Below are 288,358 nucleotides of genomic sequence, written 5' to 3'. Positions count from 1 at the left end.
TGTACCACATTTTCTTTATCCAGTCTACTGTTGATGGGCACTTAGGTTGATTCCATGTCTTTTGCTATTATAGTGCTGAAATGAACATATGCATGCATGCATCTTTATGATAGAACAATTTCTTTTCTTTTCTTTTTGAGACAGAGTTTTGCTCTTGTTGCCCAGGCTGGAATGCAATGGTGTGATCTCAGCTCACTGCAACTTCCACCTCCTGGGTTCCTGCCTCAGCCTCCTGAGAAGCTGGGATTACAGGCATGCACTCTGGCAACTAGGTTCATTGTCACTGAGCAGTAATATTTTGAAAGGAATCTTTCTCTGAGCAACAGTTCTCAACAATGGGCTTAATATATTTAGTAAACCATGCTGTAAACCAGTGTCATCCTGGCTTTCTTGCTTCATTTGTAGAGCACAGAGTATATTTAGCAAAATTCTTAAAGGCCCTAGGATTTTTAGAATGCTAAATGAGCATCGGCTTCAACTTAGAGTTACCAGCTACATTAACCTGTAACAAGAGAGTAAGCCTGTCCTTTGTAGCTTTAAAACCAGGTATTGACTTCTCTCTAGCTAAGAAAGTCCTAGATGGCATCTTCTTCCAGTATAAGGTTATTTCATCCACACTGAAAATCTATAGTTCGGTGTAGCGACCTCCTTCAATCATTTTAGCTAGATCTCCTGGATAACTTTCTGTAGCTTCTAAATCAGCATTTGCTGCTTCATCTTGCACATTTATGTTATAGAGAACACTGCTTTCTTTAAACCTCATGAACTAATCTCCACTAGCTTCCAAATTTTCTTCTGCAGCTTCCTCACCTCTCTCAGGCTTCATAGACTTGAAGAGAGATAGAGCCTAGCTCTGGATTAGACTTTAGCATAAGGGGATGTTGTGAATGGTTTAATCTTCTATGCAGACCACTAAAACTTCCTCTATATCAGCAATAAGGCTTTTTTGTTTTTTTGTCATTTGTGTGTTCACTGGAGGAGCGCCTTTAATTTCCTTCAAGAGCTTTTCCTTGGCATTCACAGCTTGACTAATGGCTTGGCACAAGAGGCCTAGCTTTTGGCTGATCTTGGCTTTTTATATACCTTCCTCACCAAGCTTAATCATTTCTAGCTTTTAAAAAAATTGTTGGCCAGGCGCGGTGGCTTATGCCTGTAATCCCAGCACTTTGAGAGGCCGAGGTGGGTGCATCATGAGGTCAGGAGACTGAGACCATCCTGGCTAACATGGTGAAACCCCGTCTCTACTAAAAATACAAAAAAAAAATTAGCCGGGCATGGTGGCGGTCACCTGTAGTCCCAGCTACTTGGGAGGCTGAGGCAGGAGAATGATGTGAACCTGGGAGGCGGAGCTTGCAGTGAGTCTAGATCGTGCCACTGCACTCCAGCCTGGGCGACAGAGTGAGACTCCGTCTCAAAAAAAAAAAAAATTGTTAACAATTTTTGTAGACAGGATATTACTATGTTGCTCAGGCTGGTCTCAAACTCCTGGACTCAAGTGACCTTCCTGCCTCTGACTCCCAAAGTGCTGGGATTATAGGCATGAGCTACCACACCTGGCTTAGCTTTTGATTTAAAGTGAGAGATGTGTGACTTTTCCTTTCACTTGAACACTTACAGGCCTTTATAGAGTTATTAATTGGCTTAATTAATCAATATTGTTTTATCTCAGGGAATAGAAAGGCCCAAGGAGACAGAAAGAGATGGCAGAATGGCCAGTAGGTGAAGCAGTCAGAACACACACAACATTGATTAGGTTGGCTGTCTTATATGTGCATGGTCTGTGGCACTCCAAAACAATCACAATAATAACATCCATAATTGCTGACCAGAGATCACCATAACAGATATAATAATAATGAAGAACTTTGAAATATTGTGAGAATTACCCAAATGCGACACAGAGACATCAAGCAAGCACATGCTCTTGGAATAATGGTACCGATAGCCTTGCTCAGTGCAGGTTGCCACAAACCTTCAATTTGTAAAAATGCATTACCTGCTAAGTGTAATAAAGTAAAGCACAATAAATAAGGCATGCCCACATATAGAAAACTCTAAGGAGTCTACAAAAAATTCTTAGAATTAACAAGCAAATTCTTTACTGAATTTGCAGAATACAAAAAAACTTGCAGGATACAAAATCAACATATAAAAATCAGTTGCATTTCTTTACACTAACAATAATCTATTCAAAAAGGAAATTAAGAAAACAATTCAATTTACAGTAACATCAAAAAGAATAAAATACTTATGAATAAACTTAACCAAGGAAATAAAAGACGTAGACATGGACAACTACAAAACATTGGTGAAAGAAACTTTGAAAGACACATAAATGGAAAGACATCCTGTATTTGTGGATTGGAAGAATTACTATTGTTAAAACATCTGTCTTAGTCTATTTTGTGCTACTATAACAGAATACCATAGACTTGGTCATTTATAATGAACAGGTATTTGTTGTCTCGCAGTTCTGGAAAATGGAAAGTCCAATATCCAAGTTTCAGCATCTGGATAGGCCCTTTTTGCTACATCATTATATGATGGAAGGCATCACATGATAGAAGGGCAAAGAGAGAGAGAGAAGAACAAAAGGGAGGCAACCGCATTTTCTTGATAGATAAAGGCATTAGTCCATTCATGAGGGCACAGCTCTCATGACCTAACCAGCTCTTTAAAGTCCCACCTCTCAATACTGTCACAATGGCAATTAAATTTCAATATGAGTTTTGAAGAGGACAAAGATTCAAAGCATAGTAATGTCCATACTTCCAGTAGTGCCCTATAGATATAGTGCAATCACTATCAAAATCCCAATGGCATTCTTTTTTACAGAAAAAATCCTGAGATTCATTTGGAACCACAAAAGACTCAAATAACCAAGGAAAATTTGAGCCAGACTAACAAAGCTGGAAGTATCACACTCCCTAATTTCAAAATATATTATAAAACGACATTAATCAAAACAGTATATGACTAGCATAAAAACAGACATCTAGATTAATGGAACGGAATAGAGAGCTCAGAAATAAACCCACAATGATGAAAAGATAGTCTCTTCAATAAATAATGTTGGAAAAATTGGATAGCCACATGAATGAAACTGTACCCTTATGTTACACTACATGCAAACATTAACTCAAAATGGATTAAAGACTTAAACATAAAACCTGAAGCAATAAAACGTTTAGAAGAAAACATAGGGGAAAATATTCTAGACATTGTACTGGCCAATGATTTATTGGATATGACACCAAAGCGGGATTACATCAAACTAAAAATCTCCTGCACTGGCCGGGTGCAGTGGTTCACGCCTGTAATCCCAGCACTTTGGAAGGCTGAGGCGGGTGGATCATGAGGTCAGGAGTTTCAGACCAGCTTGACCAACATGGTGAAACACCATCTCTACTAAAAATACAAAAATTAGCCGGGTGTGGTGGTATGCACCTGTAATGCCAGCTACTCAGGTGGCTGAGGCAGGAGAATCGCTTCAAAACGGGAGGCAGATGTTGCAGTGAGCCAAGATCATCACACCACTGTACTCCAGCCTGGGTGACAGAGCAAGACTCTGTAAAAAAAACAAAACAAAACAAAAAAAACCTTCCTGAGCCCCAAGAAACAACAAAATAAAAAGATAAAAAAGCAACCAACAGAATTGGAGAAAATATTTTCAGACCATATATCTGATAAGAGGTTAATATCCAGAGGATTAATATCCACCTGATAAAGGCATTCCTACACATCAATGGCAAAAAACAAATAACCCAATTAAAATTGGGTGAAGCATCTACATAGTCATTTTTCCAAAGAAGACATACAAATGGCCAACAGGTATATGAACAAGTGCTCACTATCACTAGTAATCAGGGAAATGCAAATCAAAACCATAATGAGATATCACCATACTTCTGTTAAAATAGCTATTATAAAAATAAATACATAACAGATGATGTAGAGAAAACAAATCCTGTACTATTAGTAGGAATGTAAATTGGTCCAGCTACTATGGAAATCAATATAAATGTACCTCTAAATATAGAATTACCCTTTGATCCAGCAATTTCACTTTTGGGTATATATCCGGAGGAATGGAAATTTGGATCTCAAAGAGATGTCTGCACTTCCATGTTTATTGCAGCAGTATTCACAATAGCCAAGATATGAAAACAACCTAAATATCTACTGGTGGACAAGTAAAGAAAATGTGGTATATACATATAATGGAATATTATTCAGCCTTATTAATAATGAAATCCTGTCATTTATGACACCATGGATGAAACTGGAGGATATTATGCTAAGTGAAATAAGTTAGGTGCAGAAAGACAAATATTGCATAATCTCACTTATACGTGGAATCAAAAATAGGGAAATACATAGAAACAGAAAGTAAAATGGTGGAGGGGCTGGGTGAGGGAGAAATGGATAGGTTTTGGTCAAAGAGTACAAAGTTTCAGTATTTATTTATACAAAATAAATAAGATCCGGATGTCTTCTGTACCATAAAGAGCCTACAATTCACAACAGTGTATTACATACTTAAACATAATTAAAGAGGGTAGATCTTACATTAAATGTTCTTACCACAAAAGGTGGGGGAAGACCAAAGGGGTGGAAACTTTTGGAAGTGATAGATGAATTTATGGGATTGATGGCATGATGGCTTGATGGTTTCACAGGTATATACTTATCTCCAAACACATCAAGTTGTGTATAACTGTGCACAGTTATATCAATCATAGCTCAATAAAGCAATTTTTTAAAGTATGTATAGTTTTATACTTGAGAATATGTAATTATACAGAATTTGTATATATATGCATAGAAATTACATATTTAAATATATAATAGGGAGTATCTTGGAGTGAACTTTTATCTGACTTTAATTTTGTTCTTTTTCCTTATCTCTATTCTCTGTTATCTATAATCTATCTATATTCGTTTGTTTAGGAAAAAAGTTAGATATGCACATTCCCTCTTCATTATATTCGTTTCTTGGACGTTTTTGTCAAGAATAGATGTGCAGGAGGGAACAGATTACTCTACAAGGATGTTCATCAGTATACTATTTTTGGTAGCACCGAAGTGATCATAACCTAAGTTCCTAATAGAAAGAAAAAAAGCTAGAAAAAAATTTACCCCAAAAGTATGACCTCATTCTTGGATGGAATGTCTCTGGGGCTTGCTTGCTCTCTCTCTCTCTGCCCTCTGTCTCTGCCCCCACCCCCCACTCCACCCCCCGGCCCCTCAACACACACTCATAACAAAGACGCTAGCTATAAATCAGAGATTTACTTTTAGAATGCTAAAAAATATTAATCACTGCTTTAATAAATATTTCCGCAATGAATCCATCTGGGTAGTTTGGTTTATCTGTTGAATAAAGGGTTATTTATAAATCATCTATTAATATAGTGAATAGGTATTACTTTTGTTTCAGGGGTGTTAACGCAACCTTTGCATCTCTTTGGATTTACAGTTGTTTATAGCAAAAGAAAAAATCTTGTTTTTTTGTTCTTTTCATTTAAACAACGAAGGAAAAGACGCACGTTCGCAGCCCGCCAAGCATTAGAAAGACACTGGTGGAAGACGTAGCTCGCGGGCGCCCTTTGCAGAAGATGCTGGGAAATGTAGTTCCTGTCGGCCGCGTGCGCAGGCGTACTTCCTCGCTTGGGAACCACATCGCCCGACCGTGCTCTTTATTTTTCCGTGGAGCAGATGAGCTTTTTCTTTCCCGACACTTGCATTCGTGTGGGAGGTGAGGAGCGAGGTCCGCTTCAAACACAACCATTCGGGCGGGTCGGGAGAGGCCTGAGAATGCATTGGCCGGGCCCGGGGGCGGAGGAAAGGCGATTAGGTCGGGCTGGGTATTTGGTTCGCATTGCAGTGGAGGGGTGGTGGTGACCTGGGCCAGCATCCCGCTTCGGAGTGAGGAGGAGGCAAAGCCCTGTCTGCTCATCCCAGCCTTAACAGTCAGGGGCTTGGGTTCTCTTCTGGGTTGGAGGGTCATGAGAACAGAGCTCAGAGCTTTTGGGCCTTGCTTTGACTGTGATGGGGGGCAGTTTATCTGGGGAGGGGCAACCACCCCAGACCTTGGTGGTAGACCTGGGAATTGAAAGAAAACCGTGATATGGGTATTTAGTGCCAAATAGAATTTAGATTTCCCGACATCCAGTTCTTGCTCTTTCCTCAGAAACTCACCTTCTCTCTAGAGATAGTTTGTTTCGTTTTACTGGTAAATTTCTGAAGTCTCTTCTATAAAGAACTGTGGAATTGATTCCCTACACTCTGCGGGCGATGAAGAGCAATTGTTTGTTCTTTGAGATGGCATTTGTGAATGCACTTCGAAAAATTGTATATGCTTTACAAGTATTATTAACAAACAAAGAGGGGGCTGGTGTACTTGGTGCCACCCATCATGGGAGGATAAAGTTAGCCCTGTTTCTGGTTTGTCAGATTGGACCAGTGACCAGAGATAGGAAGGTAAGTGGCCTTTCACTTTGTACTCTGCAGGGAAAGAATCTGTTCCTAGACTCATTCTGACATTTTTACAGAGGGTGTGGGTTATATCCAGGCAGTCAGACAGGCTTCCCATAAAGACAATCCTGATTCCTCAGGGCCCCTTTCCTTTTTCAGCTCTGCTTTCTCAGGTCTCTACTTACTTACATAAGATGGCATCAAGAAGAAGGACCTGACCACTGGCCACTGACTACATGGTTTTTGGTGAGCAAAACTTTTCAAAGCATTTGTACCTTAAGCTGGGTTTAATTTCTAAAGTTCCATCTTGCAGTGTGGAAAAATCGTATGCAATTAAATGTATCTTGATAATCTCTTTTATTGCTCATTATTTGCTTTCAATTTTTTTTTTTTTTTTTTGAGACGGGGTCTCGCCCAGTTGCCCAGGCTGGAGTGCAGTGCACGATCTTGGCTCACTGCAACCTCTGCCTCCTGGGTTCAAGCGATTCTCCTGCTTCAGCCTCCTGAGTAGCTGGGATTTCAGGCGTGCACCACCACGCCTGGCTAATTTTTGTATTTTTAGTTGAGACGGGGTTTCACCATGTTGGGCAACCTGGTCTCAAACTCCCGACCTCGTGATCTGCCTGCCTCAGCCCCACAAAATGCTGGGATTACAGGTGTGAGCCACCGTGCCCGGCCTAATTTTTCTTTATAACTGACAAATAAAAATTGTATATATTTATCATGTGTAACATGTTGTTTTGAAATATGTATACATAGCAGAATAGCTAAATCAAGCTAATGAACGTGCATCACCTCATGTACTTTTCATTTTTTTTGTGGTGAGAGCACTTAAACTGCTCTCATAACAATTTTCAAGAATACAATACATTGTTATGAACGATAGTTCATAATGTGTATGTACATGTAATGTGTATAGAACCATGCAATAATATACATGTATAAATGTACCCCAACTATGTTCTTTAAACATTAAAATAACTCAGCATAGCAAGATGCTCACTTACAAGAGGGCTGTGAGAAGTGAGACAGGAAACAGGAGATTCTCCCATCTCGCTCTTACCTTTAGATAACATACTTTCTTGAGCCTGTTGGGCAGATTTGTACAAATAAAATATACATATGTGTCTGTAATGCAGCTCTGCTGAATTTTTTATTTCCTGAAATATCACCTCTGTCCAGAGGGAGGGAAAATTTTCTTTCTTTCACTCACTGAATAAATACTCATTGAGCGCCTACTTTTTGCCAGCTAATGTTCTAAGCATTGGGATATAACAGTAAATAACACAAAGTCCCTGCCTATGTGGAGCTGACAGTCTTGGATGGGCACACAGACAATAATGTAAACACAGATGTTCCTCAACTGAGCATGAGATTACATTCCAGTAAATGTGTAAGTTGAAAATATTAATTCAAAAATGTACTAATTCACCTAACCTACTGAACATCATTCATAGTGATGAATAGAGGAAACTATACCAGAGTAATGGGGCTAGGGAAGGCATAGGACAGCTGTTATTTAATGTAGGGGAGTGAAAGAAGGCTTCACTGGTAGATGACATTATAGAAAATGAGAATATGGGCCGGGCGCGATGGCTCACGCCTGTAATCCCAGCACTTTGGGAGGCTGAGGCAGGCGGATCACGACGTCAAGAGATTGAGACCATCCTGGCCAACATGATGAAACCCTGTCTCTACTAAAAATACAAAAATTAGCTGGGTGTGGCAGCACATGCCTGTAGTCCCAGCTACTCGGGAGGCTGAGGCAGGAGAATTGCTTGAACCTGGGAGGCGGAGATTGCATTGGGCCGAGATCACGCCACTGCATTCTAGCCTGGGCTACAGAGCAAGACTCCATCTCCAAAAAAAAAGGAATATGAGCCTTGTAGATACTTGGGGAGGGGAGGGGGATTAGGGGGATTAAGTTCCTCAGCAGAAGCAACAGCAAATGCAAAGCCTCAGGGCGTAGATGTGCTTAACCTTTGTGGGAGCATCAGGAAGGCCACGTGGCCAGAGAGGGGTGAGTGATAGCAGCACAGTAGGAGTTGAGATGAGAGAGGTAAGGCGTGCAGACCACACAGCACACAGGCTAGTATGGCCACAGCCAATTTGGCTTTTATGCTGAATGAGAAGAGAAAACGTAGGAGGCGATGGTGTTCAGTGTTACTGTTTATTCAGCTCTATTGAGAGTTACATATAATTTACCAATTTTCATAGGACGATTTTGAATAGAGAAGTGACATAACTTGACTTAGTTTAAAGGAACCATTTTGGATGCTCTGTTGAGAATAGAGTATAGGGTACCAAGGTCAGACATGGATACTGGCTAGGAAGCTAAAGCAATCATCCAGGTGAAAGATGGATTTTTCTGTTTCCTTCATTGTCTGACTTTTTAAGCCAACCAACACTTCAGCCACCCCAAACTTCCAATTCCTCTCCCCATCTCCCCTCTCATGCTTCCTGTTTCACTAAGAGAACTAGAAAAGAACTTCCAAATGCTCTCACCACCACATCCCCTAACCTTCCAGGAAGTATTCCCATTATACTCCATAGTAACAGGAGGGAACCTGTCTTCCCTCCTGTTACTATGGAGAAATGGCCTGGACTCTAATTTATGGCCAACTCCTCTACCAGTGCACTAGATCCCACTTTCTCTCACTTACCCAGGACAGTGCCTGGGACAATCATTGGGCAAAATTCCTGATAGTTTTGTCATTTATATATATTTTGCTTATTTAGCTGTATAGACATAATTTTTCAGAAAAATAGAAAAATCCAAATAAAATGCTGGATTTTTAAATCATAAATGATCTAATATCCATCAACACTTAATTTGCTGTGAGAGAAATCCACAAATACATAATGTTTCTATCATTCTTGAGTTGAAAGGAACTTCTGTTAAGAGTTCAACTGTAATTCCATTGGATCAAAACTATTCATAAATCCATAGAATTTCCTTCTTTTTCATAAATATTTCTTCCTGTTACTCTATGCACCATTCCCTCCTAAACCCTTGTCTCATTTTCAGTTTCATTACTTAGAATGTTAAGAAAGGACATCTTAGCCAATTCTCAAAGCCCTGGTATCTGTATTTTCTATTTGAGTTTAGGCCATTCACATGTGTCTTGATTTCACTTCAGTTTCTTACATTTTCTTGTGTCATTAGTAAATTAAAGAGAATATGCTTTATAGGCAGTAATTTGCATGTGTAACCATGAGGCTTTCCACTTAAAATGTTTACACTTAACTACCTGATTAAAAACTAATACGTTCTTATGATATCATTAAAATTTTAATTTATGAAGAATTTATGTCTTTAGAAGGACTCAGGGTGATTTGAATGGCTCATTGCCATTTCAAGAAAATCTTTGTACAAAATTCTGACCCAGTGATGCAGAAAAATTTTTCCCTCTATGAATTTGACTAATAATTTGAAATTTTTCTCCTTTTCATTCTTTTTCTTTTCAGAAATAGTGTTTGGACCATTTTTAAATGGAGAGAAATAATGCTGAACTCAAGAATAGGGGAGAGGCTATAGTCCTAGCTCTGCCAGTGGCTAATTGGGTGACCTTAGGCAAGTCAGTTCATTACTGTTGGCTTGAGATGTGTCCTGGGCAAACTAAAGAAATTTGCCTTAATGTTTCCTGAACCTCTTTCTAACCCAAATGCACTGACATTATGACATCATTTGTGAGGTTTAGAGAGCAAGAAGCTCTAGCATCTGGCACTCGTTTTTATTTTCTGTCTTTACTGTTCTAACAACATCAGAGTCCGCCTTGAAAGAGCAAGGAACTCACAGTTGGATGGCCTGAGGGATGTGGCAAAGATTAGGATATTCACAGCTAATTTTGCCTGGCTGATTACAGGGATCATTATGAGTTGAGAACGTAGTAACCACAGGGTTTTTTAATAACAACTGTCAGGTCACCAGTATACTAAGAAGTAGGTAAGACAGGGTCTACAGTCATATTTTGGGGAGTGAGTCATGAGCTCTATCTGGCTACTGTGACCCAGAAACCTCACAGATTCAGCAATGCTAGCAGAAGTGTAGTTTAGAATTCTGACAGGCAGGCTGCTGAAACTAAACTGATGAAAGAATAAATAGCCTGAAGAACATTAATCGTCAAGTGTTCATTAAAACATCTACCCTGTCAGGGGTACCCTACTAAGTACATGGAGATTTTTTTCTTTTGAGACGGAGTCTTGCTCTGTCGCCCAGGCTGGAGTGCAGTGGCATGATCTCAGCTCACTGCAACCTCCGCCTCCCAGTTTCAAGCGATTCTCCTGCCTCAGCCTCCTGAGTAGCTAGGACTACAGACACGCACCACCACGCCCGGCTAATTTTTGTATTTTTAGTAGAGACAGGGTTTCACCATATTGCACAGGCTGGTCTTGAACTCCAGACCTCGTGATCTGCCTGCCTCAGCCTCCCAAAATGCTGGGATTACAGGCGTGAGCCACCATGCCCAGCCAAGATTTTTTTTTTTAAAAAAGACCATAGTCTTTGCTCAGAAAGATAAAATCTAGCCACAAGAAGCATTAACCTTACTTTGCAGTTAGAAGGTATTCAATAAATTTTGATTTGAAAAATATAGTTAATAATGGCTTAGCTGTAGGTAGGTCTGTGTAGAAGAAGAGAGACAGATTAGATGGTATTTTGGGATCCCAAATCCTATCAAATTCTGAAGTTTATATGGCAATAAGGTAATTTGGACAGATTCATGGACTGTTGAGACAGGAAAAACACTAATGACTTGAATCCTACTTCAAGATAGCAGGTTTAACTGAAAGCATGTTACAGCTATATCACAAGGTGAACTCCAAAACTGAGGCTTAGCCCGGGAGGCCAAGTGGGGTCTTGGCTTTGTGCAGGAAAGAATTCCAGAGCAAGCCGACAGAGTAAAGTGTAAGCAAGTTTATTAAAAAGTAAAATAAAAGGGTGGCTACTCCATAGGCAGAGCAGGGCCACCCCATATGTATAGTAGCATGGGGAGCAGGGGTTGTTAGCTGGCTATTTTATGACTATTTCATGATTATATGCTAAACAAGGGGTTGATTACTCATGAGTTTTCTGGGAAGAGGGGGTGCTCCCGGAACTGTGGGTTTCCTTGTCCAAACCATACAGGGTAACTTTGGGCATTGCCATGACAATTGTAAACTGTCATGGCTCTGGTGGGCATGTTTTTTAGCATGCTAATATATTATAATTAGTGTATAATGAGCAGGGAAGGTCGCTTTTGTTGCCATGTTGATTCTAGCTCGTTTAGGCTGGTTTCTTTTTTTTTTTTTTAATTTTTCATGCTTGAACTTTTAGAGAAATAGGCTGGTTTCTTTACTGTATGCCTCTTATTGGCAGGATCTTGTTACCTGTTGTTTACTTTCTCCTGTCTTATCAGTGGTGTCATATGACTCATTGTCTTGTAAACTAGTCCTGCTGAATTCCTATCTCAGATACAAAGACTACAGAATTGGGAATCAAGAGAAGTCTATTCATGCACTCATTCAAGTAATATTTACTGGATGCATAGTGAATACCAGGTTCTGTGGGTGGCACTGAGGACAGAAGAGTAACTGTCAGGACAGAAGAGGACTGTTCTGTTCTCAAGAAGCTAATAGTCTAGGAAGGCAGACAGACATTGGAAGTAGAACATTGACGTACAATGAATGTAATGATGTAATGAGAGGAAAAGTACAAGGTTCTGTGAGTTCATTTTTGCAGGTAATATAACTATTATTAACAATGTTTATGACTCAAAGGTAATTTGTCATGAACCTGGTCTGATTGTAATGTGACTTTACAATAAATACAAATAAATAAACCTTTTCCACTAAGAGTATATGAGAGCAGCCATTTTCCCAATACTTAAAACAGTACTGAATACTGCCTGTTTTTAACATTTTTGCCAATCTGATGAATGAAAATTGATATCTTAATTTGTATTTCTGGGATTAGAAGTGAGCTTGAAAATCTTTTTGTATATTGATCGTTTGTATTTCTTTTGTGAATTTCCTGTTCATATCTTTTGCCCAGATTTGTATTGCATTATACATTTTTCCTATTTGATTTGTAGAAACTCTATATAATACAGAAAATGGTCCTTTTTGCTTTATTAGTTGCAAATATTTACTCCCAATATGTCTTTTGTCTTTTAATTTAGTTGATTGCCTTCTATGTTTGTATAGTCAAATCTGTGAATCTTTTTCTATATAGCCTCTAGATTTTATATTTTATTAAGGATTTCCCCATTGCAAGATTATAAAAAATATTCTTGCAATAGTTTTCCTAGCTCTTTTATAGTTCTAGTTTTAAGTTTTTAATTCACCTATAATTATTTTTCATAAGGCAGCAGCTTTGAATTTATTTTTTCCCTAAGTGGATAAACCAGTTGTCCTAAGATTATTTATTAAATTTTTATCCTTCCTCAAATAATTTGAAATTCTACCTTTATTATATATTAAATCCCCACAAAATAAAGGGCCTATTTCTAGACTCAGTTTTATTATTCTTTCAGTCTATCCCTGTGCCACTACCACCCTGTTTTAAAATTAATGTAGCTGTAGAATATGTTTGGATATCTAGTATGGGCAAGTCCCCACCCTCAATCCTCATCTTTTTTCTATGTATTATATAGGTGTTTTAGACAGTTTGGGCTACTGTAACAGAATACTGTAGACTGGGTGGCTTAAACAACAAACATTTCTTTCTCATAGTTCTGGAGTCTGGAAATCCAAAATCAGAGTGCCATCATTGTCAGGTTCTTGTTGAAAGCCCTCTTCCCGGTTTACAGATGGCCATCTTATTGTTTCCTCACATGGCAAAGAGAAAGATCATTTCTCTCATGTTTCCTCTTATAAGGGCACTAATCCCATTGGTGAGGCCTCCATCCTCGTGACCTAATTACCTCCCAAAGGCCTCACCTAATACTATCACCTGAGGGGTTAAAATTTCAACATATGAATTTTGAGAGGACACAAACATTTAGTTCTTAGCTAAAGTTTAGTCAGTTAAGTTGGGGTATGCATTTGTCTCCTAGCACTGCACTAGCAATGTACCACAAATTGAGTAACTTAAAACAATATAAATTTATTATCTCACAGTTCTGAGGCTAGAATTCCAAAATCAATCTGTCAGCAAGGTCATCCTCCCTCTGAAACCTGTAGGGAAATCATTCTTTGCCTCTTCCTAGCTTCAGGTGGTTTGCTGGAAATCTTTGGTATTCCTCAGCTTGCAGCTGCATAACTCTGTTCTCTGCTCTTTCATCACATGACTTTCTCTCTGTGTGTCTGTGGGTCTTCCCATGACCGTCTTCTTAAAAGGGCACCAGCCATACTGGATTAGGAGCCCACCCCATTCCAGTGTGAACTCACCTTAACTAATTACATCTGCAGTGATCTTGTTTCTAAATAAGGTCACATTCTGAGGTACTGAGGTTAGGATTACAACATACCTTTTTTGGAGGGACACAATTCAACCCACAACAGGGGAGAATTGACATCTTTACAATATTAAGTCTTCTCATCCAGAAGCATGGCTTTTCAGTTGATTCTCTTGAACTGCTGAGGAGTCAGCAGTCTTATTGTTTCTGCTTTGAAGTTACTCTGCCCTTTGTTAAATTACTTTTAAGATTGTTCTCCTTTTCTCTGATTTTCAGGAGTTTGACTATTCTATTCCTGGGTGTAGCTTTCTTTGTATTTAGCTTGCTTATGGTTTGAGGGCAGTGGAATCTGTGAGTCATTGGTTGGGAAAAATCTATGCTTATTCCCTTAAATATAGCATCATTTCCATTTTTTTTAAGATTCCACTTATATGTTAGACTCTTAAGTCACATAAACCCCTATACTCATTTTTAAGAGATAAGCTTTTATTGAATATCTGATACATGAAAAGGACTACATAAACTGCACCATCAGGAAGTAAAACATAAAACAAGTTGTATTAGTCCATTCTCATGCTGCTAATAAAAACATAGCCAAGACTGGGTAATTTATAAATGAAAGAGGTTTAATGGACTCACAGTTCAGCAAGCTGGGAAGGCCTCATAATCATGGCAGAAGACGAAGGAAGAGCAAAGAGACTTCTTAGGTGGTGGTGGGCAAGAGAGAGCTTATGCAGGCAGAGGAACTCCCATTTATAAAACCATCAGATCTCATAAGAGTTATTCACTACCATGAGAAGAGTATGGGGGAAACTGCCCCCCAGGAAACTGCACCCATGATTCAGTTATCTCCACCTGGCCCAATCCTTGACGTGTGGGGACAGTTCCAGGTGAGATTTGGGTGGGGACACAGCCAAATCATATCACAAGGTGTCTTAGTTTGTGCTGCTATAGCAAAATACCTGAGACAGGGCAATTTTTAAAGAAGAGAAATTTATTTATCACAGTTCTGGAGGCTTGAAGTTCAGGATCATGGTCCCAACAGGTTTGCTATCTAGTGAAGGCTCAGTCTATGCTTCAGGATGGTGCCTTGTTGCAGTGAACACTGTATCCTTACATGGCAGAAAACATGGAAGGGAACAAACCCACTCCCTCAAGCCTTTTTATAAGATCCTTAATCCCTTCCATGAAGGCTCTACACTCATGACTTAATCGCCTCCCAAAGGCCTCCACCTCTTAATATTATCGCATTGGCAATTAAGTTTCAACATGTGGCTTTTGGGAGATTCATTTAGAATATAGCACATGGCTAAATGATGACTAAAAGAAAAACAAGCTGTAAGAAAATAGTTGAAATAGGAGATTAACTTAAAAATAAGGTATCTTTTGCTTTTATTAATAAACTTATTTTAGAATAGTTTTAGATTTGCATAAAATTTACAAATATATTACAGAGAGTTCCCACATCCCCATAGCCAGTTTTCCCTACTGTCAACATCTTATGTTAGTTTGGTACATTTGTCACAGTTAGCCAAGGTTGGTACATTATTATTAACTGTAGTATTTCATTAAAATTTTTTTAGTATTTATGTAGTATCATTTTTCTACTCTCTGATCTCATTCAAGATACCATGTTATATTTAGTTATATTTTCTCCTTAGGCTTCTATTGGCTGCAATATTTTCTTAGCTTTTTAAATTACCATTATTCTTTTAGCTCTCTATACTTCATTTTGTGTATTTTTATTGATCTGTGTTTCCTTTAGGCTGAATCTGTTATTAAACCCATCCTTTGAGTTCCTAATTTCAAGCATTCTGTTCTAGAATACTAATCTGGTTCCTTTTGGTTGATTCCAAATTGGTATTGAAATCTTCCAGTCTTTTCTCTATTTTGTCTATCCTTCTATTTTGTTTTCTCTTATCTGTCCCGTAGTATTGACTCTGTATGTCTAGTAAGTTTTGATTGAAGACACATTATATATGGAAATACAGCACCACATATTTATCTTTTGTGAATATCATGTTTGAACACACATGATACATGTATAACATATATAATGTATTGTCATCATGTGTGAATGCATCATAGAGGTTCAACTTGATGGCATCTTTCACCAGGAAAGGTTCTCTTTTTTCTAAGAAGATATACTCCCTTAGCCCAGCTGAGTTGGGGCTGGGCTGCAGTTTTGATAAGACTTATTCTGCCTCTCCACTGCTTCTTTTCCTATGGGTGGCTCTCCTGGGCATTCAGTTGAGAATGTGGCAAGTCTTTGTCTCCTTAACCTTGAAAAACTGTGGAAGATTTGCTTCTGCCATTCACAGGTTTTCAGCTTAGCTTTTCAGACTCCCAACCGAGCTTCAAAATTCAGCCAATTCCTTGGGAAGAGTCTGGTCATGTGTTTGGAACCCCTTCAGTTCCCAGTTTTGTTACTCTAGTCACTTACAAATGCCAAAATCTATGTTAATTTCTCTGCTCTTGAGTGACCTTCTGCAAGAGGTCAAGCTTGGATTCTCAGCCTCTAGCTTAAGCCAGAATGGTAAGAATGTAGTCCCCCAAGGTGAGGTGAAAAGAGGCTGTACTTCCCCAGTGTCATTTCACCATTTAACACTTTCTTTTGCTTGTTTTTATGCTCCCTCATCTTCCTGCTAAGTTTCTATAAGACTTTTCTTTCCAAATAGAGTACATATCTTTTAGTCGCAAGTTCTGTTTCTGTTATTCGTTTTCTATCAACCATAGAGTGTAACACAAGGAAGGTTCTATTGTGATTATTTAAAAAATGGCAGACAGTGATAACAAAGTTTTCTGGGGAAGTCGGTTGCCTGGTTGACATCCAAGGAATCTCATATTATGGCATTTATCTTGGTGAATTCCTCGTCATCTGGGATCTTATCCTTTTTATATTTGCAGTCCCAGAAACTTGAAATCAGTATATACATGGATTCACACCACACAAGCTTGCAGAGGATGGACGAGTTAAACAGAAAGTGGATTTATTATTTTATATTGATGTGTTAGTTGGTGTTCTCCAGAAAAACAGAACCAATAGTATATCTACATCTCTGTTTCTCTCTCTTTAGCTCCTTATTTTTCTATGCCCTATTATAATTGCTTTACTTGAATAATCAATTTTTCCTTTATGTGTATTGTTGCCATTAATAGGGTTATAACCAAGTACCTTCTTGCACTACCCACTTACAATATCTCCATATTTTCTGTTATCTCTTGAGATCATAGTTTACCTATATTTTGTATATATATACATACATATACACATATATATTTTTTAATTTTAGGTGTCTTTATAGGGAAACTTCAGTATTGCTTGTGTATATCCTAAACAGGTAAGTAGTAGACATCAAATAATAAACTTTTGGCCACTCTTGAACCTAGAACTCTGAACCCTTTTTGAACAACTTAATAGTCCTCCACTTTGTCATTTTTAATTGCTAGCTTTACTCTTTCTTTCGTATATGTCTGCAGGACTGATCCCTTAATGAGCAGGTACTTGTTTGGTGTTTTAGGAACCAGTGTCAGAGACATGGCACATGGATGTGATCTTCAAAAACTGTTACAGCCTCATCTCATTGGGTGAGTACAGTGTCTCCAATGCCAAAATATGTAGGATCATGAGATTTACAGGCGTTCATCTGAGACTGAGCTTTGAGTTTAGGGACCAGAGACAAGATATTTTTGTACTAAACAGATGATAGTCCTTTTCTTTAAAACTTTGTAAATAGATAGTCTTACTTTGTTACCTTAGAAGTATCAACATTTCTCTATCGCAGAATTCCTGAATACTACTTAGGACATAATTCTAGGATCCATTTATATTATCTTCCAACTAAGAAGAACCATATAGATAACAAAGGAAAAATGGAGAAATGTCACAAAATATCAGCCAGGAAAGAATCAGTTAACTAAAACAACCAAGACAGGAATCCTTGTAAATAAGAGTCCATTTATCCATTATGGTGGTGCTAGTAACAATAGTGATACTAGGAGATAGCTTTTGAAATGTTGGTTAGGGTCCTCTATGCAGAGCCTCTCATCTGTATTTTAAAAACCTGCATTCATCTAGTAGAAGCAACAACAACTTCATTTCTATATACCTTTATCTATCTTCTCATGTATCTGTTGATCTCAGAGGAAGATTGGCCCCTTCCATTGTTAATCTTTCCATTCCGTACTTCAGATTCCATTATTTTATACTTGTTTTAGGGCCTGATTTAATGACTGTTTTATGATTCATTCTCTCCCGTTCACCAGGCTCCTTTCCTTCTACTTTCAGACATTAAAAAGGTTTTCTTGCTTTTAAAATAACATGTTGCCTAAAAATTTTTTATCTGCCTTTCAAAATTATTCTGTCATTACCAAATGTTTCAGACTTGTAGCGAATATCCTAAGTTCCTATTCTCTTTTAATCTTTGGAGTTAGATTCTTGTCTTCTGCTAAAATTATTTTGAAGAGATTCTTGAATTCTTTCTTGATAGCAACCTGTTCTTAGTCCTTTCTGTGTTCAGACTTTCTGCTGTGTTTGGTATTTTGTCTTACCTTGTGTGACATCACCAGATTCTTTTCCATTCTAATCTCTTTCCAAATGCTTTTTTGTTAACTTCACTTGCTCCCTAACATAAATGCATGTGCCTTTATGGTTTATTTTCTACTTGTTTATTTTTATCTCAAAAAATTAGTGCATTCTGATATCCTCAAATAGTCCTTCCATATTAACTTTCTTATATATTTTTTTTCAACTTAAGTGTTTCACTTACATTCTATCCCCATATATTCCCCTGCTTAGAGTTTATCTCCATTAGAATGTCCTACTTCACTTTAAATCACTTTAACCTCAATATGGTGAAAGCAAAATCACCAACTTCCCCTGGGTAGCCTCTCTTTCTTTCTTTTTCTATCATTAATACCACTATTCTTCCAGCCTCCTTGGCTAGAAAACATTGTATCTTTATGAATCTTGTTTTGTAAAAATTCCCTATAATCTATTTCAGCATTTTTTGTTTCTTCTTTTTTATGTCTTATCTACACTTACACCAAGTTCTTACTAGTATTCTCCCAATCCAGGCTCATATCTTTCATATTATGCTTTCTTGCTAAGTTTGACCATTGTTCTTTTATTCATTTTAGACAGAATTAACAAGCTTTTAATCTAAAACATCACATCTAAGATATATTTATCCTGTTAATGTTCTGACAGAAAACTTCAGTTTTCTTGTCTCCTGCTAGATGACATTGAATCTCTCTGTTTAAAGTGTGAGAGTTTTTTATTATCTGATCCCATTTCACTTTTCTGGTTTTTGGCCTCTGGTTTCCAAAAACATACATACATTTGAATTAGTTTCATTGTCTTTTATTTTACTGAATCTTTACCTTTGATTTTATTATGCACTTTGTCTCAAAGTTACCATTTCTTTTATCACACCTATTGTGATATCATACAAAACATATCAGGTCTTTGTTTCTAATTCTTGTCACAGAGCTTTGAAAGCCCTCCAAATTTCATGAGTGATAGGAATATCTTTTGTTGTTCATAATACACCTTTTTAAAAAATCATACTTGAGTTTATGTTGATGAGGTGAAATAGGGTAGGGCCCCTAGATAGCCTCAATAGTGGATCTGATCACTAAAAAGACCAAGCAACTAGAGGGTTAGAACTTTCAACTCCACCCACTAACCTCTGGGAAGGAAGGTATGGGGATGGAGATTAAGCTCTATACAAACTCTTAAACAGTGATATTTGATGAGCTTCTAGATTGGCCTACACATCAAGGTGCTAGAAGTGTAGCATGCCCAGAGATGATGTGGAAGCTCTACACCCGTTTCCCTTCTGCCCACCTTGCCCTGTGCATCTCCCCTTGAATGGCTTTTCCTGAATTGTATCCTTTATAATAAACTGGTAAATGTAAGTAAAGTGTTTTCCTGAGTTCTGTGAGCCATTCTAGCAAATTATTGAACCAGAGGAGGAGGGGTTATAGGAACCCTCAACTTGTAGCCAGTTGGTCAGAAGTATGGGAGGACCAGCTTGTGATCATCATCTGAAGTGGAGGCAGTCTTGTGGGACTGAGCCCTTTAACTTGAGGGATATGATGCTTACTCCAGGTAGGTAGTGTTGGAATTAGAGTAAATTGTAGGATATCTAGTTGGTGTCCAGAGAGTTGGAGAATTGGTCAGAATGGAAAAAACCCCACACATTTGCACACAGAAGTGTGTTAAGTATGAGTTATAGAGAAGAATAGGCTGTGGCTATACAATTTGTCAGAAATATTGTGAGTAGAGAAACAGTGTTTTCCAGACATATATATATTGATCCATTTCACCTTTAAACTTCCCTATTAATCAGCACTTATATTGAAAGATTTTACATTTTATCATAGCACTATTTTATTTTCTGTAACTGATGACTGAGCCTTGTTTTCTGCCTTTGTATTTCAGAAGAAAAAGATAATATCTTCTACTTAATCCTGGATACTATATCCAAAGTCAGAGCATCCACTCGAAAGCAGAGAATTTCTGAAAAACAAAATAATGTCATCATATGATGTTAGAATTTTTTTTCAAATGATGGTTCCTAATACTTCACATTAGAAGAACTCGAATTTGATGACCAGTTTGAGAAACACCAGTATAACCAGATTACAAGAAAGAGCAAGTCAAAAGGATGATCATGAATATAACAACTTCGAGGAAACATTTAATCAAAAACCAAAGCTTTTTAAACAACTGAGAGTTTTTATAAGAAAAAGACCTCATACAGTAGTCCCCACTTATTCATGGGGGATACATTTCAAGATCCCCAGAGAATGCCTGAAATCACTGATGTACCAAACCCTAACCAGGTTCTTAGTATGAGCTACTAAATGACAAATGGGTAGGTAGTACATACAGTATAGATATACTGGACAAAGAAATGATTCACAGCCCAGGCAGGACAGAGCAGATCACACAAGATTTCATCACAGTACTCAGAAAACCACACCATTTAAAAGTTATGAATTGTTTATTTCTGGAATTTTCCATATAATATTTTTGACCACAATTGCCCATGGATAACTGAAACCATGGAAAGTGGAACTGTGGATAAGGCAGGACTACTGTAACTATGACATCAATGGTAGGAACCTGAAGCATAATTCTGCTGTAGTGGATTTTTTCAAAAGAAACTCATGAATGAAAAATAATTTATTAGATATAAGAAAGGATGCATTTGTATCTCAAACTTTACTTATTCTGGAAATGAATGAAAAGCCAACACCTATTACATACCCACAAAAATGAAAAAATAAATAAATGTAAAGCCATAGTTCAGTACTGATGGAATCTGAGAAAATTTATATGACAGTGAACCCACACGTCTGTATTGAATGTGGGAAAGGCTACACTTGTATTGCATCCCTGACCCAGCATCAGAAAACACATATCAGAGAGAAACCTTATGAATGTAAAATATGTGGTAAGTCCTTTACCCGGAACACTAATCTTATTCAACATCAAGGAATACACACTGGAGAGAAACCTTATGAATGTAATGAATGTGGGAAAGCTTTTAGTCAGAGCACTAATCTTATTCAGCATCAAAGAGTCCATACTGGGGAGAAACCTTATGAGTGTAATGAATGTGAAAAAACCTTTAGTCATAGGTCATCCCTTAGAAATCATGAGAGAATCCATACTGGAGAAAAACCCTATCCTTGTAATGAATGTGGGAAAGCTTTCAGCCATATCTCTGCCCTTACTCAACATCATAGAATTCATACTGGAAAGAAACCATATGAATGTACTGAATGTGGAAAAACCTTCAGCCGCAGCACACACCTAATTGAACATCAGGGAATTCATTCTGAGGAAAAATCCTACCAGTGTAAGGAATGTCGGAAAGTTTTTTGCCACAGTACATCACTAATCCGACATCAGAGAACCCACACAGGAGAGAAACCATATGAATGTAATGAATGTGGGAAAGCTTTCAGCCATACCCCAGCCTTCATTCAACATCAAAGAATTCATACTGGAGAAAAACCCTATGAGTGTAATGCATGTGGAAAGGCCTTCAATCGGAGTGCACATCTTACTGAACACCAGAGAACTCATACTGGAGAGAAGCCCTATGTTTGTAAAGAATGTGGAAAAACCTTCAGTCGAAGTACACACCTTACTGAACATCTAAAAATTCACTCTGGTGTGAAACCCTATCGATGTAATGAATGTCAGAAACTGTTTTGCTATAGAACCTCACTAATTCGACATCAGAGGACGCATACAGGAGAGAAACCCTACCAGTGTAATGAATGTGGGAAATCCTTCAGCTTAAGCTCAGCTCTGACTAAACATAAGCGAATACATACAAGGTAGAGACTCTATCAATGTAGTAAGTGTGGTAATGTCTTTTGTCATAGTACATCCTTAATTCGACATCGGAAAACTCATTTCAGAAAGGAAACCTTAGCAGAGTAATGAGTGTGGGAAAGCCTGCAGTCAGTCGTAGGTTATTGTTTACACCTGAGCACTCAGTACAAGCAACCCTAGGATTGTTATGTGAGGAAAATCTTCAGGCAAAACACTCATTTACTTAATATGCTATTTGTACTGGGAAGAAAGACTATGCTTATAATCTAAAAAAGGTGTTATTGAAAGAGAAAGTTATAATGGAAGTGTTCATCCAAAACTGAGGGTTTTTTTTAGACATATTTAGAAAGTTATTTTCAGAGATAATTTATTAAAATGTATATATTTGCTTATAAAGAAGCCTTTGGAATTACACAGAAATCTTAGTAAGATAATGAAAATTGTTCACTCTATATATAATCCCTTTTTTGGTTATTAAGTCCTATGTTATATTTCAGCATTCAAGAAACACTTTTATGGAGGGTTTGAAAATAAAATTGACAGATTTCATTAATAGCCATAGACAAATAATGTTTTCTCCCACAAAGATACTATGCATTATTTTCTAAGATTTATGTAATATTTTTTAATGGACTATATATATGGTTACAAAGAAAATTGCAATAAATTCCCAGAGGGAAATATTCAGGCCCTCCCTAATTGTTTTCAGTGCAATGCAGTAAAAATAGAAATGAAAACAACTAAAAGTAGCACTCCAACATGATTTAGAAATTTAAAATAAGTTTCTAAGTAATTTTGGAGTTAAAGAATAAATCTGTACAGAAAAAGTGATTCTTAGAAGACAATAAAACTAGAACAAAAATTATACATTGAATTCAGACAGGAAAAATAATAATATAAACCCAAAGAAAAGAAAATAAATGCTTTAATAAAGATAAAACCACACCTCAATGAAATAGTTAAAAAAGGTAGATTTCGTAAGGCAATAGACAAACTTCTAGCAAGTAGGAACGATGGGAAAAGGACAAAAAATCCAAGAGTAAGAAAATGATTAGAAATATATATGGAAGGAAACTTAAATACTCGAAGTCAATCATTAAGAAATCTAGCAGTTTAGTAAAGTCAGTACTAAGGTTTATTTTAGAACTTATAGACTATTTCAAAAATAGAAATCTACATTAATAAAGCCCTATCTTAATAGATGCTGTAAAAATCATTTAATAAAATTCTATATACATTGGTGACTTTTAAGTTAGAAAGAAAATTCCTTATATTGTATATTGATGATGAACATGTATTAGTGTGTGTTCTCCAGAGAGAGAAGAAAGAAGGAAGAGAATGGAGAGAGAGAGGAAGGAAAGGAGAGAGAGAGAAAGGAAGGAAAGGAGAGAGAGGGAAAGAAGGGAGAGAGAGAGAGGGAAAGAAGGAAGGGAGAGAGAGGGAAAGAAGGAAGGGAGAGAGGGAAAGAAGGAAGGGAGAGAGAGGGAAAGAAGGAAGGGAGAGAGGGAAAGAAGGAAGGGAGAGAGAGGGAAAGAAGGAAGGGAGAGAGAGGGAAAGAAGGAAGGGAGAGAGAGGGAAGGAAGGGAGAGAGAGGGAAGGAAGGGAGAGGGGGAAAGAAGGAAGGGAGAGAGGGAAAGAAGGAAGGGAGAGAGAGGGAAAGGAGGAAGGGAGAGAGAGGGAAAGAAGGAAGGGAGAGAGAGGGAAAGAAGGAAGGGAGAGAGAGGGAAAGAAGGAAGGGAGAGAGAGGGAAAGAAGGAAGGGAGAGAGGGAAAGAAGGAAGAGAGAGAAAGGAAGGAAGGAGATGTGCATGGACATTAATGGATGATAAGAAGCCCAAGATCTGCAGTCAGCAAGCTGGAGACTCAGGAGAGCTGATGGTAAGTTCTAGTCTTGAGTTTGAAGGCCTGAGTCTTCTGAAGGGCAGGAAAACTGAAGGTGTATGTTCCAGTCTGACTTGGCAGGCAGGCAGAAGACTAGTGTCCCAGCTTGAAGACAGGCAGGGAGAGAAGTCTTTTACTCAGCCTTTTATTCTATTTGGGCCTACAATGGATTGGATGAGGTCTACAGCCACATTGAATAGGGAAATCTGCTTTACTTAGTCTACTGGTTCAAATGTTAACCTCTTCTTTGAAACACATTCAAAGACACCTAGAAAAAATGTTTATTCAGATATCTGAGCACCACATATTTGGACTGTCAAGTTGACACATAAAATTAACCATCATGGGCTGTTTACTATAAACCTACAAAAAAACCCATGAATAACCCAAAGCATTCTTACCAGAGATAGGAATGAGATAAATGATGTTTGATGCCACCATTATTAGTCAATATTATGCTAAAGATCCCAGGTAATCCAATTAGAGAAAAAAATAAGATAGCAGTAATTTAAAGGAAGAGAAAAACTGTGATAATTTGAAATACATTCAGTATTAGAAAATCCAATTAGTAGAACTACTAAAATGATATATGTGTAAAACAATATACTAATTTAAAAAGTAGAAATAGAAAAGGTAGTAGAAAGAAGTGACATTTACAATTTTGACAAGCTAAAAATACCAGGAATTTAGAAAATCCAAGATGTGATTATAGGATAAACCTTTTCTAAAAAATATAGATTATAATAAATGAAAATAACTGATTGGGAAAATTGGAAAAATAAGGTAAAGATTCCAGTTTGTATTTATCTTTGATTTGTAAATTTAATTGAATCACGATATAAATGGAATTTTTAAAATAACATCTATATTAAGATATAATTCACAAGAAACAGCTGCAGACAGAGGCTCACACTGAGAAGAATGAAAACAGCAAGTAAATCCTGCACTGGTGACTGAGGTATCCAGGTTCTCCTATTGGGACTGACTAGGCAATTGGCATGACCCACAGAGAGTGAGGAAAAGCAGGGTGGTGCGATGGCCCACCTGGAAGCCACACAAGGCAAAGGGAGCTCCCACCTGCAGCCAAGGGAGGCAATGAGTGATTGTGCTACCCTGCCCAGGAAACCAGTTTTCTCATGGATCTGTACAAACCACAGATCAGGAGATCCCCTTCGTGAGCCCACACCAGCAGGGCCTTGGTGTGTATCCACGAGGCTGGAGAGAGCCTACCACAGAGCTGTGCAGATTCTCAGCAGCCACTAGGCTGGAGACTGCCTAAGGCTGCTGAGTTCCCGGAGGAAGGAGTGGCCACCATCACTGTGGCTTACTGCTGCCTAAGCTGACTTGAGTTCCTGGTGAGAGGAGTGGCAGCCATCACTGCAACTCCAATCTGCCATTTTTACCCTGCCAGTGCTGGGGAGACTGAGTGGTTTGGACCCAGGAGGAATTGCCCACAGCACAGCACAGCAGCTATAAAAGGTTATGACCAGGCTGTCTCTTTAGGCCAGATCCTGATCAGTCCTCACTGGGTGGGGTCTCCCTGCAGGAACTTCAGCAATTCCTGCCAGGGGTTTAGAAACAGAACGCTGATCTCTCTGAGACTGAGCTCTTGTGGGGAGGTGTGGCTGTGGTCTCCATGGATCAACAGACTTAGTCTTTTCCCCCTGGTGGCTCTGAGGAATCCGGGCAGTCTGGATGAGTGGGATTCCACCCAGCATAGCACACCCCCTCTGCCAAGGGGCAGCTACAGTGATTTGCTAGGTGGGTCCTGGATCCCATGCCTCCTGACTGGGGAGATCTCCCCAACAGAGGTCACCAGACACCGTATACAGGAGCATTCCTGCTGGCCTTAGGTTGGTGCCCCTCTGAGACAGAAATCCCAGAGGAAGGAGCAGGCAGCCATCTTTGCTGTTTTCCAGCCTCCACTGGTGACACCTCCAAGCATGGGAGGGACCCCTAGCAAACTGCAGCAGCCCTATGGAAGAGGAGCCTGACTGTTAAAAGAAAAACAAACAGCAACAGCAACAACAGCATCAACAAAAGAGTCCCACAAAAAACGTATCCAAAGGTCAGCAGCCTCAAAGATCAAAGCTAGATAAACTCATGAAATGAGAAAGAATCAACAAAAAAATAACCCCACTGAAAACTCAAAAAGCCAGAGTGCCTCTTCTCCTCCAATTGATTGCAACACCTCTCCAGCAAGGACACAGAACTGGGCAGAGGCTGAGATGGATGAATTGACAGAAGTAGGCTTCAGAAGGTGGGTAATAACGAACATTGCTGAGCTAAAGGAGCATGTTCTAATCCAATGGAAAGAAGCTAAGACTCATGATAAAACATTACAGAAGCTATTAACCAGAAAAACCAGTTTAGAGAGGAACATAAATGACCTGATGGAGCAGAAAAATACAATACAAGAACCTCACAATGAAGCCACAAATATCAATAACCAAATAGACTGGAGAAAAGAATTTCAGAGCTTGAAGACTATCTTGCTGAAATAAGACGGGCAGACAAGATTAGGGAAAAAAAGAATGAAAAGGAATTAACAAAACCTCTGAGAACTATGGGATTATGTATAAAAGACCAAACCTATGACTGATTGGGGTACCTGAGAGAGAATGGAACCAAGTTGGAAACCATACTTCAGGATGTCATCCAGGAGAACTTCCCCAACCTAACAAGACAAGCCAACATTCGTATTCAGGAAATCTAGAGAACCCCAGTAAGACACTCCATGAGAAGATCAACCCGAAAACATAATCATCAGATTCTCCAAGGTCTAAATGAAGCAAAAAATGTTAAGGTCAGCCAGAAAGAAAGGCCAGGTGACCTACAAAGGGAAGCCCATGAGAATAACAATGGACCTCTCAGCAGAAACCCTATAAGCTAGAAGAGGGGGCCAATATTCAACATTCTTAAAGGAAAGAACTTCCAACCCAGAATTTTACATACAACCAAACTAAGCTTCATAAGCAAAGAAGTAAAATCCTCTTCAGACAAGCAAATGCTGAGGGAATTCATTGCTACCAGGCCTCCCTTGCAAGAGCTCCTGAAGGAAGCACTAAATGTAGAAAGGAAAATTTATTTCCAGCCACTCCTAAAACACACTGAAACATAAAGACCAGTGACACTATGAAACAACTACATCAACAAGTCTGCAAAATAACCAGCTAGCATGATGATGACAGGATCAAATTCACACATAACAATATTAACTTTAAATGTAAATGGGCTAAATGCCCCAATTAAAAGACACAGAATGGCAAGCTGGATAAAGAGTCAAGACCTGTCAGTGTGTTGTATTCAAGAGACTCATCTCGTGTGCAAAGAAACATATAGGCTGAAAATAAAGGGATGGCAGAAAATTTACCAAACAAATGGAAAGCAGAAAAAAGCAGAGGTTGCAATACTAGTTTCTGACAAAACAGACTTTAAACCAACAAAGAGCAAAAAACACAAAGAAGGGCATTACATAATGGTAAAGGATTCAATTCAAGAAGAAGAGCTAACTATTCTAAGTATATATGCGCCCTATACCAGAGCACCCAGACTCATAAAACAAGTTCTTAGAGACCTACAAAGAGACTTAGATTCCCACCCAATAACAGTGGGAGACTTTAACATGCCACTGTCAATATTAGATCATCAAGACAGAAAATTAACAAGAATATTCAGGACTTGAACTCACTTCTGGATCAAGCAGACCTGATAATTATCTACAGAACTCTCCACCAAAACACAACAGAATGTACATTCTTCTCGGTGCCACAATGCACTTACTCTAAAATTGATCACATAATTGGAAGTAAAACACTCTTCAGTAAATGCAGAAGAACTGAAATCATAAATCACAGTCTCTCAGACCACAGCACAATCAAATTAGAACTCAAGATTAAGAAATTCACTCAAAATCACACAACTACATGGAAATTGAACAGCCTTCTCCTGAATGACTCCTGGGTAAATAATGAAATTAAGACAGAAATCAAGTTGTTTTTTGAAACAAAGGAGAACAAAGAGTCAACATGCCAGAATCTCTGGGATGCAGCTAAAGCAATGTTAAAAGGGAAATTTATAGCACTAAATGCCCACGTCAGAAAGCTAGAAAGATCTCAAATAGACACCCAGCATCACAACTGAAAAAACGAGAACCAAGAGCAAACAAACCCAAAGCTAGCAGAAGACAAGAAATAACCAAGATCAGAGTGGATAGACACACAAATAACCCTTCAAAAAAATCAATGAATCCAGGAGCTGGTTTTGGTAAAAACTAATAAAATAGATTGCTAACTGGACTAATGAAGAAAAGAGGGAAGAATCAAATAGACACAATAAAAAATGATAAAGGGGATATCACCCCTGACCCCACAGAAATACAAACAACCATCAAAGACTACTATAAACACTTGTATGCAAATAAACTAGAAAATATAGAAGAAATGGATACATTCCTGGACACATACACCCTCCCAAGACCGAACCAGGAAGTTGAACCCTGAATAGACCAATAACAAGTTCTGAAATTGAGGCCGTAATAAATAAACTACCAACCAAAAAAAAAAAAAAAAAAAAAAGCCCAGGACCAGATGGATTTACAGCTGAATTCTACCTGAGGTACAAAGAGAAGCTAGTACCATTTCTTCTGAATCTATTCCAAACAACTGAAAAGGAGGGACTCCTCCCTAACTCATTTTATGAGGCCAGCATCATCCTGATATGAAACCTGGCAGAGATAAAACAAAAGGAAACTTCAGGGCAATATCTGTGATGAACATCGATGCAAAAATTTTTGATAAAAGACTGGCAAACTGAATCCAGGAACACATCAAAATGCTTATCCAGTAATATCAAATCAGCTTCCTCCCTGGGATGCAAGGTTGGTTCAACATATACAAGTCAATAAATGTAATTCATCACATAAACAGAACTAAAGACAAAAACCACATGATTATCTCAATAGATGCAGAAAAGATCTTAGATAAAATTCAACATTGCTTCATGTTAAAAACTCTCAATAAACTAGGTTTTGATGGAACATACCTCAAAATAATAAGAGCCACATGACAAACCCACAGCCAATATCAGACTGAATGGGCAAAACCTGGAATCTTTCCCCTTGAAAACCAGCACAAGACAAGGATGTCCTCTATCACGACTTCTATTCAACGTGGTATTGGAAGTTCCAGCCAGGGCAATCAGTCAAGAGAAAGAAATAAAGCGTATTCAAATAGGAAGAGAGGAAGTCAAACTGTCTCTTTTTGCAGATGACATGACCCTATATCTAGAAAACTCCATTGTCTCAGCCCAAAAGCTTCTTAAGCTGATAAGCAACTTCAGCAAAGTCTCAGCATACAAAAATGACAAGAGTTCCTATACACCAACAATAGGCAAGCAGAAAGCCAAATCATGAACTCCCATTCACAAATGCTACAAAAAGAATAAAATACCTAGGAATACAGATAACAAGGGAAGTGAAGGACCTCTTCAAGGAGAATACAAACCACTGCTCAAGTAAATAAGAGAGGACACAAACAAATGGAAAAACATTCCATGATCATGGATAGGAAGAATCAATATCATGAAAATGGCCATGCTGCTCAAAGTAATTTCTAGATTCAGTGCTATTCCCATTAAACTACCATTGACATTCTTCACAGAATTAGAAAAAAATACTTTAATGTTCATATGGAACCAAAAAAAGCCCAAATAGCCAAGACAATCCTATGCAAAAAGAACAAAGCTGGAGGCATCACACTACCCAACTCCAAACTATACTACGAGGCAACAGTAACTAAAAGAGCATGGTACTGGTCCAAAAATGACACACAGACCAATGGAACAGAATAGAAATCTCAGAAATAAGACCACACAGCTGGAACCATCTGACCTTCAACAAACCTGAAAAAACAAGCAATGGGGAAAGGATTTCCTATTTAATAAGTGGTGCTGGGAGAACTGGCTAGCAATATGCAGAAAATTGAAACTGGACCCCTTCCCTACACCTTATAGAAAAATGAACTCAAAATGGATTAAAGACTTAAATCTAAAACCCAAAACTATAAATATCCTAGAAGAAAAGATAGGCAATACCATTCAGGACATAGGCACAGGCAAAGATTTCATGATGAAAATGCCAAAAGCTATTGCAACAGAAGCAAAAATTGACAAACAGGATCTAATTAAACTAAAGAGCTTCTGTACAGCAAAAGAAACTATCATCAGAGTGAACAGAAAATCTACAAAATGAGGGAAAATTTTGTAACCTATCCATCTGACAAAGGTCTAATATCCAGAGTCTGCAAGGAACCCAAACAAATTTACAAGAACAAACAAATAACCACATTAAAAAGTAGGCAAAGGACATGAACGGACACTTCTCAAAAGAAGACATTTATGTGGTGAACAAACATGAAAAAAAACATCAGTGATCATTAGAGAAATGCAAATCAAAACCACAATGAGATGCCATCTCATGCCAGTCAGAATAGTGATTATTAAAAAGGCAAGAAACAACAGATGCTGTGGAGAAATAGGAACAGTTTCACACTGTTGGTAGGAATATAAATTAGTTCAATCATTGTGTAAGACAGTGTGGCGATTCCTCAAAGACCTCAGACCAGAAATATCATTTGACTCAGCAATCCCATTACTGAGTATATACCCAAAGGAATATGAATCATTCTACTATGAAGATACATGCACACATATGTTTATTGCAGCACTATTCACAATAGCAAAGACAAGGAATCAACCCAAATGCTCATCAATGATAGAATGGATAAAGAAAATGTGGTACATATACACCATGGAATATTATGCAGCCATAAAAAGGAAAGAGATCGTGTCCTTTGCAGGGCCATGGATGGAGCTGGAAGCCATTATCCTCAGCAAACTAACACAGGAACAGAAAACTAAACACTATGTGTTCTCACTTATAAGTGGGAGATGAACAATGAGAACACATGGACACAGGGAGAGGAAAAACACACACTGCTGGGGGTGTGGCAGGAGGAGAGGATCAGGATCAATAGCTAATACATGTGGGACTTAATACCTAGGTGAGGGGTTGATAGATGCAGCAAACCACCATGGCACATGTTTACTTATGTAACAAACCTGCATGTCCTGCACATGTATCCTGGAACTTAAATTTTTTTAAAGATATAATTCACATACCCTTTAAAAGTATACAATTCATTGGATTTTAGTATATTCACAGCCGTGCAACCATCACCACCATGTGATTTCAGAACATTTTTATCATCCAAAAATAAATAAATAAAAAATAAACCCAGCTGGGTGTAGTGGCTTATTCCTGTAATCCCAGCACTTTGGGAAGCCAAGGTGGGTGGATCATTTGAGGTCAGGAGTTTGAGACCAGTCTGGCCAACATGGTGAAACTCTGTCTCTACTAAAAATACAAAAATTTTCCGGGCCTGTTGGTGGGCACCTGTAATCCCAGCTACTGAGGAGGCTGAGGTGGGAGAATTGCTTGAACCTGGGAGGCAGAGGTTGCAGTGAGCTGAGATCGTGCCACTGAACTCCAGCCTGGGTGACAGACCAAGACTCTGTCTGAAAAAAAAAAAATTATCCCCATTGCCCCTCTCTCTTAGCCCCTGGCAACCACTAATCTACTTTCTCTGTCTATGAATGTGTCTATTCTGACCATTTCATTTAAATGGAATCAGAATATGTGGCTATTTGTGGCTGGCTTCTTTTACTTCACATAATGTTTTCAAGGTTTGTCTGTGTTATAGCATGTTTCAGTACTTCACTTTTAACAGGCAAATAATATTCTACAATATGGACATATCACATTTTGTTTATTCATCCATCAACTGATAAACGTTTGGGCTGTTTCCTCTTTTTGGTTGTGAATAATGATGCTCTGAATATTCATGCACAAATTTTGTGTGGACATGTTTTCAGTTCTCTTGGGTACAGCTAGGAATGAAATTGCTGGGGTCATATGTTATCTCTATTTTTCCTTCTTTTGAGAAACTTTCAACAGTTTTCGAAAGCATGTGCACCATTTTACAATGTAAGAGTACTTACAATGTAAGAGTATAATGTACTTACAATGTACTTACAATGTACAGAGTACTTACAATGTAAGAGTACAATGTAAGAGTGATGTGCAAGTACTCTAATTTCTCCACATCCTCAACAGCACTTGCAGTTTTTTTCCATTTAAAAATAATTATAGCCATCCTAGTGGATGTGAAGTGGTATCGTAATGTGGTTTTGATTTACATTTCCCTGATGACTGAGGTCGAACATCTTTTCATGTGCTTATTATTAATGTATATATTTTCTTTGAGAAATGTCTATTTAGATTCTTTGATTATTTTAAATTTGTTAATTTTTTATCGTTGAATGCTAAGATTTCTTTGTATATTCTGGATTTGGGGCCCTTATTTATATGATTTGCAAATGTTTTTTTCTATTCTGTGGGTTGGTTGTCTTTTCACTTCTTGATGGTTGTTCTTTGATGTAGTCCAGTTTATTTTTTTCTTTTGTTAGTTTTTCCTTTTGCTATAACACCAGGTCATAAAGATTTACTCCTATATTTTTTCTTAGAGTTTTTATAGTTTTAGCTTTTACTTTTAGGTCTGTGATCCATTTTAAGTTAATTATTTTGTGTATGGTGTGAAGTAGGGATTAATTTCATTCTTTTGCATGTGGAGATACAGTTGGTCCCAGCACCGTTTGTTGAAAAGACTATTCTTTCCCACATTTGTCTTGATACCCTTGTCCTCAATGAGATTTTAAAATGTAATTTAGCACACTAAAATTTAATATGTAAGAATAACCAAAAGAATCTTAAAAGTTAGAAACAACAAGGGGAATTGTCCTCTAAGTAATTCAAATGTCAATCTTTAGGAAATAGTTTGTATACCATAGATGAAATAAATGGATCAATAAAGTAGAAAACAAAGAGAAATGTGTATGTATATGAGAACTTAATATATGATAACAATAACATCTCAAAACAGTAGAGAAGGAATAAACTAGTCAGTAAGTGATACTGGGAAAATTAGCTATTTATTTGGAAAAAAATTACCTCATAACATATAAATTCCAGAGGGAAATAAGTGACTACCATTTTTTTGAGACAAGATCTCACTCTGTTGCCCAGGCTGGAGTGCAGTGGTACAATCAGGGCTCACTGTACCTTTGATCTCCCAGGGTCAAGCATCCTCCCACCTCAGCCTCAAAAGTAGCTGGGACCACAGTTGCATACTACCATGCCTAGCGAATTTTTTTATTTTTTATTTTGCGGAGATGGGGGGCTCACTATGTTGCCCAGGCTGGTCTTGAACTCCTGAGCTCAAGCTATCCTCCCCACCATGGCTTCCCAAAGTGCTGGGATTACAGGCATGAATCAATGAGCCCAGCCATGACTACCATTCTGTGGTAGTTTACCAAGAGGCAAGAGCTAGGCACACAAATCTGAGGTTTTCTTCAGATCCTTCCATAAGTACTATTTAATAAACACAAGTTTAAAAAGAGTTTTGAAAAAGTTATATTATTACAATTGACAGAATTGTAATAGCATAGCTCTCTTCAAATCATTACCGAAAAAAGAAAACTACATGGCTTTGGGTGAAAAACATAAAAAAGAAATAAACCTAAAACAAAGTAACAAGTAAGAGTAAGTATAACTATTATAAAGATGAAATCCTCTTTAAAAAGTTATAACTTTTAGATTAGATTCACAAGGAGGAGAACATTTATTGGTTGCTAAATTAAATAATATAAGAACTTAAGATTCTAAGATTATCTAACTCATCCATGGCCACCTAGCTTCTAAATGGCAGAACTGGGATTAAAAAACAAAATATATCTAAAATAAAATTGTGCAAAAAGTTTCATAACAAAGGTAAATATGTAGCACTGTAATTACAAAGCTTGTATAAAATGTTGCAGTGATACTGTACACAAGGGCTTATGCCATCGAGTAGAGCCCAAGACTGGGCAGAACACGGACAGAGGAACCTAAACGAATATATATTTCCTAGGACTGCTGTAACCGGTTACCATGAACCTGGTAGCTTAAACAGAAATTTATTCTCTCGCAGTTTTGGAGGGCTGAAGTCTGAAGTCAGGGTGTCAGCCAAGCCACACTCCCTTTGGAGGCTGTAGGGGAGAATGCTTTCTTGCCTCTTCCAGATTCTTGTGGCTCTCAGCCTTCCTTTTGGCTGCATCACTCCAATCTCCACTTCCATTTCTACATGGCCTCCAGTGTCTGTCTTCTCTTCTTTCTCTTAAAGTGTCTCTTAAAGACACTTGTGATTGAATTTAGGGCACACAGGGGGTAATCCAGGATGATCTCATCTCTAGACCCTTAATTATATTTACAAAGACCCTTTTTCCAAGTAAGAACCTGACATTCGCAGATTCAAGGGATTTAGACCAATATTTGGAGCGGGGAGGGCATGTTTCAACTCACTATAGTATTTAAAACTAGAGGGAAATATTAATCACAATTGAGGCAGAATGCAAACAGGTGAAGCCATTCTGAATGTTAGGTATAAAAGGTGAGGCAAATCTTGAGGTCAAAAATCCTGGATGATTGTTCACAGGTTAGAACATGGAATGTAAAGTTAGGCTAGGCCAGTGGTCTGCAAACAGGAATCTCTGGGGGTACATGGAAACACAAGTAGATATGGTTTGAAGATAGTCAATTTCTAGACCCTCTTTCCTAAAATGTATTTGTCTTAAAATGGACCTGTATTCACAATAACTCTTTTCCAGTATCCCATAAGAAAATTCCTCACCTGTCCCAAGCTTTACTTCTGGATTGCCAAACAAAAGGAAAGAGTTTAGTGATTGATGAAGACACCATAAGTCCCTATGGCTTCCTTCTATCAAGGATGAAGTATGGGATTCAAAATAGGGTATTTTGGCCAGTGTTAGGATATTCTACAATGAGATTATGATAGAAGGCATAGTGGAAGCAATGAAAAATTTTAAAAACTTCTTTTATCTCCACAACTGTTGCTAAAAAATGTCTTGCTCTTAAGGGAGGGTCCCTTGAGAATACAAAAAAGAACATTAGAAATATTAAAAGATAAACATGGTGTTTATGTAGTTAAACATAAGCAATTATGTCATCTATATGAATCTCCCATCCCTAGGTGCATGCTTAGCTTAAAAGAAAAGCATCTTTAACAGGAGCACTCGAGGTCTATAGCACTATACTTGATCTTCCACTTCACATGCAGGAAGAGGTGGTCTGATATGAGGCTTTACAAGGATTCCTAAGCAGGGCTGCTATGGTTTGAATGTTTGAATGGGCCGGGCATGGTGGCTCATGCCTGTAATCCCAGCACTTTGGGAGGCCAAGACAGGTGGATCACTTGAGGTCAGGAGTTCGAGACCAGCCTGGGCAACATGGTGAAACCCCATGTCTACTAAAAATACAAAAATCAGCCAGACATGGTGGCACACACCTGTGATTCCAGCTACTTGGGAGGCTGAGGCACAAGAATTGCATGAATCCAAGAGGAGGAGGTTGCAGTGAGCCGAGATTGCACACTGCACTCCAGCCTGAGTGACAGAGAAAGACTGTCTCAAAAAAAAAAAAAAAAGAATGTTTCAACTCGTGTTGAAACTTAATCCCCAATGCAAAAGTGTTGGGAGGTGAGGCCTAATAGGATGTGTTTTGGTCATGAGGACTGAGGACTTCCCCCTTCATGAATGGAATGCCACTATTAAATGGAATGGATTTGCTTTTTTCTGCCTTTCTGCCATGTAAGGAACAGTGTTCCTCCCACTCCTGAAGAGGATGCAGTGTTCAAGATGCCATCTTAGAAGCAGAGACTGGGCCCTTTCCAGACACCAAAACCTGCCATCACCTTGGACTTCTCAGCCTCTAGAACTGTGTAAAATAAATTTCTGTTCCTTATAAATTACCCAGTCTCAGGTATTCTGTTATAGCAGCACAAAATGGACTAAGACCATGGCAAATGGCTTGGCTGGTTGGGCAGAGACATGAAAGGATTAATAATTGGGATACTGTAGATAAGGAAGTCTAGGCAAGAGGCATATAAATGGATCTATGGGATTGTGCACAGACTGAAAAATTTTGTGTTGTAGAAAGAATCTCCTGAAAAATAGGCATTAAACAAGTATACAAGGAGCCAGTCTCTGTCTTTTGCTACCATGGTTCTGTGCAATGGGCTCATGAATTAAGAAACCATGATTGCAGGGATGTAGGTTTTACATGGGCCCAACAACAAGGTCTCTTCATCACCAAGGCTGATTCAGCTATTGTTATTGTTGAATGACTAAAGCTTCAGCTGCAGAAACTCACTGCAAGCCTCTGTGTGGTAACATCCTTTAGGAGATCAGCCAGCCATATGGTGGCAAGTTGATTAAAATGGACACTTTTTATTTTGGAAGAAGCACTAATTTGTTCTTACTGGAACTGGCAACTACCTTGGAGGTGGGTTTACCTTCACCTTCTTCAGTGACTGACTGTATCACTATTTGAGGAGCTTACTGAGTGGCTAATTTATGAATGTGGGAACCTGCAAAACATTGCTTCAGACCAACGTACACATTTTACAGTGAAGGATGTGTGACAGTGTATGTATGATCATGAGATCATACACATGAGCGGATCATGAGATCTACAGGTCTTACCATATGCCGTATCACCTAGAAGTTGACATACTAATTTTGAAATGGCTTCTTTAAGACTAAGCTAAAGGCCAGTGCCTCATACCTGTAATTCCTGCACTTTGGGAGGCTGAGGTAGGAGGATCGCTTGAGCTCAGGAATTCAAGACCAGCCTGAGAACACAATGAAACCCCATCTCCACAAAAGATACCCAAATTAGCTGGCTTGCTAGCATGTGCCTGTAGTACCAGTTACTTGGGAGGCTGACGTGAGAGGATCACATTAGCCCAGAAGGTCGAGGCTGCAGTGAGCTGTGATTGCACCACTGCCCTCCAGCCTGGGCAACACAATGAGACCCTGTCTCAAAAAAACGAAGACTCACCTAAGGCACCAGTTTAGGAATGACACCATTCAGGGTTAGGGTGCTCTCGTCCAAGTTGTGGTACATATACTGAAGCTATTGCCTAACAAATTGTTCTCTATCCCCAGTAGTTATTATATGCAGGTCCAGTAACCAAGGGTGAAAGTAGAATTGGCTCTTCTCACCATTATTCCCAGAGTCCCACTAATCTTTCTTTTCCCATAAACTTAGGCTGTGCTAGTTTAAAAGTTCTGTTTCTTAGGGCAGGAGTTCCACTGACCATGAAGCTATGACTACTGCCTGGTCTTTGGGTCCCTCATTTTAATAGATCGACAGGTTAAACATACATACGTATATATGTGGGTAGATGCCATTTATGAGATTGAGGAAGTTTTTCTATTTCTACTTTGCTGAGAATTTCATGTTAAATTTCCTCAAGTGCTTTGTCTATATCTATTGAAATAATCATATGGATTTTCACCTTTATTTTTAACTTTTTAAAATTATACTTTAAGTTCTGGCATACATGTGCAGAACATGCAGGTTACATAGGTATACATGTGCCATGGTGGTTTGCTGCACCCGTCAACCTGTCATCTACATTAGGTATTTCTCCTAATGCTATCCCTCCCCCTGTCCCCCCACCCCCCGACAGGCCCTGTTGTGTGATGTTCCCCTCCCTGTGCCCATATGTTCTCATTGTTCAACTCCCACTTATGAGTGAGAACATATGGTGTTTGGTCTTCTGCTCCTGTGTTAGTTTGCTGAGAGTGATGGTTTCCAGCTCTATCCATGTCCCTGCAAAGGAAATGAACTTTCTTTTTTATGGCTGCATAGTGTTCCGTGGTGTATATGTGCCACATTTTCTTTATCCAGTCTGTCATTGATGGGCATTTGGGTTGGTTCCAAGTCTTTGCTATTGTAAATACTACTGCAATAAATGTATGTGTGAATGTGTCTTTATAGTAGAATGATTTATAATCCTTTGGGTGTATATCCAGTAATGGGATTGCTGGGTCAAATGGTATTTCTAGTTCTAGATGCTTGAGGAATCGCCACACTGTCTTCCACAATGGTTGAACTGATTTACACTCCCACCAACAGTGTAAAAGCGATCCTATTTCTCCACATCCTCTCCAGCATCTGTTGTTTTCTGACTTTTTAATGATTGCCATTCTAACTGGCATGAGATGGTATCTCGTGGTTTTGATTTGCATTTCTCTAATGACCAGTGATGACGAGCTTTTTTTCATATGTTTGTTAGCCACATAAATATCTTCTTTTGAAAAGTGTCTGTTCAGAACCTTTGCCCACTTTTTGATGGGGTTGCTTTTTTTTCTTATAAATTTGTTTAAATTCCTTGTAGATTCTGGACATTAGCCCTTTGTCAGATGGATAGATTGCAAAAATTTTCTCCCACTCTGTAGATTGCCTGTTCACTCTGATGATAGTTTCTTTTGCTGTGCAGAAGCTCTTTAATTGGATCCTATTTGTCAATTTTGGCTTTCGTTGCAATTGCTTCTTGTGTTTTAGTCATGAAGTTTTTGCCCATACCTATGTCCTGAATGGTATTGCCTAGGTTTTCTTCTAGGGTTTTTATGGTTTTAGGTCTTGTGTTTAAATCTTTAATCTATGTTGAGTTAATTTTTGTATAAGGTGTAAGGAAGGGGTCCAGTTTCAGTTTTCTGCATATGGCTAGCCAGTTTTCCCAACACCATTTATTAAATAGGGAATTCTTTCCCCATAGCTTGTTTTTGTAAGGTTTGTTGAAGATCAGATGGTTGTAGATGTGTGGTGTTATTTCTGATGCCTCTGTTCTGTTCCATTGGTCTATATATCTGTTTTGGTACCAGTACCATGCTGTTTTGGTCACTGTAGCCTTGTAATATAGTTTGAAGTCAGGTAGTGTGATGCCTCCAGCTTTGTTGTTTTTGCTTAGGATTGTCTTGGCTATATGGGCTCTTTTTTGGTTCCATATGAAATTTAAAGTAGTTTTTCCTAGTTCTGTGAAGAAAGTCAGTGGTAGCTTGATGGGAATAGCATTGAATCTATAAATTACTTTGGGCGGTATGGCCATTATCACAATATTGATTCTTCCTATCCATTAGCATGGAATGTTTTTCCATTTGTTTGTATTCTCTCTTATTTCCTTGAGCAGTGGTTTGAAGTTCTCCTTGAAGTGGTCCTTCACATCCCTTGTAAGTTGTATTTCTAGGTATTTTATTCTCTTTGTAGCACTTGTGAATGGGAGTTTACTCATGATTTGGCTATTATTGGTGTATAAGAATGGTTGTGATTTTTGCACATTGATTTTGTATCCTGAGATTTTGCTTATCAGCTTTAGGAGTTTTTGGGCTGAGACTATGGGGTTTTCTAAATATACAATTATGCCATCTGCAAACAGAGATAATTTGACTTCCTCTCTTCCTATTTGAATATCCTTTATTTCTTTCTCTTGCCTGATTGCCCTGGCCAGGACTCCCAATACTATGTTGAATAGGAGTGGTAAGAGAGGGCATCCTTGTGCCAGTTTTCAAAGGGAATGCTTCCAGCTTTTGCCCATTCAGTATGATATTGGCTGTGGGTTTGTCATAAATAGCTCTTATTATTTTGAGATACGTTCCATCAATACCTACTTCATTGTTTTTAGGATGAAGGGGTGTTGAATTTTATCGAAGGCCTTTTCTGCATCTATTGAGATAATCATGTGGTTTTTGTCATTGGTTCTGTTTATGTGATGGATTACATTTATTGATCTGCATATGTTGAAACAGCCTTGCATCCCAGGGATGAAGCCGACTTGATCATGGTGGATCAGCTTTTTAATCTGCTGTTATATTTGGCTTGCCAGTATTTCATTGAGGATTTTTGCGTTGATGTTCATTGGGGATATTGGCCTGAAATTTTCTTTTTTTGTTGTGTCTCTGCCAGGTTTTGGTATCAGGATGATGCTGGTCTTATAAAATGGGTTATGGAGGAGTCCCTCTTTTTCTATTGTTTGGAATAGTTTTAGAAGGAATGGTACCAGCTCATCTTTGTACCTCTGGTAGAATTTGGCTGTGAATCCATCTGGTCCTGGGCTTTTTTTTAGTTGGTAGGCCATTAGTTACTGCCTCAATTTCAGAACTTGTTATTGGTCTATTCAGGGATTTGATTTCTTCCTGGTTTAGCCTTGGGAGGGTGCATGTGTCCAGGAATTTATCCATTTCTTCTAGATTTTCTAGTTTATTTGTGTAGAGGTGTTTGTAGTATTCTCTGATGTTAGTTTGTATTTCTGTGGGATCAGTGGTGATATCCTTCTTATCATTTTTTATTGTGTCTATTTGATTCTTCTCTCCTTATTAGTCTAGCTAGCGGTCTATTTTGTTAATGTTTTCAAAAAACCAGCTCCTGGATTCATTGATTTTTTGAAGGGTTTTTCATGTCTCTATCTCCTTCAGTTCTGCTCTGATCTTAGTTATTTCTTGTCTTCTGCTAGAAGTGGGGTGCAGAGAGAGGGACAGAAAAGAGTGAGTGGGATGCTGACCTCACTATCTTAGTTTGGTGAAATAATTAGACCAGGCTTCAAGTCACACCAGAAGCCAACTATGGCCCCACTTACAAGTGTTCTGGCTCCACCTAACAGCCACCAACCTTCAACTCCAGCTTCCCAGAGCCCTGCCTTTTACTGCAACTGCTGATTTGCCTGGCAGTTTTTTGCCTCTCATTTTTGCATGCATAGAACCTGGGGCCATCGAGAGCTCTGCTAGTCTGACAGGGGGCTGAAGGGAGTCAGCATTCAGACGCCAGGGAATTTCCATTAAAATGGAAGAAAATTAAGAAATGAATTAAATTCTCAACTCCAAAAACTAGTAAAAACATTAATATAAAACAAAAGAAACAAAATAATAAAGACAAAAGCAGATATTGGTGATATATATTAGTTCTACTGCCTTTTGGTTTTATATAAGTAAAAATCCTCATTTATTTATTTACTTGTAATTTCTTTCCCTCCTCTTTATTCCTCCATCTCCTTCTTTTCAACAGGATGACACAATCAACTGGAGAGGGAGCGCTTCACCTTCTTCAGTCAGCTATTTGTGCTTGTGCTCACTTTCATGTTGGGACTTTCCTTTTCTTTGTTTTTTGTTTGTTTTTTTTTTTTGAGATGGAGTCTCCCTCTGTCACTCAGACTGGAGTGCAATGGCACGACCTCAGCTCACTGCAACATCCGCCTCCCAAGTTCAAGCGATTCTCATGCCTCAGCCTCCTTGCTGGGACTACAGGCGTGCACCCACCACACCCAGCTAATTTTTTTTGTATTTTTAGTAGAGATGGGGTTTCACCATGTTGGTCAGGCTGGTCTTGAACTCCTGACCTCAAATAATGCACCCACCTTGGCCTCCCAAAGTGCTGGGATTACAGACATAAGCCACCTCACCCGGCCCCAGGACTTTCCTTTCATGTTATCCTAGGAGTTCCCTTTACTTCTCTCTTGTGTATAATCTCCTATTTCCTGGATCCCAGATCTTTCTTAGTTTCTTCCCTCATTTCATGAATTTCTTCCTCCAGCAACTTCCCAAGAAAGAATACATGGAGGTAAAATTTTCAGCTTCTCATATGTAAAACCATTACACTCTTACACGTGATTGATAGTTTGACTGGATATAGAACTGTAAGTTAAATACAGATATTGGCAGGGTATAAAAAAAAGAAAAACAAAATAAAAAAAGAACTCTAGGTTAAAAATCATTTTTCCTCAGAAATTTGAAGGCATTTCTCTATAATTTTCTAGCTTCCAGTGTTCCTGTTAAAAATGTCATTCTGATTTAGCACGTGACCTGTTTTTCTTTCCTTTTTTGTTTGTTTCAGAGGGAATTTTGCTCTGTTGCCCAGGCTGGAATGCAGTGGTGCAATCTCAGCTCACTGCAACCTCCCTTCTCCTGGGTTCAGACAATTCTCCTGTATCAGCCTCCTGAGTAGCTGGGATTACAGGCGCACACCATTACGCCCATGTAATTTTTATATTTTCAGTAGAGATGAAGTTCTCCATGTTGGCCAGGCTGGTCTCGAACTCCTGACCTCAGGTGATCCTCTGCCTCAGCCTCCCACAGAGCTGAGATTACAGGCATGAGCCACCAGCCCAGCTGGTTCTTTTTCTTGAATGTTCTAAATTTAAGTGTGCTATGCCTTGCTTTTTGGCTTTTTCATTCAACTAGTATAGAAATCAGTGGTTGTATCATTTTACATTCCATCAACAATGTATGACAATTCTGGTTGCTCCACATTCTTCTTATATATCATGTTTTGAGGTTTTTGTGTGTTTTTGTCATTCTGGTTAGTGTGCAGAGATATATAATAGTTTTAATTTAAAAGTATAAATAATAAAATATCATTTAAACTTTCCCCCCTCCTAAAAGACAGTAATATTCTTTTTGGTTTAGGAATTTGCAAACCAGACTTTTATATGCTATTGCTGAAGGTGTAAGTTTGTGCAGACTTTTTAGTGGGGAAATTGTATTAGACCATTCTTGCATTGCTATGACGAAATACCTGAGACTGGGTAATTTATAAAGAAAGAGGTTTAATTGGCTTGTGATTCTACAGGCTGTATAGGAAAACAGTGCTGGCATCAGCTTCTGGGGAAGCCTCAGGGAGCTTTTATGCATGGCAGAAGGAGAAGCAAGAGCAGGCACATCATATGGCAAAAACAGGAGCAAGAAAGAGAGAGAGAGAGAGAGTGAGGGGGAGGTGCCACACACTTTAAATCACCAGATCTGGTGTGAACTGAGTGAGAGCTCACTTCTCACCAAGGGGATGGCCCAAGTCATTCATGAGGGATCTGTCCTCATGATCCAATCACCTCCCACCAAACCTCACCTCCAACACTGAGGATTACAATTGAACATGAGATTTTGGTGGGGACAAATACACAAACTATACCAGGAATTATTTCTTCAACATCTCTTTTTTTTGAGACAGGGTCTCACTCTGTTGCCCAGGCTTGAGTGCAGTGGTGCCATCATGGAGTGGAAAGAGCTCACTGAATCTTCTGGGCTCAAGTGGTCCTCCCACTTCAGCCTCCTGAGTAGCTAAGACTACAGGTGCCCATCACAACACAGGGCTAATTTTTAAGTTTTTCATAGAGGTAGGGTCTCACTATGTTGCCCAGGCTGGTCTCCAACTCCTAGCCTCAAGCAATCTTCCCTACCCAACCTTCCAAAGTGCTGAGATTACAGATGTGAGCCACCACACCTGGCCCAGATCTTCATTTAGTGCCTACTATGTCATGAGTATAATGGGAAATAAGACAAGGTCATGCCTCCACCAAAAAGACAGACAATATAAAAATAAGTAAACACAAAATCTTACACATTATTATCAGTTCTAGGAAGAAAATAAAGAGTGCCACAAAGTAAAGAACAGATATGCAAACCTGGATGGCAGGGTCATGGAAGGCTCTTCAAGGAGGTAATACTTAAGCAGTTCGGATATATATTTAAAGGTAAAATGTGCTTACCTTTTGACAAGAAAATTCACCTTCTAGGAATCTGGATTACAGAAATACACACACATACAAAAATTTATATCAAAGATGTTTGCTAGTTCTTCCTCCCTTGCCCCATCACAATCCATTCTTGCTTGTAGCATACACTGTGATCTAAAAACTCAAATCTGATCGTTACTTCTTTGCTTAAAACCCTTCAGTTACTTGCACTTTAAATACAATTCAAACTCCTTACTTTATTTTTTTTTTTTTGAGATGGAGTCTTGCTCTGTCGCCCAGGCTGGAGTGCAGTGGCGCAATCTCGGCTCACTGCAAGCTCCGCCTCCTGGGTTCACGCCATTCTCCTGTCTCAGTCTCCCTAGTACCTGGGGCTACAGGCGCCCGCCACCACACGTGGCTACTGTTTTGTATTTTTTTTAGTAGAGATGGGGTTTCACCATGTTAGCCAGGGTAGTCTCGATCTCCTGACCTCGTGATCCACCAGCCTCGGCCTCCCAGAGTGCTGGGATTACAGGTGTGAGCCTGCGCGCCCGGCCACAAACTCCTTACTTTATAAGGCTCCACACAATCTAGCCACTCTCCCTATATAGCTTATTTCATACCATTTTCCCTTTCTCCTGATGACCCAGCCACCCTGGTCTGTTTTCTGTCACATAAGCCAAGCCTTTGCACTCATTGTTCCCTGTCTGAAAGCCCTTCCCACATGCTTTACATGGTTAAAAAATTGTCATACTTTGGGTCTCAGCTTAAGTCTGCCAAGAGTGATCCTCTTGACCACATAGGTGGTTAATGTTCTGCTAACTTGGTTAAGCTGGGAACTATACTTCTCAGAATTACTTTCTGTATGGTTCCAGGTTTGAGTTATTTAAAAAAGGGACTTGCATGAAAAATAGAAAATATAAGTAAAGCTATGACCATTACTCTGATAGTCATCAGAAAGAATGTGATGTTTGGTTTTCTGTTCCTGTATTAGTTTGCTGAGGATAATGGCTTCCAGCTCCATCTATGTCCCTGCAAAGGACATGATCTCATTCCTTTTTATGGCTGCATAGTATTCCATAGTGTATATGTACCACAGTTTCTTTATCCAGTCTATCATTGATGGACATTTAGGTTGATTCTATGTCTTTGCTATTGTGAATAGCTGCAATGAACATACGTGTACATGTATCTTTATAAGAGAATGATTTATATTCCTTTGGGTATATACCCAGTAATAGGATTATTTGGTCAAATAGTATTTCTGGTTCTAGGTCTTTGAGAAATCACCACACCATCTTTCACAATAGTTGAACTAATTTACACTCCCACCAACAATGTAAAGGCATTCCTTTTTCTCAACAACCTCACCAGCATCTGTTGTTTCTTGACTTTTTAATAATTGCCATTCTGGCTGGCGTGAGATGGTATCTCATTGTAGTTTTGATTTGCATTTCTCTAATGATCAGTGATGTTGAGCTTTTTTTCATATGTTTGTTGGCCATATAAATGTCTTCTTCTGAGAAGTGTCTGTTCATGTCCTTTGTCCACTTTTTAATGGGGTTGTTTGCTTTTTCTTGTAAATTTAAGTTCCTTGTAGACTCTGGATATTAGACCTTTGTCAGACAGATAGATTGAAAAAATTTTCTTCCATTCTGTAGGTTGATAGTTTCTTTTGCTGTGCAGAAGCTCTTTAGTTTAATTAGATCCCATTTGTCGATTTTTGCTTTTGTTGCTATTGCTTTTGGCATTTTCATCATGAAATCTTTGCCCATGCCTATGTCCTGAATGGTATTGCCTAGATTTCCTTCTAGGTTTTTTATGGTTTGGGATTTTACATTTAAGTCTTATTTAATCCATGTTGAGTTAATTTTTGTAGAGGGTGAGTCTACTTCCATCAATTCATTCCTCTCAGCCTCAGCCCAGTTCTATACCCTTGCTGGAGAGGTGTTGTGGCCATTGGAGGAGAAGAGACACTCTGTCTTTTTGAGTTTTCAGTGTTTTTATGTTGATTCTTTTTCATCTTTGTGGGCCTATCTACCTTTGATCTTTGAGGTTGCTGATATTTAAATAGGGCTTTTGTGGGGTCTTTTTTGTTGATGTGGTTGTTGTTTTCTGTTTTTCTTTAAACAGTCAGGCCACTCTCCCATAGGGCTGCTGCAGTTTGCTGGGAGTCCACTCCAGACTCTAATCACCTAAATCCCTTCTGCACACGGAGGTATCACCAGTGAAGCTTGAGAAACACCTAAGATGGCAGTCTGCTCCTTCCTCAGACTGTATATCTACCCAATAGAATACTATAAAATCACTGCATGTCCACACAAGGAATGCTGCACCATCAAATACTACACAATGAAACAAGTCTATACATTCTGATATAGAAATTTCTCTTAAGACATACTGATATATAAAAAACAAATTGTACATCAATACATACAATACAGTCCAATTCACATAAAACAAACTATGTGTATATACATATATGTGAACTAAAAAAAATTGAGGCATATAGACCAAATTGTTAATGATAGTTATATTTGTGGAGGTGAATAAAATTGGGGTTTAAGAAAGGAGTTAGGATTGCTCCACATACATCTGTTTGCTTGCATTTTTAAGTAAAATATATGTATGTATACCTTGTGTAATTAACAAACCAACATAAAAAGAAAAATTATCATGACCAGTAGAGGTTGTCTTTACAGTACAATAAATTCCTCTTTACAAAAAATATTACACAAGAAACTTGTAATAATTATGCTTAAAAAGCATATTCACCCAAAACAAACATTACCCATGATCTCAATGTTCAGAGAGAACAACTGCAGAGATACTGAATTCTTTTCCAAATAGCATGACACAGTACAAAACATTTGAAACTGTTTCCCCCCCCCAACCCCACACTCAACAATATATAATTTATCTTTAAAGGTCAGTAAACATACAACCTCCAAATACCGCCCTTCACAGATCCCCCACCACTGAGCCATGCTGGCTCCCATTCATTGATGCTTGAAAAACTCTCAAATCACATACTTCCAGTTAACACTCCCCCATATGAAATCATTGAAACCATAGATCCCTGATTCAACAGAAATACCCTGATTGCAGGCTTTCCTACACCCCTAAATCACAGCATCAACAGAAGCCTCTCAGCTGAATCCTAAACTCCCCTTCACCACTGATTTCCAGTGATCACCAAATTGATCCTGACAGGCTAACAAAACTAATATCCAGCAATTCTCCAATTATTGACTTCTACAGCCATCAGTCAAGAGCAAATCACAGTGGACCCTCAACTCACATCACTAACTTCACGGTACCTCTTGTAAATTCCTGATTGTCATAGCTTCCACCATAAAAGAAATATCCCAAGCATAGACCCCACAAATCCTAATCACCATTACCCACAGGCAACCCCAATCACTAATTCCCAGAAGTATCTATTCACTGACCACCACTGGCCCCTCCAAACACTGAATCCCACAACTTCCTTCAATCCCTGAATTCTGTATATCCCAACCAATCCACAAACAGCAAATCACTGACCTCTATAGACTATCAACACTGACTCCCTAAAAATATCCCCCAAACCTGAGGCTCTGGCTCCCACAATCACTAAAACGTATGGTTCTCTAATTTACTAATGTCTCATAAGTCTTCCCATTCATTTACTCCTAACAACACCCTCCCCTATAGGCCTCAGATTTTTCAGCTCCAGAGACGCTGTCAATCATTGATCTTCACCAAACTTCAGTAGATTCCTCATCCAACCTTTTCACAGACCTTCCTCCGAAAGGTACCACCTGAAATCTCAGCATCCCCAAATTTAAGACACCCATTTTCAGATCTCCCTCCTTCTCAGAATCCCCAGGAAAGCCCATCAACCCCAAATCTCCAGAGTGATGGGAAGATGCTGGAGATTTTGAGCAGTGGAGTGAAGTGATCTCACTCATTTCCACTCATAAGTTTGCTCTGGAAGCTGTGTAGAAGACAGTTTTCCCTTGTGAATGGAAATCAATGAAATGAAGATTAGAGCCAATAGCCATTGCTACGTTTCTCAAAGTTGTCAAAATAACAGACTTTTCCATTTTTAAAAGGGACCATAATGTGTACCAGTCCTGTAATTTGTACTGCAAATTCTATTTATATATAAATAACAAAAATAAACCAACATCTAATACCCCTGATCACGGAAACCTTTTCACAATACACAGAAGAAGAAAGGAAGTACCACCCGCATTAGGTGGCTGTGGGATGCAGCTCAGATTCTGGCTGACCTGTTGGGGGCGATCCTGCGCCTTGCTCCACTTGCAGCCTCTGGTCCCATCAGCCAAGCATCAAATCAGTCTGTCTTCCTCTTTGCTACCCTCAACCAGCTTCAACTGCATCCCAAGCTGCTGACAGAAAATGGAGTTATGAATTCTTCCCCTCTCATCTGTAGATGAGCAGGAACAGATAAAAGCACAGACAATTGCAGAGATCTTGGCGAGCCTGCACCCCATAGGTACAGGTCTTTCTAAGGCCACCTGTTATCTCCAGGATATGAAATCAGATGGACATATTTTCGGTCCTTATTTTACTTGACTTTTCAGCAGCATTTGACCTGCCTCCCTCTTTCCTTCAATTTTTTATATACTAAGTTTCAATACATCACAACAGGCGACTTCCTAAGACAATACCATTCCACACATTTCCTCATCAATGATCCTGCAGGAAAATAAAATCTCTCCTATTCTGCCACCTTGTGGCTACTTCGTTTTCCTGCTTTGCTAGTTTTTAATATAAAGAATCTGTGGTTTTATGAAGACTGCTTTCCCAGAAGAAAAATGGTTTGGTGTCTTAGCTTAAAGGACTTGCTTCTTTTTATGGTAAAGGACTTGCTTTCTTTTCACTTTTCAAGGCAAAAGAGGGAGCTGATAGGGAAACTAGATTTGGTTTAAAAATGTGTAAGTACCCAGGAGGAAGCCAGAACCAGAGAATGTGAACCAGCTGTTTGAAGGGACAGTGTCCAGTGGAGAGGGATATGGATGCAAGGCCATGAGCAAAAGAATGGAGAAAAGAGGAGCTGTTTGAAAGGAACTCAGAATGCAACTAGCTGACCAATATGGTTTGGCTCTGTGTCCCCACCCAAATCACATGTTGAACTGTGATCCCAAGTGTTGGAGGTGGGGCCTGGTGGGAGGTCATTTGATCATGGGGGTTGTCTTGCCCCTTGCTGTTCTCACGATAGTGAGTTCTCACAAGATCTAGATGTTTAAAAGTGTATAGCTCTTTGTTTCTTTCTTTTCTTCTCTCTCTGTCTCTCTCTCTCTCTCTCTTTTCTCCATTCTTTTGCTCATGGCCTTGCATCCATATCCCCCCTCCACTGGACACTGTCCCTTCAAACAGCTGGTTCACATTCTCTGGTTCTGGCTTCCTCCTGGGTACTTACACATTTTTAAACCAAATCTAGTTTCCCTATCAGCTCCCCCTTTTGTCTTGAAAATGGAAAAGAAAGCAAGTCCTTTACCCTAAAAAGAAGCAAGTCCTTTAAGCCAAGGCACCAAATCATTTTTCTTCTGGGAAAGCAGTCTTCATAAAACCACAAGATTCTTTTTATTAAAAACTCTCTCTCTCTCCTGCTGTCATGTGAAGATATATTTGCTTCCCCTTCATCCTTCCTCCATAATTGTTAGTTTCCTGGGGCTTTCCAAGCCATGGTTTCTGTCAAGCCTGTGGAACTGTGAGTCAATTAAACCTATTTTATTTATACATTACCCAGTCTCAGGTAGTTGTTTATAGCAATGTGAGAACAGACTAATACACTGACCTCAGCTTTCTCCTGGAATGCGGGGTTACCCACGTTGGTGCTCTAGGCAGAAGAATGCTTGTGTTTTTCCTTCCTGATGGCAGATACTTTGTCTTCTACTTCCTACTATTTTCTGCACTAGGCCTGTCACTCAGCAAAGACTAGCTGGTTCCTGATAAGGGGTCCCCAATCTTCTTCTGCAATTCACTGTGGCTGGCAGCAGCCGAAAGCAAGAGCTATTCTTCAGACAAGAATGAGTCAACAAAATGAGGCTGCACTTGAGGAATAGAATAATCTGAGGAATTGCTAAAATGTTTGAAGGCAAAATATACTTTTCTTTAACCAAAGTAGGCCATTGTAGTGCAGATGGCAGTGTGTATCTGCCATCCTTTAAAGAAAACACCAGAGAAGCATCAATTTGTTGTCAGAAGGTGAAATTTGCAAAGGCCTGTAGAGAAGCACTCAATGTTTCTCAGTGGGGATGTTATGGATGTGTTGGATGAAACAGTTCCACCTTGGAGGGGACTGGCCTGCGTAATTTCAGGGGGGTTTATCACCTCTGGATCCAGGATACCAAATGTCATTCATTCTCTCCAGTTACTGTAAACACCAAAAATGCTCCCCCTACCCCATTTCCAAAACCTCTTCTAGAACTAGTGCTGTCCTCAGTTAAGAAACTCTGAATCTTTTCATTTTTATCAATAGGTAAATTGAAGGCCAGAGACAGGAATTTGCCTAAATCACAGGTAAGACATAATATATATAAAACAGTAAAAGATGATTTGATTTATTGAAAACCCACTACACAGAGCTCCGGGACACAAGGAGTACAATATCTAGTCTCTATGTTCAAAAGAAGAGAGGAAAACTGTGAAGGAACCAATATTTATTGGGAATCGATTGCTTTTTAGCCCTTTCCAAACCTTTTCACATGTTAGCTTTGCAAGAACTCTGAGGAAACTGAAGCTCACAGAGGTCGAATTGTGAGGTGAGAATTTGAACCCAGGTTTTAATGATCTTTTCACTGTTACCTTTCCAATGTATGCGCGACCATAGAAACTAGTGTTTTGAAGAATTATACAAAAATTGAAAAAATGTAAAAAGATAATTGTGTGTCCTTTTAAAGACTTACTAGAGCACTATTTTTTTTTTTATATAGAGTCTCACATTGTCATCCAGTCTGGAGTGCAATGGCATGACCTCAGCTCACTGCAGCCTCCGTCTCCTGGGTTCAAGCAATTCTCCTGCCTCACCCTCTCTAGTAGCTGGGATTACAGAGGTGAGCCACCGCGCCTAGCCTAGAGCACTACCTAATAAGCCTTCATAGGCTCATCTGGATCTCCTGGCAAATGTGACTATGTTTAACTTATTATTTGCTATTTTTTAAGAGCCAGACTCTGAAATTAGAAATTAACTTTAAAAACTGAGAAAGTGCAAATCATTTGGTTTGGTAGATATGTAAATAATTTCTGTGCAATCAAGAAGATAACCACAAAGTTGTACATGTATTGTCTTTACGACATTAACCTCTCTGTATTTAACTTAGCAATTTTATTCCAGAATTTTTTTCTTTTACTGATTTACATCAGCTTCTCATCCACTTCTCATAGCCTCCTTTGAACAAGCTGTCATTCTTCTGGTTCCTCAAATAATGAGTTAAATAATTAAATCTCTGACACATGCTCCTATAGAGCATGGTTGTATGAGTTCTGTTTCTTAACTCTTTGTGAATTGTATTTTGATACTAACATGAGCCAGTAAGTCATTGGCTGCTGTTGTGTGAGAATAAACCTCTACATGCTATGGAGACTATTAAAAGAAAAACTTCAGACAAATTAAATTTAACAGAGTTTAACTGAGCAAATATGTATTTATAAGTTGGGCAGTTCTCAGAACCAGAAGTTCAGAGGGCTCCACTCCTCAAGATCCACAGGCAACATTTATGGACAGAAAATGGAAGTGAGGTACAGAAATAGCTTGATTGGTTACAGCTCTGCCTTTCCCTGATTTCAACATGGTCTGATCAGTTGCTGCCTGTGATTGACAAGCTTGGCTGCTGTGATTGGCTGAGATTAAGCTATTTGTTACAAAATATCCTCCTACTTAGGTTTTCAGTTAGTTGCATACTAAGTTAGGTTCCAGTTTATGATGTAGGAACTCTTTAAGTGTGGAGGCAGCCTCAGGCCAAATTTAACTTAACAGGTCATACAAAGGATGAAAAAGGTGAGTGCTGAGAGAAGCAAAGAAGAGGAATTCTTGGCCAGTTTTAGTGGCTAACATCTGTAATCCCAGCACTCTGGGAGGACAAGGTGTGTGGATCTCTTCAGCCCAGGGGTTCAAGACCAGCCTGGGCAACATGGTGAAATTTCATCTCCACAAAAAAATACAAAAATTAGACAGGCAGAGTGGCGTGTGCCTACTTGGGAGTCTGAGGTGCGAGGATCGCTTGAGCCCAGGAGGTTGAGGCTGCAGTGAGCTGTGACTGTGCCACTGCACTGTAGCCTGGGCAGCAGAGTAAACCCCATCTCAGAAAAAAAAAAAAAAAGGGAGTCTTGAGCTGGGCTTTGGAGAAAGGGTAATATATGAACAGGCAGAGAAGGAAAGCCTTTCCAGGAGGAATTACAGTATAAGCAAAAGAAGAAAGAAATTAGGGGCTTTTGTAAAGACTGTAATTAGAAGAGAGATACTTAGCTTAGTCTTTTTCCTCAGATCATGCTTTTGACCTTATAGGGTACAGAATATGCAGATTTAAAAAAACACTATAGAAGCTCAGTGAAGGCAAGGATTGTAGCTATTTTGATCAACAGTGTATTCTCAGTGCTTGGATATATAGGCCTGCAATAGCTGTTGAATGAATAAGTTGGTCACAATGATATAATATGATTAGCCTCCATTAATTGAACACTTACTATGTGCTAAGCAGTGTCCCAAGCTCTTAACATAGATAATTGCATCAAATCCTCACAATGACAGTATGAAGCAAAATTTTCTTGTTTTTAAAATTAAGTCCAACCTGTGGCAAAACTCTAACGTGAATAATGTTCATCTTTGGTGCTCCTTGACCCTTTCCCTCAAGAATCCAAGATCCAAGACTTAGGATTGTTCTTCACACTGCCAAACTCTCTCCCCATCCCCAAAACTGGGATGTCAGGGTCATTGGACTAACATCCCGGCTAAACGATATACTATTGAGAAAGACCAAGATGGTGCCCTGGGTAACCTGGGGCCACATGTAAGTAAGTACTTGCTGAATGTTATTGAGTGGATCTGGGGGTAGGCATCACTGGGGTTCTTGATTTTACCTGCCAGTAACCCTCATATTGTGATGGAAATATCGAACTACAAAAGAGGGAAAAGAATTCTGCTTTCACCCCTGCTCCTACCCCATGTGGGAAGAGAACGCTGAACCTCTTACAAGATTACCACCTATTCCAGATACTAGGATGGTGTGTTAGACATAGAGACATGTTGCTTAGATTCCTCCTTCAAGAAAGGACTCATTGCCCAGCTGTGAGGAGTGTGGTTTGCTGACAGCCTTCAACCCTTAACTCATTCAGATTTGCCTCAACTCTTGAGCTGAGGTACTGGTTTTCTCCGGTGGCCCCAGCCAATGACTGGGCAAAACTGTGGTACAAAGGCCTATCCATTTCTACCTAACACGGGACTCCTCTCACATACTCCAGAGATGCCCATTGGGCTGACAGAGGCTTTATCAGACTTACATAATTGTCTGGCAATTCCCCTTCCCTAATTCTGCTTTCTTTTTTCCTTTCACAAGTGTTATTCCCCAATAAACTCTTTGCATTCCTAAGTCTGTCCCAGCTTCTGTTATGTGGGGCTGGCATCCAGCTGATGCAGATGGAGTGTTGGTGGCTCCAAGCAATCTTCTATTGGTAAAGGGAGTAGATATTTTAAAGCAGGTTTTGAGCCAATACCAGCAGAATGGGTAATCATCCTGGATGCTAGGAGACCAAGGAATACTTCCACTCTGGCACATGAATCAAATAAGCTTGTGCTTCTTGCTATTCTTCTTGGAACTGAATATGCCTTGGTATTATATAACAGGACTTGAATATTCCCATTGACTTTCTCAATGAATGAATTGTTCAATTAATCAAAAGTGTGACTGAGGACAAGGTCATTATGTCCATTTCCAGTCAGCTAGTTAGTTTCAGTCCAGTTACTTGGTTATAAATGGACTGTCATTTGGTCATATACGGACCCCATAAACTCCTTACCCACACACTGAGTCATTACTTGGGCCTGTCATTTTTCAGCTGCCTGGCTGTCACCTTTCCCTTAGGTCACATATAAAATGCCCTATATTGGGCAGAAGCATAGTCAGAAGTCACTGTGCTCCATGACTCTATTTGACAGATCAAAGTTGGGTAGGGGAGTCATAATGTGGCTGATGACCAGATACTTAACTTGACACCATAAATGGAAGGGAATAGTTCTTATTTTTTGCTATGAAGACATCTTCTAATTCCTTATTAGGAGAGCAATACTCCCTCTTCATCCATCAAATATTTGTTGACCAGGAGAGAGTTATTACTCTGCCTTCACTTGATCAAACTCTTGCAGCTACCCTCATAGTACCACATTTTTTGTTTGTTTTTGAGATGGAGTCTTGCTCTTGTCACTCAGGCTTGAGTCCAATGGCATGACCTCGGTTCACTGCAACCTCCACCTCCCGGGTTCAAGCGATTCTTCTGCCTCAGCCTCCTGAGTACCTGGGATTACAGGTGCCCACCACCATGCCTAATTTTTGTATTTTTAGTAGAGATGGGGTTTTGCCATGTTGTCCAGGCTGGTCTCGAACTCCTGACCTCGTGATCCGCCAGCCTCTGCCTCCCAAAGTGCTGGGATTACAGGCATGAGCCACAGTATCATGTTTTTAAGAAATCTGCATGCAGTTTTTTTGGTACCAGGCAGATTCCTCTTAGGGTCTACAGGGTTATTTATTCCTGTTCCTTATATTCAACCATCTGCCCTTCATGTTAGCAACATTAAGCCCTGACCTGTGTAGTGGAATCAGTAAGAGTAGGGGCTTTGAAATCAGTCTTGGGTTCACACATGGGCTCTCTCATTTATTAGCTATGTGACTTTGGTAAGATTACTTCCCCTCTTTCTGATTCTTAGTTCATACCACTGTAAAACAGGATATTGATACCTACCATGTCAAGCTATTATGAGGATTAAAGAAGATAATGTTTGTAGAACACTCATCAATACTAAGTTCTTTTATTTCCAACATCAAAATATTATTTTTGTTTATGTGGCCCCAGGACAGATAAAACTTGTACTGGTGCAAAAATACATCCCAGTCATAACCATTAGTCATGGTAAGTAGACTCTGGCACAATTCTGGGCTTGGAGCTCCTTGAGCAAATATGACTTTGAACAAGACCTTCTTTCTTTTATTACCAGATTATTTCTAAGTCTGTTGAAGTCTAAAGGCCACAAATATAAAACTAGCTGATGCAACTTGACTGTTAATACAGCAGTTTGGATTCAGCTGTCAATGCCATGTTCTTAAAAGATTGATGGGTTTTAGGGGCCTGGGCAGCTCAACCTTGGAATGACCTTTTTTTGTAATCTTTTTGAAAAATTCTTAATTGACAAGTAAAAATTTGTATATATTTGTGGTATACAACATGATGTTGTGACATATGTATACATTGTAGAATTCAGCCCTGGAATTAATCTTGACAAGAGTTAGGACCCTACTCAGTTGGTCTCATAAAAGAGAAGATCCAAAGGCCACCTCTCTAGGATGGTGACAGATAAGCAATGTACACTTGGTCCATCTGGTACTGTTGTACAGACCGAGACTCATTCATCAGAAGCATCGTTCCTCACCTGGCAGAAAGGAAGGAGTCGCTTCCTTGGGGCCCCCAGGCTTGTAGGACAACTCAACTCACTCCTTTCTCCCTGCTGGAAAGCACAGAACCTTTACTCCCCAGAGAACCTCCACTGTTTCCCTCTCCACTGTATCAGGAGAGGTCCATTAAAGCTTGCTGGCTAGGCGCGGTGGCTCATGCCTGTAATCTCAGCACTTTGGGAGGCCGAGGCGGGCAGATCACTTGAGCTCAGGAGTTCAAGACCAACCTGGCAACATGGTGAAACCCCACCTCTCCTAAAAATACGAAAAAAAATAGCCGGGTATGGTGGTGCATGCCTGTGGTCCCAGCTACTTTCAGGGCTGAGGTGGGAAGATCACTTGAACCCAGGAGGCGAAGGTTGCAGTGAGCTGAGATGGCACCAATACACTCCAGCCTGGGTGACAGAGTGACAGAGTGAGACACCTCTCAAAAAAAAAAAAAAAAAAAAAAAAGCTTGCTATGTTCCACTCTTACCTTGTAAATTTGTGTGTCTTAGATAAAGTCCTGCTTATCTGTAGGAAAAAAATTTTCTGGCTTCATACCTAGAATTAGATGGTCAGTCTTTCTCCTGTTACTCCTCTTGTTGATTACTATTGGCACCTCTGTTTTCCTAATTTTTTTCACTTTAGACCTTGTAGTTTATTTGTTTTTAAATCATCCCCACACTGGCCAGGAGTTTGAGGGCACAGCCGCCATCTGGTTTATCTCTTTAGCCCTCAAAGTGCCTGGTATAGGCCTAGCATAGAAGAGGCACTTGATAATGTTAGTTGAATTCAGTCAAATCTTTTTTTTAAAAAAATTATTTAATAGCATCATTTCCTAAAGCAAATTGCTGCACTACAGACAAATTACTCTAAATCCTATACCCTGTGTATCTTGCATTATACAATAGATGTATTCCCTATAGATGGGTGGTCAAGTGAACTTTTATAAATTAAATCTTTGTTTCATGTATTTATACTTTCTGTGCTGTCTGGGAGATGCTAACATCAGTGGTTATTCTTTTTTTTTTTTTTTTTGGTCATCCTTCTCTATCTTTCTACTTCTTGCAATCCTCCCCACTAAAGAAGTCTACAGTTCATTTGATGCAATACTTATTGATCATCTATAATTTGTGAAAGTGTTGTCAGGTTATTAATCTATAGTTCTACCACAAATATTTAAATGCAGTACTAGAGTATTATTTAATGGAATTCTGTCATAAACCAATGCATCCCTCCTGATTGATTTCACATTTTAATATTATTTCAGCTTTGGTTTGTCTGGGTTTTCTTTCACCAATTCCCTAGCTAGATTGCATCACACGTCTTGGATATTTTTGCAGCCTTGACCTTGCTATCTCAGTGATCACACGCTGTCCTGGCAATGCTTAAACCAACCATCAAAAATGTGGTACGTTTGAAATGGAAGCAAGCAGCCAGAGAGTGAAATATTCAACTCAGGTTTTAGTAAGTAAGATCATCCAAACATAGGCTCTGATCACAGACTTTAGTCCTAGGCTCTCCCTCTATTCCTGTGGCCCAATAATATAAATTAGGATGTCATCACCCAAACATAATATTCCTATTTACAAAAGGATTTTCTAGAAGGTTGCCTCTAATATCAAGAATCCTTAGTGCTTTTATGATAGAATTTAGTATATAAACATTCCAAAGGTGATACTATATATTCAGTACTATGGTAGGTACAACAAGATGTCTCAACTTTCAGAAGGGAGTTTACCTTCTCAGAGGGAATAAAAACAGAAGCAGAGTTACAATACGGTGCTGTAAGAGTGCAGAGTTAGGAGCGGCAGTGGGAGGGGTTGGAATGGTGGATGCTGTGGTGGTAGCTGACTCTCCCCTCAGCGTGACCCAGGAAGAGTGGGGCTCGTTTTGCAAATCTGATGGCTCACAGGCTGCCATCAGTTCTTGGAGAGAGTCAAATGGAGGAAATCGAGTACACAGCCTTTGTCACCACTTGTCAAGCTCAGTTCTTCCATCTCAGGGCCAGAAGAACCCACAGCCACCTATGGTGGTGAAGTTCCATAGGCCTCAAAACACCAGTGACTGAACATCGATTGAGCAAGAACCAGGAAAGCTCACATGAGGGTCTGGGATGAATTTTTAAGCAGGCTACAGAGTGTCACCATTCCCAGGTTCATTGCCCTGTGCTCAGCTCCTCCCATGATGCCAAACTCTTTCTGGTTTTGGGGGTGCAGAAGACGACCATTAGCACAAGGCAGAAATGAGCTATATAACAACCCTGGCTGGTGGCATAAGATCTCACGATATTCCTCCCTCCCTGAATGCTATTCCCACATGCACTCCGTATCTCCATACCCTCCCTGACTTTCAACACCTACTACAAGTCCTACCTTATCCAGAAAGCATTCTCTGACCCACCAGCTCAATGTGTGCTAGACATGATGCTGGGGGTTTTATGCACATCACCCCATTGAATCCCTAGCAATGTATTAAACAGGTGTCATTAGCCCTCTTAAGAGGAACTAATAGGCTGGGCGCGGTGGCTCATGCCTGTAATCCCAGCACTTTGGGAGGCCAAGGCAGGTGGATCACGAGGTCAAGAGATGGAGACCATCCTGGCCAACATGGTGAAACCCCATCTCTCCTAAAAATACAAAATTAGCCACGAGTGGTGGCATGTGCCTACAGTCCCAGCTACTCAGGAGGCTGAGGAGGAGAATCACTTGAACCCAGGAGGCAGAGGCTGCAGTGAGCTGAGATCACACCATTGCACGCCAGCCTGGCGACAGAGTGAGATTCCATCTCAAAAAAAAAAAAAAAAAAAAAGAGGAAACTAACAGAGAGAAGGCTCAGAGAGAAATCACACTCTCTTTTCATGGCTTCAAAACAGCAGAGAGGAATGAAGCCCAGGTCTTCATGACTCCAAAACCTGTGTTCTTAGGCTTTTTTGACATGATGCCCCCACTCTAGCCCCTTTTCAATTGTACCATGTGAAAAGATGACAGTGCTTGGATACCTCCATTATTATTATAAACTTTTATTATAGTTTATAATAGTAACTTTATTAGTTACTCAATTGGGTCATTTCATGTGCTTGTAGGTTTAAATTTTTAGTAAGTATGTGAAACATTTTTCCAACTTCACTGAAGGTTCTTTGAAGGAAGGAATGATATCTTGTACTTCTTTTCTCTTATGGGCCCATGCGTATGTCTCTTATGGTAAAGACATACACATAGTGACTAAATATTGTTCACTTATTGTGGGGAGAGGGAAGGCTGCAGGGGTTGGGTTCAGAGAATAAGGAAAAGGAATTTGAATGTACTGAAAACCAGGCACCATACTTTAAAGACTTTCTGTTCAACCCTATTTAATGCTTTGTGATAGGTGCTTTCATCTTTGGTAGAACAGTTTGTTTCTGGGGCTTCTAAAAATTGAGTAACTCACCTAATTTCACACATTGTATGAGAAGTAGAACAGATTCTGGCACATCCTGTTTCTCAGTTATGCCCATTTCTGCCACATATAATCGACTTTCTGATTTTAGGCCAGATCCACAGTTAAATCTAGTTCCAAATGACAGCCCCTTAGAGCATCTGCTATTTTTCTTGATAATGTGTTCTGGGAAATTTGAGGTCACTAACTAGATCTAAACGAGACGGAATTGCCAAGTTTCAAAAGGGCAGGAACAATCCTTGGCTGCACACCAGTGAAGGAAAGACCATTTCATGGAGGGGGAAGGGAAAGGTAGTATCCCATGGGCAAAAAACTGGACAAAGACTGGATATAAAGACAGATGAGCTGGGGAGTGGAGCCACTGCTAGAGAAAGACCCATCCCCAGCAACTGTGGAGGAGGCAGTGCTGTCCCCTACCAAGATGATGCTGCTGTTACTGTGTCTGGGGCTGACCCTCGTCTGTGCCCAGGAGGAAGAAAACAATAATGCTGTGACAAGCAACTTTGATCTGTCAAAGGTAGAGTTATGGAACGCAGTGACTTCTGGCTCTGGGGAGTGGTTTCAGGGATTCTGAAGCCATGTGGATCCTATTGTAGGGCAGAAGTTCCTTAACATACCAGACAAAAGCGTTGGTTTCTGACCTTGGGTTAAGAGCAATTGTACCATATGAAAAGATGACAATGCTTGGGGATCTCCATCCTCCCTAAAGGGGCAGTGGAAAGAGCCCTAGGTGTGGTGCCAACTGATCTGAGTTCTATCTTCACTTCACCATTATGAGCCCTGGCCCACAGGCCGGAGTTCAAGGAAAGAAGTGTCCATGTGGCATCCCCACTCCTCTTTTCTTACCCAATGGTCTTATTTATTGCAGATTTCAGGAGAGTGGTATTCAGTTCTCTTGGCCTCTGACCGCAGGGAAAAGATAGAAGATGGAAGCATGAGGGTTTTTGTCAAACACATTGATTACCTGAGGAACTCTTCTCTGACTTTTAAATTGCATGAAATGTAAGTATGGCCTTTTTTAGTTGGGGAAGGAAAAACAGAAGCCTGGGTATGGTCTTGAACACACACACATTCACTGATCCAGGACTTGATGGATCTGGGGCTTTAAGATTCAGAGACAAGAGTCAGTAACAAGAATTTTAAATTTAATTGGAGTGGGAGAAGCAGGAGGTAGAGGGATATCAGAATCATAAGTAGTATGACAATATAGCATAGGTTAAGCAAACTGAATTTGGAACTAACAGCCTGAATTTGAATCTTTCAGTTACCAGTTGTGTTACCAAGAAAACTAATGTCTTTCCACCTCCCTTTTCCCATGGGTAAAAGGGGATGACAATAATTCTTCCTCACGTTGTTTTGTTTTGAGGTGTGTGTGTGTGTGTGTGTTTGTGTGTGGACCAAGGCAGGTCACATTTGTAAAGCACTTACTTGAGAGGCTGGCATGTGGTGAACACTCAGCTAATGATCTAGACAAGTAGTTGTAGTAATAGCAACAGTGAGAAATAGCAATAGTGATAGAAGTTGTCATTTAAGTCACTTACCAAATCATGTGAAATAATACACATAAAAGGTCTTTGATAATTGTACCAAAAAATGTTCAAAAGTTGAACCAGAAACTCAAGTTACTGGTAGAGTAGAAGGTGAGCAAGCCAGCCTCATCAGCAGCCCTTGGACATCAATTTATTGTTTTACAGTGAAAATGGAAACTGTACTGAAATTAATTTGGCTTGTAAACCAACAGAAAAGAATGCCATATGTAGTGCTGACTGTATTTTTTTTAAGTCTTTCTAAATTATACTTCCAACTGCAAGGAATTTACTAAACCCCAGTATCTTCATGATCTTGATCAATTTCTGATCAATGACTATTTTGGTAATAGAATGGGGGTCGTATAATAGCCAATAACCTGAAGTTGGGAGAACCTTACATGTAAAAGCCAGTGCCTGCCACATAATACAATCAGCTTCAGGAAAGTGACTTGGTCATATGCACCTCCTGCAACAAAAGTTAACTGGCAGGGAAAAGATATAAATTGGGGCTGGGCATGGTAGCTCACACCTGTAATCCCAGCACTTTGGGAGGCCAAAGCAGGGGCATCACCTGAGGTCAGGAGTTCGAGACCAGCCTGACCAACATGGCGAAACCCCGTCTCTACTAAAAATACAAAAATTAGCTGGGCATCATGATGCACACCTGTGATCTCAGCTACTCGGGAGGCTGAGGCAGGAGAATCGCTTGAACCCTGAAGGAGGAGGTTGCACTGAGCCAAGATTGCGCCACTGTACTCCAGCCTGGGCAACAAAGCGAGACCTTGTCTTTAAAAAAAAAAAAAAAAAAAAAAAAGTAAATTGTCAGGACAGCTTCTTATTCCCTGCCTGGCTTTCTGATGCCTGATGGTCATCACCACAGCACATTGCTCAGGATGTAGCGTCAAGTAAGTAATGCCAGTGGGGGCTTATAGAGAGGACAGAGACACATCACTGACAGAGATGCTGCTGGAGGTGGGTGGGTCTCAGAGGGGATGTTAAAGGCTGAGTTGCTGCTGGGGCTAAATTTTTTGACTGCTAGCGGTCAACCTACCCTTTTCTCAGAATTTGCCTCATGAAGCCCAGAGCGATGCAAATGGAAGACATTCAACATCCTCACTATCTCTAACGGGATATGCACTTGAACTTGTGTTGTGGGAGAGAACAGGTAAAGGGTTTCAACCGCTTTCTATGGACCAAAGGAGTTCTGAGCTGTGTTGTTTCCTCCACAGATAATGGACGCAATGTCGTTGACATACTTGAAACGGACTATGATAATTATATATTTTTTTATAACAAGAATATCAAGAATGGGGAAACATTCCTAATGTTGGAACTCTATGGTAGAGTATTTTCATGCTGACATTCATCTTGGGGTGGGGAAAGGAGGGAAGGCAAGAAACTTAGACACAAAGTGATCTTTCCCACCTTATCCTGGGCCATCTCTCCTTCTCTGAAAACAGAGGTTTACCCTTTGGTAATCCCTCAAGCTCAGTGATAAGAAATTATCATCTTTCATTGTGCTACTAATGTCAAATTTAGGACACATTATATCCCACCCCCAAGACTTCTGCCTGGGCATCCAATGGCTGCCATTCATTTTCCCATCCGTCTTGAGCCCTGTCCCCTCATTTTCCTCTATGACAAATACCCAAGACATGGCAGTTACTGTCACTCTTCCCACAGCTCGAACACCGGATGTGAGCTCACAACTCAAGGAAAGGTTTGTGAAATATTGTGAAGAACATGGGATTGATAAGGAAAACATATTTGACTTGAACAAAGTTGGTAAGTTGGGGTTTCTGGTGTTCTCTTCCTAAATTCCCATGTTACAGAAGGGAGCAATCCAGGGGAAGTAATACCCTCCAAATCAGTCCCCTTTGTGCTAACTTGGAGAATCATCTGGTTTCTCTCTGAAAAATAAATGGGGGTTGGTGTCTGAATTTGTTCTGTTCTCCCTCGACAGATCGCTGTCTCCAGGCCTGAGATGGGGGAGCAGACTAGGACTCCAGGTTGGTGATCTCTGACTCCAGTGGAGAGAGGGTGACCCAGGGACCAGTGCCTTCCAAAAGCATTAGGGATTTGCACCCAAAGACACCATAAAAATAATTTGGTAGGGATGCTTGTGGGAAAAGCTTGAAATCTGGAGTTGGAAGACCTGGATAGAGGACCCAATTCTCCCATGAGTTTTGAGCAAATAACCTAAGACTTAAAAAGGAGACAATGGGCCAGGTACAGTGGCTCACACCTGTAACCCCAGCACTTAGGGAGGCAGCGGCAGGAGGATCGCTTGAGCCCAAGACCAGCCTGGGCAACATAACGAGACACCATTCTCCATGAAAGGGAGAATTAAAAAAAGACAGAAAAAAAAAGAAGAGGAAACAATGATGCCTAGTTTACAGAGTTGCTGTGTAGATATAATGCTTGCGAAAAGGGCCCAGTAATTGATGATGTGCTAAAAATCACTAAGACTTCACGTTCGAAATGGAAAAAGAGTAGTAGGTTGTATGAAACTCAAGTGTTTCTGTGTTTGTGGACCAACTCCCAGGAGCCCATCTAACCCTCCAACTTATAATCCACATTTCTTCTTCTGTACTCTGTACGTCCTTGACATCTAACCTGGGAATGGAACTGTCTTCCCATTTTCCGCAAACCTGGAAAATAGATCCTGAGTTTTCTCAACTACCTTAGATTTATCATGGGGCTTTATTCAGATGATGTATGTGAAAGTCTTAGCAGCTTGCATAAAGCAAATATTTTATAAGAGATATCTACAGATTTTGCCATTATTCCTCAATTTATCAAAAATTCTTCAAAACTTCTGATGTTGAAGATGGCAGAAACAAACCTTGGACCCTTTATTACTTCCTTTCTCTTTTTCATATATTCAGCTGAGGGAAGGTTAAGATGGCATTAGCAATAGCAAAAAAAGGAAAGGTCATTTACTCAACATCCTCCCTCCCCCTATTCTGGTGTATAACATAAGTTAGAATACAGGGTCAGATCTATTTCTTCATTTTTCTCTGTAATAGAATTTCTCTTCATCATTCATGCAATGCAAGGAATGTTTAATAAGTTCCTGTGTTCTCTCTCTTCTCTGCTTAATTAGTGCTGAGTGAAAGCTTCCTCACCTGGACTCCAGTATCTTCCCTTCCTGGTCCCCATGTCCTCTTATAACAAGTTCTGTGACTTGATTTCCATCATATCACACATGAAGACATCATCCCTGCATCTTTAGGATCTTCCCTAACTGCCTAAGAAGACTCAGAAATTCACCAAGAATCAAAGATTTTCTTTGAATTTCTGACTGTCTTTGTCACAGCCAGGGAAACTCTACATGAATAACACCTGACTCTACGTGATCAATAAATCATTAACCTTGCAGTCATGTAATTTGTCTTTGTATCTGTAAGGATGTGAGGCTGACAGCAAGTGAATGAAGGGGCTTCCTTGCTCCTGAACCCATAATCCTCCTCTAATGTCTCAGAATCTTCTCTGAGCTTCAGGATTCTCCTTCCTCTGCAGTAATTCCCTGTTGGTTATCCCAAGTCCCCATGAGTGCTGCTTGCCCTTTGATTTGCCAATTTCTTAGTGATCTGAGAAGAACGTTATAAATAATATAAGAATATAAGACTTGCCCCATGATTTCTGCATCCTAGAATTCTCTTTTCAATTGGGGACACTGACAGATAGATGTTGCTGGGGCTGATACCAGCTTGACAGAGATGCCTCTAGATCCCAGCTTCTCTATACCATCCATCCTATAAGATGGGTTCAGTGTCCTTTCACACTCTTGAAAAACCCCCTTCAATCACCACAGTTATCTACTGTGAACACAGTAAGTGAGATTTCATTAAATGTAAACAATACCTGTCTTTAGCAACCTGTACTTGGTTTTGTCAGGAGGCATCGATGGGGAATGTTATTAACTTCTTCTTTTGAAAGCTAACAGGCTTGGGCAAAGGGATGTGAAAGATCCTTCGCCACTAATAACCCTTTCCCACGAACAGCAGATTTTTAAAAATGTAAAAGTTACCCATGGGTGTTAGGGCAGAGCAAGATGGGTCCTGCAAGAAGAATGGCTTAGTCCTTATGGGCATGAAGGTTGATGAGAGAAGGTTTTCTAGGCAGCTGAAGATCCCCATATCTTGCTTTTCTCCCAGATCAGAAGATTAAATTAGGTTCAGATTATGACTCCTGGATCAAATGCTTGGTCTGGTTTGCTGAAATATGGCAAAAGGTTACGTAGAAAGACAACCAGTTATGCTGAAATCTCTCATTTTTTACTGTTGGCATGTAAGGGAGAGAACAGCTGATGCCCAGAAGTGCATGACCTGGCAAAGCCTTGAGAACACTTAGAAAATTAATAACAATAACAATTGAGGACCACTTTGATGATGAGAGATGGCTGGGTAGTGCCACGTGTTAGGAAACTACAGCCCAGAGGGAGGCACAAAAAGGCCTTTTGCTATTTCCAAGTCAAGACAGCAGCTTGAGCTCACACTGAAACCTACCCCTTCAACTCCAAACATTTTGTGCAAGTGAGGCATGAAATATTAATACCCAGTGGAAAATAGGAAATGTTCATAGATCAGAAACAGAAAAATCCAGAAGAATTCCCCCTCCGCCTTTTTTTTTCTTGTTGTTGAGACAGTCTTGCTCTGTCACCCAGGCTGGAGTGCAGTGGCGTGATCTTGGCTCACTGCAACCTCCGCCTCCCAGGTTCAAGCAATTCTTATGCCTCAGTCTCCCAAGTAGCTGGGATTACAGGCATGCACCACCATGCCTGGCTAATTTTTGTATTTTTAGTAGAGACAGGGTTTAGCCATGTTGGCCAGGCTGAACTAATGGCCTCAAGCAATCCACCCGCTGTGTTTCTTTACAGACATGAAACACCGTGCCCAGCCAAGAAGCAGAACAATCCCTTCCCAAAGAAAGAAAAAAGAAAAAACAGATGGGAATGATGAGGGTAAATGGACCAGAGCAGCATCATTTTCTGGGTTCTTAGAACAGCTCAGAAGCACCTTGAGTCAATGTAGTGCCAGGAACAAGTGTCACAATGGCCAGACAGGGGTGCAGGCTGAAGATGCACACCTCTGAGGAGCAGAATTAATTTGAGACAGCTCCTCTCCCTCACCTGGAATCTCAGAGAGAGGCTGGCTGCCTGTGATAAGGCACCACCACTCATTTGAGAAAGAAAAAAGCAATCATGGACTCTCACAGTTGGGCTTCAGTGCTATCACAAGCTCACAAGCTGGGCTGCTGCTCACAGCTAAGCCAGATTGTTCTGTTAGACACACACAATCTCATAAAACATCAACATTAAACAAAGTCACTCTGCAATCAATCATAAAAACAAGATCATTGTGCAATCCACAAATATGCCTCTCTTAGCTAAAATGAGTGGCAGCTATTTCTTTACCAATTACAGCTTTATCCTCATGCTTGTCTCTCCTCCCTATTGATAATATTTTTTGAGATATCCAATCATTAAATTTTCCCTTTTTCTGACAGCACCAAATCTGGAGCTTTCTTAGTAGGCTTTTCCAAATCCTATAGCTTTTTTTCTACCACTCTCTTACGGAGACACACATGGGTTCCCAATGTTGCGTGTTCTTCCTAGCTGCAACAGTCAACCCAATTTGTTCAACTACATGTACGTTCCTGGGGATCTTTGGTTGAAGGATATTAACACTTTTAGGACAAGAGCCCACGCCCATTCCATGCATCTGCAGCCTAGAATTCTGGGAAGCACCAAGCTAAATCACAAATGCAAGGCCTGGTTTGATACTGTGCACCTGGTAGGGACTAGAACAGGGTGCCTCCAAGGACTTTGGACTAAGAAATTAGGAGGATGGAATTGCCATTTACTGCAATCTGCTGGAGGAGTAGGTTTAGTGGGAAAGGATAAATATATCGGTTTTAAACATTTCATTAGTTTATCTAACCTGCTAAACTAGGCTGCTATAAAAGAGACTCAATCATAATCCATATAATTTAATGAAGATAGAATTAATTTCTGTCTTCTATGAACAATCTAACATAAATGACCCAAGTTGGCTGGCAACTCTGTTCCTTGTAGTCATTCAGGAACCCAGTTCTTTGTTTGTACTATCCCCTAGGACATTGTCCTTATTTGCATGGTTAAAGCTGAGTTGCATGTGGTAAAGGAAAAGAGACTGGTAGAAGCATGGTCTTATGTCCACAGGATTCTGTGTCCCCTGACTCTGGAAGTTTCTTTCTTGTCCCTTATCCTTCATGATTGCTACCTATTTCCTGCTTGTGCAGGTTTGGATAGATTATTTTGAGGAGTATGGAATTACATGCAGCTAGGCACGGTGGCTCACACCTGTAATCCCAGTGCTTTGGAAGGCTGAGGCAGGAGGATTGCTTGAGGCTGCAGTGAGCGGTGATTGTGCCACTGCCCTCCAGCCTGGGCAACATAGAAAGACCCTGTCTCAAAAAAAGAAAAGATTAACTGGGTATGGTGGCAGTTCCATGCCTGTAGTCCCAGCTACCTGAGAGGCTGAGGCGAAAGGATCCCTTGAGCCTAGGAGTTTGAGGCTGCAGTGAACTGCAATCACGCCACTGCCTTCCAGCCCAGGTAACAGGGTGAGACTCCACCATGCTTTTGCTATAGGCCAAGGCTAAATTTCTTTTGGCAATACAAATTTCTCAAAAATTTAGTAGACTTCTGCTATATTTGCCTCTCAACTTTTCCATGTGCAGGTAACTACAACCCCTAAATCTTATCTAGACATAGGTTTAAGCCTGGAAACTCTGGTATTTCCTAGATTGACTTCTATGTTCTGCCTATCCCATCCCCTTCTCTTAATTTAATGGGGACTACTTTGAGACCACTTAAAACAATGGATCTGGGTGAGGTGGATCCTTAAGCCCTTTTTTTTTTTTTTTTTTGCCAGCAGGCTCACAAGCTTTCTTGGTTAAGCCTAGATTTTTACTTCAGTCATTAAACTGCTTTGCTGTGGGGTATAGAAGAAGCAACCCTCAATCAACTTAGAGGGAGGCTGCAGGCAGAGAAGGCCTCCTTTAGTAATGCCCTCCCTACTTGAAGCTGGGCTAACTCCAAGTCTCTCTCACTTATAAGTTTTGTCGAAAGCAGCAAGCAGTTGCCAACACAATACCAATATGCCAATACCCTGAATCATTCCTGTCTATTCCCCTAGCTCTGCAGCCTTCGTCAGCACAAGGTCTGTCTTCCAAGGTACAACAAGCAACCATTTGACCAAATGTTTTGCTAACATATAATTAGAGGCACCAGCTTTCCAGGCTGTGATATCTGAATTCTTGATACCTGGACACCTCTGCCTACTATAGGTCTCCTTAGGAGTCCTTCAGCCCCTGCCCCATGCTAGGCATCCTCCACCCTCCAACCCAACCTCTGTGTACTTATGCATTGGGTATTTTTGTCTCCCTTTTGATTCCGGTATCTCCCCACTATTTTCTAGAAAGTAACATTCCTCTTTATCTTCTAAAAAAAGGAAAAAGACAACTACGTTACAGATCTATTCAAGTCTAGATAATAGGGTTTAGTTTTTATATACATTTGGGGAAAAATATGGAAAACCTCATAATTCACAGGGCATTGGGTAGAGTACTCAAATTTCTTGCTTCAGGGTAAAGAATAATTAGCCCTCAATTCAGTGCTCTTCTTATCCCAACTAACAAACATTAAAAAGCAATATCAAAAAAGATAAACTGTTTTCAAGCAATTCAGCTGTGCTCCAGAACAAGGCTCAAAAATAATTATAGCAATAGATGATCCAATCACACTATCAGGCATTCAACTTAAAAAACTACCTAGTACATAAAGCAGCAGAAAAATATGATTCACAATGAGGAGAAAAATATAAATCCATTGAAACTGACCCAGAACTTACATGGATGTTAGGCTCAACAAAGACATTAAAATAGTCATTTTAACTGAACTTCTATAGATGAAAACTACAATGCATGAGATGAAACATACACTACTACAAGAAATATTAAAGGAAGCCCTTCAGGAACAAGAAAAATGTCACCGGATGAAAGTAGGACATAAAGCAATGAAGAACATCAGAAATGGTTAACGACATGAATGTGTTTATATTTTTCTTATTTAAATTTTTTGAAAAAGATAACTATTTAAATAACATAATAATAATGTAATATGCAGTTTTTTCTTTTTTTGAGGCAGAGTCTTACTCTCATTGCCCAGGCTGGAGTGCAGTGGCGCACAATCAAGGCTCACTACAGTCTCGATTCCAGGGCTCAGATGATCCTCCCACCTCGGCCTCTTGAGTAGCTGGGACTACAGGCATGAGCCACCATGCTCGTCGAAATTTTTTTTTAATTTTTTTAGTAGAGATGGGGTCTCACCATATTTCCCTGGCTGATCTCAAACTCCTGGGCTCAAGCAATCCACCTGCTTCAGCCTCCCAAAGTGCCAGGATTATAGGCATGAGCCACCACACTCAGCAGTAATATGCAGTTTTAACATATATAGTTGTAAAATGCATGACAAAAATAGCAAAAAGGCTGAGAGAGAAAGGAAAGTACACTGCTGTAAGATTCTTGTATTATACAGGAAGTGGCATCATAATATCATTTGTGGAAGGTAGACTGCCATAAGGTATAGATGTTTACTATAAACCCTAAAGCGATCATTAAAATGGCAAAACGGTTATAACTAATAAACCAACAAAGGAAATAAAATGGAACTATAACATATTCAGTCCAAAAGAGGGCAGAAAAAGAGAAAAAAGGAAGGAACTGATGGGACAAAGGGAAAATAAATAACAAGATCATAGACTTAAAGCTTTTTTTTTTTAAACGTTTTTAAACTTTTAAGTTCAGGGGTACATGCGCAGATTTGTTACATAGGTAAACTTGTGTCGTGGGGGTTTGTTGTACAGATTTTATCACCCAGGTATTAAGCCTAGTACCCCTTAGTTATTTTTCCTAATCCTCTCCCTCCTCCCACCCTCCACCCTCTGATAGGCTCTAGTGTGTGTTGCTCCCCTGTGTGTGTCAATGTGTTCTCATCATTCAGCTCCCACTTACGGTGATTCCTCAAAGACCTAAAGAGAAATACCGTTCGACCCAGCAATCCCATTACTAGGTATATACCCAAAGGAATATAAATGGTTCTATTACAAAGATATGCACATTTATGTTCATTGCAGCACTTTTCACAGTAGCAAAGACATGGAATCAACATAAATGCCCATCAATGATAGACTGGATTAAAAAAATGTGGTACATATACACCAAGGAATACTATGCAGCCATAAAAACGAATTAAATCATGTTCTTTGCAGGGACATGGATGGAGCTGGAGGCCATCATCCTTAGCAGACTGAAAGCTTCTATTTGCTGCTCAGGGCTCCTACAAATGCATCCACATGTTACCTCCAGTAATGGAAACTCACATTGCCTCTAACTCCCTGCCAACCCAATGATGCTGCAGTGAATATAATTATACATTTCCTCTTCTGGATCTTCGTGAGATTTCTTTGGGTATATGCCCCAGAGTGGATTTCTGCACCAGAAAGTATGTATATACGTGATTTGACTAAGTCCTGAGACTTTCTCCAGAAAGGCTGCACTCATCTGCACTTCCACCATCAGTGCACAAGGGTTCCTGCATTTCCATCTCTCTTCCAACCTGGCCCTATCCAGCTTTCCCATGTTTGCTAGTGTAATAGGTGTAAATTGGCATCTCAATGTTATATAATTAACATTTCTCTGGATACTAATAAGTTGGAAAATCTCTTCCTTTACTTGTTAGCTTTTGGGGTTTCCTATTCTGTACATTGCTTATTCATGCTATTCAAATTTCTATCTTTTTCTTGTGCATATATGCAGGAGTTCCTGGAACACCATTGCTTGTTAATTTCAGATATTGCAAATATCTTCTCCCACAGTCACTGTTGATTAACTTTGTCCATGATGTCTTTCAACTTTGATGCAATCAGATTCATCTTTTTTTGGGCAGTAGGAGGCTTATGTTTTATGCTTTTAAAGGTTTCTTTTGGAAATTATTTACTGCTTCTAGTACACAAAAATATTCTATGTTTTCTCCTATTAAGTTTATAGCCTTGTCATTCACATTTCAGTCTCTATCTGGAGTCTACCTTTATATGTGGTATGAAGTACAAATCTAGTTTTCCTGACTCAATTTACTAAACAATCTGTGTTTCCCCACTGGTCCTTAGTGCCACATTTGTCATATATTAAATTCACAAGGTATTTACCAGGAGAGAACAGAAATATCTTAACTCATTTCATCAAGAGCATGAAATGTCTGTCAATTTATTCAGGTCATCTTCTATGTCCTTTCTTAACATTTTAAAGCTTTCTCCTTGATAATTTTCCTGTGGATTCTTTGTTATTAACTCTATACTTTCACAGTTTTTTGGTGTTTGTTGTTTTCTTTTACCGTCAGTTAATGCCATTAGTTTTTGCTGGTATAGAAAAGTGCTATTGATTTTTTTTTTTTTTTTTTTTTTTTTTTTTTGAGACAGAGTCTTGCTCTGTCGCCCAGGCTGGAGTGCAGTGGTGCGATCTCAGCTCACTGCAAGCTCCACCTCCCGGGTTCTTGCCATTCTCCTGCCTCAGCCTCCTGAGTAGCTGGGATTACAGGTGTGTGCCACCATGCCTGGCTAATTTTTGTATTTTTAGTAGAGACAGATTTTCACCATGTTGGCCAGGCTGGTCTTGAATGCCTGACCTCAGGTGATCCGCCTGTCTTGGCCTCCCAAAGTGCTGGGATTACAGGCATGGGCCACTGCACTTGGCCTGCTATTGATTTTTATAGGATGATCTCTCTAGCAACTTTGATGAGATTTTTTATTAGTTCTCATAAAATTAGTTCTAATACTTTGTGGATTCTGTTGGTTTTACAGGTATACAGTCATATTATCTGCAAATGATATCACTGTATCTCTTCCAATCTTTATGCTTCATGCTCCCTTTTTTCTCTCTTTTCCTTATAACTTTGGCCAGAACCTCCAGGACTAAACACTGAAACCATATTTTCTATCCCAGGGGTTAGAAAATTATGGTCCATAGGCCAAATCCAGCCCACTGCCTGTTTTCAAATAGCCCATGAGCCAAGAACATTTGCAATTGATGTGATACTAGAAACACTAACTTTCAGCTTCAATTAAGCAAACTGTTATGCCAAAAAAGAATTCCCTTCTTCTCATTAAAAGACCTGTATTTCAAAATCATTGTATGCAATATTATGAGTTTCACCAAAAAAAAGTAGAAATGTGTTTTGCTGTTGTTATATAAATACCTACATAATACTCTTGATTGCCTCTTGGCCTTCAAAGCCTAAAATATTTTCTATCTAGCCCTTTGGAGAAAATTTTTGCTGATCCCCCTTTCTATCAGCCTTTACTCCAACAGTTATTTTTTATTTTTTTTTCGAGATAGGGTCTCACTCTGTCACCCAAGCTGGAGTGCAGTGGTGCTATCATGGCTTCCTGCAGCCTCAACCTCCCAGGCTCAGGTGATCCCCCCACCTCAGCCTCCCTAGTAGCTGGGACTACAGGCATGCACCACCACACCCAGCTAATTTTTATATTTTAGTAGAGATGGGTTTCACCATATTGCCCAAGCTGGTCTCAAACTCCTGGGCTCAAGTGATTCACCCACCTCGGCCTCACAAAGTACTGTGATTACAGGCATGAGCCACCGCACCTGGCCATTCCAACCATTATTTACTGTAGTTGTTTTGTGCTGCATTTCCCCCCAAATAAACATATTTGTCAAAATGAACCACTTAGAATGCCTTTAATAAAATGGGCATGAAATTATACAACTGTGTGGTTAAGGAGCTATTTTGAAGTAGTCCTGTTACTGCTCCTCTTTAAACATTATGAATAATTTAAGCCCGAATGGAAGAAAGTTAGATAAATGTCAAATACACTTCCAGAGTAAATATCAAATCAGGACATTCTGAGGTTATTTCAGGAATTCAAGGACAACAATGAAGACTCTAAATTTCTATTCTTGGCATAGAGGACTTTGTCATTCAGTGCTCTTATCCCAAGACAGAACTTTCATTGAAACTGTCTGTTCCTGGAAACAGGCCCATCATAATACTAGCTGCTGTTCTTGAAAATCAGTATTTCAGGAATATTTTTCCACTGGTTTCAAAATGTTTATGATGGCTCTGTTTTTGGTTATTAGAACAAGAGACAATTACTGGCTAACCACTTGGTGAAGAGAGAAGTGGAGTGTCGGGTTGATTGGAAAGCCTGGCACTGCACGTCTGACCTGGTCAGCAGTACCAAGAGCCATTACCCAGCTGCCTGGATTCCCACAGCCTAACACAACTGCCTTCATTTTCCCATGTTCCTGTTAAACCTGCATTAGCACTGCACACAGCTTTCCTCAAAAACCCAAGAACAATTCCACCTCTACACTCTTCTCCTTGCAGTTCCCTTTGTCTGAAATACTCATCCCCCAGATGTCTGCATGATGCACCCCCTTACAACCTTCTGGCCCCTGAGGGTCACCTCACAGAGGGTAGCCCCCAAAACCCCAATAAAGAAGTACTCTTTCCCCAACCTCCTTGCCTGGCCCCTCATACTTGTTTGTTGCCTGTACCCACTCCCTCTAAGTGCAACAAAGTCAAGAGTTTTATTTGTTCACTGTGGTATCAGCACTGGAAACAATACCAAGCATGACACAGGCACTCAGTGTTTGTTGCTTTAATAAGTAGGCTTCTGGCTGGGTTTGGTGGCTCATGTCTGTAATCCCAGCACTTTGGGAGGCCAAGGTTGGCAGATCACTCGGGGTCAGGAGTTCAAGACCAACCTGGCCAACGTGGTAAAACCCCGTCTCTACTACAAATACAAAAATTAGCTGAGCGTGGTGTGTGCCTGTAGTCCAAGCTACTCGGGAGGCTGAGTCAGGAGAATCACTTGAACCCAGAGGCGGAGGTTGCAGTGAGCTATGGTCGTGCCATTGCACTCCAGCCTGGGCAACAGAGACAGACTCTGTCTCAAAAAAAAAAAAAAAAAAAAAAAAGAAGTGGGCTTCTATGACCTGCATAGGCAGGAGTAGAAAATCCATTCTCTTTCTCCTTTTCTTGTCCTAATATCTTCAGGAGGGTGTCTCAGTTCACACTGAAGAATGTGGGCCCTTTCAGATTTTGCCCGCTGGTGGGATGGAGAGAACTCTAAGATGGCTTCATAAAACCCTGGGCTCTTGGGACAGGGGCCCAGTTATCCCTTACACATACAAGAGCAGGCCTAGCAATCGGCCTTGAAGAGAAGAACTGGGGGCCATGACCCTCCTTCCCCACCTTCTACAACCCTGGCCACAATGCTACATACCTCATTCTCCATTCTGTCCCGCCTCCCAGGGGGTCTTGATAAAACTTGAGATTCAAGATCCTAATGAAATGGTAGACACATAACTGGCCAGAAAAAGGGAAATGGGTGTTTCTGGAATATGACTCAGTCTTCTGAGTTCAGTCAGGGTGGGGTAGCAGGGGTGAAGGGAACCAGAGATTTCTATGCAGATAGAAATGAAAGAGTAGATTTGCAAGGTTCAGAAGAAAAGGACTGAGCATGTGAGGAGTCTTTACCTACATGTTACTGGTTTCCATTCCCTCAAATCAGTTTCCCAATCAACTCACAGGCTCTTGCAGCAGATAAAGATATGAGGCTTTGCTCAACAAAAACAAGGGGATAACCACGTTAGTGGTCATCTTGTATGAAACACATATTGCTATACCTTTTCCCCAAACTGAGAGCTATGCCTGCACTTCACATTCTTTAAAGCCAGGAAAAGATATCTCCCCACCATTGAGTTGCTGCTCTCCATGCATCTTCACTGTACTTTTTCATCTCAACTCTAAAGCAAGGAGTATAATAAAGATCCGTAAATTTCTTTCACATCTGTACAATGGGAATAAAAATACCTAATGGATTGTGCAGAGATTAAATATTGCAAAGCACTTGGAATAGTGCCTGATACATAGTAAGCACTATTTAATGAGTTTGCTATTATTCCATTAATACATTTTTTCAGTTTGCTCATCATTTAATTGTAATTTTTATATCTAGTTCCATAATTGTGAGACTCACCATGGTATATTTCTATATAATTCATACACATTTTTATGTTAAAGTAATGCTAAATTCATAAAATATATGAGAGCATTCCATCTGAAAATAATTCAAATGGTTTTGGGATGAGCTATTTTATAGATTATGATTCAAATTACAGAGAATGTGTCTGTAAAACTGCCAGGCCATTATCTTTGGTAACTATTTTTTCCCGTGTCCTATTTCTCCTGGACTGTGGTTATTGTGCTGTCCACCTGTGGTGTGAGGGTTCCCCCATCAGGTTACTTAAGATTGTATGTCCAATGCCTGAACCCTGAAGGCTGGTCGGTGAGCTGAGGCCATGGTGCCCAGCGGAGGAACAGGTGGCCCTGAGAACCCAAACATCCTGGAGAGTGAGAACCTACCAAGAAAAACAACCTCATCAAACACAGTAAGCAAAGAGCCAGAAAATTAGCTTAAAAGCAGTTTAGACACTGGAAGCTGCACAGATCTCTAGAGCTGTCCTGCCGTGGTCCAGGAGTGTCCTATATGTAAGTCCTAATAAACTCATCTACTCCTCTAGGTGGACTTGGCACAGTCATTCTCTGGTCTCTCAGCTCCTTCTCAGTTTGGGGGGTAGGGCGGACGTTACAGTCCCAAGTATTTCTTGTAATACCACCAAAGACTCATGGTCCTCCTAGGCACACTGAAAGCTCACATGGCTGTGACTTGCTTTGACCAGTGAAAAATGAGGATAAATTCCCAATGTTCTGGGCATGAGAACTTTTCAAAGCAGTGATTTAAAACTGCAGCCAAAGATGAAAAACAGTTCAAGATGGAACTAGTTGGTAACTAGCATCTCTAGGACTGGAGTCCAGATACAGTGCCCTGTAGAGGGGGTACCCGGGGCAGCCCAACAAAGGTTTGGACACCTTGGAAGGGGTCTCCCAAAGTCTTACGACTCAGCTTCTCACCCTCCTTCCCTCCCTTCCCCTCCCTTTCCTTTCCCCCTCAGAGCTTAGAGATGAGGGAGGTGGCCGCTGGGTACGGGGATCACGGATTGGTCCCTTCAGTTCCGCCCCGGTGTCCAGAGGAGCCCTAGAGAATACCTTGGCCGATTCTCAGGGCCTTTCCAACACCCTGCTCTGGTTCGCCTCACCTGCAGGAGAGAGGTACCCCGCGAGTGGGCAGATGCCTGGCGCCCCCAGTGGCCGTCTGCGCGCATTGCAGGCTCTGCCCGCCGCTGCCGCCCGGACGCAGTTCAGAGAAGAGCCAGGTGTCCCGGAGCCCAGCCTGAGGCCTCTTCCAGAAGGCCTGGGGCTCACGCTGGCTTCTTCCCATTCTCTGCAGATCTGAGAAGCCAGGTCGCCGAGGAGCATGGAGGGAAAGGCAGCTCAAAAGAGCTGTAGAGAGATTGGGGAAGGGTGAGGCTACAGCCGCCTCACTAAGGTAGGGGCTGGTACAGATGCTTTTTAGAATCTTGGGGTTGGTTGGGGAGCCCCCCAGACGTCTCTGGTCTCATCCAGGTGCTCATAGGGATTGCAGACCTTGGAATTAGGGGCTTCTAGCGGCCCTTTGTTGGCAGAACCTGCAGCCAGTGGGTGGTTTATTGCTCCCTGCTGCCCGCAGGTTAAGGGCAATCCCCCAAAGTGTTTGGAAACTAAGGATTTCTTAGTTCCTTTTCCTGCCAGAGCCCAGGGCCCACCTAGGTATCTCCAGAATCTGGACCTCGGAATTATTTTGGAGCCGTCACTTACACTCAGCTTCAGTAGAGGCCGACCTCAATGCCTTTAGGAACTAAGGGAGCATGCGCCATAACAGCCTAGGGCCTCATCCCAGCATCTCCAAGGCCTGTGAGTCAATGCAGTGTGGGGTGTCATTAGCTCCACCTTCCAAACATAGCCATTTCCCGCTTCACATCAGAACAGTTTTGATATGGATAGACCCCTGAAATCATCACCACGGTCAGCAGTGAGAATATCTGTTTCCCTCAAGTTTTCCCATGTTCCTTTGTGATCTTGCCCTCCCACAGTGCCACCCAAACCCCTTTCTGTCACTATGGTTTGTATTTTCTAGAGATTTCTATAAACACAATCATCAATGTGTACTCCTTTCCTTTGGGCAGGGGGAGTCTGACTACTTTCACTCAGCATAATTATCCTGAGATTCACCGAAGTCATGTGTGTCAATAGTCCATTCTTCCTTTTCATTGCTGAGTAATGTTCCATTGTGTGCATATCTCACAAATTGTTTATCCATTCACCCACAGATGGACATTTGGATTACTTCCCATTCTTGGCTATTACAAATAAAGGTACTATGAACAGTCTTGTACATTTCTCTTGTTTTTCTCTGGGAATGGAACGGCTGGGTCATATAGTAGGTATTTAACATTTTAAGAACCTGACAAACTTTTCTAGAGTTGTACCATTTTACATCTCCATCAGCAGTGTAGGAGAGTTCCAGTTCCTTCAACATTTGGTATTTTTATTTTTAGCCCGGGCTAGCCTTGAATTCCTGGGCTCAAATGATCCTCCTGCCTCAGCCTCCTAAGTGGCTGGGACTAGAGACTTGAGCCACCATGCCTGGCTTGCACTTGGTATTTTAAAAGGGAAAAATTGTAATGCGTTACAGAGAACCCAAAACTTCCCAACAATTTCCTAAAATCTAAGTAAAACACATTAAGTGCCTGTATGAAAATAGCAAACTGTAATGTTGGGACAGAAAAAGCTTAAAACATTTCTTGATCACCAAAAATTAATACAGTTGCTTTGCATTCAGTAAGCCTGTGGTGCTTTTCTTGGCACATCAGAGACACATATCACTTTTGTTGAGGATTCTGAGGTTCTACCTTTACGTGGAACGTAACATGAACTTTTCCCACAGATTGTTTAAAATGTTGCACTAAGTTTTCAAATGTTAGCAAGTTTTTCCCAAACTGCCCAAAAAATATTGAGATACAAATATTCTATGATAATATGGGTATTAAAAATTAGGCCAGGCGCAGTGGCTCACGCCTGTAATCCTAGCACTTTGGGAGGCCGAGGCAGGTGGATCACCTGAGTTCAGCAGTTCAAGACCAGCCTGGCCAAAACGGTGAAACCCATCTCTACTAAAAATACAAAAAATTAGCCAGGTATGGTGACAGGTACCTGTAGCCCCAGCTACTTGGGAGGCTGAGGCAGGAAAATGGCATGAACCCTGGAGGCGGAGCTTGCAGTGAGCCAAGATCGCGCCACTGCACTCCAGCCTGGGTGACAGAGTGGGACTCTGTCTCAAAAAAAAAAAATACAAAATTAGCCGGGCGTGGTGGCAGGTGCCTGTAATCCCAGCTACTCGGAGGGTGAGGCAGGAGAATCCCTTGAACCCAGGAGGCGGAGGTTGCAGTGAGCCAACATCACACTATTGCACTCCAGCCTGGGCAGCAAGAGCAAAACTCCATCTTAAATAACTAAAATAAGAACTAGAAGACGTTCTACTGGGACAACATTCTGTGGCATATGCTTTAATTTCTGGTTGCCCCCTGGGGCACAGAGAATTGCTCTCCCTATGCCATCCCCTTGAAGTTGTGTGACACCGAGTGACTTGTCTGGCTGGTAGCAGAAGTGATAGATGTCACTCCTTGGCAGTAGTTTTGAAAGCCAGTATGCAATTTATCCATTTTACCCTCTGCCACATCACCAGCTCACAATGGCCACTCCGCCTGCCTGGTCCTAGAGGACAATGACCCAAGGCCCAGAGTCCTCAGCTAGCCTGTGATGAACGTACAGGACAAATGCATTCCTATTTGTGCAGTTTAATCTGTGAAAGAAATCTTCGTGGCATTAAGCCACTGAAATTTCAAGGTTGTTACAGTATAACACAGCCTGTCCTGCCAAGTACATGAAGTCAATCTCGGACACTCATGTTTTGCTAGGGAAGCGAAATTCTTTAGGTTTTCACATGGCCAATGAGTTACACCCAATGTTCTCATGTATTTTGTAATCTCTTCTAATTATGTTATTGGTTTACCTTTCTTGTTCTCAATCATATTTTTACTCTCCTGCTATCTGAATCAACTTTACCAGGGATTTATATATTTCAGTTTCCAAAGAGCCAGGTCCTTTTAAACTTCGCTGTTTCTAGTTCATTCATCTTCAACGTGAAGGAAAAAGTCTAGCGTGGTGGTCAAGGTCATGGGCTTGGAGCCAAATTCCCTACATTGGAATCCCAGCCTTGTCAGTGTCAGGCTGTGTGATCTAGAACAATGACCGATCCTCTTCTGCTTCTGTTTTCTCTGTAAAATGGGATGAGAGCACCTAATTCATTGGAAGGACTACTGCATGTAAAACCGTGCCTGGCATTTGCATATGTTCAACAAATATTACTTATAAGTGTCTCTTCCTCTTTCTTACCAAACTACTGAAATTAGCATCCAGCTCATTTTTCAGTCTTAAAAATATGCAAGCACATGCCCTCAGATTTCAGCGTAAATTGTGTCCCATTATTTTTGGTATAAAATGTTCCTTTTTCATTGTTATGGTTTATCTTGATTTCTTATTGAATCTAGGTATCTAATCTCATAATTTCTCAATTCAAACTAAGAATTCATCTTTACTTCATTCCTAGTTTTATTGATCAGAAAAGACCCTTGAAAATTTTAAGTGGACAAATATATATCCTATATATTCCACAGAAAGTATGTTCTTGGCATAGTTTTATTCACATACTTTGTTTCGCCTACTAGATAGTCTGGTCATTGTTAAGAGGTATTTAACAGCCCCACTAAGATTGTTCTTATCAAGTTTCATTTGTTTTTTGGGAGGTTTTTTTGCTTTTACAGTTGGCTAGAGGTAGATCAAGTTTGACTACCATATTTCCAATTTAAGTCACGATTACAGTATATAAAATCCCAGTTTGTCCTGTTCCTGCTTTAATAGTCTCAACCTTTCTTAAATTCCCATTTGTCCAATAACATCACCCCACCTGTTTTTTCATCTCTGCCTTCCATTAATCTAAAAACACAGTTGTGCTCTTTAATCCATGCTGACAGTCCACTTGGCAATAGGCAAAATTCATCTAGCTTCCATTAACTACCTGTATGTCCTATTTATTTTTGCTGAATTTACTTTGTTCCTTAGAGCAGCTGATCTTTTTTTGCTTGTTAATTTGGAAGTGCTACAATTTTTAGATCTAGGAGCTACTGTTCCACTCTTAAACATCGACATTTCTGTTTAATATACTAGCTATAAGTTATAAAGTGACCTAAGATGAGGTACAAGGAGCTGTTTTGGAAAGGTATTAGCTATTTCATGTTCGTACACATTGAACTGGATTAAAGTAGACTTCTGGGGGTTGGGGTAGGGACTTTTTGGGGGTACAGGAGGGATGGGGTCTCACTCTGTCGCCCAGGCTGGAGTACAGCTGTATGATAATAGCTCACCACAGCCTTGAGTCCCTGGACTCAAGCTACCTTCCCACCTCAGTCTCCAGAGTAGAACTACAAGCATGCTCCACCATGGCAAGCTAATTTTTGTATACTTTTTTTTTTTTTTTTTTTTTTAAAAAAACAGGGTTTTGCCATGTTGTCCAGGCTGGTCTTGAACTCCTAGACTCAAGCGATCTGCCTGCCTCAACCTTCCAAAGGGCTGGGATTACAGGTGTGTGCCACCATGCCAGCTTTTTTTTTTTTTTTTTAAAGACTGGGTCTTGCCATGTTGCCCAAGCTGGTCTCAAACTCCTGCCCTCAAGCAATCTGCCAACCTCAGCCTCCCAAATAGCTAGGATTATAGGCATGAACCATCGTGCCTAGCATAGAGACCTTTTTGTAATATGCAACTTCAACACACTACATGTAGTAGGAAATCATACTGTTGGTGTTCAATAACACATTAAAACTTACAGAAAACATTATCAGGGTGTGCAAATAGGGCAAAGCGTAAGTTTGCCAATAAATTGAGTTCTTATATCCAAACAATTCTTAGATATTCCCTGCACTAGTAACATTACCTCCATCTTCCAGGCAATGTTCCAACTTTTCTCAGGCTACCTGCTGAATGTATTTAACGATTTTAAAACTTAACATTCTAGCAATGCTAGCAATATCCCTAATACTTTCAAGGCACAGCTTATGAAGAAATACCCTTAATACATAAGATGTTGTTTGGAGCTAATGTTAAGGGACCCACCAATCAGATTCCTACGGCTTGAGGGATATGTGGTAGCTATATGGTCTGTAAGGCTGGTTATATTTAAGAAATTACCTCTTGTGCTCAGTTAAACATGGAACATTGAGCATATGGTTATCTGTGCTCCCTCCTGAAACCCCACTAAAACCCCATGAACTGAAAGGTTGGGAGGGGGCAGAAGTAGCATTCAAAGACAAAAAGTGTAAAAAGGGGAAACAACAGAGGAGGAGGAATGCCATTTTGACTGGTGGCAAGCAGGTGTGCTAGGGCTGAGTTAGCAAAGCAGAGAAAGCTGGAAGTGCAGCAGCCAAGGGGAAGGGAAAGCCAAGAAGTGCAGAGAATTCTAGCACAGCGCTCTGCAGAGGCTCCAGCCCAGGAGAGAAGCAGGATGGGCCAGAAATGCACTTAAGCCCCGCCTCTGCTGCAAGCCTAGACCAGAGATGGCCCAGACTGACACCAGCGTGGGAATAGAGATGGTGAGAAGTGACAAGTTTCTGGATATACTGAGATATAGCCAACAGGATTTCAAAATGAAAGAATGACATGTTAGATTTCTGGCCCAAGCAACAGAAAAAAGTTAACATTAATTGAAAACTAAGTTACAGTTTTTTGGAAAGATCAAGAGTTCAGATTTAGACATTAAGTTTGAAGTGACTATTAGACAGCCAGGTGACAGTGGTAAGCCATTATCTTTTTTTTTTTTTTTTTCTATTATTATTATTATTATTATTATACTTTAGGTTTTATGGTACATGTGCGCAATGTGCAGGTAAGTTACATATGTATACATGTGCCATGCTGGTGCGCTGCACCCACCAACCCGTCATCTAGCATTAGGTATATCTCCCAATGCTATCCCTCCCCCCTCCCCCCACCCCACAACAGTCCCCAGAGTGTGATGTTCCCCTTCCTGTGTCCATGTGTTCTCATTGTTCAATTCCCACCTATGAGTGAGAATATGCGGTGTTTGGTTTTTTGTTCTTGTGATAGTTTACTGAGAATGATGATTTCCAATTTCATCCATGTCCCTACAAAGGACGTGAACTCATCATTTTTTATGGCTGCATAGTATTCCGTGGTGTATATGTGCCACATTTTCTTAATCCAGTCTATCATTGTTGGACATTTGGGTTGGTTCCAAGTCTTTGCTATTGTGAATAATGCAGCAATAAACATACGTGTGCATGTGTCTTTATAGCAGCATGATTTATAGTCCTTTGGGTATATACCCAGTAATGGAATGGCTGGGTCGAATGGAATTTCTACTTCTAGATCCCTGAGGAATCGCCACACTGACTTCCACAAGGGTCTGGTCAGGAAGCTAGTCTGTCCTCTGCCCCAGAGAGACAGCATCTCTACCCTCCCTGCTGGTTTGCCATATAAGAGTCCTTAATAAGCTGGTCCAGGACATAAGTCATCACAAGATATGTAGAAACGCCTTTGAGGATTGCCCTGCAATAGCATCATTCTCTTGTTTCTATAGGGTCCTGGCTTCTGGCAGATTTTTTTCCATGAGCATGCCATTCAACCAATATGATTAATATGGCCAACATGAGCCAAGACAAAAATTCTAGTTTGTACTCTAAGCATCAGAATTAGACCAACCTGTAATATTGAGCTTAGCTATAACCCCCAGGGTTCCAGCTGAACATATTTCAAACCATCAACATCTACCTTAGAAAGCCAAGTAGCTTGCTCCTTAAGTTTCTGTATTAACCCAAAGCATTAACCCAGGTGGAACAAGATGTATTAGCAATTGCACAGACTGCACCTTGGCTCACAAGGAAGAGGTCTAGGGTGAATCACAACCATAACAATCCTGGCCAGTGAGTTAGGCTGGCCTGGTCTGCCAGGACCCAGGTAGTGTTTCCCTAAACACTTCCAGGTCTCCTGTGACCACCACTAGGGTCTAAGTCAATTATTTTAGGAAAGAGGCAAACTGATGTACAGCTTAAGTAGAAGCTACAGTGATATGGAACACAGCATCCCTGGACACAGCGTTTACAATTTTACCTCACCCAAAGTGAGATCTATACCACTTAGCACAGGTTGACAGTGGCTCCAGCATAGCCTCCCAGCCAGCTGGTAAGCCTGAAAATTCCCCATTCCATCTACTCAGGGGGTCTGCCTGAGGAGAGTCAGGCTAGATTGTTGATAATGCCAGCTGGGTTGCATTTATCCACTTCACAAAATAGGTCAGCTGTCTGGCTGAGAATGGCAGCCCCAGCAGTCAGATTGCTGTGGTTTGAGGGACATGTCATGGAGTTTCCTTCTGTACCAAAACTTCAGGGCAGTTCGAGAGGGGGGTCATTGTTCAGTGACCCAACGTTCATTGTTCAACATGAACTTCAATTTTCCCAGTGTTTATCAAAGGTAAGTGCCACTTTGTGGATGAAGCCATCATGACCAACAAATGCATCATCTAGGGGATGGGGCAAGACAGACGTTTAAACAGTCAGCTGTCTGGCTGAGGATGGCAGACCCAGCTGTCTGGCTGAGGATGGCAGACCTAGCAGTCAGATTGCCATAGTTTGAGGGACATGCCATGGATTTTCCTTTCTGTACCAAGACTCTAGCACAGTTCTGAGAGGGGTGTCACTAATGCCCCTCTTTCTTTCTCACCTCCTAGGGTGTAAGACAGGTCACCTCAGCAGATGCTGGCTTGTTTGTTGCTCTCCCATCATCTCCACAAAATTGATGTCCCATTCCAGGAGCTACAACTCCAGCTATTATCCAACCATTCCCTGCTCACACCCAGACCTTCTATAGATCAGGTGAAAGGGATAGGACACTAAGATTTAACAGGTTTGAGTCCCCAAGGCCTCCTTTTTGGCTTAGGGAAAATAAGCTCATAAATAACCTGAGGAAGAATCTATGGAGAAACAGTCTTAGACGGGGGTCAGAGCTGATAAAGTCAATCTTCCAGGCAGGGAAAAGGGAACTACCTTTTGTGATATGGCATGAGCTTGTGGCAGGAGTCAGAAGTTTGGTGTGCAACAGTAGCCTCTGCATCAAAACACAGTTCAGTTCAATCAGCAGCTTGATTCTAGTTAGTATCAGAACCAGCCTTTGCCATGGGTATCTGAGGGAGTGACCCAGATAGTTTCCAGTTTGAGAGGACTCTTTGATCTGTTCTTCCACTTAGAACACGAACTGGCAAACAGGCTATTAAGAGCCCAGGAGTTTGAATTCTGCTCTGAGTGGGGAAACCACATTCACTCTTAGCTCTGCAGGGCTGGCTCTGAGCCTGAGGACTTGCATCCAGCCCAGTGGACACTGAGGTTTCAACTCAGCCAGACCCTCATTGAGGCAGGCTTAGGCAAATACAAAGGAGGGCATCTTGGGCCAGTGGCTTTTCCTCCCCAGTAGCAGAGTAGGTAGGATGCAGTTTCTCCATAGGAACTACAGCTACTTTTCCACATAAAGTCAAGATACCACTGGGTAAAGACTGTTTCATTCTTGGCTATGTCGTGGCTATTTCTAAGCAAGGCTTTTGGGGTGCTTTCTACCTTGTTAGTCTTTGAGTGCAAGCTGACCCATCCCAAAATGATAATTTCAGGACTAAGTCACAAAGCCTCTAGAGATGAGGTGTTTCACTTCAATGGGAACTCAAGAAGAAAGCCAAGAGCCACTTTCCAAAAGAGGTCTACCTGGGTAGCCCTGTCAGAGGGGCAACAACTCCAAGACGCCAATGGCACCTCCAGGTGGGAGGCTGACTCCCTTTGCCAGAGGCCCCAGTTGACAAAAGTCAGACCTGTTCCATTTCCAATGCCCAAGGAGTCCAACAAGGCATTGTAGCTTACACCAGTAAGCCAGGCCCATTACTGTCAATCTCTAAACAGCTGCTCATGGCTCAACCAGTTTCGTTCACCCAACATCCTGTGTCAGATTTAGTGACTCCTTGACCTTCCTTCTCCCCACTAGGAAGAAAGCAAATGACTAAAAGCACTATTGGGGCTGCTTGTTTCAATCCTACCTCCCACCCCTTAGTCTCAATTAACAGGACAGTGAAGACTTACCCTCACACTTGGGCAGCAGCGTTCACTACCAGACATAGGGTCTCAAGGGACTTGCTTCTCATCTCCCCTGACCCAGCCTGCAAAGGATCTTTGTCCTTTCTTTTGCAGAAATCCAGGTTTGTGTCCCGTTCTCATCACCAAAACTCAAGAACCATCAAGAGTTAAGATTTTATCCTATTTTCAAGCTAACAAGTTAGCCTGCCAGTTTTATAGATGCCAAGACAGGAAACCCCTGGTCAGAGAAAAAACAACTGACTTACTGCCTGGTAGGTGGCACAAGCTTTGTGTTTGAATCCATTTCCCCCACCCCCAGCCTCCCTTGTGCAAGTCTCATGGCACTGAGGAGCAGCCTTGAGTAGGGTAGCTCTGGCACAGCTGAGGGATTTGAAGCTTAGAGAAGCCCAATCCCCGATCATTCAAAGGAGCTGCTAGTATGTCTGATTTGACACCTATCAAGATAGGCTTCCAAGAATATTCAGGAAGACAACCTAGTTTTCAATGACTTAATCTAATTCTGGTAAGATGATTTGTCCCTGCAATTAAGGGACACTGCCCTCCTATTCCTTGTGCTCCACCTCCCAAATCTTGCTGTGTTCTCGGACACAGACCCTCAAGGCTGGGTGGCTAAAATCCAGAACTCAATTTGACCACCAGCAGCTGTCATGTGGTTCTGACAGGACTGCCTTCCTGCATAGGTAATTATTTTCTGATGGCTTAACTCTGCCTTGCTCAATGCTGGGAGTGGGATCAAGTTTATACAACAAATGGAAAAAAGAATTATCTGTTCTACTCTCCTAGATTTTCCCCTTCCCCAGCCTCCAATGGCAAGAACCTGGGAACCTACCTTGTTCTGACAGGACTGTTCTTTTCCCATCCCTTCAACATGAAGATTTTGCCTCAGTCTTCAGAATCCTAGTCCTCACAGCTATTAATTTCCTCAAAAACAGATTTGAGGCCTTTAAAGTCTGGGGTATGTCAGGAAAATCTGGTTTGATGAGAGAAGAAACCAGAGCACCACAGGCCTAGGATATGGGCTGGCAAAAGTGGATTTGGTGGTTTGGTTAAGTAAGAAAAATAACAACAACCTGACATTTTAATTGGGGTCTAGGCTCAAGCCCGTGTTTCATCCATTTTTCTTGAAAAGCTCTCAAAAGATCAAAGTTGTGGTAGAGTTTGAAGACAATTAGGATTCGGAAGAAACATAGGCTTTTGTCACCATTATAAATTCTACCATAACAGTTTAAGTTCCAGGTACAGTTGTCACTCCAAGACGGTTTTTCCTGAAAATGAAAACCTATACATGTTGAGTGACTGTAAGGTTCAATCACATTCATAACAGACCCACCCACTATGAAGTATCTTTAAGTCTCCTACCAAAGACTAACCTCATTCTCAAGGCATGTAAACCCCATATCCCAAGATAGTGAAGCTTATCAAGTGCCTGTTTAACGGTACGCAGTCATACTTCATCTTATTGTACTAACTCTTTGGAGATGTCCTTAGTCCTTTTGTCTTTTAGAGCTGCTGGTCATCTGAACTTGCTGGTTCCCTCCAGCCATTCTCCTCTGCATTTGGTGGGCAAATCTGGGTTCTGCCCAGCCAAAGCTCCTGCTTCCCTGGAATCCTCCGGAAAGGAAGGGAATGGGAAACAGCTGGAGTTGCTAGCTATGCCTAGGAGGTTACCTCCACGTGTTTTAATTTATGCTCCAGGATCCTACACACAGGAGAGGAGATAGCCTTAGCACAAAGACTCTCAGCTGAGGTGGGGAGGTAGGTCTTGTACAGCAAGGGGACATTTGGCAATGTGTGAAGACATTTTTGGTTGTCCTAACTAGGAGGTAGGTGCTACTAGTATCTGGCAGGCGAAAGCAAGGGAAGCTGCTGAACACCCTACATTGCACAGGACAGCCCTGCCCCAAACAGAATCATCCAGCTCATAAGGTCAAGAAACCTTGCAAGGAGGTAGTATAAGTCCACCCTCATATGAGCTTGATGGGCGTTGTAAGATATAGCATTGCTGTGAAACAAGTTCATGAGATCTCAATACAGGTGCACTGAGTTTAAGTGATATCACATTAGATTTGAAAGAGTATTACTGGCCGGGCGCAGTGGCTCACACCTGTAATCCCAGCACTTTGGGAAGCCGAGGCAGGCAGATCATGAGGTCAGGAGATCGAGACGATCCCTGGCTAACATGGTGAAACCGTCTCTACTAAAATTACACAAAAAAAAAAAAAAAAAAAAAAATCAGCCAAGTGTGGTGGCACTCACCTGTAGTCCCAGCTACTCGGGAGGCTGAAGCAGGAGAATCACTTGAAACCAGAAGGCAGAGGTTGCAGTGAGCCAAGATCGCACCACTGCACTCCAGACTGGGCGACAGAGCGAGGCTCCGTCTCAAACAAAATAAGAAAGAAAGAGTATTACTACCTTTCTGCTCTTTTCTCTAAAACTCCAGTTTTTGCCTTCAGCAGAAAATCTGATTCAAGTCAAGTCCTGTCACTTCCTTCCTGGGACTGTTTCTCTTTGTCTCTAAGTAGCTTCAGGATTTTTTACTTCTTCCCTTTTCCCTGCTCTTCTTTACTCCCTGAGAATAATTTAAGCTCCTAGGGTGGCTTAGGCATTCTGGTTTTGGAGAAGCAGCACCTGGGCCACTATCATCACCCACTCAGGCTGACTTTGGAGGAGTGCAGCCCTGCTGGCGTTTGTTAGTCTACACCTACTCCCATCATTGCTGAAGCATTCACAGCCTATCTCCTGCTCCTGTCTTCAAAAGTCTCTCTTTATCTTCCAACAGTGGGCCATTCCCATCTGCCAATTCTCTTTATGGGAAGAGTTGCCATTCCAAAGCAATGAAGAGTTTTCTCATGTTCTCCTGGGGCACTCTGGGGCCCTGGGATATAGCAGGGGATGGGGAGCCGACTATGTCAGGGCTTCTCTTGGCCTTCACGAGCCCTGCTAGCATTTCTACTCTGCCACCATTGCCCTAAGTGCGTGAGGCTCTTTCCTAGCCTAGCATCATAGCTATATGCAAGTTACCTTTGTTCTCTGGTCCCTCTGAATATGAACCTGGGGTTGCTAATATAACCCTACGCCTCAGGGAGGGGGTGTAGGGTTATGTACAGGGAGGAAGTAGCTCAGGGTCCCCCAGGAACACGCACCAGCACATAAATCTTACAATCCCTTCAACCCATTGCCAACTCAGGTCTTTCTTTTGTGATCAGAGACATCCCTCTTCCACATCCTTTGTTAGTAAAGCAATGCATTCCAGACAGAGGCATTTGTGAACACAGAGTCCAAAACAAGTGGGCACGCTCTGGCCTCAACTTAGGACAGCTGTAACTGGAAACCTTAAGAAGAAAAGAAGAGTCTTCAGTTAGAAGCGTGTTTAGTTGTGTTTTTTATGTTGAGAAGTAGATAGAGGAAAAAAAAGATAAAACACAGGAAGAAAGCCACCTTCCTTACTAGAGTTCGATCAGGGGAAACCAGCTACTGCCACATCCTGTCGCCGACGACTGGAACGTGTTGGGGATGGATACTGCCAGCTTCACACTTTCTCCAAAAGCAGCCAGGAACCTACAGAAGTACATAGACTGTCTTGATTTTACGTGATGCTGAAATAATGGGAACTAAACAAGACTGGTTTCTGGGCCTCATTTGTCCTGGGTGCCGTAGGTTGGTCTCAACATGCCCCTCAGTTCAGCACCATGACTGACAGTTAGTAGATAAAGACAGAGAGTAGGGCTGTTCCTCCAGCCTGAGGACAGAGGCTACCTACCTGGAAGTCTCTTTTGAAGCCAGAAATCCCACTACCAGCAGCCCGAAGTCCACTCTCTCAGTTCCTTAAAGTGCTAAGGCCAAGCATTTTGAAGTCCCTGGAGGGTAGGGCTCACGTACTTAAATACTTTTCTCTTTCAGCCAGCTCTCAGCTGGAGCCAAGGCTGTTTCATCCTAAAGCTGGGTCCAGTGACTTCAGCTGTGTGGAAGGGGAAGCAGCAGCCTCTGATCTGTGGGTTTAGAGGGATGATTGGTTTCAGGAGCCTTTTAGGAGCCAATGTACAATGGAAAATGGTTCTGTTTCTCTGTGTAAAATGCTGATGTACCTAAGGTTAAATTGTAATCACCTTAAGCTTGAAAATCAGTTTTCTATTTCCCTTTTCCTTGTCTAATGAATATGTTAAGACTTTTGCTACATATATATGACCCCTTGAAAAACACGTAGCGTGTTTTGCTTGAATTAATACTTTATGTCAATGGTGTCATTCTACTTTTCCTTCTGCGACAGCTTTTCCTCTTTCAAATCATTTGAATCATTCATCTTTGTCGATACATGAAATCTAGTTTTTTCTTTTTTACCAATCTGGAACATGGGTCGGCAAATCCGAGCAGCACCAAATCCCACTCACGGCTTGTTTTTGTAAAGAGTTTTATGGGGATACAGCCAAATCCATGTGTTTACACACTATCTTCGGCCGCTTTGGGGCTACAGTGGCAGTGTTGATTTGCTGTGACAAAGTCTAAAATATTTACTATCGAGCCCTTACAGAAAAACTCTATCAGTCTCTGCCCTGTGATATTCCATTGAATTAATTCTCCACTTCTTAACTTAGCAGTACTCTGGGATTGATTGACATATATGTTCTTTTCAGTCATTTAATATTAAATAATGCTAAATAAACAATCCTATACACATATATGGCATGTGGACATGCTGACAAGTGATACTCTAGGAGTTCATACAAATCTTGAACATCTTTCATTAGATTTATTATAATTTATCTTTTTCTTCCATTTTGATTATACATGGTATCTTTTTAAAAAAACTAATACACTTTACAGCCAGTGAATAAGGACAGAAATAATTGTTCACATTGATTTTGTATTCATTAACCTTATTGAATTAGTAAGAATTAGGCTTGACCGTGTGTAACCAAAACCCGATGAAAAAAACTTGTCCAACTATAACTTTGTCTTTTCCATACCAAGGGCCCTCACAGATGGTACAACTGTTCAGTTTTTTGTTGTTGGTGTTGTTGGTGGACAATTAAAAAAATTATGTGCAACATAATCACGATTTTCAGTTAAGAAAATGACTGCAAAGTTCACACAATTTTGGAGGTGGAAAAGTATGGTTTAAATGGTGACTGAAACACAGGTAATATGTAAAATCATATTAGTACTAAATTGACAACATCAATATAAAACCATTTTAAAAACTAGGTTTCTGGGTTTTATTGGGATGCCTTAGCATAAGTGCTCCTGTAGAACAATCTGGAGTCAGGAGGTACATCCCCATGACCCTGATGTTGGTTTCTAACACAGCCTGCACCAGAAGGAAGCACGGATCCTTGAAAAGTAGCTGTGTCTTTGACTTGGAACAGGTGAAATTTGTGAGCCTGGAACATCTAATTATCAGAAAGTGAAGATACTTTCTTAGGTTCTAAAGTGTAGCCTAAAAGAACACAGAGGCCAGCCGGGCGCGGTGGCTCACGCCTGTAATCCCAGCACTTTGGGAGGCTGAGGCAGGTGGATCACCTGAGTCAGGAGTGAAACTCTGTCTCTCCTAAAAATGCAAAAAATTAGCCTGGCATGGTGGCAGGCACCTGTAATCCCAGCTACTCGGGAGGCTGAGGCAGGAGAATCACTTGAACCTGGGAGATGGAGGTTGCAGTGAGCCAAGGTCACACCACTGCACTCCAGCCTGGGCAATAAGAGCAAAACTCCGTCTCAAAAAAAAAAAAAAAAAAAAGAGAGAGAGAGGCCAGGTAGAGGCAGCTCGCATTGACCAAGATGGGACAATTCGGATGTCAAAAGAAATTTTAAAACGTAATTAATTAAAATAGTCTTCAAAAAATGAGTCCATAATGATACTCAGAAGAAGAAAACTTTAAATAACTAGCAGTATATTCTGGGAAATGTATTCAGAAACATTTATATAAACATGTTTGATTGTACATATATTTTCAAATATGAGCCTATCATTTGCAAAGACTAACAGATTCAATGTCATTTTAAAAATAATTTTAAAACTTAAATCCCATGCTTGGAATACCCTTATCCATCACTAGGGATCAAGATACTCACTTAGGGGCCAAATTTAAAAGGGTCCAATTGAGGCTCTTTGTCTCAGAGAAGTATCCATGATTGTGAATACTGGTTTTCACCAACATCCAAATATTAACATTGAAAATCATAAACATCTAGTTTTTTCTTAATAATTTAACTCCAACTATGACTCTTATTATTTTCCTCGCAAATCCAGTGATTTTTGTAGAATAAGAACCCTCTCTCTAGTTCTTCATTTAACAGATTAAATCCCTCAAATAATTAGCTCCATTTATGAACTTAATTAACTAATTTCCATTACAAATTTAAACCACATAAAAAATTTAACTTTTCTAATGCCACACACGGTCAACTTACAGACTGAACCTGTCTTTGACTTCTTGGGGAAACTGACATAAGAGAGAAATGATGCAACTTGAATTGAAGTGATCATATACTCCCTGATCAGAATCTCTCTCTGCCTGATCAGTTTAACTTTATCTATCTTACAGACCACCATTCCAGAGTCATTTATTGAAGGGATTGCCTTTTTAAAAATATGATAGCCACACCTGTGTGGTGGCCCCCTCTAACCCTCACCTACCCTGTGTATTCCCCTCTCTTGAACAACTTGCTCTGGGGAAGCCACCTAACAATGTCAGCACACTCAAAGCAGCTCTATGAGAGGTCCACATGGCAAGGAACTGACATTTCCTGCCCACAGCTAGCACCAACTTGCTGGTCATATGAGTGAGCCACCTCCGAAAGAAGACCGTCCAGCCCCCGTTAAGACCCTCAATGACTGCAGCAGCCTTGAATGCTAACTCATGAAAGATCTCAAACCAGAACTGCCAGCTAAGCTGCTCCCAAATTTCTGACCCACAGAAGCTGCGATAATGAATGTTTATTGTTTTGAGCCACTAGTTCTTAAGGTAATTTGTCTAAGCCAATAGATAACAAATCAAGAAATAACATGGGTTGGAGTTTTTCAAATTAGAAAAGGAATGTATGTTCATTATAGAGAACAAAGGAAAAAACTAAATCACCCAAAATCTCTCACTCCTGCCCTGAATATATCTTGTATCCACTGGGCAGCCATCCTGCCAGTCTTTGTTCCAAGCATGTGTTTCACAGGCATATATTTAAAAGTTGGGGGCCAGGTACAGGGGCTCATGCGTGTAATCCTACCATTTTGGGAGGCCGAGGCAGGCAGATCACTTGAGGTCAGGAGTTCGAGACCAGCCTGGCCAACATGGCAAAATGCTGTCTTTACTAAAAGTAAAAATAAAAAATTAGCCCGGTGTAGTGGTGCATGCCTGTAATCCCAGCTACCTGGGAGGCTGAGGCATGATAATTGCTTGAACCCAGGAGGCGGAGGTTGCAGTAACCTGAGATTGCACCACTGCACTCCAGCTTGGGCAATGGAGTGAGACTCCATCTCAAAAAATAAACAAATAAATAAAGTTGGGACCATTCTATACTATCTGTGCATGTAAATGTAAAATACAAAATAATTATTTTTAATTTGGATATGGAAATTTCTTTGGTGAATTGTGAGTTTATATCTTTTTCATTTACATTGGGAACCTGGTCTTGTTAAACAGGAACACTTTTCTCATCAATCACATACTGTTAATTTTTTCCCAGTGTTTTTCATCTAAGTGTCACTTTTACTGTGGTGACGAGTGTCTTCATGGTCCATGACAGGAAAGTCCGGCTTTGACTTGGCCCTACTAAAGTAAGGCATCCCTGGAGTCTGCTGTTTGTAAGTGCATCTGGAAATACTCAGAAAGATGTCAACAGGAATAGCGGCCAACCCTGGGGGCCGGAGGTCTGGGAAGCTGGTGGCAGGAATGTCTCAATCTTCCAAAGCAAGCAGAGTATCTACTATGTGGGCAGCCCATTGCAGTCCCGTGCTGGGTGGGGAGCAGCTGAGCCAGGTACACTGCTGAGCCAGGGGCTATAGTTCAGGAGCAGACACATGTAGGAAAGAGCCTTCTGGAGACTGCAGCTCTTCCAAGGCCTCCAACACTGCCCCCATCTGATGAGAAGCAAGGATACCAGGCTAACGCTGGCACCAGAGAGGAATTCTCCAGTTGGGGGTGGATGTCCAGGCTACTCAACCCTTTGGATGCTCCTACTAATTACTGCCACCACCACCATGCTGGTCTCAAGGTTGCTCCTCCCTATCCCAGCCCAAGACTCTTATGGTCAAATATATTCATCCACGTCTAGAACACCCACCCAGAGAGCTCATATGAAATCAGAGCCCACAGGCATATGAGCCCCATCTGGACTTCCCCACTCTCCCACCCTTGCCAGATAGGAAGCCTCTTGGATCTTGTGGGCCTCCTGGACCTCCCCAGCCCTAAAAAATCCATCAGCATCCACCTGGAACACTGGAAATCTGCCCCATTCTCACAGGACTGCTCTTCTTTATCCTGCTCTATAGCTGGTTTGTTGTCTACTTCTTTCTTCTGAGTCCCAGACTGCATCTAAATTATAGTTTCAGATTCTAAATGGAGTGGGCCAATGGCAACAGGGGAGTCAGATAAAGGGATGCTGGTTTTTGTTACCTCTTTTCCACTCATATCTCCAAACTTGGATGTTTGTCCAGGTCTCTGCAGGCGTAAGTATGTTTACCCAGTGTTGGCAGAGAAAGGCTTTATATAAATCTCAGAAGCTGGCACTCTTTGATGCCTAGGGCGAGATCCCGCTGGGATTTGGGTGTAATCAAATAGAATTTCCTCTGGGGATTCAAGATCCTGAAAGAGGTTATTTGTGTAGCAGTTGGGGCATTGGAAGAGAGTTGCACAGAACCTATGTAAAAGATTGAAAGTGGCTAGTAGGAAAACACCTCACTAATTCTTTGACCTAGTGCAACCCCTCAAGCGAGTCTCACTACCTGGTTTCATTCACCTCTCAAAATACATTTCCTCAACAGTATTCAATGGAAAATCCTGTTTACAATTTTTCAGTGATTTCAAATTTTAATCGAATTCTTGCAAGATGAATGGTCCCCACAATCAAGCATCACCATCCTCAAGTCTTCTACTCACCCGCATCCTCTCAAAAAAACAGCTTTTCCCTGAAAAATCAACCATTTAACCCATATTTTCCTGAACATTTCTTGCATGTGCTCTTTTCACTTCCAAAATTATTTTCATCTTAGTAAAATCTCTTAGAATAAATGAAAATGGATAAGATCATAAGCATAATGGAATTTTTAACCCAGAAAAGGACATATCGGACAAACAAATAATGAGAATATAGAAAATTTAAATAGCCATTTTTAATAATCCAAATATAATAGAAAAGGGGGGACTGTAAAAACAACATAAATTCACTATAAGAAACTGGGGATCTTTGATGAAATGGCTGATCTCTGGGGCAGGACATATCCAAGGTAATCCTGGGACACCTTGTTGTGCTAAAAAGCAAAAGACAAACCATAAAGACCACTAAGGCCTTGTCAATAACCACTCAGAAACCAACTTGAGGAGGTTCCCTCTGGCTTAAAAAGGGACAATTCAAGCACCAGTGTCATGGACTACGATGGATTGAAGCACAAAACATGAGCTTATAATGATAGTTAAAAGAAATTTTTAAACCCCATTGATCATCCCGGGAGGGTGCTAGGACAACTCGATACTATGAAAAACAACAAAGAAAGGGGAAAAATCAAATATGTGTCTGCCTTTCCATACAATCTGTATTTCAGAGCTGATGAGGTTAATTTCTATTTACAGAAACATTCCAGCAAATAAATAAGGAAGAAATAATATGATTTAAAAATTGACATTTGCAACTCCTGTATCTAGGCAACAACCGTCAAGGGATGCTAGACCATTAGGAGAAAAGTTGATTGCAACTTTATAGTGGGTGGAATAGATGGTCAACTGTAAACCTCCTAATTAGTCTTGACATCACTCAAAGTGGAACCAACAGATGCTAGCTTCCTAATGTGAGGCAGCCGAAACCACTCAGCACCAGCTGTGAGGGCTTCACACCTAAACAAGAATTGAGCCTGAATCTCATCAAACCTCTTGATCTAACTAACCATTTCAGGAAATGTGGGAGCCAGAGGAAGCACCCAGCAAATTTGGAATGTCATGTTGAACAGTCTACAGTGCAAATACCCCAGTTCTCCATGAAAGAAATGGGATAGAAGGGTGGGAACTTTTTTAAGAACCAAGAGACTTAAGAAACAATGAAATGCCATGAATGAACTTTGGATTCAGATAATTCAACTAACATGCTTCTTTTGAAACAACAGATAAATTTGAATATTACCTAATAAAGGGAATTATGTTGACTTTTGTCAGGTGTACTAATGATGACATGTTTTTATATACTGAAGTATTTCTGAATAAAACGACACGATGTCTGGTTCTTGCTTCATACTACTCTGTTCAATATTTTTAAACATGGGGCAAGAATAGATATATTGAGATTGTCTTGGTTGGGCGCAGTGACTCACACCTGTAATCCCAGCACTTTGGGAGGCTGAGGTGGGCGGATCTCTTGAGGTCAGGAGTTTGAGACCACTTTGGCCAACATGGTGAAACCCCATCTCTACTAAAAATACAAAAAATTAACCAGGCATGGTGGAATGTGCCTGTAATCCCCACTACTCAGGAGGCTGAGGCAGGAGAATCACTTGAACTGGAAGGCAGAGGTTGCATTGAGCTGAGATCAGGCCACTGCACTGCAGCCTGGGCCACAGAGCGAGACTCCATCTCAAAAAAAAAAAAAAAAAAGATTGTCAAATGTTAATTACTGAAGCTGGATGGTGTGTCCAGAGAGGGTTGGTGAATTATTCTTTATGCTTTTATTTGCAACTGGGCCGGAGGGTAGTGGGGTGGGGGACAAATCCATCTTCAAATGTTGGCTAGCCATTTGCAGCTGAAATCCTTTTAGTGTTGCCTGGGCAACTCCAGACGATTCTTCCAACCATGTGTGGATGATCTGCTAATAAGAACTTCATTATTGCTTTGAAATGCTGAATATAAAAAAGTTCCATTGGATTTGAAATGAATTTACCATAAAATTTCAACTTTACATTTGTCAATGAAAGAAAATAAGTGATGTTAATGGTAATTTTAACTTTTAGAAAATCTCAAATGGTTGTAAAGAAAAATGGTTAAACACTTTGTCACCTACTGATGCAGAGTTTCACTGATGAGAGCTATCAAGAATTTGAAGAGGTTTTTACTTAAAACTCTTAATCATAAATTTCACGGCAGTATTTCCAGCATAAAAACTGATAGTAGAAAGCTGAAGTTTCTTCATTTGAAAAAAAAAAAAAAAAACTTAGATTGACTTTGGAAATTTTCTGTAAATCGAATCTTTAATATATTTTCTAATATGTGCATTTTATATTTATTATAATTATATAAAGAAAAATAAGTCCCATATGATGCCCCTAAATCTCCTCTAGCACACCACAGTGCATCATGTCAATAGAATCACTTTCTATGAATGCTAATAATCCGAAAAATACTGGGAAGCTGGGAAGCATTGCTATAGATTCATTAAACAGATAATACAAAGCTTTGCATTCTTTAAAATTGAAGGTTATGTTCCAGGAAGATTAAACAGCAACTTTATAGTGAACAGTCCAAGGAGAAATTTAGAAAGTGATTTACCTCCAAGAAGTAAAACCCGCTGACATGTAAATATCTTTAAAAAGAAGAGGAAAACACCGTTCCGCCTCAAAACTGGTCTATTTCTATGCTCCTCAGTTTACAATGGCAGCCATTTTCCTTCCCTTCCTGGGGAAAATAACAACCAGCCCATTATGGTGAATTCTCACAGTAACTAACGTGATCCTTCCCTGTGGTGTGAGCACTGTGAAGTTAGGTGTCTAGCATAATCCTGTGAGTTTTTATTTTGACATGTTTGAGCCACTTAAAGATAAATTACAGAGCACTGTGTATCAAGATGACAAAGACAGTCTCAAATTCATTAAAGTATTGCGGAGGGCAGTGGGTACTTTAAAATTCTAAACAAGATTTGTCAACACGAATATTTTTCTTTTTATGTATATATATATTTTATTATACTTTAAGTTCTAGGGTACATGTGCACAATGTGCAGGTTTGTTACATATGTATACATGTACTGTGTTGGTGTGCTGCACCCATTAACTCGTCATTTACATTAGGTATATCTCCTAATGCTATCCCTCCCCCCTCCCCGGTGTGTGATGTTCCCCTTCCTGTGTCCAAGTATTCTCATTGGTCAATTCCCACCTATGAGTGAGAACATGCGGTGTTTGGTTTTTTGTCCTTGCAATAGTTTGCTGAGAATGATGGTTTCCAGCTTCATCCATGTCCCTACAAAGGACATGAACTCATCATTTTTTGTGGCTGCATAGTATTCCATGGTGTATATGTGCCACATTTTCTTAATCCAGTCTATCATTGTTGGACATTTGGGTTGGTTCCAAGTCTTTGCTATTGTGAGTAGTGCTGCAATAAACATACGTGTGCATGCAACACGAATATTTTTCAAGAGATTACACAGGTCACTCGAGATGGCAGAAGGGAAAACATGCTTTACAATGGTGACATCTGACAGTCACTACCTAAATCAAATGATTAAGCATCATCAATAGTGGGGCAATCTGACATTGTGTCTCCTTATGTGATACAAAATGATGCCCACCGCATCACCTATGACACACTCTTGCTAAAAATGTTAAAGTTGAACTTAAGCCTTTAGCCCTAGTCTCCAGTTTACAGGAAATTCAAGGGATACAGAAACAGGTTAAAAAGCACTATGAGAAAATTATCAAACAAATCCAGAAGGTGGGGTGCTTAAAAAGATAATTGTCTCTTTAAAAAGTCAGTATCATAGAAGCAAAAGTCAGGGGTGTAGAAAAACGTGGGAGCACTGTTCCCAGGGCACTGTGATCACTGACCTATTGCCTGAAGTTTCTATAAACGCCAATAGAACTGCATATTTTGGTAGATGAAGAACTGTAAGGTGTCTCTTCTTTCATTGCTTCTCCCAGTAACTTCAGCCAGAAGCAGACTCTCCAAGGTTTAAAAATAGTCAACTTCTCTTTGATTTAATGTCTTCATCTATAAGATTACTACAATCGTCCCACAATTTGGAAAAGATTGAGAAGAGCTGATTGCAACAGTAACACAGTGCTCCTAAGGGTATAGTTCCAAATTGTCACCCTCCCTTCCTTCCCCTGATCCCAGGCAACCTCCAGGTTTCCATGGGCTCAAGAAGAGCAGGGAATCAGATCTGGTTCCAGTGGCCATCACCTCACAAACAAAACAATTGTCTCCATTCCTCCCCTGAAACCCACTCCACTTTTTCCTTTAAGCCCTCAAAACAGAGCTAGACTGTTTTCCCTTTCCCCAGACAATGGGGCTACTCACCTGTCCCCCTCCCCAAAAGGAGGCTACACTCTGGAACTCCAGGGGAACTCATCTCTTACCTTCTAAGGAAGGATATCCTAAGTAATTCTTCTAAGAGACCTACTCTTTCTTAGGGAGCTTCTTCAGAAGCTGCCTCTAATAAATACAAGGAGTGGAATTATTGATTCGTTGTAACAGAAGATTGGTGGGGGAAGAGGACCTACAAATTTAATCTCTAGTAACACATCATCTCTGGTAGGATACAGCACTATATCTTATTCTGAAACATTCTTATTTAACCTAAAAAATAATATGACTTCACACCTTCTAAGTTAGCAATCCTCAGAAGGGAAAAAATAGAAAATAACAAGTGTTGGTGAGGATGTAGAGAAAGTGAAACTCTTGCACATTGCTGCTGTGAATGTAAAATGGTGAAGTCAAGGCAAAAAACAATTTGGCAGTTCCCCAAGAGGCTCAACATAGAATTTCAATATGACCCTGCTATTCTACTCCAGGGTATATACCCCAAAGAGTTAAAACAGGAAATCATACAAATATTGGTCCACTCATGTTCATTACAGCATTGTTCACAGCAGCCAAAATGTGGAAACAGCCCAAGTGTCCATGAACAGATGAATGGATAAACAAAATGAGGTACAAGCACACAATGAAATGGATTCAGCCCTAAAAAGGAGTAAAGTTCTGACACATACTCAACATGGACAAATGTTGAAAACATTATGTTAAATGAAATAAGCTAAATACAATAAGACAACTTAGTTTTTTTGAACCCATACATATTTATTGATAATCTATCTTAAAAATGACCCAAGTTAATGGACAATACAAGAGGTTTGCATGTAACCCAGTTTGCAAGTTACAAACTATAGAGCAATCATTTGACATAAGACTCAAAGTCTGTCCTTCAGGTCCAGACCCCCAAACCTCATCCCAGCCCTTCCTTCCAAGACAGGGTGGTCAACCACTTGCTAGGCCTCTAGTGATTATTTGCTTCCTTTGTATGTGTTTTCTCCTGATTAAAACAGAAATATTAAATCATAATTCTTGTCGTGATTTGTGTCCACATTTCCAGAGCAGCTGATGCTGGTGCGCTAACAGCTCAACCTTCACCCAGACCTCAACTCAACTCGGCCAGATTCCGACTAGGAGCTTGACTCACTTCATTTTTTGGTGACAAAAAATGTGAAATAGTCTACAGTTTTTCAGTCTCTTTCCTGTTTTTTCTAAAGGGGATCTTACTTACCAAAATTCATTTTCCTAGTTTTTAAGCTTATTTTCTTCTGTAACTAAGCTTTCTTCTTTCAAAACATTTGATCAAAACTGGCAATAGGACAGCTTACGTAAAATATCTAGAATAGGCAAATTCAGAGAGATGGAAAGTAGATTAAAGCTTACCAGAGACTGGGGATACAGTGAGGAAATGGGAAGTTATTGCTTCGTGGTCACAGAGTTTCTATTTGAGGTGATGAAGAAGAGTTTTGGGAACAGAGGTAATGGTTGCACAATATTGTAAATGTAATTAATGCCAATGAATTGTACACTTAAAATGGTGAAAATGGCAAATTTTATGTTAAATACGCTTTTACCACAATAAAAATTTTCAGAAAAAAAGTGAAAAGATAGCCAGCATATATTGTTAACAGTTTTCTAGTGTTCCATTGTAGAGCAGTACTATTATCAGTCAGCTGTTAGAAGTTTGCAATATTTGCTCTTTTATAAAAAATGAACACCCTTGTACATATACCATATATACAGCTTTATGTACTTGAATGAAAGGTTCTGTAGAATTTATTCCTAGAAGTAGAAGTAGGTGTTAAAGAGTATGGACTTCACAAAAACTTAGGTGTGTGTACACGCACACACACAAATGCAAAATTTCGGCCTCCAAAGGGGCCATCAGTTTAAACTCCTGCGGCTGCTGTATGAGTGATCATGCCTTCATTGTAGACAGTGGGTTATTGGCCACCTTTTTATTCTTTGCCATTCTGATCTTCTCCCATCTTATGATAATTGTAACTTTTATGTCTTTAATTATTAGGGAAATTTAACATTAACATTGGCCTAGGCCAATTGGTCTTGAATGGATGTTGAGTAATAAGTACAAAATTCCTGAAGAGTCAAATTCCTGTCAAAGGAAATAGACATGGAAAGTGGCCACAAGCTCTATGGACATCAGCAGAGGAGACTCCGGATCCAGGGTTAGGAGTGGTCAACAGAGAAACTTCTGTGAAGGCCTCCATCTCACCACATCCAAGGTCGACACTGGTGTGAGGGAGGTGGAGATGGTATAGAAGTTTCCTGTCTCAGAGATCCCATCCTGGAAACGCAAAGATCACTGGTGGCAGGACCCTTGGAAGTCTCTGGGGTAAAATTTTGGACAAAGCAAGCTTAGGGGAGAATGAGATCATGATTGCCTCTTACGTGGACAGTCAATAAAGGAAGGCACATTCTCCATTGGTTGTTGGCATTCAAAACATGAAGAAACCTATTCTTAATGCTTTCCCAGCCTACACTAAGTGAAGCCATGGGACAATATTTTCTGTATAAGACTCCCGTAATGACCACACTATCTGGCCAAACTGTTGTCATTTCCCTTTGAGCTCTAGCACCTTCAGATAACATGCTGTAGCTTTAGATATCAAGGGCTGAGTGATCTAAACCCTCAGGCTGACCTGTAGGACAAGAGAAACCTAGCATTCCGAAAACATATGCTGGTGACTCTGAGGCTCTTACTGACATCTGCTGTCTGGATAGCAGATCTGCAGGCTGTGACTCCCTGGAAAGTCCTTCCTCTGTGTAGTGAAAGAGGACCTCCTTTCAATCCGTGAGCCAGTTATGAATCTCATCATGATACAGGATGAAATAAATTTGGATCATCTTGGAGATGAGTCTTAGCCTCCTGTAAATGAGAACCTCCCTAGGCTTCCACAAGTGTTAGATCTAACACAAGTGTTAGATTTATGCTTTGAACCTAAAGCAGAGTATGCAATCCATCTGATGGCATCTGAGGCTTTGGTGTGTGTTTGGGGGAGGGGAAGAGAGATAAGGATAGATGGCTATGGTTGCAGGATGCTTTCTGTTTTGATCAGTCTTCTACCATCATTACCAACATTTTCTGGGAAAGAAGAAAGGACTGGTCATTGAGTCTAGACATTTAGATGGTCCGGGTTGATCCAGGGCCATTGAAGTTTAATAAAGGCCCTCCTTTGCTATAGTAGGAGGTTTTTAATCTAGGTGGTTAAGGTGGAAGTCTTGGCATAACAGCAGGCAAAAGAACAGACTCTTTTCTGAACTTTGTGAAAGTTATGGTCTTCTCTTCCAGAACACATACAATTCCAATTGTTGTTTGCTACATCATCCTAAGGCTCAATAATGCTCCTGAGCTACAGTCTCTAACTTTACAATCTCATTAGACATCCTTCCTGAATTATGCATGTATAGTTAAGGGACAAGTCAGCAACAAGCAAAAATTCCTTGAATGAAATCTTGCAAGGCCGACTCTTGGGGCTAGAAGCCAAGTATTTCAACTTAAGTGAGTGTGGCTCTTCCTCAATGGACTAACTCCTCATTTTATTATTGGGAAAATGGCACAGTCTCTCAGGTCTCATAGCTCAGATATTCCAAACATTCAATTGTCCTAAATCCAACGTAATTGGTTTTCAGCTTATATGTCTAGTTGTGTTCCAATAGCTCCTTTGAGTTTTCGGAGGTTAGATTCCAGTTCCTCTTTATATCCTAAACAGTAAGTCAACAATTAAGGGGGTAGATACTTCCAATTGTATCTGAGTTACTGGAAGAAGGAAGAAGGATCCAGGCCTTTGTCTCTGGAAATTTCTGAACCCATGCCAGACCTCTACAATCCAGAAAGAAGTACACACACACACACACACACACACACACACACACACACACACACACACATCCCAAGATAACAATAAACCCTTAGTTCAACGCAATCTTCCTTTGAAAAGGACACCATAGATATATGTGAAAAGTCCCTTTATTCCAGGTTGGGGTATAAGGAACGACTTCCCACAGAAGTGACCCAGAGCCCAACATTCAAATATTCCATCTGCAGATTATCAAGGATTATGGTCTTTCCTCCCCTTGGTCCCTCTTCTATGCAATGTTTAAGAACCCTAGGGTAGCTACTTAGTCATAGAGTCAGTCCAAATTAATTTTGCCTTTCAATAAAAGCTAGAATACCTGCTTTTTGAGAAGGATTGAATCATTCTCAAGGCCCTGCTTTTCTCAATTTCTTGCTGTTGTCAGTAAAACATGCAGTGGTCAAGGCACAATGAAGCTATCTGAATAGGGCTTCCAGGCCTCTTCTGCCCAAGCAATTGCTGTGGAAGCAGGGGTTGAGGGAGATTTAGATTTCAGAAACAAGACATACATAGAGACCATCACTACCTTAGGTGAGGTTTCCAAATTGAACAAAGCATAAGAAGGATCCCAGGGGAAGATGAGCTCAGAGCTAAATGAGCTCACAGCATGTTCAGGTTGGTCACATTCATCTGGGGCCCATATTCTACCTCCTACTACTTTGATCAACCCTGTTTCTTTCCCTGAGTTTCCCCAGCAGAAAAACAAGAAGTCCTTTGACTTACTGAGAAAAGCTCTGTAAGTATGATAGATATTTCTTAGATGAAAGGCCAGATAAAGGCATAATTAAGGAAACTAAGAATATGAAAAGCAGGAGGAAGAGAGAGATTGTAAATGGAACAGGTTATAGAAAATAGACATTTTCCCTAAAACAAGCACAAGACGTTAAAGAACAAGCACCAAAGAGAGAATATTTCAATTTGTCAACATGCCACACATGAGCCCAAAGATGATGTTTTAGCAACACTACAGAGTAAAAATGAATGAAAACATGTTGATAACCTGTGGCTGGTCCCAGTAAGTATTAATGTTGGCACAGGAGACTCTTTAAACCTAGGATTCTCAGATCTGCCAATATGTTCATGAAAATGATGACCCTGAAGTTGTCAGTTTCCGTAAGTGGAGCTGGTGAGGCTGTAAAATGTTTCCCCAGCCCAGAAGTTTCCATGGCCCCACTGGGAGAATCACAGTGGTGGTTCCAAGGATTTAGGAGAAAAGCCATGATCCCTTTGGGAAGAAATTGTTCTTTTTTTGTGAAACTCTTCCTGACTTGCTCCTGGGCTCTAACAGAGACTCTCTAATCAGATAACCCCATGATCCAAACTCTCCATCACAAGCTGGCTGCCACCCTATCCGCCCAGGATAGACAAGTGTGCCCAAAAATACATCCTCAAGTGGGACAGGGCCTGAAGAGTCCCTAAAGGCATAAGATGCATGAGCAGATAGTTTATACTCCCTACCTCAACCCATACCTGCAGCCTCACAAGGAGCTTCCTGTGATTAGTAACTACAGATCAGCAACTATAAAATTCTTAAATATGGCTTATTAGTGGATTTGAATGAAGTGCTGGTAACACTCATAATCTGCAGTGGTATCATAACTCACTCAGTAGTGTCCATGAAAGACAGTAGAGGAAGACAATCCACTTGAGGCAGGCCTATTTTTTGTTTGTTCATTTGTTTGTTTTTAGTTAAATTTTTTTATTCAAAACCAATTGTGGATTCATATGCAGTTATAAGAAATAGTGCAGAGAGATCATGTGTACCCTTTACCCAGTTTCCCCTATGGTAATATCTTGCCAAACTATAGGACAATATTACAGCCAGGTATTGGACATAGGGTAGAAAATTGGATATAGGACAATATCACAACCAAGTATTGACACTGATGCTGTCAAAATACAGAACAGTTCTATCACCTCGGCAGCCCCACTTCACTCTTTTATAGAAGCAGCGCTTCCCTCCCTCTGCCTCATCCCTGGGGCAGAATTTTTAACACAACTTATTGTCTTATCTTGCCTTCAGAAAGAGGGAAACTAAGGTCAAGATCTAACCCATCCGTGATTAGTGTCTAATCAGATCCAATGATCAGGAATTTAAAAGGCATTACACAGGATGATGGATAAAAAAGGAAGACTGAGGAAGAGCTATGCAGAAGGATCTGTCCAATGGTCCTAGACTATGAGAATCTAGGTGTGCCCTCTGAGTGTTCTGCAGAAGGCTCCTAGTGCTGAAGGAGCTCAGTTGGGCAGATAGAATAATCTAGTTTGTAGATGTTAGTTGACCTCTATTCCAGTGAGCATAGTGCTTGCTCCAAATATCCATGATGACAGTGAGGAAGGTTATGCCTGGGTTAAACATCACATATATCACTTGCCAAGGCTGGCATGGCTGCCACCTCCATCATATCTGAAAAGGGCTAGTCATTTGTCCCTGGGGAATTAAACATTTATTTGCCTCCTTTCCTGTCATACCTCTGCCACATCAACATCCACAGCTTAACTAATGTCTTCTGTGCTCTCATGATATATTTTATATCACCATTATGTTGCTTTTAACCAAGAAATATGTGTCAAAGTAAAAGTAGTGAAGAAATGAGCTGACATGCAATAAATCAACTGGTTTTACAAGCCTCCTTATTCAGAATCAGCTGGCCTTATCTAAAGGCAGAATGACTCATTGCGGACTCACCTATGACTCCTCCTTGGACATAAAACCCTGCAAGAATAAGGTTTTCCAAGATACAGTATATGTAGTTTCTCCTGTATGCAGGATTTATAAGTCTAGAAATCAAGGGGTAGAGGTAGGAGTAACATCTCTTGTGATCATATCTAAATAACTCACTCATAAATTGCTTACCTCTTATATCTGGATTTGGGGATCTGGTTGCTTAATGGTGTTAGTATTCAAGGTTAGAATGCTTCTATCAATTCTACTGAAGTGGAGATTGTCATCTGGCCACTTGAGAAATCTCATACCATTAGGTGGACAGGCAACTTAAGGGGGTCATACTGTTAGTTGGGTGAATTATCCTTATTATCATGCATAGAAAGAGTTTCTGCCACATGATAGGGGCCAGAAGGCCTATGTGTAGGGTTCAGAAGACTCCCAGTGGTAAAGTTAATGGCAGAGCATGCAATCTTCTACAAACAAGACCAGCAAGGGGTCAAAGTCCTCAGAAATAAGTATTCAATCACTCCTATGATAAACTAAATTATTGGTCTCAATTCTTCACTCTCCTGAAGTAGAATTTTCTGTATCTACTCATGATGCGTGAAAGATACTTTTCAGTCTCTTGACTTTGGACTTGACCACGTGACTTCCTAACGGATGTTATCAAACATGATGTGAGCAAAGGTTTGAAACACACTTGTGTAGTTGAATTTGTCCTCTTATATCCCTGCATTTTGAATTAATAAGAATATGCCTTGAGTAGTCACTTGTTGAAAGAGGATGAGATATATGGGGAGTGGATTTTGATCTAACTCACAGTTTAAGGCCAAGCCCAGCTAAGCCCAGGGTAGATCGGTTGACCGACAGCTAACCCACAGACCTGTGAGTGAGAAAAAATACTTGTTACTGTGAGTCACCTAAATCCTGAAATTGTTTTATGTACAGTATTGCTCTGGCAACAGCTGACTGATACAACATCTAGCAAAGAATCCTGACTAGCTGAAATGTTAGCCAAAGGAAAGAGGAATATAAAATTCATAGCAAAGAAACCCCTCAAATATCAGTAGTACCTAAGGATCTAATACTTAAGTGAGGATTACAGCTGCTACCTTTCTTATTATGTATCGTATACTTAATTTCTCTTCTTTTTTCTTCCTTTCTTGACCATTGAACACAGGGTATTATTGACCAGGCTTATCAATCAGCCATGGATTTTTTTAAGTAATAGAGGATCATCTCTAGAATTAGAAAGAAACAGATATTAGACAGAGAGCCTAAACAAGAATCTCAATACAATGAATTAATATAGTTTCATGTTTTCCCTCTCTTGGAAGGAGAATGAGTATATTTTCACTTTTATACTGGTTATATTATCAGGCAGGGATATTTTTAAAATTATATGGAAAGAAGTGAATGTGGATATAGTAGACAGCCAAGAGGTAGAATGTAGCAAGTGTAGACATCACTGTCCTCTACATCTGCCCACTAATCCCCAAAACAACACTAGAAGGTCATTGGGTTTTGTTTTAGAAAGTTTAAGGTAGTGAATACCCCAGCCAGGAACCAGACCTATGTGTACATGACTGATTCCAAGAAGCTGTTAAAGTCATAGAGTTAGAACTTATATAATGCTAAGGATTTTAAGGCAAGGCTAGAAGGGTTTTTTGCCATCTGGCTTGGGGGAAACTAGCTAGATGCATTACATTTGGGTTTAGTGGGAAATTTTAATGTGGGGGACCTATTGCAACCTGATGCAAGGGTCCAGAGAGAATGGATGAGGGCAGATCTCTATAGCTTATCGGTCCTCTGCCATATCTACAGTCATTGCAGCTTTAGTCAATAATAAGGTATTATACATTTAAAATTTTAAGAGGGTAGATCTCCTACCAAGTCTTCTTACCACAATGAAATGAAATTCAAGAAAGAAAAAAGAAAGGATGAGGACAGACTTTCTATGGCTGAAGACCCAGCCATGAATTTACCCAAACTTCAGGAAAGATTGTGGGCAGAAGGGTTGCTGAAAACTCAGTAATCAGAATATTCCCCTTTAACATTTCTGTTTAGGCATATATTTTGCTTTTCTGTCCACTTTAAGTATGTCTGTAGAAACCATTTATTAGATGCATCCTACAATGTAATCGGATTGTAGGTGTTTCTACATTGGAGTATACTTCATTTCACTTATAAGCAACATCATAAGGTACCATAACTCAAGCATTATACCACCAATTGGCATAAATTATCATAAAACTCACAGGATAGCTTGCAAGTCAAGTTAGATCAACAAACATTGTGTGATGTTTTATGCAATGAACCAGTGTTGCTCTTCCCACAGTCAACCTGGGACAACTTCCTATTTATAAAGCAAAACGTTATCTAGCATTGTTGATTTGGAAGGCCTGCCTGTTCTGAGATTTCCCCAAAGTGTCACTATTTGTGAGAAAAAGATCAATCATTTAGTGGTTATATCAAAGGGGAAAGGATAACTTCAATAGCCATCTTTTCCCACTGGGTATCAAATGGACTTGAACTGGCAGAAAGAGTTCAGGGTAGTGCCAGGTATATAATAGTTGCTCTAAGAAGATGCTTTATTGTATCATAGTGTTATGCATTAATTTGCTTCAACAGCTGGCCTTTACTTAACAAATGCCAGAGATCCTTAAAGGTTTGGATTAGGCATGAGCAAATGAGAAAGATAAGGAACTCTTGCATAGAAATGCTGAACTTGAGCAATGATTCTGTTGATTCTCAGATCATTCGTTTTTAATCTAAAAGACTTTTATACTAATTAGTCTGTTTAAGTGTGAATGGAGAAATTATTATTTCCAAATATTTCACTGGGAAATGAGGCCTTATATTTAACAGAATTCATGATGTATAATAATAGATTGTGAAAAGCTAAATTATATACCATTTTAACTGTGTAGACAACATCTAGACCAGTCAAAACACTGAGAGATTTTGATATGGCCTTGCATGAGGAGAGCGCAAATGATAATAAACACGTACTTTCCACTTTAAGTACATACTCTCCCAAAATAAAGTGGATTCTTATGGGACATTATCCAAGCTGGAAATAGACAATGCTTGTGGGTTGCTCCTGGCTGGTCATGCTGAGCCTGCTGGTCCAAGTGACAGAGCTGGCTTCAGGCCAAGGAAGATAAGATCAAAACATTATTCAAGGAGGAAGAGAAGGAAAAATGAGTCTCTCCCCCTCTTTTTTGTCTGTACATAGAGTCCACATCAATAGTGGATTATTTAATAAAGCACACATTTATATGCCAGAGGTTACTTTAAGTTACAAGCATAGTCTTGATTCTGATATGATGCTGTCCACTATGATATATTTAATCAACATTTGGATGTTCATTGTAAAGATAAATTTTCTCCTTTCTTCTTCTTCTTCTTTTTTGTTTTGTTTTGTTTTGTTTGTTTGACAGTCTTACTCTGTCACCCAGGCTGGAGTGCAGTGCCACAGTCTCGGCTCACTGCTGCAACCTCTGCCTCCTGGGTTCAAGCAATTCTCTTGCTTCAGCCTCCTGAGTAGCTGGGACTACCGGCGCAGGCCACCACGCCTGGCTAATTTTTATATTTTTAGTAGAGACCAGGTTTCACTATGTTGGCCAGGCTGGTCTCAAACTCCTGACCTCATGATCTGCCCGCCTCAGCCTCCCAAGGTGCTGGGATTATAGGCCTGAGCCACCGCGTCCGGCCCTTTCTTCTCAGGTAAAGTCACTGCAGGGAAACTGCAGGCTTCTGGGAAGTGTCTTTTTCTCTTTTTCCCATTGCTCCTCTCTCAGATGCCTAACAGCTGCTTGTGGCCTCCCTGGGATTGGAGTCCAAGGAGGGAGAAGGAAAAGGGAGGAGGAAAAAAGTTCACTCTTGCCTGATGCTATCATAAAATCACTTTGTGCTCTCTGGACTTGGCAGGTATCTAAAGCTGACCCTTTCTCAAGTAGGTTCCCCTGAAAAGTTCCTCTGACGACCACTCCCATGCTGTAGGCAGAGCTCCTCGACTGCCTTCTTTCTACCCATACCATTCACCCCACCCAGCATCTTCCTATAGGACATCCCAGAATCTCCCCTGGCGGGCCATCTTCCTAGGCAGAATTCTTGTTAATCCAGACCAACATTCCTGCTATCATTTCTGAGAATTCATGGGCCTTGCTCTGCCTTTGTGGGAGAGTGCACTTATTTTCCAATTGCAGACTCTCCTGTGTTTCGTGGCCACTTTGGCTTTCTCAGCTACAAATCAGATGCCAGTTCCCTGGGTCTCCAATAGCCAAGAACATATATTCAGATCTGCCAGGTTGACTGGATCCCTGAGGAATGTGGAATGATAGATTCTAAACTGGAATGATAGAGCAACCACAGATAAAGAAGACTGCCAGTCCAGGCCAGGTGGAAGCACACAGCCTAGAGTGTGCAATGAGCAGCCATCCCAAGCACAGGGTATGATGGCCAGGGCTTGACCGCTATGAAAAGAAGAGAACTAAAGTACAAAAGAAGGAATTCCGTTTCTAGGGGCCCAACAGCTCAGCTGCAGGAACCCAATCTGAAGGATCCATTTAAAAGCAAAATATCTCTCTTCTATTGTTTTATCCCAGGATCCAAGAGAATAAGTGATCCCAATAGGAGTAACATTTGGGTTATATTTGCAAGGTCCCTGGAAATGTCTAGGTCTACTTAAGGAGCTGTTCCTGGGAAAATAATACACTTCAGGCTAGTAAGCCATTGGGGCTTGGAATGGGAAGCTTAAGGGTACTTTCTGAATATGATAGTGGACTCCAAGAGAGCAGGAATTTGTATCTATTTTGCTTGCTGCTATATCCCCAGAGCCTGGAATCTTTCTGTGTAATAAAGAATTAGCCTTACCCAAAGGGAAGTCTGGTCTTTGCCTCAGTTACTAGGAGGTGATCTCTAGGACCAAAGAATGTCCTGCCAGATAAGAGTGTCTTTGTTTACCTAGGCTCCTTGAGAAACACTAGACTGTCTAACCATGTGATTTATAACAAGCATTTTGGGCCACACAGTATCAGCTTAACATCCATAGGGGCTGGAAACTAAAGGTCAGCCATACAGGCTATCCACAGCATGTCCACAGGATGAAGCCCCAATAAAAACTCTGGACACCGGCTGGGCATGGTGGCTCATGCCTGTAATCCCAGCACTTCCGGAAGCCAAGGCAAGTGGATTGCTTAAGCCCAGGAGTTAGAGACCAGCCTGGGCAACATGGCAAAACCCTGTCTCTACAAAAAATACAAAAATTAGCCACGCATAATGTCGCACGCCTGTAGTCCCAGCTACTTGGTAGGCTGAAGTAGGAGGATCACCTGAGCCCAGAAAGGTCAAGGCTATAGTAAGCCACGATAGTGTCACTGCACTCCAGCCTGGGCAACAGAATGAGACCCTGTCTCAAAAGAAAAAACAAAAAACTCTGGACACCAAGGCTCACTTGAGCATACCTGGTTGACAATGCTCTGTGCATGTTGTCACACATTGTTGCCAGGAAAGTGTTATCCACAAGTCTACTGAGAGAGGACACTACAGCTTCCGCTCTAGGAAACTTCCTGACTGTGCCCTATGCATCTCTTCCCTTGGCTGATTTTAATCTGTATCCTTGTGCTGTAATAAACCATAACTGTGAGTATAACAGCTTTCAGTGCATTCTGTGAGTCCTCCAACTGAATTATCAAACCTGAGGGTGGTCTTGGGAATCCTCCCAAATTGGAGGTGTCAGAAGTAAGGGTGGTCTTGAGGACTGTCTCCCTGACATTACAGGTGTCTTTCACAAGCAAGTGTCCAACAAGTCCCATTAAATGAGGGAATGAACGAAGGAATTCATACATACCAGCGGATGAAGTCATGCCAGTTACCTAAGGGTAGTGTTTTCTCAAATATTGCATTAAAAAGTTTTGTGTGCACATGATTTGCGTGACAAATTAGACTTAGCAATTCTGTGGCCTCTTTCCTAAATACATTTAGACTTTTCTGGTCACATTTAGGTCACATCTCAAACATATTTCAAACACCTGACTGGTTCAAACATCAAGCATATTTCCGTGTGAAGAATGGGAATAAGAGCAATGTCATAAAGTTCTTTACAGAGCATAAGCTGGGTTCAAAACTGGCCTGGAAGGAAGATGTCATTGCCCAGGCTTTCTTCTGGAAATACTCCAATGTGGACATCAAGAGGGCGGCTGGTCACAAGAGAGATACACCCTCCATCCATAGTTGTCGAAAGCATCACACAGTCAGAAATGACCACTCCAAGAAACCTCAAGGACACAGCATTCCAAATGAGTTCTCTCCTGAGTATGATATCCTGTTATTTTGATGCAAGAGAAGGATAAAGCCTATAAGATATGACTTTGAGGACTCCCTCTCACCCCGGGAGATGCAAAGAAAGGTCTTTTCTGTCTCTTTTGCACCTTTGAGCTCAGGGACAGATAATATCCCCATTAACAGGCTACTTTCCATAGATGCTTCAGGCATGCCATTTACTCCCACAGTGTTTTTGAAGAGGAATAGCTAGGAAGCAGGTGCCATAAAATCATTAGCAGAGAACAGAGCATTAGTATGAACATGAGGCCCAGCAGCACTTGAAAGGAACTTCATATTCCTGATTTGTATCAGCTTCTTGATGGTCTGTATCTCATTTTTCTCCCAGGAGACAATTCTGACCTCAGAAATCACCAAAGAAATATTGGCTACATTATCCAGACCTGGGATCACTGCTCTTTCAACATTGCAGCCCTCACCAGGACAATATAGTTTTCATCAGATATGCTCAAGTGTTACAAAGTTTTGCTTTGAATACCCATATTCTCTTTTCAAGCCCAGAAATTTGAAGTCAATCTCCATTTTCAAACTTCCCAGGCAGATCAATTCTGCACTGGTATAATCCAGTCACCAGGTGGGGTCTCTCCCAAGTTCTAGAGAACGCTGTCTTAAACTCCTATCCTACAGTTTATGGAAATTCAAAGTTTTCTCAATATTTCCTACAGGTTTCCAGTCCAGGGAGATTCTCATATTCTCAGCTGTGGGCTGGCAGTATGATATTACCAGAAGTTGAAGATTAGGTACATTGGCCCCGAAGGGGGCAAGTGAGTGAACACCACAATATCCACTGCAGCTCTCCTCTCATATTTCTCTGATATCCCTTTGGGAATGACTTTCCCATAATTCTGGTTGGCTTGGTTTGCTGGGAAACTTATAAGAGAAAGATTAGTAGGATGAACTATAGCCTCTACTGCCGCAGCTATCCTAACACCATAAATGATATTCATCATTCCCTCCACCATTTACAATCCTGTCTTCCCCTCATTTTTGGCTAGACCTCTGCTGGTCTAGGCGGCTTACCTGGTGAGGTGACCCAAACCATTCATCCCTAAGTGTCTGAGCCTTGATTTACTATGCCTTTCTCAGACTGTGGCTGCTCCAATTCTCCATCTACCATTACCACTGGGTGTGGGAACATCAAGATGTGCTTCATGGGTCTCCCAGGCACCAAACATATTCTTCCTGTCCCCCTTGAGTAGCAGCGGTCTTAATTGCCCCTACATTCCCTTTCTTACTGCTGTTCTTTTGACACATGGAACTGGAAGTGCCCCAGCGACAGTCATAGCTTAAATTGCAGTGGGATTCTTACTGTCTCCCCTGGTGGAGGCAGCCCGTTTTAGTGCTAAAGCTGCAGGAATGGAAAGCACAAATTTCCCAAGATCACTGAGAGAGATGAGAAGTGGGGCCAGGCCTACTTCCATCCCCGAGTTTCCAAGCTCATGTAGTCTACCTTTTGGAGACAGAAAACAGCACCATGCAATGGTTATTGATTTAGGGTCTCCTGGGGGATTGTACCCCATCCTTATAGGGTGTTAATTCTAAATTGAGATCCTGACTGGTCTCATAAAGGCCATTCTGCCACTCTAATAGGGTGGCTTCTGGGTGACAAAGTTTGTGATAGAAGAAGTGGGTCCCATGGCCAGGTGTCCACTATATACCTTTTTTGCTGTGAAGTAGAACGCTTAGCTCTGATATTTTGCTGTTATCAAACACTCCATTTGGTCTCAGATCATGGTACTGGCTGAGGCCCCACAACAGGAAAGACAACCCGATACACAGAATATGAGTTGAGCCTGGTCAGGATGGTATTTACTCCTTCTATTGTGCAAGGGATCCAATTCAGTCAAATAGCCACCAAATGGCAGCTTAGTTTCCTAGGGGATGAGGCTATATCAGGGTTTCAGTACTGGTCTCTGGGGCTGATAGGCTGGACTTTGAGCAGAAGCAACAGCCAGATCAGCTGTCGGGTCCATGCAGAGTCTCCATCCCTACCACAACGGCTACTCTATAAATGCACTCATTATTCCAACACCCAGGTGTCTAATGACAGAAGCCAAATGATGTCAACTGGCTGAGTCACTTGGTCTGTATTGGTTGGATAGTGCCTCTTCTATAACAGATACTCCAGTGGGCTAACGCACATGTGAAACGAGGATCTTCACATCTCCCATAAGTTTGCCCACATGCCTCCTCCTCAGAGCTACTTAACTCTGATCTTTTAATCTATCTCCTTCCAAACCCACCAGCAGACTATTTGCTACTACTCATGAAACCATGTATATTCATACCTTGGGGAACTTATATGACCAGACATACCTGTTAGAGATTTCCCCATTGGTAGGATTTCTCACTGCTAGCTTTCAGTACCACACCTATGCCCATCTGTTTTTGTGTTGATATAAAGAAATATCTAAGACTGGGTAATTTATAAAGAAAAAGAGGTTTAATTGGCTCACAGTACAGAAAGCGTGGTGCTGGCATCTGCTTCTGGTGAGGCCTCAGGAAGCTTACAATTATGGTGGAAGGTCAAGGGGGAGCCAGCATATCACATGGCAAGAAGGAGTAAGAAAGAAAGATGGCAGAGGTCCCAAACTCTTTCAAACAACCAGACATCATGTGGATTAACTGGGCAAAATCTCACTTATCACCAAGGGGATAGTGCCAAACCTTATTCATGAGGGATCCTCTCCCATAATCCAATCAGCTCCCACCAGGCCCGACCTCCAACATTGCGAATCACATTTCAACATGAGATTTGCAAGAGACAAACATCCAAATCATATCAATACCTAAGTAAGGGTTGTGATGCAGCTACTGTCCTCTGGTTTGTACTGAGATATCGAGTTGACCCCTTTGTGAACCAAGCTTCAACCTTTTTTCCCCCTCCATCAGCTGTCATAAGAGGTCCCCCATGTGGCTGGTGCTGAAGGAGAAGCACTGGACAACATGGGATCTGGACCACCTGCTCTTGTGGCTTGCTTGTTCCCTCTGACCCTACTTGTGCCCTATCCCGCTGGTGTACCACTTCCATCTTATAGAGTGCTGCTAGGCCCACCCAGCCTTATGATGTGGTAGTCTAAAAGAAAACTTCTCATAATGGATAGTTCTGGTTGCATGATCATCTGATGTCTCTTGCTCACTTGCTTCATATTCACCAGGACCCAACAAGGATGGTGGAGAGACTGCTTTCTGAATAGTGTACAGTCATCCCTCCATATAGGTGCGGGATTAGTTCCCAGAATCCCACAGATATCAGAATCTGTGAATGCTCAAATACCTGACATAAAATGTTGTAGTATTTGTGTATAATCCTCCAGTATGCTTTAAATCATCTCCAGATTACTTAATACCTAATACAACGTAAATGCTATGTGAATAGTTGTTGCGCTGCATTGTTTTTTATTTGTATTATTTTTGTTGTTATATGGTTATTTTTCCTGGATATTTTTATTCAATGGGTGGTTGATTGAATCCATGGATGTGGCACCCATGGATACAGAGGCCCAACTATGTAGTTCTCTGCTACAGATAGAATAGCCTTTCTCCAATAAGCACAATATCCTTTACTGTTCTCCTTCATGGGATTTGGGAATTGGGTAGTTTAATATTAGTTCTCTCTCTGGCATAAGTTATAGTTTAACCCCAAAAGTCAGAGATATTCTCCAGCTTTTGTAATTGATGGATATCAAAGATAATTGGTCACCGCATATCTTACCTCACAATTAAATACATCACTACTATTATGCCTTCCAAGCATCTCCCTAGTAGTCTAAACAGCCAATTTCCTTACTCTGTATTTAGGAATTTTCACCCAAATGTCCTTGCCCAAACTGTGGACTCTAGAGCCAGGCTGTAAAGTAAATTCTGCCAATTCCCATGGGGAAAAGCTTTCGGGAACAATGGTATTGAGCTTTCTACAAATACCCTTGTACTATGTATCTCATAGTAATTTTCCTCTTAGCTGATGATATTGTTTAGTTCTTTACCTACACTCTTTCTGAGTGATGACATTTATTCTCATGGCATTGACTACTAGTATTTTAAACCTTAAATTAATCACCCTTTACCACCCCAGGATCTAAAAGCATACAGGTTATCATTTTCTCTATCCATGGCCAATCTCTTTTAAAAAATCATGAGTCTGATAGGCTGAGAGCGATCTATTCTTTAATTTTTCACATAATACTAACAATGTTGAATATCTGTTTCACATTCTCGCTGTTAAAATGATTTTTTCCTATTTGATTTATCTCTTCTTGTCATTTGGCCTTTGTACTGGATGCTGTGAGGCACTATCCGGACTCCCCTTTCAAAGCTGATGCGTTCATTTTCTCACTGTCAGTGGCTGAAAGATCTCAGCCGAGTCACTCTCTGGGAACTGGATTCAGCAGAAGAGAGCTGCCTAGCCCAAAATCATGCCCCCCTCTCTCCAGGGCAGCCTGAACCTAATGGCTGATCAATGTTGTATGGTGGGGAGTATAAAGGCTTGGCCCCCTGGCCTCAAGGTGGGGCAACATTGAAGGATCCTGTCAGCTCCCGAATTCGCTGAGGCCTTTGTTGCAACTACGTCGCAAGTCAACACCTCCCTCTGACAGATCCCACTTCCCTCATCCTCCTGGGTGTTGATCCCCAGAGCATGTTATAGCCCAGTGAGTTCACCTTGCCCGCTGCCTAGACAGAGTTGATTTATCAAGACAGGGGAATTGCAATGGATAGAGAGTAGGTCACGCAGAGTCAGCTGTGCAGGAGACTGGTGTTTTATTATTACTCAAATCAGTCTCCCCAAGCACTCACATTTGGGGATCGGGGTTTTTAAAGATAATTTGCTGGGTAGGGGCTCAGGAAGTAAGGAGCTGTGATTGGTCAGGTTGGAGATGGACTCCTGGGGGTCGAAATGAGGTTTTCTTGCTGTGTCTTCTCCTCCTGCGTGGGATCGCAGAACTAGCTGAGCCAGATTACCAGTCTGGGTGGTGTCAGTTGATCATTGAGTGCAGGGTCCGCAAAATATCTCAAGCCCTGATCTTAGGTTTTACAATAATGATGTTATCCCCAGGAACAACTGGGAGAGGTTCAGACTCTTGCAGGCAGAGGCCGCATGACCTCTAAACCTTAATTTTGAATCTTGTAGCTAATTTGTTAGTCCTACAAAGGCAGTCTGGTCCCCAGGCAAGACAGGGGTCTTTTTCAGGAAAGGGCTATTATCAATTTTGTTTCAGAGTCAAACCATAAACTGAATTCCTTCCCAAGGTTAGTTTGACCTACACACAGGAATGAACAAGGACAGCTTAAAGGTTAGAAGCAGGATGGAGTCGGTTAGATCTGATCTCTCTCACTGTCACAATTTCCTCAGTTATAATTCTTGCAAAGGTGGTTTCAAGCACTACACAATAAACCTTCTGCACGAATCTTTCTCTTAAGTCTGCTTTTCGGGGAGCCCAACCTAGGCATCCATTTCTTAAAGCTGGGAATATTTGTCTTATTCTTGATGATTTTTTAAATTTTTATTTATTTCTTTGACACAAAGTCTTGTTTTGTCGCCCAGGCTGGAGTGCAGTGGTATGATCTTGGCTCACTACAACCTCTGCCTTTCAAGTTCAAGCAATTCTCCTGCCTCAGCCTCCCAAGTAGCTGGAATTACAGGTGCCCACCACCATGCCCGGCTAATTTTTGTATTTTTAGTAGAGACGAGGTTTCACCATGTTGGTGAGGCTGGTCTTGAACTCCTGACCTCAAGTGATCCACTCGCCTCGGCCTCCCAAAGTGCTGGAATTACAGACGTGAGCCACCGTGCCCAGCCAATTGTTTTAAACTTTAAAATTGTATTAGCCCTTAATGTTGTATGGGTTGATTGTCACTCAATTTATTTTTATTTTTGCAGAACAAGTTAAGTAGGTGAGGTAGCAGAACAAAGAACATACTATTGTTGTAGGGCAGGAAGGGGTGGGAGCACCTATGTGCACATAGGGTGACTTATGGGGCAAAAGGGGTGAATAACCAGCTTCCCGCTTCCTAATCTCAGCCTTGCTATCAGCTTTGCTCCCATGAGCTGAAACATGCATATAAAAGTCTTTAATAGACATAGTCAACTCTAATCACATGATTTTAAGACTATGAAACGCTGGGCGAGTGGCCTGTGGAGAAAGTACCCGTTAGCCCCACAGTACACTTGCAACAAACTCTCTGCAGGATAGGAATGCAAAGGTTGTTCGCAGTTCACATAGCCTGTGCTTTCCCTGAGCCTTAGATGTGTTTCATCCTGGGCAGCTCCTCAGGAGGCAGTGGAACAAATGACCTCCTCACAATGTGACCATACAGATTCTAGTCTGTGCACCTACAACCTGGGCCTACTTTTAGCACCAATTGCCTCCCAGTCCCCAATCTACAGGGCTCTGGAGTCCTGCTCCTTAACGTGCAGGATTCCTAAGGCCCTGAGAACCACCTGTACTCTCTTTTTCAACCCTAGATTCAACATTTTTGTCACTCCTACACACACACACACAGAGAAAGAGAGAGAGACACCACTATTCTTTTCCTGGCAGCCACAGTGGCATGCAGTTGCCCTATCTGACCAGCAGTCCCTACCCATCACAGAAATAGTAGCTCTTCCTTTACTGTGACAAGACATCATGCTTTGGGTTTTGTTTTTTTTTTTTTAGTTTTTTGTTCTTGTAGAGACAGGGTCTCACTGTATTGCCCAGGCTAATCTCAAACCCCTGGGCTCAAGCGATCCTCCCACCGTGGCCTCCCAAAGTACTGGGATTACAGGTGTGAGCCCCCGCGCCTGGCCAAGAGTTCATGTTGGATATGGAAGAGATTGTTGGCTCCAGTTGGGGTCAGTGACAGACTCCTGAACTGAGGGGCTCCAGTGTCTGATCCCTTTTCTCAGCATAGAATACGTGTTCCAGTATCTCAGTACTCAGAGGCAGTGAGAGAGTGAGAGATTGAGCCTTATCCTCTACCTCTACAGCAAAACTGAGGCCACAGCTAGAAAGGGTTGAGGACTGAATTTACCAAAACAGAGTGCTAGGAGGTTGGGGTTTTGGAAAAGGAGGAATTGTGGACAAGTTGAGGATTGAACTATCTCCATTGGAAGAGAATGAGTAGTTATTTGTCATCTGGACCCAAATCCCCAAAAAAGTCTAGGCCTGGGCTTGGCTGATCTTCTACATGACAGAGGGACAGAGTCAAGAATCTCTGCTTTCAGATGTCAATTACAGCAGGTCTCATTTTCATAGTAAAAATTGGTAAGTTTGAGAAAATTCACCCCACATAATATTTTCCCAAGACGTGTTCAGTGGAAAAGTATGTATCTTTAAGTAGTTTAAAAGCTCAAAACTGTCCAGAAAACAAGACAATGCTCTCTCTTAGGGTGTCCTCTTCCCATATAACATCTCATCTACATCTGGCCCATCTCACCTTCTTCCCAGCAGCCTTCTCCAGCTCAAAGAGAGGCCAGCCCTCCATCTCTTCCTCTTTACTGTACGATGTTCCATTACTTGCTCACCGTCTCTCTCTCTCTCTCTCTGTGTCCTAATTTGGTTTTTTTTGTGTGTGTGTTTTTGTTTTTTGTTTTGAGACAGGGTCTCACTCTGTCACTGAGGCTGGAGTGCAGTGGCATAATCTCAGCTCACTGCAACAACTTCCACCTTCCAGGTTCAAGCAATTCTCCTACCTCAGCCTCCTGAGTAGCTGAGATTACAGGCACATGCCTATAATTTTTGTATTTTTAGTAGAGATGGGGTTTCACCATGTTGGCTAGGCAGGTCTCAAACTCATGACCTGAAGTGATCTGCCCGCCTCCGCCTCCCAAAATGCTGGGATTACAGGTGTGAGCCACAGCCCCTGGCCTCTCTGTCCTAATTATTTAATCAGTTCCTTGCTACTCGCTCTTCTCTCAGACTAAAATCCTTCCCAATAACCACATTAAACAGTGTTCCTCCTGAAAACACACCTCCAGTGTACTTTGTCACCTGTACCTGTAAGCTTTTGTTCATGTATCTGTGTTCACCAAAAACTTGTGACCTCCTTGAGGGACAGAGACACCATGTTGCCCAAGGACATCATAGTCTATGTGAGTAGTGTTGGGTGGCGCACGTGATGGAATCAATGAACAATGATGAATGGCCAAGAGGAACATTTCCTCAGCTCGCTAGGTGGCGCTCAGGCATTTTTCAACTACACGATGTGGCAATGGTTCAGAGGTTGACCACAGCAATCCGGTGAGCTCACTACCATTTTCTTAACTAAGCAAACCTTTATTGCAAGGACCCTGGAATTATAGACTCAGATTCTAAAAGAAGCTTTGAGTTTTCATAGCCTCGGGATAAAACATCTCTGGTGGAAGGAGTACAGTTCTCACTTAAACAGCTCTATCTGCTCATTTGTTCATGTATCCACTCAAGAGGCACTCATTGAGCTCTTATGTTCCAGGCACGATGCTCCCTACTGAGGATGCAGGTGGGGAAAAAAAGGAAAAGACGTGATCTCTGTACCCAGGGAACTTTCAGGCATTAATCAAAAATTCATACAAATATCATTACATTATAACAATGGTAAGAGCTACACATGAGAGGTACATGCTGCTATGAGAACATCTAATAGACCAAGACAGGAAGTTCAAGGAAGGTTTCTTTGAGAATGGGATGGTTGAGCTAACATCTAAAGGGAGAGTGGGCGCTCATTAGAGAAAATGGAAATGGGATGTCATAAACAGAGATAAAAGCATGTTCTAAGGCCCCAAGGGGAGTTAGAGGAAGTGAATGATGGAGACCTGGTGGGTGGACCATTGTGAGCAAGGGGCCATGTCATGTGAGATGAGGCTGAAGAGTTAGGGAGGGTCAGACCCAGTAAGCCCATCATAATTCGGATTTTGGTCTTTATTCCAAGAGTAGCTGGAAGTCATTGAAAGGTTATAAGCAGAGAAATGACAGAATCATATCTGTGCTTTGAAAAGATCATATGGCTAATGTATTGGGGAGGGCCTTAGGGATGTGACAAACAAGTTAGGAGATGATAGTAGTGAAGCAGGAGAGAGAAGCTGGTGGCTTGTACTAAGGTAGGTTTGGAAAGCTCTGACTATTAAAAATTCCTTCCTTATACCAAACCAAAACTTACATGCAGTGGTCCCAGCTCTTTGCTCTGGGACCACAAAGAACCAGTCAATTCCACATCAATGTGGCAGTATTTAAGTAGCTTAAGGAATGTATTGTGCTTCCACCTCTTCCACTCTACCCCACCTTGCCCCCATTACTTAATCCTCCTTTCTTGGGTTTAAAAAGCACAAGTCTTTAAACAGGATCTCAGATAACCTGTATAAGAATTCCCTTCACTGCCCCTTCTCAAGACAATCTCAGTTGGCCAATAAAGACTAAATCCTTCCACAAACCAAAGCTCCTGGAGATTAAAATGAACACAGAAAATAGGACTGATATTTTAAAGCCATAATTACAGCATGAAAACAAACTAAAAATAGTTAAACCTACAACCTGACAATTAGAAAATTATAATTTTACATTTGACATCTTCATCAGGCTAATAATAACAGAAACTAAAATTCATTGAGACTATTTTAAACATATTACATGCATTAACTCTTGCATGCATTAACTCATTTAGTTTTCGCAATTCTCAAGGTAAGTCCTAATATGATTCCCGTTTTAGAGATGAGAAAATATGATACGAGAGACCTTAAGGTCACACAGCTAGTAAGCATCAGGATAGGACTCAAGTTCTAGTCTGATTTCAGAGCCTGCACTCTTAGCCACCACACTACACTGTGTTCGAGGGAAAAGGGAATTATCTTTAAACTTAGAAAGAAAAAATAAACATGATGAAAAGGAATAAAAGCCCCAAATAGAGAAGATAACCAGAGAACTGCTAATTGCTTGATTTAATTCTAGTCTAAAGCCCAGATGAACAATATGGGTCTCTGAATGATCACAATAAGCAGACTCCAGCCCCCACTCCCCAATCTATAATAGACATGTAGCCTGAGAGAGAACTAATTCTTGGTTGTTTTAAGCCACGGAAATTTGGGTGGTTGTTGTTGTTGTTACCGCAGCACAACCAAGTCTGTCATGACTGATAAGCACATCTTTTATAACTTCATTTGTTGTCAGAATATTATCAAATAAAAACTAAAACACTTTGAAAAGTAAACCAGTTTAGAGTTTAAAATTTCAGTTCCATGTACTATGGAGAACTTTATACCTTTTCCATATTCAGTCAAGAATTTCAAAGAGTCATTTCATGATAAGGGAAAATGCCCATGTTATATTAAGGGCTGGGGGTTAAATTTGAAGACAAAGTGCTAAATGTTTACAGTGGTTATGCCTCCTTGTTGCAGAGCTTGTCACTGTCTTTACATTTATTTTGTAAAACAATAGTCGCTTATTTAAAAATGTATTTCCACTTCAGAAAGGGCATTTATAAGCCAGGCAAGGTGGGTCAATGTCAGTAGTCCCAGCTACTGGCAGAGGCTGAGGCGGGAAGATCGCTTGAGCCCAGGAGTTTGAGGCTGAGTGAGCTATGATTGTGCTCACTCCAGACTGGGTGACAGAGCGAGATCCTGTCTCTGAAATAAATAAATAAATAAAAATAAAGACAGAAAAAAGAATGACATTTATATGTGTTTAGTATTAGAAAAATTCCAGCATGAACAATGTCTTTCATTTTATATACTTTTATCTTCCATTCTAACAATGTCTGTAAATAATCATGAAAAGAATTCATAATCAACAGACTATATTTCATACCATAATTTTCTAAGTGGCTAGCCAAACAGACACAATTTTACATGCATTAAATATGAGCACAATAGACTACATTAATTTTATGTTTTTTATTTAACTTCCAGATTTAGGAGCTAGGCATTATAATCATAAATGCAGATTTATGCCGGGTAAACCACAGACTATCTTTATTATCTAAGAGCCTGAACACACTCAGATAAAAGGTGGCTTTATCTCAAGATGGTGGGTGAATATATGAAGTACCTCTTCTTCTTCTCAAAATATTATTGAATGTGGAGGGAATGTAAATAAGCATAAATAAGAATAACCACATTGAAAAAAAAAAGACAAACAGGATAGATTCCATCAGTGAACCATCAAATGATGGTTCAATTGATGGTTCAAATCATTTGAACCATCAATGAACTTCTGGAAGATGCTATGCAGATAGAATCATATTAAAGGCGAAATCCATAGAACCAAGAAGTCCCAAAACACAACCCAGTAGAAAGAGGAAATGACACCATTCTCCTCCCTTATTAAAGGGAGGTGATGTGGAGTAAACACCAACCCCAACATATGATGACACAATCTAAATCTTCAAAACATTAACTTGATTTCCAGAAGGGGAAGCAGATGTATTTTGTTTTCTCCTCAGTCCTTCTATGATTCTACAAGTTGAGCAATATCTACATGTGAAAATGACTTTGACTGTTTCTTCTATTCCTCTACACTAGATTTTTTTTGTTGTTTTATTTGTTTTTTGAGATAAGATCTCCCTCTGTCACTGGAGCGCAGTGATGTGATCACAGCTCACTGCAACCTTGACCTCCTGAGCGCAAGCGATCCTCCCACTTCAGCTTTCTGAGTAGCTATAACTACAGGTGCATGCTACCATGCCCGGCAAAAAAAAAAAAAAAAAAAAAAAAAATGGTAGACACAGTGTCTTACTACGTTGCCTAGGCTGGTCTTGAACTCCTGGCCTCCTAGTTTTAGCCTTTTTCACAGTTTGTGCTTCCCTGACACTTTTCACTCCCTGAAATCAGAACGTGATTATGTGCCTGACTTTATTTTTCTTATTACAGATTTGTTTTCAGGCCTATGCCAACCACATCTCTCCAAACTCTGCTTTTTTTTTCAATTCCACAAAGCAAAATGTGACTGATAAAATGATGTGCAGACAAGCAAATACAGAGTTGGGGTGACTCATATAAATATATTTCAGTTTTTAAATAGTAGAAATGCTGCCCTTTTTTTTCTTGCCTCCTTTGCTCCCTGATTTACACAGTGCAGTTTGTTTTTTAAGACATATTTTTTAGTGCAGTTTTAGGTTCACAGCAAAATTGAGCAGAAGGTGTTAAAATTTCGCAGGTTCCCATACCTACATAGCCTCCTCCACTATCAATACCTCCTACCAGAGTGGTACATTCGTCACAATCAATGAACCTTCATTGACATACCATTATCACCCAGAGTCCATAGTGTACACCAGAGTTCATTCACTCTTGGTGTTGCACTTTATATGGGTTAAAGCAAATTCATAATGACATATATCTGCCATCATAGCATCAGAAAGATGAGTTCCACTGCCCTAAAAACCCCCTTTACTCTGCTTGTTACACAGGGCAGTTGTTGAGACAAAGCTTCAAGTACTCAGAATTTTTTTTCTCATGTCTTCATTTTTTTAACGTAGTGGAGATTTTCATTTTGATATAGCTGATCATGTGTTAGGTAAGGAGGATAGCTCAGAGCCTCAGTGTATCAGCTCCTGAAAGGGGGGATTCTTTAGTGAGTACAGAATCCCGATGGTGATACATCAGTCCTTTCATCTCTTCTGCACTTTTCCAGCCCTTTGGTTCTCCGGAAACTGCCATCTCTACTGTTGAGGGCAAGTCTCCGATCCATATGGGCATGTTCCAAGTTTTTTTGTTTGTTTCTAGGCATTGTATTCTTTTTTGATTTTTAAAAATGTGTTTTTTGACATGAGGTCTCGGTCTGTTTCTCAGGCTAGAGTACAGTAGCATGATCATAGCTCACTGCAGCCTCGAGCTCCTGGGTTCAAATGATCCTCCCTCAGACTCCAGAGTAACTTCGACTACAGATGCGCACCACTATGCCTGGCCTTCTTTTTTTTTTTTTTTTTTTTTTGGTAAAGATGAGGGTCTCACTATGTTGCTCAGGCTAGTCTCGAGCAACTCCTGGCCTCAAGCAATCCTCCCACCTCAGCCTACCAAAGTGCTGAGATTACAGATGTGAGCCACTGCGCCCAGCTATTCCAAAGCTTTAAAGCAGTTTTAAACTCATGGTTAAAATTTAGAAGATGCTGTGAATATTATTTTGCACTTGTGTAAACACATGAAAGAGAAGATAAAAGATTTCAATGGAATGAAAAGCGACAGTAGCGAGAACCTAATAATACCAGCATGTGAATTTACAGTGAGCAAAATGCAGTAAGAGAAATTGAGAAGTCTCTACTCTCAAATGGTGTGATAAAATGATGTATTGATGGCATACATAATGCCGAAGAGGTCTTGTGTAATTAACTGTTAAATACCAGCTTCTCTACCTGGGCTGATGAGTCAACAGATTTCACTAATAAATTTTATGCTATAGCATTTGTAAGATTAATAAATGATGATAAATTCAAGAAAACTTCTGCTTCAAGGGGCTATCCTAAAAAAGGAAAGACAAGATGTATTTACTAACTTGTTCTGCATATTTGGAAACAAAAGTCTGTCTTGAGTCCTCTGTTGGCATTTAGACTGATAGGGCCACATCAATCATTGACTCCACGAAAGACTTCACTTCTCTCATTTAAAAAAAAAAAAAAAAAAAAAGTGACCAGGTGCAGTGGCTTACACCTGTAATCCCAACACTTTGGGAGGCCAAGGTGGGAGAATTGCTTGAGCCAGGAGTTTGAAACCAGCCTGGGCAGCATGGCGAGACTCTATAAAAAAAAATTGAAAATTCACTGGGCATGGTGGCATGCTCTGTGGTACTAACTACTCTAGAGGCTGAGGTGGGAGGATTGCTTGAGCCTGGGAGATCGAGGTTGCAGCAGTGAGCCATGATTGTGCCACTGCACTCCAGCCTGGGCGACAAAGCAAGACTTTATCTCATAATGCTTTCTTTAAAGAAAAGGGCTGGTATCAAAACTTATGCCACAAAAATAGTTGACTTTAATTCATTTCAGAACTCTTTAAAAATAGTGTGAAACGTGGACAAAGACCCCACAGACAAAACAGAAAAAAAAAAACAAAAACTGCTCTTGCACATACCATATACCACACACTATACCTCACTAACACCTTGTAGAGCAGGATTTTGGTAAGACTTTTGAGCCCACTTGGATGAGGTTTAAAAAGAAAGTAAGAAATTGAAAAAAAGAAAAGAAAACCAAAGTTTCCTCTATCTGCGTCCTGATTTGCATTAGAGCTATTTCCTTTGTAGGGAAGGGAAACCACACAAAAAAACATAGGCTAGTAAGGTCATTCAGGTTGATAGCAGACCCTGGGGTGGAGAGAAATTCCTTGATAAAAGGGGAGACATGGCCTGGCGTCAGTGACTTCATGTGTAAAACAGAGCATATAGTGTTAACACGAGTGCCTTTTGATAACTCTTCAGACTAAAAGATCCTTAAGGGCAAAAGAATTTGCATCCCTCGTACCTGTTGGTGAGCCTGATACTCAATAAGTGCTTAAAGATTAACAAAGGGATGGATGGATGGATGATGGATTGGATGGATGATGGGTGGATGGATGGATGGATGGATGGGTGGATGGATGGATGGATGGATGGATGAATGGGTGGATGGATGGATGGATGGATGTGTGATAGGTTGGCAGATGAATGGATGGATGATGTGTGGGTGGTGGACAGATGAATAGATGATGGGTGGGTGGATGGATGATGGGTGGGTTGATGGGTAGATGGATGGGTGATGGGTGGGTGGATGGATGGATGGGTGGATGATGGGTGGGTTAATGGACAGATGGATGATGGATGGGGTGGATGGGTGGATGGATGGATGATGGGTGGGTGGATGGGTAGATGGATAATGGGTGGGTAGATGGATGGATGAATAATGGGTTGGTGGCTGGATAGACGGATGGTGGGTGGGTGGGTGGATGGAAGGGTAGAAGGGTGAATGGGTAGATGGATGGATGGATGAATGATGGGTGGGTGGATGGATGGATGGGTGGATGGATGGATAGATGTGTGGGTAGATGGATGGATGATGGGTGGGTGAATGGGGTGGATGGACAGATGATGAATGAGTAAATGAACAAACTAACCACTGAGTTTGAAAATATCTTAGAAATATAGGCTCACAATATTTGGTGGGAAACATTCAACAACCAAACACCTTCTTAAAATGCACCTCTTCTACTGAATTACCTCAGAAATGAAGCATTGTGAAAATAGATAGACTCTGAAGTCACACAACCCTAAGTACCTGGCTCTGTGTGACCTTGTGCAAGTGATTTAGCCACCCTAAGTCAAAGTTTCTATAAAACTGGGCAACGTTAGGGTGCCACCTCTGAGGGAAAAGGCCAATGAAACAATATTCCAAGAACATCCATGGGTGGCAGTCATTATTTTGATGAATTTACTATGGACAGGTCCTGACTCTCAGTCTAACCATAATATACTTCATTTCATCAGTATACGGGGAGGGAAGCCATTTCCCAGATACAGACCCAGAAAGGCAGATAGATAAACTAGAATGCTAATTTATTAATTTATCAGGGGAAATTATTTGGAGAATCAAAGTAACTAGCACATTTTCTCCCTGTTTGCAACTATAACTGGGAAGTAAAAACACAATTAGAAAGTTGCTCAAGGTCAGGCAGAGACTTGGGCAACATCTTGCATGTTGTGATGAGACAGTCATTGGGAAACACTTGAAATAAAGTCCTTGGTGGTCACTGACAAGATTCGTCTCTGTCTTCTTGAATGAGTTCGTACATCTTTACTTTTTTCTACTATATATTTATGCTTTAGTGGGTATCTTATTTTCCTTGCTCCCAATTTTTGAGGGAAAGGCTCACCACAGCCCCTGAAATACTAACAATAAAGAGAGACAGGGTCTCTTTCTGTTGCCCAGGCTGGAGTGAAGTGGTGTGATCATAGCTCACTGGAGCCTCAAACTCCCGGGCTCAAGCTATCCTTCCACCCCAGCCTCCCAAATACCTGGGACTACAGGTATGCACCACTATGCCCAGCTAATTTTTAAGTTTTTTCCGTAGAGACAGGGTCTCTACAGACCTAGGCTGGTCTCAAACTCTTGGCTTCAGACGATCCTCCTGCCTTGGCCTTCCCCATCAGTGTAGTCTGCACATCAGCTGAAGGGTCTCTCTGCCCCTCAAGATCTGGGTCAGATGGCTTAACTCCCCAATCTCACAGCCTGTGAAAGTCCAAAGCCTATTCCAGATTTCAGTGAATCCTTGGGAGACTTGTGTTCTCATGGCTTCCTTTTCCCCCCTTGTGGTCTCTGCTCAGCATTATGTCAATCCAGAGATGAATCATAGCTTCTCCAGCAGTTTCCACCAAAATAAAAAAACAAAAAAAAATGCCGCTTGCACAAAACGTTTATGAATAAACTTTTCTAAAGAACTCAGGAAGGCCAGGTGCAGTGATTCACACCTGTAATCCCAGCACTTTGGGAGGCTGAGGTGGGAGGATCGCTTGAAGCCAAGGGTTTGAGACCAATCTGAGCAACCTGGGCAACATAGTGTGACGCTGTTTTTACCAGAAAAAAATAAATAAATAAAATTAACTGGGTGCAGTGGTGCATGCCTGTAGCCCCAGTTACTTGAGAGGCTGGAGCAGGAGGATTGGCTGGGCCCAGGAATTTGAGGTTCTAGTGAGCTTTGATCGCAACACTGCACTCCAGCCTGAGCAACAGAAGCAAGACCCTGTCTAAAAAAAAAAAAAAAAAAAAAGAAAAAGAAAAGAAAAAAAGAAAGAAAAAGAAATTAAGAACTGAGGAGCAAAGGGAGGTCACAGGAAGGATTCACATGTACATGATACAGCAAGATGTTTAAAATCCACACTAGACATTCCTATTCTTCAAAAGTTCCTTCAGACCACCCTGACGCCAAGAGTTCTAGTCCTGACTCTTCTCACCAATACCCGCTGATCTTACTTCCTCCCTGAACTTCTTTCCCCTCTCTTCTCCCTCCTTGGTTCTCTCTCTCACCCTTCCCTCTCGTTGACTCATGCATAAAGGTTCCGCCCCCTCTCTGGAAGCTCCTCCACAGCTGGAATCCTCAGACCTGAGGATTTCACTCTCTAACACTGACCAAAGGTGTTTTTCAAAGACTGTTCCTTTCTAAGATGAATTTAGGGACCATGAATTTTGTTAAGAAAACAAAAGTATTCCTTGCCTGAGTGTAAAGTGCCTGGGATATAGGTTCAACAGATAATCTATCCACTCTCTTGTTCCTCTCTATTTATGCAATCCATTGTTGATCAACAATAATCACAACATGATTGTGTTGTTTCTACTCCTCTCCACATTCAATGTGGGTTAAGAGGACATCCTCAAATAAAATTTTCTGGCAACTTTATTTTCCCCATAGCTGTAGGCTTGCAAATACTGTCTGATGCCAAATACTAGTTTCCTGATATAGTGGCCTTGTGATCTTGTGCAAATTGCTTAACCTCTCTGGTTTCAGTATCTCAGTCTGTAAAAATGGGGTGATAGATCAGCTCACAGACTTCTTGGGAGGATTAAATTCATTCATGTAAAATGCTTAGTACATAATAAGGGCTCAAAAAATATTAGCTGCTACTTTTTTTTCTTAGTTCCTTTCTTCTGGAATAGTGTGATTTTATCAATCTAAACATCAGAGATTTAGTACTTGCACTTTAATGAAGCCAACCTTGCACTGGAGACTAGATTCTATCTTGGAGTAGAAAGATCAGGGCTCTACTTGCTGGTAGCCTGGGCTGCAGAGGATGACCAGGTGCCAGCTCACCTGGGACCTGCATTCAGAGATGGAGCAAGAAGTGGGGACATGATGAGAATATAATCCAACCGACAGTAGCCTAAACTGGGAGAGACCCTGACTACCCTGAGTCTTGTTCATTTCCAGGCCAGAGAACTCAGAAGCCTGGAGGTTCCTAGGGCTGACTAGCATCCTAATAACCCAGCTCCCACTAGATCTGTTCTAGATCTGATGTGAATCTCTCAGAGACCTTTCCAATGTCCCTGGTTTCCCAAGACAACAGGAAGAACTGAAATACCACAGACCCTCCCAGAGATGACAAGGGCTGCCCCCTACAGTCTAGAGCCCTAGAATTCACAGACTCCTTGATCAAGTGGCCAGAGTGGTCCATCTGGTTCAGGTTGTTTTCATGGCCATATTTGATTGCGGAATACCACCTGGCCCCATAACCTACTCATTCCCTGGAGTCTCCACCCCTCATAGGATCAAGGTGTTTGGACTGTTTGCTGTAGCCTCTGGAAAAATTAAGAATGGAGTGGGAGAGCCAGGCTTGGGTTGGGTGAAACATGTATCTCCCAAGGTGACCCTAGGTGAGGGGGAGGAAGAAGGAAATGGGCTGCTGGGCCAGATCCACGGGGCACATCTTGAAGGGCAAGACTAGGTGTGTCTTTCTCTTGCAGAAGGCAGAGTTGTCTGGGCCTAGACATGAGGAGGCTGGGCCATGCTGGAGGTTGAGGGTGGCAGGGGAGGAGATTATAGCCCACCTAAACACTACCAAAAGAGCACATAGATACGCCAAATCATTTGGAATCCAGTCCCTACTCCCTACATTAGTATATTATCCATGTGGCGTTTTAAGCTCTCCCTGCAGACCTGCATCTCCCTTTCAGGTCTTTGGGTTCCCGATCATCCATGCTGCCATAGGTATAGTGGATTGTGGGTAGAGGGACAGGAAGGCCGTGTGCTTTGAGTCTCCATCCCTGGGGCTGACCATGGAACAAGTCATGCTCCGTGGTACATTTTGGCCCCTGCACCATCCATCACCCTGGTTTTCTTTGCAGAAGTATGTACCTAAACAAGAAGCGAGGCCACCTGGGAAGTGGAGGTCTCAGCCCAGCCCAGGGGAGTGAGCCCACAGACAGAAGAAGAGTGACTACTAACAAGCAGAAAGGGACCTGGGCACTTGATTCAGAAGAGGACCCTGGTGACTCTGCACCTTCCAGTGGGCTCAAGCCCGTGCCCAAGAGTCCAGTTTTATCATCTAGGGGGACTTCTAGGGCTGGCAGGATGTTGCCATCTCTCCCTTGGCCCTGGGGTTTGAGGCAGGAGCCTTCTAGACAAGGCCCAGGCACTAGGCCCACCAATGCAGGTGTACTAAGCAGGACTCTTCTCTAAGAGGCCTTTGGCTTGGAGAAAAGCCTGGATCTAGCGGCTCCCAAGTTTTTACTTCTCTCAAAGTGCTACCCAGCTGCCTATAGCACATGGGTCCCTGTTGCATTAAATCTATAAATAAAACTTCACACCTCAATACTTATACTAGGCAGAATCCTAGGCGTCCCACCTCTCGCCCAAACCTGCCTTCCTGGGATGGGAGAATTTGGAAATGCTCCCCAGGCCAGTCCAGGGGAGCTTCCTTCCAGCTAGGTCTCAGCCCCTGCCCTGGTGGTGGGGGTCCCCAGCGATCCGCGGGAGGTCCGGGCACGCCTGGCTGTGGGGAAATTCGGCCCCGTCAGGCGGCCGCGCTCACAGGAGCAGCGTGACCCATCGGCCCCGGGGGTGCTGGCGCCAGGAGCCGACACTCGCGGTGCGCTCCCCCGCGCCTGGCTTCCCTGGACTGTCGCCAGTCCTACTCCGCCTGAGGTGGCGAGGGCGGGGCAGAGCGCGGCCTCTTCTGGCCTGAGGAGGAGTCACTCGGGAGGTCACTCTGCTGCTAGGCGGGCTGCTGTCACAGGCGCTGCGTGCCCTGGCTCCGCTCCCCACTCGCCGGCGCGCTCCCCGGCGCACGGCGCACACTCGCGCTCCCGGACTGAACCCTGAGCAGCCGTAGCAGCCGAATTTGGGAGCATATCCTTGTCACTGCAGCCAGAAAGCCCTTCGATCCCCCATCAGAGAGGTCACATGAGCCCCGAGGTCACCTTCCCGCGGAGGGGCCACCTGCCTCGCTTCCACCCGAGGACCTGGGTTGAGCCCGTGGTGGCCTCGTCCCAGGTGGCTGCCTCCCTCTACGACGCGGGGCTACTCCTCGTGGTGAAGGCTTCCTACGGAACCGGAGGCTCCTCGAACCACAGCGCCAGCCCGTCGCCCCGGGGGGCTCTAGAGGACCAACAGCAGAGAGCCATCTCCAATTTCTACATTATCTACAACCTCGTGGTGGGCCTGTCCCCCCTGCTGTCCGCCTACGGGCTGGGATGGCTCAGCGACCGCTACCACCGCAAGATCTCCATCTGCATGTCGCTGCTGGGCTTCCTGCTCTCCCGCCTCGGGCTGCTGCTCAAGGTGCTGCTGGACTGGCCAGTGGAGGTGCTGTACGGGGCGGCGGCGCTGAACGGGCTATTCGGCGGCTTTTCCGCCTTCTGGTCCGGGGTCATGGCGCTGGGATCACTGGGCTCCTCCGAGGGCCGCCGCTCCGTGCGCCTCATCCTTATTGACCTGATGCTGGGCTTGGCGGGGTTCTGCGGGAGCATGGCTTCCGGGCATCTCTTCAAGCAGATGGCTGGGCACTCTGGGCAGGGCCTGATACTGACGGCCTGCAGCGTGAGCTGTGCCTCGTTTGCCCTGCTCTACAGCCTTTTGGTGCTAAAGGTCCCTAAGTCGGTGGTCAAACCCAGCCAGGAGCTCCCCGCCGTGGATACCGTGTCTGGCACGGTTGGCACATACCGCACCCTGGATCCTGATCAGTTGGACAAACAGTATGCAGTGGGGCACCCTCTATCTCCTGGAAAAGCAAAACCCCATAAAACCACCATTGCCTTGCTCTTTGTGGGTGCTATCATATATGACCTGGCGGTGGTGGGCACAGTGGACGTGATCCCTCTTTTTGTGCTGAGGGAGCCTCTCGGTTGGAACCAAGTGCAGGTGGGCTATGGTATGGCTGCAGGGTACACCATCTTCATCACCAGCTTCCTGGGTGTCCTGGTCTTCTCCCGCTGCTTTCGGGACACCACCATGATCATGATTGGGATGGTCTCCTTTGGGTCAGGAGCCCTCCTCTTGGCTTTTGTGAAAGAGACATACATGTTCTATATTGGTGAGTCTGTCGTTCTTGAGGAGGCAGGACATTGCTGGCCCTCTGCATCATGGGGCTGACACCAGGGATGCCATGGTCTGGGTGTCCTAGCTCAGCACCAGGGATTGAACCTGCTACCTAGGAGGCACAAGGGACACAAGATTATATGCCCCTGAGTTTATCTGTAATGTATTGTTAATTATCTATATTGAGAATGAAATGTTACCAGAGTGGTGTTCATGGTCCTAGGCAGTCAAGGAGGTGTGGTCAGTGGTACCTGGAGTCAGTAGGGGAGGCTTCAGGATGGCTTTCAACAGAGGAGATGGAGTTGGGTTTCTTCCCCCACACCCCCTTCCCATTATAAAGGGATGGAATTTCAAAGGCCGAGTGCAGAGGCTCTCGCCTGTAATCCCAGCACTTTGGGCGGGAGGTGGGAGGATCACTTGAGGTCAGGAGTTCAAGACCAGCCTGGCCAATACGGCAAAACCCCATCTCTACCAAAAATATAAAAATTAGCCAGGTGTGGTGGTGCGCACCTGTAGTCCTAGCTACTCAGGAAGCCGAGGCACAAGAATCACTTGAACCCAAGAGGCAGTGGTTGTAGTGAGCCGAGATTGTGCCACTGTACTCTAGCCTGGGCGATAGAGCGAGACTGTCTCAAAAAAAAAAAAAAGTGGAGGGGTGGAATTTCAAGTAATTCTACTGAAAAGATCCCTTAATTGAAATCATTTGGAGTCAAGCAAGGGCTTTTTAAAAATGTGTAAAAATACTCAGTAAATGCCTTCCACAACCAATGTAATAAATTCCCCAAGGACGCAGCATTAAGTTTCCATCTGAGGACACAGGTCAGACAACTACAAGCAGAAAGCTCGAGATGAATGCTCCAATAGAACTTTCCAAGGACGCAGCATTAAGTTTCCATCTGAGGACACAGGTCAGACAACTACAAGCAGAAAGCTCGAGATGAATGCTCCAATAGAACTTTCTAGAATGATGGAAATAGTTGCTATCCATACTGTCCAATACAGAAACCACTGGCTCCATGTGGCTATTGAGCAGTTGAAATGTAGCTAGTGCAACTAAAGAACAGATTTTTAAATTTTATGTCATTTTATTTAATTTAAATAGTTATATGGGGCTAGTGGCTATCATATCAGAAAAACAACTTCAGACAGTTATCTGAGGCTGGCTCTTGGCCCAGGCAGGTCACACATCTTAGAAACATTTAACAAAATGGCAAGCTAACCTCTGGTCAGTTCTCAATTAAACAGCATAGGACAGAGTACTCCCTTCCCCTTTTGCCCACCACTTCTCTCTCTCTGTCTCTCTTTGGGTTTTTGTTTTGTTTTGTTTTGTTTTTGAGATGGAGTTTCACTCTTGTTGCCCAGGCTGGAGTGCAATGGTACGATCTCGGTTCACAGCAACTTCCACCTCCTGGGTTCAAGTGATTCCCCTGCCTCAGCCTCCCGAGTAGCTGGAATTATAGGCATGCACCACCACGCCCAGCTAATTTTGTATTTCTAGTAGAGACGGGGTTTCACCATGTTGTTCAGGCTTGTCTCGAACTCCTGACCTCAGATGATCCACCTGCCTCGGCCTCCCAGAGTGCTAGGATTGCAGGCGTGAGCCACCACGCCTGGCTCTCTGTCTGTATCTGTCTCTCTCATGCGTTTTCTCTCTCTCTCTGTCTCTCTCTCTCTCTCTCTCACACACACACACACACACACACACACACAATGGATCTGGATAATCAATAGAGCTTGAGAGCTATGCAGTGGGTGCATTCATGGGACACATTGCTGGAGGCAATTTGCCAAAGCTCCCGGGACCATCTCCCAGAGATGTTCATTAATGTCAAGGACAGACACTTCTCTCCTGGAGAAACAAAGAAAGGGGCCTTGTGTCACTTTGGTGGCACCAGTTCCACTTCCCTAGTAATCACTCAACTCCACCAGTAAAGACATATTTCACCATCTGTCACCATGTCAACTGTGCCCGGCCACCTTGCAGACTGGTATGCAGCATACACAGCAGCATCAGAGCTCAGAGGGTCACAGACTGCTCAAGGGAGAGCGCTAGTGTGCCAGCAGAGAAATGACTTCCTCCAGGTCAAGCCACATTCGGATTGTGGGGAGATGGGGGTTGTAAGAGAGGCTTTTGCTAATTTCCTCCTTGGCCCAGGCTCGGCTACAGCAAGGAATGTTCTTGTGTGATCTCTTTCAGCTCGAGCTGTCATGCTGTTTGCTCTCATCCCCGTCACAACCATCCGATCAGCTATGTCCAAACTCATAAAGGGCTCCTCTTACGGTGAGTAGTGAACGGAATCTCTCTGGAGTCTTCTGCCCGGGCTGTTTCAGAGCCGCTAAGCATGAGGCACCGACCTGCAGAAGGCACTTGAGACAGTTCCAGAAGCACCTTTGAAGACACTAGAAACACTGGTTTCCATCCAGGGCACAGAGAGTGGAGACGGGTATAGGAGTGACTTAGAAAGTCAGGCACTGAAAAGCCACGGTCAAAGAAGGATTCTATCGTCCACAGGCCTTGGGAAGATTCAACTAGGGCAGGATTCCTAGCGAATTGAGCCACACAAGGACTGAGAAAGCGCCAGGTGCAGTGGCTCAATTCCTGTAATCCCAGTGCTTTGGGAGGCCGAGGTAAGAGAATCGCATGAGGCTGGGAGTTCAAGACTAGCCTGGACAACATAGTGAGACCCCATCTCTACAAAAAAAATTTAAAAATTAGCAGGGCATGGTGGCACGTGCCTGTAGTCCCAGCTACTCGGGAGGCTGAGTCAGGAGGACTGCCTGAGCCCAAGAGTTTAAGGCTGCAGTGAGCCAGGATTGTGGCACTACACTCCAGCCTGGGCAACAGAGTGAGACTCTGTCTCTAAAAAAAGAGAGAGAGAGAGAGTAAGAAGGAAGGGTCCCCTAAGAGCTCTCCAGAGACTCAGCTAATGGGGAGTGAGGCAGGGACAGCAAGGCACTCTGGAGTAATCTCTGTCCCTTCCACAGGAAAGGTGTTCGTCATACTGCAGCTGTCCTTGGCTCTGACCGGCGTGGTGACATCCACCTTGTACAACAAGATCTACCAGCTCACCATGGACATGTTTGTGGGCTCCTGCTTTGCTCTCTCCTCCTTTCTCTCCTTCCTGGCCATCATCCCAATCAGGTAGGATGGGAGCAGCAACTGCTGCTTGGGCTGGGACCCTGATGCTTAGGTCAAGGAATGTTGGACCTTCTCCAGCCCACCATCACCACATTATTTATTTTCAGCATTTATGCAGTGGGTCCTGAGTAGGCTCTCTCACAAAGAAAAAGTCCTCCTGTTTCCCAACACTAAAAATCTGGCCATTTCAGAATTCCTCAAAATCACAAGTAAGAAACAGGGTCGTTAGGCACTGGCTCACTCTTTGGCAGTTTTGTAATGACTATTTATACGAGTCCCGTATACTTCCTTATAATTAGAGGCTGTGATTGGAAACCTTCATGAACCATCAGATCTCTTCTGTTCAGCTGCCTTTAGGTGAAAGTCATCAGTCCTCATTTCAGAGGACAGTTTCTTCCCCGTACCCTCACAGGGCTCTGTGCTCAGTGCTGCTGAAATCTCCCGGCCGCTGGACTGTGTGAGCTCCAGACAGGGCCTCGGACAATTCCCTTGACTTCTCTGGGGGAATTGTCTCATTTGTAAAATCAGAGCACGCTATGGAGACCACTAGCCTAGGTCATCAACAAAATGGAAAGACAGCACGGAATAGTTCTGTCTTCAGCCCTGTCCCACAGAAATACAGTAGCAGCCACAGATGCAAGCCATATGTGTGATTTTCACTTCTCTAGTAGCCACATTTTAAAAAGAGAAAAGTGACAGGTGAAATTAATTTTAATATTAATAACATATTTGACATGCAAAATATCATCTCCACATCTAATCCATTTACAAAATGTGTCAATGAGATATTTCACTTCATTTTTACACTAACTCTTTGAAATCCAGTATGTATTTTATGCTTACAGTACATCTCGATTTGGACGTCACATTTCAAGTATTCAGTAACCACATGTGGGTTGAGGTTCCCATATGGAACAGCACTGTTCTCTTTAGACTGTTAGGCCCTTTTACCACTTCCTTTGAAGTGAGGTTCTCTCATGCTCCTACCACTGCTGCCACATGAGAAAGGAATATATATATACACACACACACACACACAGAATAAATGTATCCACAGTAAAGCGCAAGGATTTGATATAGATTTGCATTTTCAAGGGACCTGCCTAATAGCACATGAGGACTCTACAGATCAGTAATGGTGGTATAGTAGGCAGCAGAGTAGAAAATAAAGGAAGGCAGGTTCAAGGGGACAGTGATGAAGCCCTTTTGGAATTCTCACATCACATCATATTACAAATCTCAGCCTGAATGGAAAGTTGAACTTCCTAGGACAGGAGCCGTCAATCATTAGGGCTTTTTTCATCATTTCATAATTGAGAAAAATAAGATAGGAAGACCAAATAGCTGAGAGAATGTATGGATCAGCAGGCATGACCAGGTCTCATTCCTAAGGTGCAAACTGAGCCAGCTCTGTCTTCAAACTGTCCAACCCTAAGGACTTTTCGTGTGTTCCTGTTTTCGTATGAGTACTGGCTGAATGGGTTGGATTTTAGCTAGCGCTACCATGCAGTGCAAACTCCTCAGGAGTCCCAGCCTCTGGCCAAATGAGTAAAGGATGAGTAGTTTTTGCCCGCTTGAAAATTATCCAGTCCAATTTTATTGGCAGTTGGTTAATGTAGTCTCTTTAACTTAAACAAAACCCAAAAATCAACAAAAGGAAATGAGTCTTACTAGTTCATGTGTGTCATAAAGACATCAAGAGACAAATGAAAGCAGTGGGAAGATACAAGTAAGCAATTGATTGAGTGCTTATGCAGATAAGGCAGTTAGGCACACTGTTTCCCTCTGTTGTAGACATTTAACAATAGAGAGACACGTGCAAACAAAGCCAGATTTTAAATTGACTGCTATCAGGATCCCACCCACCAGAGATTCTGACTCAATTAATCTGCGGTGCAGCCTAGGCACAGGAAATTTTAAAAGCTCTCCAGGTGATTCAAATCACCCAAGATTGAGAATCTCTGGTGTAAAGGGAGTGTTTCCATTACTTTCCCTTCCGCAAAATCACTAAAGAAATGAGATCCTGAAAAAGTTTCACAGCTAGGAGAGGCCAAGGCTGTACCATCAGTCTTCAAGGAGAGCAACAGGAAAGACCAGTAAAGCTTTCAAACCACAGGAAGAAAAGCTACATTCTAATGACATAAAAACCCAGGCAGGCATGCCAGAGCAGGGGAGGACTCAGAGGGCAGAGGCGGGACTGGGTCACAGTCGGCATCCTCTTCCTTGATGCCAGGAGAGATCCCAGCCTGTTTGCAATCCCAGGGGGCTGTGGCTGCACCTCTTCCTGGTACCAAAGTGAGCCGATTTCATGCCACCATAAGAACTTGCCCTCTCTTGTTTGCTCTTTAGATGCAATAGGGAGATGCTGAGGAAATAATTGCGAGGTTCTGCTTATCTACAACCCTCTCCCCTCATGCCCTCCAATATACATGCACTTAACTAATGCCTCATTCTTCATAAACAGAAGCCAGGCTGGGCACGATGGCTCATGCCTGTAATCCCAGCACTTTGGGAGGCCAAGGCGGGTGGATCATAAAGTCAGGAGTTTGAGACCAGCCTGGCCAACATAGTGAAACCATGTCTCCAATAAAATACAAAAATTAGCCGGGCTCGGCAGCATGCGCCTGCAGTCCCAGTTATTCGGGAGGCTAAGGCAGGAGAATCGCTTGAACCCAGGAGGCGGTAGTTGCAGTGAGCTGAGATCGTGCTACTGCACTCCAGCCTGGGTGACAGTGCCAGACTCCATCTCAAAAAAAAAAGAAAAAAAAAAGAAAAGAGAAGCCAAGCTATCCCAACAGAATCTCCCAGTCTTCTCCAATCCACAGCCCTATGTTCATTTGCATCCATCTTCTTTTTTTAATGATAATAACAGCAAACTCTTAAACAGCCCTACGTGCCAGGCACTACTTTATTTCATATTTTTTAACTAATCTTCCCAAACAATCCTTTGTGGTAATTACTATTATTATCCCTATTTTGCAGGTGAGGAAACAGCCTCCAAGGTATTAAATAACTTGCCAAAGGGTACACAGCTAGGATGTGGCAGAGACAGGATTTGAAGGAAGCCAGACCGTCTCTCCCATCCACTACATGCATTGCACCTGGTATCTGGGTGCGGCCTTTCCTACCTCCTGAGAAAGCTCATTCCACTTCTTCAGTCTCTCCTGAATTCTTCTACCAGAGCTGACATATGCTCTTCCCCCGTCTCTCCTTCTCTTCACAGTCAAGTTATCCCAAGGCGGGTCTGCACGTGCTGTCTCACTCCCCCACTCCTATTCACTTTCTACTCACTCCAGTCTGACTCAATTGATTCCCACTGCTCAACCCCACCAGAGCTGCTCTCACTAAAGCCACTAATGACTTTTTAGCTGCATCCGTTGATCTTCATCTGCTGCCACCTTCATCTCGCATGATTTCTCGGCCGCCCCTCATGCTGTTGATCACTCTTTCCTCGGGAAATATTTGTCACATGGCTTTCAAAACACCTCATTCTTCCAGCTTTTCTCCCATTTATCTGATAGCTTCTTCTCTACAAACCTCCCATGTTGGAAATGTTTGGGGTTCTGTTCTGGGCTGTCTTCTCACTTTACATTTTCTAAGCAACCTAAAGTACTTCCAAAGGTTCACATTACCATTTAAACTTCCAAAATACGGTTCTTGATACCCTCCTAAGCCTGCTCACACTCCCTTCTTTCCAATCTCATGATCTCATTAAATGGCAGCACCACCCCACCAAGGGTAGAAACCTGTCCTTCATCTCCCCCCACCTCCAATCAATCAGGCCTAATACATTGATTCTACCTCCAAAATATGTCTCAAACTTATGCTTTTCTTTTTATCTCTACTGCTACCCCCTAATCCAGAGCACCTGGATGACTGAGTTAGCCTCTGAACCATTCTCCATACAACCACTCTTGTTCTCCACTCCCACCCCCTCTCCAGCAGGTGGCCAGAGCAAGGTCCTTAAAGTGTGAATCAGGTCATGTCATCATCTGCTCAAAGCCCTACACTTGGCTTTCATTGCTCTTCGGATAAAACCCAAATGTCTGGCTGGGTGCAGTGGCTCACACCTGTAATCCCAGCACTTTGGGAGGCTGAGGTGGGGGAACTGCTTGAGCTCAGAAGCTTGAGACCAGCCTGGGCAATATAGTGAGACCCCCAACTCTATAAAAAATTAATAAATCAGCTGGGCATGGTGGTGCATGCCTGTAGTCCCAGCTAGTTGGGAGGCTGATGTGCAAGGATTGCTTGAGCCCAGGAGGTTTAGGCTGCAATGAGCAAAGATCATGCCACTGTGCTCCAGCCTGGGTGACAGAGCAAGACTCTGTCTCAAAAAAGAAACAAAAACAAAAACAAAAAACGAATGTCTTACTATGGGCAACAAAGCCCTGCATAAGCTGGCCTGGCCACCCTCTCTCACCTCCTATTCCTGCCATTGACCACCCTCCCCAACCCTCAGCCACAGTCGCCTCCCCTCCCACTCTTCTCCCTTCTCCATCCACAACTTTTTCCCACCCAACTAGTTGTGGTCTTAACTGAAACACCATTTTCTCAAAGAGAATTTTCCTAACCCTTCTCAATCTAAATTAGATCCTTCTATTACATGCTCCCAGAGCTTCCTATATTCTCCTTTGTAGCATGCAGTGATGATGATTTCATGATTAGCTGTTTAATTACGCTCCCTGAAGGCAGAGGGCATGGCTCCCTGAAGGCAGAGACCATGGCTATTTGGCTCTCCCTGTATCTTCTGTGTCCAGCACAGATCCTAGCATATAAGAAGCAGTCAAAAAGAATTTGTTTAATGAATGCATGCCCTGTCAGAGGGTGTAGCATCTCTCAGAGTGCTGACTTACACTGACTAATAAGTCAGGACTGCTGACCGCCCACACCCCAGAGCTGCCTGGGGCCACCCATGAAGTCAGATGCTGGCCATTGCCTTGTGGCTGTGCTGTAGTGGTTCACAGCAGGGGTCAAGGGTCATGTGGTCATGTGGCCCTGTGCTGGCTGCTTCCAAGTCTTCACTCTCCACTTGCCAGCCCTGTAATACAATGAGTCTTAAGTATAGTCAGTGCCCCTCCCAGTAGCGCACCAGCACTCATAGAAGGCGGGAAATCTGAGCGTTGGGAAATGTCTACAGTTTCCCTTAAAAGGCTTGGATCTAAGCCCACAACCCATTTTAGCAACTCCAGGTGTTGTTCATCCATCAAGAAGCGCTGTGCTGTAGTTTAGAACCTGAGGATTCTGGAGCTCCAGCAGATGAGAAAGCCCAGGGTGCCAGAGGTTGAAGGACATGCCTAAGTCACACTGATGCAGGACTTCAGTTCAGACCTCCTAGTTGCTGTGCATCCAGTTATTAAGATAATTTTAAACAATGTAATGGATAAAGGAGCTATGGAAAGGCAGACGATGAGGCAGCTAATTCTGCTTGCAATTAGCAACGGCTTAATCTTGATCTTGAGATATAGATGGGAGTTCATCCTCAGGCAGAAGTGAGATGGAAAGAGATTCCAGGAAAAAGAAAATGTGGATGCAAAGGGCTCATGATGTTATGGGAAATGGAGAAGTTCAGTACTTGCAAGACTGGAATGAATCTGGAGTAAGAGAAGTTCCTTCAGACAATCTCTCCCCACTCAGTGCCACAAATTCCATTCTGATGCCATAAATGGATAAAAAAAATTACAGTCTACCAGTGATAAAGAGATGGCCTAATGGATGGAGAAGAAAAGGCACACCCTTTGTTACAGGACCACCAAGTTCAATTGCCCATTGCACAGTAGCAGATTCCGAAACAGCGGGAGTTGCAGCAGAAAAAAGTGTTTAACGATATACAGCACCCGAACAAGGAGATGGAGGGAAACCTTAAACCCACCTCCCAGGGAGGTTTGGGGATGGGCTTCCAAGGGGTCTGGATGTGTGATGGGCTAGTCTAGGGATCGCTGATTGGTCAAGAAGTGAGGGGTGAAATCATGGGACAGGGAAATGAAGAAACAGCTTTCCTGTGCTGAGTTGGTTCCTTGGTGAGGGTCTTCAGGCTGGTTGGCACCAGCCATTCTGCTGGAATTCAGGATATGAAAAACACCTTAAGCAATTCTTAAGTAAAAAGGTCCAGTATCAGAGATTTTTTTTTTTTTTTTTTTTTAGACAGAGTCTCAGTCTGTCACCCAGGCTGGAGTGCAATGGCACGATCTTGGCTCACTGAAACCTCCGCCTCCTGGGTTCAAGTGATTCTCCTGCCTCAGCATCCCAAGTAGCTGGGATTACAGGCACCTGCCACCATGCCCACCTAATTTTTGTATTTTTAGTAGAGTCGGGGTTTCACCAGGTTGGCCAGGCTAGTCTCGAACTCCTGACTTCAGGTGATCCACCTGCCTCAACCTCCCAAACTGCTGGGATTACAGGTGTGAGCCACCATGCCCGATCCCCAGAGATTCTATCTAAAGGAACAATGGGGAAGCAAGTGGTCAACATGCTCCTTTTAGCTAGCAGCTGCAGGGAGGTGGGTCACAGTGCACCAGCACACCTTGGTCAATGCCTACTTATGATTTTGCCTAAAGCCTGCCTTGTAATTCTCATTAACCCTGTGAGGGCAGTTTCACCTTTACCCCATTCCAGCTGTTCTCTTGTAATTCTCTATGGTCAATTCTTACAGCATCGTGGCCTATAAACAAGTCCCATCGTCACCATATGGAGTCATCCCAGAGAAATGAAGATGCTTACCTGCAGGAGCTGAAAACAACAGCCATGGCCAGGCCCCCAGAAGACAAAAGAAGGGACCAGGGAACTGGTGACCAAAGCAACCCACTGCTTAAAAAACCCGCGTTCCAGCCAGAGTTGGCCTCAGAATGACCTGCTCTGGCTCAGGGATCCCTGGTGGATGGGGAAAAGCACTTTCCTGGTGATGGAAACCCCTAATAGGGGTGTCTCAGCTTTAAGACACCCCTATTAGGCAGAGACTGGGTTCTGTGACAGCAGAGCATGAACTTAAAGGTTATAGGCAGGCTGCACACAGCGGTCCCAGGCCCTGTGAGGGGCTTCAGACTCCAGCTACAGCGAGCCTGCCCCTTTTGTTCAAGGGATTGTCTTGAGGGCTCCAAGGTATAGCTAACTAGTCACCTGGGTGCTGTGCTGAAAGTCCCATGGGAGAACTCAAAGTGTGCATTATCATAGCCTGAGGGGAATGTGGAAGGGATGTTTCGTGAGAACTACCAACAGTTTTGCACGAACAATATCTTTTAAATTAAAATAAAACCTTGAAAAAAGTCAGCTTTCTTTCCTGAGTCTTCCTTACCTACAGACACTCAGGAGGGGGATGGAGCTCAGGCCCTTGTCTTCTGGGTAGTTTTGTTACTACTGTTGCTTTTAAGAAGCAAATGTCACAAGGCTTTCTTCAATGGGATGTTCAATTGAGTACTTCCAGTCAACAGTGCTTCCCAAAGTGGGTGGTGTGAAGGAAGAGGAGGTACATTAAGAGCTATTTTATTTGAGGTACTCATTTTTATAACCTCGTTTACTTGGATTTATAAAAGCAGACTCACCTAATAAAATCAACATTCATTGTATGAGTGTGTGAATCGTTCTTTCCCAGGTCAGATTCTATGACTACAGACTTGATGTTCTTATACAGGGTAAAACACAAGGCTAGAGAATACATTTAAATCTCAGGGTATTTGGGCTCAGAGAGTTTGTATCTCTAATCCTCTTGCAGGGAATGAACAAAATTCTATGACACACCTAATAAGGTCCAAGCCCCATGCTAGGTGCTGAGATACAGAAAGAATAGCACGTGACTGTGTCTGCCCTAGCAGAGCGTACCGTCTAACAGGTGAAGCAGACAGAACAGAAGATAGGGATGTCTCCTTCCACTGGGAAGGAGCTAGCACCCTTGCACTGAGTCAGGCCACATGAGCAGGGCAGATGGGATGGGAAAGATGAGTTCAAGAAGTTCAAGATCACGTTCACCCTCTCCAACCTCACTAATATAAGGGAGCATAGAATCCAGATTTGGGAGAGCAGGGAGGGCATCCCAGAAGTGACTACTATGATAAGGCTGGAAGGGTAAGTAAGAGTTACTAAGGCCAGATGTTGGGGGACATTCCAGGCAGAAGGAACACCATGCTGGAAGGCCTGAAGGTGAAAATATATCAAAGATTTAGGAATTCAGTGTGAAGGGAGCAGACGGAAGGACAAGTATTATGGAGGACAGTAAGATGAGACTGGGGTGGTAAGGAGGAATAACATAAAATATCCTTTCAAAAGAAAAAGATGTTTCTCTTCAGAGTAAATGGGGATAGCTGTTGGAAGGTGTTAAGCAGGAACACAGAGTGCTTAAATTTGTATCTTAGAAACAGCTCCCTGGCAACATTGAGGACAATGAATTGGTGGAAGGAGTGAGCAAGCTTGAAGAAAGATGAGCTGTGAAGCCCTTGCAGTAAACCAGGTGAAGGATAATGGCAGACTGACTGGCCAGCCTTGGTGGCTCAGGCCTATAGTCCCAGCACTCTGCGAGGCCAAGCTGGGAAGTTCACTTGAGGCCAGGAATCCAGCACTAGCCTGAGCAAATAGCGAGACCACCATCTCTACAAAAAAAATTAAAATTACCTGGGTATGGTGCTGTGCACCTATAATCCCAGCGACTCAGGAGGCTAAAACGACAGGATCGCTTGAGCCCGAGTTCAAGGCTGCAGTGGGCTATGACTGGGCCACTATACCCCTGCCTGGGTGAGAGAGCAAGATTGTCTCTTAAAAAAAAATTAAAGTAAAAAAATAATAGCAGACGTAGGGTAGGAAGCTACAAGCATGGAGAAAAGTAGATGGATATGGAAAAATATTTGGGAGTTAGAGGCTATAGGAGTTGGTTAATGGATGGATGGTAGAGGGTGAGATAGAGGGAGGCCAGAATGACTCAGATTTGGGGCTCAGGTCACTGGGAAAAAGGTAGCGCCCCCCCCTCACAGAGTCTGGCAACATGAGCAGAGCAGACAGGATGGGAAAGATGAGGTCAAGATCATGTTCGACCTCTCTAACCTTACTCATCAATATGCTCATTCCCCAACTCCTTACCTTCTGGTCCAGCCTCTGGACCAGCTCCTCAGCCTGAATGAATCTAATCCTTCCTACTCCTGAAAAGCCTCTTACTGTTTAGAGAAATGTCCTTCCTTGTCCACACTGACCCTGCTACAAACTTGTGTTTTTTTTAACCTGAGCTGAGCTCTCAAAGCCCAAGTATTGGCTCCTTTTCAACTCCAGCTGTCACCAGGGTAGGAGTTTCAAACCCTGTCAGCTTTCCCAGGGTCACCATTTCTTCTAACAGATGTACTAACCCAGTGGTTCTTGGGCCAGCAGCAGCAGGATCACCTTGGAACTGGTTAGAAATGAAAATTCTGGGGTCTCAGCCAAGTCAAACTCTAGGACTGGGGCTCAACAATTGGTGTCTCACAAGCCCTCATTTAAGAATCACCATTCTCACCTATGGGGCCCGATTTTTTCTCAAGAATTTTCCCTGAGTCCTCCTTCTCTCCCTGCATCTTTTTTTTTTTTTTTTTTTTTTTTGACAGTCTTACTCTGTTGCCCAGGCTGGAGTGCAGTGGCGCAATCTCAGCTCACTGCAACCTCCACCTCCAGAGTTCAAGCAATTCTCCTGCCTCAGCCACCTGAGTAGCTGGAATTACAAGCACGCACCACCATGTCTGGCTAATTTTTGTATTTTTGGTAGAGACAGGGTTTTGCCATGTTGGCTAGGCTGGTCTCCAACTTCTGGTTTCAAGTGATTCACCTGCCTCGACCTCCCAAAGTGCTGGGATTACAGGCATAAGCCACTGTGCCCTGCCTGCATCCTTAATTCTTGAGGCCCCCAAGGCCCTGTCCTTGGTTCTCTTCCCATGCAATCTAGTCCATCCCCATGGACTCCAGAACTCCATTTCCAACAGCCAGTCAACATCTCCACCTGGATTTCCTCAAGCCAAACCAAGTTCTCCCTCTCCCACCCCACCACCTAAGCTCATTCCATCTTTTTTGATTTTTAATTTTTGTAGAGACGGGGTCTATGTTGCTTAGGCTGGTCTTTAACTTTTGGGCTCAAGTGATCTCCCGCTGTGGCCTCCCAAAGTGCTGAGATTACAGGAATGAACCACTGAGCCCAGCCTCCATCTTTCATCTTTCTCTAATGGCATCACCTCCAAATCCCAGGCTGGCAATCTTCCAGTCATCTCCGGTCCATTCTCCTCCCACCAAGAATCTCTTAAATCAGCTATTTTCACCTCCCTTTATCACTTCTTGCCATGGCTTTTGAAATTTATTCCTCCCCATTCTCCAGGCCTTCAATCTGACACTGTCCTTCAGTATTCTATTTCCATCATCTTCTTAAAAAGAAAACAGGGCCAGGCACAGTGGCTTATGCCTGTAATGCCAGCACTTTGGGAGGCCAAGGCAAGCGAATCGCTTGAGCTCAGGAGTTCAAGACCAGCCTGGGCAACATGGCAGAACCCCGTCTCTGTGAAAAATGCAAAAATTAGCTGGGCATGGTGGCACGCACCTATAGTCCCAGCTACTCCGGAGACTGAGGCAGGGGGGACTGCTTGAGCCTGGGAGGCAGAGGTTGCAGTGAGCTGAGATCATGCCACTGCACTCCAGCCTGGGTGACAAAGCAAAAGAAAAAAAAAAAGGAATATCCTGTTAAAAAAACTGGCAAAGCGTATATACCCAAAGGACTATAAATCATGCTGCTATAAAGACACATGCACACGTATGTTTATTGCAGCATTATTCACAATAGCAAAGACTTGGAACCAACCCAAATGTCCAACAATGATAGACTGGATTAAGAAAATGTGGCACATATACACCATGGAATACTATGCAGCCATAAAAAATGATGAGTTCATGTCCTTTGTAGGGACATGGATGAAATTGGAAATCATCCTCAGTAAACTATCACAAGAACAAAAAACCAAACACCGCATATTCTCACTCATAGGTGGGAATTGAACAATAAGAACACATGGACACAGGAAGGGGAACATCACACTTCGGGGACTGTTGTGGGGTCGGGGGAGGGGGGATGGATAGCATTGGGAGATATACCTAATGCTAGATGACGAGTTAGTGGGTGCAGCACACCAGCATGGCACATGTATACATATGTAACTTACCTGCACATTTCGCACATGTACCATAAAACCTAAAGTATAATAATAATAATAATAAAAGAAAAAAAATGTATTCATCCCAAAAAAAAAAAAGAAAAATAGAAAACTTGCCAACAAAATGATAAGTTTGAACATATCAGAGATGCCAATAAATTAAAAAAAAAAAAACTGGCAAAGCATAATGAAGGATTGTTATCCTTAATATTTAAATTGGCCATATCCTTAAGGATAATATCCTAATAGCCTTAATATTTAAATTAGGAAGTCTTTAGAAAGGGGCTATCACAGTGAGAACGTGCCTGACATTTAAGTGCTTTGTATACCATATTGCTAGTCCTATGAACAACCCCACGTGGAAGTCTTGTTTTCATCTCAAAGATTGTAATACTAAATGTTCAGCCAAGTGTGACTTGCCTAAAGCCACATAGCTAGTAAGTGGAAAAGCTGAGATTTGATCCACGATCCACGTCTTATTCACCTTGCTGTCTTATTTTGTATGACTGCAGTCTTAACGATGTCTGCTATCAGTAAGTCAAGTTGAGCACCATTTTAAGTATACTCAAGTTCAATGCATTACCATCATCAGGTCAACTTAACTGGCCCTGACCCAGAATATAATGTTGTGCTTTGCTATGGAATAACACAGGAAATCTTTCATGTAGTAAATACCTCGGCTGGCTGTCAGTCTGCCTGCCAATCATGATGGCTACTACACTAGGAAGCTTCTTCATCTCCCCAGATTGGTGCAGATGTGGAAGATGTAGAAGAGGGTAAATTGAGGGTAAATTGGGCCTATAAAGAAGTGAAGAATAAAAATAGTTCAATTATATATATTTTTTCCTGTCACTCTATGTCTTGATTCTTACAAGCAAACTGAAAACGTGTAAAGAGAAAATAAGAAAACAGAAAAATAGGCACACATGTTTTTCTGCCTTACAAAAAGGTACAAATGAGGACATGACTCAAGATAAAGAAAGCATCTTTTATGGGTTTATTGGTCCTTTAAGTTAACTGAAGTAAAGAAACTTTAAATTTACAAGCTAATATTTATCAAGCAATACAAATTCTTTTGTTTACCTCAAAATGTAATACTAATTCCATAGTAAACAACAATTTTTTTATACACAGATATATGAAAAAAGTGGACAAAAACCTCGTGCCAGCATCAAAAAGTCAACAAAAAAATGATTCTTTTTCCATTGTACAATCTCTGGTTTCCATAACAAACAAAAAAAAGCGTGACATTCTTTTTAAAGTTTGGTAGCTTCATGAAACAAAGACTTCCATCTGTAAATAAATCACTTTCTTATCAACACACTCTCTCAAGCACTTTTTTTTTTCACAGCTTTTGTTTTGGCATAATGGCAGCATGGAGAGAAGGTTAACATTTACACGGCAGACTACATCAATACCTCAGAAGGTTTTTATTTTAAAATTTTAAACGTAAAGAATGACTTTTAAAAATAAGAAATGACAGTCCATAATGTGGACATGTCCAAAGCCGAAGTTTTTAATGTCTTCTTTAACAGTTAAAATACAAGCTAGAAAGTTTGCTGGCAGTTTATTTCACAGGAATATATCAGATGGACATCATCTCTCAATGCACTCCCAACTCACAGCGATGAAGGGAACAGGCACACACAAATACAATGGACAGGGAATCCACCACAGGACCCAAACCTCAGGGTTGTCCAGGCCAAAAGCGCCTTTAAGAGATGCTGGTTTGTTATTGGATAAAGGCTGAGATGACAGAGCCACTGCTTCATCACACTGACTCACATTTTGGTTTGCAATCCACTTTCCTCTCTCCTCACTTCCACATGGAGGAAAAAAAGTGATTTTCCTTTCCTCCTCCCAGTATCATTTCTGACTGAAGTGTTGGTTTAAGACTGTGAACAATCCTGTCCAACGGGGTGTTGCTGGGTGTCACCTACTAGGACCAGCCTACAGAGAGCCCAGAACCACCTGGTGTGGGGGTGCTGCTGCTGACAGAGAATATGCAATGCTCCTCGCCACTGGTGTTAACACTAAAGGCTCTGCTAAAATGGACTAAATTACGTGAGTCAACATCATGTTTTCTGTTTTTGGCATTTCAACCCATGGAGAATTTCTATCTGAAACAAGCTGCTCTGAGGCTTGAAGATACCCCCCAGTATCTTCAAAAGCTGTTCTGCAGAATCAGGAGTAACATTTAATACTGTTGTCATCTATAGCATTCTTTGTTTCTACGTGATTTGTCGATGCCGATACTATATCCTCTAAAATCAAAAGTATGCCAAAAGGCACTAACCTTTCACACTTAAAAAAAAAAAGAAAAGGTTTTGTGGTCCCTGTGTTTCCTTACATTATCAAAAATATTATTTGGCAAAAGCAGTCCTTAGTTTTCCCCTCCCCAAAGCCAACCCTAGTGATGGCCCTCACTTTCTTGCTTGTTTCTTTAGGGGGCCTGAGGACTATGTTAGATCTCTATATTATTGAAGCTGAACAACTGATTTCTAAAACTCTTTCTACCCAGGACTTTTAAAACACTAGGTGAAGAAGAATAAGGCATATTAGTAGGTATGGACAAATTCTCAAAAAAGTAGAGTTGGGCTTTGAAAAGTCTGTGGCATTTTTTTAAATTCTGGATTTGTTTATTTTCAAGTGCTAAATACATAGAATGTTTATATAGGAGACAAATATCTTATTGGTTTGTTATTTTTTTCAAAGCACTTATTTACAGACTCTCTGTAGTAGTAAAAACTATCTAGAAAACATATTTTTCTGCCACATAGAAAGGGTTAGACAGTCATACTCAGGACGTATCTCAAAGTTTTATGATGAAGAAAGAAATCCCCTGCAGCAAAGCCCCCAGCCCAACCTTTCCAACACAGACAACTTACACACACTCTGCTACGTGTAACTGTGAGGAGACCAGGCATCCCTCAAACAAAAAGCTGACAATCTACAGGGTGGGTTGGTGAAAAAATGGATTCCTGGTTTATTCACTGAATTGAAAAAATCACAAGGCAGAACAAGGCAGAAGAGAACAATTCCAACACACACGATGCAAGCTGTGAGGCTGGCCCAGGAGAGAACATTTTCCTCAAATTTACTGATACAGGCCTCCTGCCATCTGACAGACAAGACATAAGAAATGAGAGGGTGTGTCCATCTGCTGCCATCTTGAAGGCTTTTGGAAGTCAGACAGGAAATCCAAACTCCCAACCTAAGTTTGTAAATGAGGGTGGCCAAAGCAGGGTTGCCCCAGCCCTATAATTGGATCACCCAGTTTCCACAGGTCCTTAAAGTAGGTGTCTGGGAAGGTGGAGTCCCGACTGGTGTGCCCTGTCCTGACCACAGGCAGCCCATCTTCTGAGAAGAATCACCCTCAGTGCAGCCAGCAACCCATCTGGCCAGACTGGAACCCAGTTCTAACCCACCCCAAGACCCAAGGAGAAAAGGCCAACACAGGCCTTGGAGGTTGCTCTTGACTTCCCTCTTCCTCCTCTCTCACCAGCTCAAGAGAGAACGTAAAGAATGACTGTCCCGCAGTCTAATGAATGGTGTCAAAACAGAGCCCGATGCCTGTGATTTCAAAGCTAACAATGGCAGGACCAAGTCACACAAACTCTGGATGTTCCTTGGGCTGCCATCCCAAGAGAGAAATTCCACTTGGAGACTGCCACATGGTCATCGTGCCCTCCTCTAAAGCAGAACTTCCTGTTATTTGATCACAAAAGGCAGCCTCACACGAAGTGAACAGCAGGTGTGCATTCATTCAACCTCCCCACGTGGAGTGGGAACTGGGAAAACCATTCAAATCAACAACGTCTAGAACACACTCTGGGTGGGGCTGAAATCTGGCATGAAAACAGACTTAGCTTACAGTCACCATGATCTCCAGGTCATGCCGGTTTATTTCAACTAAAGAAAGGTGTCTGGTGAGTTGAAGGAATGACGTGGTGAAATATGGAGCCAATCATCTCTATAATCACACTTTAAGTTGAACAGGAATCATTATAAAACTTTTATTAAAGGATAAAACCCAACGCTAAGCCTGACTGGGTGGTATGTTCCCTCTCCATTGAGGAGCAGTGGTTCCTCGCTCTGAGCAGAACAGCCTAGAATGTTCACGTAGATCTACCACATTAGTAAGAAAAAGCAGTGCCCATGCTTGCTAGAAATCACAAGGCTCTCTTAAACATCATTTGCGTCTCTAAAATCTGCTCAGTTCCTAGGACTCCTCTCTTCTGTCTTCCTCTGGATTTTTAACCCGGGCAAATGAAATCTACCACTTTCCAGGCCTGGGGCGGCTGCTAGGGAGGGCCTTGTATTCCACTGCCATGTATTCAAGCCTCAAAACCTATGTCTGTCTGCTTGAGGTAAAGTAAAAAATAATAATAATAAATACTTAAGAGAGGAGTAGTGATCTCAGGGCCACAGTTTTGTGAAGCCAAGAAGGGTGAGGTGATGAAACCTCTACAAGGCAGTCTTTGGCACAGAAGCCTCCGTGTGACACTTCTAGGGAGCATCTCTTTTGTGCTTGGTCAAAACAAAGAGGCAAATGGTTTGGGACTGCTGGCCCTCAGAGGCCCGGGGGAGCCTGCTTCACCACCTAACGTTCCCTTCCTTCTGGGCCAGCCTCCTGACCTCATGAGACACCAGCCTGGAGGCTGGGAAGGAATCCTTTCTCTGGAAGGACTATTTCTCCCAGAAAATCTGTAATGTACACTGGACTTCCTGGCTCTGCTATCAATAACATGCCAGGAGGACAGAAAGTTTGCCTTGTTCCAAGTCTTTCTGATGTCTTACAGCACAGGGCATCACATGGGGACCAAACAGAGCAAGACCAAATCCCACAGTGCCTGCCTCCCTTCAGAGCCAGCCATCTGCCTCTCACTAGGAGAGGGAGTGACCGCGTGCATCCCACACCCCTTCCCACATCTCCCAGTAAGGAACCTGGTAAATTTTTTCAAGTGCTGCCTTCTTTCCCAACTAACCATTACACAGGAATGTTTCTGGGTTTTGGCAACTAGCAGATAGTCAGATTTCATTCTCCTGTAACTCCAGTTTTTTCCAAACATTCATTACACTGGACATTTGTAAAGCCTTCCCCAAGGCAAAGCTTCCTATGTTCCCAAAGATGAGCATTTGCTGCTGGGCTGGTCTGGTGTCTTCTGCCAAATATCAACAGAGGGCTGTCAGCTCGCCATTAGACACACACCCTGATTCTCCCAGCACAGTGTCAGGTCAGACTCAGGCGTCTATACCCACGCCAACACGATGGCTCAGAGGTAGAATAAAGCACGGAATCACTTGGGGGTACATGGGTTGTTCTTACCTTTCCGCATCAATGAGTCACTTCTAACTGTACCAAACTGAAAATTCACATCAAAGGACTTGAGAATGGCACAAATAGGGTTTAACACTACAGGCAAGTACCAATTGATTTCAACATTATCATTTAAACTGCAACATTGTCAAACACAATGAAACAGAACCAAGCCGTCCTATGCTGCCCAACTGCGGCATCAACAGCACCACAGCCTTGGCCGATGTGAGGATGACCTGCAGTTAAAAGTGGGCTTAAGTGACCTTGATGTGCTGCCCGCTGACCAGTATTTCCAGGTGAACTTGCATCTGAAGCAGCGCCTTAACACAGCTGTTTCATTAAAAATAAAACAAACAAAAAAAAAACTACCGCTTATTTGAGGCTCAGATTCGTAGTTTTACAGGGATGAGCCACAGATGAAAGAACACAAACATGACATGTAGCTTATTTCAGCAGAAAAAAAAGAAATGAGTTGGAAGATAGATCCTTGGTGACTGTTTGCTTTGTGATCTGAAAAGTAAACCTGGTCATCGTCTGAAATGCAGCCTGTAACCACAGTCAGCAGTCCCCAGGAATCTGGCTGCACACTGAGGAGACTTTAGCTTAGTTGGAAACAAAGGGCTCGCTGTTGCATTTGTCATTTCCGAGGCCTGTCCAGGTACTGACTTTCCTTCCTGTCCAGGAAATGTTAAGGGTTAAAGCACTTTATGTAGAACATTCACACTGCACTGACAAATTTCGACTGTATCATAACAACACAACATACCAGCCCTCTCACCAAAAGCTTGCCCAGACATTCAGAGGACACAGGAGGAAATGTTAAAGTAGGTATTTTTGGTGAGGTAAAGGCAAATTGCACAAAGCTGACACTGGGGGTGGAGCTTTGTATATGCCCACTGATCTCAACAATGGGGGAGCTACTGACTTCAAGACAATAGATATTCCCTAACAGGTCTAATCCCTGCTCTGATGACAGTGAACAAGCAAAACACTGAAGACCTTCACAGAAAAAAAAAAAAAAAAAAAAAAAGTGCTGTTTTTTTTTCATTTTACACAAAAAGTTTCCAATCTGTTGCATTCTAGTGTCAGAAACAAGCTTGGGGAGCATTCCCCTGAGCTTCCCAAAGGCATTGCAGGAGGACAAGGACGCTGGCTTGCTCACTCAAGCATGGACGCATGTTGACATTGATTTAAATGTCCCTATGTGAAACAGAAACAGTAAGACGGTATCACTCATCACAAGCAGGCAGCAGGCCACACTCACAGCTACAGGTACTGTATGTTAAGGACTTGCCAGGGAGGCACCAACGCCTCCTCGGCCAAGACAAGTCAATGCCCACAGAGGCCAATTCCAGAGGGGCCAGGTTTCCACAGAAAGCAACAGCTGCCTTCTGTTCCTGCCTCCTCCTCATCCTTGAAAAGCAGGCCCTGGGTTCTCTCCCACAACTGGCAACTCAGCTGTCCCTAAAGAGGAAACTGTCATGAAATGTCAGAGCGTCAGCTGCAGGTTGTCTTGTCCCTTGGTTTCAAATTTTCGTAGTGCTTCACTGAACAGGTGCCTTCATAACACGGAGGTATGCTGCTCTTGCTGAGAGATGATTCTAGCCTCACAGACTCCACCATGGAATAAATACTAATTGAAAACCACTGTGGGGTTAAAGGTGGGGGAGGGAAAAATACACAAAGGAGAGATGTTTCTGTGGTGGTTTTCCCAGCGCTGCGTCTCTGGCACTGCAGGGACATTCTGGTATGGGGTGCCAGGCCCTGTGTAGGTAGAAGAGTCTCCGTCCCGAGAAAGAACTTACTTGGCCTCTTGTTTCTCCTGCAGTAGTGGAATAATCGACTCCCACGCCATGAGGCACTGGAACGACAACATACACACACAGTATCAGCTTTGAGTTTCCGATTTCGGGTCAGCTTCTCAATTCCGCTCTGATCTACCCTTTCGTTGTCGATCCTGCTGGATTACCTTTGTCTAATGATGCCTGCATGCGTCACCCATAACCATTACAAACGGGGAGGTAACAAGTGTTTGTTTTGAATGCGTCACCCCATCTTTATGAAAGACAGCAATATCTCTGCAAGGCTTAAATGCATTCATCTTAGTCTGTAAAGCTCATATCCAGTGAATGGAAATGGATTCACTGGAGGAAATTCTTTTCCTTTCAAAAAAGCAGGAAAGAGCCCAAGCAGGAAACCCCTGAAGAGGCCATAGGATCTCTGCAGGGATGGAGACACTGCTCCAGGTGTGGGTGGCGCTTGTGCAGGATGGAAATCATAGCTGGAGCAGGCCAGCCACCTGACTCGGCGCGGGTGGAAAGCCCACTCTTCCTCACCAACCTCAAGTTTGCTTGTTTGGGTCACACCTGAATCTCCCAAAAGGGAATATGGAAGAGGGAAGCCAGTGTTCATTGAGTTTTATTATGGCCAAACATGGTGACGTACTTTACATTAGTTATCACCAGTCCTCACAGCTCCTCTATGAAGGAGAATTATTACTTGACACATACACACTGATTTCATGGATGGGGAAGACAAGACTCAGGTTAAATAACTGGCCCAGACACACAGCTTGTCCATGGCAGAGCTCATGATTCCCACGCTGATGTTCGCTCCACTACATCAACCTCTTTTCATCCCAGATCCTTGTGAAAGGCCAAGAACTCAGAACACTCTGCATCGTCCTCTGAGAGCAGAAATGATTCTCCCTTTGGAAAGTCTCTTGCATACAGAGGGCAAGTGAATCACATCAGGCTTCTCAGTAGCAGCCCAGGGGTGGAGGAGGACTTTGTACTGAGTCATTTAGGGAGGAGTTCTGAGGAGGTGGGAGGAGTTTTGGGGAAGCGGAGAGGGGTTCTGAGAAGGCAGGAGGGGTTTGGGGGAGGTGGGGAGAGGTTCTGAAGAGGTGGGGAGGAGTTCTGAGGGGGTGGGAGAGGTGTGAGGAGCGGGAGTTCTGAAGAGGTGGGAGGAATTGTGAGAAAGTGAAAGGAGTTCTGAGGAGGCAGGAGGAGTTCTGAGGAGGTGGGAGGAGCTCTGAAGAGGAATCCTGAGGAGGCAGGAGGAATTCTGAGGAAGTGAAAGGAGTTCTGAGGAGGAAGGAGGAATTCTGCGGAGGTGGGAGGAGTTCTGAGGAAGGAGGAGGAGTCCTGAGGAGGGAGGAGGAATTCTGAGGAGGTGGGAAGAGTTCTGAGAAGGGAGGAGGAATTCTGAGGAGGTGGGAGGAATTCTGAGGAGGTGGGAGGAGTTCTGAGGAGGGAGGAGGAATTCTGAGGAGGTGGGAGGAATCCTGAGGAGGCAGGAGTTCTGAGGAGGGAGGAGGAATCCTGAGGGAGGAGGAATCCTGAGGTGGGAGGAGTTCTGAGGCGGGGGGAGTTCTCAGGAGGTGGGAGGAGTTCTCAGGAGGGTGGAAGAATTCTGAGGAGGTGGGAATAGTTCTGAGGAGGGAGGAAGAATTCTGAGGAGGTGGGAGGAGTTCTGAGGAAGGAGAAGGAATTCTGAGCGGGGAGGAGTTCTGAGGAGGGAGAAGGAATTCTGAGGCGTGGGGAGGAGTTCTGAGGAGGGAGAAGGAATTCTGAGAAGGGGGAAGGAATTCTGAGGAGGGGGAGGAGTTCTGAGGAGGGAGAAGGAATTCTGGAGTGGGGAGGAGTTCTGAGGAGAGAGAAGGAATTCTGAGGAGGGGGAAGGAATTCTGAGGAGGGGGGAGGAGTTCTAAGGAGGGAGAAGGAATTCTGAGGAGGTGGGAGGAGTTCTGAGGAGGCAGGAGGAGTTCTGAGGAGGTAGGAGGAGTTCTGAGGAGGTGGGAGAAGTTCTGAGGAGGGAGGAGGAGAGAGGCATCCTAGGTCAAGCCGGAAAGAGGAGTGGTGAAATTGCTCCCTGATTCCTCCTTGGTGACTCTGAGGTTAGAGAGGAAGCTAAACTCTGAAGCCCACCTTATATATGGAAGATGGTCTGGGGTCTGTGGCATTCCAGGTCCTGCTCTCTCTCTAGGCCATCACTTCAGATCTGCAATGGACTTTGTATGTCAGCCATGATAAACCAAGGCCATACCAGTTTTCTATTTGGTCCTCAAATGTACCAAACTCTTTCCTACCCCAGGGACTTTGCGTACGTTGTCTCCTATACCTGGAATATATGTTTTCCAAGCCTCTGTCTCTGAGACTCCGATGAAATGTTATTTCCTCAGACTGGCCTTTCCTGCCCACTCCACTTGCCCCTCTCACCCTTAGTCTGCATTACGCCCCCTGGTATTTTCTCCCCCAGTTTCCCGTTCTTTTCCTTATCTCACTCTGAAGCTGTGGGCTCCTTTGATGAACACATACCCTCCACAGGGCAGGAATCCTGCTGTTTATCAATTTGGTACACACTGCCCCTTGCACACAGCAAGTGCACAAAAAGCATTTGTTAAATATGTATAGAAGCAATACCAGGCCCCAAGATGGTGGTCCTGCCTGTGATATAGTGGGAAGACAGATAAACATGTACTTAAGACCAGGGTTGGGTCCTCCTGGGACCAGGAATTTAGGAATGCTGGGATTAATTACCAAGGGGAGCGACGGAGACATTTGACATAGTTGGTTTTGTAGTAGTAGGAAGGCCGCTGAACAGCAGAGGGAAGGTATGGGAGTTACGGAAGAAAGAAACTGGGTAACAGAGTGCACTACTGCACTCCAACCTGGGTAACAGAATTTTTTCCCGTCGCTATGTATATATATACACACACACACACATTCATGTGTGTGTGTATGTATGTATACGTGTGTGTATATATATGTGTGTATATATATGGGTGTGTGTGTGTGCGTGCATATATATATATATATATATATATGGCGACAGGGTCAACAAACCTCTGTTACCCAGGTTGGAGTGCAGTAGTGCACAATCATGCCTCACTGTAGCCTTGAACTCCTGGCTCAAGCCATCCTCCTGCCACAGCCTCCCGAGTAGCTGGAACTATAGGCACACGCCACCACACCTGGCTCATTTTGTATCTTTTGTAGAGACAGTCCCACTACATTGCCTAGGCTGGTCTTGAACTGGGCTCAACTGATCCTCCCACCTCGGACTCTCAAAGTGCTGGGATTACAGGCGTGAGCCACTGCACCTGGCCTCGCATTGGCTTGCTGGATATATGAATCAAGCAAACCTTGATTGAGGAGACTGGGCTGTAGCCTGATAAGAGTCATCTGTATGTGTGTGTGGTGTGTGTGGGGGTTGTATGTGAGGGTTGTGTGGGGTGTGTGTGTGTGTGGTGTGTGGGTGTCATGTGGGGGGGGTTGTGTGTGGGGTGTGTATGTGGTGTGTATGTGTGGGGGGTGTGCAGTGTGTGTGGTGTGCGTGTAGTATGGGGGTGTGTGGTGTGTGTGTGTGTGTAGTGTGTGGGGGGTGTGGTGTGTGTGTAGTGTGTGTGTGGGGTGTGGTGGTGGTGGTGGGGTGTGTGTGCGTGCACACGTGCGGTGCTTAACCTGGGGTCCACAGGTCAAGGGGATCCATGAGTAAAACTTTTTAATAGAATTGCTTTCCTTTGTAATCCTACATCCCTTTATTTTAGGTGTTTAAAATCAATATTTTGAAGTCTATTTAAAAAACAAATGCAGAGTATTTTGGTGAGGGGTCTATAGGCTTCACCAGATGACCAGAGGGGTTCACTGCACAACCAAAGTGAAGGGCCCCTGTGTACAGAACCCCATCACAGAGTAAAGTAACCCCAAAGCCTCCATTCGGTGGCAGCATCGCTGTGCTGAAGGTCTGACTGGCTCTGGGAAGCAACCAGCGCCAGGCCCAGAGAGCATGGAAGACCAACGGGCTGCTTCCCCAGCAGCATGTGCTAGGGAAACCCCTGTGAGCACCTCCTCTGCTGCCAAACCCAGCACTGCAGCCACACGGCTGGGCAAGGGCATGAAGCGGGAGCCAAGACTAAGCAGCTAAAATAAGGGAAGGAGATGAGACTAGCAGGATTCCCAGCTTCTGGATTTCTGGTAGGCCCATGTGAAAGGCTCCGGCCATTAGAAACCAGTCTTGTTGGGCACACTCATTACCTTCTCATAATACTGGATGTTCTTGTCAGCCATCCCCATGAGTAGCTGCCGGAAGTCCTGCCTCTTGTTGTTCTGCCACCTCTCCATGTCAGCTTTCAGGTCAGCGTTGAAACACTCCATCCGATCCTGACATTTCTCAACGTCTGCCGGTACCTGGAAAAGGGAGGCACACATGGGTGCCCTGCACACAGAACTGGCATCTCTTGCTTTGAGCTCCTCTGAGCACATATTTGTCAAAGGCCAAAGCCCTACATTAAAATGCCATCAACATGCTCCCTCCTCTGGAGGCATTTATTTGAAAGCAAAGCCTTGGGTTTTCAGGTCTAAGGAGGAGGTCTGAAAAGGGGCTCTCCTAACCCAAATCTTCAAACCCATCCAAACACAACAGAGACTCGTGGGGGAAACACCCCCATTTACACACAGGAAGAAGAAACATTGCAATTCAGACTCATATGTCTTTGGTTCCTTTTAGGATTTACTCATCCACACTTGAAAGTGTGTGCAGACTTTGCAAATACACAGCATTTGTATTGCCCTGCTATTCTCCTGTGTCCCATATTGGAACTAGAAAAGAGGTAGGTTCTCCCAGATCACATGAATTATTCCATTGCTGTGACATTTGATGATGCCTTTCCTCATTAATCAGAGAATTGCAATAAGACAACTACTGGCCAGGTGCCTCCTCTGAACCCCACATTATAAATAACCTGGAGGCTTGTTTATGCTTCTCCCAATAGCAGATATTTTTAAATGGAGAGTTAGAGAAGTCTGAGAAAGTAGGAGGAAAGTTACTTATGCATGTCAAAAAAATCTGAAATTCAAAGAATATACAGCAGGCTATTTCAAGTTTTTCTTAAAGAGGTTTAGAAGACTTTCTCAAAAGGGAACTATGTCACTTGAAGTTTCACAACTTTCACTTTGCTTTGGTGAATTTCACTATCCTGTGCAGCTGGAGTTTGGGCTTTGTGGCTGCAGCGCTTCCCAAAACTGGCTTCTCTCTCCTAACTCAAGCACTCCACTGGGCCCTGATGGTGGCCAGGGAGCCGACATGCCCAAAGCCAGGTCAAACCCCCGACCTGCCAAATGTATCCCAATCACAAGTGAGGACTTGTATGTTTGGTGTGCTGGGGCCCATGAACCAAACTGTCTCCAAGCCATGGCTCACCACTGGGAATCCATTTCCACCAATCGGGGAGGTTTATAGCCAAGCCTCACGGGCAAGGAGCTGACCCAGAATGATGCCAATGAGAAAGGCCTGAGGGAGCTGGACACCTTCAAGGTACTCAGCCATCTTCTCCACAGACCACGTGGAGATGGTCGTAGAACATAGGAGTCAGGGAAGAGACACGGCCAAGGCAAGCAAATTCGAATGTGCCTGACACGGGAAATAGACATGGGTGAAACCAGGATGAGCTGGAGAGAAAGAGATAACTAGACACTCTGGGAAATTTAAAAGCAAGGAATTTTTCTGTTAAGATGGGGAAAGAGGCCTTCTTCAAAGCCCATAAGCTTCCGGAAGAGGGAAAAAAAAATACTGGGCTGAGTGCAGTGGTTCATGCCTCCCAGCACTTTGGGAGGCCAAGGCAGAAGATCGCTGGAGGTCAGGAATTTGAGACCAGTCTGGGCAACATAGTAAGACCCCCATCTCTACAATAAGTAGGATGTGGTGGCGCTATGTTGTCCAGGCTGGTCTTGAACTCCTGGCCTCCAGGGATCCTCCCACCTCGGTCCCCCAAAGCACCGGAATTACAGGTGTGAGCCACCATACCAGATCAGAGACTGACTTTTTCTTCTGATGCCATGATTTAAGTCTCTTTTGCCTCCTCCCAAGACCACCCATTACTATTGGTTACCTCAGGAAAAACTGAAATAAAAACCAGAGGATCCCAGTCTTGCCTCTCCAGAGTCACTCCAGGAATCAGCCTCAATGGAAAGATGCCCAGCGAGCCAGCGTCTCTGGCTGGCCTCACCTCCCCACAGGCACAGGCCAGTTCCCTTACCCGTCTCCTGGCCACTGCTCACATTTGCATCGCAGTGAGGGTGCCTATGAGCAACTTCCTGTTTGCCTAACGAAACTTCTGCTGTGAGGAGAAAATGGAAAGCCCTGGAAAGAGAACCTCACCAGGACAGGTGGAGAGGAGGGCAGCCAGGGTCTCTGAATCAGAGGACTGTTTACAGAGGAAAGATTCCCAGGTTTAAAAATTCCCAGGTGTGTTCTGGAGATGGGAATCCTGACTTACCCACAAAAATCAGGGTCTAGACCACGGCTGTGGGTTTTAGGACTGCCTGAGCCTCGGTCTGGGAAATATTTGGCTTCTCAGTTTCATAACACATTCTGTGCTTGGCACTGAGGAATACAAAAATGCTTGGGTCTCAACAGGCAAATCTTGTCTCCCGTAACCTACAGTCTAGTTGAGAAGAAACAGGCACATGCCTAGACACTGAGGCGAGATATCGTAAGTGTTGTCGCTTCCCCTGCAGCCCCCATGATAAGCACACTGAGGAGGATGGAGAGGGCGGCCAACCTGGGAAGATCAGGCCTCATGGAGGAAACAGCACTGAGGCAGCTCTTTAAAGATGACAGATGTGAGATGTGTGACCACTCGGAAGGCACTCCAGAGTGGCAGTACATGCAAGGGACAGAGGAGAGAAGACACCAGGACCCACCGCAGGAATTGTGCACAGGCCACAGGGCCCACAGCGGCATGGAGAGGGAACTGCAGCTCGCAAGATTGGCAGACGGTGGCAGGGGATGAGGAGCCTGAGGCTCGTCCCAAAGGCCTGGTTTCCTGAGGCCCAGTTAACTCATGCCCACTTCTGGAGAACAGAAAAAGCCCCACACTTCCTCCAGCTGCAGTGGACAGCTCTAGAACCAAACTTCCAGAGCTTAGCTTGCACACCCCACCTGCCACTTACCAGGTGTGTGGCCTGGGACCTGGCCTCAGCTTCTCTGTCTGGCTAATAATATCCTCCACCTCACAAGGCTGTCATGAGGCCAGACAGGCTAATACGTATTAAGTGCTTTACGGCGTCCTAATTAGGAAGGGGGAGTTGGGCTGGCAGGACCAAGGGAAAGCAAAAAGAGAAGGCAGATTAAGCTATACTTCTGCTTTTCTTCATGATCCAGGACACATAGCCTTCCTGCACAAATATTAATAACACAATCTTCCTGCACCCAGCTATCACCAGACCCTCAGTTAATAGAAAAATGCAAGTTTGCTCACTGCAACCTTGGAGTTATCAGCACTGCACGAAGCCCTCTTCATTACACAGCACAAGCACCATTCTATGAAATCCCCAGCAAGCCTTTGTTTCCTGGCAGTCAGCTCCCTTCTTGCTGATCTGCCTATTGCACCCTTGCAATGTATTTTCCTACTTTCTCTAATAAATCTGTTTTTCTTTACCTATAATTGTCTTGGTAAATTCTTCTTACGCCTGCAACACTGGTTCCAGATAGTCATTGCACACCTGTGACACACTTGTGCCTGGCATATAGTAAGTGTTCAATAAACATTTGTTAGCACATATCAGTATCAATATTATAATTTGCTGTTCACAAAAGATAATCTATCCCTTGCACAGCTCCTCAAGCTTTATTCCATGTGTTATAAAACAGGTTTTCATCTTCCAAATACAAACTATATTATTATATGTTCTCCCAAACATTACGCCACCCTTTGCCAATGCTACTCCACCCTGAGATTTCATTAGACAACAGAGATGAATCATCTCTAAACTACATATTAGCATGAGATTGCACTGGGCATCCTGGAACTGGGGTTGTGGCTCTAACACCAGAAGGGAGAGGATGGAGTAAACCAACCTGGTGGAGACAGAACTGACAGATTTGGCAACTGGCTGCCCATGAGAAATAAAATACAAGGAGTCAGAGAGAAGCCTGAAGTTTCTAGTCTGAATGACTAGGGTGGCACTAATGCCACCAAAGGCTCAGAATGAAGGACAGGTCCACAGATCAGAGAAAGGAGGGAGTTGCAGCCAGGGGAAGAGTGACGCCTCCCTCCACAAAACGGGGTGAGATAACAAGAAAACCAAACACAGCTCTTTTATAAAGGCTTTGGGAAAAGAATACACAACCAAATTTAAAAATGAGCAAAAGACTTAAACATATCTGCAAAGAAGATAAACAGTCAGCTGGACGCAGTGGCTCACGCCTGTAATCCTAGCACTTTGGGAGGCCAAGGCGGGCAGATCACAAGGTCAAGAGATCGAGACCACCCTGGCCAATATGGTGAAACCCTGTCTCTACTAAAAATACAGTAAAATTAGCTGGGCATGGTGGTGTGCTCCTGTAGTCCCAACTACTTAGGAGGCTGAGGCAGGAGAATTGCTTGATCCAGGGAGGCGGAGGTTGCAGTGAGCCAAGATCATGCCACTACACTCCAGCCTGGCGACAGAGCGAGACTCCATCTCAAAAAAATAAAAATAAAGACGATAAACAGTCAACAAGGACAAAAGACGCTCAACATCATAATTACTACTGAAATGCTAATCAAAGCCACAATGAGATAGCACCTCACACTCATCAGGATGGCTACTATCAAAAAAATAACAAAAACAGAAAATAGGCCAGGTGCAGCGGCTCACACCTGTAATCCCAGCACTTCGGGAGGCCAAGGCAAGCGGATCACCTGAGGTCAGGAGTTCGAGACCAGCCTGGCTGGTCTCCGGGAGGTGGAGATTGCAGTGAGCCAAGATCACGCCACTGCACTCTAGCCTGGGCGACAGAGCAAGACTCTGTCTCAAAAAAATAAATGTCAGTAAGAACATGGGGAAACTAGAACCCTTGTTCATTGTTGGTGGATTGTAAAATAGTATAGCCGCTATGGAAAACAGTATGGAGATTCCTCAAAAATTTTAAAATAGAACTACCATATGATCCTGCTGGATTCCACTTCTGAGTATATATCCAAAGAAATTGAAAGCAGGGTCTCAGAGATACTTGTACACACGTTTATAGCAGCATTATTCACAGTAGCCCAAAGATGAAAGCAACACATGTCCACTGATAAACAAAATGTGGTATGTATATGTATGTGTATGTATGTATGTGTGTGTATGTCCCATATATATGGGATATTATTCAGCCTCAAAAAGGAAGGGAATTCTAACACGTTACAACATGGATAAACCAAGGACATTACACTGAGTGAAATAAGCCAGTTACAGGACAAATATTATATTCTTCTAGATATGAGGTATCTAGAATGGTCAAAGTCATAGAGACAGAAAGCAGAACATGGGTTTCTAGAGGCCGGCAGGAGGGGGAATGGAGAGTTGTTTAATGGGTCAGAGTTTCAGTTCTGCAAGATGAAAAGAGTTCCAGATATCAATTGCACAACAATGTAAATGTGCTTAACACGACTAAGCTGTACACTTTTAAATGGTTAAGATGGCAAATTTTATATTCTGTATATTTTACCACAATATAATCTTTTTTAAATATATGGAGGGAAACGTGGGGCTGAGGGAGGCAGTGCCCAAGGTTTGAACTCACAGAGAAGCCAGCATGTGTAGGGTTAATAAAGGACTCAGCAAAAGTCACTCAGAAAGGCGGAAAGGCAGGCACAGAAGGAGGAGGTGGTGAATCAGAGAGAACAGAGCCAGAGAAGCCCAGGGGTGGCAGGAGTTAGAAGAGGACGGAAGGATTAAAAATAAGAAAATAAGAGGAACTGGGGTGAGCTGTCTGTGACCAGCTTGTGAAGTTCCCCAACTTGAAGAAGGGGAGTGCTGGCAACTCACACTCAGGCGTGTATTCTTCTCACCTTTGATTCTTTTTGGATAGTGTCTTTGTAACTATCAATTCACTGACCAGTAACACTAAGCATTCTTTTTATTTTTTATTTTATTTATTTTTGAGACAGGTCTTGCTCTGTTGCCCGGGATGGAGTGCAGTGGCGCAATCACAGCTCACTGTAGCCTCAATCTCCCAAGCTCAAGCGATCTTCCTGCCTCAGCCTCCCGAGTAGCTGTAACTACAGATGCACACCATCACACCCAGCTAATATTTTTATCTGGAGTAGAGGCGAGGTCTTGCTACCTTGCCCAGGCTGGTCTCGAACTCCTGAGCTCAAGCGATCTTCCCATCTTGGCCTCCCAGAGTGCTGAGATAATAACAGGTGTGGGCCACCACCCTCAGCATTTCCTCTTATCTCAATGTTTTAATTTTCGTGACTGAGGTATTGTTACGGTTGTGCTACCATGCATCTGAAGGATGTTGACATGGCACAGCACTGCTAATGGTTGGGTGTTGCTTATCATGACACCAAACAAAAATATCACCAGATAAGATCTCAAAAGATAAAAATTTATATAGAGGGGACAAAATTGTATTTTCCACATTGGTTCCCAATCTCTCATGAGAATTTCCATTACAGAATACAGGTTGTTAGTGCAATGACAGAAGAGTCACGTGGATGGGACTGTGCATTTCTGTGTGCTGGGGAACGGGACAGTAACTTAAATTCACTCAAAATTCATTTAAAAATGCATTACTCAGTGAACCGAGATTGAACCACTGCACTCCAGCCTGGCAACAGAGCAAGACTCGGTCTCGTAAATAAACACATAAATGGATGGATGGATGGATGCATGCATGCATTACTGAGCTCCTTCCATGTGCCACGCATTTCCAGGCCCTAGAACAGAAATCTCAACCTAAGTCTCCTTCTTGGAGCTGGGTTGGAGATGTCACATTATCTGCTCTCATGATGATAGCAGGTTAGGAAAATCTCCAAAGACTACACAAGACAGATATAATCCCAAAGTGTGGAGAAGAGGGGAGCTCGTGGCTGCTGTAGGACAGGCTCCAGGACCAGTGACAGCCACACACTGCTGAGTGAGCAGGGGACAGGGCTCCCTAACTAGCAATGTGTGAGTGGCAGAGAGATTGGTCCTCTGCCCTCTGGGAAGCCAGAGCCCCCAGGCTGGTCATGTCCAGCTTCCAGTAACTGCGTTTTCAGTGTCTATTTGAGCTGTGAGGTGAAAACAGGTAAGAAAACACTGACACAGGGTCAAGTTTGAAAAGAGGCCATGGAATTGGGCAAACAGAAAGTCAGTGGCTCTCTGAGTGAATGCTTTTTTAATAATAGATAAAAACAAACTTCAGAGAATGGTCAGTGGGGAGTGAGGGAGGGAGAGGCGAGGGCATGAGATGAGGAGCAGAGAAGCTGACAGCAAGAGATCCTCGAGCTTGCCTGCGCAATGACACAAGAGTGAAGACAGAGGGAAGGCCACACACACTCTCCGTGCCTGCCTCGGGAAAGGCAGGGCGCCCCCTCAGGGTGCACAGCTGCTGGGGCCCGCGCCCTGGGGAAAGGCGTAAGCTTTGGAGCCAGGTGCACCTGGACCCCATACCGGCTCCACCATTTGTTGACTTTGGCACTTAAGTTCCATGCTTCCTCTGACCCCAGGCCCCCATCTGTCACATGGGAACCACCGCACTGGCAGAGGGTGGCTGCGGTGGGACTTAAGTCAGCTGAGGGGATGGGGGAGCTCTGCCTGCTTTGGCTGGAGGCACCTGGTCTTCTGCCCCACGGTGAGGGTCCTCACTTGCCAGAAGGATCTGGAAACAACAGACACCAGGCCCCATTCTCTGGTCTGCAGAAGCTCCATATGTAGAAGTCTCCCTGCTGCCAGTTTACAACTGGGATTCTCACTTCACTACCCACCACGTCTTTCCCATTCTAGAACATTCACTATCCTGGTGGTTCTAAGAGCTGTCCAAGGTCTACAGCCTTCAAGAGGTTTGTCCAGAGAGCCCAATTTCCACTTTCCCTCTGCTCTTCTCTCAACCAGAGGGGGAACAGCTCTGGGCACCTTTCCATCCCAGTCACCTCCACACGACACACCTGCTCTTCCCACACCAACGCCCCACTCCCCTCCACACCCACGCTCCCCCAAAACACCACACCCACCCCCACACACCACATACCCCACACACACCACACGCCCTCCCTACATGCCACGTGCCCTCCCTACACGCCACACACCCTCCCTACATGCCACGTGCCCTCCCCATACACACACCACACACCCACCCCCCCACACACCACATGCTGGCCCCCTACCCACACCGACACCCCAGGTCCCCTCCACATGGCCCATCTCTCCTCATCTGCACTCTGACACCACCCATTTAAACTTCTTCAGCTGGCACCCACCCAGGATGAGGCTACCCGTGGGTCAGGGCCTAAAACAGCACCCTGCTTTTTTTTATTTACCTTTTGAAGATAACTAGGAATTCTATGAAGCCTTCTCCCTGGCATCCCTTCTTTGTTCTTTTTGGAGCTAGTTATACCGAGTGTATTAGCACTGAAAAGAGTCCGAAGTGGAAGACAGGAAAAGGCAAGAGCTCCCTCTCTGTTACCCTCACTGTCATTCGAGGGTGCGGATGCTCCCGGTGCCATTTAAAATGCAATTCCTCAGCTTCTCCTTATCTTCTGTAAGAGCTCTGATGCCCCCCACCTTCCATGGCAGGTTAGATTCTAAGGTGTACACCAGGCTATGGCCCAACAGGTCCAGCAGAAGGCAGCCAGCCCCTACTAAGTAAGTGCATGTCGCTTCTCCAACCTCACAATTAACATGGAGAAGGCCAAGTCTCCAGAGTCCAAAGCTCCATCTGCCTGGGAATCACCACCTCAGTGTCTGCTGAGCTTTCTCCAGCCTCAGCCCAACCACAATGCAAAACTTTGCATTCTAGGACACCACCATTCTTCCCCAGCTCCAGAGGCCTCCGCATCCTCTGCCCTCAGCACCTGCTCTTTCCCCACAAGACGTCCTAGGACTCCCCTAAGAGGATCACCCCACTTTGAAATTCACAGGGAAGGTTGTGGAGACACATGAGGCCACTTCCTTCCCCTGGGTTACAAAAAAGTGATCCGATTTTGATGCCACTCCATGACTCCACAGAAATCAATTTTCCCTCCTTATTCGGTGCAAGTTTTTCAAGGTTTCACCTGATAACGAGGTAAGCCCCCAGACTCCCTCGGATCTTCTGCTGACCATGCCCATACCAGGGGCCCTCTCCTCCCTGGCACTCCTGCGACAGTCCCCTGAGCTACCTCACTCCCACCATCAGTTCCCAAAAGACCTGGCCGAGGCTCTGGGATAGACTCAGCCCTAACCCACTTCCGAATTCCCTGGCTTTTTTTAAAAAAAATGTCATCAACAGCAGCTCTGGCTTCATGAGCTCACAACCACATCAGGCAAAGCACAGCAAAAGCTTAAGTTGCTCATTTCCTTGGCATCCACCAAACCTCCTGATGGGCTGTCGGGGAGGACAGGTGTGTGGAGGGCTAGGGAGGCAGGGGAAGCTTGAGGACACAGGAATCAATGTCTAAAACACTGTGGTCAGAAAAGGGACTTCTTAAAATATGTGACAGCAAACCCAGAAAACAAAGTTCTCCGCCCACATTCCTACTGCAGCCAGTGTGGACACGGGAGACTCCTCCAACGGAGCATCTGTCACTACGTCAGACACTATGCCGAGCACTTTATGGCACCACAACAATCATGTGTGTGAGGCAACTGAGGCCCACAAAGGCTGAGGAGCAAATCAGTGCAAGCTAGGGCACAGCTGGGCTTTGAACCCAGGGCCATCCCATTCTAAATCCTGTGCTCGAATCATGCTGGACTTGGACAGGCTGCCAACTGCACCCTCCTCTGCCCACCAACGCAGCTGCTGCCCCAGACTCAAAGGCAGCAAAGGATTTCTGCTGCTGCCACTGTTACATTACATTCACTGGCACACCACCAGGACAGTCTATTTTGTCTTTAAAAATCACAATTGCTAAATAAGCAGCAAAGTGAATGTGGCATGGCTCAACATCCCACCAGGAAGAGGGAAGGTGAAGATGGCCTGGCCACGGTGTGCTAAGAGAACGCAGATGTGTGTTCAGGACTGACTAGTCATTTTCATGGACTGCGGGGAACCCTTCGCCTCTGGTAAGAATTCCTGTGGCCAAGAGGATGAGCCATGTGGGTAAGTTGTGTCCAGGAAGGCGGAGAACAGCAGCAGCCAAAGATTTCCACAGCACGGGCAGTGGACGGGAATCACCCAGACCCATAGGAATGTGAGCCAGGAGCCCTGGCAGGCAGCTGTGGGGGTCTGAGGGCGCCAAAACCAGAGTCTCCCTCTGCTCGAGACTGCTCCAAGCCTGGTGTGTGTTTCCAGCAGCCAGCAAGCCAGGCACAGTTAAGAGTTAACTCAGCCTATTATTCTGAACCTTCAGCTCCTGGCTTTGGAATGTGTCCTGTATAGGGCTGAACATATTAAATGACAGCATCAGCCTCTGAGAAAGCTCGTATTCAGTGCTGAGCTTGTACAGATGCTATTTACAGAACTACATACATGACGTCTTTAAAATGCAGGATCCTCGGTTTCCAAACTAGGCCAGCGGCAGAACTTGTTGGTTCTCCTTCCCTCCCTAGCCAGAAAAAGTGACTTCTATTTTTCCTTAAATATTTAACTAACACATAAAATTACATACATTCCAGGCGTATGACGTGATGATTTGATACATGTACACACTGTGTAGTGATGATCACAATCAAATTAATGAAGACATTCCACATCATGCATGGAATCCCCAGGATTTTGTTCACCTTATAACTGAAAGTTTGTACCTTTTGACCACGATTTCCCCATCCTGAGTCCTGGCAACCACCGTTCTACTCTCTGTTTCTATGACTTCAACTTTGTTAGATTCCACATATAAGTGAGATCATGCAGTTATTTGTTTTTCTGTGAATGACTTCTATCTTTACATTTGTGGGCTAAATGCAAACTTTCAAAATATATACAAACAAATCATCCTATGTCATCCCTTTAAATCCCTTTGTTGAAAGGAAACTTTTAAAATATACACAAATAAATCATCCTATGTCATCCCTTTAAATGAGACCGAGACATGGCTTCAGCAGATGGCACCATGTTGCAGAATATCACAGGCCAGCTCAGAACTCATCAGTGGGGCCGGCCATAGGCAGGCAGAGGGCAGCTATGTGCACATGGCTCTGCATTTCTGTTGTCGCCTCCCTTGTGACAGACACACAGGATGGAAGAAGGCTGACAGCCTGTGGCAGGAAGAACTAGAGGGAGGGTGCCAGCTGCATATGCTGGGCCAGTGACCACAGTTCCAGTCCTCATCATCTGCCTTTCCATAGATACATGCATCCTTTACGCTCTGGTGTAGATCACTAGGGGTGATGCTGGAATCAACACAACAAACATGCACAGGATGGAGGGCCACTCGGCATCAAAGAGGCTGGGCAATGTGTCCAGCTCCTTTGTGCCTCATTTCTTCACCCATGAAACGGGGAAAGAACAATGCCTTCCCCCTGGGCCTCAGATGACCACTGCAGTGATCCTGTGATGCAATTAACATTAAAGACACTACACAAAGCCAAGGTGTGTCATTTCTGAGGTGTGGGTTTCAAATTCCAAAGCTGGTTCCTTTCCAGGTATGTTTTGGCATGGCGGCGGCAGCAGGAACCACGGCAAAGGAGGAAAATCCCAGCAGCTCTGATGTCAAACCATTTCCCTGAAATGCAGGTCCCTGCTATTATCTTACTAACGTTCCTCACTCTCACCCCTCTCTTTGAAAACAAATACACCTTCCACTTACAAACCAAAAAGAGGCAGAGTGATGGAATGGTAGGTGGCAAAAAAAGTCAAACTGCAGGGTACCATCCTAGCTCTACCAGTGCTAGCTGTGTGACAGTGGGCCTTGGTTTGCTCATCTCTCAAATGGGGATAATAATGGTACCTAAACCTCATGGTTGTGGTATGGAATCAATGAGATTTTACACATACATGCACATATACACACACACAGTTGTCGCCTTGCTATCTGGTGGGGTGGGGTGGGGATCGGTTCCAGGACTTCTGAGATATCAAAATCTGTGAATGTTCAAGTCCCTTACGTAAAATCATGTAGTGTTTGCATATAACTGATGCACAGCCTCCTGTATACTTTAAATCATCTCTAGATTACTTATAATACCTAATACAATGTAAATACCTTGTAAATCATTGTTACACAGGTTGGGCGTCCCCAATCTGAAAACCCAAAATGCCCCAAAATCCAAAACCTTTTTTTTTTTAAGATAGGGTCTCCCTGTGCTGCCCAGGCTGGGGTGTAGTGGCCATTCACAGGTGCAATCATAACACACTGCAGCCTCTAACTCCTGGCCTCAAGGGATCCTCCCACCTCAACCTCCCCAGTAAGAGGAGGCCTGCCTATGGGCAGCCCCACTGACAAGTTCTGAGCTGGCCTGTGATATTCTGGAACATGGTGCCATTTGCTGAGCCATGTCTCGGTCTCACTTAAAGGGATGACATAGGATGATTTATTTGTGTATATTTTAAAAGTTTCCTTTCAACAAAGGGATTTAAAGGGATGACAAAGGATGATTTGTTTGTATATATTTTAGAAGTTTGCATTTAGCCCACAAATGTAAAAAGGTGGTAATCCGGCTCAACCAATTCTGCAATCCCACCCAGGAGCAGAAGACACAGCAAGAAAACCTCACTTCCACCCTCTATGATTCCATCTCCTACCTAACCAATCAGCACTCCTCACTTCCTAAGCCCCTACCCACCAAATTATCTTTAAAAACTCTGACCCCCAAATGCTCAGGGAGAATGATTTGAATAACAGTAAAACTCCAGTATCCTGTAAGCTGGTTCTGCATGAATTACTTTCTCCATTACAATTCCCTTGTCCTGATAAATCAGCTCTGTCTAGGCAGCAGGCGAGGTGAACCTACCAAGCAGTTACAAACACTGGAGCCAGAAGGCATCCTAGACAAGCAAGATTAGTGCTGCTCAAACTCTGTGGAGTAAAGGGCCACTTTTTGTTGGCTTTTTCCCCGAATTTGACCAAGCTGTAGTCCTGCCGTGCAGAACCAGCATGCAGCTTGCTCCACACGCAACTCCTCATGCGAGTTTAACAGGCTCGCCTTGAGTGTTCAACACAATGTGTTCAACTGGTTCTGCAGCAACATCAAATTCCTATAGAAGTTTCCAAGTGCTTCTACACTTTCCTCATCATGGATTGTACAGTTTGTGGGCCTATGAACCATACTTTGAAAGCACTGATCTAGGCTCTTCTTTCCTCCTCTCTGCAATGCCATTTTATGGAGCAAGGAACTGCCGGTGAATGGCAGAGCTGTAAGGCTTTAAAAAAAAAAAAAAAATTAGGCCCAGGAAACAGTGGAAAACTCAATCCCAAGTGAACACTAGAAACTCACAGAAACAGGACAGAAAAGGGAGTGAAAAAGGACAACATCATCAACGTAGCCAGCTGGCACTGACCACTCTTAGTCATACAGATCTAGAGACGAGAATTTACTTAGCACCACCAGCAGGGAGACTACAGCTTTGCAGCCCTTCCCAGGTGGCTTCCCTGACCTTGGGGCGGTCTTCCTTCCGCAGAGCCACAGCTTCCAGTTTGGCTTCGTACTCTGCTTGAACTTGGTCCCTCTTCTTCAATACACTCTGTGGGAGGCAGAGGAGAGAAGCATGTAACACTGAGTCCACAAAGGGGCCTCCCACCCCCAGGCAATTGCTTCTTTTCCCCCACGCCTCCCCAAATCAAGGCCTATCCCAGGCCCAGCCATGTGCTCCTAGGACAGTCTGGCCATGGCAGAAACTCTGGAGGAAGCAGGAGAAAGGAGGGAAGAGAGGAGAACCACTCCTGATGCTGGAGTTTCTAGTAAAGTAACTAAAACCTGATGCTGAAAGGAAAGAAATTCTAGGGAAAGGCAAGTGGAGGAAACAGCACCCATCCATTGTCACACTGCTGGGAGGACTCTCCGCGTCACTGTGTGCAGCCAGAGGCCAGCTGTGCAGAAATGTGGAGCTTTGCAGGCTACAACACTGGATGTTCTCTGAAATCTTAAAGGAAAAGTCTAAGAGAACTCTTCACTCTTTAATTCACTGAGTGGACCCCTAGTGGACTGATGTGTTCATTGATTCATTCATTAGCCACTTACTAGTCCTCTACTCTGATCCAGGTATAGAAACAGCAGAGAGATGCACTCCCTACCTGAGGGGTTCAGTGTGACACAGGCTCAGACACAGTATGCACCTGTATGTGCTAAAGGGGCTATACCTGTGCAAGTCCAGAATTCCTAGAACCATGCAGCCAGCCCACCAGAGTGAAGGCTCAATGGGCCCCAAGAGAGCCAGCCCTGGATGGGACAGGAGTGAGGCAAGCCAGGCACCCGGGGTGCAAAAGGTAAGGAGACACTCCCTCTTTGGCCCATGTGAGTACAAGGTTGGCACCTGAGAGTGAATGCCCCCGTAAATCTGTGCCTGGGGCTCCCCTCATTTAGTCTGAGCTCTGCTGCTATGAACCTACCAAGCAAAATAGAAAAGCTTGCAGTAGACCTTCTAGAAAGGTATCTGTTTCATCAACGGGTTTCTTTTTTCTTCCTTTAGTAGAATCACAAGTGGCAAACCAAGAGTGATGAGACCTTTCTTTTCCACTAACTCAAAAGAAAGAAATTGCTATGAAAGTTTCTAATCATGCACTTTCCCCATAGGGGACCTTCCAGCAGAGTGTGGAGTCAAGGCAGGAAGGAATCACTCCTTGGCTAAGCACAGGCACCCCATATCCCTGCCTGTGCTAAAAGGTGACAGGCAACTGAAGAGTTGAGAGTGCTGTGGGTTCAGCCTTCTAATGGAATGTGTCAAAACTGGGAACCTCAATTCTTCCTTTGAAAAGTTTGCTTTGAGAAGTGTTTTATCATGAAATGAAAATGAGGTTAAAATCGCAATAATTTTTCGTCAATTGCCACTCAGCTGTCTCCTAAGTGCCCTGACATTCCCTCCCCACACTCATTCATCTTTGAGTAGGAATATTTACAGTGCTGTTCAATGGAACTTTCTGCTATAATGGAAACGTTTTATAATCTGCACTAATCCAGGAGCCACTGCCTCCACGTGCCTACTGAGCACGTGAAACAAAGCCAGCAGGACTGGGGAAATGGATTTACATTTTTATTTAATGTTACTCATTTGAATTTAAACTTAAATAGCCACATATGGCTAGTGGCTACCATACTGGATGACATAAATCTATAAAGTAACAAAGAGTCCTTTGTGGACTTCATATAGCCCAGAAAATAATCTAAATCTATGGGTCTGGTACCAGCAGTAGTAAAAATCCTCTTCTCCATGGACGTGCAAATGTGGTTCCCCAAAAGGTGCAACGGAACAGCAGGGTGGGGGCCACGCGGGATGCTTATCACTGGTGTGCACTTCCCTCCACAGGATGCCTAGCATCTTGCTGGAAAAAAACCACATATCCAGATAGCACTTCTAGGAAGGAGCATGAGTTGTCCCAGTGACACACACTCTGTCAGTGTGGCAAGAGCCTCCTAACTAAAGCTGTAAGACAATGCCCTGGAACAACGCCAGCACAGTGTGGGGGCTCCTGGGGGCACTGCTGGGGTTGCAAGACCCCTGGGACTGTGAGAGGTAGGGAGGAAATGCATCAACCCCACTCAGCTACAACAGTGCAAAAGCATCTCCTCTCCCCATGCCCAAAACAGACGAGGGAGCCTGCAGATCCAGCCATATCCCTCCCTCCAGTTAGTCTGGGCCTGCCCTGGCCCACAGGAGAGGCAGGGTCTCTGTCTCTCAGTGTTATCCGGTGTGGCCAGAATGCTGCCCTCTCGCACAGGCTGACTGTAGGATCCGCCCTAACAGCACTGCATCGCTGGACAGCACAAAAGGCTCCCAGTAACCCTGCAGAGTGAACGCACATCATTCCTATTCTACAGATGCGGAGACTAAGGGACGGTGGTGGGCCCTGTTCAAGGCCACACCTGGCTCATGGCACAGCAGTGGCTCATTCAGGCTGTTCCTGCTGCCTTCCAGCATGTGGCTTCACAGCTGGCCCATAATCCAACCACGCTAAATAAAGGTTGGGCAACGTGTTCTGAATCAAGACAAATTGCTGACGACCACCACCCTCATTGGGACACCTTTGCACGCTGTTGGTGATGTTCTGCGAGGATGGGCCCCCAGCCCAGTCTCTACTGATAAAATTGGTCAAACAAGCCTATGGCTGTGAGATGAGGCCTGAGCCAGCAGTGGGGTAAAGAGGCCAAGAGACCAAGCCAGTGTCTGCAGAGAGGCCCCTCCATCAATGAGTGACAAGCAGAAGAGAGTCATCATCTGAACTTCTCACGGAACTTTATAGGGATCTGCATCCCATGGATACAACACATCAAAAAGGCGAAGGGCACAGTGAGACTTTCCTCCTCACGCCTGGCGCCACCTGCCCTCCTCTACACATCCATCCCCACCCTGCTTCTGCCTCGCCTTCATACATCTTCATTCATCTAGCCAGGGATGGGGATACAGCAGAGAACAAATCACAAAACCATGTGGAGCTTACATTCTAGAGGGGAGGCAGACAAGAAGCAAGTAAAATATATAGTAGGTAGCTCTAGGCATTAGGAGGAAAAATAAAACAGGAATGGAAGGTAAGTACCAAGGGTTTGGGGAAGTCAAAATCGTACATAGGGTGCCCAAGGAGGGCCTCACGCTCACAAGATGATTTTTAATTACAGACATGGAATAAATTCCTCTCGGACACTTATTTTTTAAAACATTTGAACATTTTGTTGCAATTTCAAGTGGTCCTAATAATCTGGAACTTTACTATCTCTCTTTTCCAATGAAGAGAAGACAAATGACTCTTTAACAAATAAATTACAAGGAAAAATAAGTGGACAAAGTAGGATTTTTTAATATTTAAGAAACATACCAATCAATGTATAGATCCTGTTTGGATCTCAATTTGGAAAAAGAAACAAAGTGTCTGAGACAAACTGGGGAAATTTGAACACTGGATATTTAAACATAATTAGGTAGTCCTTTTTTAAAAAAAAAAAAAAAGAATGCTTGTATTTTAGAGATAGGTACTAAATGTTTCTGTATGAAATAATATGATTCCAGGATTTGTGTAAAATTAAACCACAGGGTGGGAGTTGGGAGCAGCATGAGACAGAGACAGAACCAGATGAGTCATGAGTGGGCAACTGCTGATGCTGGCTGGGATACGTGCGGGACGGCTGGGATATGCGCGGGACGGCTGGGATACATGTGGGTTTATTGTTATCATTCTATTTTGTGATATGTTTGAATTTTTCTATAATAAAAAGGCTAAACAATAGAAACATAATATCTGTCATCCAAATGTAACAAATTAATAACAGTCATTAAGAGGTCTATAGTTATGTCATCCATGAAATACTAATCAAACAGCCTTTATCTACAATGACAGAATGTTTGGAAGAGTTGGATGACAGATGCATCCTGTGGTTTGGCTTTCAACATCTGCACTGGATTTGTCCCAAGAAAGACCACAGTGGTATCTACGGGAAAGCACAGCCTCCTTTCCCCATCCTCAGACTCATGCACATGTCTGACCCTGCCAAGGCTGTGGGCTCACAAACTATGGGAGGGGGAAAGGCAGAAAAAGAGCCCCAGCCCCAAAGGTCAGCAGCTACCAAAAAGCCTCTTCAAGCCCACCAAGTTTTTCAGCTTCAGAACTTTGTGGAAGAGGGGCACTAGGATGCAGGGCTGGAAGAGGATACCAAAGCAGCAGGAACAGCTCAGCCCCCCACAGAGAACTGCAGGATGGGATGGTTCATATTCCTGTAGGTCAGAGCTGATGACCCAAGACCCAAGTGGAATTCATGTAGAGTAATGGGAGTTCAGTAATAAAGAACAAATGAGAATAAAAATAAAATACCCACATAGCCCTGTGGCTTAGGGCAGCCCTCTAGAAGGGCACTTTCCTGCAGGCAGGAAAATGAGTCTGATTTGGTCCTGGTGATATCACTAGCTCTGGTTAAATGACTGAGTTCAGGTTACCCCTTTCAACATGCTCCTTTTACATATTCATTCTATGGAAACCAGGACCACCTGCGAGTTAGATGTCCTGGGGCAATGTTGGTAATACTGAAACCACACATTATCCCCTCATTTTAAAAGATAATTGTACACAAAATTTGGAAAATTTAAAGGAGGGGGAGAAGTCATACATAATCTCATCACACAGACACAATCAGTGATACATTATTTCTTCCCTTCTGGTCTCTTTCCTTGAATGGCTTCTTTGATGCTTCCCACTTCTCTGTTTCTCTGCCTGCACACTTGTTATTCAGATGGTCTAATCCTCTAATTTTCATATTTTTTTCTCCAATTCTCTTTCGGTTTCTTTTCATATGTGACTTTCTTAACTTTTTCTTCTAACTCTTCTATTAATTTTTTTATTCCTATTATGGTTTTAATTTCCAAGAGCTCTTTGTTCTCTGAATTTTTAAAAATTACTGTTTTATGGCTGTGATATCTTCTCTTTTGGAAAATATTAACATTTTTTTTCTGGAAATTTTCTTCCCCATCAGTGTTTCATTCAATAGGCTTTTTCTTCTTTGTTTTTACTTCTGATATTCATATTCAAATCTTCCCTTACATATCTGGTGACCCTTGTCTGTCCACTCATCCAAGAGGGAAACTCCATGGAAATGGATTGAAAGCTTTCTGCACACAGAGGGATGTTGACATTCTCCATAGGAGACTCGGCTGGGTCCTTTCACTGAGGGACCACCCTGGTTCTCCATTGCCAGCCAATATGAGTATCTGTGGGTCACTTCTCTTGGCCCGTCTAGATTTTCTAGAAAAGGCTCTTTTCCTCCTTGCCTGGAAGATCTAAGACTGAGAGCCAAGCAGAAGAAGAGTCTCAACTTCACTAATCTTTCACTGAACACCCTCAAGTGTGCCTAGAGTCTCTTGCTCCAGAAAGGCCCCCTCCGGAGAATCGACCCTCAGTTCTGCCAAAGTGGAGAAGGAAGTGGCCCCTGTGTGAGCAGGGAGGAGAGGATCAGAAGCTAGGATTCTTAAACAGACTCTAGATTTATTCTTCTCTTCAGCTCTACCTCAGTTCCAGAGGGGCGTGGTGCTGCCAATTCTTGACCTTTTTGGAGGGTTCCACGGTGTAAACCAGATGGCTTCTCAGTTTTTTCCCCCACAGTCGGTTTCAAAATCAGCTTGAGTCATTTAAAGTACTTATCAACTCTCAATCCATTCCCAAAATTGTACTGCTATTGCCTCCTTGCCTGTTGCTCTTGTCTGTGGGCTTGTGACTTTTTTCAAAATCCTTTTAGTGTCATTTTGGTGAAGTTTAAATGTGTATTCAGTCTGCCATTACTGGGAATCTCAGAGTTTTCATTTTAATACTTTTCTTATTTTTTAAAAGTCTTTGAAATCATGTATATTTCACATCCTGCTTCTTCACATTATTTTAGCTGCAAGAAACTAGCCACTCTGTATAATCTCTTTTGTTCAGGAAAGGGGACATTTTTTCCCTGACAACTCAATCTTCCAGAAAACTCTTCATTTCAGTTTTGGAAAGGCACCGGAAATGGCCAACCTAAAGCACCAACTGGTTGCGTTCCCGGAGTTTGACTCATCGGCGCCACCTTGTGGCCCTGTGGGGAAGGGGTGGGCAGGCTGAAGAAACCGCCTGACAATTTAAATTGGCTTTTGAAAAGGACTACTTCAGAATGTTGTCGAAGTTATCTCCAACTGGAAGACAAACTTTGTCTTTAAACCAAAACTTCTGCATCCACATTTCACACTTGTAATCTTGATTACCAACGATGTCCATATTATTAAATCCAACAGATATATTTTGCCCTTTCTTAAAACATTTATCTTGGCTTCGTGGAGGCAATCCTCTTCTTCCCTCCTGCCACACCAACCCTTCCTTCGTGGGCTCCTTTGCTACTTGTTCTTTCCTCTTAAGGTGATAGATCAATAAATATTACCATGCCACAGGCGCAGGCCTTCACAATCTACACACCTCAATCACATCTCCTCATGTGATCTCCATCGGTCTCAGAGATTTAAACACCATTCATACACTAATGACTCCCAAATTTCTATTCCTACTCTAGACTAACTCATAACCAACTGCCATGACATCTCCACTTTAATGATTAAGAGGCATTCTGAATTCCACATGCCCAAAATAGTGGACTCGCAACTGCTCCACCTGTTCCTCCCTGGACCCTCCCCGTCCCAATAAACAGTACTGCGATCCACCCAGCTGCTAAAGCCAAAAACCCCAATTCCTTTCTTATTTTGCATCACTACAACAGCAAGTGCCATTGGCCCATTATCCAAAATATACCCCAAATCCACCCACGTCTCTACCACTGCAGTCCAGGCTCCACCACCTAGTTTTCTGCCCTTGGCTCCCTATGACAGCCTTCTCAACAGCCTTCCCAACCACCACTCTCATCCTCTACAATCTAGTCTCCATACTGTAGTACTAGTTGTCTTCTTAAAGTAAAAATCACATCCTGTCATCCCCCTGCATAAAACCAAATGGCTTCCCTTCTAGTCCTTAGAATAAAGTCCAGACTCTTACCAGCCTTTAAGATGGTCTTTAAGATGCTACTGCATTTGGGAGGCAGAGGTGGGTGGATCATGAGGTCAGGAGTTCGAGACCAGCCTGACCAACATGGTGAAACCCCGTCCCTACTAAAAATACAAAAATTAGACGGGCATGGTGGTGCGCATCTGTAATCCAGCTACTCAGGAGGCTAAGGCAGGAGAATCTCTTGAACCGGGAGGTGGAGGTTGCAGTGAGCTGAGATCACGCAGCCTGGGCAACAGAGACTCCGTCTCAAAAAAAAAAAAAAAAAAAAAGCTACTGCAGGACCAGGCTCCTACCTCTCTTTGACCTCACCGCTTACCACTTACTCCTTTGCTCACCGGGCTCCACTCACCAGCCTTTCTGATCTGCAAAGACTCTGAGCTCATCTCAGCTTTTGCACCTTTGCACTGGCTGCTCCTCTCTGCCTAAAATGCTCCAACCTCTGACCCTTGCGCAGCTCACTCCCATATGTCTTCCAAGTCTCCAGCCACAGACTTTTCCATGTGGCTTTCCCTTACAACCCACTCTTACTTCAGACCCTCACCCCACCCCAGTCATTTACCAAGACCCCTGAGATAAGCATGCGCATTGACATAGATAAACCTCTTAAAAATAAGATGTAAAATGCGCAATCATTGTATATTTGTAAGTGTCGCAAATTTACCAAATTGTCCGATTCAATTACATACTTGCTGACCATCTCCTATGGATAAGGCAGTGTGGGAAATAAGATAGTCCTGCCCAAACCTTCAGGAATAAAGCTTTTCCAACATTTGGCCTGGTCATGACAACGCTAATACACAAAAGGCACTGCCAGAAAAGTGGTGAGGACTTCAAGAGGGCCTCTTTCAGCCCATCACTACCCTAATTTCATTATACACACACAGTTTATAGGATGTGAAATCCTATATAAGGGCTCACCTGTGGATGTCTGCGAGGTATTTAACTTGAGTCTGGGCTTAAGGGTAACTAACCTTTTGTACCTTCCTGCCCCCCGCACACATATCCTTGTGACACATGCCTTCAACCGTCTTTCTAGTATAAGCTGTTCTCATTGTTCACTGCTTAAACTCACATTGTTCCATTTGTTCCTAGTGCCTTGATAATGACCCAATTTTTCTATGCTCTCTACCTCCAAAGGGAACAGAACATACCTAGCCACAATTGTCCTGAAAGAGATACAGTTGGAGGCCAGGCTTGAAAAGCCTAAAGTCACCTAGTTTGCCTCTTGGCAAGTAGTAAACACACAGCTACAAGCTGATTGGTCACTAACGAGTATAGTCCTGTGGCCATGCAACAGAGAAAAGATTTACCCACAAGGGTCGTCTGTTTCTTCATGTCAACAATGAGCAAATGAGAAAGATGATCCTAAAGGCCCTTTTGAACTCAGAGAGGAACCCCAACCACAGCCCCATCAGGACAGGACTTTGATGAGCCCTGGCATTTTCCCATCTAGGGATGGACCAGCCCTCCACCATTTCAAATTCCTAAGGCACAGGCCACTACCTCTAAATGATGAGGACAAACATTCACCATTAGGTTCCCTCAAGGCCATGATGAAGATAGACTGACAGAACCTCACCAGACCAGTAACTCCTCACCAAAACCAACCCAGGACTTTCTCAGCTCTGAGGACCATTCAGCAGCTGATGAAGAACAGGTCACAGGCCTGATGTGGGGGCTCACACCTGTAATCCCAGCATTTTGGGAGGCCGGGGCACACAGATCACTTGAGGTCAGGAGTTTGAGACCAGCCTGGCCAACGTGGTGAAACCCCATGTCTATTAAAAATACAAAAATTAGCCCGGCATGGTAGTGTGCACCTGTAATCCCAGCTACTCGGGAGCCTGAGGCAGGAGAATCACTTGAACCCGGGAGGTAGAGGTTGCAGTGAGCCAAGATCGTGCCACTGCACTCTAGCCTGGGCGACAGAGCAAGACTCCATCTCCAAAAAATAAAGAACGGGCCACAGCCAGGCCTGTGGCAAGTCCTCTGCTCCATGCTTAGTTTCCATACTGCACAGCAAAGTCTGTCCTACTTAAGTTTCAAAAACCAGAAAGCCATTTTGGAAATGGAACTATATGACTCTCTCGGAGGAAGAAAATATACTTAAAAATTCTTACAGAGCAGCAATGTGAAAAGGTGGGGAAGCCACTTAAGACATCTATCATTCTCCTGGTGTCTTTACTCCCAGCCACACAGACCCCGATAATCCCAGACATAGTCTTTGCTTTGCCATCCAATCACTCCTATCGTGCCCAGGGCACTCTGCAGAGACATTTTCCTGGTGAAAAGTGGAGGAGCAGTGGCCCTGTTTCTTATTAATTGGACTCAGCTCAGCTACTATCGGGGACAGAACTTGGGTTTCAGAGACTGCCAGTCCACACTTCCTCTTTTCCATGCCCTTCCCCAGACAAGACTGTGTACAATTAATCCCATTCGCTCAGCCTGATTGACCTGATTTTTCAGGCTCAGTAAACAAGAAACTCAATACATATGCCCCACACATGGGGGGTAAAGAAAGAGCAAACAAATGTTTCTTTGATGTCTAACTTAAATTACACAAGCTTATGTCTCCCAGTGTAATAATGTTTTATAGATGCCAGATAAATCCTTGCTATATGACATTTTTAAATTGTGCTTCAAATACAAATATATACTAAGTACTAACATACTTGCCACAGGCAAAAACAGAGTAATCTGTGCTATAGTATCCCAGTGCTGTGTATGCATTGGATTTTTCATCTGGCAAGGTTAAGAGAGTATTTGATGAAGGGTGTGTATACATAAGAGACAAATCCAGGGACACTCCAGGAATTGTAAAAACTTATTTTTAAGAACAGATACCAGGGCTGGGCGCAGTGGCTCACGCCTGTAATCCCAGCACTTTGGGAGGCCGAGGCGGGCGAATCACGAGGTCAGGAGATCGAGACCATCCTGGATGACACTAAAAAAATACAAAAAATTAGCCGGGCGTGGTGGGGGGCACCTGTGGTCCCAGCTGCTCAGGAGGCTGAGGCAGGAGAATGGCGTGCACCCAGGAGGCAGAGCTTGCGGTGAGCCCAGATCGTGCCACTGCACTCCAGCCTGGGCGACAGAGTGAGACTCCGTCTCAAAAAAAAAAAAAAAGATAGCAGCCAGGCGCGGTGGCTCACGCCTGTAATCCTAGCACTTTGGAAGGCCAAGGCAGACAGATCATGAGGTCAGGAGATCAAGGGTGGCCAACATGGGGAAACCCTGTCACTACTAAAAATACAAAAATTAGCTGGGTGTGGTGGCGGGTGCCTGTAATCTCAGCTACTCGGGAGGCTGAAACACGAGAATCACTTGAACCCAGGAGGCAGAGGTTGCAGTGAGCCAAGATCGTGCCACTGCACTCCAGCCTGGTGACGACAGAGTGAGACTCCATCTCAAACAAACAAACAAACAAACAAAAAACACAGATACCATTAGCTTGATAAGTGAAATATTCTAGTTCATTTTAAGAAAGTCAGGATGTCTTTCTATACTTGTTTTGGCCATAGGATCAAAAATTCAATGTGTATATCCCAATTTTTTTTAACAAAAGTCAATGTGATACAGGAGAATGAGCTGCAAATTCACAGCCAGAAGTTTTGGTTTACAGCTTCAGTTCCAGTAATTTCCAACTAGTGGTCTCAGGCTAATGATCTCACATCTGACTTTATCCTGTCACCACCATCATTTCCAACTTATAGATAAGGAAATTCAAACCATTTCCCTGGTCACTGAGAGATCCAAATTCAATCCTGCCTTTGAAAGTGTTTTATTAGTAACTTTATAGCACACACATGAAAATGGGATTCACCAGAGGCTCCATTTTCCACTGTCCACAGTTCAGTACATATCAATCCTTCACACCTGATGGGACAAGATGGAACAAGGAGAATGGGTATGTGGCAGTTCGTCACTATTCTCTCTGCTTTGGCCTGTGCTTAAAGTTTTCCATCATAATTTGTTTTTATAACTAGTTGATTATTTTTTAATTCCTGTTCTCAAGCTGTACAATGTTTTCATGGATCTACGATCTTTCTGGTTTAACATTTTTACAACCCAATGTTGACTGACAGATTTCTCTCTGGAATTCAGGTCAGTCCCTATTCAGGTCTTTCCTCATGGGATGCCCTAGACCTGCCCCAAGGACGGATTAATCATTCAGAGGTCTCCTTTGAGAAGTAGGAGGGTGCTATTTAGAGGTGGGAATGTTCAACACTGAGCCACGTATCTTTTTCTATTGGTCATAAAGACTGGGCCTTTCCACTAATCAGTGGCCCCATCGTTGGAGTCTCCTGAAGCGATGTTCTCCAACCAGTCTATGTGCAGCCTGGGGAAGTTTCCAGTGTGGGCACTGGTGCATTTCCTCCTGCACTCCATTCAGATTCTGCATACAGAATTTGAGGCCAAAGATTTTTTTTTGTCCTCATAGTTCCTCTTCTCATTCACCGCTGCTAGACCAAAGCCATTCTCACTCTTGTTCCTTTTATACATCATCTGCCCCTCCCTTTGTTTTAAAAAGCTTTCAAATTCGTATCACTTTTGTTCTAAAATTCAACAATAATATGCTTTGGATTGGTGATCTTTTCAATCCTTTTGCTGGGCAATTATGTCCTTTTAATTGGACAAATTATGTCTTCAGCTTTGGGGGATTTTCTTGTATTATTTCTATTACAATTTCCTTCCCTCAGTCTTCCCCATTCTCTCAGGAACTCTTATCAGTCAGATGCTGAACCTTTGGGATTAATCCCCTATGTCTCTTTTCTTTCGCATTTTCAGTACTTTTGCATTTTTGTTCTATTTTCTAGCTACTTTTGTTTTGTCTTACTTTAAGATTTCTTCAATTTCACCTTCCAACTTGATCACACAGTTTTATTTCAGCAATCATGTTGTAACTTCCAAGAGCTCTAATTACCTATTACTTTTCCATGGCATCCTCGTTCTTGTTTCATAGACATTATATCTTCTTGAACTCTCAGAGAAACTAGTACGAATTTCTTCCCAAACTTTTTTTTGTTTAATTCACATACTTGGTTCACCATGTGTTCCATTTATATGTCTATGATGTCAGTCCACATGTCTGATCCTGCCCACCCAGGAAGAAGGAAACTTATATCACATGCAAACAGGCAATAATCCATTACTTTCTGATAATTGCTCTTAAAAAGAAAGCATGCAAATACACAAGAAGCAAGCCAGCTTACCTTCATGGAGTCAGAGTATAAAATATATTCCCTGAGCACAGGTAGGAAGTCTTCTGTCATGTCATCTGTCAGCTCTTCTAAGGCTGTAGAGCAGTTCCCAATGCAAGCTGACACGCCCTCCAGGGGTTCGGCCAGCTCACCCTCCAAGGTGCTCCATGTGGAGTACACAGGCCCGTATTCTCTCAGCTCCACAAGGTACTCTGAACAGGGAAGAGAAACCAATTAAAATCTGGCTGGGTAGCAGCTGCTGCTATTACTGACTCAGTAATCACCACAGCCAAGAGCTCTCTACATGAACATGTGTTTCTTTGGCCATTCACTCACCTGATCCCACTCTCCTTTAAACACAACACTGTTTCTAGCACAACTGCTTAAAAACCTCTGACAGCTCATGTTACGTCAATCCATTCCATCCTGTGATGGGAATGCCATGCCTCTGGATAACGGGCTTTATGGGGAAAAGCAGTAGCAGCCACATCCACCAAACATCTTCGAAAACAACCACTCACCGGCCTGGCGGTGGCTCATACTTGTAATCCCAGCACTTTAGGAGGCCGAGGTGGGTGGATCACAAGGTCAGGAGATCGAGACCATCCTGCTAACACAGTGAAACTCCGTCTCTACTAAAAATACAAAAAAATTAGCTGGGCGTGGTGGCAGGAACCTGTAGTCCCAACTACTCGGGAGCCTGAGGCAGGAGAATTGCTTGAACCCAGGAGGCAGAGCTTTCAGTGAGCCGAGATCGCTCCACTGTACTCCAGCCTGGGCAACAAAGCGAAACTCCATCAAAAAAAAGAAAATAACCACTCGTCTATCCATAGTGTGAAGCAGTATTTTAACAGGCAATGGAGACAGAGTTTCATATAGGTTTAGGGAGATGTTTTTAAAGGTTAAAAAATAAAATCAGGGGCCAGGCATGGTGGCTCACACCTGTAATCCCAGCACTTTGGGAGGCCAAGGAGGGCAGATCACAAGGCCAGGAGATTGAGACCATCCTGACTAACACAGTGAAACCCCATCTCTACTAAAAATACAAAAAATTAGCTGGGCGTGGTAGTGGGCGCCTGTAGTCCCAACTACTCGGGAGGCTGAGGCAGGAGAATGGCGTGAACCCAGGAGGCAGAGCTTGCAGTGAGCTGAGATCGCGCCACTGTACTCCAGCTTGGACGAAAGAGCGAGACTCCGTCTCAAAAAAAAAAAAAAAAAAAATCAGTCACAATGGATAAACAATGGAATTTTAGGAAACATTTTGATACAAGAGATGTGGTCTTACACTAGCAGACTCACTCTCTCACTCAGTGGTCACCTCAGCCCCTTGGATGCCATCAGAATTTACTCTGCATGATCCTTAGGTGTGGATGGTATCCAAAGCTATCTCCAAAACCTATGGGCCCCACATGGTACCATCAGTGGATCAAGTAGAGGGAACAAGTATAAGAAATGAGAAAAAAAAATGTTGATTTTTTTTCCCCCATAAAGAAAATCTGGCCCATCATTTGTCACCAGGAGTCTTGCCATTGTTACAACAGAACGCAGTCATCATGGCTTAGAGACCGATGAATGGCAACTGCTGGGGAATCCTTCTCAACGTGCTTCCCATGCCAGTGCGATCATTTACACTGTTCACGTCTGTCCACCCCACATGTATGTAAGGAGATAAAAGATCCCAACATTCTGAGATGTGGCAAAGCAGGTGGCCCCGAGAGGGGTGGGAAGGAAGTGGGGGCAAAATGAGGAAGGATCGATACAGGCCCTGGCAACTCCCCCATGCAGGAGTGGGTTTAAAATGAACCATGGTGGGGTGGGTGAGTCAATTACAAGTCTGAAGATTTGTCAGGGTCATAACTTTGGCAAACACAGGTCCCCGTGCTGTCCTTTTGAACCATCTTTCTGCCAGAAAAGGTATCTAAGTTTGTTTACTAAATTATTGTTCTGTATGGATGAAGGGCAGTTGAGTCTATGTCTCCACTTTTAAAGCTAAAGTTAAGAGAGCATAAAAGAGGAAACACCTGACGAATCAGGTGGCAGTGCTGGCCATGGGAAAAGCAAACACAAGGCTGACACGGCAGGACAAAGGACGGGGTCCGGGGTGCAAAGTGACATTCCAGTCACACCTAACTCCTACCCTCCTTGTATTTCTTTGATAAGCAAAAGATGGCCTAGTTCTGTCACTCCAGCATTTTGCAGTTTGATTCTCTGTAGCACACATGAATGGCATTTCTGCCAATGTGGCTGCAGGGCATAATCAAGACCTCAACAGACAGCTCACCTATTTCTTCTTTGATGATCCGCTGGGCTATTCGATCAATGGTTCCCAGTTTCAGTGCAAACGTATCTAAGTAGTCACCTATGGCGGCAAACTCAAGCGGCCGAGTCCTCAGTTTGTAGCCGCCAGTGACGTGCTTGACTGACTCGCCCATTCTGGTCAGCAATGCTATCCCTTGCTTCTTGTAGGCGTTCAGGTCCTGAGGATGATATGTGAATAAGCTCAAAGCACTCACTCACTCACACAAGCAGGACTAAATAAAACAGCTTCTGAAAGCAGCTTCAGTTTGGAAATGGAGGACTCGGGAAACAAGGAGCTGAGTTAGAGGCTCTAATCACATTCACACGAGGACCCTGGCCTGGACATCATAACCACCAGACTCAGGCTCCCGTAGGTTGACACCTAAATCCCTTTCAGCAGAGCTGAACTCCAATCCTTAATCAAATTCACTCACTTGAGCACACTGCCCTTTAAACACAATGCTGTTTCTAACATAATTTTTTTAAGTATCTGTTTCTCCCATACAAAGTACCCTATGTTGTCTTTAGGAGCAAAACTGAAGAGCAGAAGTTCCGAGATCCATCACTCATTTATATATACCCCAACTAAACCCACATAAGGGGAGTAAAGGGTGAAAAGCAGGAAACCATGACAGAAAAACATTGCTAGAAAATTCAGGCCTAGGATGGATGCTGTAAACAGCAAAACATTTTAACCCTGGATTTCTTGAAGGCAAAACTGGAAATATGTTGAGTTTCATAACCCATTGTATCTAAATATAAAGCTATTAGCCAGGCTAGGCACGGTGGCTCATGCCTGTAATCCCAGTACTTTGGGAGGCTGAGGTGGGCAGATCACTTGAGGTCAGGAGTTCAAGAGCCTGGCCAACATGGTGAAACCCTGTCTCTACTAAAAATACAAAAAAAAAAAAAAAAAATTAGTTGGGCGTGGTGGCATGCACCTGTAGTCCCAGCTACTCAGGAGGCTGAGGCATGAGAATCACTTGAACCTGGAAGGCAGAGGTTGCAATGAGTTGAGATTGTGCCACTGCACTCCAGCCTGGGCAAAAAAGAAAAGCATATTAGCCTGCCTGATAAAACAAGCTTCCTCCTATCATCAAACCCTAAGAGGAATCTACACCATCTTCAGGTTGTCCTGTGTCAACTACTGAAAGGGTAGCTTACAAAATGGTTTTACAGAAGGTACAGGTGTCTGTTCCTCATATCCACCCTCAATACAAACAGAATATTAATTCCCAGACCTAGGAAGGGTATGACTAGAGGGAGATAAAGGAACCCAGAACAAAGACACAGCTTTCTGGTGACGTGGCCTGATGCAGAGGATAGAGCAGAGAATGTGGAATTGGCGGCTAACATGGCCTGACAGCCCCTCCGCATTTGATGTACAATTTCAGGCTGAGGTCTCTATAGTATCTGAGTGTAGGCACCTTGTGAATTCACTTCCTTCTTCAGGCCTTCATTTTTGTTCTTGATCCACCCTTTCCTATTGAGGGGTGTGTGTGTGTGTGTGTGTGTGTGTTTATCCACGGTTCCTGGCCCTTTCCTATTGAGGGGTGTGTGGGTGTGGGGGTATGTGTGTGTGTTTGTGTTTATCCACAGTTCCTGGCTCATAACCTCCACAGACCTTGTTCCAGTCTTTTCACTATAATGTTGGGTGTGTTAAGCCTCAGCAAACAGAATCTCTCTGTCCTTCCCCTGCCCTCCTTTCACCTGCCCCAAGGCAGGACTCGAATCTTCCCCAGCCTTTCTGACTAGGGTCCCTCCCCACACCCTGGAGGATGGAATGCTGCTGTCATGAAGCTTCCACAAAAACCCAAGAGAGCTGGGTTTAGAGAACTTGTGGAGAGCTGAACATGTGGAGTCTCCTGAAGGGTGGTACATCCAGGGAGGGCATGGAAGCTCCACACCCCTTCCCCACGCCTCACCCAATGCAACTCTTTATCTATATCCTTTGTGATATCCTTTACAATAAACTGGTAAATGTGTTTCTCTGAGTTCTGTGAACTGCTCTAGCAAATTAATGGAACCCAAGGAAGGGGTCACAGGAAGCCCAACTTGAAGCTGGCTGGTCAGAAGTTTTGGAGGCTTGAACTTAATGTCCGAGATCTGGAAGCTCTCAGACTTGGGGACTGAGTCCTCAACCTGTGGGATCTGATGCTATGTCCAGGTAAATAATGTGCGAATTAAACTGGTGGACATCCAGCTGGAAATGGCTGCTTGGTGTTTGGGGAAAATCTTGCCCCCACCCCCACCCTGCAATTTGGTCACAGAAGTCTTCTCCTGTGTTGATGACAACTGTTGTTGTCTGAGAACAGAGGAAAACCATGGTTTGAGAGTTTTTCTGGAACACCTATCCATACCTTCCCCCAACCGAGTGCCCTGCCCTACCAATTATCCCCTCTCCTGTCTGTATCTTCAACTTCTAATCCTTCAGCATGTAAAATACATCCAAGCCTGACTCATCTTAAAAACAGCAGCAATCTCCTCTAGTTCCTCTCCACCTCTCTCCTTCCCTTCAGAGTCAGGCTGCCTGAGAGAGTGTCCTAAAGATTCCATCTCCCCTTCTGACCTCCCACATTCTAGACAAGAAACATCCCCAAAGGCACGAGGCCTTCACAAGACTATAACTGAAGCCTCAGAGTTCTTGGAGTTACCTCTGCAGACAGCGTTTTTATGAGTGGGACCAGAGTCAAATGGGCTCGCTGGACTGCATAGGCTCCGCTTCAAGTAGAGTTTTGAAAGGGTGTCCCAGTTAACCAAGTTAATTTACATGTTAAATAAAGTTATTCAGCAGTATCTATCTGATTGCTATACCCACTCTGCCAAAGATGAAAATATTGACTTGAATATAGTTGCTATTGAGCGTCCCCATTTCTCCCAGTATTACTACTGGCTGCTGCTGCTTCTTTTTAATATATAGAGATGGGGTCTCACCATGTTGCCCAGGCTGAACATGAACTCCTGGGCTCAGGTGATCTACCTGCCTTGGCCTTCCAAAGCACTGGGTGTTACAGGCATGAGCCATTACATACAGCCTTTTGGCTTCTTCTTAAGGACACTTCTAATTTGCTGATAAGCTCATGTCATCACAAAGAAAAGGAAGAGCATCTCTGCATTCCCAAAGGCAGAACACGTAAGTGGCTCATCTAAGAACAAGATCAAGTTATTCGAGGTATGTTAAAGGAGAAAATGAGGCAGCTGGAAGAGGGGGAATAGGGCACTGCCATTTAATGGGCATAGAGTTTCAGAACTGCAAGATGCAAACGTTCTGAAGATGAGCTGCATAACTAATTTAAATATACTTAACACTACTGAACTGTACACTTAGAAATTGTTAGGATGGTAAATGTTAGGTGTATTTTATCACAATTTTAAAAATTTTTAAAGAAAAGATAAGGCCATTTAGCACATTTTGTTCAGCAAGTGATATTGAATTATGGCTAAGATTTGTTCTGTTTAAAGCCACCTCTCCTGTACTCACTCACATGGAGTCGGATTTTGATGAGGCAGTCAAGGACCTTATATTTTTTAAGTCATTTTCATACTGCTTGGCCCACAGATAGATAAATCTCCTTCTCTCTCTGTCTGTCTGTCTCTGACACACACACACACACACACACACACACACACTCTCTCTCTCTCTCTCTCTCTCTCTCCTACTTATTCTTCATACAGATTCCTAACAACCAGGGGTCCAAGCTTTTCCCTCCCTTTTCTTTTTTGTTCAGTAAACATGAATGTGCTTGAGGGCTTTCTGGAAAATGGACCTTGGAGGAGAAAGTGAGTTGTGCTTTTGGAGAACAGGATGTACTCTACTTTGAGTATGAGTTGAAGGAATTATACCTGAGGATTAGTTTGCCAGGAAATACTTATTTTTAAAAAGTGTACCTGTCCAACCTGTAGGAGGGGAAAGCCTCTGGGAAAAAGAGACACTGAACTGGAATGTTGTCAATAAGGCTCAATGCCAACTGAGGTTATAAAAACTAAAGGACTTTGTCATGTGGCTTCCATTGAGTGAAGAATGGCACACTCTCCAAAGTCTTTAATGTCAACTAATGTTATCTATAACTATTTCCCAATTTTGCAGATTTGAAAAACTAGAAAGTATCTGGACCACAATACCCTTGCCAACATGGAACATGTTACATATGGCCTGAACGTGGGAATATGATACCTGAAACCAAACAGATGGGACTGGAGGGAAGCTAGCAGGAGGGTCTGAGCATGTGACCCCATTTCTGCAGACAACGAGAGCACAGCACCTCAGGTTTTCTGGCCAGTTCTGCCAACAGGGAAGTGAAGAGAAAGGCCAGTGGACAACCAACTTAAGTTTGAATACACAGAATCTGGCAACTGTGTAGGACCCAAATGTTTTATCTGGCAAATGTCCACCTGACAGGAACATGGTTGCAGGTTAAGTAACAATCAGGCAGTCTGATACACAGGGACGGTGTGGCCTCAGTAGCCACAAAGACCCAATTTGAGATCCTAGTGATGCTACCTGAACAAGGACAAGCTCCTGGAACTTGAGTTTCCTTGTCTGTAAAATGCAGCTGCAAGTAATCACTCAAAGCGCCCTTATGAAGAACACCCTCACCAAACACTCAAATGTTCCTTCTGTTCCATGCCCATTGTTGGTCAGACTGGCCTCACCCAGTAATACTGCCAAGTGTTTAAGGAAACACTTAGCTCTGCTTTTGGCAGAGCAAATATTCTAACTTCCTCTGCTGCTGCAAGTGGGTGGGGCCCCGGATGGGGTGGGGACAGATCTCCTAAATTCTAACACAGAATCCATCTATATGGATTTGCTAATGCAAAAAAGCATGCTAATGCACACAGGCACCCAAAAAAAGACCAATTTTATGACAACCCTGTTACAGTGAACCATTCGCTCATGAAGGTGGCTTCTAAAAGATCAAAACAGCTTTTTTTCTTTTTTTTTTTTTTAAAAGAGATAGGGTCTCACTCTGTCACCCAGGCTGCAGTGCAGTGGCACGATCATAGCTCACTGAAGCCTCAAACTCCTGGGCTCAAGCTATCCTCCTGCCTTAGCCTCCCAGGTAGCTGGGACTACAGGCGCACAACATCACACTTGGCTATTTGTTAAAAGTTTTTGTAGAGACTGAGTCTTGCTCAAAACAGCTTTTAGGAAAGAGCCCCAAGAATGGCAATATGGAGGAAGAGTATGTAAACTTCTGCCCTTACCTTAGCAGTAAGGAAAATATTAAAGTGTTCATTGAAAGACAGCACAGGATGGTCTGTAATTCTTTTTAGAAATTTATCCAAAGCTTTTCTTCTGGTCTCCACAAACTCTTCTGAAAAGCGATCCACAACACCTTTTACCACAAACTTCTCGGGAAGAGGCTGTGAAGACATGAAGAAAAAAACCAGAGTAATTGATGAGATGGCGCAAGGAAAAACAACCAAGCTAGCACACAGTTCTATTACCCCTCTGTCCAAGAAAAGTATTTCTTAATCAGGCAGACCTTCATGTAGTTATTAATATAAAGATTTCTGAAAAATATACATGGAGTAAATCCCTGTCAATTTTATAATGCGAGGAATAAAACACTAAATTACAGTCTCTGAAATACAGAAAAGTAGATATTTATCCAGTAAATTCAACAGTAATTTTCACATTGCTTGATGTACATGTGATATGATGGAAAAGTTATGGCAAGAAGAAAAGAAAAGAAGAAAAAAGAAAAGAAAAAGAAAAAGAAAGAAGGAAGGAAGGAAGGAGGGAAGGCAGGCAGGCAGGCAGGCATCAACCACATAAAAACTTATTTAAGTATTTTAAGATTCTGCTCCCAGTACTTCATTCCCCATTCATACTTGGTGAATGAATAAATTAGGTAAATTCATGTATCTAAAAAAAATACCTTTTATAAGCCAATTTTTTGGTTTAGGTTTATACTCAAAAATTCTTTAAAACGTAATTTCCTTTATTCCCCTTATTCAAATACATTTCTCTATTATACTGACTTAGAGTCAATACTGTGGGCAATTTAAAACTACCTGCCTACCAAGGGATCGTTGAGCTTTTAATCTGTTTCCATAGTAGTTTGATCAACTGCTTGATTAAAAAGCCTTCTTTATTATTACTACCACAGGGAAAAGAAGTATCTGCTACGCACATGTTTTAAAATATTTGAGCTATATTTTTAAAATTGTACATTTAAAAAATATGCAACTAAATCTAATAGATATTTCTCTAAAGAAGACATCCAAATGGCTAAGAAGCACATGAAAAGATGCTTAACATCAGTAGTCATCAGGGAAATGCAAGTCAAAACCATCATGATATGCCATTTCATACCTGCTAAGATGGCCATAATCTTAAAAAAAAAAAAAAAAAAACAAGTGTTGGTGAGGATGTGGAGAAATCAGAACCTTTATACATTGCTGGTGGGAATGTAAAATGTGCAGCCACTGTGGAAAACAGTTTGGTGGTTCCTCAATAAGTTAAATTTAGAATGACCATAAAACTCAGCAATTCCACTCACAGATTTATGCCCAAAAGAACTGAAAACAAGGCTGGGCGTGGTGGCTTATGCCTGTAATCCCAGCACTTTGGGAGGCCAAGGCAGGTGGATTGCCTCAACTCAGGAGTTCGAGATGAGCCTGGGCAACATGGTGAAACCATGTCTCTACCAAAAATATTAAATATAAAAACAATTAGCTGGGCATGGCGGCTTGCACCTATAGTCCCAACTATTCAGGAGGCTGAGGTGGGAGGATAGCTTAGGCTGGCAAGATGGGGAGGCTGCAGTGAGTGGAGATTGCACCACTGCACTCCAGCCTGGGTTACAGAGTGAGACTTCATCTCAAACAAACAAACATTTTTTAAAACTTTTAAAAAAAAAAGAATTGAAAGCAGGTGCCCAAACAAAATTTTGTACACAAATAGTCATAACAGCCTTGTTTACAATGACCAAAAGGCAGAAGCAATCCAAATGTCCATCAACATGTGAATGGGCAAACAAAATGTGGCATATCCATGCAATGGACTAATAGTTCGTCATAAAAACTAACTACTAAAACATGCTACATCATGGAAAAACCCTGGAAACATTATGGTAAATGAAAGCAGCCAGATACAAAAGTCCATATATATGATTCCATTCATATGAAATGTCCAGAATAGGCAAACCCATAGTGACAGACAGTAGATGTGTGGTTGCCAGGGGCTGGAGAGATTGGGGGAAATGAGATGTGACTGCTTCATGGGTACAGGGTTTCCTTCCAGGGTGATTCTGAAACTTTTCAGAAGGTTGTGACAGATGCACAACATTGTGAATGTATTTGATGCCACTGAATTGTAGATTATAAAATGGTGCTATGCTTTTTAGCACAATAAAAGAGCGTATTATATACCTCAAAGTCATAAAGCATAATAATAGTACCAGCACTTATTAATCTACCACTCAACTTGACAGACAGAACATTGCCATTGACAAAGCTCCCTGTCAGCGGATCCCTGATCGATCTCCACTTATTCCTGCCCCCATGAGGGAATTACAATCGTCAACTTTTTGGTCGTTGCTCCCCTCTAAGTTTCAGTTTTAAAACAATGTACTGTTTGTTGAACTTGTTGTTTAACTTTATAAAAAATAAAACTACAGTTAATGTGTCACTTAATGACAGAGATACACTCTGAGAAATGCATTGTCAGGCGATTTCATCATTGTGTGAACATCACAGAGTGCACCTACGCAAACCTAGATGGTGCGGCTACTACACACCGAGGTGATACGGTATAGGCTATTGCTCCTAGCATGTTACTGTGCTGACTACTGTAGGCAATTGTAACACAATGGCAAGTACTTGGGTACCTAAACATATTTAAATGTAGAAAAGGTACAGTAAAAAATACAGTATTATAATCTTATGGGAGCACCATCTATATGCCATCCACTGTTGACAGAAATGTCACTATGCAGTACACACCTGTATAGTTCGCTTTTGTCATTCAACATTGTCTTTCTGCGACTTATCCATATTGATGCATGTTTAGCTATAGGAAAATAATTTTACTGTTCCATAGTCATGCACTATATAACTGACTGTGTGACAAATTGTCCACCTACTCTCCTGCCTGTGAACGTGTGCATGATCATGTGAATGGTTTACAGCTTTATGGCCCTACTAACTAACAATGCTGCTGTGAACACTCATGCAGATGCACCCTCTTTAGAAAATGCAAGCCTCTTTAGGGAATAAACCAAGACAACGTTGGCCAAGTAGGTCTATCGGGACAATCACATGCTTTTTCCTTTAATGCGGTAAGTGGTAAATTAATATATTTTCTAATGTTAAACCAACCTAGCAGTTCAAGTTCAAAGTAGGACATTAAACACAAGCATTTAACTCCACAACCTCCTGAAACCCCCATAACATGGCAATAAAGAGGATTTTTTTAAATTATAAACCCTGAAGGACAAAAACAAACCAGAAATAAGACATAGCAACAAGGATTAGTGGACTTAGCCAACCCAAAAAAGTGGAATACTAGGCCACTTGGAGTAGGCCTAGTAAACCTAGATTTAGAATACAAAACCTTGAAAAGATTTAGGAATTGGTAACACCGACACCCCACCCCCTGGAAAAGAAGTATTTGGAGTATGAGGGAATTCAGTGCCCTCAACTTGAAAGAGCTTTAGAAAGTATGTTTTAGTTATCAAGAGTAAAGATTCTGATGCCATGCTTCCTGGGTTTATCTTTTGACTTTGCCACCTACTAGCTGTTTGCCTTCCGTCAAGTTCTATACATCTCTTGGTACCTCAAGAAGTTGGTGCTAGGTAAAAACTAATAGCATCAACTTCACAGGGTTGTCATGAGGATTACATTAGCTAATATGTTGAAAGTGCTTTGAATGATTCCTACCACAGGGTAAACACACACAAGTTTGGGTGCCTTTGTTTTAAGACTGGCAGCAGCTTCAGGGGACTACTAATCTTCAGGGACATCCAGTGTTCATTTAAACCTTGACATGGTGGGAATATTCAGAGAAGATGCTAAGAATACTGGGGGATTCTTTATAACAGAGCAGGAGTTCCAAAAAGGGCACAGTGGAAAGGTTTGTAAATGAAAGAAGAGAGGGGAATAAAGTCAGGAATAAAATTACAGAGCCACACAAGGATAACACGTCCACGTGTGACATCCTGCAGAGCTTACACTTGAGTAGAATATTCGAAATGCAGTGCTGGATCAGACAGACGGGCCACTCAGCCCGATGCTGGCCCAGTCCAAAGCACCGAGAAGTTATCTTAATGAGATATGGCTGTCCTTTAGGATAATTCCTTTATTCTGGTCAGTTCTTCTCTCCCCCGTTCCTTTAGGCAGCCATTCTCATACCCCAGCTTTTCGTGCTAAGCAGATTACTATCTTTCTGAAGTGAGAAACCAGGTGTAAGAGTATCAGATGGAAATTTCCTATTTTGCTTCCTCCACAGAAGCCCATCCACTGGGCATCACCCTCACCTCCATTCCTTAGTCCCTGTGGACAACAACCCCTCCTCCCCTAAAGCTAAGCATTCCATCTGTGTCCTTAACCCATTTGTTCATTAGGGTGCACCTGTCATTAATCTCTTCCCTGTATCTTCAACATCTCCTGTTCATCCAGCTCTATTCCCAGAATCTATAAAAATATGGTTGGTTTTTCTTCCTAAAAAATATGAATCCAACCACCCTTTGACCTTATATCTTCTCCCTTGTCCTTCCTGGCTCATTCAATCTTTTTGAAAGGAGTCACTTACCTTGACTTCACTGTATCCCACTGATTTCTCAACCCCCAGCCTTCCCCCAACCCTCAAAACAAAACCAGCTGTGATACTGCCTTCAGTGCTGGGTTTCTCTGCCCTACCCCACCCAGTGCAGAAACGGCCCTTTTAAAATTGAGTGCCAATGACTTTCTAATTACCAAATCCAGTGGATATTTTCCTGTTCTTACTTCATGAATCCTGTTATGATACTTTCATTTACTTCTACTGAATAAGACTTGAGAGGATGGCCTGAGGCACAAGTAAGTGGTTAGGAGTGCCTCATTTAACATAAAGATGACATTCTACAATAGGGGTCCATTCTTCAGATTTAGCACATTGAACTTATGTTTCATCAATCGGGGGAACTTGCTATTTAAAGGAACCCTAGAGAGAATCCTTCTGCAAGCAGAATTTCCTCCTGTCATAAGCATTATCATATCCAAATGTATGTAGCTTCAGAAATTTCTTCCTATTTCAAGATTCCTTATGGGACACACCTACTCTCAGCCTCACCTCTATTACTGACTGGGTTGTTTACACATAGGAATCTGGGTTGCTGGTGAAATCAAGTCCATCTATAGTCTGTAAATCACATCATGTAAATGAAAAGAGCCCAACACAGTTCCAGGCACACAGGAGATGTCTAACAAATGCCAAGTATTTTCATTAATTTGTAAGCACTGAGAACAAAAAGCAAAAAGGGGAGTGGACTTACAGGTAGAACATCTATATAACGTTTAGGCCAAAATGTCTTAAAAAATCGATTGGGGGAAGCAGGCACAGTGGCTCATGTCCATAATCCTAGCATTTTGGGAGTTCAAGCTGGGAGGATTGCTTGAGGCTAGGAGCTCCAGACCAGCTTGGGCAACATAGCAAGACCGCATCTCTACAAAAAATAAAAAATTAGCTGGGCATGGTGGTGCATGCCTGAAGTCCCAGCTACTGTGGAGGCTGAGGTGGGAGGACTGCTTGAGCCCAGGAGTTGGAGGCTGCAGTAAGCTATGGTCATGCCACTGCACTCCAGCCTGGGTGACAGAGTGAGATCCTGTCTCAAAAAAACAAGTCATTTGGGATCTACTTCTTCACACCCACTAGAATTTTTAAAGTAAAATAGCAAATGTTGGCAAATATGTGGAGAAATTGGGCCCTCATACATTTCTAGTGCGGATATAAAATTGTAAGCCATTGTGGAAAACAGTTTGAACAATTCCTCAAAAAATTAAACACAGAATTACTATATGCTCCAGCAATTCCACTTCTTGTTGTATAGCCAAGGTAACTGAAAATAAGTGCTCAAACAAAATCTTATACAACCACCAGTGTTGATAGCAGCATTCTTCATTATAGCCAGGCTGGGAAAAGGAGGGGAGTGGTTCCTTAATGGGTACAAAGTTTCTTTTGGGGGTAATGAAAATGTTCTGAATTAAATAGTGGTGATGGTCATACAACATTGTGAATGTACTAAAAGTCACTGAATTGGACACTTCAAAATGGTTAAAATGGTGATATGTAACATGGATTTTACTTCCATTTTTTAAGAAAAGGAGATGTGATGGTGGAAGCAGAGATGACAACAGATATGCTGCTGGCTTTGAAGATAAAGAGGCCATGAGCCAAGGAATGCAGACGGCCCCAAGAGCTAGAAAAGGTAGGCAAACAAATTCTCCCCTAGAGCCTTCTGGTGGAATGCAGCCCTAGCCTATATCTTGATATTAGCTCACTAAAACTGATTTTGGACTTTTGACCTCCAGAGCTGTAAGAGAATAAATTTCTGTTGTTTAAGGCACTTAAAATAAAAAACACCTGGATGTAGGGGTGAGGGAGTGGACAGCGATGAAACAAGATTGGCCATGAGCTGATAAATGTTGAAACTGAGTGATGGAGTTTCAAGGGGACTCGTCATACCGAATCTCTTCAATATGGTTAATATTTTCTACAATGAAAACACTTTTAAAAACTGAATATACACATATATATGTTGGATCCCGCAAAAAAAATCCTATTTGCAAAGTATTACAATAATGCATTAAATATTTCAGGGTTTAATCTTGAAATACTGAAATTAGATAGTACTTAGTACTTTAGTAAAGCACTTTCATTTATATTCCATATTAGTTTATAAAGCTGTTTCATAATCTGAAAAAATAGCATATTTCTTATAGACTGTCAATGGAAGGCTGTTATTTCTGGGTAGGAAATCTAGACAAATCTTTCAATTGCTGAATCCTGAAATGTCCAACTTCCTCGTCAGCAATTGACTTGCTTCTTCTAAGCAATTCAACAGATATTTAGTGCACATTAAATATTTACATAGCAGAGGCCTATTTCTCCTACCCTTGTCAGACTAATAGAAAATATTGCTTCTAGGCAAAAATTACTACCAAATAAATAAAGGAGCATAGAGATTAAAAGCTTGTCACGAAGCACAGAGATTAAAAACAATAATCACCAAGCCCAGTTTAATGCAAAGCATTAGGAAGTTGAACCAATGTTTCAATACTTATTAACTTATCCATTGAGTAAGCTAAACACAGGTATATTTTTAACAGTACAAAAAAGAAGGAACCAACTAGAAATGGAGTTTTTATTATTTCATATTAAAAAAACAATTGTTGCATTACAAATTTATTCTCATTAATTCCTATGAGTTTACTACTACTCAAAAGAAAACTTGGTACATAACACAAATGTATCCTTCCAGAAAGCTTTCTTCCTTAAATCTGAGGTGAACGTTAAATTTCCAAGTGAAAATTAAACACTCAAGTGTTTATTAAATGTATCTGCTTCATCTTCTAAATCTAATATGTGCACCCATCTAATCATGAAATTGCTCTGCTGTGTAACTAGTGCTCCAGGAAATGAAGAAGTGCCAAGCCCACTGAACAAATACGGAAGCAGAAAATAGAATGGTGGTTGCCAGGGGGTACGGAGAGCGGGAAATGGGGAGTTGTTCAATGGATATAAAGCTAGTGTTATAAAATATAAATAAGTTCCAGATATCTGCTGTACAAAGTGGTACCTATAGTTAACAATACAGTCATCCTCCCTTATCCTAGGGGGATACATTCCAAGACCCCCAGCAGATGCCTGAAGCCATGGATGGTACTGAACTCTGTATATACTATGTTTTTCCTATATATACATACCTATAATAAAATTTAGAGACAAGGTGTCACTGTGTTGCCCAGGCTGGTCTTGAACTCTTGGGCTCAAGTGAACTTCCCACCTGTATATACATACCCATATATTTTTTTCCTATACATACCTATAGTAAAATTTAGTTTGCAAATCAGGCACGGTAAGAGATTCACAATAATAAAACAGAACAATTATAATAATATTCTGTAATAAGTGTTATGGGGATATGGCCTTTCTCTTTCTCTCTCAAAACATCTTATGGTACTGTACTCACTCTTCTTCTTGTGATCTCCAGCCTGATGACCAAGAGGGCTAAGGGACTCACAGGTGGGCAGTGTCTACAGTGTGGATACACTGGACAAAGATAATTTATGTCCTAGGTGGGACTGCATGAGATTTCATCACACTATTCAGAACAGCAAACAATGTAAAACTTATGAACTGTTTATTTTTGGAATTTTCCATGTCATATTTTTGGTCTACAGGTAACTGAAACCATGGAAAGCAAAACCACAAATAAGGGGGAATGACTGTATGGTGTTGCATGCTGTAAAATGTGATAAGAGGAGAGATCTTACGTTACATGTTCATGTTACACGTTATGTACATCTTATGTTACAGGTTCTTATTAAAAAAAAAACAGCAAAGGGAGACAAGAAAACTTGTGAAGGTGATGGATCTGTTTATTACTTTGATTGTGGTGATGGTATCAGGGGTATATACAAGCCTATCGAATTGTATGCATTAAATATGTGCAAGGCTATTCTGTATATCAATTATATCTCAAAAAAGCTTTAAAAAAAAACAGAGGAAAAAAGTCATAATGAAGACTTTCTGGCAGCTCCAACTATTACATAATGAAGAAAAACACAGTGAACTGCTGTTATGAGATGACAAACATACACCCAGCATACTTCTGGTTCCAAGACGGCATTTTAAGAACATATGGTTACTCCTGGCCAGGCGCGGCGGCTCACGCCTGTAATCCCAGCACTTTAGAAGGCAAAGGCAGGAGGATCCCTTGAGGCCAGGAGTTTGAGACCAGCCTGGGCAACATAGCAAGACTCTGTCTCTACCAAAAAAAGAATTAGCCAGACATGATGGCATAGGGTGCCTGTAGTCCCAGCTATTCGAGAGGCTGAGGTGGGAAGATCACTTGAGCCCAAGAGTTCAAGACCAGCCTCAGCAACACAGTGACACCTTGTCTCTACGAAAAAAATTTAAAAATCAGCCAGGCATGGTGGCACATACCTGCGGAGGCTGAGGTGGGAGAACCGCTTGATCCTGGGAGGTCGAGGCTGCAGTGAGCTGTGATCATACCACTGCACTCCAGCCTGGGTGACAAAACAACATCCTGCCTCTTAAAATTTTATATATATAATGGGGCCAGGCGCAGTGGCTCACACCTGTAATCCCAGCACTTTGGGAAGCCAAGGCAGGTGGAACACGAGGTCAGGAGATGGAGACCATCCTGGCTAACATGGTGAAACCCTGTCTCTACTAAAAATACAAAAAATTAGCCGGGCGTGGTGGCGGGCGCCTGTAGTCCCAGCTACTAGGGAGGCTGAGGCAGCAGAATGGTGTGAACCCGGGAGGCGGAGCTTGCAGTGAGCCGAGATCGTGCCACTGCACTCCAGCCTGGGCGACAGAGCGAGACTCTGCCTCAAAAAACAAATTATATATATACACACATATACACATGCACATATACATATATATATATATACACACACACACACACACATATACACACACACATATATACACATATATATACACACACATATATATATACATATATATAAATTTTAAAAAACAACTATGAAAATTTAAGGATGAAAAGGCACCCCAATTTTTAAATGGGCAATGGATCTTAATTGATATTTCTCCAAGGAAGATATGCAAATGCCCAAAAGCACATGAAAAGATGCTCAACACCATTAGGGAAATACAAATTAAAAACACAATGAGATAGCACTGCACATCCAGTAGGATGGCTACAATCCAAAAGACAGACAGTAACAGCATTGATGGAGATGTGGAGAAACTCCTATACATCGCATGTGGAAATGTAAGTTGATGTCATCGCTTTTGAAAACAGTCTGGCAGTTCCTCAAAAGGCCAATTATAGAGTTATGTATGATTCAACAATTACACTCCTAAGAATACACCCCCCCAAAAATGGGAACATGTACACAGAAAAACTTGTACATGAATGTTCACAGCAGCATTACTCATAATAGCCAAAAGGTGAAACAACCAAAACGTCCATCAAGGGTGAATAGACAAAATGTGGTATTATCCATAAACTGGAATATTATATGGCAATAAAAATGAATTAAATATTAATATATGCTACTACATGGATGAACCTTGAAAATATGCTAAGTGAAAAAACCCAGTAACAAAAAAATCACGTTGTGTATCATTTCACTTACATGTAATGTCCAGAATAAGCAACTCTGTAGAAAGTACATGAATGGTTGCCGGGGGCTGGGGGATACACAGTGTTTGTAAGTGACAGCTTAAGGGATGGGAGGTTTCTTTTTGGGATGATAAAAAGATTTGAAAATGGGTAATGCTGATGGTTGTCCAATTTTATGAATATACTAAAAGCCTTTGAACTGTACATTTTAAATGGGTGAATTATATGTTATATAAATTAAATCTCAATAAATCCTTTTTTAAAAAGGGAAATGAACATTTCTGCATGTTTACTGGGTCTCCAACTGATAATAAGTTCCCCAAGGCAGGGGTCCTTTGTCTTCCTTATAATCTTCTCATCCCACCCTCTCTTCCTCCAGAAGATGATGCTTAAATAACAGACAGACACCTCCTAGCAAAGCTACTATAAAATTTTTTGTAACGGATGAGGGAAGTTGGTTTCTAGTTTGACTTTCATACTTAAATCAGAGAGGCTCTCCCATATTAAATCCCTCTCCACTCCAGATATGTGAGTACCAAGAATTTATGAAAAAAAAATTAAGTTTCTGCTTGTTTCTAAAGTAGCTTCCTACTAACTGCTTCTATCCAGACCATCAGAAACCATATTTAAAGATATTCTGGATCCACCTTGGGCATTCTGGAAACTCTTCCATTCTCTTCTCGTGTCTATGGAAGAGTAGACACTATGTTTCACCAGCAGGTGTCACTGTCTTACCTTTGAGCTTCCAGTATCAACCTCACAGGCACCAGCTGCCAGGAGGGCAGCTCCCTGATGCATGCTGTGGGCTATAAATAAACAGTGACTTTCTTCCAAAGAGTACAGTACAGAAAGGCAGGGAGAAAGAGTAATTGTACAGTGAAGAAAGCTGACCAGCACTACCTCAAGTCAGGCGATGGAGGTTCACATCAATGGTGAGGCACACTATTGACAGCACATGCCCTGGACAGGAGGTGACGAGGGTGGCAGCTCGCCTCTGTGGTTTCTTCCCCAAACACATTACCCCGATCGGGAAAGCCATCAGACAAATGTCAACTGAGGGACAAGTCTACAAAATTCCTGACTAGTACTCCTCAAAACAGTCATGGTCATCCAAAAAAGGGAAAGCCTGAGAAACTGTTACAACCAAGAAGAGCCTAAGGAGACATGACTGCTAAATAAAATGTGGGATCCTGGGTAGGATCCTGGAACAGAAAAAAGGAACTTGGGCCGGGCGTGGTGGCTCACGCCTGTAATCCCAGCACTTTGGGAGGCCAAGGTGGGAGGATCACCTGAGATCAAGAGTTTGAGACCAGCCTGGCCAACATGCTGAAATCTCATCTCTACTAAAAATACAAAAATTAGCTGGGTGTGGTGGTGTGCACCTGTAATCCCAGCTACTCAGGAGGCTGAGGCAGAAGAATCGCTTGAACCCTGGAGGCGGAGATTGCAGTGAGCTGAGATCATGCCACTGCACTCCAGCCTGGGTGACAGAAGTAAACTTCATCTCAAAAAAACAAAAAAGAAAGAAAGAAAAATAAAAAGGAACTTGGAATAAAAGACTTTTAGTTAATAATCGTGTTTATTTCATAACGACTGGTTCATTGTGACAAATGTGCCACACTAATATAAAATGTTAATACCGGATGTGAGGCTTGAGAATTCTCTCTACTACCTTCACAATAATTCTGTAATTCTGATAATGTTCTAAAATGCAGTTTATTTTAAAAAAATTATTCACTAACTGCCTATTTTGCCACCTTAAGATTCTATTTTAAGGAATATTCCCAACTGTTTAAAAACTACTGTTTCCTCTTCAGGCATGTTTTTAAGTGGTTAGAAGACAGAAAAAGCAAAACTTCAGGCTGGGAGAACAGAAAGGGTATGTGGGGAAAAAGGAGATACCCTGAGAAAGAACTGAGTCCCAGGTGAGAGCCATCGTTCCTATCACAGTACTAGCAACGTGGCTCTTTTCACCCTGAAAACCGAGAAAACTGCCAGTGCATTCACAATATACACAGCCTCTTCCAACCATGGGGGGAAAAAGGCTGAGAGATGTGGTGGTAACAGAAAGTTAGTAGTGCTAGGAAGTTATCATTCAACAAAGGTCTTTGCTGAAAGATAAATCAGCCCCTCTGAGGAGTTTTATGACTCAAACTGCTCTAAAGCCCCCAAGGCCCAAAGAAACATCTGGTGTCCAAATCGTTATTATTTCTACTTTTAACAAAAGTAGTCAGAAAAGTACTCAATATAAATGTTGAGGCCAGGCGCGGTGGCTCACACCTGTAATCCCAGCACTTTCGGAGGCCGAGGTCAGTGGATCACCTGAGATCAGGAGTTCGAGACCAGCCTGGCCAACATGGCAAAACCCCATCTCTACTAAAAATACAAAAACTAGCTGGGCGTGGTGGCATGTGCCTGTAATCCCAGCTACCCAGAAGGCTGGGGCAGGTGATCCACTTGAACCTGGGAGGCGGAGGTTGCAGTGAGCTGAGATCATGCCACTGCGCACCTGCCTGGGCAAGAGAGTGCGACTCTGTCTCAAAAAAAAAAAAAAAAAAAAAAAAAAGATTTAAATTCATTTTGCTCCGGTTCTGTTTTTTAAAAACTGTGCAGATGGAAGCACTGGAGTAGATAAATGTCACGTTGCTTCAATAAACAGTGTTAGGTGGTTTCTTGTTTTTTTAAATGAAAAACTATGGCAATGGATTCTGTGCTAGATTTCTGCCTCTGTGGCTAAAGAAAGCCCAGCCAGCCGCAAAACTGGCTTTCTATATAGCAAATCAGAAACTAAAACCTAATAGGTGAAGTATTATATACAGTGTCCGTTAACATGTTTTACATACGTTTGCTAGGTGAGTCTGTATATCTTAAGGGAAGAGAGTTGAGTGAACCCCTTCAGGAAAGACAACACAGCACAAGTGAGAAACAAGCTGTAGTGACTTACTACCTACGGGAATGAGATGAGTGGGCTGGGATTCTTCCAGTTTGCTCCTCAACCAGTCAAAATCCTGGTATCTTCGACGAACAGAATATTCTGGCAGGTCAAACTCCACCCGAGTACTCTGCAAAGAAGAGAATGGAAAAAAAATAAGCATAAGGGAACAGCATATCTTGGCTGAAGGGAAGGAAAAAAGGTCTCTTAGAATAACCAAACTAGGCAAGATCACATTTTCCTTCCACCAAACACACCAGCCAAATGGCAGAGTTTACCAACACAAAATAGACCAGTCTGGGACACTGAGCCCAGTTAAAAATTCAAGGAGCTGGAATAAAAATGCCAGTTTTCCGAGATTGCGCCACTGCACTCCAGCCTGGGTGACAGAGCGAGACTCCGTCTCAAAAAAAAAAAAAAAAGCCAGTTTTGTTTTGTTTTTTTTCCCTACCCTCAGGAAATAGAATTCAACTATCCCCCAGAATTGTTTAGAAACATTTGATTCATTTCCTCCAAGCTTAACTCTAACAATTTCTTTTAGCAGAAAAAATCCACTTAGGATATTGCTACTAAATCCAAATCTGTGAAAAGAAATTGTCTCCACCTTCTGCTAAATATGCTGACAAGTTTTGCCAAAGAGAAAATAAACAAAAAGTAAAGATAATAAATAGATCACTGCTCATTTCAGGGGCAGATTAGATGAAAATAGAAAAGGTTTTGCTTAATCTTCCACATTCTGCCAGAACCACAACCCTGGAACTGTTATATTTTAGATGGATAAGAAAAAATCTAGAGATAATACAAAAATGTCATTGCATTACAGAAAAATATTAATAATCTCATCCCTTTTTCTCAATTTTTAAAGTTTTCTGAAATGTGATTGCAGCACTTTAATAATGAAAATCAATGTCAAATAAAATTAAGTTGATTTACACTAAAACAAGATTTTTACTCATTTACTGGCACAAATTAAACCGTGTCTCACATAAGCCATTTTTCCCTATGAGGATATACACTATATGACTGTCATGGTTCTCAGAAGTTAAAGTACAAGATAAAAATGGGTCAAGCTACATCTCATAAATTTACTCTTTCAAGCCAAAAGTCTGTTTTAATTCACAGCACCAAGAAAATCTTTAAGCACATGAACGAGAGTCATTCATCAAAGAAAAAGCTGTGAACAGCTCTAGCATCAAAAATTATGATTTCATCCTCCCCAAAACCTGTGTTCACAGTCTTAGCAAAATGGTGAAGTTCAAGGACTCGTTCTTGGACTGACCCCCAACTAACTGCATTGTTTCCCCTCTTCGAGTCCCACACACCAGCATATGCCTATGAAACATGACCTTCCCCTGTGTTTGCAAGGGTGAAGATGTGGGGAAATTCACTCAATGTAGGTATTTGTGACTTATCAGACGATTTTCCCAAAGGAACTAGCATTGTAGGATTGGAGAGAGAAAAAAAAGACAACACTTAAATCCAGAGAGCAAGTCATTGTTGACAGAAATATTGGGAACAAGTGGCCTGATACTCCCATCTCCACACCACCCACACAGGCGGAGCAGGAAGGACTCTGCGCCTATGCAGTTCTTGCATCCCTACCAGATCCCTAACATGTCATTAAGCCTCCTTGAGCCCTAGGTTCAACAGTAAGAAGAGAGTTAGGGCAGGGCGTGGTGGCTCATGCCTGTAATCCCAGCCCTTTAAGAGGCCAAGAAGGAAGGATCAGCTTGAGCCCTAGAGTTTGAGACCAGCCTGGGCAACATAGCGAGACCCCATCTCTGCAAAAAAAAGTTTTAAATTAGCCAGGTGTGGTAGTGCATACTTGCAGTTCCTACTACTCAGAGGCTGAGGCAGGAGGATCGTCTGAGCCCAGGAGGTTGAGACAACTGCAGTGAGCTGACTGTGCCACTGCACTTCAGCCTGGGCGACAGAGTGAGACCTTGTCTCAAAAAAACAAAAGCAGAGTTGGAAGGGAAGTTCAAGACCTCCCATCTCCCCCCGCCCACAGGCTCCATGTGAGAACTTGCCAATCATTATGGGCTAATGAAAGGCATATTTTGAAAGATGACAAATTAAAGCAACTCATTTTCATTGTAAACCAAACTGATGGAAGGCTCTACTTTTTGCCTTCTTAAATGTTACACGATTATTGGCCGGGCGCAGTGGCTCACGCCTGTAATCCCAGCACTTTGGGAGGCCGAGGCGGGCTGATCATTTGGGGTCGGGAGTTCAAGATCAGCCTGGCCAACATGGTGAAACCCCATCTCTATTAAAAATACAAAAATTAGCCAGTTGTGGTGGCGGATGCCTGTAATCCCAGCTACTCAGGAGGCTGAGGCACAAGAATTGCTTGAACCCCAGAGGTGGAGGTTGCAGTGAGTCAAGATTGCACCATTGCACTCCAGCCTGGGCAATAGAGCAAGAGACTCTGTCTCAAAAAAAAAAAAAGTTACACGATTAACTGATCATTTCTCTCATGTTTTTCAGATCCATTTCATAAATTACAGTTTATGTAATATTTCTACTCTAATTTGAAATCATTTTTGGTAACTACAAAAGACAGCACAATAGAACACATGTTTTATTTTTGCCACAACCAATTTCACTTTTGGGGAACAGGCTTTTTTTTTCCTTCTGTTTATTCAGGTTATATACTTATTTTAAAACTTCAAGAAAAATAAATAGAAAATAAAAGATCAGCCATAATCCCTCTAAATAGAGAAAAACACAATTAACATGGTTTATATGTTTCCATATTTTTTCTAGGCATATTCATTCATTTACTCATTGTCTGTATCTCTTTTAGCACATCTTGGACATCTTTCTACAGCAGTAAGTTCAGATGTACATAGTCATTTTTAACACATATATAGTATTCCACAGAATGGTTACACGATAATTAAGCCAAATCCCCATTTGTTTCCAATTTTTCCATCAATAAACAATACTTTTGTAAACATCATTGAGCACCTGATAATTCCCTTAAAATAAATTCCTAAAGATAGAATTGCTGGACAAAAGTGTACATATACTTTTTAATTGACAAACTGCTTTCAGAAATATAGCAATTTATATTCTTACCACATATTCTCAGGAACTAGTTATCTTTGGTGGACTGATAAATGAAAAATAATACATCATCTTTGTTTACAGTTGTTTCTTTAATTACTATTGGGGTTGAACATCCTTTCAAATGTTTATTGGCCAAAAGAAGAAAAGTATTTTTCTTCTTTTATCAGGGGTCTTTTTAAAAATTTTAAGTCCAGCCAGGTGCAGCGGCTCATGCCTGTAATCTTAGCACTTTGGGAGGCCGAGGCAGGCAGACAGCTTGAGTCCAGGAGTTCAAGACCAGCCTGAGCAACAAGGCAAAACCCTATCTCTACAAAAAGGGCAAAAATTAGCCGGGCATGGTGGCATGCACCTGTAGTCCCTGCTACTCAGGATGCTGAGGTGGGAGGATCGCTTGAGCCTGGGAGGCAGAGGTTACAGCTAGCCAAGACTGCACCACTGCACTCCAGTGTGAGCCACAGAGTAAGACCTCAACTCAAAAAAAAATAGAAATAAAAATAAAAATTGTGAGTCAAGTCTTTTTCATTTGTGTAAGTTCTTTATTACCATTTGCCTATCATAATTTCCAAATGGTTTGTCTGATACAGAATGTTTCCATTGTTTTACTGTTGATTTCATCCATATTTGCCCTTTATGCTATTTTTGGGGTCTTCAATAAGGCCATCCCCCCTGAAAGCTTATGAAAATATTCACCTACAGTATCTATGATTTTCTTTTCTAGTTATGTCTAATCACTGCTTTTCTACTTCTAGGAATCTACCATTGGAAAATAATGTCTAAACTGTGGCAAGGATATTTGCATAATGATCTTCATTGCAATATTATTTAAATCAGCAAAGAATCAAAGCAACCTAAATATTCAACAATAAAAAACTATTAATGAAATTATGGCATATTTATTCTATGGTTGTCAGTAATTTTGTTGGTAAGACTTTTTTTTTTTTTTTTTAATTTAGATAAGAGCCAGGAGTGGTGGCTCACGCCTGTAATCCCAACACTTCGGGAGGCCGAGGCAGGCGGACCACTTGAAGTCAGGAGTTCAAGACCAGCCTGGCCAACACAGTGAAACCCTGTCTCTACTAAAAATACAAAAATTAGCCAGGCATGGTGGTGCATACCTGTAGTCTCAGCTACTGTACTCGGGAGGCTGAGGCAGGAGAACTGCTTGAACCTGGGAGGCAGAGGTTACAGCGAGCCAAGATCGCACCACTGCACTCTAGCCTGGGCGACAGAGCGAGACTTTGTCTCGCAAAAAAAAAAAAAAAAATTAAATACAGTCCCCCAGGCTGGAAGGCAGTGGCACAATCATAGCTCATTATAGCCTCAAACTCCTGGGCTCAGGCAATCCTCCCACCTCAGCCTCCCAAGTACCTGGACTACAGGCACATGCCACCATATCTGGCTGATTTTTGGTGTTTGTTTTTTGTTTTGTAGAGCTAGGGGTCTCACTATGTTGCCCAGGCTGGTCTCTAACTCCTGACCTTAAGCAATCCTCTGTCTCAGCCTTCCAAAGTGATGGGATTACAGTCATGAGCCACCACAACCAGGGTATAAGACATTGTTGTTTTGGGGGGTTTTTTTTGAGACGGAGTCTCACTCTGTCAACCAGGCTGGAGTATAGTGGCGTGATCTCGGCTCACTGCAACCTCCACACCTCCCAGGTTCAGGTGATTCTCCTGCCTCAGACTCCCAAGTAGCTGGGACTACAGGCGTGCACCACCACACCCAGATAATTTTTGTATTTTTAGTAGAGACAGGGTTTCATCATGTTGACCAGGCTGGTCTCAAATTCCTGACCTCAAGTGATCCAACCACCTCAGCTTCCCAAAGTGCTGGGATTATACGCATGAGGCACCATGCCTGGCCTGTTGTTTTAAGGGAAAATGGGAGGATACAAAATTAATTGTACATAAGGATTTCATTTACATTAATATCTGGATATTTAAAAATTTAGAAGAAAAATTTAAAGCTGATAATGAGAACTGTCCTCTTTATATTCACCCTTATTTCCAAATTTTACACCATTCTCATACAATATTTTTATAGTCTCACACACACACAATGCTCATTTTTTAAAAGCTCCTTTAAGGACATCAGGAACTTAATACAGCAAGAAAAACTTGCTTGATGCTTTGGAAAGCAATAAGGTAAGAAGTTATCATGAAATGGATGCTCAAGGTCGGGCATGGTGGCTCACACCTGTAATCCCGGCACTTTGGGAGGCCAAGGTGGGCAGATCACTTGGTCAAGAGTTCAATTGGTCCATGCCTGTAGTCCCAGCTACTCGGGAGACTGAGGCAGGAGAATTGCTTGAATCTGGGAGGCGGAGGTTGCAGTGAGCCGAGATCGTGTCACTACACTCCAGCCTGGGTGAAACAGGACGACTCCGTCTCAAAAAATAAATCAATAAATAAATGGAGGCTTGCACACTCTCTGACCCAGTATTTATTTTACTTATTTTTACCACAATTTGTTCTAGAAAAGATATAGTGATAGGTAAAATACGATCAAATGACATAAATTAGAAGTAGGTGAAAAAGATAAAGAAAAAAACAAGGACAGAGGGAAAAAGTAGAGCCAGGAATGAGGCTAGCAAAGCACACTCACAGTGAAACACTGCACACCAGCTAAAACTGGGCCAGAGACACTACTTGGAATTTCTGGAGAGAAATACATTTATAGGACTCACAGTATTCATAAAACAGGCAGACCAGTAAAACTCCAAAGATAAGTTTGTAGTAAATTTTTCCTCCGTGAAATTCAGGATCTAACTTAGGAAAATTTAAAAATATACATTTATCTCTATTTTTGAATACCCATAGTAAACAATTTTTTAAAAAGAACGAAAAGCATACACACACAATTCCATAATCAGAGACAACCACTACATCATTTTGTTCTACGTCCTTCCACATCGTGTGTCCACAATGCAGAATGTCCAAAGATCACAAGGTCACGGGCGCACACGTACAGTCAGGTTTAAGAACAGGTGACCAAGCACAAGAATCATAGTCAAGAAGACTCATTTTTGCTATGCTAGAAGTGTAACACCATCACTCCACGTGAATACGTCCCTGGTCATCTCCAGATATCCCTGGCAATTTTTTTTTCCTTTGGAAGTTCAACATTTTAGAATCACAGTCTAATCGGCCACCCAGCAGTGCACTCCACCTACTGGGCCTCACTCACCCTACCACATAAGGTCTCCCCTTATGCCCCAAGAGCTGACGTGCCCAACAACTGTGGCCCAGGGCCATTCCGAAGAACGTCCATTTGATCCAAAATTTACAACTGAGTCACTCCAGAGAGACATGATCTTTATCACAAGTGCCATCTGTCCAGGCCACAGCTGGGTCTTAAGAATTCTAGGCAACCCCCATCTCCCAACAAAGGGATCTCTTCCCTTATCAAAGAAAAACCAGCTAGTCCCATTCTGCCTCAAAACCCCACTGCCCTGAGAATGACAATTAGAGGCTTCCAGCCTTTCATCCTCACGCTCCTCTGCCTTCCTTTCTTCCAACATGGACTTCTACTTATCTCGTTCCTCTCAGATCTTTCTGCCAAGCTCTCTGGAAGACCCATGCCATAGTTAATAAAGTCTTGTCGTTCTTCTGCCCATTCAAATTCTGAAACCTGGCTCTCCCTGAGAATGGGGCCTCCCTGCCGTCGGTCCCTCTGTGAGCTGCTCGCATTCCACAAGCCTCACCCAGCCCAAGGCCAGGAGTTGCTGCTGACATGCTCCTCGTCCCACACAGCCCCTGACCACCACTCCTCCACTGCCCTGTGAAGACCCTTCTGAGGCTCGTGCCATCCAGTGACATACATCCTCTATCTCTCCCGCACAGCTGTCATCCACTGACAGCTCTGCCATTTCTCCTGATGCCCTGAAGACTGAAGCAGCTGGCTCTCAGGCTTCCTTTCCAAGCCCTTCCACAACCTGGGTGCCCTCGAGATCCAGGTGGCTCACACACACAACACCAGCCTCTAAGCCAGCAATGTCTCCTTCCATTCCACAGCCTCTCCCAGACCGTCACCAGGGAGAAAGCCACACATCTCCCTCTAAACGGCATCCCCTATATTTCAGGCTCTTCCTCTTCCCAACATCCTTGGTTTCTCAGCCTCTTGGGACCTAAAGTTCCTTGACATTCCATCCATTCATGTCTTTACTTACTTCCTTCTTTACTCAGCATCCATTCCATGGCCCAGAACTTCAATCACTTACTTACAGCAATATCTATATGTTCCCTCCCCACTGCCCATTCACCCAACTCGTAAAAACCCACTTGCTCTACCAGACCTGGGCGTGTGAGCACACTGCTGGAGGAGAAACAAAATCAAGCAAACACACGGACAGACACGATACATTCTACAACCAGACCCTCCAACATTGCCAGGCACCCTTTTCATACTCCCTTAAGTCAGCTCACTCCCACATTGTCCAAATCATTTATCAAAAAGCCCATAAAAGTTTTGAAAATTTCTAATCCCCACTTCAAACCGCTCCCACCCTTAGAAGACTTCATCATCTATTCAGAGAGAAAACTGCAGATATAAGCAAAGAACCCCTTAACTTCCTGCCACAAAACAAACTTCTCTTCCTTCACAAACAATGGAAAAAGTACACCGCCCCTTCAGTGGCAATTCTAGCTTCCTCTGCCTTCCCAGGAGCCTCCACCCTACTCTCCAATCTTCAACCTAATGCCTTCTTCTCTACCAATACTGGGCAACTGGCAGTTAAACAAGTCTCTTTCATCCTTAAAAACAGCAGGAGTCCAAAAAAAAAAAAAAGTCTCCCTCTCCCTCAAACCCACACCCACTTCTGACCACTGCTCTCTATGCTTGCTTTCATTGCCAAAATTCTAACACTCTTCTCTCTCTTACCCCTCACTCACTCTAACCCACTTGGGTTCTGCATCACTACACCAATGAAACTGCTCACACCACAGCCAGCAATAACTGTGTCATTAAACTAACGTCCACTTTGCATTGTACATAATTCAGCCTCGGAGCAGCATTTAGACTCTGTTGACCACTGCGGCATTTAGAAAGAGGAACTAGTTGGGGTGTTATGACTCTTTTTCTTTTCTTTTTACACACCACTGGTAATGAGGCTAAACACAAGAAAATAATAACCCCTGAAGGGAGTTGAAGGCTCGCCTCTGTTTCCTCACCCTCAAGTCTACTTCTGTATTGTCAGTTTCAACCACACAGGCCATGCTACTGGACCACAGTGCTGGGTATCAGAGCCATCCCTCTCTTGAAAATCATGTCTTTTGGGCCGGGCACAGTGGCTCACGCCTATAATCCCAGCACTTTGGGAAACTGAGGTGGGCAGATCGCCTGAGGTCAGGAGTCGAGACCAGCCTGTTCAAAATGATGAAACCCTATCTCTACTAAAAATACAAAAATCACCCAGGCACAGTGCTGTAATCCCAGCTACTCAGGATGCTGAGGCAGGAGAATCGCTTGAACCTGGGAGGCAGAGGCTGTAGTAAGTCAAGGTCATACCACTGTACTCCAGCCTGGGCAACAGAGCAAGACTCTTGTCAAAAAAAAGAAAGAAAAAAAACAAAATCATGTCTTTTGGGCAAGATTATTAATATTTATTATCTTTAGAATCAGAGAGACCTGGACTCAAGTTCTAGCTCCACCACCCATGAGTTGCAGGTCTTTGAGCAATTTTCTTAACATCTCTGTCTCTCAATTTTCTCATCTGTAAGATAACAGTATTTATATCTACTTGAGTGTGAAGATTAACTGATAATATAAGTAAAGCATTTAGCACAAAATAAATGAGGGCACATCCATACAATGGAACACTATTGCAGTCTTATAAACAATAGCATAAAAGCATGCTTGCTGGCATTTCCTAGCATAGAAACATGTTCACAATGTATTAAGTGAATTGGCAGTATACAAAATACTCGTTTTTGTAACTGGATGAAGAAAAGTAGTATAGAAAGTCACCAACAATTATTTCTGGCTGGTGAGCGTATAGGCATTCTTTAGTGTTTTAGCTTACTTGAACTTTCTTTTTTTTCTACAATGAACATACATTACTTATATAACATAAAAATAAAAGGGTTTCAACTGCAAAAAAGTACAGTTGCATGGTAAGTGTCCAATAACTAGCTGCTGTTATGATGTTACTTTCTTGTAGTCTGCAGAAAGAGCCAGAAGCTGCCTGCCCTAAGAAGGCCTAAGCTGGCTCTCCTCCACCACTGGGGAGAGAAGATACTTTTACCTTAGATTTGGGTGGATAATTCTTTGCCTACATTGGCTGTCAGCCCTCACTTATTTTAGCTCAGGTGAAAAGAGCTCTGTACTTTGTCCAGCCCTGGTCATCAGAAATCTGCATTAGGACTACAGCATCAAAGCCTTAAGGTAATAAAGCAAAGCATTTGAACAACCTTGTCCTCTGACCATTAACTTTGTTTGAGGACCTCTGCAGAAGTGGAAGTCCCAGGACGGGGTCAGGTGTTGGGATCCCGTGTTCCTCCTATTTGTTCTCTTTCTCTCATTCTCACACACCCCTACGATATCCGTCAATACAACTTCAGAAAGAAGCCTCTGAATGCACCACCAAAATTTAAACCCGGTGTCACTATTAGAAACAGGAAAAGAAGACAACTCTGGTTTGGGATCAGAAGTGAAAGAAATGATAAAAAGTAAAACTCAGTTCTGCAACAAGATTATCTTGAGGTGCTGGCATCACAGCCAAGTGAAAATGTGCTGCTAGAACTTGGAAAACGTTACTCTAAGGCATTTCATGACTTATAAGAAATCAAGCCCAAGAGAAGGGACAGAAATAAGAACACAGAGGGAAAAAGGTAGGGAAGGAAAGAGAAGCAGCACAGGAAAGACTGGTGAGTTGCAGCTGCGCGTCAGCCTCTGAATCAGTTAACGGCGGTCCTGCAGTATTTGCATTTTGGGGCAGAAGAATCAAGAAGCCAAGGGAAAATGTCACAGTGGGCAAGCACTGCTGTGCCAGCAAGGCGGTCATTTTGTCATTTGGCCATTTACAGCACCAACTCAAGAAAAACAGGCTTACCTTTCACTGACTACAGGGTAAAAAATAAGGTCACCCTAGAAAAAAATAAATAAATGGATATAATTCCTGGAAATATGTATATTAATCTAGGTCCTCTGAGGAAATAACATATGTAAGCATCTAGCCCAATATCTGGGCTAGGCACCCAGTGGTGTAGCGGGGTAAGACTGTGCATGTGCACATGTACATAGACGTATCTTTACATGCGAACCTGGTGCAGAAAACACAGGGTAGCAGCCGGACACAGTGGCTCACACTTGTAATCCCAGCACTCTGGGAGGCCCAGGCGGGCAGATCACCTGACACCAGGAGTTCGAGACCAGGCTGGCCAACATAGTAAAACCACATCTCTACTAAAAATACAAAAAGTAGCCAGGCGTGGTGGCACACATCTGTAGTCCCAGCTACTCGGGAGGCTGAGGCAGGAGAATCCACTTGAACTCAGAGGGTGGAGGTTGCAGTGAGCTGAGATCATGCCACTGCACTCCAGCCTGGGCGACAGAGGGAGACTGTCTCAAAAAAAAAAGAACAAGACAAGACAGAGTGGTAACATCAAAAAACTGGAGAAGGCTTAAATGTCCATAGAGAAAAGATGTTATATAATTATTGCATAAATAATTAGGCAGAGATTGAAAGAGTAAGCTAGACATGGTCATATGAACATGGAAAGGTCTTCAAAAATACTATAAAATGGAAGGGAACATTGGAAAGCAATATTACACCAAAATCTAAATTATATACATTCTAACTATACATGTGTGTGAATGTAAACGCAAAGAAAAACGACTAGAAGGACACACAGCAAATTTTAGCCATGGCTGCTTTTGGCAAGAAGGACAAGGTAAATAAGAAGGGCTGAGGGAGGCTCCCTGCTTCCACTCAGTATATGGCCTTCAGCATTGCTTCTTTTATTTTTTTACAAATATAAAATTTTCATCCAATAAGAGATGAAGAAACACAACTTGAGTATTTTATCCCCTGCTTGTCTTTCCAAAGAATTTAGAAAGGTACAGAACTTACAAAACTTTCAAAATAAAAAATAATTTTTTTCTACAATGAAAAAGAAAAAAGACACAGTAAAAGACGAGAGACATGCTCATCAGAGCTTTTCTTAATGCCTTCCATAAAGACACCATCTATTAAAGGTTCCAAAAATATCTGTAAATCATTGTTATGTGACTTGGTGGGGGTGGGGTACCAAGAAATAGGATAGCTTCCTGACTAAACACTTTTTAATCCCAAAATATAAAGTGATAATGTGAATTATCTCCCTAATAATGTCAATATTGTCATTCTTCCTCTAAATAGGTGGCTTTCAACTGGTCGGGGGTGGGGTGGCAATCCTGTCCCCCAGGGAACATTTGGCAATGTCTGGAGACATTTTTGGTTGTCACAACTGGGGACCAAGAGAACACTCCTGCTGTCTCATGGGTAGAAGACAGGGCTGCTGATAAACACTCTATAGGACAGACCCCCACAGCAAAGAACTCTTCAGTCCAAAAGGTTAATACTGCCAAGATTGGGAAACCTTGTTCCAAGACTAGAACTTTAATACTATTTTAAATATTCAAAAAATAATTTTCATAAGTAACAAATGATACATTAAAATTATTCTTTTATAAGTGGAATTATGTAGAGAGTATGTTTTTAAAAAATTAAAATATAGGCTGTATAGTCCTACAAATTCAAATTAGAATCCTGGTTACCAACTCTGTAACTTTGAGCGAGTTATTTGAACTTTCCACCTCCATTTCTTCATCTGAAAAATTGTAACTAAAGGATGTAAGTTTTAAGATTGTTACGATCTTGGCTGGGCGCGGTGGCTCACGCCTGTAATCCCAGCACTTTGGGAGGCCGAGGCGGGTGGATCACCTGAGGTCAGGAGTTCGAGACCAGCCTGGCCAATAAGGTGAAACCTTGTCTCTACTAAAAATACAAAAATTAGCTGGGCATAGTGGCACACGCCTATAATCCCAGCTACTCAGGAGGCTGAGGCAAGAGAATTGCTTGAACCCGGGAGGTGGAAGTTGCAGTGAGCTGAGATCACACCACTGCACTCCAGCCTGGGCAACAGAGCAAGACTCTGTCTCAAAATAAAAAATTGTTATGATCTTAAAAGTTATTTAATTAATCAATTAAATCTCAACACCTGCCCACTACCTATCTGACACATACCAAAAAGACAGTATTAGTTTCTATCCTCCCATTATTCCTCCTCCTGCTACCATCAACCCCACCTAGGCCAAATTTTATTCATGGTCTCATCACAGTGATTTAGGTTGATACAATGATTCATAAATTTCAGAAGCAATATGATATTAACATGTTAAATTGTATCATGGTAAAAAAATAAGCGCAAGTATAGGGATTAAATGTTTATTTGAAAAATCTTAGTCACAATTTCTTCCTCATTCTAAGATTTAAAAAACTATTATATATAATTCTTTTCATCTGAATTACATCTATTCTCTCAAAAAGCCACACCCACAATTGTAATCAAGATGAACAGAGTTGTACAATGAGGGGGAGAGCAAAGGCAAAATTCACTGAGGTAGACCCCAATTCCCTGAGACCACTCAACACAGGCATTCTATAACACAGGGACCTACTTTGGTGGTGATCCTATAGGTGATGTAAGTCTCCATTGTACACACATGCTTCTTGGGATCATCGACTATAACGAAGAGATCTCTAGTCTCACCATCAATATCATCATCAAGCTGAAGTCTGTTAAGAAGGGAAGATGAAGAAGCTGGACTTGAAGTACCTGCTGGAGTACCACCGTTGGGCAAAATGAGATCCTAAAAGAAGAAAAGAGTACCTTAAAATTAAATGAAAACACATACTGGAGAATATCAGCAAAAGCAGCTGGTTTAGCCAAACCAATAAACATTTCTAAAATCCAAAAATAACTTTCGAAACACCTGAGCCTCTCCTTACTCAGTGTTTCTTGAGTGAACAAACCTTTTACAACCAAGAGAAACAAACTATGGTAGTGCTTTGAATCAATTTCATGCCAATTTATCTTTTAGGAAGTGATGGAGAAACCAACATAAGCAAGCAGTTCAAGGGCAGAGAACATAATGGCCCCACCATCATCAAACCTCAACAAGGGGCCAGGCGCGGTGGCTCACGCCTGTAATCCCAGCACTTTGGGAGGCCGAGATCGGTGGCTCACCTAAGGTCACGAGTTCGAGACCAGCCTGGCCAACATGGTGAAACCCCGTCTCTACTAAATACACAAAAATTAGCTGGACATGGTGGCACACGCCTGTGATCCCAGCTACTCGGGTAGCTGAGGAGGAGAATCGCTTGAACCTGGGAGGCGGAGGTTGCAGTGAGCCGAGACTGCGCCATTGCACTCCAACCTGGGCAACAAGAGCAAAACTCCGTCTAAAAAAACAAACCTCAACAAGGAAAGCTCCCTGTGAGCATACTCCGTTTTTCCCACTTTTGTCAAGACCACCACATGGGCCCAGGTAAACATTAAGAAACCCAGCTGGGCGCAGTGCCTCACGCCTGTAATTCCAGCACTTTGGGAGGCCAAGGCAGGCAGATCCCTTGAGGTCAGGAGTTCAAGACCAGCCTGGCCAACATGGTGAAATCCTGTCTCTACTAAAAAAAAAAATACCAGTATTAGCTGGGCATGGTGGTGTGCACCTGTAATCCCAGCTACTCGGAGGGCCAAGGCAGGAGAATTGCTTAAACCCCGGGAGGCAGAGGTTGCAGTGAGCTGGGATCGTGCCACTGCACTCCAGCCTGGGCCACAGAGCAAGACTCCATCTCAAAAAAAAAGAAAAAGAGAAAGAAAAGAATAGAGAGCACAAGCACCTATAGATGTAAAGAAACTTAAGAGATCAACCAATTCCATTAAAACAAGATACAAAAAGATATTGAGATATTTAGGGAAATTTGAATATTGATATTAATGAATCACTGGGTACGATAATGGAAGTATGATTTTACAAAATCTTCATCTTTTAAAATTATATACTAAAATATTTATGAATAAAATAAAATGGCATTTGCTTCAAAATAATTAAGGATGAGTAGGTAGGGATATAAATGATACAAGATGCCCAAGTTGATCACCGTTGAAGCTGGTACCTGCAGGTTCATTATACAATTCTCTTCCCTTTTCTATATGCTTAAAATTTTCCATGACATTTTTAAAAGAGAGTAGTGGGTAGGAGGGTAGTCAGTGGGGCAAATGCCAGGAAAGGAAGGGAAAGATAGATTTTTAAAATTGCAGACCTCGCTCTTTAGGTCTTGGTAAAAAGCCAATGAATAAATTATGTCCCTACAGTATTCAAAAAATGGCTGTGAAACTGAGAAGGCCTAGTTAGTTATCTTGTTTGGTTTGAAGGTTTGGTAACAGAACAGAGCCCTGCCTAGCAGCAGATATGAAGGCCTCTGAATATCACTTTGGAATAACTGGGAGACAGAGACTAAAGAATATGGCAAGAAAGTGACATGACACCATGGGAAGAGCCTTGGTGACCTGTGGGCCATCAGATCACAGGCTGGGGAATAGAGGGTGCTTTCCCTATATTCTCTCCTCTTGGAGCTTTGCAGGTGAGTTATGACCTAGCCCCCAGGCCAGAGAACGTACAGGAAATTAGAGGTTAACCTAGCAGTCACATCCATGAGCTCTAGCTGATGATGGGACATCTGGGAAGAGCAATGGGACATGGCAGAGTGAAAAAGTGTGGCCTGGGGTCAAGGGCAATGTCCCCCAACTTGGGGGGTAATGGAAAGTACACAGAAAAGGCACCTTCAACTCCCATTTCTGCTGACCACAGATCATTTAATCACATACTTACTTATGCAATATCAAAAAAACTGTAATTACTAAAAGGGTACCATTTTCACAGAAGGTACTCATGGCGATAGACCTCCCCCCTCCACTTCTCTTCCGCTATGCTTCTGACTACAGGGCAGATGAACAAGCTCATCAGCTGGGACGTCACACCTTCAACAGCCCCTCTCAGTGTGGACGTGACTGCAGAGTCCAACTACAGCAGCAGCCACTGATGGGACTGCCTTTTCAATGTACTGGTACCACGGGACACACGGTGTCCACACCCCAGTGTCTGGGGATTTGTAGGGGGACAACATCTTCTCTGGAACTCCAGGATAAACATCAAGTCTTGGTCATTTCAGTAAACATTTAAACACTGACCTCAGGCAGGATGCCATGCTAGGCATCACAGGGGCCCTCCCTTACATTTTATCAACACTAGCACACCAGGCCTCAGAACAGCTCTGTCAGTGGACAGACACTGCACAAAAGAAAAAAGAATTCACAATCTTAAGGCAGAGATGCCAAAATCAGCTCAGACAGTGGTTTCCCACAATCCGGCCTGGCTTAATCTCAGCAGCCTCCTTTCTTACCACCTCCTTCCACATCCGAGGGACCAGTTCCCAGGAACCACCCAGCTGTTTCATGCCCCTTTATCTTTGCTGGAAAAGCTCTTCTGTTGTACATAATAATCTCCAAATATCTTCCAGGAATCTGCTGGAATCCCCCCTCCTTTAACGCTTTCCTTGATCCGCTCCCTGGAAGAATTACTCACACCCTTCTCAATACTTTGAAGACACCTCCACTGAAGCATTTCGTAGTTTTAATCATTCATTTATACATCAAACTTATCCACAAACACTGTAAGTCCCCAGTGACTGCAACTGTGCCTTGCTCATCATGTGTGTGCATGTGTGTGTGTGTGACTGTATTGTGAGTGTGTGTGTGATTATCTTTCTGTCTCCCCAGGTCCAATAGTGACTTCAAGCCAACTCCCCTAACATTTGCCCTGGGAACCTCAGCCAATAACCTTCCAGGAACAGCCCACATAAAGATCTGAAATGTCTTGGCCAGACAGTATGAAGTTAGTTCTCAAATCAGTTGTTGGGAGTGAGGGAGGGGACAGTCAGTCAATCAGATCTTGCCACATACTCCAGATTCTTCCCTCCTATGCTACCCTGGCCCATGGTAGGTACTCAGTAAGTATTTCATGAATGAATGAATCTTAGAAACGACCAAATTCAATCCCTTGCCTATCAAAAGTACTCAATAAATGTCCGTGGAAGGACAAGTAACTGAGGCTAACCTGAGCCAGACTGCCCAGTTCTGAATCCCAGTACCACTAATTACTACCAGTGCAACTTAAGCAAGCTTCTTAATCTCTCTAAGCCCCAGTGTCCTCATTTATAAAATGGGTATAGTGGGATTGAGTTAGTTAGTATATGGAAGCAGTTGGAATAGTGTCTGGTACATGGTTGGTGCTGTATCACTATTCTCTCACACACACACACACGTGCTTGTAAGTATTCTTGCATCCTCTTATAAACTATGAGGCAGGGTTCATAGCAGACACACAATAAATGTTGCTGAAAATAAAAACTGCATTGAGACCCACAGTTGGGGCCTCAAATATATTTTCTTAATGATTTTATTATAACAAAGGATATCCAGAATAGCCTTTGTGAAGAGTTACAACTACATAGTTGATTAATAATGAAAACTCCCCATTGTTGCAAAATACCAATTTTCACTATGTAGGTTTCCATTATAAGAGCATTTCTTCCTCCTTCCCACTTTTACTTTACCCTAGGAAGACAGATACAGAGTGAGGTTGCTTTACAAACTCCTCTGGTTCAAAGAATTTCAATTTTAAGATACACCATTATGGTCAGCCAGCCACAAGACAGAATATTAAATTAACATAAATCACTGGCAAAATTTTATATTACATTAAACATATGATTTATGAAAAGAAAGTGGTATAGACTAGGAGCCAATATAGTTTTAATAAAAATAAGTCATGCTAAAACAATCTAATTTCTCTTTTTGATTCTATTGCAGGAATATGGGCAAGTGAATGACCTAGTCTCAGAGGAGCCTGACAAAGCCTCTCAAGGCATCTTTACGTTAAGGCTAAAATGATGGCTCTCTGAATACACAGACTGCATATTACTTGTCTTAATTTACCTCCCTCGTGCCAGGTACACAGCAGATGCTTAAAGAATGTGTTGGCCATGTGCAGTGGCTCACACCTGTAATCCCAGAACTTTGGGAGGTCGAGGCAGGTGGATCACGAGGTCAGGGGCTCAAGACCAGCCTGACCAACATGGTAAAACCCCATCTCTACTAAAAAATACAAAAATTAGCCGGGGTGGTGGCACATGTCTGTAATTCCAGCTACTCAGGAGGCTGAGGCAGGAGAACTGCTTGAACTTGGGAGGCAGAGGTTGCAGTGAGCTAAGATCATGCCACTACACTCCAACCTATGCAACAAGAGCAAGACTCCATCTCAAAAAAAAAGAATGAATGAACTTGTTCTACACAAACTGAATATTCTTGATTGCTGATTTTGTTGTAAAACTAAAGCTAAGCCCACTTTGGAGAATAAACTCAAAGGGACAATCTCAAAAATGTTCTGTTCAAAGATGTTCATGACACAAAGAACACAGAGTGAAACCTAGAAAAATCCCAAAGGCTCAATAATCAGGAAACAATCATGTTTGTATGTGTAATGTGACACTCGTTTAAAAAATTAGAAAGCCAGACCTCTAGATACACTCAGTGAGTTGAACACAAGCCTCTGCTTTCCCCTTTTCCACCCTCCAGATACTAATTTAACCTAGAGAATGAAAGGAAAAAAAAAAAAAAAAAAAAAACAGTGGAGGTAAAAAGAACAAGAAAAACAGTGACTGGAGTCATGTCAATACTGGAAACGAGGAAAGGGTGCCATCCAAATGCCAAAGGTCTCAAAGGCTGTCTGTCTACTGGCTCTACCTGGGCCACAACTGAAAAAAGAACCCAGAGAAATCTAACCCATGTCACTGAAGTTACTTCAGGTTATCGAGGTTACTTAAGTAGAAAATGTTCTTGAACCCCCTTTACACGCACCCTAATTTGAAAGTGTGATTGTCAGTGGGGAGCAGAGGACATGGAAGGTTAGGCAGTGGGGCAAACCAGTGTGTCCGGAATTGGTGGGTTCTTGGTCTCACTGACTTCAAGAATGAAGCCGCGGACCCTCGCGGTGAGTGTTACAGCTCTTAAGTTGGCGCGTCTGGAGTTTGTTCCTTCTGATGTTCGAATGTGTTCGGAGTTTCTTCTTTCTGGTGGGTTCGTAGTCTCGCTGGCTCAGGAGTGAAGCACAGTCCTTCGTAGTGAGTGCTACAGCTCTTAACGCGGCGCATCTGGAGTTGTTCGTTCCTCCCGGTGGGCTCGTGGTCTCCTTGGCTTCAGGAGTGAAGCTGCAGACCTTCGCAGTGAGTGTTACAAGCTCATAAAAGCAGTGTGGACCCAAAGAGCGAGCAGTAGCAAGATTTACTGCAAAGAGCGAAAGAACAAAGCTTCCACAGTGTGGAAGGGGACCCGAGCGGGTTGCCACTGCTGGCTCGGGCAGCCTGCTTTTATTCTCTTATCTGACCCCACCCACATCCTGCTGATTGGTAGAGCCCAGTGGTCTGTTTTGACAGGGCGCTGATTGGTGCGTTTACAATCCCTGAGCTAGATACAAAGGTTCTCCACGTCCCCATCAGATTAGTTAGATACTGAGTTTTGACACACAGGTTCTCCAAGGCCCCACCAGAGCAGCTAGATACAGAGTGTCGATTGGTGCACTCACAAACCTTGAGCTAAACACAGGGTGCTGATTGGTTTACAAACCTTGAGCTAGATACAGAGTGCCGATTGGTGTGTTTACAATCCCTGAGCTAGATATAAAGGTTCTCCAAGGCCCCACCAGAGCAGCTAGATACAGAGTATCGATTGGTGCACTCACAAACCTTGAGCTAAACACAAGGTGCTGACTGGTGTGTTTACAAACCTTGAGCTAGATACAGAGTGCCGATTGGTGTGTTTACAATCCCTGAGCTAGACATAAAGACTCTCCATGTCCTCACCAGACTCAGGAGCCCAGCTGGCTTCACCTAGTGGATCCCGCGCCGGGACTGCAGGTGGAGCTGCCTGCCAGTCCCGCGCCGTGCACTCGCACTCCGCAGCCCTTGGGTAGTGGATGGGACTGGGCGCCCTGGAGCAGGGGGCGGCGCTCGTCGGGGAGGCTCAGGCTGCACAGGAACCCACAGAGGCGGGGGAAGGCTCAGGTATGGCGGGCTGCAGTCCCGAGGCCTGCCCCGCGGGAAGGCAGCTAAGGCCTGGTGAGAAATCAAGCGCAGCGCCGGTGGGCTGGCACTACTGGGAGACCCAGTACACCCTCCGCAGCCGCTGGCCCGGGTGCTAAGTCCCTCATTGCCCGGGGCCGGCAGGGCCGGCCGGCTGCTCCGAGTGCGGGGCCTGCCAAGCTCACGCCCACCCGGAACTCCAGCTGGCCCGCAGGCGCCGCACGCAACCCCGGTTCCCGCTCGCGCCTCTTACTCCACACCTCCCTGCAAGCTGAGGGAGTGGGCTCCGGCCTTGGCCAGCCCAGAAAGGGGCTCCCACAGTGCAGCGGTGGGCTGAAGGGCTCCTCAAGTGCCGCCAAAGTGGTAGCCCAGGCAGAGGAGGCGCCGAGAGCGAGCGAGGGCTGTGAGGACTGCCAGCACGCTGTCACCTCTCACCAGGACCACCAAGGTGTTGGCTGCTGTGACTGTGACCAAGGGGATGCCAAGCACAGGCAAATACACCAAGTGTGGGCCACCAGCAGAGGGCACCCTGCCCACATGGCCTTCTCCCCCTCCCCCATGATGGGTAGAGATGGAAGCAGCAGCTCATAGGAACATGAAGGCATCTAGGTTGGCTGCCCTGGGGTGTGTCCAACAAGCCCAAAGCAGGCCAGACTGCAAATGCTGGGGGGACTGGGCTCTACTGAGATGGGGGGAGCAGCTAAAACACAGAGAAAGCCAGGCTTCTTTCCCATCTGACAGATAACTAGTAATCTACGGATCTAAGACAATGCTAACAACATCAAGTAGAAACACAGGGGATCCAATATAATTCACTTGTTCTGATGGAGGCAAATAGCAGGCCTGAATTCTTACCTCATCAGAGGCAAGTAAACCATAAAAACAAGTCAAAATGGCATTAGCTCATCACTCAGACCCAAGAAAACCGAAACACAAAAAAACAAGAGTCCTCAATAACAGATAAACATGCATTTGAAAAAGATGAAGCCCACAAAACAGAACCCTTTAGGCCAGACTTACTCTGTGGTCCCATTAAAAGAAAAAGGAAAAAAAAAAAAGCCTAAAGAAACTGGAAAGAGAATCTAAAAATGAAAGCATAAATTAAAACAGAAAAGAACAAAAGTTATAAACAAAAGCAAAATTTAATTATTCTAAAAGATGAATCAGATAAACTAAAACTTAGGAAATCTGAACAATATAGAAAAAGGAAAATGGCCCAGGCGTAGTGGCTTCAAACCCATAATCCCAGCACTTTGAGAGACCGAGGCAGGTGGACTGCTTGAGCCCAGGAGCTCAAGACCAGCCTGGGCAGCATGGGGAAACCCTGTCTCTAGTAAAAATACAAAAAGTTAGCCAGGCGTGGTGGCTGAGGCATGAGAATTGCTTGAACCTAGGAGGCGGAGGTTGCAGTGAGCAGAGATCGCGCCACTGCACTCCAGGCTGGGCGACGGAGCAAGATGCTGTCTCAATAAAAAATAAAAAAAGAGGAAAATTGAAAAAGGGAACAGGCAATAACTATTTAGAACTTGTGTCTATGTATGACTGTAAATTAAAAGGTTGTGCTGTGAATAACTGTGCCAACAAATTTGGACATCTATATGAGCTAGCTAGCTGGCTTTCTAGGAAAAATTATGTGATCAAGGTGAAATTAAATAGAGATAAAAAACCTAAACAGATAAATAACCACAAAACTGTTATCAGAGAACATCCACTAAGAAGTAAGCTGGGTCCCAAGTGTTTTACTGTGAGCACTCATGAACCTTCAAAGAGTAAGTCCTACTTTATTCAAATATTCTAAGACATAATTTTAAAATGGAGAAACCTTTCAAATCATTTCATGATGACTATCTATATCTGGTATCAAAATATTAGGACAAAAAAGAAAACTGAGAACAAGTATAAACATCATTAATAAAGTAACAGCTAACAGTACACTAAAAGAATTTTTGGAAAAAAAATATATACCAGGATCAAGTCAAATGTATTCCAGGGAAGCAAGAATGATTTAACATTAGGAAATTTATCAATACAATTTATTACATTAACTGATTCTATATATAACCATTGTTGAAGATACTCATGTCCAAAACTACCAAAATATTTACTGGTATCACTCATATCAGCCATGCCATTTAAATCTCTAAGTAAAATTAAGAAGTAAAAAGAAAGTTCCCGGCCAGGTGCAGTGGCTCATGCCTGTAATCCCAGTACTTTGAGAGGCCAAGGCGGGTGGATCACGAGGTCAAAGATTGAAACCATCCTGGCCAACATGGTGAAACCCCATCTCTACTAAAAATACAAAAATTAGCTGGGCGTGGTGGCACGCACCTGTAGTCTCAGCTGCTCGGGAGACTGAGGCAGGAGAATCGCTTGAACCCAGGAGGCGGAGGTTGCAGTGAGCAGCGCAATTGTGCCACTGCACTCCAGCCTGGCGACAGAGCAAGGCTGCGTCTCAAAAAAAAAAAAAAAAGCTCCTAAATATGTTTAAAAGTATTTATCAGAAAACATCAGCAATTAATCTTGAAGACATTATTCTAAGTGAACGAAGCCAGATGAGAAAAGCCACATGCTATATAATTCCATTTATATGAAATGTCAGAACAGGCAAATTCTGAGAGATAGAAAGCAGACTTGGTTGCCAGGGGCTACAGGTAGGGGGAACAGGGAGAGCCAGCTTAATAAAGACCAAATTTCTTTTTGGGGTGACAAAATATTCTAAAATTAGATAGCGATGATGGTTGCACAACCCTGTGAATATACACTCAATTATATACTTTAAAATGGTGAATTTCATGCTCTGTAAATTATCTCCAATAACAATAAAACAGTCCAAAATTTAGTGGACATATTTTAAAAATGAAGACCTTTTAAATCACAAAGGCATGTCCACTACATTCAGATATAAAGTATTTGCCATAATTCAAAACCATTCTGGAAAGTCTAGGTACTGCAATAATATAGAGAATACTTGAACTCATACAGTGATCTGCCACATCAGTTCATGGCAATAGGTCAGGCTCCTCCCAAATTATCTAAAATTTTTAACACACATAATAGGGAGCAAATGTGTTTAAAGCATTTTTAAATGGTAAACATGAACTGCTATATTTACTAAATGTTCTGGGAAAGAAGTGGAGGACAAAGACTATATGGTAGATTGCATTAGTGTTCATAATTATGAACTTCCCTTCCTTTAAAAGGATCATATATTCTTCTTATTGCCAAGTGACTTCCCACAGGAAGACACATCCCCACCACACTGACTTTGGCCTTGGACACGTGACTTGCTCCGGCCACTGGTACGTGGTACATGAATCTACATCGGATCAGAGCAGATCGTTTAAGAGCCAACGCATGCTTCCACCAGCTCCCTTGCTCCTCGACTTTGAAAGTAGTGTGTCCCAAACAGGGGCTTCTCCTTTGGAATGGGAAGACTTGCAGGAGAGGGCCAGAGAAGCTGACTCACAGCCACTGACACACAACATGACCTAGAAATACATGTTTGTTGCACACCTTTGCATTTTTGGAGTTATTGCCACAGCAAAGCTGAGTAGTACATATAATCATTAAAATGTCTGTATAATTTTTAACAATCTAGATAGGGTACAGTGATATAAAAAGTAGGGAATATTAAGACAGAGATTTATCTTTTTTTTTTTTTTGGAGAGTTATTCAAATGTATCTTAACTATTGATAGTAAGTCTCAAGTTCTGCACTCCTACTTGCTTATTAGCAGGAAGTTCAGTTTCCCTTGCCACACAGCCCAGGAATTCCCATTTCAAATCTTCTCCAAAAACTCCAAGGTTGCTTGTACAAGTATCTCCAAGTTCCCAAGGCCCATAGCCTATGGTTTCTAAGTTAGTATCCCCCCTGAACAGTTTTATGTGTTTCTACTTTGGATTCAGGACCATTTTTTATAAGGCAAGGCTTTTTCTTTAGACACGGTTTAAGAGATCACCTGTTTCAAAGCTTTGTCACTAAAGTTTTTAGAAACTGAAAATGTTTTTCATAGGTTTTCTATTAGAAAATCTGCCCTTCAAGCAAATTCCACCCATTGGCCTGATGCAAAAGAACACCTCTTAACAAGATCATAAAGTCAAAATGAAAGAACCCAGGTCCACATTCCTTGGCAAATTTACCAGTGTCTGTTAATAGATTTTTCTAAGAATCTCCAGACTAACATTCACTTCTCCAGACATTCTTATGATTCTTAGGAGCCAAGATTTTCCCCAACTCTCAGCTGCATTTACCATATATGATTCCTGTTCATTCCTTCTAAGGAAGATCTAGTATTTCAAGCACATACTAAACACCGAATACACAAGGCCAAAATCCCAGTGCAGTGCTACCAAACAAAACAATATAGCATCTGTGTTTAAATAACTTTAGCTGGGGATATGGACACGAGACCTCTAACTCTGATGCAGTGCAATAGTGGTTATGAACAGAGCTCCATGAATGGATGGGGGCAACTTGAGAAGAATAAGTAGACTTGCCAAATGAAAAACAAGGCTGGGGGAGAGCTTGGCCAGGACATTCCAGGCTGAGAAATCCCCAACAATCAAGGGCGAGAGGCATTTCCGAGAGCCTGTTCCTAACAATAACTAAGATCCCCAGCACAAAAATTCTGCCTCTGCTGCTGGTCAAGGATGTGCATGCCACCTGGAGGACTCAACAGTCCAAGCAGACAGCTTTCTACAAAGACAGAATTCACCCTTCCAGAGGGCACAGACAGAGAGAACACAACTCGACCTAAAATCCTGCCCTCGGGGCCAGGTGCAGTGGCGCACTCATGTAATCCCAGCATTTTGGGAGGCCAAGGCAGGAGGATTGCTTGAGCCCAGGAGTTCAAGACCAGCCTGGGCAACACAGTGAAACTCTATCTCTACAAAAAATACAAAAATTAGCTGGGCGTGGTGGCGCATGCCTGTGGTCCCATCTACTGGGGAGGCTGAGGTGGGAGGATCACCTACGCCCAGGAGGTTGAGGCTGTGGTGAGCCGAGATCGTGCCACTGCACTCCAGCCTGAGTCATAGAGCAAGACCCTGCCTCAAGAAAGAAAAAAAAATCCTGCAATCTTGCTGTCTTTTCTGCCCACTTTGACCCTCATTCTCAGGATCTTGCAAACTGAAAACTTATAAAGCTAAGGAAGGCATTCCTCCACTGAAACTTCTGCACCAAAATCACACAAGGGTCTAGGGTGTAGAAGTCCCCAGAGATCATCCAAGTTGTTTCTATTACACATAAGGAAAAGTCTTATACGTAACAGGCATGAGGTCCCTCAAGTGGTGTGTGAGGAGCCCAGGTAGGGCTGTGCTACACCACAATCCAGGCATTCCTTAGGTAGGAAGAAGGTGCCTAGAACGACCCCTTCATAAACAATAGTTCCTTTCCTACCCTTCGCCCAATTCCTCTTAACTGTACCGTCTGTTCATCTTACAAAGCCTGGTTCTCATTGACATGTTTCTGTGCTACCATCTGACACGGTACTACACACGCGGAGCGCACTCAGCATGTGACCTAAGAAGTCAGGTGCCTAAGGAAAGTCCAAGAAAAAGGCATTTTGAGTTTTCAGAACAAAGGCCTAGAGGAAACAAAGTATCATACAGACCTGAGTATGTGCTTGTTGATTAATCATCACCCCAGCCCAAACCTTCTCAAGGACAAAAAAAAAAAAAACACTCAAGTGAGGAACAGGGCAGGACTCAACTCCCAATAGCAGGTGCCAAGTGGTTACTGTTAATCCACTCTTACAACCCACACTTCTCAGATGTGCTGCAAAAGCCTTGCACTTTTAGCAAGACTAAAAGTGTCCTTACCTTGGGTGGATCCCCTGAGGTCAGGAGTTCAAGACCAGCCTGATCAATATGGTAAAACCCTGTTTCTACTAAACATACAAAAAAAAAAATTAGCCAGGTGTGGTGGCATGTGTCTGTAGTCCCAGCTACTCAGGAGGCTGAGACAGAAGAATTGCTTGAACCTGGGAGGCTGAGGTTGCAGTGAGCCAAGATCGCGCCACTGCACTCTACCCTGGGCGACAGAGCGAGACTCCACCTTTAAAAAAAAAAAAAAAAGGGTCCTTGCCTCAAAAATTACTGAAAACTCACCATTCCTCTACAATAGGGACTGTCTCTCTGAAACCCACAGGCACCTTGGGGGCCAAAAATTATGCACCAACATTTGCATGTGCACATGCAAATGTCAATCTTCTTTGGGAGCTTAGATGTTACATCTAAGCTTCTTAGGAGAGAAACTATAATTATTAGAGCCTCAAAAATACCTAGGGAGGGAAAAAAATCACCACAGATTCTAAACTGTCTCTCTAAACTAAAAAGAGGAAACAGAAATACATTTCGACCTCCCTGAGCTACCCAAATTCAAACTGCCCTCTAATACAGTACTTCCACATTTAATGATTTGTGACACCCACACCCTGCCTATGGGGCTGGGGGCTGTCCTTAAATCCTCAACCCAAACCTAAAATGAACACAAGAGGATGTGCTAAATGAGAAGGAAACGTGTGACTACATTCAAATAGGTCATACGTCCTTCCACAGTGTCTTCATTTTTTTCTCCCCATACAGAACAGGTTCTCCCTGTACAGTACTAGTTTTGTGGCACTCGATAATGTTGTATTGATTCAGATCTGTATCTCACCACAAAGCAGCTAGAAGAGATGTTTTTCCGTGGAACTTTTCAAGGCCTGAGACACAGTTTCCCCATAGCATCTTTTTAGAATCCTGAAGTGTGCCCGCCTACAACCCAAAAGTACAGATGGCCTTCCAGACTGGAGCGCCACCTGACTGGCTACCTGGCTGCCCCAGATCGAATTCCCACATTCCCACGGACATGACTCAGACCGAATGTGGGTGATTTCTATTCCCATGGTTAGTGTATTCACTGGAAAAGAAAAGGCCCTGAACCAAGAGTCTGATCATAGTCAAAATATTAAAGAATAAGAGAAAAAACAGGAAGAGGGTATTCTAAACCAAAACGGCTCAAAGGAGTTTCACACCTAAGTAACCAGACAAGGAGAGGTAAGGAAATTTTAAAAAGGCAAGAAGGGGCCAGGCGTGGTGGCTCACACCTGTAATCCTAGCACTTTAGGAGGCCAAGGTGGGAGGATTGCTTGAGCCCAGGAGTTCAAGACCAACAACCTAGGCAACCTAGTGAAATCCTATCTCTACAAAAAAATTAAAAACTTAGCCAGGCATGGCCAGGCGTGGTGGCACATGCCTGTAATCCCAGCACTTTGGGAGGCTGAGGCAGGCAGATCACTTGAGGCCAGGAGTTTGAGACCAGCCAGATCAAGATGGCAAAACCCCATCTCTACAAAAAATACAAAAATTAGCCGGGCGTGGTGGCAAATGCCTGTAATCCCAGCTACTCAGGAGGCTGAGGCATGAGAATCGCTTGAACCAGGGAGGCAGAGGTTGCCGTGAGCCGAGATTGTGCCACTGCACTCCAGCCTGGGTGACAGAGCAAGATTCTATCTCCAAAAAAAAAAAAAAAAAAAAAAAACTTAGCCAGGCATGGTAGTACATACCTGTAGTCCCAGCTACTCGGGAGGATGAGGTGGGAGGATCGCTTAAGCCCAGGAGGTCGAGGCTGCAGGGAGCTGTGATCATACTACCGTACTCCACGCTGGGTGACAGCGTGAGGTCATGTCTCAAAAAAAAAAATTACATTCCTAAAATATATATACAGTTAAATGTGTTGTAAGCAACCTTCTTCAAGTAATGAAATACTTGATTATGTTTCTATGAGATGGCAGAAAGAGTGGGACAAAATAATCACTCCCTATTTATTCTATAGACCAAAACATAGATGTTTTCCAACACACAGTTTTAAGCAGCCTAATTAACATGGTGCTATACTACCCCAAACCACGTATTAGAAGATATGGAAAGCAAAATCTATTCACTCATGTATTCATCCAAACACTTAGCAAGTTCCCACGGACTGCTAGGTGTTATTCTAGATGTGGAGGAAAGGGAGCCAATAAGGAATTTACTTGAGGAATCTAGTCTAGGTGACCTGTGTACTAGAGCCCAGAAGAAAGCCAGAATAATTCTGTTCTCCGAGGAAGGCTTCAGAGAGGGAGGTTTGACCTGGACTTGGCAGGATGGCAGAAAACCTGGGTTTAAGTTCTAGTTCTCCTACCAGCTATGAGGTCGTAAGAAAACCACTTAAACCTACTGACGTTCACTGGAAAACAGCAAAACCTGGTCCAGGCTAGGCTGCATGGAGATTATTGGGAATGTGTGTGAAAGTCCTCTATAAACTCTGCAGAGCTGCTCAATGGAAGAGAAAGGTGTTCCTGGCACGGAACACCACATCAGCAAAATCGCCAAGGGGTGAAGTGCAGAAGGCAAAAAAGAAGGCACAGGCAGGGGACCAGTCATCCTGAATGGACATGAGCTGCTCCAGGGGAAGCAGCAGGAAATAAGGCCTGGAAAGTGGATTAGCTCCAGAATCCTGGGGAATCTTAAATAACAGGCTTAACAATCTGAGGTGCACCCCACAGGTAACGGCTGTTAAGCAGCAAGTGGCAATCACGGACACATTTTACAAAAAGACTTCAGAAAAAAGCATGCAGAAAAAATAAAGAGGGAAATACAGGAGACACGAGAGGGAGTAGTTGGGGAGCTGCCAACTGTCCAGGTACCCCTCTCCCAGTAGTACCTGACCTAGGGGGTAGGTGCCAGGAGAGGCAAGGGCAGATGAGAAGTGTTGTCAATGCTAAGGTCATACGGCCTAGGATACTCTGATGAATGTTTTCTAGGTGGAAAAAAACAGTCTGGCCACACCAGGAGGAATCATGTTTCAAATACAGGTAAATTACAGAGGATTAGAAACTGCTATTATTCTAGCAAAATTGAATAAACCCAAGTTCAACAGCCCTGTGTGCCATCTACAGGGCCCATCCTTAGGATATGAGGGCAAGTCCTACTGAAATGACTGTGTTCAGCAAAGGCTCAAGCCAAGGTCACTGGGTACACCTTAACATATTCTTACCCACGTGACAGCTGCCTCTCACAGGTCCCTCACCTTCAGTAATTTGCTTCAGTGATACTTGACTCAAACCATTTTTTCCACTCTCACAAGCCAGCAGCCCTCAGCACAGAAACTGACATGGGGAATCTTGACCGTAGTCCATTTAAGGAGGCCAGCTGCACAAACAGCCCACAGACTGTCATCACAACCTGGCTCTGACACCTGGCCTGAGTGTTCTCCTTAGGACATATGGACCCACCCTTGGCAGAGAGCAAAAGGTGGACAGCTGATTGCCTGGGAACCTGGACTATGAGTTGACTCAAAACCACAACAAAACCCCAAAATAGAAAGCAAAGTCTTGGGGCTAAGATGCACTTGGGGACAAAATCCATCCTTTCACAGCAGTCTATACATATAGCTCTAAATCAAGGGAAGGGAAGATAAAGAAATTAAATGTTTAAGTGCACACTCTCTGCCAGGCACTGTATAAGTCACTTCACATACTAAATGTCTCACTTAACCCTTAAAATAACTTGGTGGCAGAGGGGAGGAATTTTATTATCCCTGTTTTATTAAGAGAACAGGTTACAGACCAGGAAAGTTAAAAGACAAGAAGTCACTCAGCTAATAAGAAGCAGAGGCACAACCCAGCCTGGAGACTCCAGAGCAGAGGCTAGTAACCCTCCACCGTCTGCCTCCATGGCGCCAGAGATTTCATTAAACAGTTACCTACCAGACAAGAAACCCCCAACTACCACCACATTCACCTTTGCATCTGTGGCATCTGGAGAAGTGCCTGGTGGTAAGCAATTCTTCATGAGCGTTTCTTAAAACAATGAAACTCCTGAACCACCAGTGGCAGAGAAATAAATCAAGCCACTTCTCTTCTCAAGGGAGTTGAAGAATCAGCCGGCTCCAGAGGAGATCCAACCCAAAGTACCAGAAACCATTAACACCCAGCTCCACTTATCCATCAGCAATCCACAACAGAATCCGGAAAAATAAAACGAGACCCCACCAGTGTCTGCTCTTATTATAGAAATAAATGTGAGTGGTCAGACAGCATTGTGCAGGGGCACATCTGACTTGAACATTCAGTGTTAATGCAGGAGGTAAGGGGAATCTCATCTCCAGGGAACTCTTGAGTAACATCTTTCTCATCCAAATAGCTTGATGACTCACCATGTCAATCCCTAAATTGATGGAACAGATCTGAGTTTTAATACATGATAACTACGGAACTTCAAAGAGTGAAGACAGAATAGATTATTCAATAAATGCTGATGGATTTTTTGGTTAACTATTTAGAAAATAGTTTCTCTAATGCTAAATGCAAAAATAAATGTCAGGCCATTTAAAGGTTAAAAAAAATGAGTACTACATGATGATTTATGTCAGGGGTCAGCAAACTTTTTTGTTAAGGAACAGTCTGTGGCCACAGTGTCTCTCCTGCAACAACTCAAGTCAGCTGTTGTAGTGCAAAGGCAGCTATAGACAGTAGGTAAACAAATGAGCATGGTTATGTTCTAATAAAACTTTATGGCAGGGCATGGTGGCTCACACCTATAATCCCAGCACTTTGGGAAGCTGAGGCAGGCGGACCACCTGAGGTCAGGAGTTAGAAACCAGCCTGACCAACATGGTGAAACCCCATCTCTAATAAAAATACAAAATTAAACAGGCATGGTGGCACATGCCTGTAATCCCAGCTACTCAGGAGGCTGAGGCAGGAGAATCTCTTGAACCTGGAAGGCAGAGGTTGCAGTGAGCCGAGATTGCACCATTGCACTCCAGCCTGGACAACAAGAGCAAAACTCCGTTTCAAAAAATAATAAAAATAAAAAACCTTTACTAACAAAGACTGAAATTTCAATTTCACTAATTTTCACATGGCACAGAATATAATTCTTTTTATCAGCCACTTAGAAATGTAAAAATCACTTTTAAGACTAATGGTGGGCGGGGCACAGTGGCTCATGCCTGTAATCCCAGCACTTTGGGAGGATAAGGCGGGTGGATCACCTGATTTCAAGAGTTTAAGACCAACCTGACCAACATGGTGAAACCCCGTCTCTACTAAATACACACACAAAAAAATTAGCCAGGCGTGGTAGTGGGCACCTGTAATCCCAGCTACTTAGGAGGCTGAGGCATGGGAATCCCTTGAACCCGAGAGGTGGACATTACAGTGAGCCCAGATCGCGCCACTGCACTCCAGCCTGGGCAACAGAGCAAGAATCTGTCTTAAAAAAAAAAAAGTTTTAATAAAATTAAACAAGACAACAAAAAAGCATTCTTAACCCATGGGCTATACAAAAACAGGCAGGTGGACAGATATACCCTTTTGGCCTTAGTCTGCCAATTTCTGATTTCGATGAATAGTATATAAAATCTTGTGGTTGGAAAGGCTTTCTAAACCCCAACAAAAAGCAGAATCCATAAAGGAAAAGCATAATAGACAGCAATTTTTTTTCTACGTCAAGAAGACATAACAAAGATTAAAATATAAATAACAAACTGGGGAAAGGATTTGAACATACAGGAAAATAGGTTGTTTGCTTTAACATATTAAGGGTTTTGAAAAATCAGTATTTAAAAGGCAGATTCCACTACAAAAATGAACAAATTATGTAAATATAGCCAATAAACAATAATCATTCATCATCAATAGCATACAAAATGAAAATGAAAACAAGATATTGTTTCTCCCTCCAAAGTGACAAAGATTAAAAAGATTACCTCTGATTGCAAAGCCACATTGTTTCTACTATGACACACTAAAAAAATATTCAGGATACCACCACCAAAATAAAATGGCTTTTTCAAAGCTCCATTCAGTGCCAAAAGAGCAAGGGAAGGACTTTGCAAACAAGAGAGAATGTAGGCCGGATGACAATACTATGGTTAGGGGACTCTGTAACGGGCTGAATCGTCTTGGCTAAAGAGAAAATGTTGATAACAGAACTGGCATCCCCTCCTTCAATTTTCAGCCATGGCTAAGCATCATCAATGTCTAAGCCGGGACAAAGATGCAGAACACATTACCGCATCCATTTGTTTGCAATGACCCAAGTGCTTTTCCTCTGTCAGTGGTGACTGATGACAGATGGTAATATTTATACCTAGTGAATTTCATCTTACTATGAAATTCAAGCCCCGGGAAAGCAGACAGTCCTCAAAATCACCCAAGGTAGCAGAAGACACAAGTGGCAGTCAGACAAATGCTGTGCAGATGGTAGGTGTAAGGAACATTTTAAATTCTATGCATGATGGCACCACCACACCAAGGGAGGAGTCCACATAGAGAAAGCAAAAAACCCATTCTTCTTGGATTTTGGTGAAAGAAAACAGCTTCCAGAAGTGCAAATAGAAGGCTTAGAGATCCCCTTCCAGCTGCCATCAGCAAACCCACATCAAGAATTGTGAGGACTCTAGAATGATTTCCTTAGGCTGTGCCAAGCAAGAATTACAACTTTCTTTCTCTCTTTTTTAACCGTAGTAAAATACACATAAAATAAAACTTACCATCTTAACAATTTTTAAGTATACAGTTCACTAGTGTTAAATACATTCACAGTGTTGAAGGAAACAATCTCCAAAACTCTGTTCATGTGCTTTTTAACCAAGGGACTTTTGGCTGTGATTGGGTTTGCCCTCTCACCCCAATTCTGCCTGCTCATATACATACATGTACATGTTTAAACAGAAAAACACAGACATGCATGCATGGCCACAAAAACATGCACCCCAGTCGTGGCACCAGAACAAAGCTCACTGCTTAGGAGAACAGCAGGTGCCTCCTCCAGAAGGTAGAAGCAGCAGGTTGGTCCCCACAGTTGCAGACTGGAATCTGAGTGCACTCTAGTCTAACAGCAGTCAGCCCCGTCCTAGGCCAAGATCCTCACCCTTGCACACATATCCTGAGACGAGCATGTGTCAAAAGCATTGGTGGGGTACAGTGACAGCCTGCCATTGCTCCTCACCAGCTGAGAAATTCCCCACGTCCCCTCAGAGCTCCCATTTCCTCACGTGTAAAAAGTGCCTGCCTCGTATAGTATGAATGAGAGGAAACTAGTGGAGTGCTCCACCAAGCGGGCCCTGCATGGAGTAGCTTCTCCAACGCCAGCTCCCTTCCCTCACCTGCCCTCACCCTTCAGCAATGAACGTAACTCTCTTGTTTGTTATTTGAGACACAGTCTCACTGTGTCGCCCAGGCTAGAGTGTAGTGGCACAATCTTGGCTCATTGCAACCTCTGCCTCCCAGGTTCAAGCAATTCTCCTGCCTCAGCCTCTTAAGTAGCTGGGACTACAGGCACCTCCCACCATGCCTAGCTAATTTTTGTATTTTTAGTAGAGACGGGTTTCACCATGTTGGCCAGCTGGTCTCAAACGCCTAACCTCAAGTGATCTGCCCACTTTGGCCTCCCAAAGTGCTGGGATTACAGGCGTGTGCCACCACGCCAGGCCCAACATAACCCTCTTCTATGTGTTCACTTGAGCAACAGACTGGGAAGGAAAAAAAGAGAATATGAAACAGAAGGAGAAATGAATGGTGGAGAGTGAAGAGAATCCACAAAAAGCTCCCAACAGTGAAGCTAATGAGGCTCACTCTTCTCTTCCCACTCACACAGTCTATCCGTCACCTCCTAAGGAGACACCTAAACGTCCCGCTAATACATTGCACGCAGGACCAGCTAGAGCCCTCACAGGCAAGGCCACAGATGAAGAGAATCTAAAGGGAGAACACACCTTCGCCACCTCCCATCAGACATGCCAGCAGCACCCAATTCCCTGCCAATCCTCAGAGCATCAGCAATTCCCCCAAGTGCCACGAGCACTTTGTATGGGATGCCTTACCTAGCTAATGCCCATTTGTGCTTCAAGACTCAGCTCCAAAGATACCCCCTCTAAGATGTGTTCTTTCTCAACCAACCTCCCCACCCACCAGCACTTGCCCAGTCTGGGCTGTGCGAATCTCCCCGCCACCCACCGCCCAGTGCTCTCATCATGCCCCTGTACCTAGCCCTTTCATAACACTTATGATCTGTGCTGTCATTGCCTGTTCATCCACCTGCCTCTGGCACTGAACCATAAGGTGTGAGAAAGCATGGACCTGGTAGCTGTTATTCTATCTCCAGCATGGTATCTGTGGCAGTTGGTATTTTTTAAAGGAAGGTCATAACTATATCTCTGGTCTTACATGCTTATCTGTCATGTGACCTGGCCACTTCCCCATCAAGAGATGGTGTCTATCAACCCATCCTGGTGAATCTGGGTAGACCCTCTGACTACTTTGACCAAAAGAATATGGCCAGGCCGGGCGCAGTGGCTCACGCCTATAATCCCAGCACTTTGGGAGGCCGAGGCTGGCAGATCACCTAAGGTCAGGAGTTCGAGACCAGCCTGGCCAACATGGCGAAACCCCCTCTCTAATAAAAATACAAAAATGTGCTGGGCTGGTGGCAGGTGCCTGAAATCCCAGCTACTTGAGAGGCTGAGGCAGAAGAATCACTTGAACCCAGGAGGTGGAGGTTGCAGTGAGCCGGGATCGCATCACTGTACTCCAGCCTGGGTGACAGAGCAAGACGCCATCTCAAAAAAAAAAAAAAAAAAAAGGAATATGGCCAAACGGATCCTGTGCCAATTTCAGGCATAGCCTTTATATGGCCCAGCAATTTCCACCACTTCCTGTTAGAATGCTCATTCTTGGGACATGCCCTCCAGGTACCCATCCATAATGTTTTGAGTAGCCCAAACCACATGGTGATGTCACACACAGGCACTCCAGTAAACTGTCGCCACAAGTGAGTCACCCTAGGCAACCAGTCCAATGAACCTCCAGTTGACTGCAGCCCCAGCCAACTTCTGACTCCAAATACAAGAGACACCTAGAGCAAAAAACACATACTTGAGGGTAGTCAACCCACAGAACCCTAAAAGATCACAGTACATTTGTGTTTTAACCCACTTAGTTTTGGGGTGGTTAAGCAACAGTACATAACCAAAACAATGTCTGCCTAGCAAATAAGCGGTAAAAAATAAAGGAACAATTAAATTGGGTACGATACACTGCATGGCATATAGCAACCACTCAGTTTAAAAGCTGTTGCTGTTAATACTATTAAGATTACATGGAGGCCAAGTGTGGTGGCTCACACCTGTAATCCCAAAGCTTTGGGAGGTTGAGGCGGGAGGATCGCTTGAGGCTAGGAGTATTAAGACCAGTCTGGGCAACATAGTGAGACCCATCTCCACACAAAAAAAAAAAAAATTGAAAACTAGCTGGGTGTGGTGGTATGCACCTGTAGTCCCAGCTACTCGGGAAACTGAGGTAGGATGACTGCTTGATCCCAGGAGTTTGAGGCTGCAGTGAGCCATGACTGCACCACTGTACTCCAGCCTGAGCAACAGAGCAAGACTCTGTCTCTAAATAAATAAATAAATAAATAAATAAATAAATATCTTTAAAAAGATTACATGGAAGACGAACAAACTAGGAAACTGGTTAACGAGGGTGTTACAGAATCCCACCAGTGAAAAGTAATGAGATACACTGAGTCCACAATGGTGACGGGCTGAGCTCAGTGTTTGATTCTTGTGTCACTCCAAATTCCAAGGGAATGACAAAAGGAATATAAAAATAAGAATAAACCCATTAAAAAGCCAGAAAACAGGGACGGATGCCATCAATCAATAAGAAATTTTGAGGAATTTCTGGAAGAGATACAGCAAACAGGATCAAATTTACAGAAAAATCAGATTTAGCCAGAGTTGAGGAACCGAAACCTAAATAGGTCAGTGGGGAATGCTAAATCTGGGAAGACATGGGATTTGCTATATAGGGTCTGGAAAAATACTCAAAATCAGAGATCACAGTGACTGAGAACAGAAGTAGGCACTGGGAAGGCAGGGGGCAGTGAGCAAAGGACTGTGGAGTGCCAAGCTGCTAATGCAACTGGAAAAAGGAAAAGAGGACGGGTACTGTGGGAAGAGCATGAAATTCTCTACCTGCAGGGTAAACTCTTCCCCGCTTCCTTAGTTCAGAAGGGTCCATCCAGCCTGCTGTCCTGTTATCAGCCACACATCCTGAAAGGAGGCCTGCCTAGGAGCAGTTCCAAAGACCTAGACTCTATCCTCTCCCGTCTCAGACTTACCCCACCCCTATCCACTCACCACAGCCAGGGCAAAGGCTGACTGCAGAGTCTCTGTGCACTACCTATACATACATTTACATGTTTACACACACACAGACATGAATGTGTGGCTACACAAATATGCACCCCAGTGGTAGCAGAAGAGCAAGTCTCAGTGCTGGGCAGGAGGAACAGCATGTGCATCTCCAAGAAGGAAGAAGCAGAAGATTCGCACATCTGCAGACTGGAAACTCGGCACGCTCAAGTCTAAAGGGAATCAGCTCTTGTCCTAGGCCAAGATCATCATCTAGATATCATAGTCAGAGGAGGTCCAAAAACATGGGAACGCTAAACAAACATAAGAGGGTTTAACTTTAAATTAAACAGAAAAGTAGAAACGCTAGGATAGAATGAAATGAAAAATAAATGCATCATACAGAACATCAAACCAAGGAATTCTCTCAAGAGACACAGTGAAAATAAAATGCAATAAAATGAGACAAGAAAAGGTGAAGCTAAAAAAGGACAGGCCAAAACTCAGATATCCATAAGTGCTTTCTCCAGAAAAAGAGAATCAAGAACAAAAAAGGATGCAGATGAAGCAGTAAAACTAAAAGGACCCACTGGATTTCAAGTGGGGATTAAAATAAATAAATAAATAAAATAAAATACCAGAAGAATGGTGAGATTTCTAAATTTAAGAAGAAGAAAAATCTAAGGATATGTAGAAGACTACATGAAGAAGAAAAAGAATCACTTGCACAGACTTCTCATCTGGAACAGTAAGTGCTGAACTAATTGAAACAATGGAATACTATGTAATCATTAAAAATGAAGGAAGAGTGTGGAGGCAACTAGTGGGGAGAAAGGTCTCTATGTGCTAATATGGAACAATCACCAAGAACTAAGGTTATGTGTAAAGCGTGGTACAAAAAAGTAAGGTATGCTACCATCTTTAAAAAAACAAAAAAAAAGACTACACATAGGCATTTTTATATTTATGCATAGCATATCTTTATAAAGTTTCCCCAGAAATTGGTAACACTGGCTGCCTCTGAGGAGGGAAACCTGCTGACAGGGAAAGGGGATGCTAGGCCCTGGGCAAAAGGAAGATTTTTCACCAGACAAATTTTTATAACTTCTGAATTTTGTGTGAAGAGAATGCATTGCCTACACACACACACACACACACACACACACACACACACACACACTTAAAATAAAAAGGACAAGCCACAGAATGGGAGAATACACAATATGCAGAATATATAAAGAACTCTTAATAAGAATATATAAAGAAAATTTAGGCCGGGCACAGTGGCTCATGCCTGTAATCCCAGCACTTTGGGAGGCCAAGGTGGGCCTGAGGTCGGGAGGTCAAGACCAGCCTGACCAACATGGAGAAACCCCATCTCTACTAAAAAGACAAAATTAGCCGAGTGTGGTGGCGCATTCCTGTAATCCCAGCCACTTGGGAGGCTGAGGCAGGAGAATCGCTTGAACCTGGCAGGTGGAGGTTGCAGTGAGCTGAGATCACACCATTGCACTCCAGCCTGGGCAACAAGAGTAAAACTCCGTCTCAAAAAAAAAAAAAAAAAAAGAATATTTAGGCTGGGTGCAGTGGCTCACACCTGTAATCACAGCACTTTGGGAGGCAGGGGTCAGGAGTTTGAGGACAGGCTGACCAACATAGTGAAACCCTGTCTCTACTAAAAATACAAAAAATGAGCCAGGCGTGGTGGCGCACATCTGTAATTCCAGCTACTGGGGAGGCTGAGGCATGAGAATCGCTTGAACCCAGGAGGCAGAGGTTGCAGTGAGTTGAGATGGCACCACTGCACTCCAGCCTGGGCAACAGAGTAAGACACTGTCTCAAAAAAAAAAAAAAAAACCCATATAAATAACTCAGAACATATATATATATATATAGAACTGAGTAACAAAAACAACCCAAAGGCAAAAGATTTGAAGACTTCACAAAAGAGGATATATGAATAGCCGTTTGCATGTGAAAGAGCATCATTAGTAATCATGTAAACACAAATTATAACCACAATGAGATATCGCTACATACTCACTAGAATGGCTAAAACTAAAAAAGTTGACAATACCAAGTCTTGGCAAGAATGTGGAGATACCCAACTCTCACACATTGTAACTTGACTCTTACATATTTACTCAAGAGAAATGAAAACACGTCAACCAAAGACTTGCACATGAATGATCATGGCAGCTTTATTTGTGTCTTTCTAGGAATTTGTCCCTTCTGTCTAAATTACATAATTTATTGGCACAGGTTCACAGTCCTCCTTGCAATCCTTTTTCCTTTCTGTAAGGTCATTAGTAACATGACTTTACAGACCCACTCTTTCATTTCTCATTTTAGTAATTTGAACCTTGTTTTTTTCTTAGTCAATCTAGCTAAAGGTCTGTCATTTTCTTGATTTCTTTTTCAAAGAGCCAAATTTTTCTCCATTGTTTTAGACTGCTATCTTTTTAATCTTGGGGTAGAAGAAGAGAAACAGAAACCTGAAAAGCCCTGAAATGCAACAGACTCTCCAGTGGGGATTTGGCTAGCAGCACCTAGCACGGTGCCTGACACTTGATAAATATTTGATGAATAAATGAATGGAATATGAACTTCCTAAGTCCAGTTTCTCTCATCCATTTCATCCGGGAGAGAATTCTGTTTTCTGGCCAGTTTAAATAAACCTTTCTTCTGAAGATGTACAGGTCACATAGAAAGATTCCTCTTTTCTTTTCAGCATCATCATGTTGAATGAGCCAAGAGTAATTTACTCTTATTGAAACAAAATGAAAATCAAATTAAGGAGAAGACGTAAACATTTCTACTATAATCAGATCCATGGTAATATAAATATAACATAATTGTGAATATTTACTGTGAGCTGCTTATTTGTTAAGGCTATCTGTAATTCGGCCTTGAAGTTATAATTTATAGTAAATGAATCCTAGCTCACTCAGGATTTTCTTCTCCACAATTTATGTACTTTTTCTGCAGAACTGGTTGTTTCCCCTTCCCCATATGCCTTGAGTTTTATCATAGTCTCACTATATAATCTTACTATTCTAGAAAGCATTTTTCCTTTTCTTTCATCTTTTACTTTCTGAATATTTAAGGTACACCACACACCTCAAGATGCACCTATTCCTACTATCAGTATCTATCAAAATATATGTAAGTCTTAGCTACTCGGGAAGATTGCTTGAGCCCAGGAGTTCAAAGCTGCAGTGAGCCACAATCACACCACTGCACTCCAGCTTGAATGACAGAGTGAGATCCTATCTCTTAAAAAAAAAAAAGCAGATAATCTTCTTTGTAGTCATATAAAGTATGTTGTTCATATGAGTTATGACTATCAGTTATGAGAAGAGCTTTTGGACCCTATTGTACGTAACCTCATTAAGTTATCAAAACAACCTTATGAGACAGGTACTATTATTATCCCCATATTATGGATGGGACAACAGGGTTCAGAGGAGGTAAGTGATTGCCAGCCAGTAAGTGATTATATTAGAACTCCCTTGGCCAACTCTAAAGGCTCTATTATCTCTACGCAGCTGCAACGGCCTCACACCTACATTGCTCTAACCAACCTGTCTAACAATTCTCAACTTCTTTACAGTGTGCTTCCTTGCTTTGGAACAAGAGGTGGTAAGTATACTTTATTCATTTAGCTTCTGGCAACATTGTTTCTCACAATTAACAGATTAACAGATTCTCTTGACCCATTTACGGCAACACCACAAATCTACAGATAGCTGAGAAGTTCCTTGATTCGTGAATAAATCAATAGCAAGACTTTTCAAGTAGCCTTTTCATAATTTAAACACAAGGAAAATTTAAAATGGAAAATGTGTTTTTGTTTTAAATCAAGGAGCAAACACGCCAGGATCAACACTTGAAGACATATTCGTTTATGTAATAACAAAACTGGTTTATGTGAAATGCAAACATTGCTTTCATAACTTACGATCTTGGGATACTGCAATGTGTCTTTAATAAACATTACCCTTTCTACTCACACTCAGTACTGGGTACAGCAAAATCTAAGAGAATTCGAATGATTTGAGAAAAGCAAAATACAGTGGCTACCTTGTTCTTCAGAGTCAGACTGGAAGCGAAGATGTGACCATTTTGCTCGAACCATGGCAGGGGAGACACGCCTAGGTATCTCCACATGCACACACGAGTACCACAGCCCCACACCTGTCAATCCACAAATCTAAGCAATGTCTAGCCTATCATACTATACGAGATACTTTCTAGGTTACTCAAAAAGCTTCAAGAATACCCAAAATAATGTGCCAGGTCTCCCAGCACACCTGGAGAGGAGGATCTGGTTACAGCAGAAGAGTGAAGGCAACTCAACTGCATCCTCTTACAAAGAGGTGTCAGTCTAATCCCCAACAGAGCCACCTCCCAGAAACACTTCTTCCATTTCCACTTGTTGACAAGTTGGTTGTTCCTCTCTCTGGGGAGAAACTGAAATGAAGCTAGAGTAACCCCTCACTAGAATAAGGATTGTTCTGAAGGAAACCAGAACAGAGCTAACGTCACTGGGCTGAAAACACCTCTTCCTCTTTCACGGAGACTGGCAATGTTCTAGGCAAGGAATGTCCTCTGCCAGGAAGGATGGGGGCAAGGGCATGAAATGGGGTCCAATGAAGTCTGGACAACTGTGAAACAACCAAAGGTTTGCCCCTGCTCCATGACTTGAACCAGGAAAGAAAAGAATGTCTCAAGCCAGAACAAAAAGTTCACAAAACTGACCACAGAGAGAAAGAGTAAAAACTCACCACAAGCCAACATTCACCCATATTTGACCTGAACAGATTTGAAAAACTACCAGAAAAGCACTGTCTCTTTGTCACAGTTTAGCCTTATCTCTTTGGGGTTTTGAGCAGTTATGACAATGTGGCTGTCATCCCTTCTCAAAAACAGTCATAACTGCCCAACAGGACTATGAGTGAGAGCCCTCACCGGCCCCTTTTTTTGAAGCATGATCAGAGTTGTTCGGTATCAACCATTATTAACCAAATTAGAAAGACAGAGGGAAGATTCTTTCTCCCTAATTTGGTCAAATAGCCACCCGGGGAGACTACACTCTTGAAGGCTGGGAGAAGGACCCTTCTGACACAGCAATGCTGCATCCTTCCAAGGCTGGAAGACACACTGACATAAATTCTTTCACACACACGCAAGACAGACTATACACAATTTACACATTTTTTCAACTTAACTTTTTTTTCCATTGTTGCATATAAGTATATACAGGGCTGCCTTATTTCTTTTAATACTGCATTTCAAAAACTACCATAGTTTACAAAACCAGCACCCTACTAATAGCCATATAAGCTTTTATCTTTTGCTATTAAAAATAATACTGCAACAGGTATCCTTATACACACAGCATTTAGCACGGGTCCACTTATTGAGTCACCAAATATCTGTACACTCCACCCATACCAGGTTTGGTTCATGCATGGAAATTTAGCAACAAGCAAACCAGATGAGACCCCTTGCCTTCCAGAAGTTTACAGCACAGTACTGGAGAAAGTAAACCAAGTATGTCTGGTGGTTTAAGTTCTGTGAAGCAAGATTAAAGCCAGGTAAAGGGGGAGAATAACTGGGCAGGGAGGGGGCTGCTACTAGTTTGTTTTTTGTTTGTTTGTTTTTGACACAGAGTCTCACTCTGTCACCAGGCTGGAGTGCAGTGGCCCGATCTCGGCTCACTGCAACTTCTGCCTCCCAGGTTCAAGAGATTGTCCTGCCTCAGCCTCCCGAGTAGCTGGGACTACAGGCACGTGCCACCACGCCCAGCTAATTTTTGTATTTTTAGTGGAGACGGGGTTTCACCATGTTGGCCAGGATGGTCTCGATCTCTTGACCTCGTGATCCGCCTGCCTCGGTCTCCCAAAGTGCTGGGATTACAGGCGTGAGCCACCGCGCCTGGCCAGGGGCTGCTACTAGTTTATACAGGAAGGTCGGGGGAGGCCTGAACGAAATAGGTGAACAAGCCTGCAGGCTGTCTGGGCCAAAAGGCCTGAGGCAAGGGAGTGGGCAGGGGGAAAAAGAAGTGGACGGAGGCCAGAGAAGCAGCAGAGCTGGATTACACATGTACTTGGAGCCCATGGAGGATCTGAGGGGAATGTGTGAGAACTGAGAAGTCTCTGGATGGTTTCAAGCAAAAGCAAAAAAGAGGCCAGGCATGGTGGCTCACGCCTGTAATCCCAGCACTTTGTGGGGCCGAGGTGGGCAGACCACAAGGTCGGAAGTTTGAGACCAGCCTGGCCAACATGGTGAAACCCCATCTCTACTAAAAATACAAAAAGTTAGTCGGGTGTGGTGGCAGGTGCCTGTAATCCCAGCTACTTGGGAGGCTGAGGCAGGAGAATCGCTTGCACCCAGGAGACAGAGGTTGCAGTGAGTCAAAACTGCGCCACAACACTCCAGCCTGGCCAATAGACTCCATCTCAAAAATAAATTAATTAATTAAATTTAAAAAGCAAGAGACATGATGCGACTGATGTTTCTTATGTTTTAAATAATCCCTCTGGATGCTGCCTGGATAAATGACTGAAGGTGGGAAGGTGGAAGCAGGAAGAACTAGTCAGGCGGCTGGTACAGTAATGCAGGCAAGAGGGGATGACAGCAGTCAGGGTAGCAGCAGAGGAGAGAGTGAGAAGTGATGAGATTCCGGACATGGTATTTCAGAAGGACTTGCTGATGGCTTAGGTATGGGATGAAAAAGGGAACAGCCGAGGCTAATTCCAAGTCTTATCCTTGGAATTAAGAGTGGGCTAGATAACTAGCTTGACATGCCTGTTGGAGATGCAGGGCTAAACATCAAGAAGGCAGTGGAAGACAGGAATCTGGAATTCAGGAGAGAGGTTTCTGGCCTGGAGTTATCAGTGTGTAGATGTGTGAGGCTGGATGAGATTGCTTAGGGACACCATGCAGATGAAGAGAGGTCATATCAGAATGGAGTCCTAGAGCATTCCAACATTTAGAGCTGGGGAGATGAGAAGGAACCAGCCAAGGAGACAGAGGAGGAACAGCCAGTAAGGTACAAAAGGAACCAACAATGAGTGGAATCCCAGAAGCCAAGTGAAGATTCAGCTCTTCCTGTGTGCCAGGGTGGTGCCTGGTCCATGCCAAGCTACAGAGATACCTTAGTTATGCCCTCAGGATGACTGCATGGACATGGCTGCACCCACAGTAGTGGAGACTCCTGGCATCAAGCTCTTGGGGAAGTGGACATTTCCCTGCAGGATGGCATCGCAGTGATGGAGAAGTGATGCCAAGTGCCAGCCCCACAGCCCAGGATGCTATGCGGCCAAGCACTTCTGCAAGTGAAGAGAGGATCAAAAGACAGAAACTACCTCAATGTAGAGGTCTTTAATGATGTTAACTAGAGGTGGAGAGGAAAGCAAGCCTTCTCCCTTCATGTGCTAGTTTATCCGCAGGACAGACACAAACAGAAAAGAACTTGTTGAATCAAAAGAAACACACATATTTGTAATTTTGATAGATGTTGCCAAATTGCCTCCACAGGTGTTTGTACCATTAGTCACATATGAAACTACACCTACTGGGCAAGGCTGAATGAGAAAAGCTGAAGGCATGCTTGTCTGATAGTGAACTTCCTCTGAGTGAACTAGAGAATTCTCCTAAGTCATCTGATCTCAATCTTGGCTGCCCATTAGAATTATCATGGTGACTCACGCCTGTAGTCCCAGCACTTTGGGAGGCTGAAGTGGGCAGATCACGAGGTTGGGAGTTCGAGACCAGCCTGGCCAACATGGTGAAACCCATCTCTACTAAAAATACAAAAAAATTAGCCGGCGTGGTGGCGGGTGCCTGTAATCTCAGCTACTTGGGAGGCTGAGGCAGGAGAATCACTTGAACCTGGGAGAAGGAGGCTGCAGCAAGCCAAGATCGTACCATTGCACTCTAGCCTAGGTGACAAGAGCAAGACTGTCTCAAAAAAAAAAAAAAAAGAAAGAAAGAAAGAAAGAATTATCTAGAGAAACTTTACAAAAAAAAAAAATATATATATATATACACACTGTTCCCTGGGCCATCCTATTAGATCTAAATTTCTTGAGGTAGGGACCAGGCATCAGTATTGTCTAAGAGATCTTTGGAGGATCTGAATGCTTAGCCAAGACTGATAACCTTGTTCTAAGACAGTGTTTCTCAATGTTTAATGTGCATACAAATCACTTAGGGATCATGTCAAAATGCAGATTCTGAATCTCTGTGTCTGGGATTAGGTCTGAGAGTCTGCATTTTCTATGAGCTCTCAGGTGATGTCAATGCCACTCATCTATGGGCCACACATTAAGTAGCGCGGTTCTAAAGCAACAGACGTTGGCTGGAAACATATCGAGAGGAGGATGAGCTTAGCATGGGTGGACAAGCAAGAATTCGCATGACATTCCAGGCAGCTCATGAGGAAAATCACTTGGCAGAGACATAACTTCCCAGGAGGGGACCAGGGAGGTAAACAGGTACCTGATCACAGAAGGCCAGGCTAGGAACTTAGACCATTACTGTGTAAGCAATGGGGAGTCAATGCAGATCTCCAAAGATGGGAATGATGCATACAAGGCAGCACTTCATAGAGGTGGATTCTGGCTACAGTACTCAAAACAGACTGGATGGGAAAGGAGGGTCTGACTGAATGAAAGCTAGGAAAACCATTTAGATAATCATACATCCAATTAGGATATCAACAACAGAAATGAAGAGCGACATTAATGAAGAGTGGCTGACCAGACAAAATGGCTCACATCTGTAATCTCAATACTTTGGGAGGCCGAGGTGGGAGGATCGCTTGAGTTCAGGAGTTTGAGACCAGCATGGACAACACACGGAAACCCTGTCTCTACAAATAAATAAATAAATAAATAAATAAATAAAATTAGCTGGATACGGTGGCATGCGCCTGTGGTCCCAGCTACTCAGGAGGCTGAGATGGGAGGATCACTTGATCCTGGGAGGTTGAGGCTGCAGTGAGCCGAGACAGCATCACTGCACTGCAGCCTGGGTGACAGAGTGAGACTCTGTCTCAAAAAAATAAAAAATAAAATAAAAAGTAACTCAAAATAAAGACCTAAACATTAGACCCAAAACCATAAAACTCCTAGGAAAAAAATCATAGGGGAAAAGCTTCATGACATTGAAGTTGGCAACAGATATGATACCAAAGCACAGACAGCAAAAGCAAAAACAGGCAAACCTAAAAACTTATGTTTTGTCCAAAGGACACAACCAACAGAGTAAAAAGGCACTTACAGAATGGAAGAAAATGCTTGCAAAACATATATCTGATAAGGGGCTAATACTGAGAATATATAAACATATATAAAATATTTAAAAGACCCAATTTTAAAATGGGCAAGGGACTTGAATGGACACTTCTCCAAAGATGACATATAAATGGCCAATAAGCGTATGAAAGTATATTGAACATCAGAAAACTGCAAACCAAAACTGCAATGAGATACAACCCCACACTTTCTAGAATAACTACTATCAAAAAAAAAAAAAGAAAGAAAATAATTAGTGTTGGCAAAGACATGGAGAAAACAGAATCCTTGTATACACTGTTGGCAGGATTGTACAATGGTGCAACTGCTTTGGAAAACAGTATGATGAGTCCTCAAAAAATTAAAAACAGGTTATCACATGATCTGCCAATCCCCTTCTAGGTATATATCCATATCCAAAAGAAGGTATCAAAGAGATATTTGCATAACCATGTTCATTGCAGCATTGTTCACAATAGCCAAGAGGCAAAAGCAACCTAATGTCCATCAGAAAAATGGGTTAAGAAAATGTGATACATATACACAATGAAATACTATTCAGCCTTAAAAAAGATGGAAATCCTGTCACATGCTACAGCATGGATGAGCCTTAAGGATGTTATGCTAAGTGAAATAAGCCAGTCACAAAAAGACAAATATTGACAATTCTATTTACATGAGGAATTTAAAGTATTCAAATCAATAGAAACAAAGTGGAAAGGCAGTGGCCTGGGGCTGGGGAAGACAGAGAATGGCAGCAGTCACTTAATGGGTATAGAATTTCAGTTTTGCAAGATGAAAAAGTTCTGGAGATCTGTTGCACAACAATGTGAATATACCTAACACTACTCAACTGTATACTTAAAAATGGTTAAGATGATTAAAAACAAGCCAGGGTACTTAATGCCATCTTATTGTACATTCATTTTTTTTTTTTCTTTTATGAACTATGATTCTTTATTTCCATCTTATGGACTAGGAATCTGGAGCTGAGAAAATTTGGAAGACTTGCCCCAAGTCACGTGTTTTTTTTTAAATTACACTTTAAGTTCTAGGGTACATGTTCACAATGTGCAGGTTTGTTACATATGTATACATGTGCCATGTTGGTGTGCTGCACCCATTAACTCGTCATTTACATTAGGTATATCTCCTAATGCTATCCCTCCCGCCTCCCCCGACCCCGTGACAGGCACCAGTGTGTGATGTTCCCCACCCTGTGTTCAAGTGTTCTCATTGTTCAATTCCCACCTATGAGTGAGAACATGAGGTGTTTGGTTTTCTGTCCTTGCGATAGTTTGCTCAGCATGATGGTTTCCAGCTTCATCCATGTCCCTACAAAGGACATGAACTCATCCTTTTTTATGGCTGCATAGTATTCCATGGTGTAGATGTGCCACATTTTCTTAATCCAGTCTATCATTGATGGACATTTGGGTTGGTTCCAAGTCTTTGCTATTGTGAATAGTGCCACAATAAACATACATGTGCATGGTCTTTATAGCAGTATGATTTATAATCCTTTGGGTATATACCCAGTAATGGGATGGCTGGGTTATTGTACATTCATATCTGAAATTACCATTAACCTCAAATGTCAAAATTATTGTAGAAAAGTCATAAATTTTATTTAATGTCTTTTCTTTGGGGAAAAAAAAGTACATGTGCTTAGGAAACAACCCAATGTCCATCAACGGATGAATAAACAAAATGTGGTATATCCATAAAATGAAGTATTATTCACCCATAAAAAGGAATGAAGTAATGCTGGAGGGGTGGAGGAAAAGGAGAGATATTGGTCAAGAAGTGTGAATTTTCCATCACAGGATGAATAAGTTCGGAGACCTAATATACAGCATGGTGACTATAATGTATTTTATACTTAAAATCTGCTAAGAAAATAGATCTAGGCTGGGCGTGGTGGCTCACACCTGTAATCCCAGCACTTTGGGAGGCCGAGGCGGGTGGATCATGAGGTCAGGAGATCGAGACCATCCTAGCTAACATGGTGAAACCCCATCTCTACTAAAAATACAAAAATTAGCCGGACATGGTGGCGTGCACCTATATTCCCAGCTACTCGGGAGGCTGAGGCAGGAGAATTGCTTGAACCCAGGAGGCGGAGGTTGCAGTGAGCTGAGATCACGCCACTGCACTCCAGCCTGGGCAACAGAGTGAGACTCCGTCTCAAAAAAAAAAAAAAAGAAAATAGATCTAAAGTGTTCTCACCACAAAAAGGCAATTATGTGAGGTGATAGATATGTTTAGTTAGCTTAATTGTGGTAATCATTTCACAATATTTAAGTGTATCAAAACATGTTGTACATCTTAAGTCTATATAATTTTTGTCAATCATACTTCAGTAAAGCTGGAAAGGGAAGGGAATGAAGTACTGATACATACAACATGGAGGAGGCTTTCGGACATTAGATTAACTGAAAGAAGCCAGGCACGAAAGGCCACACATATTATATGATTCCATTTATATGAAATGTCCAGAATAGGAAAACTCCAGAGACAGATGGCAGATTAGCAGTTGCCAGGGGCTGGGAATAGGGAAAATGGAGAGTGTTTGCTCATAGATATGGGGTATCTTTTTGAGATGATGAAAATGTTCTGGAATTAGATAGCAGTGACCATTGCATTATCTTGTGAATATATTCAAAACCACTAAAGTGTATGCTTTAAAAGGGTGAATTTTATGGTATATGAAGTATATCACAATTTGTAAAAAGCATATATGCCTTAGAAAATCTATAATTTTTGACCTACTTTTCCTCAAATTCCTGTTCTATTCTTGCTATCATTCAGCCAGTTCCTAAAGCCAGTGACCCTAGAGTCTCTTCCGCAGTGATCTTTCACTGTTTGTCCTGCACACCTCACGGCTGCTTCTGAACCCGGTAGCTGGAATTGGGACTGCTTTACTGTTTCAGTCTCCTCCCTCAGCCACTGTTGATTGGCCCAGGTTGAGCTCAGTTGATCAGCCTAAAGGCAGGCATGTGACCTAAGCCAGGTCTCCCTGACCTTTTCCCCTGGGAAGATAGACTCACTCCCTCTCTGGAGGCACAGCTGTGCAATGTGAGGGAGGCGCACTGCCACAATTCCCCCTACGTGGATGATGTTGGTCTGAGAGAATAAAGCCGACCCTCAGTAGCATTCAGACCCCTGGTTCCAGCTCACTCCTACGTTAAAGCAAGCCTGTCTATAGGCTCACCTTTCTACTAAATTAATGCAAGCTAGATATCTATTATTTGCAAGCAAAACCACTAACCAGTATACTCTCTGAATCCAGTGAGCCAAAGCCCTACTGAAACTGCCTCCCCCAACCTCCCACTGCAACAGCCTTCTTCTTCTTAGACTCCTTGCCTCCAGGCTCCACCCACCCAATCCCAGCTAGGTCTCGATCAGTGACTCTAACCCCAAACACGGCCCTGCTCCTCCCCTGCTTAAAACACTTGATTGGAATGAAAAGATTAGCCAGGCACAGTGGCACATGCCCATAGTCCAAGCTACTCAGTAGGCTGAGGTGGGAGGACTGCTTAAGCCCTGGAGTTCTAGTCAACTATGATTGTGCCACTGCCCTCCTCCACCCTGGCCAACAGAGTGAGACCCTATCTCTTTAAAGAACAACAACAATAACAACAACAACGACAAACACTTAATTGGTTTCCCAATGGCTCAGGTTAAAATCCTTACTATTTTCCACTACAGACCACAGCCAGGACCCTACCAACCTTTCCAGCCTCATCAATCCCCTTGCTCGCTGTGCATTCATCACTTGACACTGCTAAGCTTTGGTATGTGCTGGTTCTTCTGCCTGAGTTGCTCTTCCTTCTGTCCATTTGTAAGACATGTATTCCTTCATTCTCCAGCTCAAACATCATCTTCTTTGGAAAAGCCACCATCCTCCAAAGCAAGGTCTTACCCTACTTTATTCCCTATACATAACTTTCATCATAACTACATGGACATAGAGCATGGAATGACAAACAAAGGAGACTCAAAAGGGTGGAGGGAATGGAAGGGGGGTGGGTGATGTGAAATTATTGAGTACAATGTACATTATTTGGGTGATGGGTACCCTAAAAGCACTGGATTTCACTACACAATCTATCCATGTAACAAAATTACATATGTACCCCATAAATTTAAACAAATAATTTTTTTTTTTTTTTTTTTTTTTTAGTCAGAGTCTCACTCTGTCACCAGGCTGGAGTGCAGTGGCACGATCTCGGCTCACTGCAATCTCCAACTCCCTGGTTGAAGCGATTCTCCTGCCTCAGCCTCCCAAGCAGCTGGGATTACAGGCACGTGCCACCACGCCCAGCTAATTTTTGTATTTTTAGTAGAGACGGAGTTTCACCATGTTGGCCAGGATGGTCTCGATCTCCTGACCTCGTGATCCACCCTCCTCGGCCTCCCAAAATGCTGGGATTACAGGCATGAGCCACGGCACCCGGCCTGCCACTCAGGTTTAACAAACAATTCTTTTAAAAAACATAATAACTGGGCCAGGTATAGTGGCTCACATCTATAATCCCAGCACTTCGGGAGGCCGAGGTAGCAGGATCGCCTGAAGCCAGAAGCTCAAGACCAGCCTGGGCAACACAGTGAGACTCCTCTCTCTACCAAAAAAAAAAAAAAAAAATTTAAATAGCAAGGCACACCGGTACACCACTAGGAGCTAAGACTGGTCAGGAGCTGAGGACTACTCAGGAGGCTGAGGCAGAAGGATCACTTAAGCCCAGGAGGAGTTTGAGGCTGTAGGAGCCAAGATTATGCCACTATACTCCAGCCTGGGCAACAGAGCAAGGCCCCATCTCTAAAAAATATATATATATATATAAACTGTAGCAGATGCTGTCAGTGCCCCACCCATACATCCCCTCACCCTGATCACACTTCAGTGCCCACTGGTCTGACTCCCACCTACCAGCATCTGCATGTCTTGGCCTGACCGCTTCCCCTGGCCACTGAACCTGCTTTGCCCACCCATGGGGCAGGCTAGAAAGCACCTGGTAATTCATGTCCAAACACCCTACCCAAGCAGCCCTCAACCAATGAGTAAAGAGAGCTGCTGTTTGAAGACCCCAGCTTCCTCACCTCGAGTGAGAATAACTGAGGCTCATGTTCCATGCTGGCTCCCAACGGCTTCCCCTGTGGGGTAAAGCTCCAGCTCTGCTCAGTGCAAATTGGCTTGGTAATGTCGCCTCTGCTGATTGCCTTCCCTTCCCTTCCCTGTCTCACTGCCTTGCTCCTCTAATGCCAGTTCCTTCACCTCTCAAACGAACTATGGGCAATTAAATGCTTTCTCAGGGTCTGCTTCTAAGGCAATAACAAAACTTAGCACTGCTGTGGTCTTTACTGTGTCCCAGACACTAAACACTCAACTAAGCTTCAGAATCTCCCTGTAAGATAATCCAAATTTTAGACAGGGGAAACAGAGGCATTACAAGGTTAAGAAACTTGCCCAAGGCCACAGAGCTAAGTAAATACATGCAGCATTTTTCACATGCTACTGCAACCATCTGTTGATGTGTCTGTCTTCTTTGCTGATCATTAACCTCTCAGGGGAGAGATCTTTTTTATCTTTCTCTACAGCCCCAGCATGTAGCACAGAGCCAGGTACGTAGTAGATGCTCACGAGCTACAGGGGTTTTGAAAAGCGCCTGCACTCGGCCACCCAAACACGCTGTGTGCTTTTCCCGCCTCTGTGCCCCTTCTCAAGCAGGAACCCCCAAACACCTTTTCCACTATCCCACTTCCCCCCACCAAGACACACACAAAAATTCACACAAACGACAATTCCTGATCCCTGCACTGGCTGCCAAAATGAAGAATTCTATGGGGCAAGGCAGACATAAGACAGCATATGAGTCCTCTAATGTCTAGTAAACAAACCCCATTGCTCATACATGAATCAGCGCCTGTTGGCCAGGCTGTTGTTTATGTACTTATTTTACTTTGAGAGGGTCTCATTTATCGTGGAACACCTGCCTTCCTCCCAGTGGCCTTCACTAACACTTGATTTTCAAACTGTGATGACATCCTACCCCCTATTTTATTGTCAATATGCACTTTGTCTAAATTCTGACCTCAAACCTCTCCATCTTCTATTCCAATCTCTATTTGGATCTACTGGGATTACACATCTATTTAATAAAAAAAAGAGCTTCCTGGAGGCAGCATTTGTTTGAGCCTTGAAGTTTGAGTAGGCTTGCAACAGTGGCCTTCAGGCACCCTCTGTCCTGAATGCCTGACTTGAAATCGTGTCCACGTCATCTTTACACTTCACTTGCACATGTGCTTCCCGGTCTACGCTCCCCCTCTCAAAGAGGGCACCACTATTCAGCATCAATCTCCTGGACTTTCTAGTCAGTCACCCCCACTACACCAAAATCTGCCATCTTTATATTTTCTAATCTTTCTCTTCCCAGGCAACAAGTCCAACCAAAACCAGGTTAATTCTTCCTATCTTACCTCTTTCACTGCTGGTCTCTCCCCATCCCAAGCCCTGATCACACATTCCCCTGCTCAAAAACCCTCTTGGGGCCGGGAGCAGTGGCTCACACCTGTAATCCTAGGACTCTGGGAGGCCGAGGAGGGTGGATCACCTGAAGTCAGGAGTTTGAGACCAGCCTAGCCAACATGGTGAAACCCCATCTCTACTAAAAATAACAAAATTAGCCTGGCGTGGTGGCATGCACCTGTAATCCCAGCTACTCGGGAGGCTGAGGCAGGAGAATCACTTGAACGCAGGAGATGGAGGTTGCAGTGAGTCAAGATAACACCACTGCACTCCAGCCTGGATGACAGAGCGAGACTCCGTCTCAAAAAACAAACAAACAAACAAACAAACAAAAAAAAAAAAACCACACCCTCTAGGACTAGCTACTGCTGAAAGAATAAAAGCTTACCTCCACATCACAGCACTCAAAACAGTCTCATTCTCCTCCTGACCTGTCTACCCACCTCCTCTCTCACTAATCTCCACCTCTAGACTCTCAAAACCCACTCCCGGTGCATGACCCAATTCAGTCCTCCTCCAGTAGCCACAGGTCTTTCCTGTCTCTGCCCTTCACCTTGGGGCTTTTCCCACCCCACATCTGAAAGCCCCCTCCAACTTCATGGACCTGGTGAAAACACCTGCGACCTCAGCTGATCTGCAGACATACCCACTGCTAGTGGGGCTGCCAATAGGAATAAACACCCCCTTCTCCCTACTCCTCAGGTAAAACCCAATTTTCGAGTCATATTTTAAGGTCACGGTATTGGTAATTTAAGTTTCAAGTGGCAAACCAAATTGAAAACAGTATTAACAGAAGGGAATTTATGACCCCCTATAACCAGGAAACCGTGCTAACTTCAGGCACAGCTGGCACAGCTGGCACAGTCAGATCCCGAACTCAAATGATCTTGGCCCCTCTTCCTCTCCTAGCTCTACTTCCCTCTGGATTCATTCTTAAGCCAAGCACTCTCTGCTTTGAAGGACACAACCATTCACAATCTAGTAGAAAGACAGACATTCTTTCCCCCATCATCCACCTTGTAAATCTCAGGAAAGACTGCCTGGCTCTGTTAGGGTCACACATCCACCAGGGATGCTATTTTGGCTAATATAAGATATTGATATTAGACCAGAATGGGAAGGATGAGGAGAGAAGCCGAGGTATTTCTGTCCCAGCCCAACCCCTGCTCTCTCCCTCAGATCGTGTCCCTGGCAGCGGCTGCCTCCCCTCCAGGGGCCCCTTCCTCTGAGGTCCCAGCTCCTGCTCAATGACCCCGCCACAGGTCTAGTTCTCACAGAAGCTCCTGGGTTCTACTTAACTTCGCCTCTTCCCCTAACCCTCCAGTCCTGAGGGTAACAGCAACTTCCTGCTATTGCTACTCTCTGGGTCAACATACCATCCATCACCTACGCAACTAACTCCTTGTATTATAGTCTCTCTGTTTGAAATACCTTCACTGGCTTTTATTCCCTGATCAGACCTCAACTAATACAGAGATTGACAAAGCATAGGCCAAAATGTAGAAAGAAATCTGGCGAGTACAATATCAAGGAATAACCACCACCATCACCTCCCATTTCTTAAAGGTTCGCTATATACATCACCCACTACTCTACGAACTCGCTGGGTCTTCCTATCAACCCAGTGATGTGGGCACGTCGGTTATCCCCTTTTCACAGATGAGAAAACTGAGGCTCGGAGACATTAAACAACTTGCTGTTACCAAGACTCTAAGTGGTGGGGCTGAGATTCAAATCCAGACAACATGATTCCAGCATGAACACCTTTTTTTTTTTTTTTTTGAGATGGAGTCTTGCTCTGTCGCCAGGCTAGAGTGCAGTGGCGCAATCTCAGCTCACTGCAACCTCCACCTCCCCGGTTCAAGTGATTTTCCTGCCTCAGCCTCCCAAGTAGCTAGGACTACAGGTGTGCACCACCACGCCCAGCTAACTTTTTGTATTTTTAGTAGAGACAGGGTTTCGCCATGTTGGCCAGGATGGTCTTGATCTCTTGACCTTGTGATCTGCCTGCCTCGGCCTCCCAAAGTGCTAGGATTACAAGCGTGACCCACCATGCCTGGCCCGTATGCACACCTTAAAACACGAAGTGGAGGGGAAGCATTTCAAGCAGGAGGTTATCAACAGGATCAAGTGTTACCTACCAAGGGGTCAGGCAAAATAAGGACTATAAAGCATCTACTGGATTTAGCATTAATGAGATCACTGAGGACCTGAAGAACAGAGTCAGAAACCAGGCAGCAGGAGGCTCAGGAGTATGTCAGAGGTCAGGAAGTGGAAGCAAGGGCTGCAAACCTTCTCTTCAGAAAGTGTATTGTAAAGAGGAGTCACAAAATAGGGCACAAGGCCAGGCACGGTGGCTCAGGCCTATAATCCAAGCACTTTGGGAAGTTGAGGCAGGAGGATCACTTGAGGCCAGGAGTTCGAGACCAGCCTGGGCAACAAAGCAAGACCTTATCTCCACCCCCGCAAAAAAAGGCACCAGATGGAGGAGAAAAGAACATCATAGCAGAGCATCCTTTACTCTTTCTCTCTGTGTGTGCGTGTGTGTGTGTGTGTGTGTTTAATAGAGACAAGTTCTCACTATATTGCCCAGGCTGGTCTTAAACTCCTGGGCGCAAGCGATTGTGTGTGTGTGTGTGTGTTTAATAGAGACAAGGTCTCACTATATTGCCCAGGCTGGTCTCAAACTCCTGGCCTCCAGCAATGTTCCTCCCTTGGCCTCCCAAAGTGCTGGGATTACAGGCAAGAGCCACCACGCCCAGCCACTCTTTCTGTGTTTTAAAAATCAGAGCAACTTGGCCAGGCATGGTGGCTCACACCTGTAACCTCAGCATTTTGAAAGGCTGACGCGGGCAGATCGCTTGAGCTCAGGAGTTCGAGACCAGCCTGGCCAACGTGGCGAAACCCTGTCTCTATCAAAAACACAAAAATTAGCCAGGTGTCAAGACCAGCCTGGCCAACATGGCAAAACCCCGTCTCTACCAAAAACACAAAAATTAGCCAGGCGTGGTGATGCACGTCTGTGGTCCCAGCTACTCAAGAGGCTGAGGCAGAAGAATCTCTTGAGCCCAGGAGGCGGAGGTTGCAGTGAGCCAAGATCGTGCCACTGCACTCCAGCCTGGGTGACAAAGCCAGACACTGTCTCAAAAAAAAAAAAAAAAAAGAGAGAGAGAGTGCAACTTGAGCGTGTTTAAATATTGATGGGAGTGAGCTGGTTGAGAGGGAGTCCAAAGATACAGGGGTAAGTCAGGAGGCCAAACAGAGCAGGGTGTCCAAGAGGATGAGGGTCTACACCCTCAGTCAGCCTTAGACTCTCTCCTTGGAACGAGGGCCAGAAAGAAAACATGGCTATGGAGTCAGATCATTCTGAAATTTGAAGAAGGGAAGTTCCTTTCTGGTGGCTTCTATCTTCTCTAAGGTGGAAGGTGAGGCAATCAGCAGAAGGAAGGGTGGAGTAGAAGGGTGGAGGGTATGAGGAGCAGAGAAAGGTTTCAGATAAGCTGCTGTGCAGATGGAGGGTCTGTGGAAAAGAAGGAGTGTCCAGGACCACTGAAGCCCCAGCTGTGGCTGAAACCTGTGAACTTACATTGGCAGCAACCCTTGAGCTTCCTGAGCACCCTGGTTGTAGATGAAAGACATGAACAAATGGAATGATCCAAGCTGGGTATAAAAAGGAGAGCAAGGGAACTGAATATAGAGGCAGGAGCAACCACGGAGATGGGCCACAGAATCTAAAGGAGGTAGGGGAATCCAAGAGGTCACACAACAGAACAGGTATAGTCAGTTGTTAATGACTCAGAGACCCGGAAAGCCAGGAGGGGAAAGCAAAACAAAATGATATATGCGGGGAAAAGGGAACCTTTGTACAATGCTGTTAGGAATGTAGATTGGTACAGCCATTATGGAAAACAGTATGGAGGTTTCTAAAGACATTAAAAATAGAACCACCATATGACCCAGCAATCCCTCTTCTGGGCACATACCCAAAGGAACTGAAATCAACACCTCATAAAGATATCTGCACTCCCACGTTCACTGCAGCATTATTCACAATAGCCAAGATATAGAAACAACCTAAGCAGGCCTCAATGGACGAACAGATAGAGAAACTGTACTGTGTGTGTACACACAAAACTGAGTAATATTCAGCCCTAAAAAAGAATGACATCTTGTCATTTGCCATAATGTGAATGAGCCTGAAGGAAATTATGCTAAGTGCAATAAGCCGGACACAGAAAGAAAAACATTGAATGATCTCACTTATATATGGAATCTTTAAAAAAATTCAAATATATAGAGATAGAATACAAAATAGTGGCTACCAAGGGCAGGTGGGAGAGGAAATGGGAAGATGTAGGCAAACGGATACAAAATAGCAGATATGGAGGAGTGTACAAGTCTGGAGATCTAATGTAGAACACGAGGACTAGAGTTATTAATAATAAAATTGTACTGTACTTGACAATCATGCTAAATAAGTCGATTTAGATGCTCTTGCCACAAAAACAAAATGAGTTAACTATGAGATGATGACTGTGTTCATTTGCTCCACTATAGTAAACTTTTACTATCTATGTGTATCCCATAACATCAAGTTGTATACCTTAAATAAACACAATAAAATGTGATAATATCCAGTGGCACTATTTCAGAGCTGGAATGCTTCTAGGCATTACAACGCAGGGTGCGGCCGTGGGAGAGAGCAGATGAACTGTTAAAAAGGTGAAGGTGCCGGGCACAGTGGCTCATGCCTCTGATCCCAGCACTTTGGGAGGCCGAGGCAGGCAGATCACTTGAGGTCAGGAGTTCGAGACCAGCCTGGCCAATATGGTGAAACCCTGTCTCTACTAAAAATACAAAAATTAGCTGGGCGTGGTGGTGGGCACCTGTAGTCACAGCTACTCAGGAGGCTGAGGCAGGAAAATCGCTTGAACCCCGGAGGCAGAGGTTACAGTGAGCTGAGATCGTGCCACTGAACTACAGCCTGGGCAACAGGGCGAGATTCCATCTCAAAAAAAAAAAAAAAAAAAAGGGTGATTAAAGATAAGGAGGTCAAGAAACTGGTAATTTTGGAGAGTTGGACAGATCAGCCATGTGAATGATTAAAGCCCCGTGGTGAGGACATGATTTCAGAAGACAGTAAGTTGGGGTCTAAAGATTTAATGAATGAGAGTGAGAAGCTGTGAAGTTGGAAAATGACAAAGAAAACAGTATTGGAAGGTCTGTAGTGGATATTTGTTTCCTGCTTGTCTAACATCTATTTCTTGATTTTGCTCTGGAAACCACCTCCTCCCTTCCCAGGCATGGAGGGGGCTTCCAAAATATTTGTAATATTCTGTATCTTAATCTGGGGGTAGGAACATTTTATTAGTCTTTAAACTGTAAAGATAACTTTTACTCTCTATATACACACATTGTTATAAACTTCATGTATATATTCCCCAATTAAAAAAAAATTCCTTTCCTCATTCCAAAGATAAGTACCTGATTCAGGTCTGTGCAGTTAGAATCAGAGACTGGTTTAGGCGCCTGACCCAATTTAGACCAATGAGACACCAGCCCAGAGCTTTGGCCAGAACTATCAGGAAAGGAGTGTTCTCCTTCTGCTGGAGCTGGGAAGCTTGTTTATAGAACATATCCCTTCACTGGCATGAGAACAAGGCTGACACAGAAGAAAGCAGAGCCAAGAGATGGAAAGTGACAGATAGATCCCCAACATCACTGGAATACCTTGCTCCAGCCATTCCTGAAGCCAAAATACCTGGGCCTTTTCAGCAACGTGAGCCAGTAGATTTTTATTTTCCTGTATCTAGTTTGCATTCAGCTCATGTCTTTTTAACTAATAAAGAATCCTAACTAATTCAGGGGAACGCTCAAGGTAGTCTCAATTGAACAGCCTATGTGATCCTTTTCAATACATAATCAGACTATGCCCCCTCCCGCTCAAGACCCTGAAATGTCCCCTGCCCATGCTAACTTCCCACCCCATGGCCCTAGCAGTAAAGGCCAAAGTCCTCAGGGTGACCGGCCACACTCAATATCATCTGACCCCTCCCTTCTCTGCCCCCAGTCTTTAACTCTCCAATGCTCACTCTGCCCGGCCACACTGGCCTCTAGGCTGCTCCCCAACACACCAGCCCTGTGCCTTCCGGCATCTGCTTCGACCAGTCCCTCCCCGGACACATTTCTCCAGATACTCACCCACTAACTCCCTCACCTCCTTCCAGTCTGTTCAAATGTCAAGTTCTCAACATGGCCTGCCAAATCCTCTTCCTCGTGGCCAGTTCTCCTTTTTCCTCCTTCCGTGGCATTTATTGTGTAATACAGTACAAACTCGCTGAAACGTATCCAGGGAGGGCACGGTTTTCAGCTAATTTATTCAAGTTCCTAGAACAGTGCCTGGCTCATAGTAGGCCCTCAAATATGTATCGAATGAACAAAAAGAATGACAGGAGCCTCAAAGGAGCAGAGCCTGGTTTGTAAAAGGTGATGGAGGAAAAGCCTTCTCTATTTTGAAGACTTCAGAGGATGTCTAAGTGACCTAAGGAGGCAGGAAGTAGATGAAGAGTTCAGAGAAGAGATTGAGGATGTGGGAGGAGGTGTTAGCCACACAATGGGGCTTAAGAATCCAGTATTAAGTTTTGGGAGGGGCACAGAAGTTAGAGGCTGAGTCAGAGGAGAAGCAGCCTGGAGCAATTTGCAGATGAAAGTTAAAAGAGGAGAGTAAGGCTAAGTGATGTATTTACATTTTAGATGGAGATAGCCATATAAGGTCCAGTGAGGCTCACGCCTGTAATCCCAGAACTTTGGGAGGCGGAGGTGGGCAGATCATCTGAGGTCAGAAGTTCCAGACCAGCCAGGCTAACATGGTAAAACCCCATCTCTACTAAAAATACAAAAATTAGCCAGGTGTGGTGGCGGTCACCTGTAATCTCAGCTACTCAGGAGGCTGAGGCAGAAGAATCACATGAACCCAGGAGGCAAAGGTTGCAGTGAGATTGCGCCACTGCACTCTAGCCTGGGCAACATAGTGAGAAAAAAAAAAAAAAAAAAAAAAGGCCCAGTGAGTTTAGCAGGCATCAAAAGAATTAGTCCTGGCAACCTCTGGTAGACAGAAAGGATTCCTCCTTTAGGAGCCTATGAAGGGAGGCATCACACCATGATTTGAACAATTTGAGAAACTGGTGGAGAGTCCATCATATTTAGTCTTTCTCTTCTACCCAAGCACTACAGAGTTCATTCACAAGTGTCAGCTGGACCAAGACACCAGGCTACCCTGTTCATCGCACCATCTTGGGCCCTCAGAAAGCAATTCCCCTTTGCATAATAACCCTGTACTACGATCAGCCTGTCAAACCTTCATTCCCCTGGCCCAGAACTGATGCAGAATCCCTGTCATCCAGGATCACAACCCCAGTAACTAACAAGACAAAACTGGCTTCTTTTCAAAGACAGACCATAGCACTGAACTGTCCTAACACCCCTCTGATGACCCTCATGCTGCTGAGGTAGGAGAAAGCCAGCCACAGGGAAGGCTTCCTTCTTCTGGCTCTGACTCACCTCTGTGGCTTGCTAGCTTCTCTCTACAGAAATTTCTTCAGAGTTATGAGACCATACGTGTATGCCAAGATTCAAGGAAAATGTTACTCCTAGTCAGAGAAAGAAATCACAATGCTTAGCCTCTAAGGAAAAGTGGCTTACTATAAATCAGGCCCTTGAGAATGGTGTCATTTAGATGCTCCCCACAGCTGTTAGGAGATTTATTAAATATTCAATAATCAGGCCAGGCACAGTGGCTCATGTTTGTAATCCCAGCACTTTGGGAGGCCGAGGAGGGCAGATCACTTGAGGCCAGGAGTTCGACGCTAGCCTGGCCAACATGGCGAAACCTCGTCTCTACTAAAAATACACAAATTACCCGGTCAAGGTAGCACATGCCTGTAATCACAGCTACACGGGAGATGAGGCACGAGAATCACTTTAACCAGGGAGGTGGAGGTTGCAGTGAGTCAGGATCAGGCCACTGCGCTCCAGCCTGGGTGACAGAGTGAATCTCTGCTCAAAAAATACATATATATTCAATAATTAATAATGCCTTCAAGACTCTCTCTCCTACACAGAACAGACCCTTTAAAGGAAGCCATCAGTAATTAGACTTGAGACTGACTTCTTCACCACTAACCAGATCTTGGTGGTATGGGGAATTTGTCTTCCAAGTGCTTATTAGTAAAATGCGCATACTTCTGAGTCAGGTATCATCCATGAGTGAATCGTTAAGTAAATATTTTAAATGGCTATCTGTAGTAGCCAGTCTCCAAGATGGCCCAATGATCCCCACCTCTTGGTATGCACACCCTGGTGTTCACACCCTCTCCCCACATTGTACCAGTGTCAATCTGTGTGACCAACAGAATACAGCAGAGGCATGTCATTTCCAAGATAAGTTATGCAAGACTGGCTAGAGTCTTGAGCTCTCTTGGATCACTTGCTCTGGGGGGAAAAAACCAGTTGCCACATCAAACAGCCCTATGGAGAGTAACTAAGACCTGCCAACAGCCACGTGAGTGAGCTTAGAAGTGGATCCTCCCCTAATCCAGCCTTCAGATGATTACAGCCCAAGCCAACAACTTGACTGCAACTTCAAGAAAGGCCTAATTCAGAACCACTCAGATTGTCCCACAGACACTATTTCCAGGTGGTAAGTTTTGAGGTAATTTGCTACACAGCAATAGATAATAATTCAGTGTCCCACACAGAACTGAGAAGGAAATGAGGTTTAACCCCCAGTTCCTACACTATTTTAAGACCAATTTTTGTCGATAAGAAAGCAAATTTATTCAGTCATTCAACATTTTTTGGAGACAGGGTCTCACTCTCTTGCCCAGGCTGGAGTACAGCGGTGCAATCATAGCTCACTGCAGCTTTGAACTCACAGGCTCAAGCAATTCTCCCGCCTCAGCCTCCTGAGTAGCCTGGATTACAGGTGCATGCCACCATGCCGTGTGTGTATGTGGAGATGGGGTCTCGATATGTTGCCCAGGCTGGTCTCAAACTTTTGGTCGAGAGCAATCATCCCACCTCACACTCCCAAAGTGCTGGTATTACAGGTGTGAGCCACTGCACCTGGCCTCCGTTAGCTTTTTTAATTTTCCTGTTCCTAATGTTTTGGAACTTCACTCCCTGCTTTCACAAACCCTCTGCAGAAGGTACATCAAGTCCCACTCTCTAGTGATTTTAAGTGCTCAGTGTCCTTCTGACTGCAAGGCGGGCAGGTTATATTTTCTCATACTCCTTTTTTACTGTACCACATGGTGTCCCCCCTAACGGGAGAAGAAAGTTAGGTCCCCTGCTCCCATTAATATTGGGACAAGGGGGAATTCATTTAGTATTTTACCAGGGAGAGAAAATCTTGATCACAAGACCTGAGAACAATTCTAATTTCTGCAATTAGTGACTAAGTGACGGCAGGAGCGCGGATACACTCACTGCTCAAGTCTCCTTCACAGTTGAAATGGCCGTGGGGGTAGGGAGGAGGCCGTCCCTTACCCCTGCCTGAACTCTGCTGTCTCTCCAAGCAGCAGGAGGGTTGTGCTGCTCTAAGAAAATCTGGAGCCTCCCTCCGTACAAAGAAGGTCAAAGGGCGAGCTTTCTTTCCATCAGCCACAAAACCAGCCTCTGCCAAACCTAAACAGAGTGGTAGGCCGTCGGAGGTGAATGGAGCCCCAGACAGAAAACCACAACGAGGCTCTCCTCCCGCCGCCGGCTGGGGTCTGAATCAGGTGACTCCTCAGGACAAACAGCAAACCTAAACAAAGATCACTCCCCACATGACTGACTAGGGGGAAGAAGACTCTCGCTGTAAGCCCAGGGCTGCCCGGACCCAGCACTGAAAGCCAGGAACTCCTGCTTCTGTGCAGTCTCGGGAAACTGGAGGAGCTACAAGTTATGCAGCAGCTCAGCCTGCAGGGATGCACCTGGAGGAACTCGGAACCCCATCCGAGGACACAGGCGCCCTGCCCTGCACACACGCCTCCCGCCCCAACACGCAGGCTGGACCCCTCCCCACCAGCTGTCACCGGTGCTCGCGACCAGTCACAGGCAGCGAAGACCGTCCCTCTGCGGCTGCGACCCCGCGGAGGCGGCAGAGGAGACGCTTTCGCCGAGGGCTCCGGGGCCAGGACACTCCCGTCCCCCGGGAAGGGCCGGCAAGGTGGGCGCGGCCCCAGGCCCACGAAGGCTCCGGATCCATCATCCCCCCGCCACGGGGAGCGAAATAAGCCTCCCAATCCCCGGCCCCAGGTGCCCCACCTTGTCACCGAAGCTGCGGGCCATCAGCAGGTCCGGGCTGGGCGTGCTGTCACCACCCACGGCCTCCTCGCTGCTGGAGCCGGCCAGCGGGTGCGGCATGTCGCGCAGGGAGTGGGGCCCCGTGGACGGCAGGGCCTTGGGGGGCCCGCCCGCCATGGCGCGCACCGCTCGGGACGCGCCGCCGCCGCTTCCTCCTGCTGCCCGCCGCGGCGAGCTCCCCAAGCACCCCGGGCCAAGCCCCTCTCGGCCGCCGCTCAGCCCAAGGCCTTGCACTGGCCGTGCTGGGAGCCGCCGCCACTCGCCGGCTGGTCTCTGCCGGCGCTGAGACGCTCCGCTCCGCGCCGCGCGCCCCCGCTCCGAGCCCGAGCCCGCCGCGGGTCCGCTGGCAGCACGGCCGCAGCGCCCAGCCCACACAGCCACGCCGCCCACCCGCTCCGGCCCCGCCCCCGCCCCCGAGGCGCCGCGGCCGCCCGGGAGGGGGCGGGGAGGGCGGGGTGGGCGGGGAGGGGGCACGTGGTGAAGAAAGGACGCAGGGAGGGAGGAGGCGCGGCCCCGCCCCCGCCCGGCAGGAAGTGCGCCCTGGGCCTCTGCGGCTGTCCTCCCAGTGTCCAACGTTGCCTCGCGGAGGCCGCCGTGCGGAGCAAATGTCTAACGGAAATCAGAGGTGGAAAAGAGGTTGGAGGAGCCTGTTCCGTTCCACCCGCGTGTACTGATGCGCCCACCAGCAGCCACGCTTGGGGCTGGGGGCTTTGAGGACGCGCACGTGAGTCAGGGTCTTCTGGCCTCTAGGGCACGCGCAAGAAGAACCCTAGATAGACGGAATTACGACCCATATCAGAAGAATAGCATAAAGGGCGACGAGGCTCAAAGGAGCTAGAGGACATCGGGTGGGGAACCTGGAAGGGACTTCAAAGAGGCGGTGTGGGGAGTCCTCAGGCTCACTCTGAGGTCCCCATTGTGGCTTGCTTCTGCAGCTGAGCTGGATTTGTGTAAAGTCAAACCTCAGAACAGCGAGCATGAGTAGAGAGCCTCAAATGATATGCGACTCTTCAACTCACACTTTGGCCGAAGAGACTTTTGAAAGAACCATGAGGTTCAAGTTATTTTTCATGCATTTGTGCTTCCTTTCCAGGCCTTGGGCTGAGCTGATTCTCAGCGTTATTTGCTGGCGTGGTGCAAATAGTCAAGGTGTTACTTCCAGCCCTTTGGGGTGTAGGTTCACCTCCTTTTTCCACCTTACCTGTCCCTAGGTCTCCTGTTTCCAAGGCCAAGTCTTTAAAGGGTTTTCAGTCCCTCTAGCAAAGTAATGGGTAGGGAGGCTTATCGTGAGGGACCACATTTTCCTACCCATTCCAAACTCAAACGTTTGCCTAGCTTTACCTGCTAAAAGGTGATGACAGATCTTGACTCTGGGATTCACTAAGGCCTCTACCACAATTTTCTCTAGAAACAAATAGAAGAGAATGCAGAGGGTTGAAATGTACCCAAAATATCAGTCAGAGACTCCGAGCTTCAAAGACCTTCGCCTGTTTCCCCCTATGTAATTTATATAGGGTTGGACGCTTAGTCCTCAAGCTATCATCTTTATCTCCACCACATAAGCCTGCCTTGGCTGGGAAAAATAGCATTCAAAGGGCACTGGGAACAATTTTAAATGCTGCATCTAAGGAATGCCAAGTTCTGGTCCTCTTGGAGTTGGATTAAAATTGTTAACACTTCACATTCAAGGGCTGCTTACAACTACCACAGACCCTATTATCTGTTCTTCTGAATTAGCATGAAAACGAATAGCACAATATAACTAGAAATGAGTATTTCTAGAAATGAGTATATACATCTATAGATGTGTAACATAGGTTTTTCTTATTGAATGGTGCTACTTATTTTAGCAACCAGGCTGCCTTAAATATAATGGAGATCCTTATGGATTAAGACTCTATACCAGCTTTCTCTTTAGGACACCAGGGGAAAGTGAAAAAAGAACCACATTTGAATTTTGCTTTGTCACTACAAGTGGGTGACCATGAGCAAGTTACTAACCTTAGTGAACCTGTTCCTAACCTAAAAAGGAGGAAAATGGAGAGCAGGTAATAATACCTTATGAGATGGTTGTGAGAGTTATATAGCATTCTTTATGTCATAGTCCTAGCAAAGTGCTGGCATGGAATAGGTGCTCCCTAAATGTTAATTACCTACCTTCCTTTCCCTTTCTGTCAGATTTTCTCTACTATCATGGAATAATAAACAGTTTTCGTAATTAAATATGCTTTACTATTCTGAGTAGGGTCTGGTTGAATATATATATTTATAGAGAGAGAGAGAGAGAGACCAGGTAGGGTGCCTCACACCTGTAATCCCAGCACTTTGGGAGGCCAAGGTGGGAGGATCACTTGAGCCCATAAGTTCAAGACCAGCTTGGGCAACATAGTGAGAGCCCCATCTCTATAAAAAATGTAAAAATTAGTCCGGCATGGTGGCACATACCTGTAGTCCCAGCTACCCAAGAGGCTGAGGTGGAAGGATTGCTTGAGCCTGGGAGGTTGAGGGTGCAATGAGCTGAGATTGCACCACTGTACTTCAGCCTGCGCAACAGAAGGACATCTTGTCTGAAAATAAAATAAAAATATATATCCGCACATATATATATGTGTGTGTGTGTATGTGTTTATGTATACATATGTATGTGTATATATATGTGTGTGTGTGTGTGTGTGTGTGTATGCTGACCTCCAAAGTCCTCCATTTGCTCAGTTTAGATTGGAGTACCACTTTTCTATGCTCCCACCAAAAAAAGGACCCAGACCCAGAGTTCCTAAAAGTTCATATGAAATAGTTTATTACAGTTTATTTATTTATTTTCCAGTTTCCTGGTTGGTCGATAGCAGCTGGCCACGATTATCCAGTGGGTAGTCATCAAAACTAAAGAAAGTGAATTCGTATGGAAAGTATTTTGGTAGAAAGTTTCCACCGTGAAATTTAGCCCAGCCCTGCCCATTCATATTCACCATTTCCTGTGGTATTTCAGTGTTCCTTGTGGTGGGAAATTCTCGCTGAAATAAGTGTCCCAGAGCATGTGACTTTGCTTCTACTAAAAGGTTTTTTTTTTTTTTTTTGGAGATAGGGTCTCGCTCTGTCGCCTAGGCTGGAGTGCAGTGGCGTGATCTCAGCTCACTGCAACCTCCGCCTCCCAGGTTCAAGCGATTCTCCTGCCTCAGCCTCCAGAGTAGCTGGGATTACAGGTATGCGCCACCACACCCAGCTAAGTTTTGTATTTTTAGTAGAGACAGGGTTTCACCATGTTGGCCAGGCTGGTCTCAAACTCCTGACCTCAAGTGATCTGCCTGCCACAGCCTCCCAAAGTGCTGGGATTACAGGCTACTAAAAGTTTTAAAAGCAGTATGGTGGTAAGGAGGAAACGTGTAACGTTTCTCCATCACAGCAGAAGGCTGTAGTGTTTGTTGGAATTTATGGAGGGAAGCTTGGATTTCTAGGGTTGAGCTCTGAGGAAGACAGTAGATGTATGTGTGTGCATGGGTGGCGAGGGAGGTCCGCGATGCCACCAGAACCCAAGAACACAGCATGGAGCCCTCCCAATTCATAAGGAATCTTAGACACTTAGGCTGGCACCTTTCAGGAGACAGGGCTTTGGGCCCCAGAATTTAGTACACTTACCAAACAAATCCTATCGACCTCACTAGCAAGCATATCGGGGCTGCATGTGAGCACCCAGACCTCAGAAACAAAGCAGTCTCAATGCATCATTTGCTCATTCTTTCCCCTGGTACAGCATGTGCTTAGGCCTTCTTCATGTTTGTGTTAGCTGCTTATCCTCTGGTGGTTTTTAGTACAATCATAGCTTTATTCTATATGGCATCCCAAGCCCTGCCTCAGAATAACACCACCACTTCTGAAGTGGACGGCTGGTGAGGACAAAGGACGTTTTCAGAGAGCATTCAGGATGACATGTCGCAAGCCACACAGGGCTGTATCAAACAAGGGGGGCAAGTGAGAAGGCACAACCCCCAACAGAGACAAAATTGTGTGGACAATTTAATTCAGCCAATGATGTCCCAGGAAAGAAACAAGGTCCACTTGAGTCCAGGATCTGAACAGTTTTGCTAACAAGAAATTGGAACTTGCTACTGAACCAGCAGAGGGGCTTGTGGGTGAATGATAGCATCATTTTATCTCTCCATATAAAAGAGCTCCTGGCTTGCAAAGCATGGAGACCCTGATGCAGTGAGTTATACAGTACAGTCATGGAGTCAGTGTTCCGAATCTCAAACTTTGGGTGCCTAACAATGACTTGTGAGCTTGTTAAAATGCAAACTTCTGGGCCCCACATCAAGAGATTCTGCTTCTGGAGTGAGGCCTGGTATAATTTTTAATTTAAATTAATTTTTAATTTAAAAAATGTTAACAATCTCCTAGGTGATGCTTACGCTGATGCTGGTCCATCGACTATATTTTGAGGAACACTGTTCTCTTAGCTCCTTCCATTTCTCTTGCTCGCTCTCTCTTTTAACCTAGCATCAATCCATCAAGATCCTTCCATTTTTATTTTTATTTTTATTTTTTTTGGAGACAGAGTCTCACTGTGTCACCCAGGTTGGAGTGCAGTGGTGCAATCTCGGCTCACTGCAACCTGCACCTCCTAGGTTCAAGCAATTCACCTGCCTCAGCTTCCGGAGTAGCTGGGATTATAGGCATGCACCACCATGCCCAGCTAATTTTTGTATTTTTAGTAGAGATGGGGTTTCGCCATGTTGGCCAGGCTGGTCTCAAACTCCTGACCTCAGGTGATCCGCCTACTTTGGCCTCCCAAAGTGCCGGGATTACAGGTGTGAACCACCGCGCCAGCCTTTCTCTCTCTCCTTTAACCTAGCATGAATCCATCCAGATCCTTCCATTTTTCCATTTTTCTTTTCTATTTTTTTTTTTTTTTTTTTTTTTTAGGCAGAGCCTCGCCCTGTCGCCCAGGCTGGAGTGCAATGGTGCAATCTCAGCTCACTGTCACCACTGCCTCCTGGGTTCAAGTGATTGTCCTGCCTCAGTCTCCATGTAGCTGGGATTATAGGCGCACACCACCACGCCTGGCTAATTTTTGTATTTTTAGTAAAGACAGGGTTTCACCATGTTGGCCAGGCAGGTCTTGAACTCCTGACCTCAAGTGATCTGCCCACTTTGGCCTCCCAAAGTGCTGGGATTACAGGCGTGAGCCACCACTCCCAGCCAAGATCCTTCCATTTTTCTAAACTATACATTGACATTCCAAACCTTTAATTGCTTACTTTAAATAAATATCCTATTTGAAAACTTGCTTAGAAAGCAATTTTCTATTAGAAAATTATATTACAAGGTCCTTTTGCACCTAAACTTTTGTGATTATTTTTAGTGAGCATCTACCAGGCGCTTAAAATATAAGGGAAGATTGAGGTGATGGATATCCCATTTACCCTGATGTGTTATTATGCATTGTATACCTGTATCAAAGTATTTCATGAACCCCATAAATATATACACCTACTATGTGCCCACAAAAAATATTAAATTAAAAAAAAAATTTTAAGAGCTCAGATGAACTAACCTATTTGTTGATAGTTTTTGTTTTTTTGTTTATTGTTGTTGTTGTTGTTTCTAAACGGAGTCTCGCTCTGTCACCCAGGCTGGAGTGCAGTGGCGTGATCTCGGCTCACTGCGAGCTCCACCTCTTGGGTTCATGCCATTCTCCTGCCTCAGCCTCCCGAGTAGCTGGGACTACAGGCGCCCACCACCACACCCGGCTAATTTTGTTTTTGTATTTTTAGTAGAGACGGGGTTTCACCATGTTAGCCAGGATGGTCTCAATCTCCTGACCTCGTGATCCACCTGCCTCGACCTCCCAAAGTGCTGGGATTACAGGCATGAGCCACTGCGCCCGGCCGATAGTTTCATTTCATAAGTCTGGTCACGAAGTAGATCACAGAGGAGTGGACACTTTTCAGAGCCCCCAAAACCTTGGCCTACCCTGAAGGCTCCTAGTAGCTGGGCCACATCTGGCTATAGAAACACCTTTCACTGCCGTCACTGAAGGATACGTGCTACCTGGCTTTCTTTACAAGCAGGCGCAGGTGTATGGAGTGTGGGCATGGATGTGTATTCCTTTGTGAGGGCTACTCATTAGAGAGGTTGGGCTGGAGAAGATATGGAACTGACAAGTACTGGAACCACGGGCACTGACTCTTATTAGCAGTGATTCTTTGGATAGAATGGAAAACCTACTTACTGGCTGTGTGCCTCCATGAGAGTGTTTGATTCCATCACAAGGAGTGAACCTTAAAAGGCATCTGGAGGCTGAGTGCGGTGGCTCATGCCTGTAATCCCAACACTTTGAGAGGCTGAGGCAGGTGGATCATCTGAGGTCAAGAGTTTGAGACTGGCCTGACCAACATGGTGAAACCCCATCACTACCAAAAATACAAAAATTAGCCAGGTGAGGTGGCACATGCCTGTAATCCCAGCTACACGGGAGGCTGAGGCACAAGAATTGCTTGAACCCGGGAGGTGGAGGTTGCAGTGAGCCCAGATTGTGCCATTTCACTCCAGCCTGGGAAACAAGGGTGAAACTCCATCTTAAAAAAAAAAAAGGCATCTGGAACATGGACATTCACACATGATATGGCCCAGCAGTTCTACTTTCAGAACACAATAGAAATGCATGCATACATTTACGAAAAGATGGATCCAAGAATCTCCTCAGCAGTGCTATTTGTAAGAGCGAAAACTGGAAACCGGTCACATGGCTGTCAACAGTGTAATCCGTGAATAAATGTGATACATTCACACAATGGAATATTGCACAACAGAATGAAGGAACAACATGGTGAATGCATCTCACAAACATAATAGTGAGTGAAACAAGCTAGATATAAAAGAATATCTGCTGTATGACTCCATTTATATAAAGCTAAAAACCAGGCAAAACTAACATATAGTGTGAGAAATCAGAATAGTGGTGAGTTCTGGGTATTTGTTTTTTGATCTGTGGGCTTGTTTGGGTTTTTTTTGTTTGTTTTATTTTGTAAAAATTCATCAAGCAGGCCGGGTGCAGTGGCTCATGCCTGTAATCCCAATACTTTTGGAGGCCAAGGTGGGCAGATTGCATGAGCCCAGGAATTCAAGACCAGCCTGGGCAACATAGTGAAACCTTGTTTCTACAAAAACTTAGCTGGGCATAGTGGTGTGTGCCTGTAGTCTTAGCTACCCAGGAGGCTGAGGTGGGAGGATCATTTGAGCCCAGGAGGCAGAGGTTGCAGTGAGCAGAGATCACGCTGCTGCACTCCACCCTGGGCAACAGAGTGGGACCCTGTCTCAAAAAAAAAAAAAATTCTTCAAGCAGTATATTTATGGTTTGTGAGCCTTTATGTTCTACTTCAATAAGAAATTTACATTAAAAAGGGCATCTAGTCTTCGACCCTTGCTTCAAAAGTGAGGAAGCTGAGGCCCAGAGGTAGTAATTTGCATGAGGTCAACCAAGAGTGCTCCTGGCAATGATCCTTTCCACTTTGATGCATATTGATGTACATGTGGATTTGGGGGATGCTAATTTAATGACAAAGAAAGGAGGAAATAAGCAAAAAGAGAGAGAAGTGTCAGCCACTATCAGTTGCCTACCAGAGAGTCATTTGCTCCTTCTTCATTGTTCATTGCTTGTCTCTTCTCCCTTCCTTTCAAATACAATCATGTGTGGACCAATGCCTGGAGCTGCTGCAGCCATCTTGTGGCCATGAGTGGAGACATTCCGGTTACCCTGAGGATAGCTGAGTGGATAAATGGAAAGAGCCTGTGTCTTTGGTGGCATCACTGAGCCACTGCATCTAAATCCAGACTTCTTTTGTAGAATATAAACATCCCTATGGTGTCAGGCAGTTTAATTTGAATCCCTGTGACTTGCAGATGAACTCATCCTTATGGATTCAGAAGACAAAGAATACAAGCAAGCAGGAGAAAGTCTAAGAAGAGAGTTCACCTGGTGGGTGGCAATGTTCACAGCAAGAGTACCATCCTTCTGTAACATGCATTCTCAAAAGAGCCAATATCACCTTCAAAAGGATGTAAATTGGTTCTTGGGGTAGGGAGGCCAAAAAAAAAATCTTAAATATTATAGTGGTTTGTGGCCCCCCACAAAGTTCAGCCCTATTCCTTAGTATTTAATTTTTCTTTTAGGGAGCATTTAAACCTAATTAACTCTTCCCCTTTAGGGGCAGTGATAACAAAAAACAAATTGAGAAACACTGCTTTATAGAGATGGAGGGCAAGCTCTAAAACAGAAAAAGAATAGATTTCCTGGCTTCCTGAGGTAGACCTCCTAATCCTTCCGAAAACCTTGGAATTCCACTGACTTCCAGATCCTTGCCCCAGGTTCTGCCACTGTGGTAGCTCCAGCCATGCCAGCTCTGCACAACCCTTCCTGTGCTTTGTAACCCAGGCCTGCAGGCAAGTCCTCACTACACAGAGGTAGTGAGAGAGTGTATGCAGGAGGCCTTTTCTTTATGCATAACCTGCTAGCAATGTAGCAAGACAGTGCTGGGAGCACAGCAATAAAATTACACTTCGTGCCCAGATTATAGATCCAGGTGAGGTGACTTGCTAGAGAAAGGGCTTCCCCATTCCCCCCAGCTATATAAGGTAATGAATTATGCTAGGGTTTCAGGATTTCCTGATTGGCAGGGTAGGAGGCTTGGTATTCCCCCTCTGCTCCCACTCAGGGCTTCCTGCGATATGGCAGGCAGAAAACCACCACCACGACCACTCATGAAAATGGGAGACGGGTCGGGCACAGTGGCTCACACCTGTAATCCCAGCACTTTGGGATGCTGAGGCAGGCAGATCACATGAGGCCAGGAGTTCCAGACCAGCTTAGCCAACATGGTAAAACCCCGTCTCTACTAAAAAAAAAAAATACAAAAATTAGCCAGGCATGGTGGTGCACATCTGTAATTCCAAATACTCGGGAGGCTGAGGCACAAGAATCGCTTGAATCCGGGAGGTAGAGGTTGCAGTGTGCCAAGATCGTGCCGCTGCACTCCAGCCTGGGTGACAGAGCGAGATGCTGTCCAAAAAAAAAAAAAAAAAAAAAAAAATGCTACACAGTGTCCACTCCTTCTGCTTCCGGCTGAGACCCAGCTGGGCTTGGGCTAGTTGAAAAAGTAAAGAAGGATGGAAGGAATATCTCCCACCTGCAGCTCTAGGTGGTACAGAAATCAAGGGATTGATGGTGCAGAGCTGAGTAAAGAGAGGACCCGAGACCAGAGAACCAGAGTCAGGGGTCTGAATTAGTTACTAAAACAAGGGGAATGGTGGTGGTGGCAAAAGCAAATGACAAAGGTCAAGAACAGAGCCAGGGTTCAAGACCCAGAAACAACAGGTCCAGAGAATAAGCCTTCTGGTAATCCTGGGCAGCATCTGGGTGGGCACTGTTGTCATTATGAACCATGGTGCTTGCTGGGATGGGATGCACGGCGTGGCCAGGACAGCCAGAATGGAAGGCTTCCTTTGGAAGGCTTCTCTGAGCTAGCAGGAAGATTTGGACAGGGGAAATGATTTCTCACAGCTCCTTCCTGACCACCCACATAATTGGTTCAAATTAAGCACTAGGCTGTAGAGGTACCAATTCTTTGTTTCTGGAGGCAGGATGCTTTCTTGGCATAGATATAGTCCCTGAGGAAGGATGTGGCTAGCAATAATTGTCGTCTCCTCTTTTAATTTCAACTTTTAATTTTAGAATAGTTTGGATTTCCAGAAAAGTTGCAAAGATAGTACAGAGTTTTTGCGTACTCCTCACCCTGTGTCTCCATTGTTAACATCCTATATCATTGTCGTACATTTGTCACAACTAAGGAGTCAACATTGGCACACTGCTGTTAACTAAACTGTATACTTTATTCTTATTTAACTAGATTTTCCCCAAAGTTATTTTTTTATCCTGAAATCCCACCCAGGATACCACATTACATTTTGCAGTCATGTCTCATTAGCCTCCTCTGGTCTGTGACAGTTTCTTGGACTTTACTTGCTTATGACAGTCTTGAAAAGTATTCATCAGGTACTTTGTAGATTGCCCCTCAGTTTGGTTTTGTCTGTTGTTGTCCTCATGGATAAAGTGGAGTTCAGGGGTTTTTGGGAGGAAGACTACCGAGGTAAGGTGCCTTTTTTTTTTTTTTGAGATGGAGTTTTGTTCTTGTTGCCCAGGCTGGAGTGCAATGGCACAATCTCGGCTCACTGCAACCTCCACCTCCCGGGTTCAAGCAATTCTCCTGCCTTAGCCTCCAGAGTAGCTGGGATTACAGGCATGCACCACCATGCCTGGCTAATTATTTGTATTTTTAGTAGAGATGGAGTTTCACTATGTTGGCCAGGCTGGTCTCGAACTCCTGACCTCAGGTGCTCCACCTGCCTCAGCCTCCCAAAGTGCTGGGATTCCAGGCATGAGCCACCACACCCGGCCAGTAAAGTGCCATTCTAATCACATCATGTATGTTAATCTGTGTTGCACTGCTGTAAAGGAATACCTGAGACTGGATAATTTATAGAGAAAAGAGGTATATTTGGCTCACAGTTTGCAGGCTGTACAAGAAGCACAATGCCAACATCTGCTTCTAGTGAGGCCTCAGGAAGCTTATAAAATCATGACAGAAGGCAAAGGAGAAGCCAGCCTATTACGTGGCAAGAGAGGAAGCAAGAGAGAGGAGGAGGTCCTGGGCTCATTTAAACAACCAGCTCTCTTGCCAGGTGTGGTGGCTCACTTCTGTAATCCCAACACTTTTGGAGGCCAAGGCGGGCAGATCACCTGAGGCCAGGAGTTGGAGACCAGCCTGGCCAACATGGTGAAACCTCGTCTCTACTAAAAATACAAAAATTAGCTGGGCGTGGTGGTGCATGCCTGTAATCCCAGCTACTCAGGAGGCTGAGGCATGAGAATCATTTGAACCCAGGAAGTGGAGGCTGCAGTGAGCTGAGATTGCACCACTGCACTCCTGCCTCGGTGACAGAGTGAGACCCTGTCTCAACAACAACAACAACAACAACCACCTCTCTTGTGAACTAACAGAGTGAGAACTCACTCATTACCATGGGGAAAGCACCAAGCCATTCATAAGGGATCCACCCCCATGACCCAAACACCTCCAACAAGGCCCCACCTCCAACACTGGGGATCACATTTCAATATGAGATTGGAGGGGACAAACATCCAAACTAGATCATCATATCAAGGGCACATACTGTCAACATGGCTTATCACTGAGGGTGTTAAACTTAATTGCCTGGTCAAGGTAGTGTTTGCCAGGTTTCTCCACTGTAAAGTTACTTCCCTCCCCCATATGGCATATGAATTAGACATCAATAAAGCTGTTACAAGAAAAGATGAATGATAATCTGGAGAAAGTTATTTGGAACACAAATGACCCACAAGGTATTAATATCTTTCTTGTTTTCTTTTTCTTTTTTTTTTCTTTGAGACGGAGCCTCGCTCTGTCGCCCAGGCTGGAGTGCAGTGGTGCAATCTCGGCTCACTGCAAGCTCCAGCTCCCGGGTTCACACCATTCTCCTGCCTCAGCCTCCCAAGTAGCTGAGACTACAGGTGCCCGCCACCAGGCCTGGCTAATTCTTTTTATATTTTTAATAGAGACAGGGTTTCACCGTGTTAGCCAGGATGGTCTTGATCTCCTGACCCTCATGATCTGCCCGCCTTGGCCTCCCAAAGTGCTGGGATTACAGGCGTGAGCCACCGCGCCCGGCCCAAGAAATATAAATGATCAAAATATGTATTCAGTCTCACTAGAGATCAATAAAATGTTGATGAAAACAAAAAGATACAATTTTTGCTTGTCCTACCAGCAAATGTTAAAAGACCAATAAATAATAGGTAAGGATTCATGCTTTATGAAATTTAAACAATTTGGGGGGCCTTCTTCCAGAAAAAGAATTCAAAATTTCAAATATAAAAATTAGTACAAGGCCAGGCACTGTGGCTCACGCCTGTAATCCCAGCACTTTCATAGGCCGAGGCAGGAGGATTGCTTGAGCCCAAGAGTTGGAGACCAGCGTGGGCAATATAATGAGACCTTGTCTTTACGAAAAATTTTAAAAATTAGCTGGGCATGGTGATGCGCACCTGTAGTTCCATCTACTCAGGAGGCTGAAGTGGGAGGATCACTTGAGCCCAGGAGTTCAAGGCTACAGTGAGCTATGATCATGCCACTGCACTCCAGCTTGGGAGGCAGAGAGAGACCCTGTCTCAAAAAACAAAGAAACAAACAAAAAACCCTGATACAAAGCTGAATATTAATTTGGAAAATACATCGCCACAATTGTAAGTTTTACAAAACTGATAAATACCACAAACATCACAAAAGTATTAAAATTATTAGCTGCCTGGCACACCTCTATCATACTATTTTCCATAGTCTTTGAATGCATGTTCTTTACTAAATTCTTCATATGACAACTATTTTATAGTATTCTAAAGAGAACAGAAAGCTAATGAAGTCTTTCTTCTAGCATGGCTGATTGAAATTTGCTTTGCTTTTTTATTGTTAATAGTTTACAAAACTTTTTTTCAACTTCAAATTTGTTGTCGGTAATGTGCTAAAATGCCCCCTGATACCTCAGCAGGCTTACCACCAGACATTCTTGCTATTTGTTGTACTGTTACAGATTTTTGGCCTACAAACCCAGGAATTCTTATTCTGTTTCAGGTAAGTCCCACCAAAAAGAAAGAAAAGAAAAAAAAAAATCTAGGCCTGGGCACAGTGGCTCACGCCTGTAATCCCAGCACTTTGGGAGGCTGAGGCAGGCGGATCACAAGGTCAGGAGATCAAGACCATCCTGGCTAACACGGTGAAACCCCGTCCCTACTAAAAATACAAAAAATTAGCCAGGCATGGTGGCGGGTGCCTGTAGTCCCAGCTACTCGGGAGGCTGAGGCAGGAGAATGGTGTGAACCCGGGAGGCGGAGCCTGCAGTGAGCCAAGATCGCACCACTGCACTCCAGCCTGCGCGACAGAGCAAGACTCTGTCTCAAAAAAAAAAAAAAAAAAAAAATCTATATGGTGCGTGTATGTTGCATTACCAAGGATATTCCTGATAGAAGAGAACTTTTGGTTTTGTTAGTCGTCAGTGAGGAGTGATTCATTCATTTACAATTATATAACTTTGACAACGGGAAGAATTTTTTACAGACTAGCTTCTCGCTCTACATTTCAAACTTTGTTTCTTCTCTAGTACTCTCATTCATCTGGTGCCGGTGCCTCAAGACACATTCATTTCATGATGTGACCTCTGGCCCTGCATCTTCATAGAAGCATACCAGGATGTCCAGCAGTAACGTATCTATGCACAGAAGTGACGGCGAACGTTGTAAATACATCCTGCTAGACTCAAATAAATGTATCCCAGCTCAACTTTCAACTGGCAGCCACTGCAAGCCATAAAACCCAAGGGCAAGAGTAAGGGAAGGGGAATTTGGACTGGAGAGGTACAGTTGTCTTATCTGGCTGCCATAAAAATAACTTACTTTGTCAAGTTTTGACCCTGTGAGCACATTGCTAAGGCTTGTCCCAGGGCTAGGGGAAAGGGGACTCACATGTTCAAGCAAAAAAAAATGCCCTGAAATGTAAGCTTCAGGCTCAGAGGCAATCAGCCTCCACATCCACTGCTAGTGAGAATACTGAGAAACAGGTACTCTCAAATGGTGTTGGCAAAAACATGAAGTGCTATCAAAATAAAAGCACTAGACTTTGGAAGGCCAAGGTGGGCAGATTGCTTGAGCCCAGGAGTTTAAGACCAGTGTAGGAAACATGGTGAAACAAAAATTAGCCGGGCATGGTGGCGTGTGCCTGTGTTCTCAGCTACCTGGGAGGCTGAGATGGGAGGATCTCGACCCCGGGAGGTCGAGGCAGCCAGTGAGCCATGATCACAACACTACACTATAGCCTGGGCAACAGAGTGAGACCTTGTCTCAATCAATCAGTCAATCAATAAATAAAAATAAAAGCACTGGCTGGGCATGGTGGCTCACGCCTGTAATCCCAGCACTTTAGGAGGCTGAGGCGGGCAGATCATGAGGTCAGGAGTTCAAGACCATCCAGGCCAACATGGTGAAACCCTGTCTCTACTAAAAATACAAAAAAATTAGCTGGGTGTGGTGGCGCACACCTATAGTCCCAGCTAGTCGGGAGGGTGAGGTGGGAGAATCACTTGAACCTGGGAGGTGGAGGTTGCAGTGAGCTGAGATCATGCCACTGCACTCCAGCCTGGTGACAGGGAGAGACTCTGTCTCAAAAAAATAAATAATAAATAATAAAGCACTAATACCTAAGGAAATATGTGCAAAGACTTTTTTTGCAGCATTATTCTTAGAGGCAACGAAAGTGGAAATAATCTCATATACATCACTAGGGAAAAGGTTGAATAAATTATGATACATCTGGCCGGTCATGATGGCTCATGCCTGTAATCCCAGCACTTTGGGAGGCCGAGGCAGGCAGATCATGAGGTCAGGAGTTCCAGACCAGCCTGGCCAACGTAGTGAAACCTTGTCTCTACTAAAAACACAAAAATTAGCCGGGCGTAGTGGCATGCATCTGTAGTCCCAGCTACTCAGGAGGCTGAGGCAGGAGAATCGCTTGAACCTGGGAGGGGGAGGTTGCAGTGAGCCGACATTGCGCCACTGCACTCCAGCCTAGGTGACAGAGCGAGACTCTGTCTAAAAGACAAAACAAAACAAAAAAAATTCTGATGCATCCACACTGTATTATGCAGCATTAAAAAAGGATAAATTTGAGTTTTATGTATGGGAAGGTCTGTAATACATTTAAAACGGCAAACAGTAAAGTAATATGCATGCTGGGATCACATTTTTGTAAAGAAGAAAACTCCTCCACATATGTGTGTGTGTGTGTAAATATATATAGATAGATGAATATATATGTATAGATTTTCTATGAGAACAAAAGAATATGCAGCCAGACTTAAGGTTTTCAACTTGGTGAGGGTCAGGGAACAGAGATTAGTAGAGGGGACAGACCAGATTAATGTTTGCTTTCTACAACTTTATGTTGTTTACTTTCACAGAGTACAACAGGCATTTATTTATTTTGCAATTTAAACATTAGAATAAAATTTTTAAAAATCAAAACATATGAAACATCTGGCACTGGGCACGATGGCTCACGCCTGTAATCCCAGCACTTTGGGAGGCCGAGGTGGGCAGATCATGAGGTCAGGAGATCGAGACCATCCTGCCTAACACAGTGAAACCCCGTCTCCACTAAAAATACAGAACTTTAGCCAGGTGTGGTGGTGGGCACCTGTAGTCCCAGCTACTCAGGAGACTGAGGCAGGAGAATTGCTTGAACCTGGGAGGTGGAGGTTGCAGTGAGCCGAGATTGTGCCACTGCACTCCAGCCTGGGTGACACAGCAAGACTCCATCTCAAAAAAAAAAAAAAAGAAAAAAAGAAATGTCTGAACTAAACATATTTACAGTGCCTCCCACTTCTTTTTCAAGGATTACCAATATTCTTTGTAAAGCCAACCCTATGCTTACCTTTCTCCACTCCTAAAGTAATAGAATTATATGAAGCGCTTTGAGAAATCTCCACTGTACCCCATGGTATAAAAGTCCATGTCCATGGTACTTTTTAAAAGCCTCTATGACATGTATCACTTTCTACTTTAAATTATATCTATCTAATCCCAGCACTTTAGGAGGCCGAGGCGGGCGGATCACCTGAGGTTGGGAGTTCAACACCAGCCTGGCCAACATGGTGAAACCCCGTCTCTGCTAAAAATACAAAAATTATCCAGGTGTGGTGGTGTGAGCCTGTAATCCCAGCTACTCAGGAGGCTGAGGCAAGAGAATCACTTGGACCCAGGAGGCGGAGGTTGCAGTGAGCAGAGATCATGCCACTGCACTCAGCCTGGGGAACAGAGCAAAACTCTGTCTCAAAAAAAAAAAAATTATATTTATCTGCTACTCAATAGCAACAAAGACAATTTCCTTGCACAATCTTAGACTTCTGCCTTTCAGCTGTGTCCCACCTCTCTCCTCCACTTTACAGACACACTCCTTCCTGTCCTACCTCATTTTTATCAGATGTGTCTTGAAACGTGTTAAAAAGCAAGGTTGCATTAATGTCATACAATTTGAGGTACACTACAGAATCATTTCCAATTTTAGAAAAAAATTCAATTTTACTTCTGATTAGAATTTTTTTTACACTTCAGAGTTCTGTGTCTTTTTGCTATTAAGGATGTAATATGTATATTTATAACTGAAGAGGTATATTCCTTTTTTTTTTTTTTTTGAGATGGAGTCTTGCTCTATTGCCCAGGCTGGAGTGCAATGGCACAATCTCGGCTCACTGCAACTTCTGCCTCCCAGGTTCAAGTGCTTCTTGTACTTCAGCCTCCTGAGTAGCTGGGACCACACGCGTGGGCCACCACACCCCGCTAATTTTTGTATTTTTAGTAGAAACGGGGTTTCGCCATGTTGGCCAGGCTGGTCTTGAACTCCTCGGCCCAAGTGATCTGCCTGTCTTGGCATCCCAAAGTGCTGGGATTCAAGCATGAGCCACCATGCCCAGCCTTGAGTTGATATATTCTCAGCATCTTCATTTTGATTATACTCTTAAAAGATTTTCTAATATTCTCAGTATAAAATATAACAAATTTTCTGGATGGCCACTATTTAGCTAATGAAATGAATATTAGCTCCTACATTTACATCTGTTTAAGATCAATAAATTAGCAAATATTTCAACTTTAATTTCCTTTTGCTATTGAGAAAAGAACAGTGGCAGGCTTAACATGTGTAGACTCTCGCCCAGTCAGTTTCATCTGAATGTTTTTGGGGCCTGAGGCAAGAATACAGATGAAGGCTCACATTCTACATGTCTAAATATTTAAAAGTTATGAATCCAGGTAACAAATATATATTAAGACTATGGTTTTGGAATGACTGAAAGTTGACTAAATATGAAAGACAACTAACTTTATGACTTTTTATATCTGGGTGTTCTATTGACATTTGATATGAGTAATAAAATAAATATACAAGTAGCTCATAAATTAGTTTATACGATAAAACTTCTTTTTTTGCCTTTATATCAGCAAAAAAATTAATTACATTATTATGAGTGTAAGATTTTTCACACAAATTGTGTTCTATGACAATAATACCAATTGGACAAACTTTCTCACATTATTATTGTTCTTAGTTTTCTATTACTTTCTACTTGGAGAAAACATGTTCTCTGGTAAAGAAGCAACAGTTGAAACTGCTAATGAAATTCTTTTTTTTTCTTTTTTTTTTTTTCTTTGAGACGGAATCTGGCTCTGTCACCCAGGCTGGAGTGCAGTGGTGGGATCTCAGCTCACTGCAACCTCCATCTCCCAGGCTCAGGTGATCCTCCCACCTCAGCCTCCCAAGTAGCTGGGACCACAGGCACATGCCCCAACACCAGGCTAATTTTTTGTATTTTTTGGTAGAGATGGGGTTTTGCCATGTCATCCAAGCTGGTCTCAAACTCCTGAGCTCAAGCGATCCTCCTGCCTTGGCTTCCCAAAGTGCTAAAATTACAAGCCTGAGCCACCGCACCTGGCTGCTAATGAAATTCTTAAAGCAATATTTAGATTCAGAAGTGAATTACAAATTTTACACACTGTATTAAAAAAAACACTGTCTTGGTCCGCCCAGGCCGCCATAACAAAAGACCACAGATTTGGTGACTTAAACAACAGGAATTTTTTTCTTACAGTTCTGGAGACTGGGAAGTCAAAGATCAAGGGTCCAGCAAGGCAGGTTTCATTCTGTGGCCTGTTCTTTTGGCTGACAGATGACCATCATCTAGCTATGCGCTCATGTGACCTCTTGAGTGTGTTCTAGGAGAGAGAGCCAGCAAGCTCTCTGGTGTCTTTTCTTTTTTTTTTTCTTTCTTTATTTTTTGAGACGGAGTCTCGCTCTGTCACCCAGGCTGGAGTGCAATGGCGCGATCTTGGCTCACTGCAACCTCCGCCTCCCAGGTACAAGTGATTCTCCTGCCTCAGCCTCCTGAGTAGCTGGGATTATAGTTGCCACCACCACACCCAGCTAATTTTTGTGTTTTTAGTAGTGACGGGGTTTCACCAGGTTGGCCAGGCTGGTCTCGAACTCCTGACCTTAGCTGATCCACCCACCTCGGCCTCCCAAAGTGCTGGGATTACAGGCATTAGGAGCTACCTTCTCCACTGAGAGCTGCAGAAACAACCTGCCTGCAGAGGGGAGCCACCCTCTCCAGGGCCTCCTCTCTACTGAGAACTGAATACTGGACACATGACCGGCCTACAGAGAGGAGCTGCCCACTCTGGGTCTCCTCCGAGCTGTTGTAACACTAAATAAAGCTCTTTGTCTTGTTCACCCTTCACTTGTCTGTGTACCTTCTTCTTCCTGGACACAGGACAAGAACTCGGGCAAAGGTGCTGCGACCACAGAGGTTTCTGGCCAGAAAATTGACACCCCAAAGATCCCATACACATTCAGTCCATAATACATAAGATCAATTTTCACAGAATAGTAGGATATTTTTAATTTTGTCATAAATTATATGTATTGCAAATTGTATTATCTTAATACAAAATATTTGTTACTAGAGAATCAGTATCAAGCTTCACTTATGTTACTTATAAACCTATACATATATACACAAATATAACAGGAATTATCAAATACTTAATATTGCAGAAATAGTTCCTTAGCCAACAGTGCAACTGTTGTGAATAGTGAACTAATTCTGACGAGCTCCAGAATCACAAATGAGAATAAGGAAAACAGGAAAATGGACACTCACTGAAGGGAAACAATTCTTGGTTGTGCACAATTCCACTGAATTCCTCTGATCTGAGAGGAGGTATTTGGAAGTTAATAATTTGCCTTTTCTCTTACCTAAGTTCTGCTGCTCAACTATTCCTGGCACTAAAATGCACTGTCCATTTCTGACCTCAACAGAGGCATAACTTGTAAACCTTCACAGCAGTCCAACCCAGCCGCCTTTCTTTCAAGAACACAGGGCAAGAGGTGTTTCCACAGGGTATAAATTGTGTTAGTCACAGAAGCAGACATTCAAAGTTCCAGGTTGTTCTGTGCCAGAGCCAAATGCCAGATCCCAAGCACAGAGGTTCTCATCTGTCCTTTAACAAATTTATGTGCGTGTGTGTATGTACTGGATCCTCTAAAATGTGGCGGCAGGAGTCCCTCCTGTTTGCTATGGTCTATGGGCAATACTGAGCCTAATGAAGCCCAAATGACTTCATACTGTGCTATATAAATGAAGAGTTTATAGTCTTTTGAACAGAGGAAACTGGTGGGAGAATTGAGGTACCATAGGGCATGCAGTGATATAGGCAAGCAAACCCAAAGAAATGCATGCCGTTGCTAAGGGCATCCTCTTTACACTGTGAATAGCGATTGCATTTGCCAAAACATCAGTTGTCACATAAAATTTAACGTATTAGCTAGAATGTGTCTGTTTTGTGGGTTTGGTTGTGTTTAAGTTGTAAACCTAAATTCCAAGCAATTCTTAATTTTGAGAAACATATTTATTTTGGAAATCTTATAAAGGTGAATAATCTTCATATGCAGACACAGGACTAGTGTTGACTGACAACTGTTAGAAAGGGATGATCAAAACTTATCATTTCTGTTGCCAATTACTAAAAGATTTCTCAAAATAAAGCTGGGCATGGTGGCTCACACCTGTAATCCCAGCACTTTGGGAGGCTGAGGCAGGCAGATCACCTGAGGTTGAGAGTTCAAGACCAGCTTGGCCAACATGGTGAAATTCCATCTCTACTAACAAATACAAAAACTAGCTGGATGTGGTGGTGCATACCTGTAATCCCAGCTACTAGGGAGGCTGAAGCAGAAGAATCGCTTGAACCCAGAAGGGGGAGGCTGCAGTGAGCCAAGATTGCACCACTGCACTCCAGACTAGGTGACACAGTGAGACCCTGTCTCAAAAAAATAAAAGATAAAATAAAAAATTTCTCAAAATAATATGATTTATTTTAAAATGTTCTAGGAGAACTACATACTAAAAAGAAGCTACATAAGTGGCAGCAAGAGAGACAAGCATGTTATTAATTCAAAGCTACCGTCCCACATTTAAGTATTAGAAGGTAGATACTGAGCAGGAAGCTTCCTTTCCAACAATGGTGAGGGGGCCTCTCTGAACCTATTCTGATTCAGGGGCTGCCCAATACAAAATTAAAGAATTTTTTAAAATTTAAAAATAAAGGGAAAATACCTGTAAAATACTGCATTTTAAGCTCTTCTAACAGGCAATATTAGATAATGTCAATGCAAAATGTTATCTAACTTGTCTTTTCATCCACACTGCCCAACATGGTGCCTTGCAGGTAGAAAGCCCTTAATAAGAAAGCAAATTGCAAAAGGATATACAGTTGACCGTTGAACATCACGGGCTTGAACTGTGTAAGTCCACTTATACAGGGATTGTTTTATAACCAACTGCAGATTGATGCTACAGTGTTCATAGTATGCAAAACTCGCGTGTATATACAGAGGGCTGACTTCTCCTATACATGAGTTCTTCAGGGCTGACTGACAGACTTGAATATACTCGGATTTTGGTATACAAGAGGCTCCTTGAATCAATCTCCCACATGTACCAAGAGATGACTATGTATATATATATAGATAGATAGCCATATATATATATATATATATATATATATATATATATATATACATGGTATATATATGTATATATTATGTCAGCATTTTTATGAAGTTTTAAAACATTCACAACAATGTAATTTTAAGGGATTTAATGTAGTACAAATTTTTCTTTTTTTTTTTGAGACAGGGTCTCACTCTGTCATCCAGGCTGGAATGCAATAGTGTAGTGGCACGATCTTGGCTCACTACAACCTCTACCTCCTGGGTTCAAGCGATTCTTCTGCCACAACCCCCCAAGTAGCTGGGATTACAGGCGTCTGCCAAGATGCCTGGCTAGTTTTTTGTATTTTTAGTAGAAACGAGGTTTTGCCATGTTGGCCAGGCTGGTCTCACACTCCCGACTTCAAGTGGTCTGTCTGCCTCGGCCTCACAAAGTGCTGGGAATACAGGTATGAGGCACTGCACCCGGCCAAATGTAGTACAAATGTAAAGATATGTATTGGAACAATGAAAACTAAATTCAGCGAAGTGGTTACCTCCCAGGTGGAGGGAGAGGAACACAATGGAGAAATGATGTCCAGGAGGATTCCAATGTATTTGGAATGTTTTCTTTTTTAGGCTAGGCAATATGTTCAAGGGTGTCAATTATATTGTTAGCTATGTATTTGTATAAGTCTGAAATATTTCATTAAAATGCAACCCCAATTAAAAAAAAAGTCATTCCAACATTTGTTTCTCAAAGACTTTCACATGTTGCTAGGCATGGTGGCTCATGCCTGTAATCCTAGCAATTTGGGAGGCCAAGGTAGGTGGATCGCTTGAGCCCAGGAGTTCTAGACCAGCCTGGGCAACATAGCAAAACTCTGTCTCTACAAAAAATACAAAAATTAGCCAGGCGTGGTGGCACATGCCTGTAATCCCAGCTACTCTGGAAGCTGATTGGGAGGATAGCTTGAGTCCGGCAGGTGGAGGCTGTGGTAAGCTGGGATTGCACCACTGCACTCCTGCCTGGGTGATAGAACAAGACTCTATCTCAAAAAAAAAAAAGTAATGTGCTCTGAGCTACAGGCACTGTAATGAATTACCATAAACTTGGTGCCTTAAAACAACAGAAATTTATCCTTTCACTGTTCTGGAGGCCAGAAGTCCAAACCAATTTCATAAGCCAAAATCAAAGTGTCAGCAGGGCCAAACTTTCTCCAGAGGCTCTAGGACAGTGTCCCTTCCTTGCTTCTTCAAGCTTCTGGGAGCTGCCAGCATCCCTTGGCTTGTAGCTACATCACTCTAATCTCCGCCTCTGTGGTCACATTGCCTTCTCCTATGTCAAATCTTCCTCTCTTCTGTCTTGTACAGACATTTGTGGCCAGGCGCAATGGCTCATGCCTGTAATCCCAGCATTTTCAGAGGCTGAGGCAGAAGAATCGCTTGAGGTCACCAGTTTGAGACCAGCCTGGCCAACGTGGTGAAACTCTGTCACTACTAAAAATACAAAAATTAGCTGGGCGTGGTGGCCAGTGCCTGTAATCCCAGCTACTCAGGAGGCTGAAACAGGAGAATCACTTGAACCTGGGAAGTGGAGGTTGCAGTGAGCCAAGTTCGCACCACTGCACTTCAGCCTGGGTGACAGAGCAAGACTCTGTCTCAAAAAAAAAAAAAAAAAGACACCTGTGCACTTGTGATTGCAGTGAGGGCCCACCTGGATAATCCAGGATCATCTCCCTATCTCAAGACCCCTAATTTAATCACATGTGCAAAGATGCTTTTTCCATATAAGGTAGTAATTACAGGTTCCAGGGATTAGGACCTGGCCACAAGTACCTTTAGTTTAAGTCACCATAGGTATGCAGTCCTTTCCTAAGGTTCAGGTTGAATAACATTAGCTCAAGGGTATCAAATAAAAGATACTGATTAACTATCAAGGAACTTCAAGAATGCTCAGGGATTTGGAACATGCAGCATAGGGCTGATATTTTGTCATTAATCTTAAGTAAGAGCCTTTTAGCAAATTTGTTAAATTTATAAATGGCAGCAAGCCTAGAAGAACTTTTTTTTGTTTGTTTGTTTTTCTGTTTGCTTTTTGAGATGGAGTTTCACTCTTGTTGCCCAGGCTGGAGTGCAATGGCGCGATCTCAGCTCACTACAACCTCCGCCTCCCAGGTTCAAGTGATTCTCCAGCCTCAGCATTTAGAGTAGCTGGGATTACAGGCATGCACCACCACGCCTGGCTAATTTTGTATTTTTAGTAGAGACGGGGTTTCTCCATGTTGGTCAGGCTGGTCTTGAACTCCCGACCTCAGGTGATCTGCCAGCATCAGCCTCACCAAAGTGCTGGAATTACAGGTGTGAGCCACCGTGCCCAGTCGTAGAAGAACTGTTAACAATGCCAGTGCAGTAGTTTCAGAAGACCAAACACTTTGAACTTTGATAGATCAGTAATGCTAAAGGGCATATTAGCTGCATACCGTGCTATGGTTTGGATGTTTTTGTCCCCTCCAAAAGTTCATGTTGAAAC

At 43.0% G+C, this 288,358-nt stretch overlaps 2 protein-coding genes across 2 annotated transcripts; one reads left to right on the top strand and one right to left on the bottom strand.

Annotated features, from left to right (window-relative positions):
• Positions 1–130,370: 130,370 nt before the first annotated feature.
• Positions 130,371–142,391, top strand: SLC46A2 (solute carrier family 46 member 2). Its single transcript, XM_002820111.5, has 4 exons — positions 130,371–131,688; positions 133,891–133,974; positions 134,679–134,835; positions 141,482–142,391. Exons 1-4 carry the CDS (start codon positions 130,560–130,562, stop codon positions 141,537–141,539), a joined length of 1,428 nt encoding a protein of 475 aa, XP_002820157.1. The 5' UTR covers positions 130,371–130,559; the 3' UTR covers positions 141,540–142,391.
• A 4,553-nt stretch (positions 142,392–146,944) lies between these two features.
• SNX30 (sorting nexin family member 30) lies at positions 146,945–265,528 on the bottom strand. The gene is made up of 9 exons (XM_002820110.6): positions 265,130–265,528; positions 216,304–216,495; positions 203,591–203,701; positions 190,519–190,677; positions 185,297–185,492; positions 183,028–183,227; positions 170,761–170,847; positions 157,329–157,481; positions 146,945–153,151 (listed from the first exon to the last, which is right to left on the bottom strand). Exons 1-9 carry the CDS (start codon positions 265,283–265,285, stop codon positions 153,092–153,094), a joined length of 1,314 nt encoding a protein of 437 aa, XP_002820156.3. The 5' UTR covers positions 265,286–265,528; the 3' UTR covers positions 146,945–153,091.
• Between the last annotated feature and the right edge of the window lie 22,830 nt (positions 265,529–288,358).

Source organism: Pongo abelii, chromosome 13 (assembly GCF_028885655.2).
Source record: "Pongo abelii isolate AG06213 chromosome 13, NHGRI_mPonAbe1-v2.0_pri, whole genome shotgun sequence".
NCBI classification, from domain to species: domain Eukaryota; kingdom Metazoa; phylum Chordata; class Mammalia; order Primates; family Hominidae; genus Pongo; species Pongo abelii.
Note: the sequence above shows the minus strand (reverse complement) of the source record. Positions and strands in the feature narration are given on the sequence as shown.

Excerpts from the sequence above, each read along its gene's own strand:
- SLC46A2 (XM_002820111.5), top strand. The coding sequence starts at position 130,560 with ATGAGCCCCGAGGTCACCTTCCCGCGGAGGGGCCACCTGCCTCGCTTC. Across the intron at positions 133,975-134,678 it reads CATAAAGGGCTCCTCTTACG|GAAAGGTGTTCGTCATACTG; the intron begins GTGAGTAGTGAA and ends TCCCTTCCACAG. Across the intron at positions 134,836-141,481 it reads CTGGCCATCATCCCAATCAG|CATCGTGGCCTATAAACAAG; the intron begins GTAGGATGGGAG and ends CAATTCTTACAG.
- SNX30 (XM_002820110.6), bottom strand. The coding sequence starts at position 265,285 with ATGGCGGGCGGGCCCCCCAAGGCCCTGCCGTCCACGGGGCCCCACTCC. Across the intron at positions 203,702-216,303 it reads CCTATAGGATCACCACCAAA|AGTACTCGGGTGGAGTTTGA; the intron begins GTAGGTCCCTGT and ends TCTTCTTTGCAG. Across the intron at positions 183,228-185,296 it reads GATCATCAAAGAAGAAATAG|AGTACCTTGTGGAGCTGAGA; the intron begins GTGAGCTGTCTG and ends TTCCCTGTTCAG.